General features: G+C 37.1%; 5 protein-coding genes and 1 pseudogene across 11 annotated transcripts; 5 read left to right on the forward strand and 1 right to left on the reverse strand.

Moving 5' to 3' along the window:
• The first annotated feature begins 921 nt into the window (after positions 1–921).
• Positions 922–59,394, forward strand: FAM81B (family with sequence similarity 81 member B). Of its 2 annotated transcripts, XM_015065774.3 has the most exons (10): positions 922–1,062; positions 1,729–1,826; positions 5,170–5,234; positions 18,056–18,299; positions 24,187–24,305; positions 33,638–33,767; positions 42,648–42,754; positions 54,763–54,898; positions 57,184–57,379; positions 59,095–59,394. In XM_015065774.3, the coding sequence occupies exons 1-10, from the start codon at positions 1,053–1,055 to the stop codon at positions 59,226–59,228; spliced, it is 1,239 nt and encodes a 412-aa protein (XP_014921260.3). In that variant the 5' UTR covers positions 922–1,052; the 3' UTR covers positions 59,229–59,394. The 2 variants fall into 2 exon arrangements, with proteins under 2 accessions (XP_014921260.3, XP_026893595.2); XM_027037794.2 differs by lacking the exon at positions 1,729–1,826 and having other exon boundaries at positions 971–1,062.
• Positions 59,395–67,866: 8,472 nt separating this feature from the next.
• SKIC3 (SKI3 subunit of superkiller complex) lies at positions 67,867–155,902 on the reverse strand. 4 transcript variants are annotated; one of them, XM_015065404.3, is made up of 43 exons: positions 155,811–155,902; positions 149,381–149,447; positions 147,172–147,315; positions 145,270–145,360; positions 143,210–143,353; positions 142,054–142,145; positions 141,528–141,603; positions 140,637–140,777; positions 137,800–137,898; positions 137,583–137,691; positions 130,209–130,349; positions 128,262–128,363; positions 127,302–127,441; positions 125,081–125,167; positions 124,890–124,993; positions 124,312–124,438; positions 123,235–123,414; positions 122,765–122,889; positions 121,014–121,267; positions 119,560–119,662; positions 116,937–117,113; positions 116,704–116,848; positions 116,466–116,544; positions 116,316–116,377; positions 116,149–116,205; positions 114,615–114,683; positions 112,382–112,456; positions 111,627–111,768; positions 108,929–109,022; positions 106,454–106,531; positions 103,754–103,878; positions 102,832–102,955; positions 101,354–101,575; positions 100,466–100,538; positions 97,871–97,924; positions 97,580–97,691; positions 93,684–93,812; positions 90,343–90,464; positions 88,437–88,595; positions 83,160–83,312; positions 77,109–77,239; positions 75,295–75,421; positions 67,867–73,099 (listed from the first exon to the last, which is right to left on the reverse strand). In XM_015065404.3, the coding sequence occupies exons 4-43, from the start codon at positions 145,357–145,359 to the stop codon at positions 73,025–73,027; spliced, it is 4,698 nt and encodes a 1,565-aa protein (XP_014920890.2). In that variant the 5' UTR covers position 145,360; positions 147,172–147,315; positions 149,381–149,447; positions 155,811–155,902; the 3' UTR covers positions 67,867–73,024. The 4 variants fall into 4 exon arrangements, with proteins under 4 accessions (XP_014920890.2, XP_026893504.1, XP_026893515.1 ...); XM_027037703.2 differs by lacking the exon at positions 155,811–155,902 and adding an exon at positions 155,580–155,783; XM_027037714.2 differs by lacking the exon at positions 147,172–147,315 and having other exon boundaries at positions 155,811–155,857.
• On the forward strand, positions 150,873–151,525 carry LOC106968936 (40S ribosomal protein S15a-like; annotated as a pseudogene).
• Positions 155,903–156,063: 161 nt separating the features above from the next.
• Positions 156,064–201,474, forward strand: ARSK (arylsulfatase family member K). Of its 2 annotated transcripts, none has more exons than XM_015065416.3 (8): positions 156,064–156,215; positions 162,009–162,138; positions 167,874–168,033; positions 183,919–184,201; positions 186,867–187,038; positions 190,560–190,784; positions 198,617–198,841; positions 200,604–201,474. In XM_015065416.3, the coding sequence occupies exons 1-8, from the start codon at positions 156,078–156,080 to the stop codon at positions 200,903–200,905; spliced, it is 1,635 nt and encodes a 544-aa protein (XP_014920902.1). In that variant the 5' UTR covers positions 156,064–156,077; the 3' UTR covers positions 200,906–201,474. The 2 variants fall into 2 exon arrangements, with proteins under 2 accessions (XP_014920902.1, XP_014920907.1); XM_015065421.3 differs by having other exon boundaries at positions 156,205–156,342.
• Positions 201,475–210,279: 8,805 nt separating this feature from the next.
• On the forward strand, positions 210,280–213,053 carry GPR150 (G protein-coupled receptor 150). The gene has a single exon (XM_027037748.2). The coding sequence runs from the start codon at positions 210,541–210,543 to the stop codon at positions 211,843–211,845; it is 1,305 nt and encodes a 434-aa protein (XP_026893549.1). The 5' UTR covers positions 210,280–210,540; the 3' UTR covers positions 211,846–213,053.
• Positions 213,054–233,625: 20,572 nt separating this feature from the next.
• Positions 233,626–241,548, forward strand: RFESD (Rieske Fe-S domain containing). 2 transcript variants are annotated; one of them, XM_027037759.2, is made up of 4 exons: positions 233,626–233,765; positions 239,281–239,456; positions 239,598–239,632; positions 241,262–241,548. In XM_027037759.2, the coding sequence occupies exons 2-4, from the start codon at positions 239,282–239,284 to the stop codon at positions 241,523–241,525; spliced, it is 474 nt and encodes a 157-aa protein (XP_026893560.1). In that variant the 5' UTR covers positions 233,626–233,765; position 239,281; the 3' UTR covers positions 241,526–241,548. The 2 variants fall into 2 exon arrangements, with proteins under 2 accessions (XP_026893560.1, XP_053081025.1); XM_053225050.1 differs by lacking the exon at positions 233,626–233,765 and adding an exon at positions 233,786–236,210.
• Positions 241,549–243,968: the final 2,420 nt, after the last annotated feature.

Below are 243,968 nucleotides of genomic sequence, written 5' to 3' on the forward strand. Positions count from 1 at the left end.
TCCATAGCCATTGGCTCCCACTCATGGTGTGCCATTTCCCTTGGTGCTTGATAAAATGATAATTAGGATGGTGTAATGAGCTGTTTGGACAGCTTACAAACCATGAAATACTGTATTTCTAAGTGTTAAGGGCTAAGCACTAGAAGACATACCCCTGAAGCAAAAAATCATAGGCAGTATTTATCTGTGGGATCTAAGTTTGTCATTTGGCATCCTGAACATTATGTGTCCTCAGAACAAGGCAAATCTGCCACCATAATTTGAAAAGTAACTCAACCAAAAATATAATTTCTGTATATGAGGGCCAAGTAGTATTACCAAAATGTACACATTCCAATTTTAGAACTCAGGAGAATATTTCAGAGCTGAAACAATCAACATCTTGTTGACCAAGTACCCAAGCAAGATTTTCTCTACAGACCCAAAGTTCAAGATTTTATTTATTAAAAAAACAAAAACAAAAAAACAAAAAGCAAAAAACAAAAAAACTCAAGATTTTAATTTGTTTAAAACCAGGACCTACCACTCCCGTCATTATTGCTGCATTTTTTGTGAGACTCCCCCTAGTGGCCCACAAGAGTTAGCTTCCTGAATGAGTACACTTGGAGGAAGACTGGGGAGTATGGCAGCAGTTCATTCTCTTTGTCTATCTAATTTGATGGAAACTGGTCTTCCATCAAATGGGAAGGTGAAATCAGGGGAAGGTGTGAATGTCAGCCTAAAAATAACCACTTCCCATCCAATGAGACCAAGAGGTGAAGGACCTAGTGATTTTATGACAATGAGCACTAACTGAAAACCCTTGAAGCTCTGAATCCCTGGGGGCTTGACTTAAAGTGTGGGGGTCAACCCCATTGACATCACAGATCCTTCCTGCAGTCACAATGCTACTGAGCCACACCGGGAAGATGCCCTGGAAACATAAAGACATTAGTCAGATTGTAATCCAGTTTCCTTACTGCTCTGGCTTTCTGAAAGACAAAACAAAAAGTTCTGCTCCCTTTAAAAAAAAAATCAAATCAGCAAAAAATAAAGCCAGGAAATCAAGCATCATGAGTGCAGGTATTTAACCCACGGATTACCCAAGGTCTCTAAATTCTCATTCTTTACTACCTTACTTATATTTCTTATTACATATAAGCAAGGTAATAAATCCCAAGGAAGATCCTTGGGTGGCTTGGGCACAATAGTGTGAGAAATCTTTTCCCATTATTTCATAACAGTTTGATCTAAATGAGTGTGTCTCAACAAAATTTCCTAAATGTCTAATGGAAGTACCTGGGATGATAAATTTTTGTAGCTGACTATGGGTGTGATGGGGGCCTGGTGAAGAAATGATGTAGGGGAGGACAGAAGAGGAGGGTGTAAAACCAATTAGAAGCGTCCCTTGGGGCACCTGGGTGGCTCAGTTGGTTAAGCTGCCGACTTCAGTTCAGGTCATGATCTCACCTTTAGGGGGTTTAAGCCCTGCGTCAGTCTGTGTGCTGACAGCTCAGAGCCTAAGCCTATTTCAAATTCTGTGTCTCCCCCTCTCTCTCTGCTCCTCCCTGGCTAGAGCTCTGTCTCTTTGTGTCTCAAAAATAAATAAACATTAAAAAAAAAAAGAAGCCTCCCTGAACTTTTGCCATAGGTACAGAAACTGCCCTTAATTTTAAAGAGAAGATTAATACCACTGCAAAAATTCACTTGCCTTAGTTCCTGATCTAATTCAGCATTCTGGTTGCCTAGATACAGATGTAAACAAAAATCCCTCTCCGACTGCAGAGGAACAGCGGAATGAACCTGATGGCCACCTTCCTGGCTCAGTCAGTGACCAAGAAAAGAAAGCAAGTACTTTTAGACATTCATAGTAAAAATAGAATATTTTGTTCAGCTTCTTTAAAGCTTAGCGTTATTCAGAGAGTTCTAAGGGGTCCTAGTAGAGTTGTTTTTCTTTTCACTCTACCTATATTTCTTATTTGTTCTGCTTTTACAAAGTGGCTGATGACAGCACAAGCTGAAAAGAAAAGGGGCCTCAATTTGTGGATACATTCATTGGACTGACTTTTAACAGGCAGGGCTAGGTGTTAACAAAATTTGACAATTATTTTTTATAAAGATTCAAAAGAAACTATGATAAATTCGAGATACAGACTTTAACATGAAAAAGAGAAGAGCTAAATAGGTTTCTTTTATTGGTACTTGTCATTAATGAAAAAGAACATTCAAAGAAGCAGTAGTTTTAGCCCTCATCAGTGGATGAAGCCTCTTGTGATAGAAAGAGCACTGGAAAGCTAGCACAATATCAATATCAAGCATTGATCTTTGGTATCTGATGGCTGTACCATACCCAGGCTGTGTGACTTTTAGCAGTTACTTAACTTCTCTGTTTCCTCTTCTACAAAATGGGCTAATTAGGCCTAACATACAAAGATGTGAGATTTGAATGAGCCCTAAGAAAAAGGGCTTAGCAAGTAAAAGGGACTCCATCAATAGCTGTAATATAATTATTATCATCATCTATAGGATCTTGAGCAAGTCCACTATTTCTCTAATCCTCACATTCCTCACCTATAAAAATAATCATTTTAGGGGTGCCTGGGTAGCTCAGTTGTTCAAGGGTCCGACTCTTGGTTTGGGCTCAGGTCATGATCTCATGGGTTCGTGAGTTTGAGACCTATGTGGGGCTCCTTGTGGAGCCTGCTTGAGATTATCAGTCTCTCCTTCCTTCTCTCCCTGCCCCTCCCCCACTCACACTCTCTCACACTGTCTCTCTCTCTCTCTCTCAAAATAAATAAACTTAAAAAAACAATAATCATCTTAAATTTTTCTGTGATGAAGTAGGATCTCAGTAACTACGATTCCCACCTTATAGGACATCATATATGTGAAAGGTTTTTTTTTTTAATTTTTTAATCTTTATTTATTTTTGAGAGAGAGACAGAGTGTGAGCAGGGGAGTAGCAGAGAGAGAGGGAGACACAGAATCCGAAGCAGGCTCCAGGCCCTGAGCTGTCGGCACAGAGCCTGACGTGGGGCCTGAACCCACGAACCGTGAGATCATGACCTGAGCCGAAGTCGGATGCTCAACCCACTGAACCACCCAGGCGCCCCTATGTGAAAGTATTTTATAGGCCATTAAGCCATAAAGGATCATAGCATTTTAAGGTATTCTTACAAAGCCGATGAAAACTGACACACATAAAAAATCCCATGTTGTTCCTGAGAATTGTTAATATAATTACATTCTTGCTTGTAGAAATAGGGATGAAACAGAGCTGACTCTTATATTCAATTACCAAAGATATAGAAATTTACATATTACCTTAGATACATCAAAAATTGCAGAGAAGAAAGAGGAAACAGATATGTCACAATGTTAATGACTTTTGCTCTATGTAAATAGTACAATTACAATAAGATTTCTTTTTTCTGTAACTTTTACTTTTCTATATTTTCCCAAATTCTCCTCCATTATCAGGTTTAACATTTATTACTTTAAAAGTATGTGAGTTGTGTTTTTAAGAGGATGCTATTTACAGTTTTCAAAATAAGACTTAAAAATTAATAATATAAAAGTAAAAGATATATATCCAATTGTTTCACTTGAGAAGGGGGAAGGAAACAATAGACGAGTAATTTGGTGTCCTTGGACACAATAGTCACAGACTCTTTCATCCCACAAAAGGGAATGAAAGAACTACTAGGTGCCAAACATGTAAGGCCCAGGACCAGCCAGTTGCTGAGCAAATACCACAGACTCCCTCACACAGGCCAGGACAGCCATGGCAAGGTGAGAAAGGAAGAGCTGGCACAGGTCGGGAGCCCAGGACCCAGCGCTGTTCCAGCTCAAAACTGGAGTCAAAACACAAACCAGGGCAGAAGGCCAGTCATGTTCTCTAGGGAGTTAGGATGGTTTCCATAACATGGATACCTGAGTGCCCTGTGGATCAGTGTATATACATCCTCTAGGGGAAGACTCAGCTTCAGGCCATCAGACCCATTGCAGACTCCATTCAGCAAAGGGGAGGCAGGGCCTACGGCACTATCATGGCGATCACTGGCTCCATTCTGAGCATCCTCGAGCCTGTGCTGGTTGACCAGTATCAAGTCAGCAGGGTCAGGAGAGCCTATCGTCAGGATTCCTTATTAGCTTCCTTGATAATACATTTCTTTCTTTTTTTTTCTTTTTTTTTTTTTTTTTTAAGTTTTATTGGAGGGGAGAGCTTTCCAATTAAGTCTCTTAGGCCCTACATCAAGAAGTAAGACGTGGTAATTCCTTAGGCATTTGCAAAACGAATGATTCCTGTATGTAGGTCTTAAATTTTACTCTGCTCACCATTACAGTATACAATAATATAAACCAAGACAAAATATCCCAGGAAAATATTTTGTTTAAGTTTTAAGCAGAGGTGGAATACTACTCATACTCTCCCTATTGAATCCAGTTCGGTGACGGGCTATCAAAATGAACATAAATCTGTGTCCTGTTTTTAATCTTAAAAATAAAGAACATTAGAGTTTAAAACGGTTTTAGCATATGCCAAACAATGAGTGCATTTGGTGAACTCTTTCCTCCCAGAAATGCTGCAATATTATGAACTTTGATGCAGTGGAACTTTCTTTCTAGTAGCACCATGTTATTGAATTAGGTAAGTGTTCATACAGTCAGTTCTACTTAATACTAGTAAGTAATGTACATAACTGTGCTCTACTTTTATTTCTCATTGACTATAATAATCTGACATCCAGGTTTCCTAGAAAACAAAGTTATCTGGATAGACCAGATTTCTAGTTTTGGAGTTTGTTTTTGAAAATTAGCTGATTCCCCGCAGAAATTAGTATGATGGAATAATTCACTCCGTGAGAACTTCTTTAGTATCTCAGCCAGTAATCACTGGATATTTCACTTTTAAAATTTTCTAAGAATAATCCATGGTTTGACTTATCTAAAAAGTTTTTTCTGACTGTGATACCAATCTATGAAATGCAGCTCTCTAGTATCTTTCCAGAACTTGACTTTGGTTTTAGTCTCCAGAAACACAGATGGGGCATGTGCAAGTTTAACTGGGCTGATAGTCTATGGTATATATTTTGCTTAAAACTAAAATATTTATATAAAAATAATATGGATAAGACTTCTGTATAAAGTAGATGATGATACATTTTAAACCCGTGACCTTTATTTTAGGTAAGATTATCTCCAGCCACAATGTCAGCTAAGAATTCTACGGATCTAGTTGAATATGTTGACAGGTAAGTTGGTAAATTACAACGTGTTTTAACTACTTACTATATTTAATGATTCAGCTAGAGATTCAAGTGCCTGAATGAGATGTTTGAGTTCATCTAAACTAGTTCTCTGCTTTCAGAAGAGACGCATTAAATCATGTCAGAAGATGAACCTCTCTATGCTATTCCTTTCTGATTCAGAAAACAAGCCAGTTTTATTTTACTAATTTATTTAAAGCCTCCTCTTTAAATAACTTCCATAGGTTCCTATAGATTATGAATAATGCCACACGAGTGACATGAAAAGATTGATACAGGTACCTATGACTTTCAAAGTAAACCAATAAATCTATTAACAATTTCATAATTAAAACTCAGACAATTTGTAAATATGTTAAATTAATCATCAGAAAATTTTGTTTCTGCTATCCAGTGCCACACCTGGAGCTCATCCAGGGAAGGACTGCAGAAGAGGGTCTACTCTGGGGACTTGGAAATAGGACATATTATTAATGAAAGTGCAATGTCCAAAAGATCCTAGAACTCTAGTTTGTAAAGGTGCGATCACAGAGGCAATGCATATTTGTTTGAATTGTTTTCTATTTTGTATGTCAGGAGATTTGGTCTGATGCAACGATTAATGCTTTTAGGACACTTGGGATTTAGTCTCGGGACTTGCACTAATTGTCTGTATGACCTCAGTCAGGCCCATCATGTATCTTGGCTTTGGTTCTTTCATTTGCCAAATGAAGAGGTTTGATTAGAAGCTCTTAGGACCCACTATAGTTTTTAAAAAATTCTGGTCATAAAATATACATTATGACAAACAAGAAAAATTATCAAACAAAAGAAATGATCAAACAACATGAGAAAAGTCTAAATACTGAATTTTCATTTTTTTAAATTACCTTTAACAATGAAGATGATAAATAATTTTTGAAGATGACAAACATTTTAAATTCACTGATTTTTTATCACAGTCTGTTCACATGATGGATTTCCCTGATCCTTTGCCAATCGAATGAACACACCACACAGAGTTCAACCACAATATTTCAGCCCCTCTTTTCATGCTGCCCATAACTTGTACTTGTTTATGTGACAATAAGGTCATAATCAAGGGAAAATGAAACCAAACAAGGGAAAAGGATTTTTTAATGTTTAAAAATACAGTATTAGGAAAGGTGACATTTTTTCTGAGCTAAGGACAATGATTGTGGTGTGCATAAAAATAATTATTTTACAGGGACATATTAGCTACACTTGCCAACCAAGGAGGAATGGGAGACTTATTCTTACTTGAATCTACACATGACAAATAGAAAATAGAAATCATTCTTCTGATCTGTCAAATTCCAGTATGAACCCAAGTGGACTTCTTTAGCCCAGGCTGCTGACCTACATACCAGGAGATGACAGAACAAATTCCTGGAAGACCATGACAAACCTACAAAGAAATTCAAGGAAATTTTTGCCCTTTCTTGGATTCCAGAGAAACTAAAATTAAGACAAAAGGGGAGAAATATTATGTAATTCAAAGCAAAAGTATAATGAAGATTATCTGGTGCCAACATTCATTTCTTCCTTGATCTCCTCCAAAACCCCTCTCTTGCGGTCTAAGCCATATATCTATAACTCCTAGGTACCACCTAAGATGGTTGGGGTTTTTTTGTTTTGTTTTGTTTTGTTTTGTTTTGTTTTGTTTTGTTTTGATCTTTCCCCTCTAATCTCCCAGAGCAGGCTGCAAGCTCCCGAAACACAGGGACTATAGGATATTATGCTTTCTGATCTCCACCCCCCTACAGTCGTAGCCTATCACGGAGTATTGAATATTGATTCCTGCAGAACCATAGTGGACAGACTGAATGGAGAGTCTAGTGGAACAGCTGAGTCTTTAAGACTCTGCCTCATGCAGTAGACTCCTGGGTAGCTGATTAACTGGAAAAGCAAGGTGGCACACAGGCATTTCAATAATCAGTGAAGGTACTTCGAACTGACATGCTAACTCCAAAAACATAAACATAAAAAAACAATTTAAAAAATAGCTTCATCCTTCAAGTCATAGTATTCATTGAGTGACAACAGATTTATTGATATGCAGAGAGGGTAATAACAGAAGCAAAAGTCATTATGAACTTAAGCTACCAGAATCTATATTACATATTCTCAGAGGTTCTGCCTTATAAATCTATACGGGAATATTTATAGGAAATACTGAAAAAAAAAACAACAACAAAACCAATAATAACAGCCCCAAAAGGTGAGAATGAGCAATAAAATGGGTAATACATACCCTAAGAAAAAGGTTTGTCTAGAGACATGCACATTAAAAGACCTGGCAGACCAAGCACTGACAAGGCTCTTCCCAGCCTCAAGCAGTTGGAACAACACCCACACATTATAGTACTTGTTAAACATTAGGTCATATTAATAATCCATGGAACAGGGGGAGGCGGAATGCTTGCAATCATTTATAGGACAAGTACGGTGACATTATATTAAAGGCAGTAAATAATTCTGATTTCCACAATGTGTTCGTGGATTCACAGTGGCAGTGTGGCCAATGCTCATTTAAGCTTCATTGAACAGAAAAGCACCAAAGCCTTTTTTTTCTTTTTCTTCTTTTTGTCCCTGCTGGTGGAAGGATCACCACATTGAGGCCAGGCGCCTCAGGTCCGCTCTTGAATCTGCCTCTAATTAATTAGCTATGGGACCTTGAGAAAGAGGAAATGCCTTTTCTTTGTGGGCAATCTCTGCCTCTTCTCTAAAATGGGGTGGAGTTTTAAGTGATGATGAGAAGCCTGAGTCCCAAGGGCTCTCTGTGTTCAAAATCAAATCCAGATTTCACTTCCAGGATGCAGCTCAGAAAGCTGCCTCTATGTGCTACTTTCTCAACTCTGGCCATAATTTCTCATAAGCATTCTTTTATGTAATAAGGCAAATGGCTAAGATTTAAGAACATGGACTATTACCCCTTGGGATTTAATTTTGAATAAAAAACAAATTCTGCCTATAAATCTCTTTTTATTTTTCTTCAACTGACTGCTGGAAAAAAATTCTTAACACTGAATCAATAATTTCTAAGGTCTCTTCCATCCCTCAAATTCTTTGGTCTTCTAAAACTGGTTATTACCTTTTATTCACTTAACAAATACTTACTGAGCATTTATTATGTGCTGGGCATTATGTTAGGCACTTAGATAGTCATTAGCAAACAAAACAGACAAAGATCCCTGCCCTCACGGGGATTCCATTCTAGCAGGAGGAAGGGACACACATTGTTAGATAGCCTGTCAGGGCAGGCCTCACTGAGACATCAGATGTGAGCAAAAACTAGGAGATGAGGGAGTTGGCCATGTGGACATATGTGGGAAGAGTAACGTTTCCAAGGCAGGAACCTTCCCGAGGTGTGGCTGAAAAGGCAAGGGGGTAAAGATGGCTGGGATAAAAAAAGAGGGAAGTATAAACTTGAACCACCATGCCCCCTGGGCCAGGAAAATGAAGTTGTTTGTTATGGAGGAGTTGTCCAGTACATATCTCAGAAATTCTCTCAGGAGTACAGTTTGGGAAGATGAGGGGTCTGGCTGACAAGCAAAGAATGGTATTTAAAATTGGGATTCATAAAACTCTAAGTGAAATAGGCAAAAGCATACATGATTGATGATTTCTCCTTGTGAGTAGGATATGGCATTCAGGGCCTGTGAAGTATTTATTTTCAAGGTTTTCTCTTACTACCATGGCAGACATTTTATTGTATTGTGATGCATTGCTTTGCTTGGTACAAGATGATGATAGATATTTCACATTACAGTACACAAGAAAGGAAGACAAAACACTGTTGGTTGAGCTTTCTATGGGATAGGTCATGTTAGGTTGGAGGACTTTCTGGTTTTGTTTTGCAACATCATATCCATCATTGAGGGCAACCAGCTCCCAGGTGAGAAAGCTCAAAACAGTCTGGGCAGCTTGGGAAGGAAGGGATACATGGGGCACTCTGGGTTCATTAGCAAGGTTTTTTATGATCTGGCAAACCCTCTTACACCCTGTACAACTCCCTGGTCTCACTGACCATGTTTGTTGTTGAAGAGTCCAGTTCTTAGTCCATGTTAATCTTCTCATTTAATCCTCTCAATAACCCTAACAGCAGCATAGTGTCACTATTTTAAATATGAAGACCCTGGGGTTCAAAGGAGTCAAATATTTGTCCAAGTGCACATAATACTATGACAGAACCAAGATTCTAATCCAGAAATCTATGTCTAAGTTATTCCAAAGCCTGTTTTCTTAACCACCCCTCTATCCACATTCCCTGCCAGCTATCCTGTCAAGACACACACACACACACACACACACACACACACAGACATTTAACCTCCAGCCCATCCCTGGACCATAGAAGATGTGATTCAACCATAGATTTCTGATCTTCCTCCACTAGGGCCCCTCTGGGAGGAGTGGCCAACCTGGACTCACAGCATCCTATCTGTGCCTGGGAGGTGCTGCCATCAGCCACAGTGCAGTCTCTTATTCCTCTCTAGCATCTTCTCACTGCCTGCCCCTCAACCTGTGATGGGCAAGACTCTGGCTGTGGGTGGACACAGCTACCGGAATTGGGCACAACCCACAACACCCACATATTGCTCAAGGCAGGGCCTGCCCAGATGAAGTTCAGTCCCTCCCACCCCAGGAGGCCCCCTGGATTCCCGCCACACCTATGAGCTTCTGCTCAAGTCTGAGAAATGCACTGAGGTCAGGTTGAGCCAGACTCAGTTCTCTAGAGCAGAGAGGGAGCCCCTCCAGCCTCTGGGCTTCAGTGAGGATCCTTAGGATTCCACAGTGAGATGTGAGCCAAGCAGAGGAAAGGTAACTGGTAATTACATAATGTATTCTGAGGTAACACAATATAACAGGAAGAGCTACTAAGTAGTCTAAGCAAAGCTGCTGTGATGTAGGAAAGAGTCAAAGAAGCAAATTAAAATATTTCCCAGCTGAGTGACAGACAATCTCCAAGTTTCAGTTTCCATCTGAATTGAGAAAAATTTTACCTATGCCATGGGGGTAGTTGTGGGGATGAAATGAAATGATGTATATAAAAATGACACGTCAGGGGCACCTGAGTGGCACAGTCTGTTAAGCACCCAACTCTTGATCTCAGCTCAGGTCATGATCTCACAGTTCGTGAGAGCAAGCCCCCATCAGGCTCTGTGCTGATGGTGCGGAAACTGCTTGGGATTGTGTCTCTCCTTCTCTCTGCCCCTCCCCAACTTGTCCTCTCTATCTCTCTCTCAAAAATAAATAAATAAACTTAAAAAAATTGTTTACATGACATGTAAACTATGAGCATTATATAAAAATAAGACTGTGTAATAATAAATTCCTTACATTTCTCCATGGCTAGGAACTCCCCTTAAATAACTTACCATCTGTATTAGTTTCCTAGGGCTTCCATAACACAGTATCATAAACTGGGAAGGTTAAAACAACAGATATTTATTGCCTCACATTTCTAGAGGTTAGAAGTCTAAAACCAAGGTGTCATCAGGGTTGGTTTTTTTCTGAGGGCTCTGAGGAAGAATCTTTTCCATTCCTCTCTCTTAGCTTCTGGTGACAGCTGGTGATTGCTGGTGTTCCTTGACTTCTAGATACACCACTTCAATTTCTACCACCATTTTTACATGGTATTCTCCATATGTCTCCATTTTTACATAGCCATTTTCTTATAAGGGCATCAGTCATATTGGATTATGGCCCCACCCTCCCCCCATGACCTCATCTTAACTAATTACATCTGCAATGACCTTACTTCCAAATAAGATCACATTTTGAGGTACTAAGAATTAGGACTTCAACATATCTCCTTGTGGGGATACAATTCAGCCCATGATTCCATCTAATAATTACTAATAATTATAGTAAGAACATTTGTATATGACACTTATAGACGTTGCAAAGCACTTCAAGTACATTAAGTAAATTGATATCCTTCAGTCAGTTGGTAGGGCAGGAGTCATGATCTCCACAGGACACAAAGATCTCTCCTCTGGACAACCTAAGAAAGGTTAAAGATAATAAGTGGCAGAGACAGCCCTTGAACCCTGGTCTTCTGACTCCAAATACTGTATTCTTTACCCGGGAGACTGACATAAATAACACGTACATCCCCAAAATAGCAAGGCAATATGGAAAAGTGTCACAAAATAACTACAAAATGCTGTAAGAACTCCAAATATCATCAAAACTACTTGCTAGAGCAGTTTACATACACTTTGCCTATAAGTATAACTCATCATGCCCTCATTCACACAGAGACTCTGGAACACTTGCCAACTGAATGCCTCCCACAAGGAAGCCAATCACAACAGGTGCATCATTAATTCTGTAATTTTAATGAAAATTTTACTAACAAAGTGTTTGCCTCATATAGCATATAACTGTTTTGCTAGAAATTATCTACAACCAGTCTCCTTCTCCAGTCTCTCTTGGCCATGTCCTTATTTAGAGTCCTCTCCTCCAGGCTCCTTTAGGCAGACCTCATGCTGGCACAACCCTATTGGCTTTGGTCTGCCTCTTCCCCACCTGTACCCATGAACCTGGAGTTGCCTCCATCTCAATCCTAAAGCATTCAGTCTTGTGTAAAACCCAGCAATGGAGGCTTGTCTAGCTGCCAAAATCCATTCGCCAGGGTGGTTAGAAATAAGCAACAGAGAAACTACGGAAAATATTTTTTTCAATTTCATTGTTCCATAAACTTACAGGTTATTTTTGTGAGGCATCAAAATGTTCTCTAAAATTTCACTTCACGTGTGTGTGTGTTGTGTGTGTTGCAGGACTGTATGCACTGAGAATGGAACTAGGCATAGAAGATCTCCCAAAAATGAAAATTTTTTTCAGTTATACTCTTCATTGTTCTAGAAAAGAACTCAAATTTTCAAATTTCTGCATCTTGAGTATTACAGGCTGACAAAATAGTTATCAGAATCTCCTAAGTAAATTTAGTGCTTGATTCACAAGAACAGAACAGGCAGAGAAGTGAGAGGCTCTAGGTACGGATGCCTCTGCCAGCAACAGCACAGCTGGTACAAGTCACACCGAATCACAGAGAAACAGAACTCAGAGTTTGTGGAAAATCTGTTCAGATTCAGTTGTCAGCTACATAATCAATGATTTATGTAAAGCCCAAATATCTCTCTGAAAAGGCCCCCTGGGAATTCTTTCTCCTGTGCTTAGTAACTCCATCTGGACTAGTCTGGAATATTCAGTCATTTCTTTCCTTTCACAGTTAAATTTAGATGTAAGTCCCACTGATACAATACACTAATAAAACAGTGCTTTCTTTTTTTTTTTTTTTAATTTACTGAAAATTAGAGTGACCACATCTTGTTACTCAGTTTTTAACCATTTGGATGATCTTTGAAAAATGGTATCAGGAAACTCTCTTAGAAGACTGAGACTGTTCATACGTGTGTCTTTCCAGTTGTTGATTTAGAAAGTCAATTGCAAAATAACATTCTCTTTTTTTAAGTTATTTTTGAGAGAGAGAGTGCACATACACACACACATGCACATGGGAGAGGGGCAGAGAGAGAGAGAGAGACAAGGAGAGAATCCCAAGCAGGCTCCACACCGTGGAGCCCAATGCGCGGCTCAAACTCACAAACTGAGAGATCATGACCTGAGCCAAAATCAAGAGTTGGACACTTAACCGACGGATTCACCCAGGCACCCCCATGATATTCTCTTTTCTTATGGTAATGGAAATGGAAAAATATATAAGCTCTGTGTTTATCTTGCAGGAATCGTGTAAATAGAATGAAACAGCATTATTTTGTGCTTCATTAAGCATCATTAAGCTTCATCTTTAATGCTTCACTAAGCATTTTTTATTAATAAAAAATAATAAAACTCCCAATTTATAGTAAACGTTAGGCACAAAAAGGAATGCTTTCCACTTAAATATAAAATAACTTCTAAAAATAAATTTTACAAACTAAAGGAAACTATATATCTATCACTTATATAAGTCACTTAATGTCCCTATTGTTGCAGGAAAATACATTTGCATAACACTAGGTGCTGCCCTCCTTACCAGGTTCCTTCCATGTGCCAAATAGCAACATCATTGGGGCCAATCATGGCAAATGGGACCACAGACTGGCATCTGAGCAGAGGTGGCAGCTTTGTTCCACTGGTCTCTCTGCCACCTTAGGTCTGATTCCTCAAGTTCTTTCTGGACACAATCTTGACACCAGCCAATAAATAGCACACCCAAAGAGTGAGTGAACAGGGGCTCCCCATAACCCTGGGCTGCATTGGTTTTGCCGCCCCTACCACATGCTTCTCACATGTTATCTCTGTATTTACAACCACACAGTGAAGTAGGCCTGTTAGCCCCATTCAAGGATGAATTAATTGAAACACTTGGTTGGTCAGTGGTGGAACCTGTGTTCTGCCATCAGTCTATCTTGCCTACCACCTTGCTAAATTGCTTCTGACTCTCCATATAACTTGAGAGCTCATATTCTCTATTTCACACCTCAGCACTTTATATATTCTGCCTTATCACTCACGGATCACAAACTGAGAATCACTCACTGATTCACATGACCAGTTTTAAATAAATAAATGGGTTTCAATATCTAGAAGACATAGAATCATCTAAGTGTTTACTTAAAATGTTTATTCTTGCTCTGTCCCCCTCAACACCCAAATTGTGATCTAACAAATCTATGACAGAGCTAAGGAATCTGCATTGTAACAACTTCCCTCCCTTCTCCACCCCCCATGATATTAATTCAATTTTCTTTATGAGAAACCCTGAATTAAACTAAGTTCCTTGAGGGACAGACCATTATCTATTATGCATGGACTAGAGTAGACATTTAGTAAATACTAATATAGTTTTATTTTAACTGACATTTTTATCGGTAGATTGTTAGATATAGATACAGTGCTTTCAGCTACACAGAACAAAGACTACAACCAAAATGATTAGTCCACATTTTTAAAAATCTAGAGTTTAGTTAATTTAGAGGCTTAGCATCATCAAGCAAGTGTTTTCTATCCTTTTTTTCCGCTATCTTCTTTTCCCTCATGGTCACAAGATGGCTTCAGAAGTTCCAGACATCACACACAGGCATGACAACATCCAGCAAACAAGAGAGAAGTTTCTTCTTAGGTGTTTTTTCTTGAAAGCAAAGAAACATTATCCAGAAACCCCACAATAGGTTTTTCCTTTCACCTGACTGGCCAGGTCAGTCCTACCTAAACCAGCTTCATCTCAACCCAGAAGAATAAGACCACCATGATTGATTTGCCCCCCTCCCAAATGACATGGGGGGTGGGAGGATGAACCAAATCAGGCAGTGGTGGTGTGGGTTGGGGGGTTAACTATTAGGAAGTTAACCAACAATGCCTGACACACTGGGAACACCTAAGAGAACACAAATACTAAATTTTGAGAAGAATGTAGCATAATTTATAAGTATCTGTATAGGACTGATGACTAAGGACCAACTTCTCTTTCCCTGGCACATCCAGACTGCAGACTGTGGAGAGGTCAGAAAGCAGCACTAGCTCAAGGAAGGTAACAAGTAAATCTGCCGTCTGCCACTAGGCTATGTGTCACCATCAGCAGGGCCTGACATCCTCTTCCCTTCTGCCTGTGACTCATACATCCAATCGACAGAGCACTGTCAGCATGCTGGGGTTTTAGAGAAATGGAATATATATATATATATATATATATATATATATATCCCCATATCCATTTGGTAATATTCCAGAAGAACATTTTTAAGCCAAATGAGTGGTAGAGGGAATCTAATGAAACCCTTAACAAAGCTTTTTTTTTTCCTAAAAATGTGCAGGTGACAAGAACGGGGAACTTCACCCAGGCTGAGGCTATTTTGTACTGCTCAAGAGAAGAAACTGTAAACCTTGAAGCTCAAACAGTAGTCTTCATTGTACCTTCCTCCACCCCCAATTTCCAACAACAGAGCCTCAAGGGAGCAAACAGTACAGCCAGAAAAATCAGTCAGTCAATAAACATTTACTGATGACCTACTATGTGTCAGGCACTGTTCTCAGTGTTGGAGGCATTGTGAAGAACAACTTAGATAAAGCACCTGTCCACGGGGAGCTTTCATTCTAGTGATGGAGGGCAGAAAATAAACACAATTAAGATCATTTTAGATAATGATAAATGCTGGGGAGAAGAAGAAATGGGGTATTATGATAGAAAGTGACCTAGGGGAAGACTTGTCTGAGGAGGGGATACTGGATTTGAGACAAAATCAATGAGAAGGAGGCAGCCATGAAGTGACTTCAGGGAAGAGCAGTCTAAGCAGAAAGAACAGCAAGTGCCAAGGCTCTGAACAATGTCCTAGTTTTGCATGGGTGAGGGATGAAAAGAAGATGCATGTGGTTGAATGAGAGTAAATGGATGGAAGAGCAGGAGGAGATGAGGTTGGAAAGGGGAACAAGGATTTTATTCTCAGAAAATGGATAAGCCATTGGAGGGTCTCAGACTTTGAGAAAGACCACTCTAGCTTCCATGTGGAGGATGCACTTTTTGTTCAGATGCAGAAATAGAGGAGATAATGGCGGCCAGGACCAAGAAAGGAAGAGACAACTAAGGAAAGAGTGTATATGAAGCCTGGGGACATTTCTGTGTGTCCTTCCTGCTGCCACTCTATTAGGTCACATGAGTAGCATCAAAGTGAGTCCCCTGCTTCTGCTTATTATCTCTTGGAATTCTAGGAATATAGGAGAGTTAAGCTTAACATTGGATTTTGGAGTCACACATATGAGTTTCAAAGTTTGACCCTGACATAACTAAGTTGTGTGACCCTTCCTTCTGTCTGATTAATTTTTTTCATTCTGGTATTCTAAATCACTAGTTCATTCTTCAGCTATTTCCTCCTTCATATTATCCCATCTTTTTCTTTATTTCAACCATTATATTTTCACTTGTTTACTTTTTTAACATTTTCTAGTTTTTTGTTTTCATTTTGCTAACATCTTCCCTTCTTTTAATGTTAATTAGCCTTTTAAAAAATGTCTTACTGCGTATATCTTAGTGTTTATCTTCTGTAGAAATCTATAATCCAGTAGGTTATTTGTTGGCTAGTTGGTTTTGGAAGAGCCCGTGCTCCTCAAATGTCTTGCTATCTTGGCCTGTGAGTTAATTTTCCCCTGGGGGTTTTGGCCAGACCCAGTTCTCCACTGGAGTCCTGTCAGCTCCAATAAACTCAGGGGGCTGGCATGGATGAGCCCCAGGCCCAGTAAAACCTCCCCATCCTACGAAATAACTTGTCCTGTCAGGTTTTCACCTTTGCTCCTCAGAAAGAAGTAGCATTAGGAGACCAGTGACTTTCCCACCCCTGGAGCCTGTGGAGGTAGGAAGGTATAAAAGCAAATGCTCAAGGTCTGTTTTTACCCCAAGCTTTTTGTTACTGTTGTTTGAGGTTCTTACAGGTCTTCTGCCTTGCCTGATCTGACTCTTGAGGACACTTAAACAATAATCTGAATTTCACACAACTAGAGCAGTTTACTATCTAGAAGTAGCAAGAGTAGAACTACAACAGTCCTTCTTCCCCATTTTACCCTCCCACAGCCTTGCTGAATTCTCTCTTGCCCCAGGCCAAAGCGGCCACCTGACTGTGGTTGGGTTGCCCAGGAAACAGGCTCTGAGACAGAGATTGGTGAACAGAAGGCTCATTAAGGAGTGCTCTGGGGTCACTGCCAGGAATGGAAGGAAAAAAAGTATTGTGATACAATTTCACAGGGAGCCCTGAAGCTGAGATGGTCCTTCCAACTTGTTCTGAGATAGAGCAAGTGTGCCAGGCCTTTATAGCCATACATTGACCCATCATTGATTTCAAGCTGCCCCAGGAAATGGGCATGGCCTTGAGCAAAGTGACTGTCTTCACCAAGGCGGTTCCCAGAGAAGCTCAGCTGAGGGCTGTCAGCCAGCAGTGCACCCAACACTTAGGAAAATAAGTCCCACCTTCCTGAAAAGGGAGCTGGGGGGCACATCAGGGCACCCCCTGCACCACCCCACACCCTCACCAGTTTAAAATAGCCCCTGCTGCCCAAGGAGGGCAGTTTTCTAATTTTTCTTTCTAGTCACTCCAAGGTTTTAGGAGGGAGAGAGGATAGAAAACCATCAGTCATGCTAGCTGAGCATTTTGGTCAAGACCATAGGACACCCAGGAAATTTTACTCCTGAGGAACTGTGTAACTCATTTCTTTCTTCAGAGTCTGGGTCACAGAACCAAGCAAAGTGAATTCAATGAAGAAAAAGACACAACAAAGTAGCTTGTCCTTCAAGAGGCTTATCAGTGAAGGGAAAGAGTAATATACTAATGCCAATAGGGGCTATCAGGATTTTACATGCTACTTTACCCTAATTCTTAAGAGCTCTAGCCTATTTCTTTTTTTCTCATTTATTGTGTTTACTTTTTCACTGAACTTCTGACTCTTTCAAGAATCTCTGCCTTTGAACTATCATTTCTTCCAAGTTAGTAGGCAGCACTCTCCTCAATGTAGAATTCTCAAGTATTAAATGTATGTGGATCCAAGTTGGCTTGTTAGAATAGTGGGTAAAATATAAAATGATTCCTGCTTAGAAACATGAAAAATGCATAATGTAAGACCAAGGCAGAAGTCAGATCTTGTGAGATGAGAGACAAACCAGGAATCCAACCAGGCCGATTCCTTTAAGGTCCTCCCAAACCTCTCACAGGGGAGATGGTACAGAAGTTAAGTGAAGAGACAAGTTCTGGTTCTGGCTCCTCCAACTCATTCTTGTAACGTCCCTGGTGTTGTTTTCTGTTCCTGACTAGGGGTCATTCTTTTCTTCCTGTGATTCCAAACACCCAGAGAAGGCAGCTAGAAGACAGATTGAACACCCAGGAGCGTACCATCGCTTTCCTCCTTGAACAAGCCTTCCGCATCAAGGAGGAAATCTCTGCTTGTCTTCAAGGGGCCCATGGCTTTCAAAAAGAGGAGTTGCTTGCCAGGAAGCTACTGGAAAGCCACATCCAGACCATCACGAGCATTGTCAAAAAACTGAGCCAAAATATTGAGGTAATTCTTCATTTCCCATACATTGGCATCATTGCTGGACAATGCTGATCAACCACCAATATCATTTTCAACTACAGAAATGACTCACTAGAGCTTAAGTTTAAATGACTACAACATGTAGCCCCAGAGGAAAACAGTTCAACTTTTCAACTGCTCATGTATTCTAAAAAGTAGAAGGAAATTCTATTCAAAAAGCATTTAATATCTATTTTGTGACAGCAGAGAGAATTGTTTAACAGTATGTCAGACATTGTGCTAAGGTGATTATTTTAATCTCAATTTCTGAGATTCTTTTTGTGTAATTGTTTCAAATAGAGCTTTTCATGATACACTGGCAATGACGGTTCACAGGCCCATCACAGTCTGACCCAAGCCATCTCTCTCCCCATCTCCCACCCCCTCACTTCTTTCATTGCGACCACACTGACTCCCAGCTCTTCCTAGAACACACCAAGCATGTTCTGGCTTCAGGGCCTTGGCACTTAATATTCACTCTGGCTGAATCATCTTCCCCTAGGCATTCCTGTGAAATGTTCTCCATTGCCTTGAAGTCTGTGCTCAGTTATCACCCTATCAGAGAGGAGTTCCTCAGCATTCTGTAAAAAAGCACCCTTCCCTACCCAGCAGTCACAATCTTCGTTAAATCTTACATTATAGATATTCATAGCATGTATCCATGTGATAAGCAAACTCATAGTCTATATTTGTTAATTGCTTGTTTTCCCCTTCTAATATATGAATATATATATACGTGTGTGTGTATACCTATATATGTATGTGTGTGTGTGTGTGTATATATATATATATATATTCTAATATATAATGGTGAAGATTCTGTTTTCTTCATTATTAAATAACACAACAGATGACAACAGCACATGGTAGGTAGTCAGCACTCTACATATTTCCCGAATGAATGATGTTTAAGATGTTAAAGGGAAAATAGAATTTCTGATCACAAAAGAAAATATCTATCTTGGTTAAACCAAAATAAACAGATTTTCACTACAAGTCTTTCAGCATTTTTAAGGTGCCAATAGGCATGATGAATCTGGGGTAGAAACTTTCAAGCAAGAGTCCCAGAGAATATACTTTGGGAAACTGACTAAAAATTTGCAGAATTATCATTAAAATTCCCACAACAAATGTCCTCTTTTACTGTCAGAGAATATAATATAGTGGATCTGACAAACAGACAAACAAAACTCATGCAATTAACTCAGCAAAGACTTCCTTAGGACTTTGTTTATAAAGCTAAGGATATTTATTAATTTATTTTCCATCTGTAGGGTCTGGCAAACCCTAGGATGCATTAGAGGGAGTATAGAAGCTAAAAAAAAAATCTTAGTGAACTTTTAAAAGGTACTTCATTGGTATTTAGCACATACTGAATTGACTCCAGTGCCTAAAAGTCAGTACCATTTCTCAAAGTGGTCAAAGGTGTTTCCAGCATAACAGTGGTAAGACAATGATGAGGTTAGCGGCTCAGCGCCTTTGACATGATGACCAAACCAAGTATAGCACTCGCACTAAACAAGGTACCATTTAAAAGTCAAAACTTGCTGGTAATTGAAAAGAAAGTAGCATTCTCAGAAATGAGAAATGGTTGTTACATGTTGATTATATTTGTCAAAATCCATTCAGATATATACTTTGGTACCTTTTAATACTATTAATTATACCTCAGTAAAATAATCTTAATTTTAAGAGGGAAATTATTTCCAGAAGTCTAGAAATCTGTTTTCTTTATTTTTTTTAACACATTCATTTTTGAGACAGAGAGAGAGAGAGAGAGAGAGAGCGAGCTGTCAGAACAAAGCCTGATGTGGGGCTCAAACTCACTGAGGGCAAGATCATGACCCGAGCTGAAGCTGGATGCTTAACTGACTGAGCCACCCAGGCACCCCATTAGAAATCTTGTTAAGGGCTTCTTTTCCTATAATAATTGGTTGTCTTAGATTAGCTCTGAAAAAAAGACAAAATATTTTCCCAAAACTCTAAAATCTCAAAATATATGCCATCCTGTTAAGGGGATGAGGAGGACTGGTCTATGAGGAAAATGAATTAGAAAATATTTTAAAGTCTGTAGACAACATAGTTAAACATCATAAAGAAGAAACTATTAGGCTACCTTTAGTAAATAACTAATACTATAACGTGTTCTTTATAGTGAAATAGGTGCTATTCAAGTATTTTTTAAAAGCCTAAACTCATTAACGAGGTCAGTCCATTGCAAACTGACCAGCAAGACAGGTTCAAGTGTGGGCTGAAGCTTGACTTGGACCTATGAAAGGAATTAAAAAAAAAAAATGTTTTTAATCAACCATAATTGCAGCAGTTGCTTGTTCCTTTTTATATTCAAACTATTTGTTTTTCAAGCTGGCAGCTAATTACAAATTTTAAAATTAATTTATTTTAAACTCAAGGAAAGAGAATTTTATGTATCACATTTATTTTGTTTCTTTTTCCCACCAACTTGTAAGAGCAATACTTGTTCATTGTAACTATTTTGAAAGCTTAAGAAAAAAATGTTTAAACCTGGGGGAAAAAATTCTCAATTCCACTACCAAATGGCAATTTCTACAAACACCCAGATTCATTACCTTCAAGTCCTTCCACATATTCCATTAGGAGGCTGGGACTACATTTGTAAGCATAATCTTTAATATAAAATTATATCATACACTCACGTCATTAAAGGTTCTTTGTACAGTGCACACACCATGATTTGCTAAGTCATTCTGTTAATATTAAAATACCCTTGCTCATAAGTATAGGTCTGTATTTGGATTATTTCCATAGTAGAAATTCTTAGAAGTAGAACTCCAGGGTGTGGACACTGTAAAGGCTCTTGATACATGTTGCCAAATTGGTTTCCAGAAAGTTTATACTTACACTTCCATTAGCATTACACAAGAGTGCTTTTTCATGGGCCTACACCAGCATTGAGATGTATTGTTTTAACTGCACTAATTTAATGGGATAGAGATGAGATCTTTCTCTCGTTTTCACTTTTTAATTTTTTTTTTTAACGTTTATTTATTTTTGAGACAGAGAGAGACAGAGCATGAATGGGGGAGGGTCAGAGAGAGGGAGACACAATCTGAAACAGGCTCCAGGCTCTGAGCTGTCAGCACAGAGCCCGACGCGGGGCTCAAACTCACGGACCGTGAGATCATGACCTGAGCCGAAGTCGGCCGCTTAACAGACTGAGCCACCCAGGCGCTCCTCGTTTTCACTTTTTAAAAGTGACTATAACGCTTTTCATTTTCTCTGTCCATCATCTATTAATGTCGTTTGCCAATTTATCTTTTGGAGTTTTAGTGCTTTTTAATTCTTATTGATTTGATGAGCTTTTTTATTAATTGAGGATAATAGCTGCTGGTAGCTTGGCAAATGGTTAGCAACCAGCAAGCAAATATTTTCTGGAGAATAAAAACTTGGTTGGAGTGTTTGCCTATTTCCATGGTGTTAATAGTCTCACTGTGATTGATTTCAAACATCAAAACACCAAACACAAAGATAGGAAAAGATACGCACAACTGGCTTTCACCAACAAATGCATGCTGATTGCAGCACTAGGCTGAAGTCTGTGGCAGTAACATTTGTTATAAATGTTTTTCAGTTCTTTGTTTATATCTCAGTTATATTTACAAGGTTTCTGTCAAGTTTTATATAAGGTTGTTAAACTTTCCATTATTTTGCTCTCGTTAAGCATTCCAATATTTTGCTCTGTGATTCCTCTCATTTTTAAGAAAAGAAATGTCTTCATTTAGAATTGAAATAATCACCTTTATTATCTGTTATTTTTATGGCTTAACTGTTTATATTTTTAAACTACTTTTCTAAAATCTATACTGATGTGTGTCATGAGGTAAGGATCTAAACTGATTGTTTTCTGAATAAACAACCAGAGATCCCAACACCATTCGTTAAATTCCTCCCCCACTAATTTGTGAGCCTCAAGTATAGTACATTCCTTTTTTAAAAAATATTTTAATGTTTATTTATTTTTGAAAGAGAAAGACAGAATGTGAGTGAGGGAGGGGCAGAGAGAGAGGGAGACGCAGAATCCAAAGTAGGCTCCAGGCTATGAGCTGTCAGCGCAAAGACCTATGCAGGGCTCAAACTCATAAACAGCGAGATCATGATGTGAGCCAAAGTCGGACACTCAACCAACTGAGCCACACAGGTGCCCCAGCACATTTCTTTCTTATGTTTACCGAGGTCTTCATTACATTACATTGATTTATTTACATATGCATATCTATTTTGCTACACTTATTTATTTATTATCATCTCATATGTTTTAGTGTTTAGTAGGGCAAATTCCTTTTCATCACTATACTTTACCAAAACAAAGCGAAGTAACATCTTTTTCTATGGTCTGAATATTGGGTCTCTCCCCGCTCCTCCAAAATTCATATGTTGAAATCTAATGTCCCATGTGATGGTGTTAGGAGGTGGGGTCTCGTGATTAGGACCAGTGTCCTCCCACAAGATACCCCTGACTCCTACCACCACCTGAGGACGCAGTAGGAAGTAGACAGTCTGCAGCCCAGCAGAGGGCTGTCACCAGAACTGGACCAAGCGGGCACCCTGACCTTGGACTTCGAGCCTCCAGAACTGTGAGAAACATATGTCTGTTGTTTATTAGCTACCCAGTCTGTGGTATTTTGTTAGAGCAACATGAATGGACTGAGACACTTAGAGTCAGGCAAAAACAAATGAAAACAAAAAAACTCCAGCTAGCATTCTTGACACTTCTAAGTTTTCAATTAAAGGTTTTTTTGTTTGTTTTTGCTCTTGGGTTGTTTCAATCTGCCAGTTTACAAATGAGAAAGATCCTGTATATGGTATTTAAAATTTCTACAATTCATTTGCTACAAAAATCCTTCTTTCCTCAAAAAATTGATAAACATAAATTTAGACATAGTTCAGGCCTTGATCAAATATAGTAACTAAACTTTAATGCTTCCCCAAATCCTGAACTTGTCATATACTCTCACTTATTTTGCAAATAAATATGTTTTTTTTTTAAATATATGTCTTTACTTTACTTTGGATTTTGCTTGAGTGTCAACTAAGATAGAAATTTTTGCTATGGACAAGCAGATTTTTTTTTTTTTTAGTTTTAAATTAATGCTTACATGTTAAGTGTGAAAAAATTTTAAGCCACTGTTCTTGAGACCACCGACCTGGTAGTATAAGATAGTCAGCTCTATTTCAGAATACCAAGACCTACCTAAGACATGACTAAGAATACCCAAGGACAAAATCTGAATATACTTCAAGCCATAAATCTCTCATGTTCTCTAAAAATCTAGAATAAACCTTCACTCCTTTCGGGTGGAACAGTTTGATTCACATTTACTCATGTTAGTTGTATTAGCTTCACTGTGGTTCTGATTCAATCTGCAAAGGGCCTTGCCTGATGCCATAGTAAAGATCCCTTTCTAAACTCTGCCACCAATTCTGAAATAGGTTTTCGTGAAAAGCTTTTGTATCAATGATGGCCAAATGGCAACTCGTGCCATAGCAGCGCAATAAGTATATTTTACTTGGCCCGTAGTGTGTTTATGTAAGATTTTGACTAAGATGTCAATATTTAAAAATTGAAAGATTTAACATAAAATCTAAATTTCTGGCTTGTGTTGAAACACTGTTGAGCCATCATTCCTACCTGGCAATAATCAGTTGGAATCAGGCCATCACTACCTTCCTCAGATAAAGTAGGGACTGCCTCTCTCTGACATAGGACTCTCTCACTCATTTACACTGTCAGCCTAATTAGGAAAGGCTTTTGATTTTGCAACCTCTGCTTTAAATTATACTTTCTTATCATGTGGGGTAGGAAATTAATGGGAATTTTCACTTAAAATTACAGATTTTAGAACACCAAATAAGAGCGCGAGACCAGGCGGCCACAGGAACTAATTTTGCAGTACAGGAGCTAAACACCAGACACCTTCAAGGAGTTGGAGATCTTCGAGGAAGAGTAGCCAGGTGAGAAGAAGCATATCAATGAATGGCAGTCAGTTCTTGCCCATTGAATTCTCATTCCCAACTAAGTTCCATATAGTAAAAAAGTAGATATTGTCTTTACGCTAAACTGATGAGGTGGAGGTTGAGAAAGTCTATGATACACCTTGAAAGCTTCATGCTACCTTGAGAATCAAGGGTTCTCTAAAAGCCCCTTTTACAGAATGTCCAGTTTGGTTCCGTCTGCTAGTGATGAGAATCATATTATATTTGCAGCTCTCAACTGTCTAAATGCCAATATCTATACAAAGACACACCCTCAAGAACACCTACAAATATTTAAAATACTTTAATTTAATTTAATAATTTAATTTAATAATTAATTAAAATATTTAAAATATATAAGAATTACATATAAAAGTCTAACAAAAGGAATTTACTTACAAATTGATAAAATTTTGAAAAATATGGTTCATATGATATTTCTAAATCAAAAGAATTCATGCTATACAGTTTAACAAAAACCTGTGGGTATTGACAATGGCAGGACCACTCTAGTAGACATATCAAAGATCACCTGTGAATGGCTGACTGTAGCCACCTTTGCAACTCAGCATCTTCTGCCAGCACATCTTCACTCTCTCCTGGAATACTCAATCTCCATCTTGTTAATCTGCTCTGCAATGTTAATGACCAAATAACAATTAGGTGATTAACACCTAAGACGAACTCCTTTTAGAGCATCTATCCATTCAATTCAACAACAACAAAAAGGTATTAAGCTTCATGTCATATAAGCACATGCCAGGCAGTGTACTGGGATTTGGGGATTCAGCAACATGGTCCACTTCCAATTCCTCATGACCCCAGATTTGTGGTCTACCTGGGAAAACAAGCTCCAAATGTAAGTGATTAGATAAACAATGTAATGAAAGCTTGAGGTGCTATGGGAATATCCAAATCAGACTGAGGCATAGGGAAGTCTTCCTGGAGGAGGTGACACTGAAATTAGTTTTGAAGGATCCATAGCAGATATCTAGACAAGGAAGGACAACAGGAAATGCACTTTACATAGGAGGGATAATAAGTGCAAACGAACTGAGGGATGAATTACTGAGATATGTTCAAAGGGCTACCTGTAAGAAGAGTGTTTTAGTTTTGGTATTTGGGGGTTTGCTTTTAGGGAGAGATGGGAGATTGGGAGATGAAGCTTACAAGTGGTCCAAACTGGATGCTGAGAGATCTTGTGGGTCAAGGTAAGAAGTTTGAACTTTATATAGAAAGTTATAAGTAAGCATGGGAAGATTGATTATAAGTAAGAGGGATGACATATTTAGGAACATTCTAGTATTAGCTAAGTTGGTGGGGTACAGAAAGGAAAAATGAAAATAAAAGGAAACCTACTGCAGTAGTCAAGGTGGGAAATGTCAAGGGCCTAAACTAACACACTAGCCATGAAAGTCCAGACCAGGTAGCAAACATTAGGAAAACAGAATCTTCAGGAATAGTACCTATGTGTACACACACACACACACACACACACACACACACACACACACAGAGATGGATATGTAACTATGCTATGTATAAATACATGTTTATTCATCTAAAATATACAAAATTATATATTTCCTTATATAATATACACACAAAAGAAAGTTTATAGTATTTGGGTAAGTTTGAAGCAAGGTAATAAAACAAACACGAACAGACCCACCATCCTATTTAGATGTGCCATAATTTCTCAGACAAATACCAAACATCTGTCTTGAATAAAACTTGGAATTTGGTTCCACTTGGTGGTGTGCTGATGACACATGAACTATTTATTTTTTCTGCAAACCATTACAAACCCAGTATTCTATTTTTCTAAATCCTGCCTTACATATAAGACACAATAACAGATTTCAATGAAACCAAGATATGAAAGGAATAATATCTAGAACAAGATGGATCAGCTTCAATTTCTTTTTTTCTTTTTTGTTTCCTTTTTTAAAAATAAAAATTGTTTCTGTTTAAAGTCTACAACATGATTTGATGTATACAAGCATAGTAAAATGATTACTACAGTCAAGCTAATTAACATATCTTCTCACATGGTTACCATTTTATGTGTGTGATAAGAGCAACTGAAATCTACTTTCTTAGCATATTTCCATTCTTCAGTACATTATTAACTATGGTCATCACACTGTATATTAGGTCTCTAGGCATATTCTTCCCATTTAACTGTGACTTTGTACTCTTTGACCAACATTTCCCCATCTTCCCCACCTCTGCACCCTGGGTAACCACCATTCTACTCTCTGCTTCTGCGTATTTGACTTTTTTAGGTTCCATATGAGATCATGCAGGTTTTTTTTTTTTCTGTGTCTACCTTAATTAACTTAGCATAATGTCCTCCAATTTTATCTGTGTATTCACAAATGGCAATATCTCTTTTTTTGAGTCTGGATAATACTCGGAATGTGTGTGTGTGTGTGTGTGTCACAATTTATTTTTCCATTCATCTGTCAACAGCCGCTTAGGTTGTTTCCATATCTTGGCTATTGTGAATATTGCTACAGTGAACATGGGAGTGTGGGAGTGCAGATATTCCTTCCAAGTACTGATTTCACTTCCTTTGGATATACATCCAGAACAGGGGTTGCTGAATGATGTAATAGTTCTATTTTTAGTTTTTTGAAGAACCTTCATACTGTTTTCTATAATTGCTGCACCAATTTACGTTCTTACCAATAATATACAAGGGTTTTCTTTTCTCTACCTACTAGTCGACATTTGTTATGTTTTTATTATTTTGATAATAACCACTCTAACAGGTGAAGGGTAATATCTCATTGTACTTTTGATTCACAGTTTCTGATGATCAGTGACACTGAGCACCTCTTCATGTACTTGCTGGTCACTTGTATGTCATCTGTGGATAAATATCTATTCAGATGCTTTGCCCATTTTTTAAAAATATTTATTTATTTTTGAGAGAGAGAGAAAGAGAAAGAGAGAGAGATTGAGATGGGAGAAGGGCAGAGAGAGACGGGGACAGATTATCCGAAGCAGGCTCTGCACCAACAGCAGACAGCCGATGTGGAGCTCCAAGTCACGAACTGTGAGATCATCACCTGAGCCAAAGTCAGGGGCTGCTTAACCGACTAAGCCACCCAGGCACCCCCACATTTGTCCATTTTTTAATCTGTGGTCATTTACAGCTACTTTTTTCTGTGGTCCTAGGGGACTTGCAAATGAGTCCCATCAGCTCTCAGAGCTAGGGGATTTGGAAGCCAGTCTCTCAGGTGGCAGCTGTAAAAGTTGAAGTGCTCGATGTATGGTCCAAACCTTTCACTCCTCAGGAAGAAGCTAAGATTTGGGGGTCCCCTCCCAACTGTAAGGAAGGCACTGTGCCAAGAATGGGGTTTACAGCATGAATGTGTCTCAGTTTTCCTGCCCATTTCAATGTGGGTATATTCTTAGATGCCTGATAAGCAAGAGTCTTTAAATTAGTTTCTGGGTTTTTCTCAGAGGAAACTGATCTGTGTGTAGCTGTTTATTTGGTACATCCAGAGAAGGGGAAACCAAGAGCCTCCTATCCCTCCATTTTATTCTTCAATTGCTTACCTTCCCCTTGAATCTTAGGTAGTGATTTTAGGATGAGGTCTTATTTTTCCTTGAAATATCTCCTTATTACGAAAATTTCTTTATTGTATTTGTTAATCCGAGACAGAATCTGGCTAAAAGCCATGAGACTTAAATTCACCCTTCCTCTCCCGTTCTGTGTATTTTTGCCAGGCAAGGGACTAATAGACAAGCTGAGACAGATTAATTACTGTCTTTCCACATATTGACCTTAATTCTAATGAGTATTTTGGCATAACTGAGATTAAGTTGATTATTTTAACATAATTCCTAGGAAACATTTTACGGCTGCATAAATCAAACTCAATATTTAATAATGGCAACGTGCTTTGAATTTTACACCGTATTTCCTACTCCCAAACAGGGGCAGTATAAAAGCAAGTAACTCCAATGAGACAAAGTTCTCAAAGGTGTCTGGTCTGCTTTTGATACCCTCTCCTCTATTCAGTAGATGATAATCTCAGGTGCAAATGAGGAAAAGCAAGTATGTAAAGAACATCCATAGAGATGGCCATGATTTACAGTCTGCAGCAGCAGTCAGAGGACGGAGGACTTCCAGCTACATTTGGCTATTTGGGACCCAAAGGCAGGTTTTTCTTATTAAAAAAATTATAAATTGTGTTGATATGAAATTAAAAGCAAAAATCATATTCTTTGGAAGAATGATGTCACGGATATTGTCAACTTTTGAAAAGTTAAGAGTAGAAACTTCTGGCTAAAGATAATTGAATAAAGATATTTTTACGCCACTCCTCTCACTTGCGACGTCTTAAAGCCAGTTAAAAATAGAAGGGAAGCAAAAATTCCATCTTTTTTAAAAAAGTGTTTATTTTTGACAAAGAGAGATAGAGCATGAGCGGGGGAGGGGCAGAGGGAGAGGGAGACACAGAATCCGAAGCAGGCTCCAGGCTCTGTCAACACAGAGTCCCAAGCAGGGCTGAACTCAGACTGCGAGATCATGACCTGAGCGGAAGTCGGATGCTCAATTGACTCAGCCACCCAGGCGCCCCTAAAAATTCCATCTTTAATAGAACTTGGAAGTTGCCACAACTGCTAACCACAACCACAAACAGAGTACACTTACAAATACTGTCATGTCTGTCTTCCTCGGATCTTAGATATAATGACTTGCGCCAAAACAAGAGTCGTAATCCTAAATAATTTGAATGGAGTAATATTACTCCATTACTCGGGACTCAGGCGGGTCACAGGACACACAGGAAATGTCCCTTCAGGGAATCAGGTCAGTAACACAGAGCAGTTGAGGAGTGTAGCTGAGGATGCATTTGTGTTATTTATCATTTGGAAGCTCTGTGCTTGCAAATTCATACCCGAGAGAAATGCTGACATGCTACAGGCAGAGGAAGTAGAGCGGGCCTATAGCGTCACTACAGAAAATCTAGGATTCAGTGATTGGCTGTAAAATACACCAATCCCGTTTTTGAGGAGGAAAGGGGGAGATGTGCCCTCCTACAGCCTGTAGGGCTTAAGAAAATAATAGATTTGATACTGCAAGCCTGAGCGGAGGATGTGGTCTACTCCTCCCCCCACACACACTTGGTGATCTTCTGTAGGTAGTCAGAATCAGCCAAAGATGTAAGCATGATAGGTAGAATCTAGCCTGTGCATAAAAATCGGCACCACCAATATCGATAGTCAGACAGAGAAAACTATGAGGCTGATGTGCAAACCTCAATGAGAGGAATTACCCAGAAACACACACGAGGGGTTCAAATCAGAGGTTCTCTTGGTTTCAAAGAAGTTAAGAACAAAGGAAAAAGATTAAAGCAGATTGCTGATTGAACAGCAATCAGCTGTAATTTTGCTCCTTCCCAAAGTCCCACTAAATCTACTGCAAAAAAAAAAAGAAAAAAAAAAAAAGTTTCTCTTTAAAACAGACCCACCAAAACAGAGGATATCAGCATAGAAATCTTGGGACGAAGAAAACAGACATGTGGAAACTGACTAAGCAGATGTAATAAAACCAGTTTTAAACCTGTGGGATAAACTGAGAATGATCTGGTTTTACACCACACAATTCTCAAAAGGCTTAGGTGTTGGCAGCACTAGGAAACTCTGAAACTAGGTAAAGACAGGCTCTTGTCTCTAGGGAGAACTGGGAAAAGCAGGAAGAGGGAGAGCAAAGAACCACTGTAGTTTGTTGTCGTAGACTCTGGGTCTGGAGTTCTCTTGTCCAGCAAGAGAGCAGACACAGGATTAATATGCAAGTCACAGGATTAATATTCCAAGTCTGAGAGGAGACAAGAGCTCCCAGTAAGTGTCCTTGCTCCGTTTTTATTAGGATCAGAAGGTTTATCAGCATGATGGACATGCACAAAGAGACAATGAAATTGTGAACATTAACTCACAGGCGTGATGGAAAGGGGGTTTTGAAGATATGTGGTGTTAGGGGTTTGGGTCAATACAAAACAAAATCCAGGTGCTGAGCAGATGGTTGTTTACAGCAGACATGAGGCGCCTTGTCTGTTTACCTAAACTTGCCTAGGGGGACAAGAAAGACAGAACATGCTACCTCAGGGTCAACAAGACACCTTTCTTTTGCTAATTAGCTCCACTCCGGGCAACTTTGCCCGGGGTGGTCTCTAGCCCCTTTTACCTGTTTACCTATTTTGATCCTTCCTTCCCGTGAAAGCAGTTTTCTGCTATTGTACTAAATTGGGGGGCACTGCTGCCCTGAACACCTAATCTCTATCTTGGATACTTTCATCCTGTGGCTTTCTATTTCTTCATGCCTTGTTAACCCTTCAGCGCAAGCTCAGGGAATTCTTAAGCTTAATTCCCACAGTTTATTATTAGCCTTTTAGTTTTTATTGACTTCTAAACTATAGGCATGTTTACTTTGATAAAATAAAAATATTGAATAAATACGAAATAAAAGGCCTTCCCCAAAACAGAGATCATCACCTAACAGAACGAGATGGATATACTGGAATTGCTCAGGGATAAGGTGGGAAAAAAAAAATTAAAATATCACAGAGATCAAATCTGTTTTGGAAGGCGCCCCCCCCCCAATGGAATAAATACAACTAAAAATTATTATTATTTATTTATTTATTTATTTATTTTTAAATATTTATTTATTTTTGAGACAGGGAGAGACAGAGCATGAATGGGGGAGGGTCAGAGAGAGAGGGAGACACAGAATCCGAAACAGGCTCCAGGCTCCGAGCTGGCAGCACAGAGCCTGATGCGGGGCTTTAACTCACGGACCGCGAGATCATGACCTGAGCCGAAGTCGGATGCTTAACCGACTGAGCCACCCAGGTGCCCCCAAAATAATTATTTTTTAAATGCTAACATGAGAAAACCACAAAAAATGAAAAGAAAATGTTTTTTTAACATAAAAATTGTTGTAGAAAAATGATGTATATAGCAGACAAGTAAAACTCATTCAACATAGACTCTGTAGGACCGCCTGAAGAAGAAAGAGAACAAATTCTTCAGGAAAAAAGAATGGGTATAAGAAAAGAGAACTTCCTTGAAACAGAGATTTGAATCCATAAATCAAAACTAGAATTCAAGAAAAATTGCTATAAGAACAACTGAATCAAAATATACCAGTTGAGGGGCCCCTGGGCAGATCAGTTGGCTAATCATCCTGTCCAACTCTTGATTTTGGCTCAGGTAATGATCTCACGGTTCATGAGATCAAGCTGGTGTGCTGTCAGCGTGGAACTTGCTTGGGATTCTCTCTCCCTCTCTCTCTGCCCTTCCTCCACTCGTGCTCAAGGGTGTGCTCTCTCTCTCTCTCTCTCAAAACAGACAAACAAAAAATCCTGGTTGAAGTTACTGAACATCAGGAATAAAGAATCATTAGACAACCAGGTGGACAAAACAAACCAGCATGTGGTGTTAGGCTGGCAGTCTGTGTTTTTGCATGGGGAGATAGGAATTAATAAATAATAGCTACTGATCTTGTAGGGGTGCTTCCTCAGTGCTAGGTGCTGGCTAAATCATTTGATTCATTACCTCCTTTCATCTTAAAATAACCCTATCAAGTGACATTTTTTTCAGGATAGCCACTTAAGGTTTTGAAGGTTGAGCATAAAGCATTCCAGGAGATACTATCTATGGCTCCTGTGTTCATGCTGCCCATGTTGCTGGCAAGTCCGGTGTTGTGTGGTAGACAAATCGTGCAGCTATGTTCAGTGGCCTTGGGGTCATTACTCCCTTTTCTCAGTTAAGGAGAACTGAAGCTCATAGACCGTTAAGAAATTTTTCCCAGATCACAAAGCTAGGAAAAGGCAGAAGCCAGATTCAAAGCCTGGTCAATGTGACATCAGAGACAAATTCTTAACCGTTAGCCTACAATGTACAGGCCAGCTGTCTCTGAAGGTCGAACAAGGAGGGAGTTGGGTGACAAGTGGCTGGGAGCAGTGATAGCAGCAACTGTTTCTATGTAATCTTTGGGGATCTTGATGTGGATTCACATAGTAGCCTAACTAACTGACAACAGAGCTTGTTTTGACAACAGGTTTTATGTACAAATGTGTGAAATGGCTTTTGCCTGTGACTTTGCTGCATTACAAGCCAGCTCCCATTTTTGATCAGATTAATTCCTAATTTTTCCTCCCAGCAGTATCCCCTCCCCTACCACAGTCCCCTGGTTTCTCTTCTAAGGATTTCTCAGGCAAAATTACCACCATACTCATTTTGGGCTCGACTTTGGTACCAAAAATCTTAAGAAAAAAAATTCATTTCTAGATCCTAAAAAAATATTGTCAGCCATAAAGTAAACTATATTTATAGCACTTTGCATAATAGCATGAAAATGTAGTTCCTAACAAATATTATTTGAGGACAAAGAATTGTTTTATAAAATTACAAACTTAACAGTGATCTCTGATAACTTTACACAAAAAACACAGTCCTTCAGCATTCTCCATATCTTCCATGCATTTATGAGTGCATATATTTCATGCATATATGAGTGTATTGAAACTGATAACACAGTACGTAACCTGCCATCTCCCAAGAGAAGCCTTGAGTAGTGATATGGGGTGGGCTTCCCTGACATGCTGGAAAGATGATTAATCTTCAACTCCAATACCATTTCACTAGAATTACTTCTTAAAATACCATGTGCAACTTTATGAGCCAAAACTTCATTCACATGTTACTGTGAATTGTTTTTGTCCTAATATGACACTTGACTGAGCCCACTCCAGGAGCAGGAGTTGTGACTGGGGCTAAGAGGAGGGAAATTGGTTTTTGAAGATGGGTTGGAAGATGATGGTGAGCTAAGACTCTTTGTAGCCAGAGGAGAATTGACAATCTTGGATCCAACAAAGAGACTAGAGGAAAGTGGATTCAGAATGCAATATAGAACAGGATAAAGTTTCAATTTTACCTAACCACAAGCAGTAGGGAGTACTCCCCCAATATCAAAACCTGTTGGAACTCCTATGACCGTATTAATATATCAGACTGAAAATAAAAAACTCCCCCCATTTTCTCCCAATGTCTTCATCTACCCCAACCCAGTTCTTTGATTTTGACTGATGTATCATTATCCAACCTGGTTTCTCTCTCATCAGAAAAAAGAGAGAAAAGTGAAGATTTCTGTTTATGTTCCTATGTCTACTAACTCGTTATTCAAAGAACTTTAGAACTTTTGCCATGAATGAATGCACACATCCTACTGTAGTATTAAAAATGTTTGAGCCTATTGATCTCACAACCAATTTTCGTCTTGCCACTAGATGTGACTCCAGCATTGTGAAGCTTTCTGGAGACATTCAGTTCATCAGGCATGAGCACCGGAAAATTGAGAAAACAATTCAAAATTTCATGTCTGCCCTAGAAACTGTTTCTAAGAATTTGGATATGAAGGTAACCGAAAATATTTGTAACTCTTACATTATGTGTTATTGCCAGAAGATCACTGTAGCTTATCAAAATGCCTAGTCGGGTGGAAATTTTTCAAAAGAACTCTTTACTTCCAAAGCATTTAAGTATGACAGGCATGCATATATCCCATGAGCACTGTCAGTTGAATTAACAAAACTTTAATGAGTACCTCCTATGTTCTATTGTAGCCACCCATTATAAGCCTGTGCTACTTGATTCCACTGTTGCTATTTTTTTACTCTCTAGGATTTCCTCAAAGACTGTAGAACCAAAGATTATAAGCAAAACATTTTTCATGGACTATTATTATTAAATATCCAACCTAAATGTGAGTTGATTATGTTACATCCCTACAATAGGTTACGTCTCTCACAAAATAATGTACAAATCCATTGCCCTGGTTTTAAAGGCCATCTCTACACTGGCCCCCTGCTTATCTTTTCAGCTCACCCCATTTTTCCTGGCTCACCCCTCATACCCAGTGGTACTGAACAACCTGGAGGTAGGTCTGTACTCACTCTAAGACATTACACATCCTCCATATTGTTTGTGCTTTTTTTCTGCCTGAAATGCCTTTCCTTTTTCACCCTCCCAATGGCTTAACTAAAGGAGCCAATGCAAAGTATTCTGTGCCTTACTTTGTCACGTACCTTATGTCACCATAAGCACTTCTCTGAAGTCATTCAGGCAGAACAAAGTGGAAATCCTTTGAGAATAGGGGGACATGTAAGTTTGGTGTATGATTATTTGTTCATAGGACCAAATAATCAAGAGCAGAAGGTTCAAAGGGGCACATAGATTACTCCGATCCCATTGGGCTCACCTTGCCCACACCTATGCACCCATCTAATTAAGTCCTAATAGTTTTTTGGTTGAGTCTCTTTGTTTTCCAAAATACCTAGTCATATCAAAAACAAATCATAACCATGTTACCTCTGGTTTTCTGATGTAACACCTCAGTACTTTTTTTTTAAGTACTTTAAAGCCATGGCCAGATCTCCAGATGATTGTTAAATAAAAGTGGTCATAGAAGGCAATTTATCTAGTTTCTTATTATACTGGAGATGTCTTTGTTGTTTTCTGTTGGATGTTGGTGTGATATATTTTTAACCATGTTAAAGTAACCTTCAATTCCTACTTACTTCCAGTAGTTTTTATTAGTGCTCAGTTTTTATTAGGACTGAACATTTCACCTTAAAAAATGCCTTGTAGACATCAACAAATGCCTACATCATCATATTAGGGGTTTTTTTAATTTGGGTTTTTATTTGTTCACTCGTTTATTTCTTTGGACTTCTAATGTGCTATGTCAATACATTTCCCAATACTGAAACATTCCTGCATTTCTGCCATACAGTCATTGTGTAATCATTCAGCATTTGACTTTGCATCTAGGTTCAAAATTTGATTTGGGGTGCCTGGGTGGCTCAGTCAGTTAAGCCTCCAACTCTTGATTTCAGCTCAGGTCATATCTCATGGTTCATGAGTTCGAGCTCTGAATTGGGTTTCACGCTGAGAGTGGGGAGCCTGCTTGGGATTCTCTGTCTCCCTGGCTCCCTCCCCTTCCCCTGCTCTCTCTCTCTAAATAAATAAACTTAAAAAACTTTTTCAAAAAAGTGACACTGACTGAAGTTTATTCTTAGTATTTTTTAAGGTAATACAGATGATATGTATGGTTCACAAATCAAAACTACATAAGAAAATATACACTGAGAATTTTCGTGCCCACCTCTGTCACCATTATCACATTCTTTCATTTCCTCACTGAAAACCATTTTTATTATTCTGTTGTGGATTCTTCAGTATGCCTTTATGCAGATACAAACAAATGCAAATATATTCCTATTTTCTCCTTTTTACAAATAAGGTAGGATATTACACACACACACACACACACACACACACTAATATGTACCTTTTTTTTTTTTTTTAACTAATCAAACACATCCTGGAGATCAGTCATACTAATACATGGAAAGCTTCCTCATTCTTTTTTTTACAACTGCATATTCTCCTCCGTGTTCAATAGCTCACTCATTAAACCAATCTCTCACAGATGGACATTTGGACGTTTTTAGTATTTTTCTCTTTCAAACAATGCTGCAAGGTGTAACTTGCACCTATGTCATTGTGTGTATGTCCATAGGTATGTTTGTAGGATCAATTACCAGAAGTGTGATTGCTGGGTCAAAATACATGTTTGTTATTTTGAGGTATCTTGCTATCTGTAGGGTTTGATCATATTACATAGCCATCGGCGATATGTAAAATGTAAAAATGAGGACATTTTACATATTGCCTCACCAATGGTGTTGACTTTTGAAGTTTGCCACTCTTATAGGAAAAAGAAAGCTAAAATCTCTGTGTTTCACTTAGCCTTTCCTTTCTGTTTTTTTTTATTTTATTTATTTATTTATTTATTTATTTATTTATTTATTTATTTATTTATTTATTTTTGAAAGAGAGCGTGTACACAGCAGAAGAGGGAGGGAGAGAGCAGATCCTCAGTAGGATCCGAGCTGTCAGTGCAGAGGTCAACATGGGGCTCAAACTGATAAACAACCATGAGATTATGACCTTAGCTGAAATCAAGAATCAGATACTTAACCAACTGAGCCACACAGGCACCCCTTCACTTAGCCTTTCTCATTGTGAATGAGGTTCACATCTTCAAGAGCTATTTTCATTTCTTTTTCAGCGAGTTATCTGTCCATCTCTTTTATCCATTTCCTTATTGGTCTGTTTTTCTTTTTCTTCTCAATTTTTAGGAGCTCTTTATATGTTCTTTTGACTTTTGTCATGCTTATGTTCTATATTTATAGCTAAATTTATCAGCTTTTTTTTTTTTTGTAGTTTCTTTTAAGTCACACTTAAAAAGAAATTCCCTAGGGGTGCTGGGTGGCTAAGTTGATTTTGGCTCAAGTCATGATCTCAGTCATGAGATTGAGCCCCATGTTGGGCTGCATACTAACAGCATGGAGATGCTTGGGATTCTCTCCCTCTCTCTCTGCCTTTCTCCCACTTGCACTGTCTGTCTCACCCTCTCAAAATAATTACTCACATTTTCTTCTAGCACTTTCATGGCTTTACTGTTTATATTTAAATTCTTGATCCATTTGGAGTTTTTCTAATATAGAATGTGCCTTAATTATTATTTTAATAATTGAGACCTTATAGTACTTTTAGTATCTGGTACAGCACGTACCTTTCATTGCTTTCTTTTCTCCCTTTCCGTGGTGATAATTGTTTGTTTTTGCATATGATTTTAAAATCAGTCTGTCTATTCCCAGCAAATAATAACTCATTTTTAATTTTTATTGAAATCACATTAAATCATAAATTAACTTTTGAATTTACTGAATCATAATGCTGACTGTTTTATCCAAGAACATAGTGTGCTTCCTATTTGTCAGGTTTGCTTTTCTATCCTTCAAGAATAGTTTGAAATTTTCCTCATGTTCACATCATCTTCAATATATTTTGGGGTTTTGTTATCTTTTTTCTTTTTAGTTTATTGTAGTGGGGTCTCATTATATCTTCTGATGAGTTGTTAGTTGTATATAATGAAACCTATATTAATTTCATCTTCTATTAGTGAATTCTCCTCTTGATTATAGAAATTTTGCAGTTTGTTGTTGTTTTTCCAGGCACAAATCATGTGATTTTTAAATAATAATCTTACTCATTTTTTTCACTTTTTTTTTAAATTTTTTTAATTTATATATTTTTTAAATTTTTTTTAACGTTTATTTATTTTTGAGACAGAGAGAGACAGAGCATGAATGGGGGAGGGTCAGAGAGAGAGGGAGGCACAGAATCCGAAACAGGCTCCAGGCTCGGAGCTGTCAGCACAGAGCCCCACGCAGGGCTCGAACTCACGGACCTCGACATCATGACCTGAGCTGAAGTCGGACGCCCAACCGACTGAGCCACCCAGGTGCCCCTATTTTTTTTCACTTTCATACACACAATTCCTCTCCCTGCTATAATTGCCTTAATAACTCCAGTATGGTATTAAATAGTAGTGTGGGAATAGTGGTCATCCTGCTCTTGTTCCTGACGTTAATGGAAATTCCCCCAGGATTTCCCTTATGGTGAGGGAGGTTAGTTTTCTCAGTGAACATTTTTGATGCACTATTCCTATTATATTGAGTTTTTGTTTGTAATCCAGAATGATTGGGAATTTGTCAAATGCCTTTCAACATTATTTGTGGAGATAATCATGTGAGTTTTCTCCTCAACTATGCTGGCATAATTATTTGTATTAATATATTTCTTATTAAACGATTCTTGTTTTAAAAAATAAATTGTGCTTGATTTTGATGTTTTTAAAATTGTGCTGATACTGTTTGCTGATATTTTATTTAAGAAGTTTGCATCAATATTTATAAACAAGATTAGTCTTTTTGTGCAACCTTTTTCAGATTTTAGAATCGATGTTTTGCTGACTTCATGAAAATAATTTGGAAGTTTCCCTTCTTTTTCTATACTCTGAAACCAACATTGCAATGACCTATTCTTTAAAGATTCAATAGTTTGCCTCTGAAGCCATTTAGGCCTAGTGATTTAGTGGAAAGAAGAGTTCTTTGATATCTTTGCTCAGTTTTTTCCATGGAAAATCTTTTTAAGGGTCAGCTTTAGTAAATTACTTCTGCTTGGAAAAAAGTACCTTTTTCATCCAGATTTTGAAATTAATTTGCATAAAATTGTGCAAAATACTATGAAGATTATTTTCATTCCTTCTGCTTTTATATTTTTCCCCTCACCATTTTATTTGTGCTTTTTTGATCCTTTGGTTAGTTAGGCTATTTGTGCTTTAATAATTATATTGATTCCTCTCCATTGATCCACTCTTTTTATGTATTTTTAAGTTCTTCTATTTTGTTCTCCATGTGTTCTCAGCAATTCAAGTTTTTGTCTTTTTTTCCCTTTTCCTGTGATTTGTTTTGCTGTTAATTTTCTAACTTTTTGAACCAAAAATATTTGTAATCTTTTGCTGACAGAAGCATTTTTGACTATGAATTTTCCCTGAGCATTTATTTACTTCCCTGTACCCCTAGGGTTGATATAGTGTTCTCATGGTTTCCTAGAAATTCTGCAGTTGTATATTGTATTTTTCCCTTTGATTGAACAGATTAAGAGGGTTTGTTGTTTTTCATGAGTTAAGGATTTTTTGTTATCCTAGTATTCATTTTTAGTTTTATCTCCCTGTAATTGAAATTTTTGTGTATATACCAGTTTGAGTTTTTGGAATACTTTGAGGGATTTATTTTGGCATCTGGATAGAAAAATTTTCTACACATTCTAAAAGAATATATTCTGTATTTTTAGGGCACAAAGTTCAGTTGCTATCTAAAACATTGCTTATTGTTTAGGTCTATTGTATCCTTACGTATTTTTTTGGTTTTTTCTTCTGTCTTGGATTGAGAAAAGTGAATTAAAATCTATAATTATTTGGCTTCCACTTCGTCTATCACTTCAGCTTTGTGAATATTCTCACTACATTATTTGGATCGTATTTATAACTACTCTATCTTTCCTTATTCTTAATTTTAGTATTTATTTGTTTTCTTTACGTTTAGACCAAGAAAAATGTTGTCTACTACCTTTTCAAAGAAACAACCCTGGGATTTACCGATCAATCCTATAATTTTTTTACTTATCAATTTTTTTAATGTTTGTATATTAGTTTGCTATTGCTGCCATAACAAATGACCACACACTCAGTAGTTTATAGCAACATAAATATATTATCTCATAGTTGCTGCAAGTCAAAAGCCTGGTGGGCTAGAGTAAATCCCCTGCATAGGGTCTCACAAGACAGAAATCAAGATATCAGCAGGGCTAAGTTTCTTTGAGGTAGCTCTGGGAATTAGTTCTCTTCCAGACTCATTCAAGTTTTGGCCAAATTCAGTGCCTTGAAGCTGTGTGACTGAGGTTCTTGCTGGAGTTGGAGACATGTTCCCCCAGCTGCCAGCCTTCTTTCTCATGTTTTCCATGTGGCCTCTCTCCAGGAACAGGCCAAGTCCTTGTCATGCTTCAAATCTCTCTGACTCTGGCTGGAGAAAGTTCTCTGCTTTCAAAGGCTCATGTGATTTAATTGGACCCACTTGGATAAGACAGGATAATCTATTTCAAGGTCTGTAACCTTAATTACAGCTACAAATGCCATTGGCCATCTAACATATCATATACACAGGTTCTAGGAATTAGAGAATGGACATCTTAAAGGAGCCAGTCCACCTATCACAATTTGTCAGTTTCTTCATTCTGCCTTCCCTTGGTTAGGTTTGTTATTCTTTTTAATGGTTGGTTTACATAGCTTTATTCTCTTTAGTTGTTGGTTTACATAGCTTTATTCTGCCTTTTATGTAATTATGGAAACATTTAATGACACAAATTTACCACTGATTATAGATGTGGCTGTGTCCTGTTGATATATAATGTCTTATTATCCTTTCCTAAGTAAATTGTAATTGCAGAGTTGAGTTATTCTTTGACACTTGTGTTAGTCCTTTGAGAAGCAAATGCCATAAAAGAGCTGATGAGCAAGAGATTTACTAAGAAAAAAAAAAAAAAACAACTGTGAAGGAAAATGGGGAGAGAGCTGGAAGAGATGGAAAGAGCCATCAGACTACAAAATAGTTCTGACTCCAGTGAAAAAGAGAGAAGGTCTTAGACAGCCATTCTAATAGTTTCATTAAGTTCTTTGAACCAAAGTCCCTCATCATAGGAATACTATTCAGACACTCACTGGAAGCAGCCAATGGGAAGTATGATATCCCCACATGGTAATATGTATGAAACATAGCAGTCGGGCCCTTGGCCAATTATACTCCTCCTAGTAGGGGATCTGAGAGGCACATTTCCATGTGAAACACTGGAATTAAACAATAGAATTAAAAGAGGTTTGTTTTTTTCAATACAAATTGTCAGATTTTTGTTTCTTTATACTTTTCTTATTAATTTCTACTTTCTGGGCTGTATAGAATCATGATCTGTACTTTTCCTACTTTGTGGAATAATGTGAGTTCTTTATAGTCACATATCTACTTAGTTGTTGCAAAGGCTGACTGGGCACTGGGAAAGAATGAGTGTTTCTTGCTGTTTGCAAGTTGGATTGCTTGGTATATAAATTGACTAAATAAGCTATACTTTTCATATTTTCCTATATGTTTATTTATATTTTACTTATTTGGCCTTGTTGGTGACAGAGAAATCATTTAAAATCATTAATATATATCATCTCCGTCTATCCTTGTAATTCTATAGCTGTTACATTTTAGTCAATATATAATGTAAATAAAGGTTCAAACTTCTTCACTGTGCAGTCTACTCTTCATCTGTAAAAATGACCACCTTTGTCCCATTTAACATATTTTGCCTCAAATGACATTTTATCTAACAATATTGTTCTGCTAGTTTTCCTTTTTAAGACTCTTTTACATTTATTTATTTATTCATTTATTTTGAAAGAGAGAGAGTGAAAGAGAGAGCAAAGGAGGGGCAGAGAGAGAGAGAGGGAGGGAGGGAGGGAGAGGGGGAGAGAGAGAGAGAGAGAGAGAGAGAGAGAGAGAGAGAGAGAGACCCAAGCAAGTTCCATGCTGACAGCACAGACATGGGGCTTGAACTCAAAATGTGAGATCGTGACCTGAGCCAAAATCAAGAATCAGATACTTAACCAACTGAGCCACCCAGGTGCCCTGGCTTTCTTTTCCTTTGCTTTTGCCAGTGATATATTTGCCTGATATTTTATTGTTAAGAATTCTGCCTTTAAGTATACCTCCTATAAGGAGCCTGTTTTAAGTGAATCTCCTATAAATAGCCATTCATGTGCTATTGGTTGCCCACCCAACATTTATCTATTCAAACCCTTCTGTTATTCATCTCTTTCTTTTCTAAGAGAACTTACATTTTGGTGGGTTGGGGGATTGACTCAATGGGTAATAGGCATTAAAGAGGGCACTTGTTGGGATGAGCATCGGGTGTTATATCTAACTGATGAATCACTACATTCTACTCCTGAAACCAATACTACACTGTATGTTAAGTAACTTGAATTTAAATTAAAAAACAAAAACAAAAAAACAAAACTTAGATTTTGTTAATTGCCCATTTTCCTCCATGCGACTGTTTCAGGAGCTGAATTCTGTTTGGCCAAAGCCCATCATGTAGTTTCATTCCCCTAGACGGTGATTAGTTTATGTGTGATTATGTGCTACAATTCTGTGTCTATTTTCCAAACCAGTCCTTTTACCTAAAGGAACTTCCTCAATGTTTCTGGATGTGTAGAAGACCCTCTCTTATCCTAACTTCCAGACCTGGAACTTGTTGTTTCCTATCTTTCTATGCTCTAAAGTCATTTCTAAGGAAATTCCTAAGGCCTAATCTTAGGCCACTCATGTGTTTTCCTCAGAGCCCAATTAATTGTACATTTAAACATGTATTCAATAAGTATTTGGTGGATATTTATCATTGGTCAACTGATGTGCACTAAGGTTGTAGTGGTGATAGAGGATACATACCGGCTTACACAGTAATTGGGGGAAAAGTAAAGAAGCAATAAAATTAAACAATTGATAAACCAGTATCAATAGCAGGCTTTTGTTATATCATTAGGTAGCCTATTATCAAGATGAATATTATAGACAGCAGAATGGAACACTTCCCTATAAATCTTTCCTTGAAGATAGTTCTGTAACTATTGAATCATTCCTTTAGAAAAGATCATTTTCAAATGCAAATATGCTTTAATTTAGGCTCAAGTCTGTTTCTTGGCTCTTTCAGGAATAAAGTATAATTAATTTAAGTGCTAGTGATTTTGTTCACACACACACAAGCTCCCTTCTGTACTTTCATTAGGTAATGCAGCTCTTAGGAAAGATTGAGGCTTCCGGTTCTGAGCAAACCTCAAATTTAAAGATGGTCCAGGGGGATTATCGCCATGAAATGAACCTTTTGGAGTTCAAGTAAGTGAATGGAAGATTTTTAATTCTGTTAAGTACATTCCAAAAGGTTTTGCCTAATGAAAGCATTGGCTTTAAATGAAAATCTATCCCAGGAATATGAAACTGGCCAAGACATAAAGCAACAAACTGTTAGAGAGAATACTCTACACTAAAGTAATTCATACAATATTCATAATAAAGGAAATATGAGGGAAGGTGGGTGGGGGGATGTGTGAAAGAGGTGACGGGGATTAAGAAGGGCACTTGTAATGAGCACTGGGCATTATATGCAAGCGTTGAATCACTAATTTGTACACCTGAAACTAATTACACTGTATGTTAGCTAATTGGAATTTAAATAAAAAATTTTTAAAGAATGGACATTGTAATTCTCTTTGTTTATGTATTGCAACTGAATTGATATACATCCTGACCTTTTCCAAAGAGTAATTTGAACTTATCATCAACTATATATCTCAATGTAACACACTTCATTGAATATACATCAATTCCCCAAGACTACCAAATAATTATTAAAACAACTTTGATTTACAAGCTTTCTTTTTAAAATTTCTTCTAAGATTCTCTACCTTCTTTACATTATCCTTTTTTTAAGACCGGTCTATGTCCTATCTTCACTGAGTTCTCCCCTACGCACAGTAAAAGAGACAAGACTCCACAAACATTCAAATTATTGGCCTCCTTATTCCCCAATCCTCCTTTCTTGTATAAAAGACCACCATTTCCTGGAATCCTGGCACAGGCAAAGGAAAATTCTAGTCTCTTGGATGATACTACCTTACTGCCTCTTCTCTCCTTGTTCTTTTTCCTCTTGGATTTTCCACTTGGGTTTAATGACTTGGTCAAATCCAGTGTTCTGAATATACTCTGCTTGCTCCATTTTCCCCCATCCTTACAGTATTTCATCAAATCTAATTTTTAAGATACCTCCTGATTTCAGAGATGTTAAATTGGGAAATATGTGTGTCCTAGACACTGATGAAAAACTATACTCATCTCTAAAATTCAAAGAAGTAAATGTCTTGTGTAAAGAGAATATAGCCACTTACTTCATACAATAAAAAAGTATGTCTAGGTACTTAAATTCCAGTACAATGAGGATGCCCAGTAAATATCTGTGTGGTGCTTGGTCTAATCCCATTAGCTTAGAATTAAATAAAGTGTCCAAAGTAGAAGAGTAAACTGTTTCTAGAGGTACACTTTAAGAAATGATTTTCCTGGGGGAGAAAAGGGATTTATAATCTGGAATGGAATACTGGCTTAAATGGATGAAGTACATTAACAAATAGAAAATCAGGGCACCTGAGTGGCTCAGTTGGTTAAGCGTCCAACTTTGGCTCAGGTCATGATCTCACGGATTCGTGAGTTCGAGCCCCGCGTGGGGCTCTATGCTGACAGCTCAGAGCCTGAAGCTTGCTTCAGATTCTGTGTCTCCCTCTCTTTCTGCCCTCCCCCACTTGCACCCTCTCTCTCTCTCTCTTTCTGTCTCAAGAATAAACATTAAAAATAAATTTAGAAAAAGGGGCACCTGGATGGCTCAGTTGGTTAAGCGTCCAACTCTTGGTTTCAGCTCAGGTCATGATCTCGTGGTTCATGAGTCTGAGCTCCGCATCGGGCTCTGCACTTACAGCTCAGAGCCTGCTTGGGATTCTCTCTCTCTCTCCCTCTCTCTCTGCCCCTCCCTTGTTCATGCTCTCTCTCGCTCAAAATAAATAAACTTAAAAAAATTTTTTTAATAAAATAAAAAGTAAAAAAATAAAACAAAGATGAAAAAAAGTTCTCCATCTCAGCTTCCTTGAAGTAACCAATGCTAACACCAGAGATATGTCCTCCCACACTGTCCTCCTTGTTAATATAAATATCTAACAGAAAAAGGATGTTTATATATATTTTATGTATCATACACTATTTGTATAGAAAGAACATGGCTTTTTAAAATACACCCTATATCAACCAGGCAGTTAGAGAAGAAATTTAAAAATATATGGAAACAAACGAAAATGAAAATACAACAATCCAAACGCTTTGGGACGCAGCGAAGGCAGTCCTGAGAGGAAAATACATTGCAATCCAGGCCTATCTCAAGAAACAAGAAAAATCCCAAATACAAAATCTAACAGCACACCTAAAGGAAATAGAAGCAGAACAGCAAAGGCAGCCTAAACCCAGCAGAAGAAGAGAAATAATAAAGATCAGAGCAGAAATAAACAATATAGAATCTAAAAAAACTGTAGAGCAGATCAACGAAACCAAGAGTTGGTTTTTTGAAAAAATAAACAAAATTGACAAACCTCTAGCCAGGCTTCTCAAAAAGAAAAGGGAGATGACCCAAATAGATAAAATCATGAATGAAATGGAAATATTACAACCAATCCCTCAGAGATACAAACAATTATCAGGGAATACTATGAAAAATTATATGCCAACAAACTGGACAACCTGGAAGAAATGGACAAATTCCTGAACACCCACACACTTCCAAAACTCAATCAGGAGGAAATAGAAAGCTTGAACAGACCCATAACCAGCGAAGAAATTGAATCGGTTATCAAAAATCTCCCAACAAATAAGAGTCCAGGACCAGATGGCTTCCCAGGGGAGTTCTACCAGACGTTTAAAGCAGAGATAATACCTATCCTTCTCAAGCTATTCCAAGAAATAGAAAGGGAAGGAAAACTTCCAGACTCATTCTATGAAGCCAGTATTACTTTGATTCCTAAACCAGACAGAGACCCAGTAAAAAAAGAGAACTACAGGCCAATATCCCTGATGAATATGGATGCAAAAATTCTCAATAAGATACTAGCAAATTGAATTCAACAGCATATAAAAAGAATTATTCACCATGATCAAGTGGGATTCATTCCTGGGATGCAGGGCTGGTTCAACATTCGCAAATCAATCAACGTGATACATCACATTAACAAAAAAAAAGAGAAGAACCATATGATCCTGTCAATCGATGCAGAAAAGGCCTTTGACAAAATCCAGCACCCTTTCTTAATAAAAACCCTTGAGAAAGTCGGGATAGAAGGAACATACTTAAAGATCATAAAAGCCATTTATGAAAAGCCCACAGCTAAATCATCCTCAACGGGGAAAAAATGAGAGCTTTTTCCCTGAGATCAGGAACACGACAGGGATGCCCACTCTCACCGCTGTTGTTTAACATAGTGCTGGAAGTGCTAGCATCAGCAATCAGACAACAAAAGGAAATCAAAGGCATCAAAATTGGCAAAGATGAAGTCAAGCTTTCGCTTTTTGCAGATGACATGATATTATACATGGAAAATCCGATAGACTCCACCAAAAGTCTGCTAGAACTGATACATGCATTCAGCAAAGTCGCAGGATACAAAATCAATGTACAGAAATCAGTTGCATTCTTATACACTAACAATGAAGCAACAGAAAGACAAATAAAGAAACTGATCCCATTCACAATTGCACCAAGAAGCATAAAATACCTAGGAATAAATCTAACCAAAGATGTAAAGGATCTGTATGCTGGAAACTATAGAAAGCTTATGAAGGTAATTGAAGAAGATTTAAAGAAATGGAAAGACATTCCCTGCTCATGGATTGGAAGAATAAATATTGTCAAAATGTCAATACTACCCAAAGCTATCTACACATTCAATGCAATCCCAATCAAAATTGCACCAGCATTCTTCTCGAAACTAGAACAAGCAATCCTAAAATTCACATGGAACCACAAAAGGCCCCGAATAGCCAAAGTAATTTTGAAGAAGAAGACCAAAGCAGGAGGCATCACAATCCCAGACTTTAGCCTCTACTACAAAGCTGTCATCATCAAGACAGCATGGTATTGGCACAAAAATAGACACATAGATCAATGGAATAGAATAGAAACCCCAGAACTAGACCCACAAACGTATGGCCAACTCATCTTTGACAAAGCAGGAAAGAACATCCAATGGAAAAAAGACAGTCTCTTTAACAAATGGTGCTGGGAGAACTGGACAGCAACATGCAGAAGGTTGAAACTAGACCACTTTCTCACACCATTCACAAAAATAAACTCAAAATGGATAAAGGACCTGAATGTGAGGCAGGAAACCATCAAAACCTTAGAGGAGAAAGCAGGAAAAGACCTCTCTGACCTCAGCCGTAGCAATCTCTTACTCGACACATTCCCAAAGGCAAGGGAATTAAAAGCAAAAGTGAATTACTGGGACCTTATGAAGATAAAAAGCTTCTGCACAGTAAAGGAAACAACGAACAAAACTAAAAGGCAACCAACGGAATTGGAAAAGATATTTGCAAATGACATATCGGACAAAGGGCTAGTATCCAACATCTATAAAGAGCTCACCAAACTCCACACCCAAAAAACAAATAACCCAGTGAAGAAATGGGCAGAAAACATGAATAGACACTTCTCTAAAGAAGACATCCGGATGGCCAACAGGCACATGAAAAGATGTTCAGCGTCGCTCCTTATCAGGGAAATACAAATCAAAACCACACTCAGGTATCACCTCACGCCAGTCAGAGTGGCCAAAATCAACAAATCAGGAGACTATAGATGCTGGAGAGGATGTGGAGAAACGGGAACCCTCTTACACTGTTGGTGGGAATGCAAATTGGTGCAGCCGCTCTGGAAAGCAGTGTGGAGGTTCCTCAGAAAATTAAAAATAGACCTACCCTATGACCCAGCAGTAGCACTGCTAGGAATTTACCCAAGGGATACAGGAGTACTGATGCATAGGGGCACTTGTACCCCAATGTTTATAGCAGCACTCTCAACAATAGCCAAATTATGGAAAGAGCCTAAATGTCCATCAACTGATGAATGGATAAAGAAATTATGGTTTATATACACAATGGAGTACTATGTGGCAATGAGAAAGAATGAAATATGGCCCTTTGTAGCAACGTGGATGGAACTGGAGAGTGTGATGCTAAGTGAAATAAGCCATACAGAGAAAGACAGATACCATATGGTTTCACTCTTATGTGGATCCTGAGAAACTTAACAGGAACCCATGGGGGAGGGGAAGGAAAAAAAAAAAAAAAAGAGGTTAGAGTGGGAGAGAGCCAAAGCATAAGAGACTGTTAAAAACTGAGAACAAACTGAGGGTTGATGGGGGTGGGAAGGAGGAGAGGGTGGGTGATGGGTATTGAGGAGGGCACCTTTTGGGATGAGCACTGGGTGTTGTATGGAAACCAATTTGACAATAAATTTCATATATTAAAAAAAAAATAAAAAATAAAAAATAAAAAAAAATAAAAATTGCACAGTAAGTTCTCAGCCTAGATAATCTGGATATTTATATCACTGAAAAAAACAATATGTAAATGAATTGAACCACAGAACGTCATTTTAAAAATATATATAAATCTCATGATAAATCTTTGAAATATTTGCTTTTTAAAGTTACATCTTCTAATGCAATATCCAATTCCTTAATGCATATAAGGATATATGACACTGAAGTATTTGTATTTTATTGAGACACTTTTGTGCAGTGTGTGTATGTGAAGAGTCCCTGGGATGTCTAACTTGGTACATTTTGGATATATTTCCATGTGGTCGCATTAGTTTATTACAGTAATTGAAACCAAAGTTTAAATTTAACATGTGGTAAAGAAACCTACTTCTTTATTAAGGAGATTGAGATCACAGTCTAGTACTTAAGGAACTTGACTCACAAATAAGAACCCTATGTAATTTTTCCTGTAGTCTTGGTATGTCACCTCTGCAATTTATTTTAATGCCTAATCTTTCTGCTAAACAAATTCCAAAAGTTGAATCAAGGGAGTTCTGTGATGAGATTCTGGTTGACACCAATGCAACCAATTCTTGCCATAATAAATAAATAAATAAATAAATAAATAAATAAATAAATAAATAAAATAAATAAATAAAATAAAATACACCCTATACACATTACTCAATAATTTGCTTTTTTATAGTGCATTGTAATCATCTCTCTAGATCAATGAGTATTATTCTAACATTAGTTTCATAGTTGTGTAATATTTTAACTTACAGATGTGCTATAGCTAATTCAATCACTTATTATATTGATTCTTTCCAGTTTACAGCTACCCCAAACAAACCCCAAAATTATTGCATGTATATATCTTTAAATATCCTTAAATTTAGATGTTTTTATTTCTACCGGCAAGATTCCTAGGTCAAAGAGTTCATTTATTAATTTTTATAAATTTATTATTATTTTTTTTAATGTAGCAATGCACACTTCCACCAGCAATATATGAGAAGACTTTCTCTACATTCTTATCAACACTGGATGTTCTTTTTAATATGTGCCAATTCAAGGATGAAGATTGAATGTTTTGTTTCTATTTGCTTTCCCTTCACCATTTGAATTTTCTTTTCTGTGAATTACCCATTCTTATCATTTGTCAAAGTTTATATCATGACTTTCCTCATATTCTTATCAATTTGTAGGATTCCTTCACATTAGAGATATTAACCCTTTGACTGAGATATTTATTACTAATATATTTTCTTCAAAGAGAAAGTAAGGCAAGTAGGGCTCTCTTTTTTTTCTTTTCCATTCAGAGCATTTCTCCAATTAAAGTAGATGGGGTATAGTATTTGCTTTTCCTTTTTTAAGAAACTACTGTCTCTGAGAAAAGGGATTAAAAAAATTTAATAGCATTCAAAAATGTGTTTAATTGGACAGTTTTACCATTTAGAAACTTTAACAATTTCAAGTTTAATGGCCAATTAAATTTATGTCTTATATACAACTTAAAAGCCCCAATACTGTCTGTGGTTTTCTAGTGAATTCCTAGGACTTTGGCATTCATCACTAGACCTAACAAAGGAGATGCTCCTAACAAAGGAGATGCTCTTCATCTGAACACCAACATGGAGACTCCTTTTTCCAGAAAGGTCTTAGTCACATGTTCAGCTAAATAACTTCCTAAGCTAATAACTTAGTGCTTATAGAGCAAGAGTCTTAGTCATCATAAAATATGGCTGTCTTTTTAGGAAGGGTTTAGCAGGGGAAGTACCTATTAGTCACTCCCTAAATAGTTCTTGCTGCTGACAATGTTTAATTGATAGTGATTTATTAGAAAAGAAAAAGTATATGGTCAATGAAGCAAATGCATAGACTCAAATCTTCCCATACAGCTTTGAAAATGCTACCAGAGTATTATGTTACAAACTATTCAAGTCGAGGATATGTCTCATCCATCTTCGTATTCTCAGCACCCAGCACATTCAGATGCAAATAGCCAATGAATATTTTGAAAATCAATAATGTGTAAGTTGTGTTTTGGAATACTCAAAGACAACATCATAGCCATATACAGTTGGGGGGAAATATACAAATAAGTGAAAAGCTAAACATGAAGTAAAAGTTAAGACAGTGTTAGAGGAAATAGATCAGTAGACAGAAATAAGAAATGTACTAATTGTTATTTCTGAATGTCTACCAATCCCTAAGTGACCAAGATATTCAGGTGCATCCATCTCTGCAGTGTAAGTCTTCTCCCCATTTTAATGATGAGGAAACACAATCATAGAAATTAAATACTTTGCCCAAAGTCACATCGCTAGAAAATATCTGACTCCAAACCTCAGGTTGTTTTGTCAATCTATGACACCTCCATCTCACAACTCCAGCCATTAGTAAGCTAATTGTACTACAGAAATTTAGGGAATGGGAAGATCACATCTGCTGGAAACTATGAAGGTAAGAAGCTATGAAGGTGTTGGGATTTAAGCTCAAGTACAATATGGAACAACAAGCAAAAAGCTTCCCATCAGAATGGAGTTGGAGTTGCTCTTTACTTGCATCATTAGGACATAAAGAAGAAGTCGAAGTAGATAGGCACAAACTTAGTAGAAATAATTTTCTTAGAATTAATTTCTTTCTTCTGACATGAAATTTAAAATCTTAGGTTCAGTCTCCAAAACTGCTTGGTTAAATCCACTATCTGAATTCTTGAGAGCCTATTAAGAGTAACATTTTTCAAGAAATCAAACTTTTCATGTCTTCTGGAAAAGTTCAATTGATTATTAAATGCAAGCCAATGAGTTTGAGACTTAAGAGAACTGGTTAAAAAAAAAAAAAAAAAGCCCCAGATTGGAGCTATGTCCTCATTTATGTATGTCAGCCATAACCACAGCGGTCACTAGGATGACTGTTGCAAGCCCTACACTCTGTCCTCACCATTCATGTTCATCACAGCCATCTGCTGTGTCTATGACTCCCCATTAAATTTTATTTTATGCTTTTGTGACTTTCTCCCTTATAATTGCCCTTGGTGTGTATATTAAGTTGATTCCACCAATATAAAATTTTTTTTAACTGTATCCCACATTATTCTAGTAAGATCTGTGGCCATAATTTAAAAGTCTGACTTTTGTGTTTTTTGCAAAAGAAAATCAGCTATCTATGCTACCTACTTACTTATCTACCTACCTATCTATATCTAACTACATATTTTTAAAAATATTCATTTTTGAGAGAGAGAGAAAGTGTGCAAGTGGGGGAGGGGCAGAGACGGAGACAGAATCTGAAGCAGGCTCCAAGCTGACAGCACAGAGCCTAATGTGGGGCTGGAACCCACGAACTGTGAGATCATGAGCTGAGTCGAAGTTGGACGCATAACTGACTGAGCCACCCAGGCACCCTATATCTATCTACATCTGATAGAAATACTACCATAATTATTGGAATAGAGGATTTGGGAACTAAAATGTGAATGTCATATTTCATCCTGTTGAAATGTTAATTATAAATACTGTAATTCACAGAAAAGTCATTCTTTCATGGAAAGCCATGCCCATTATGTTAGGAGAAAGTCTAAGTAAAGGAGACGTATATAAACCTTTATTTTAGCTTATCCTTTTTTATCTTTCAAGGAGAATGCTTTTTAAAAAATGCTTTCATATTTTCATAAACTACCAGTTCTGACTTTTTCATGGTAACCAGTAAAGTCAGTCTCTAATTGCAGGCAAAACCTCATAATAAAATGATCACAGGTAATAACTCATTCTTTATGACTATTTTAATTTCAGAATTCTAATTACTGATATGCACTTCTGGAGATATTACTTGGTCACATTTAATGGTTCCCTGGTTTTCAGAGGGATGTTAATATCACATCAGTAGTAAATGTTCTTATTTACATCACAGTAAAAGTGCACACTGAAGGCTGGATTTCCAATTGCAAAGCTACCTCTTGATTATCTGGGGATTTACTGTCCCTCTTAACAATCACTATTAATTAATATTTCCACCACAGATAGGAAAGACAAGATGAAAATTGAAGATTAGATATCTAAATATCTAAGCAAATGTACAATTTGTTATTTGTGAACAGCTCTAGTAAAGGGTATTAAATGAGAAACAATGAATCATTTATTCAACAACTATTCAGCTCTAGTAAAGGGTATTAAATGAGAAACAATGAATCATTTATTCAACAACTATTCATCGAGCGCTTTCTAAATTCCAGCCACTGTTCACAGCCATGAACAAAGCAAATTCCTTGCTTTCATGGAGCTTAGATTCTAGTGAAGTAGACAGCACACAAATTGTATATATCACATGGTGATCAGCATTTTGGAAAAAATAAAGTAGGGTAAAGGAATAAGGGAGGGTCAGATGGGGAAAAAGAAATTTTTTTTTAAAGTGTGGTTTTAAAAAAGTCCTGGGGCGCCTGGGCGGCTCAGTCAGTTAAACATCAGACTCTTGATTTCTGCTCAGGTCACGATTTCACAGTCGTGAGATGAAGCCCTGAGTCAGGCTCCTTGCTGGGTATGGAGCCTGCTTAAGAGTCTCCCTTTGCCCCTCCCCCACTTGTGTGCTTGCATGCTCTCAAATAAAAATAAAAACAAACCAACAAACACAGTCCTATGTTAAGGAGGGAAATGGTGCTTGAAAAGATATCTGAATGAAATGAGGGCAGGAGCCACTGGGTATTCTAAGGAAGAGTGTTCCAGACATAGAAAACAGTTGGCTAAAATGAGGCTGTCCATGTGTCAGTTGGGAACTTATTTGAGATCCATCAGCTGTTAGTCAGTAGCACAGGTGTTTGGAAATCATGATTAGATTAGCAGGAACTGTGGCCGATGGTATCTTCTCAATGTGGAAATACTCACCTGAATCAAGATACGCTTTCTATGTGAAAAGTATCTCTCTCCGTATCAAAACATGTGATAATTCAAAGCGATGAAGATTAGAATTCAGGTATTATAGCACAGCTAATACAGCTACTGGAAAATTAACTTTTCCCATTCCTTGATTTCATCATCCAAATTCTGGTTTCTCAGCGTGGGCACTATTGGCGTTTGGGATGGGTAATTCTTTTCTGTGAGGCTGTTCTGTGCATTGTAGGATGTTTAGCAGTATTTCTGGCGTTTACACACTCCACATGTCAGTAGCACCTCCAAGTTGTGACAACCAAAAATGTCTCCGTACATTGTTAGAGGGCCACTGCTCTAAATAAAAACTGGAAATGGTCTCATATAATTTGTCTTTTCCAAATACTAGTCCAAACACTTTTTCAAGGAAGCTAGAGACACATACATGCAATATATGTCCAGCATGTCTTAAGCAATTTCCAGTGATAAATACCGCAAAATTATTGAAACATTTTTTCCTGAAAAATTACAGCAATGATTACTTCAAGCCATCCACATGTTGTAAGTTAGTCTGAATATTTTCAATAATAAACAACATGCATTACTCCTGCCTGTCTAATATAGTGCCTATTCTAGAAGGGAATTTGAAACTGACATTTTACTACAAGCTAGTCACATGCAGAAAACATACAGAGGCCACTTGCCAGTCCCCATCCTCATCCTTCCTCTTCTCAGACCATTCCAGGTATGGATTCTCCTTTTTACTCAAATCTCAGCCATTCTAGAGTGACTTTTCATGTTGAAGCTATATGATTCCAATCTTTTCAATCTCTGTAATAACATCCACTTCCATTTTAAAAAATCATTCATTCTCTGTTATTTAATATTCCTATGGTGCATCATTTTTATGCCAGCAGTCGTTTCCTGCACCTTAGCATATTATATATCTGTTTTTGCCCCACATGAGTAACTCAGTACCTCTTTAAGCCCTCCCTGAACCCTACTCCCTAAAGAATCCACAGAGACCCACTGGAGGCAAAGGGGACTTTACTGAGGATCTCACCTGAGACAGAAAAGACAACCAAGGACTGTCTCCCATGGGCACTCTGCTTTCCCAAAGTCCTTCTGGGTCTTTCTTCCTGCTCCCTTCCCTACATCCTACCTATGATTTTCTCTGGCCCAGCTCCTCCCCCAGCCAGGTAGTGACCTTTGCAGGACAGAGATTCCACCAACTGCCACCCTTAGCCAAATCTGCCCACTGCTAAGAATGATTTGCACACTTTCTACTAATTTTTTAAATTAGAAAATGTATTTCATGATGTGATTATATGTTGCTTAAATTTCAGTGTATGTAAAGTTAGATTAGACAACCAAGTTCTTTTTTCATTTGTTTGTATTGTATGTGGCTGCTTTCCCACTGCAATGGCAGCATTGAGTGGTTAAAGAATTGACTGGTTGCAATGGAGACCATATGGCCTCCACAAAGCCTAAAATATTTACTATCGACCTTTCATAGAAGAAGTTTGCTGACCCCTACGTACCCCGGAGTGATATCACCATCCAAGTGGCTTGTCAAGGTGTTTCTTCCACATATACAATGTACCCCAGGCCCTAAGAGGAAACCTGCATGGATGGATGATACATGTGTTTCTGTGTGTCCATGTGTCTGTCTTTGTGTCTATGTGTATTTTAATGTATGCAGAGGAGTGTTGTCAGCAGCCGGGTTGAATGCAAGCTTGGGGCAGGGACCCAAAATGTGCTCCCTTGCTCCCTACCTCCCACATCAACCCATAAGTACTTGTTAGACATCTTGAACCTCATCATCTGAAAAAACTGCAGTTTGTCAATACTAAATTTTGGTTTTATGTTTCAATTTACTTTATTAAAATATAACTATTTCCCCCCTTAGATTTAATTCAGTTTCAAACAACCTATATGAGGCAGTTGAGAACCATCAAAAATGGACAGAGAAACAGTTCCTCAACTATGAAAAAGACCACCTTGGCCATTTAAATCAATGTCTGAAGCTCCTACAGGAGAAGCTGGTAAGTAAACAGCTGCATAGTCATTGTCTGGATGTTGAAAGTTTCACTGGGACATTCACAGTAACCTTCACTGTGTCAGTAATTAACCTTTTCTGGCACCAGAATGGGAATCCAGAGGCCTGCCTTTTGGTTCTGTGTGCTACTCTCCAACTCCGGGAACCCACACTTCTGAGTGTGCTCTACCCATAATAACCTAAAGAGAGGTGTGTTTTTTTTTTTTTTTTTAATACATATTCCCGGTTCCAACCCAGAGCTGAGGTCCCTGGGGCCTCCCCTGGAGATCTGTGCACCTAGGCAAGCCTCCTGGAGGACACTTAGACACAGTAAAACCTGAAAACTTCTGCCATAGACAAGTCAGTTTACCTCTCTGAAGATCCATCCGTCGATCAAAGGTTTTCAAAACTTCTTTTCCAGAGGCAACCTCATAGAGAAACTCCCAGCTTTGGGGCAAGACTACCAGGATGGAGGGGAAATCTGTTGATTGCAGGTACCCCTCACTCCAAGCAGCACATCCAACCAGCTGCTAGCCCCAATGGGAGAGCAACACAGGGCCATCCGTGTCATCAGTGACTGCCAGCCTTGCTGGTGATTCAAATAAGATGTTTCTGGAATTTCGGTAGAGGGGCTGTGGGCAGCTGAGTTTGTAGACAGCTGACAGAGGCAGGAATCCAAGAGATGTAGATAACCGTTCCAGCTTTATCACTGATAAGGCTATTGAAGTCTGTGTGGTACAACATGCAGCCAACAGGGCCTGCTAGTTCTCTAGGATTTAGACAGACTCATCCACCAGTTATAGGCAGCACTAGGTGACCACAGGGTCACCTGCAGGCAGAAGCTTTCCACCACAAGTAAGAAAGAGGCTGGAATCCACTTCCCCGATGCAAGCAGGGCCAAAAATAGGAGGGGGGCGCCTGGGTGGATCGGTCGGTTGGGCGTCCAACTTTGGCCTAGGTCATGGTCTGGTGATTCATGAGTTCCAGCCCCACGTGGGGCTCGGCGCTGACAGCTCAGAACCAGGAGCCTGCTTCTAGATTCTGTGTCTCCTCCTCTCTCTGCCCCTCCCCTGCTCATGCTCTGTCTCTCAAACATAAATAAATGTTAAAAAAATAATAATAAATAATAGGAGGAACAATGGGGCCAAGTCACTGTCACCCAGTTCCTGCTGGCAAGTTCCCTGTGAGAGGGTGAGGAGGAGGAGAGAAGCTCCTGAGCCTGGGGCGTCCATGAAGTCCCCACCTCGCTGCAATTAGAATCACCTGGAGAGTTTTTCAACTAGATAAATTCCTGAGTTCCACTGTGGACCAATTAAATCAGTTTCACGAGGGGCGGGGTGGTGGTAGTGGCTGTGTGATGGTCCAGGTGATATCAATAGACAACAGAGGTCAAGAATCACTGTTCTAGCTGAACTCTGTCCACGTGGAGATACGAAGCTCGAGGGAATAGGAATGTGTAACAGAAACATGACCCAGGAGCTTAAAGAAGTGTCTAAAATGCCTCCCTTCAGGCGTCTGGGTGGCTCAGTCAGTTGAGCGTCTGACTTCGGCTCACGTCATGATCTCACAGTTAGTGAGTTCGAGCCCTGCATAGGGCTCTGTGCTGACAGCTCAGGGCCTGGAGCCTGCTTTGGATTCTGTGTCTCCCTCTCTCTCTGCTCCTCCCCCGCTTCTACTCTGTCTGTCTCTCTCAAAAATAAATAAAGATTAAAAAAATTAAAAAATAAATAAAATGCCTTCCTTGACCACACTTCTTTAAACACTAGACTGTAATTCCAACTCCTCAAGACATTTCAGCAAAACCACAGTCCTTTCTTTTCTTTCTCCTATCACATGCAGAATTCTAGAAACTGCAAACAAGGCCAAGCAAAGGGATGAGCTCTCACACGTGTGAACACAGTTTTAGATACAAAGGAACCTGGTTGGAATTTTCATGTTTAATATGGAAAAGTGAACTTGTTGGGGCGCCTGGGTGGCTCAGTCGGTTAAGTGGCTGACTTTGGCTCAGGTCATGATCTCACGGGTGATGAGTTCGAGCCCTGAGGCTGTGTGCTGACAGCTCAGAACCTGGAGCCTGTTTCAGATTCTGTGTCTCCTTTTCTCTCTGCCCCTTCCCTGCTTATGCTCTCTCTCTCACTCTCAAAAAAAAAAAAATAAATAATAATAATAATAATAAATATTTAAAAAAATAAAATAAATAAAAGTGAACTTGCTAAAAACATTCCTTAAGCTGAAGTACATATCCACCTAAGTTTTCTTTTCTGCAGTTTTATCTCATGATATCTTTTATAGGAAAAGTCTGAAAATAAAATGGAAGAGAAATTACTGAAACTTTCAAGCAAATTAGAGAATTTCGTTAACACAGAGAAACAGGAAGCAGAACTAAGTACAGTAAAACATATAGAAAATAAACTGTCCAAAAAGATGAACCAACTGGAAAAGCACATCTGGGGTGAATTAGAGAAAATTCAGACTGAATATCAATCAGGTGAGCAGACACATTTGATTAAGAACACTAGCTCTTGCTTATCCAATTCCTCAGAGTTGTCTACTTGGAGCTCATGGCCATGGATCAGTCTTGTCATTATTGATATCCTTCCATATTTAATCTCACTTTTCTCAATATCCCATAGAATGTCAGCATGCCATTGGAAGGTAGATAAACAAGTTCACATTCTTCATTCAGACTGGGCAGTGTCACAAGCTTGCCAACACTGTGAGGTTGTTTTTGTTTGTTTGTTTTTTGTTGTTTTTTGTTTTTTTACGGAGATCATAGAATCATAGAATTGTTAGACTTGGAACGTCCTTGAGATCAAGACCTGACTTGTGGTATGTCATGAAATCAGGACTTGAAATAGAATGCCCCTCATTGAACTGCAGGTAATGAGCCTGGACGGATGTCAGACTGGAGACCTGACCTTTACAAGTGAGAGAGAGAGATGAATTAACAGAGTCCGGTATAATGACTGCTTTTCTTCTTAAGGAGGCTAATGGCAGCAGTGTCAAGCTGAGCTAACATCAAAGAGGATTAATTTGAAAGGCTCATCTAATTTGTCAAAGGGAAGGACATGGGATAGGAGCTGGGGAGCAGCCATCTGCCTCCAGTCACAATTCTGAGCAAATTACCAGAACCAGAGGTTCCTTTATTAAAGAAAGTCCCAGCTCATTTTCCATCTTCTAGTTCTCAGAAAAATGCCTGCAAATTCTCTCAAATGTTGATCCTGTACAGAGATGCCTTAAAGGTGTCTTGGGAAGATATTATAGTCTCATTCTCCCCGATGCTCGATGCTCATAGCATATAAGTAAAATTTGCTGCCTGGAAATCTGACCCACACTGCCCCTATCCCCATCTCCCATTGTCAAACCAAAATAATGAATTATCTGGTCAGGAATCACATTCCAAACTTAACTGGCCCTTGTTTTAGGTCCCTGCTTTCTACTTAAATACCAGAGGTTTCATTACATTCACCCATTAGTATAACCCCAGGATGAGCCAAAGAGGAATTTGCATTCTGCTTTTTTTCTGCATTTTACTAACTGGAAGTTCTAGGAAAGGGGAATTTCAAATTAATGGTGTGCTCTTTTATGCCTTTAATAAAAATGTGTTGAGAAATGACTATTTGAAAGGCCCAGTGAATAAGAAATGGGCTGTACCCTAAGAAGCTTGCAGTCTGGTGGGTCTGTGGTCATGAGTGACTAGACCTGCATAAAAGAGAAGGTGCTGGCGGTGGGGGGTGCAGGGGGAACAGCTGGTGGCCACTCCTTAGGTCCCTCAACAGGTCACTTTCTGAGAAGTTTTAAAATCTCACCTGTGTTCTTTGTCTTCAATTTGGTAACAAGGATTAAAAAAGAGATCATCCAAATCTCTTATTAAAGCATACAGAGAGAAGAAAATATTTTAAATTTCTCTCTTGAAATATAGAATTATTTAGTTATGCAATATATTTGGGCAAGGAGAAGGAGAGGAATTGAATTAAATTTTCCCGATGAAGCCAGATACAAGCGGAAACACTATCGCTAATATATCTTCATGACATAGAAGAAATGGGTTATTGTGCATTTTTACGCTGGTCTTAATGGAATTTAATATGCTTTAAATGATGACCAATTATGGCAGAAGCGCTGATTAGCAACTTTTGTTTAAAAAAAAAATTCTAATGCATTGTTTAATTTCAATATACCTTTTCTCATATCCTCTTCCAGGATTTAAGTCAATTCATGACTCTCTCAGCTCCCTCCAACAAATACAGAAAACAAAGATGGATTTAGAGAAATATAAAGTACAGAAAGACCTAAAGAAATTACAGCGTAAGATAGTGGAACTCCAGGAAGTATAAAACTTTTCTGTCATCTTTTTCACCAGCCAATATAGTGGTTTGCTGGCAAAAGTTGGAAAGAAGTTAATATCTCTGGGATGTTGACTGCTTCTTATACCTCTGTATTTCTTATCACCTTTTTCAGGAAATGAATGTGCCAGAAAACCCAATAAAGCAGAGAAGTTTATGATGTCTTCACTAATTTATTAATGAAAAAGTTAAGGAATTTTTTACATACATGCCTTTTCATATTTTTATTTGCCTATAGAAAAGAGCATTCAACAAAATGTACACATACAAGTGAAATGGGACTGGTGTAAACAAACATAAAACGAGGGCAGAAACTGTGGCAAATTGGACCACTTACCCTGTCTACAAAGGAATAGCCACCATGCAGTCCTGGTTCATCATTAATATGCATATAATCCATTGGTGCCAAGATTTCATTTTTCAAAAGAAACTAGAAATCTGGTTTTATTTATTTATTTTTTTAACGTCTTATTTATTTCTGAGACAGGGAGAGACAGAGCATGAACGGGGAAGGGTCAGAGAGAGGGAGACACAGAATCCGAAACAGGCTCCAGGCTCCAGGCTCTGAGCTGTCAGCACAGAGCCCGACGCGGGGCTCGAACTCACGGACCGTGAGATCATGACCTGAGCTGAAGTCGGCCGCTTAACCAACTGAGCCACCCAGGTGCCCTTAGAAATCTGGTTTTATATGAAGCCATTTATAAGCATTAGCAAGTAGTTCAGAACGGTTCTTACACAAGGAGGGAATATCTGTGGGACAGATACAACTAGTAGGCTATATCAAATTGCAACTTCGAATCCAGAGATTCTTATCTTCTAACAATCCCAATATTTATAGCAAGTCTAACTTATTCATATTTAAATGATTGATTCATTGTACTCAAGATGTATCAGAAATATGAGCAAGTAAGAGCTAACTATGCAAAATAAGAAAATACACCAGTTTCCATGAAAAATCATCCAACATAATTTGATCTAGGTGCTAAATTCGGGAGTACTTCAAAAACACAAATTAGTTTCCTATAAAATTAAAATATTTCTAATTTTTCTAGACATACATGTTAAATGTAGAGTCTAGTATTAGGCAATAAAATCATTAAAGGTAAAAATAAGCTATTCATGTCATATACTGTCTGCTGGAAACAAAGACTGTTTCCTTTTTTTAAAAGTTTATTTATTTATTTTGAGAGAAAGAGCGCATGTACAAGCAGGGAGGGGCAGAGAGAGAGAGGGAAAGAGAGAACCCCAAGCAGACTCTACTGTCAACACGGAGCCTAATGAGGGGCTCTAGCTCATAAAATCATGAGCTGAGCCGAAATCCAGTCAGATGCTTAACCTACTGAGCACCCAGATACCCCCAAAGACTAATTCTTAATCACAGAGCTTTCTGTAAATCTGGTAAGAGGACCCTTGCTTCAGACTTAGTCTCCTGCCTTGGTTTAGGGAGAAGTGATAACTTTTTCCCTAAGAAAGTAAAAACTTACCTTCCAAATAAAATTTTGACCAGTGCCCACCTAATTTTTTAGTTACATGAAACATCTCCATTTATTTTTATTAATTTACACAAAGCATCGTGGACTATATTTCACGGGATTTTCATAGCAGAATTTAAGAGTTTAAAATGCAATAGCAAGTATTCTTTGCAAACAAGTGTCATGCTAAGACATAGGGTCAATACCTCAAGTAATACTAATTAATTCTTATAAGTTGATAAGAAAATAATAATAGTGAACAGGCAAGTCACAGAAGAATACAATAATAAATGAAGATACGAAAAGACATTCAACCTATTAAATACAAGTTAAAGGAACCATTTTCATATTGTCATAAATTAAAACAATTGATAATATTGGTTGGCAAGGCTATCAAGAAATGTGCACTCCTATATTATAGGTTAGTCTATAAATTGGTAGAGTGACTAACAGGGCAATTTGGAAACATCTATTAACATTTTAAAATGTATTTATCCTTTGACCCTGAAACTTTAGTATTAGAAATTTATTTTGGAATAAAAAACCTTCCAAAATATGCAAAGATGCATGACCAAGGATGCTCATTACAGCACCATTTGTTATACTAAAACAAACAAAGTGAAAACAACACAAATATTAGGAATTGCCTGACTAAATTAATGATATCACCGATAAAAATGCTATCCAAACCTTAAAAAGAACACAAAAAGAGGGGTGCCTGGATGGCTCAGTTGGTTAATTGTCGGACTTTGGATCAGGTCGTGATCTCGCAGTTCATGGTTTGAGTCCCACGTGGGGCTCAGTGCTGACAGCTCAGAGCCTGGAGCCTGCTTTGGATTCTGTGTGTGTGTCTCTCTCTGCCCCTCCCCAACTTGTGTTCTGTCTCTGTGTCTCTTTCTCTCAAGGATAAATAAACATTAAAAAAAAAAAAAAAAAGAACACAAAAAGATATCCAAGATTCACTGTTAGGCAAAAAAAAAGTAACTTGAAAAGCAATATGGGTATGATCCCACTTATGTCAAAAATTATTTTTAGGGACACCTGGGTCACTCGGTTGGATGTCCAACTTCAGTTCAGGTCATGGTCTTGCAGTTTTTGGGTTTGGCCTGCATCAGGCTCTCTGCTGTCAGCACAGAGCCTGCTTGGGATCCTCTGTTCCCTTCTCTCTCTGCCCCTACCCTGCTTGGCTCTCTCTCTCTCTCTCTCAAAAATAAATAAGCATTTAAAAATATATATGTTTTTAAATATGTTAAACAGAATATGCATACTCTCTATGATGCAAAGATGTAGGAATTTACAACAAACTTAGCCGTGAATGGATTATGAAGAACTTTGCTTTCTACATAAGAATTTATTAATGTTTTACATTAATGTTTCCAGTAAAAATATATTTTAAAAACATTCACCACAACAAATACACTACTAGATTGAAAGAGTAATGCTTTGTACTGAACAAAATAAGTGATTGTAGGAAGGGTTAAATTAGGAATCCAGACAGCCAATTCATCTCACTCATACCCATTTTTACTCTACAGTTTTTTTTTCCTTGTGAGCAAAAATGCTCTAAATTGAAGTTGAAATCATAGCTACACTATTATTGTAACAATCCTATAATCAAGCCAAAGGGTTTTCAGAATGGATCTCTCTCACTGGTGGCGACAGGGTAGTACCATGTAGAAATGAATGCAATGCAAGAGGATAGGAGGGGAATCAAGGGGTCTTCTGCAGTATTCTTGCTTGGAATCCCAAGCCGAGGTGTTCACAGGTGTGCATAGATGCTAGATAACCTGAGAGCTATGCCTAGTGAGAAGGTGGATCCAGGTTTTGTAGGGCTTAAAGCTTATACAGTTTTGATTTACTATTAATGCCCCATCCTGATGAATTGGCACACAAGTCTGTAGGAATATTCCTGAAAGCCATGGCTACCTCAGAGCAGCTGCAACTTACTTCCCTACAGAAGTGACTATGAACAACAGAAACACATCCCTCTAATCCAATGTTTCCCCAACTCAACTTCTCTTTTGCTGGATCCAGACATGCCCATCGCCCCTCCCGGGGTACCTGACGTCAAGGGAAGGGGGGGTTGAGATGATGATCTTAATCACCGGCCTTATCATAGTTACAGTGTCTCATTTCTTCATATTTTACAACAACGTTGTAAACACATTTTTAGGTCTAAGTAAGGGAGGCACCCTGGAACTTAAGAGCCACCGTTTTCAACAAATTCAACTCTGCTCCGGGACCAGTGGAACCCTGGGCCTCTTTCCCTTTGCATCTATTTTGCCATGGATCCATGAAGATGACAAGGACGAACAATCCCCCTAGAGAACCTCAGTATACACTTTATTCTCTGTCAAGCAGCAACACTTAATCCCTTGGGAAATGTCAGACTTCTCTCCCACATATACAGGAGAATGTTTGAACATCACAGAGTCTGCAATCCAGATCCACCCTGTGGACCTGGGGCATATGTTAAGTTATCTCTGAGAGTTCTCAATTTAGGCCCAAACACCACCTAAACAGGTTTGGATAGCCCAAGGGTCCTGCTGCCTCCCAGTGTTTCCTGCCATTTCCTTCCTCTTGTGCAACCTGCTTTTAGGGGTAAAAATCATATGAAATTATTTACACTGAGGACTAAATGGTAATGTTCCAAGTACTTTGCTTCCCTGCTAAAGATGAAGGACAAATGCCTCACCTTATGCTACATGGGTTAACACCTTCTCAGCCCCACAGTGGGGGGACATGCTCACCACCTGATAGACAGGAGAGCAATAAGGCCCTAGGCCAAAAAAAAAAAAAAAAAATCCCCAGAGTTCACTGGACATTAGCAGCTTCCCCATCTTCTACAGAAACTTACCAAATGTCTTCTCACTTCTATCGGTATGATAGCAGCAAGTAACACCCAAAAACATCAAGGGAAAACTATAATATATACCCGTGCATACATATCTGTGTTTTTACCTTTGGAAGATAAGGATCTCCAAACCCATGTGAGATACTACTTTTTACATCTTTGCGGTCTCCATTCATTCATGTGCTAGGCACTGGGGATACCATGTTGAGTAAACTAAACATGGACCCTGCTCTTAGAGAACTTATGATCTAGTGGAAAAGACTAATAATTAAACTTTCCAATACATGGGTAAGGAAAGGGTGTGATGGAGCACCTGAAAGAGGCGTTTAGGAAAACTTGGGGGAATCAGGCAGAGGGATCTTCCAGAAGAAAGGATATCTAAACTGAGACCTCTGCAGTATAAGCAGATGTTAGGCTAGGGAAAGGGGGATAATTGGTTGAGATGGGGGCTCAGGGAGATAGAGCAGCCTGGGCACACACCCGGAGGCCAAGAGACTAGAACACGGCAGGAACTGCAAGATACAGTGTATGTGGTGGGAGGTGGGAGAGAAGGTTTGAGGATGTACATAATGAAAAGGAAGACTGGAGAGATTAGGGGGAGTAGGGTGTCTGATCACAGAGGACTTTATAACTCGTGTTGAGGAACTTGGGCTTGATCTTCGGGGTCCAGAATAGCTTTGAAGGATTTTAATGTTGTTTTTTTTAGGTTTATTTATTTTGAGAAAACAGTGTGTGAGAGGGTAGAGAGAGAGAGAGACATGGAGAGAAAATCCCAAGCAGGCTGCATGCAGTCAGCACAGAGCCGGATGTGGGGCCAAACTCATGAACCATGAGATCATGACCTGAGCTGAAATAAGTCAGACGCTCAACTGACCGAGCCACCCAGGTGCCCCTGAAGGATTTTGAATAGGCAAGTGACTTTATCAGATTTGCGTTTTAGAGAGATCCCCCTGGCTGTAGTGTGGAGAATAGATTACAGATACAGTGTGAGAAGCAAATCTGGATGGGAAAGGGGGGAGATAAAGGAGAAGAGTGGAGATAATTAGCTCAGGTATAAACTAATTGATTTTGAAGTATCTATGGGATGTCCAGGTGGAGGTATCCGGTGGCGAGTGAGAGAGATGACCTGGAGCATGAGAGAGATCTAAACTGAAGCTCTGGCATGGAAATAGTCATTGGACTTCATGGGTGAGGGAGGAAGAGACAGCCTGGAGTTGGGGGAGTGGAGGACATGAAGCGTTCAGTGAGAAACAGAGACCAGGGGAAACCCTTGAGGACACCTAACACTGAGGGGACAGGCAGAGGAGGAATCTAGAAGTTCCTAGGTGAGCATCTGAAGACAGTGACAGCAAAGTAGGAGAGGGAACATCATCTCTTGAGGATTTCAGTCTTCTCAGTGAGTTCCTGCTGGCAGATGGTGTCAACTTGAAGTTCTTCCAGTAATGATTTCAGACCAAGCATTAGATCCCCACCTATTGAAGAGAACCCTGTCCAAAAGTGGGTACATTACACAATGCAGTAGGAAAACAGTTGTCAATGCTTTCCTGACTACCCTTCCAGGCATGAAATAAATGTGTTGAGCCTTCTCAGATGCAGAGAGGGTAGTAAGCCCTCCCAGAAAGAGGCAGGATTATTATCAGGAAAAATATTAAGACTGTTTTGGCCTCTACCCAGTTTGGCATTTTCCTCTCCAGGAGATTAGAGTCATACTCATTTGTGGTAAAGTTGTTATTTCAGATCTTTCCCTTAGTATACAGTCATGAAATATTCTAACTTCAGAGACTAAATTTTCCATAAACCCTTTCCTTGGTTCTGTAACTTCATTTTCAGAAGGTATTTACACGTGACTAACGTTGTGACTAAAAAATGACTGATGTGTTCAGCAGTACGTCAGAAACCAGGTCCTCTTTTACGGTCCCACAGACACAAACTGAGGAAACAGAAAAATAATCCAAACATCTATGCTAGGTCTTGAGGGATTTTGAGGTTTGACAGACCTTAGTTTAAAACCAGAGTCCCACCAGTCACTATCTGTGTGACTTTGGATCTGTTGTCTAACTTTGGAGTCTTAGTTTCCTCACTTAAAATGAGGACAAGACTACACCTACCTTGTAGGTTATTGGAAGAATTAGAAAAACATTTGTTGAGCTATTACCAGTTGTCAGAGACTTCTCAAAGCACTTTACCTGGATTAATTCATTTAATCCTCCAAAGAGATATCTATTATTAAGATGCGGAGAAATTAGGTAATTTTTGTGAGGTTATACCACTCATGACAGGTACAGCCAGAATTTGAACTCATTAGTCCAGAGAAGAGCTCTTAAACATTCTATTATATTGTTTCTCTATATGTAGACCATCTAATGTGGTATTGCATACATAGTAGGTACTGTACTTAATAAATGGTACCGATTACTAATAATAAACAGAGCTTTTGATTTTGATGGGAAAGACAAGTCCCATGGTACTCTTTCATCCAATTCTGATTCAGAGGAGTATCTAAAAATACTTGAGTTTATAAAGGTCCTTGCACTATGTGTGAGAAGAAATACCTTGGCTAGCAATAATTCCAGCAATGGACGAAAGCAGAAAGAAGTACAAAATATAGATTTCTCCTGGAACAAAATTATAATGAGGAAGTATTTCTCTACTTTAAAAGCACTTCTTTCTCCGGTCTCTGGGGAGGGAGGCTAACATAATGAAGAAACATTATGGACATTGACTGGAGGCGGGCAAGGTGCTGATGCCAACATCCTGTGAAGTAGATTTCCTCTGTAGGTTCTGGCCACCAAAGCCTACCCAAGAGCCATTACTGTCAGGTAAAAGTCATTAGTATCCAACAGATGTTTCTCCAAAAAGGTAATGCACCGCTTTCACAAGGGAGACACTCAGGGATGGACTTCAGGTGGGTGGGGCCCATATGGAGACATGTGAATGGGGGTGGACAAAACCTACTTCTGCAACTCAGAACAACTCCATATTGAGGGATCTATCTAGTCCTTATGCCTAAATTCCACTGCTGAGCACTTAAAGGCTTTTACATATTCACAAAACCAACACAAAACCCTCAAAAAGGAATAAAAACGCACCCAGGAACTTTTATCAACTACCTCCTCTGCAGGGATTAGTTGGTAAGTAAAAGAGGTCTTTAAAAACTAAGAAGTGCTAGATAACTAAGACATGAGAGGGCTGAAAGGAAGTTGATGGAAGAGAGATTAACACCAAGGAGAAAACCAAGTGATTTTATCAAGGACTAACTGAAACAATTAGCTCACTGTGGCCTCTCTATTGGAACTTTCTATTAAGTTCAAAATCTAACAAGGGTGGAGCACTCCCTATCATTGCATAGGTTTAAATTTGTGAATAAAGGTAAGGGAAAAATAAGTTTGCCAAGTTAGTCTTTTGGAGGAGGTTCCTTCTAAGGTTCTTTCTAGAATTCAGATAGTGGCACTAGGTAAATGGCAGCCTCAGCATACTATCTGGTAGGGCAACTGTGTCAGTCGCAAAGACACATACCTCAAGTCTTTGAGGTGTCACCAATTTCTTTTTTTAAATATAATTTACTGCCAAGTTGGCTAACGTCCAGTGTATACAGTGTGCTCTTGGTTTTAGGGGTAGGTTCCCGTGATTCATCGCTTACAACACTCAGCGCTCATCCCAACAAGTGCCCTCCTCAATGCCCATCATCCATTTTCTCCTCTCTCCCGAGGTGTCACCAATTGTTAAAAAAATTGAACAGTAGCATTGGAATAGATCTTGGGAGCCTGATTCTATGTGCTTAAGAATATAGAGAAAAGCTGAGCTTTCTTTCTTCTTTTTGTCTGTAAAATTAGCATCTACTGTAAAAAATGATGTGAGAATTAAATGAGGTAATAATGGTGTAAAGAGTTTGGCAAATCATTTAATCTACCCCTGCCTCTAAGTTCTTGGTTGCTGAAGCCCTGGTGGGTAATGATCACCACCCCAGAAGCACAGAATGCTCCTCTGCTGAAGCAAAAGATGGTGCCAAGATGCTCTGTAATGCTGGATCTTATTTGGCTTCGTTAGAAGCTACGTGACTTGCATAAAATCTTATTGCTGCCTACATGTTTCCCCATGTTCACAAAGTACTCACCATTGCTTACTGTAAATCTGGTTCTAGTGAGTTAATAAATTATTCTGAGCCTAGTCCTTGGACAGAGAAGCCTTCCAACCATATATAAATAGCACTTGTTCTGGGGCACTACGGGGCTGGCCTCAGGCAATTCAGAAACAAATACTGAAGCTGCTTATAACAATATAAATTTGCCTTCTCAGCAGTGTATTTTCACTCTAATTTCCTTCTTTGCACACGAAAAATCTTCTGCTCCATCTGGCTTTTCTCTTGTGCCCAGAGATACACAACTCTGCCTGCAAAGATAGAACCTATAACCATCTTTTTTTCTTTTTCCCCACACCACCTGACTTTTTAGGCTAATTTCCAAACTTCTGAAGACAGCAAATAATCCTTTTCTAAAAACTATTTGCACACTATTTCTTGATCTATTGAACAGAATTAAGATTAGGACTTTGTAAACTACTATATAGTGGTTCCCCCCCCCAAAATTCCTGAATGATATTAAACTGTGTGGCATATTTATTCACAGAGAAAGCAACAACCATATTTTGTATGATTAAAGGAGAGGAAATGACATTTAAAAAGGCAGGGTCTTAGAAACTCAAGTTATTTAAGAGTCAGATAATCAATGTGCTTATTTTATTTAATGCGGGTGCTCTTTTTGTATGAAGCGTAAGTATTTGGTATGTAGAAGTCACATGTAATTACACTCAACTATCACGGATGCTGGCTTCCATTAAAATATTCTCTGAGCGTAGGTTTGCTTTCCTGCTCAGTCTTAATACTTGGAACTGATTACCTACTTTTCTACCTCAGAGGCCTCTTTGGAAGGGGGGTTCTACCCTAAGATTGGTAAGCACAAGAGGGGCCCCTTGTTTAGTGGAAATCAGAGGTGCTGCTTCACAGGTGCTGCACCAAGCAATTGATTTCAGTATTTTGCTCCAGCTCACTTTGGATCTGGAAAACTTTGGTGACCTTAGAGCAACATATTGCTGCCATTAGAAATCTAGCTGAAGGCCCTGACTTCACAAATTTACATAAAAATTAAAGGTCAAGACATAAGTTTACCAGTTACATGCCCATTCAGTAGTGAAACTCAGAATGAAACATACCACTGAGGTTCTGGGAGTATAGTTTAATGCAGTTCTTTTAAAGAGGATGAGAGTGAAGTACCTGGTCAGCTACATTGGTGATACTGTACTCTAAGCAGCATGTTGAGTGAGAATAGTTCAGAAACTATTATAGAAATAAACAGCCACACATTGTTGAGTCAAATTCTTATGATGTTTATATTTTCACAGTAACCATTTTTAATAACTCATCATCTTTATCTGATGACCCCTTTTATGACAATTAAGATGGTAATCCCCAATTTCAGTGATCTAGTAAAATTCAGATTCAAAGGAATGCAAATTCATTTTAACAATAGACACAATGGGCAATGTACTAATTTTCTCTGCTGTCATAACAAATTACCACAAACTTAGTGGCTTTAAAACAACATAAATTTATTTCCTTACAGTTCTGTAAGTCACATGTCCAACACGGGTCTCAGCAGGTTACAATCGAGGTCCCAGAAGGGCTGCATCCCTTTCTGGGAACTCCACTGGAGAAAGTTTCCGTGCTTCTTCCAGTTTCTAGAGCCTGCCCTTAGTCCAAGGATGGACCCACTTTCCTCCATCTTCAAAGCCAGTAATGTTGAATCTCTGACCTTCCATTGTCATTCTTTGAAAGGCTCTCCACTTTTAAGGACTTCTGTGATTAAACTGGGTCCACTCAATAATCCAATATAATCTCTCTGTCTCAAAGTCTATACCCTCAAGCACATTTGCATAGCCCCTTTACCACATATTCACAAGTTCTGGTGATTAGGGCATGACACCTTTGGGGACCATTATTCTGCCTACATATAAGCAGAAACAGCAAGATAAACATTTTTTTATTGTCCATCTTCCAGAAAAATTCATGTAATTTAAATGTTTCTTATGATAGGTACTATATACAGGGGAAGTATGTAGCCCAAATGAACTTTTGTACTGATTCAAACTCAGGAGAGATCATGGCATGAAAATTATTTCAACACTGGAGTGATGTCATATGAAACCCAATTTTCATGGGATACTCCAATTTTAGTTATCCCTCTCCTGGCATCATTTCCCTTCACTAAAACAAATAGGTATTTTCAATTCTAAGTCCAAAATAGAAAAAAAAAAAAAGAATTTAAAATGTTTCATAAGAGCTATTTGTTAAAGAGACCCTGTTCTTAAGTTTCTCCAAAGCATTTTGAGGTCTAAATATAATTTAGCATTCATTTTAAAAATTATAGTTGTATAGGGTTTTAAAACACTGCTATCCAAAAAGTTCCTATTCTAATCAGCCAAAAAGAGGAAAAACCCATTATTATATGGCAAAGGGACAGCTAGACACATTGAACGGGCTTTCAGTGCAATAGGTCTTAAGTGACTCTATTTGCTAAACCAAAAATAAACTCTAAATAAGGACATTTTCTGACTTTTTACCTTCTCTGTATAAAAAGTCTTAAAAAACAAATATATGGGAAGACTACTGTACTTGTATCTGATACACAAATATATTTTTCTAATGGAAAACACAATAAAACAAAAAGACCTCTCCTGAAATTGACGGTCAGTTTACAACCAACAGCTGCATGCTACACCTTGTAACAAGTAACATGGGAGTCTGAGAAGCTTTCTATCCATTAGCAACTGAAGTGGAAGAAAGAAGACCTGTAGAGAGACAAGGGTCAACTTTGCCAAAACAGTGTCCACATTTTTTAAAGTGTGCAAAAATGGGAATAGATCTACAAGCCCTTCTCACTCATACATTAAATATACTTCATTTTTGTGTCCGTATAAAACGTCCCAAAACAAGTATCGAATGTTCTATGAAGCAACCAAACATGTAGGTTTTCATATTCATATATTACATATCAATAATATTACTTAATGTTCATCTAATGTTTCATGTTAGTTTAGATAACTGTACCTTTTAATCCCCTGTCCAATTCTGTTCTGTGTAGATTCCTAAGTTAAAGGAAGTTTGTCAACTCATTTTGTAAAGTGAAGAAAGAGTACAGCATTTTAAACTAAAGTTTATATTTTTTATCCTGACTAGAAATTAATGCAAGGACATTTCTAGAAATATGACAAGTGATCTCAAACAAATAGATTGTGTTTTGAAAGTTTAATTATAAGCCAAAATATATTTTTTCCACAGAAAATGATCACCAGATACCAGGCTGGTCTATAAACACCTAATTAAACAATAATAGCCAAATGGTAGATAAAAATTAGCAGAAAATGCACTATAATTCTTAAATAATGAAACACTATGAATGCTAAATATTGACATTTCAGGAAATAACTTTTTATGTAATTTCTCTAAATTTACATATAAAATGAAGGGAAATTCCAGCTACCTTAAAGTTCCTAGACTCTGATAACACTGATTCCATTTCAGGTTTTCTTTGCTTTGAGCATACTGTTTAGCACTATTCTCCTTTACTTACTAGGATTACATGACAATGTTAAAACATTTAGCATAGGTCTGGTATGAAGTAAGCGCTATAAAAATCATACATTTATTATTTGAGCCTCACGATAACTGGGCAGTAACCTGAAGAGAAGGTAACAAAAGAGAGGATGTGTATACATCCATGCAAAAAGAATTACCTGAGATGGTATTAACTATCATCTTTTCGAACCTTCCATTCTAGAAAACCTGGGTCTGAGGTCACTGAAGGCCAGAACTAGGCAACTTAGTCAAAAGGTCACTTAGTCAAAAGGTCACAGGCCTGGAGGAAAGGCTGACCAAATCCACCCTGTAGATGAAAGTAACCTTGTGAAGCAAGTGACACCCCAGAAAGTGGATAGAAAACAAGAAATGACTTCTAAGCATTTAAGCAGATGGATCCAGCCCATTCTGGGATAAGGGCTAAAGTACTTTCCAGAGGAAGCAAGAGGGCATGGGCACCAGAGATCATCTCGTGCTCACCTCTGGCTAAGTCTGTGGGCCAGGCTGTTAAAAGCACTCAATCATCGGTTGTTAGGGTAAAGAAGAGATGAGCAGAGACTGCCAAGTGCCTGATCCTATTAAAGAAAAAGTAAAGGGAAGAATCATCATTGCAGTAATCCAGTGGTTCGAAACCTGAATGAACATTAGAATCTCTTAGGCATGACTTTATAATGCAGAGTCCTAGGCCCTTCTCCTTAAAGATTCTGACTGCATAGGTCTGAATAATGAGAATACTTAGCTAAATTTGGGAATTCATCAAATTACAGTCAGTTCAATAGATTAGATTAACCTTTGGAGTAAAATTTAATTACAGAACATTGTCAATTTATATTATCTCACAAAATAACATGCAAAGCTGACTTAAAAAAACTACACACATGAATTGTACAACCACACATTTTCATAAAACAAATAATATATGTAAATGTCTGAAAACTTTTAAAACCACAAATCCAAAGAGGGCAACATACAGCTTCTTCAGATATATAAAAGGTTTTCTGAAAAAATAAAATAGGTAAATGTGCTTTCAAGTTTTAAAATTTGAAACTTAGAAATTATATCTGATTTTAATAAAGAAAATAAGACACTAGGTTTTTTTTCATTTCAGAAACTTCAAGTCTTTTCATCATAATTGAAGGAACTGCATGATCGATTAAACACTGTCAGCATTGTTTTCCAAAATTCTCCATTAATTTTTTTAATGCAGCCATACACCTGAGTGCTCTGAATTACACAAACATATCCAATGGAGTCTAAGACTCACCAACATTTACATTATGCTTCTTCAACAGAATCTGAGATGAGCCACTAGTAAAACAGACTGTAAGATTATTTAGATGTGATGATGAATTGGTCTGCTGAACTCCAGAGGTCACAGAAGGAATTACATCTTTGAATTTACTTTTTAACAAATAAAATTCAGCGTTGTGCTAATCTGCTTTTGCATATTATTTGGAAAATGGCTATTAAGGCTTTATTGTAGAAGGGTACAAAAAATATCCTATTGTGCCTAATGCAAGATGGAGAAAAGAATGGTTTACAAATTACTGATGACCACCTAAGGGAATCCTGTTTTTTGCTTTCATTATGGATTTCTCAAAATCAAAGATATTTTTCAAATTAAAGTTACATTAAGAGCTTTCAGAAAATTAAATCTCTAGCTTAAGAACTTACATGTCTTCAGATTCAAAATAGGAATGGATGATTATAACTGTTTTTTTGTTTGTTTGTTTGTTTTGTTTTTTTAAATGTTGCTTTGGGGAAAAGTTTTGATTCATTGATTCATTCTTTCTAACAGCTTTTTCTTTGTTTACTATAAAATAATGCACTGTTACTGTGAGGACAATTTCTGATTCAATTCCAATGTTCTTGTATCTCCATGAGTTTTGGCATTGTTTACCAGCACCTACGGGAAATCACATACAGAAATATTAGTATTTTGTTTATTCACAATAACTATAATTAAATCCATGGAAGCCAAGTATGCCAAAAGGCAGCAGGCAATATCAAACAACACAGGAAAAAGGGACTACGTGCAATCCTTCCAGTCATTTTTGCTGAAATAAATTGTTCAGCCAAAGCCAACATCAAAGATAAGCACAATTTATTCAAATGCTCAATTAGTAAAGATGCAACATTTTGATTGTTACCATTGTCAGCGCTGTATAAAACTGAAGGTTTCGTTTGGTGGTTTTGTTCACAATGCTGTCATCTCTAATCCCTTACCCAAAAAGACCATTTTATACACAGAACCGTGCAAGTGATATTCCTCTCCTTTAAAACCACAGTTTAGAATCGAGGTTCTAGATTCTAGGCTCTATCAAGAAACTTTGCAAGGTTTTCACCAATTCTACAAACTAGAAGATTTAATTTCGGTTGTTCATCTGACTACTAAAACTTTTGGTTGTTCCGTTTTCAAACACTGTGAAGGGTTTGAGATTTTGCTCTACTTGCAAGCTAACAAGTTAGCCTTGGATACTGCCAAAAGACATGGCTCTCCTGGGTCAAAAGTTTTTATCAATCATGGTACAATAAACCGCATGAACATCAAGACATTTACATTTGTTTCCCTTAGCCCCTAAGACTCACAGGGGTGACATGTAGGGATGCACATAGTTTCCCACATACATACTGGATCACATTACAAGAAAAAAACCCTGAGACTAGGAGACTTGAATCTTTTTTTTTTGTTATTAATTTTTTTAATGTTTATTTATTTATTTTGAGAGAGACAGAAAGAACATGAGCAGGGAAGGGACAGAGAGAGAGAGAGACAGGGAGGGAGAGAATCCCAAGCAGGCTCCATGCAGAGTCCCACACGGGGCTCAGTCTCATGACCATGAGATCATGACCTGAGCCGAAATCAAGAGTCAGAAGCTTAACCGACTGAGCCACCCACACATCCCGAGACTTGAATCTTTTATGATGGGCAATAAATAGGCCTAACCTCTGGTCTCGAGGAAGACACTTATGTCAGTCTCCCAAGGCTGTCACTATAAAAACATCCTTGAAAAGATGGTCTGGAACAAAGAGCAGTCAGGCCATCTGCTCACAGGATGTTTAGAAATACAAGAACATCATGGAGAATTCCCAGCATTCATACAAGTTCTACCTTTTTGCTTTGCAATAGGATAATTATAATGCGTTTCTCCAAGCATTGTTTTTATTAATATTTCTTTAAGATTATAAGTCTCACTGAAAGGCAAACAGTATTTCAAATGCTGTAAGTATTTAAAAAGCTTCTCATTTATACTCATTGTATTTTGTAAATTACAGGCTCAAGTTATGAGAAAACAATGTATGTTTTTATATACTCTACCTTTTTTTTTTCTTAACATTTATTCATTTTTGAGAGACAGAGTGTGAGCAGGGGAGGGGCAGAGACAGAGTGAAACACAGAATCTGAAGCAGGCTCCAGGCTCTGAGCTGTCAGCACAGAGCCTGACAAGGGGCTCGAGCCCACGAACCGTGAGATCATGACCTGAGCTGAAGTCGGATCCTTAACCGACTGAGCCACCCAGGTGCCCCCTTATTTATTTATTTATTTATTTATTTATTTATTTATTTATTTATTATACTCTACCTTTTTAAAAAGAATTTTAGATATACAAACAAATATGTTTATACATTTAGATACTAGTGCCATGCTATGAGGAGTAGAAACTGTCACATGTATCTTACAGAAAAAACAAGAAGTAAAATAATATTTCCAAAGATAATATGAAGATCCCATTAAATTCTGCTACGTTCAAACTTACCCTATTTGCCTCCAGTGCAATGCTTATAAAAAATACTATAACTAGCACCTAGCACCTTCATCAATACTTTCTTATTCTGCATGACACATTAGGAGAATCTATTTCCTACAGGTTAAATCAGTGGCTCTCAACAAGGGGCAATTACTGGTATCATCTGGCATTTCTAAAGATATTTTTAGTTGTCACAAGTTGGGTAAAGGGAGGAAGGCAGTGTTACTGGCATCTACCATTTAGGGTGGTTAGGGATGTTGCTCAATAGCCTACAACGCCCAGGACAGGAACCCTCACCCCTCCTCCAACAAAGGTCCGAAATGAAATATTGTGAATAAAATTAATGCCTTACATCAATAAGTTCGTAGTCATTTTTGGCATGTAAGTGTCTCAGCAGGTACCAACGTGCAGTTGATACAATAGACTTGGGAAACCCCTGTTGATGATACACCACTCTTTCCAAAAGTCGCCGTGTCTCTCTGAAAAAGAGTTCAAAGCATCTAAATTAACACAAGATATTTCATTTACTAGTCTCACACATATTATCTTTCTCATTCTTTTGCACACATGGTACTGATTACTTCATGATTTTTTTCATAGAATAAAGGTAATAATAATAGCTAACATTTATTAAGTGTTTATTACATGTTGGGTACTATGCTAAGTGGTTTACACATGTGGTCACATTTAATATATTCAACTTGTAAGGTTAGGTTGCTGTTACTATTCCCACTTTGCATATAAGAAAAGTATGGCTCATTCCAAATAGAAGAAGGGAAAGGCTCCTATTTTATGAGCACTTCGGATTAGAGCATACCTCTAATTTTTTTTGAAAACAGATGGAAAACAATTAAGTCCATAAAAAATACAAAGATAATTTACACAAGACTAAAAGTGTATTATATCAGGCTTTTTAGTATATGCTTTAAAAGGACGTATACAATATGTGAACACATATAATAGAACAGGGTGGTTTACAGTTGTGTTCTAAGTTTTTCTTTCCTAATTTACTAGCATCTGTGACTCCAAAGACTTCCGTATTTGTAGAAACAACACAAATTGTAACTTCAGAAGTTTTGAATAGGAGGATCTTATAAGAAGTAACTGGTTTGAGGTAGAAGGTAAAGAACCTGTCTTGAAGATGCTTCTACATAGAAATCACCATATAATAGGCACACACTTTTTTCTTTGAGTCTGTGCTGATTCGGGCTGATTTTTGGTGGTGATCACATTGTGGGATGTGCTAACAGATTACAGGCAGGTGGAGACTAAGGCCTTTAAGTAATCTACACTGAGCTTCAGCAGAAAGAGTTCATGAGGAAGTATAAATTATAGGCTAAAACATTTCTTGGTGAAATTTGCCATACAAAAAAATGACCAAGAATAAATCATAAATGATGCTGGAACTGGTGATGAGCCATTAGTCTTAGTTCTTCCTTCACTCCTATTTTGGGATGTTGATGTGCCCTTTGCCACATATTTATATGATGAAGCTCTATATCTTCACTACCTATCTTGTTCTAGTAACGTATGCTCCTAAATGGCTGTCTTACCTACAGTTGCTTTGTATTATGTGTGATATCCATTAGAGAGAGATATTATTCTCAGAATTTCAAAATATTCTTGCTTGTTTTTTCATCCATATGGACTTTTAAGTAGTTTTCTTCAAATTTATTTCTGACCCCATCCATACCCTCCAATAAAAAGATCACCAAAATTATTATATTTTAATCTCAGAAGCTTCGAGCTTTTCTAGATATAAGAACCACACTATTATAACATGTCTCTATCTTTAAATATTCATTAGTTTTCCATAGCTTATTGCCTTGCATGAACTTGGGTCAATCTAGCCTTGAACTTGGGTTTTTTTGGTTTCTAGAATCCACATTACAATGTTGGTGCATCCTAAGACAGCAAAACTCCCAGCCCTTCTTTACTTGAAATCCTGTCATGCCCAACCTCTCATACTGTATGTACCAAACTATTTTTTGTAAAACAAATGTAAGACTTTATTTTCTTTATATGGTACTAGAACACCTTTCCCAAAGTAGTAACGAATATATGAATAACACCAAGTTTGTTAGACTAACTTTAAATCTGTTTCCTAGAAGGACTGAAAGTGAAGAAACATTTCCAAGAAAAAAAGGGAACAACGATTTTTCATACCTTGCCCCCATTTTGCGGTTGAATTGTAACAAAGCTTGTAAAAAGACAGCCAATGGACAAAAGCAAAGTTTCAAGGCCTCAGTTGTAGCTTCTTGAACCAAAGATGACCAGTGATTATTGGGAATATTAGCCTGCAAAAATATAAGACACATATTAAATCAAAGCTTTCCGGATGTTTACCTTAAAAGGATGCAATTCAACTCTGATTTATTGAATGCCTACTTGTCCAAGTCACCATGTAAATGCTACAGGGACCATGATTCTACAAAATGATTAAGATATGATTTCTGTCCTTAAATAGCTACAGAACAGGGCAGACTGGAATAAAGAAAGGTTTCAAAGAGGCGACATCACTTAAAACACACTAAAATATTTATTAAAACAAAATGCACTATTCTGCTATATAGGTGAATAAAATCTATCAGTTACTAAGCCTCTTGTTTACCAAATATACAAAACTCAATTTAACATGACTTCAACAGGTAGTGATAAAGTCCCACATTCAAAAATTATCTAAGGAGAAAGAAAAGACTAAAATAAAATATTTTAATAAAATCCCAACACAGAAAAAAGGTACAAAGCACAATGAATTAAATTGAACTCATCAATACTGAGAACTTTTTTTTAAAGAATTTCACCTTATAAGGAAAATGTTAAGGCAAACTTTAGTGTCTTACAATATGGGCTGATTCAGAAATAATAGATAAGTATTTCCTAAGGAACAATAACTGGAGTTAAATATGGTGAACAGTCTGCTGAATTATGTTAGAAGGAAAAAAATACACACTTAAAATCTCTCATTAAAAACCTGAGACTGTATCCAAAATCTATAAAGAACTTATCAAACTCAACACCCAAAAAAACAAATAATCCAGTGAAGAAATGGGCTAAAGACATGAAGAAACACTTCTCCAAAGAAGACATCCCGATGGCCAACCGACACATGAAAAAATGCTCAACGTCTCTCACCATCAGGGAAATACAAATCAAAACCACCATGAGATACCACCTTACACCTGTCAGAATGGCTACATTAATAACTCAGGCAACAACAGATGTTGGTGAGGATGTGGAGAAAGAGGATCTCTTTTGCATTGTTGGTGGCAATGCAAGCTGGTGCATTGGAAAACAGTATGGAGGTTCCTCAAGAAACTAAAAATAGACCTACTGTATGCCCCAGCAATTGCACTACTAGGCATTTATCCAAGGGATACAGGTGTGCTGTTTCGAAGGGACACATGCACCCCCGTGTTTATAGTAGCACTATCAACAATAGCCAAAGTATGGGAAGAGCCAAAATGTCCATCGATGGATGAATGAATAAAGAAGAGGTGGTATACACACACACACACACACACACACACACACACACACACACACACACACAATGGAGTATTACTCGGCAATCAAAAAGAATGAAATCTTGCCATTTGCACCTATGGAGATGGAATTGGAGGGTATTATGCAAAGTGAAATTAGTCAGAGAAAGACAAAAATCACATGACTTCACTCATAGGAGGACTTTAAAAGAGAAACAGATGAACATAAGGGAAGGGAAACAAAAATAATACAAGAACAGGGAGGGGGACAAAACATAAGAGATTCATAAATATGGAGAACAAACTGAGGGTTACAGGAGGGGTTGTGGGAGGGGGGATGGGCTAAATGGGTAAGGGGCACTAAGGAATCTACTCCTGAAATCATTGTTGCACTATATGTTAATTTGGATGTAAATTTTTAAAAATAAAAAAAAATTAAGAAAATAATATTAAATAATTAAAAAACCCTTAGACTTTAACTAAGATTTCATAATTACAGGCATCTAGAATACACATTTTAATAAAGGCAATAGAATGAGTCAATACATGGTCCATTTCAAACACTAAAGTATAAAAAAATGCTTTAATGTTAGGACAATAAACAGTGCATGCAGTACATTAGTGTAATCAAGGAAGAGGAAGCTATAAAGACAATAAATCTGAAAACAGAGGACAGAGGTAGTAAGGCACCTTCTATAAAGATGGGAGCAATGAACCACTGGATACATCTGGCAAAGAAAATAAGGCAAAGCCCAAACTAACAAACTTAATGCCTGATATATTTTAGAAACCAGTAATACAAAACGTTTACTGGTTACTTTTATAATGTACTCTCATAAAATATTCTGTAAAGTTAGCCCAAAGATTATTATAGAAGGAAAAAGTTTCTATGCGTAACTGGTATATTAAATAGTAGAATGCACACTTTTGACTTCCATTGTGTCTTTAAAACTGATTATATGAGAAAGCACTTTTCCTCTCTCCCTGGATAGAAATTATAGCAGGTTCCATGACTCTGATATCCATTTTTCTTACAGTCATCACAAATAATCTTAATTAGAATATCCTCTTCTTTTCAGTATTTCAATCTTCATTTAAAGGTACGGTTTGCACCCTATCCCACCACAGCTCCCAGACTGGATATGGTTACAGGTAGCAGCAGCTGGCCTGTTCTTTCTCCCAACACTCCTACCTTTTCTTGTTAACTGCAGTTTCAAACTGCTACGGAAATACTAGAAGTCTGTATTTGACTGGTGTCACTGTAAGATGGTATTTCTAGGCCTGACAGATATTTAAATCTCTTTTTCTCATCCAGACTTTCCTGGCTTTATCCTAACTTCATGGGTAGTGTCTTATCTGCAGGACCAGCTATGTACTCTGTGGAGCCCAGTGCAAAATCACTGCAAAAATGTATGGCCCTTTGTTCAAAAATAATTAAGAATTTCAAGATGGCGACTACAAGGATTAAAGCAAGAGTGGAGCCCTGAGCAACTGCACAGAATGCACACCTGTGAAGCAGGCCTGTTCATCCACAGTTCCACTAGAGGAATATACTCTATTTCACTTACTCTCCACATCCTCAAAGCAATCTTGAGACCTCTCGTTTCTTTTGTACTGAAACCCCATCACTCTTCTAGGTAGCCCTACTGGATTGGATTTAAGAGAATTCCTACGCCAATCCACTTTGACGCTGGACCACTCATTCCTGGCTCCAACAAATTCTAGGAGTGTTGCCAATCCCATGTCACAGGAATTCTCCTTCACTCCCTCTGTCTTGTACCCGAGCGTATATTGCTACCCACCTTTGGGATACACCCACCACTGACCACTCTCTGCCAGGGCACATACTTTCCAAAGCACTTTTTTTTTCTGTCCTAAGACACCAAGTGGAGAGCCACAGCTTCTGAAGTTATGTCAGATACCTGTCTATATGCTACTAGACATGTGCCTCCAGGATCTCAGAGGCCATACATCAAAACTTTCCTTTCTTTGGCAGAATTCAAAAAGATTCTTTTTTGTTTTTGTTCTTTTTTATTTTTACTTACTGATTTGTTTTACTTTTTTTTTCTTTACTCTTATTTTTATCCCATAATCAGTTACTCTAGAGGATGAAACCCAATTGTGTATAGATTGAAAGCAAAAATATACACTTTCTCCCTTCCTCACCTTTGTGGGCATCTGTGTATGGAAATGTGCCATCAAGATGGGGGAGGTAAGCGCTCTCCAAAAAAATTTCTCCATATTCCTTCTCTAACTTCTAATCCATTTATAGCTTCCTTATAGGTTAATCTTCTACTTACTGCGGAAGTCTGTACCTTGATTTTATATCTTACTTTGGAATCTGTTATCTCTGAAATCTGATACTTAGCATCTTAGCCGAACCTGAGTTTAATATCCTATCCATATATTATCACACATTCAGTAGCCTCTCATAAAAGTGTAATTTTAATATAGTCATGCTCTGTACCAGCTGTTTACCATAGAAATGTGGCATCTCTTATATTCTTTTTTTTTAATGTTTATTTTTGAGGGAGAGACAGAGTGTGAGTGGGAGAGGGGTAGAGAGAGAGGGAGCACAGAATCCAAAGCAGGCTCCAGGCTCTGAGCTGTCAGCACAGAGCCCAACGTGGGGCTCGAACTCACAAACCCCAAGATCATGACCTGAGCCAAAGTCTGATGCTTAACCGACTGAGCCACCCAGCTGCCCCTCTTATATTCTTTTACAATAAATGTTCAGTGTCAAATATTACAATAAGAACAGGTTAGATTTGAGTAGTGTTATAAGGGCATTTGTAAATGTTATTCTACTTGATATTTAACCCTATAAGAAGGCAAAGTAGTATTATCATCTTTACTACTACTACTCCAAAAAAAAAAAAAAAAAGACTCTAAATAGTTTAATTGGCTGAAGTTTTCACAAGGAATACATGGTAGAACCAGAACCAAAGCTATTAGAGGAAATACTTTTTGTGGTTGGGGGGAGGGGGAGTAGAAGAGATAGGGTGTATTTGGGTATTACTAAACTGCAAGCTAATTTCCTCAACTGTAAAACAGGATTATTGTAAATATTAAATAAACTAGTATGTGTAAATTACTGTAACAGTATCTAGCACAGGCTAAGTGTATAATGTTTGCTATTGTTATTCCTATTGTTTTATTCCAGGTCAGATTTAATTTCCCAGCATTAAGAACAGGCAAAAAAAACCACCCTCCCCCCAAATAAAAATATTTATTAACTAACAAATAATGTTAGACTAAAAGAGTTTCTACTTTTCCAGTTCACATATACAAGAGACTTATAAGTACTATGTGTGGCTTCCATAGCACACAGCTATCAATGTCACAAAGATATCTGTTAAATATAAATATGTAACAAAATATTTGATGGTCTACAATTAACCACCATTTTTTTTCACCCAAATCAGCACAAATTTGACAGCCATTATTATGTACACATTCATTCAAAAACCATTTATTGAAGAGCTCCTATGTACAAGGCAGGGTGGTAAAGCAAGGATGCAAAGATGAACAAAACATGGCCACCGACCCTAGGAGCTCTTAAATGTGCTCTGTAGTCATCTCACCAAAGCTGAAAACATTTCCTAATCCTTATATATCTTTATCAGAAAGCTGAATTAAAACAAGAAAATAACATTGGCAATGGATTGCTATGACAAAAGCATGAATTAATTCAGGCCTATCTAGGACAATTTCTTCTAACCATGTAAAACAAAGAACGACAGTTTATCTTTTAATTACAGAAGCAACATTATATGATAAAAATTCAAATACTATCAAAGGATATAAAATGAAAACGTCTTCTCTATCATCCTTTAAAAACCCCCAGTGCTATTCTCCAAAGTAACTGTCATTAACTTTCTTTTTTTAATTATTATTTTATTTATTTTTTTATTTTAGACAGCTAGAGAGCTAGGGATGGAGAGGGGCAGAGCGGGGAGGGGGAGAGAGAATCATAAGCAAGCTCCATGCTCAGTGCAGAGCCCCATGTGGGGCTGGATGCTTTGACCTTGGGATCATGACCTGAGTCGAAATCAAGACTCGAATGCTTAACCAACTGAGCCACCCAGATGCCCCTCATTAATTTTCTTTTTATATCTTTTTATATCTTTCTATGTACCCATAAGCAGGTGCACACAAACACAACATATTTAGACATACATATTCTTAAATATATGTATCACACATACATACACTCAACTAGGATATCATATACACTGTTCTGCAGTTTTCCCCCCAAAGCACACACATACTTAAACATTTATCTAAGGAGTTTTCCATACTTGTACAGAGGACTTACAGATTAATGTACCTATCTTTGTATCAAAAATCTGATGTCAAATCAAAACTTACTAGAAATCCTCTTACAGAATGTTAAATTGAACTGAGAAATGGGCTGAAATGTTAATTATTGCCACCTGTGTCACAGATGAGTAGCTGGGTTAATTCTAACTTATCAACAAGAAATAAAAATGTATATTCTGCCTTAATTCAACTTTTTAATTTCAATCTTTGTTTCTTTTCTTCCCCAAACAATGACACTGTTCTGCTGGAGTCTATGGATTTACATTGCTATTATTTCCATCAAAAGCCCAAATACAAAGTCTATAAGGAGGCCTCACAAGAAGGTGACAAAACAACAGGAACTTGAGAGAAAGCACGATCATCTTAAAAATAAATGAATCAATTTTTCATGATTATAACATGATCTTACCATGCAGGCTTTTAAAGCAAGTAGAGCTAGTCTCAGCAGACTTGACAGCTTCCCACTCCAACTGCCCTGCTGGGATGCTACTTGTAGACTCTTTCTATAACACATCTCTGCAGCACCCATCATTCCTTGGCACTGATACACGTGTGCCAGCCACTGAGGAACATAAAGAGAAAAGAACCAAAAAGATTTCAATTTAGTACATAGCCTGCTACTCTACTTCCAACAAAGTCAATACACATTGATAAAGTTAATTTTTTATTTCATTATTGCTAAATTTTGTGCCCCCAAAAAACAAAAATCACAGGTCAAGAAAGGAGTAGCCATCTTGCCCATTCTACCAGCAAGAGCTTACTAGCCACATCACTGGAAAGTCGTTTTTTTTTTTTAATATAAATGCGTATCTACTTATTTTGAGACAGAGAAAGAGAGAGTGTGAGCAGGGGAAGGGCAAGGAGAGAAGGAGAGAGAGAATCCCAAGCTGGCTCCATGCTGTCATCACAGAGCCCAATGTGCAGCTTAATCTCAAGAACCATGAGATCATGACTTGATAAGAAATCAAGAGTCGGATGCTTTAACCAACTAAGCCACCCAGGTGCCCCTGACTTGACAGTCTTAAAGAGTTTTCTGAGATGGCAAGTCAAGAACAAAATCAAAATGGACTATGAAAACAGACATATCATGTAAATGCTAATCAAAAACAAGTTTGTATAGTTGTATTAATAAAGTAGACTTTAAGACAAGAAATATTAGAGACAAAGGGGGCTGTTTCATAATAAGAATCAATTAATTGGAAGATATAACACTCCTACATTTGTATTTACCTAATAACATAGATTTTATGCAGCAAAAGTTGACAGAAATGAAAAAAAATAGTCAAATGCAGAATCAAAGTTGGAGATTTTTAGTACACCTATCTTAGCAATGGTTAAAGAAACACAAAACATTCAATAAGGACATAGAAGATTTAAACATAATTAATTAGCTCGACTTAAGTGACATATTGAGAAGACTACATTCAGTAACCACAGTATATACATTAAGTGACAATGTGTATGCAATATTTACCAAATCCAACCATATAACTAAAGAACTAAAATCATACAGTTTACTGATTAAGTGAAATTAAAGAGTAACAGAGAAATAACTAAAAAATTCATCCTCTCCCATATTAGAAATTTTGCAACATGCTTCAGAAAAAAACATGGATCAAAGAAGAAATCCCAATGGAAATTAGAAAACATATTCAAATAAATGACAATGAAAACACTACATAAAGTCCTGGGGGATGCATATATATATTGGAGAAAGACAGAAAATCTGTAAGTTTCTCTGTCAAGAAGCTAGGTAAAAAAAAAAAAAAAAAAAAAAAAAAACCCAAAATGCAAAGAACGTAAAGAAAATAAAAAATAAATCAATAATGTGTAAAGAAAATATAATGAAGAAAATCAAACCATAAAGTTGGTTCTTTGACAAGTTAACAAAATTGTTTATCAAGAAAAAATTCAGAAAACAAATTACCAATGTAAGAATGAAAACGGAAAAAAAGCATTACAGATTATATAAACAGTGAAAAAAAATTTTTAATGTTTATTTATTTTTGTGAGAGAGAGAGTGTGAGAGAGCAGGGAAGGGGCAGAAAGAGAAAGGGAGACACAGAACCTGATGCAGGCTCCAGGCTCTGAGTTGTCAGCACAGAGCCCAACATGGGGCTCAAACTCAGGAACCATAAGATCATGACCTAAGCCAAAGTCAGCTTAACAAACTGAGCCGCTCAGGCGCCCCCATGATACATTAAAGAGGATATCATGAACAACTTTATGCCAATAAACATGAAATTGAGATGTGCTGGACAAATTTCCTCTAGCTCATGAATGCTAAAGAAGTGAAAAGAAATTTAACCAGCAATTAAAAAAAAAAAAAAAAAAAAAAAATCCTTAGCCCAAGTGGCTTCAATGGTGAATTCTTCCAAACATTAAAGAAATAAATGTCACTCTCATACAAACTCTTTCAGAAAATAAAGGAGAATTAACAACATAGATGCCAAAACCTAACACAGACCTCATAAGAATGAAAAATAAGCCATTCTCTCCTGAATATAGGTATTAAAAATCCTCTAAAAAGACATTAACAAATCAACTCCAGCAATATATAAAAGGAGTAATACATCATAGCCAGGAAAACCAAGTAAGATTTCTACTAAGAATGCAAGGTTAGTTGAGCATTTGAAAGTCAACACAGTCCACATTAGCAGAATAATAAAAAAAGAACCATTCTAACAGATGCCCCTCACAAGATCTGTTAAAATTCAACATCCATTCGTGAAAAAATAAAAAATCTTTTATCAATTTAGAATAGAAGACTTCCTTGATCTGATAAATGTATCTATAAAAACTTGCAGTAAATATCATAATTGGGAAACAGTAAATGTTTTCTATGTGAGGTTGAAAATAAGAACATTCACTTATTTTACCACCACTTCTATTTAATATTGTTATTCAAGGTTCTAAACAGTGCAATACAGCAAGAAAAAAATCAATATAAATATATTGGAAAGAAAAAGTAAAACTTTACTACTCACAGAAATGACTTAATTATGTTTACAGAAAACCCAAAATCATTTCAAAAGAATAAGTGAATTCAGCAAGGTTGTGGATGGTCAACATATAAATATCACTGCATTTCTAAGTGTTTGGAGCTAACATACAAGACAAAAATACCATTTGTAATAGAACAAAAAACATGAACTACCCAGAAATAAATTTAACACAAAAATGTAAGAGACTCTACACTGAAAACTGTAAAGCACTACTGAGAGAAATTTAGAACTTAAATAATTTGAGGCATATACCACATTTGTGGATAGAGAAATTCAGTAGTATTCCTTTATCAATCCTCCCCCAATTAAACTACAGATTCACGTAATTCCAATCAAGATCCTAGCAGGGCTTTTGTTTGCGGGGGGGAGGGGGGCGGTAAGGAAGCAGGGTAACTGACAATCTATATGTAAATGCAAAAAACCTAAATGACCTGAGACACTTGAAGGAGAAAAAGTCAGAGGTCTTCCTATTAGCTCCACACATCAAAACTAATTGTAAAGCTGTAAGCAAGAATAAACAAGTAGATGAATGGAAAAGAATAGGGAGCCCTATACGACCCACATATACAGTCACCTGATTCATGTAAAACCATCACTACAGTTCTGTGGGGTCAGAATGGTCTTTTCAAGGAATGATGCGGGGACAGTAAGATATACATCTGGGAAAAAAAGAACCTTGACTCTGCAACATCAACAAAAATTAATCCTGTATGGATCATATACCTAATATGTGAAAAGTAAAACAAAAATCTCTGAAAGAAAAGCGAAAAATATCTTCAGGAGCTTAAAGGAGGCAAAGCGCTCTTAAATAGAAATTTCAATAAAGCATTAACCATTAAAAGGTAAGTTAGACTTCATTAAAATTAACAACTATTCATCAAAAAATAATATTAACAGAGTGTTAAGCCAAGGTACAGACATGAGGAACTATGTGCAGTAATACAAATAATCAAAATGTGCTTGTATCCAAAAACTACAATGAATTCCAAAAATCAATTAAAAAACAGCCCACGAAAAACTGAAAAAAAAAAAAAAAAAAAAAAGGCACTTTATAAAGAGGATATCCAAAGGTTCATTAAGCTTATGAAAAGTGGCAAAACTATCACAAGATACTATTATCTACTTATCTACTGAAAAGGGGAAATAATAACCATGTCTAGCAATACCAGCAATTGGAATGCTCAAAATTTGTTAGTGGTTTATAAAACTGTTTGATAGGATCTACTAGAGTAAACATACATATCCCTTATCACCCACCAAAAGACATATCTAAGGATGGACATGGCAGCATTAACCATGATAGCCAAAACCTGTTAATAATCCAAATGTCCATCAACTGTAAAAGAGATACATTTTATAATATATTCATAAGATGAAACGGAAAAAAACTACAGCTACGTGAAACAACTAAATGAGTCCCACAGACTTGATGTTGAATGAAAGTAACCACACACAAAACAAGAGTCTGTTTATGTGATGTTCAAAAAGCAGAAAGACTAGAGAGAAGTGACAGAAGTCAGAATAGTTGTTCTCCTTTTTATTTGAGGTAGGGGGAAATCAAAGAGAGAGGCAGGGGGGAGACAACCAGGTTATTGACAATATTCTGTATCATGGTATAGGTGGTGGCTAAATAGGTATATAGGTAAGTAAAAATGTAATGAATGGTACTTATAAGATTTTCATACTCTATTCTTTGTGAATTATATCATAAAAGAAGACACACTCTATCTCTTAAGACTCTACATGCTATATAATTTATCTTTTAATTTTTCCTTTTTAGTTTGACAAGCATATGAAGTCTTGATGAAGAATATGAAATCATTACTATCCATCTGACCTTAGAATTAAAGTATCTTAATTCTCATATGGCAAACTTTAGAAGAGGGGAAAAAAGCACCACCTTTCTCCAATAATTAGAATAAAAAGTAGGCTTAGCTTGCATAGTCCAACTACTGTATGCCATAGGATAATCTTTTTAAGCAGGGACATCAAAAAGGTGTTACAATGAAAGATCAAAATGAGCAAGAAATTACAGTAAAAAATAAGCTTCTGTAAAATCGATATCAAAAAGCCCCCTTTGATACTTTCTCTGGAGCAGAGAGGAAACTATAATACACTGAATAAAGTAATTACATGTTTTCTTGTGTTTTAATATCGATAAGAATAAAGTATATAGTGATCATTATGTGTTTGTCACTGTAGATAACCAGAGCCAGCTAAAAGGATAGTCTGTTCATTCAAGCATCCATAACTACTTCAAAAAGCACTAAACACCCATTAAAATCGTGGATATGGGTTCCCTATAAGGTAGCTAGAAAAAAAACACATACATCCTCCCTAAAGGTGGAGTTAGCACCATTATGACAAAATGTTTGAAACACTTCTTTAGTGTGTTACATCAATCCTATGTAAAAGGCAGTATTTTCAACATTGTTTTAAATTGAGGAAATTCATAATCAACAATTTAAAAACCTTTGAAGCAGTGTAGCTGCAGATCCTAAATTAGTATTAAACTTGCTTAGTCTCCTTAATCCCAATACAGCATGCTTCAGTTATTGAAAACGAAACATATATGGTGACTTTAAAGGCAAGATAAACAAAATGGAGCCTACCGCCTAACCTCACCTAGTATCACGAAGTATTCTAATTCAGGACTCATTGTAAGAATGGAGAGAATTTACCTGCCACGCTGGAACAGAAGTTGAATTGGACATGACTGTTTTCTGCAGCTCTTCAAGTACAGCATCTGGGAGAGGGTTTTGTGAATCCAGGAGTGGTTTACACTGAACTTGTCTCAGAAGTAAGATAACAGCTGGCTGATCAGGGTTACTTTTTAAATTCTAAAAATTAAACCCCAAATACAAATATATCACACAGATTCTTGAATGTTAAAATAGCAATTAAGCTATTCTTAATGTTGGAAAAAAATCTGAATTTAACCTTTTTCTTATTAAAAAAATAACTGCAAAAGTAAAATAAATAGAACGATGAACATATAAAACTCCACATTTAAATAAACTTTGAAATTGGTAATGCTATAATTGTAGTTTATAAGGCATTTATTTTAGATTTAGTTTCCCTTTGACTTGTTTTATTCTCAAGTGATATCCTGAAAAACTTAAGTTCTGAATGTAAATAGCTGAACCAAGAAAACATAATATTAACAGTGAAGGCTAAAACAATGCCTTATTGGAAGAAACTAGACCATATAAGAAGAAAAGAGCTATAAATGTTTTCCTTTTTCAACCTCTTCACAAAGATATTCACTGGATGTCCTTCTCTAGGCAAAGACTTCCTACACATTGTAAGAAAAATGACCCATTTATCCATTTCCCTAAGCCATTATTAGTACATGAAAACACACATACATAATTACATATATGTATATGCATCTCCTTTCCTATATATATCTGTACAGGGGAGAAGTTAAAGAAAGTTCTCTAAACAAGCCTTCCACTATTGTTTTAAACATTTCTTTATTGCTTGTCCTTCAATCTCATGCTTCTCTATTTTTTATTAAGTTATAGTCTTAAATGTATGTGATTGCTTTCTTCTAAGTAAGAGATTGGAACAAAAGAATGACAAGAAAAAAATCATAAAAGTATCCCTTATTCTGTCAAACAGAACATAGCAACTGTCAGTTGCTTGTTAAACACTCACTGCATAATACTAATCTGTCCTGAATATAGATGAAATTTCTTAAATAAAAGAGAAAATTTATTACTCTGCTTTTTCGGAGAATTAAAACACTAAAGGGATCTTCAAAGATCCATTCTTCCTTCTCTGTAAAATTTATATTGATCTTTCTTTCAAAAACAAAAACAAAACAAAACACATTTCTAAAGAAAATAAAATCTTCCTGGTAAGCAATTATGAAAAAAGATGTTTTCAGGAAAACGTCAGGATAAGGAGATGTTTAAAACTGTCCTTATCCATTAAATTATTTCTAAATAGCTTTATGAAATGGATTCATTCATTCAATAGAAATTTATTGAACCCCTACTATGTGCTGGCAAGGTGCTAAGGATTTACTCACAGAGCCCACAATCCAGGTTTATAAAAGGTGACTACTGAGTAGCTCCAATCACCCACTTAATCCTCACAGTCATTCTATGTGGTTCAGAACTTTGGAAAAATACAGGGATGCTGGAAAACATAGCATTCTGAAGGCAGTAACCAGAAATCAAAGGAAAATACTGCTTCCATAATGGTACTGCCTTCCCAAAGACCTATTAAGTCCTTGAGTCCTAGAATCAGACAAATGTGAGTTCAAATGGCAACTAAATCAATTTCTAGCTGCAAACTCTTGTGTAAATCGCTTACCCTAAGCTTTAGTTTACTTATTTATAAAAAGGGGATAATAATAAACATCCATGTCATACATTGTTGTGAAGTTCAAATACAAACTGCTAAATGTATTGACCAGCTTATAGTAAGTACTCAATAAATGTTGGGTAATTATAATCATTACTATCATCACACCATCACCATATGCCCTTTAAATAATGTGCACTCTATTTTTAATGTCATTTTCCAAGTAGGATAAGAATCCACAAATCTCAATGCTCAATTTCATAATAATAATACCTTTGTGCAGAGGCCTTCAGCTTCAGCTAGTCTTCCTGTGTCTATTAGACCAGTGACAGCTTGGGAGAGAGACCACTTTTCCAGAGATTGGTTATAATTTTCAAGGAATTCTTTGTCTCTAACTGTGAACAAAAATGTCAGTGTTACTTTCCTCTGCGATTTATAACATTTTCCCAAAGGAGTAATTAGTTGCTAAGAAGTATTACAATTAGACTTACCATGCATCTATAATTTTTTAAACTTACATGTACTACCGAAATCCCATAAACTATCCTGACACATGACAGGTTTCTGAAGAGTTTCATGGTAGGAATGTATGTGGCTGAGTAACTTAAAACTTTATAGACTTGTGACTTACATAAAAACAAAACAAACAAAAAACAAAAAACACTTTACAGCAAAATTAAAAATAATTCATTGTAAAAAATTGAATATTTATTGTGATATAATTGATGTATCGTAAATTACACACATGTACGTATTCAAACAGTACATTCTAAAGACTTTTGACATGGGCGTCTATCCATGAACCATCACTAAAATCAAGATAATGAACATAGTCACCATCATGAAAAGTTTCTTCCTACTCCTCTGTAATCACTTCTGTTCCCCTACCTACCTCTCCTCTCACCCTCTGTCCCCAGGCAACCGCTAATTCTTTTCAGTCACAATAGATCAGACTGCATCTTCTAAACTTTCATACAAATAGAATCATAAAGTATAGACCCCTTTGTCTAGCATGTTCACAGTTGTTAATATGGTAAATTACATGCATTTTCAAATGTTAAAGTGACTTTGCGTTCCCAAGATAAACCCCAGGTGATCATGATGTATCATCTTTTCTATGGGTTGTCGCATTTGAATTGATACAGTGTGTTATGAATTTTTGCACCGTAGTTCTGCAGTATCCTTATTGAAGTCTTTGCCTGGTTTTGGTGTCAGGGTAATGTTGGCCATACAGAAAAAAGTTACCAAACTTTTAAATTACCTGGAAGGATTTGTTTAGAACTGGCATTATTTTGTCCTTAAATGGTTGGTAGAATTCATCAGTGAAGACATTGGGTCCTGGAGTTTTCTTTGTGGGGAGATTTAGAACTACAAATTCAGTATCTTTAACAGATACAAAGCTATTCAGTTTATTTATTTCTTCTGAAGTGAGTTTTGTGTCTTTCAAAGAATTTGTCCATTTCTAAGTTGCCAAATTTAGTGGCATAAACTTGTTCATAAGATCCTATTAGCCTTTAAATAGCTATAGCGATGTACCCTCTTTCATTTCTGACATGGGTACTGTTTTTTATCCCTGATGTCTGGCTAGAGGTTTATCAATTCTATTGATCTTCTCAAAGAACAAGTTTTCACATTTGTTAATTTTCTGTTTTCTATTTCACTGATCGCTACTATTTATTACTTCTTTTCTTCTGCTTACTTTGGGTATAATTTCATCTTCCATTTTCTAGTTCTTAAGGAGATGAGATCACTGATTTGAAGGCTTTAATGTAGACATTAGATGCTATAAATTTCTCTGTAAGCAGTGCTTGTAATACTTTGAAAGGCTGTTTTTCCCTTTTCACTCAGTTCAAAATATTTTCTCACTTCCCTTCTAGCTTATTCTTTGAACTGGATTATTTAAAAGTATTTATTTAGTTTCTAAATATTTGAGAATTTTCCAGATATTTTTCTGTTACTTGTTTTTAATTTAATTCCATTGTATTAAGACAATATGCTTTATACATGATCTGAAGCCCTTTAAATTTATTTAGACCTGTTTCATGGCCCATTTAAGATTTGGGTAAATGCTCTGCATGCATTTGACAATAGGCCTTCTGCTGTTATTAGAAGTATTCCACAAAGGCCAATTAGGTCAAGTTAGTTGACAGTGCTGTTCAAGTCTTTATTATATCTTTACAGATTTTTTTTGTCCAATTGTTCTGTCAATTATCAAAAGATTACTAAATCTCTAGTTATAATTGTGGATTTGTCTATCCCTTTCAGTTCTGTAAGTTTTTGCTTCGTACATTTTTCCGTAAGTTTTCATTTTTTCTACCCATCTTATTGTGAAATACAATGCATAGTTTTTGTATTTTGAAGATCTGCTACTTAGTGCTTAAATGCTTAGACTTGTTATGTTCTCTTGATGAACTGATTCCATTATGAAATGGCCTTCTGTATCATTGGTAATATCCCTTGGTCTGAAATCTAATTTGCCTGAAATTAGCAGTGCCATTTCACCTTTCTTTTTTTTTTTTTTTTTTTAATGTTTATTCGTTTTTGAGAGAGAGAGAGAGCGCGCGCGCGCGCGAGTGAGCACATGAGTGGGGGAGGGGCAGAGAGAGAGGCAGACATAGCATCCAAAGCAGGCTCCAGGTTCTGAGCTGTCAGCACAGACCCCAATGCAGGGCTTGAACTCCAGAACTGTGAGATAATAACCTGAGCTAAAGTCAGATGCTTAACTGACTCAGCCACCCAGGTGCCCCTCACCTGTTTTTGATTAGTGTTGACATGGAATATCTTTTTTCATCCTTTCACTTTTTAGGCTATTTTCATCTTTATGTTTAAATATAAATTTATATTTTATCTATTCTTCTTTTAGGCAGTTTATAGTTGGCTCTTGCTTTTTTATCAATCTGACAATCTCTGCCTTTTAATTAGGGTATTTAGACCATTTAACTTGACTACCGATATGGTTGGGTTTAACTAATGTGTTGTTTTCTATTTGTCTTATCTAGTCTTTGTTCTCTTCCTCTTCTTTGGATTATTTTTTATGATTTCATTTTATCTACTTTGGTGGCTTATTTACTATAACTCTATTTAGTGTCTACTTTAAATTTTAAAGTATTCATCTTTAACCTGTCACAGTCCACCTTTAAGTAATATTATACCACTTCACTTACAGTGTAATTTTATAACAGAATACTTCCATTTTCCCCTTTTATTCTTTGTGCTATTGTTGTAACGTGTGCTTTGAACAATTACGTTTTAAAGAGACTTCTATCATGTCACCTGTGGATCTGTTTCCATTGAGTGATGTATCTCACTATGGGTAGTATTTTTCTACCTCTTTGCATGCCTATTCTGTTTTAACTGGACACCAGACATTGTTAATTTTACCTTGTTGAATGCTGAACATTTTTGTATTTCTGTAATGTTCTTGGGCTTTGTTCTGTAGGAAGTTAAGCCCCTTGAAAATGATTTCATATTTTCAAGGCTTGGTTTTAAGCTTTGTCTGATGAGAACATAGTAGCCTTTAGTGTAGGGCTAAGTGTGCCCACTACCTTTTGGCAATATCCTTCTGAGTACTTTGCCCTGAATTCATCATGTACGAAATGGTTGTTTAAGCTTACTTGAAGCAGAAACAGCAGATAACAGGGCCAAGTACAAATCCATTCTCTTCGGCTCAGTGTTGTCCACTAGAGCCAGCTTATCTTCAGCATGACAGGCTGCCATTAGCCCAGCCCAGACGGCAGGGTCACCTAAACACAGGAAATATGTTACAAGGCTTGTTAATATCAACATATTGCTGAAAAGCTACCAAAAATGAGAGTAAGAGTTTATAAATACCAAAAAATTAAACTGAAAATAAAATAAATTATATCTCTAGAAAAAAAAAATCATTTTCTTAAAGGAAAACTATACTTCTTTTCAGAAGACATATTACTATATTCATTCTTCAAGATTTGCTTTTTTTTTTCAAAATACAGCAAAGGATGAGAAATATCCTATTAAGCTCTTCCATGGCTGATTAGCTCAGCTGCCTAGAGTACTGTTCTATTGTGGAAAAGAAGAATAAGATAAAAACAGAGAGGGAGGTAAACCATAAGAGACTCAACTACAGAGAAAATAAAAGGGTTACTGGAGGGGAGGTGGGTGGGGGAATGGGCTAAACGGGTGATGGGCATTAAGGAGGGCACTTGTGATGAGCACTGTTGGGTTACATGTAAGTGATGATTCACTTAATTCTACTACTGAAACCAACAAAAAAAAAGGAAAAGTCAATTATATTCACTTTCATTGGACACCAAGGACAAGTCTCAAAGAGACATTTATGTTTATCATTCGATCTCTGTATTAAAGGTTCAATCATAGGAAAAGCAAAATAACACTCTTTCTCAGTTTTTAAGAAAAGTCTGAGTCAAAGGAAAAGCTCAAGATAACTCCATTTACATATGTTCTAACAGCCAATCGTGAAAGCCATTTTATCATTCCAAATGAAGGAATTCTATGATTATATCGATTTGATATAATTGGAACTTTAGAAGAGTTTTTATTTTTTGCTTTTTATAAGTCATATTTTGCAGGTTAATATTTGCATGGCCTGTATGTTAGTCCTGCTACACTTAAAAAAAATTTTTTTTTAATCCCACAAGGGGTGCTAGCTAAAAAGAGTGTCATTTAAACAAAAATTTTAGCTTCAATTTTATATTTTTTATCTAACTGCTCCATCTAATATATATCCCCTATCAAATGTCTGAAATGTTTCTCTATTTCATTTATAGAGGATCAGTATTACTGATATAATAGTATAAGAATCATTAGAAATCTTAGGCACATAAAAAATTTTTACAAAAAAATTAAATGCATACCACCATATTATAAAATAATTCCTGCCTGAAATAATAACTACTTTATTTTAAATAACAAAAGATATAATCAAATTCTAGAATAAGGAAATGGGAACCATCCCTCAGAACTTATGAGATCTGATTAATGTATAATGAAAGGCACATGACTCTTAGATCTGGGTTTTAGGTCTAACAATGGCACTAATTAACTCTGCCAGCTTTCCCTTCAGGACTCATTTTTCTATAAAACAAATGAACTGGATGATGGCTCGGGTATCATCAGGTCTAAAATCCAAAGTTCCAACTGAGGTAGAATCAATTTCTGAATTTTTTTTTGTAGTTTCAAGTTTTTATTTAAATTCCAGTTAGTTAATAATTTCTGAACATTGACTTATTTCTAAGATTAAGTGAAGAAATCCCTTAGAGATCTTAGGGTATTCTATAGTTTAGATTACAGGAGGGAAGAGATGGACATTAGTTGGCAGCAATTTTTTCTGTCACATTTCAAAAGAACTGTTTTCATTTAGTCTTCCAGACTATTCAGCAACTTCAAATTCCCTATGAAATAAAGTGATAGTATAAAAATATATTTATTACAAACCTCAGTTTTTAAATTTTTTTAATGTTTATTTATTTTTGAGAAAGACAACAGAGCATGAGAAGGGGGAGGGGCAGAGAGATAGGGAGACACAGAATCTGAAGCAGTCTCCAGGCTCTGAGCTGTCAACAGAGAGCCCAATGCAGGGCTTGAACCCATGAACCGTGAGATCATGACTTGAGACAAAGTTGGCACTTAACCAACTGAGCCTCCCAGGCGCCCCTCAATTTTTTTAAATATAGTTTGCTAAAAATATCTTTTAATATCACAGAAGCACTAATCTAGCAGAAATTGGATTTTTTAAAATTTGATTCTAAATTCTTGGGATTATATTTAAATTTCTAAAAAGATTCCTTTGAATACCATCTGTCAAAACTATACTTTGTTCAGCTACAAGGACTAGGTATATGCTACTACCCATAACTACAATTACATTTACTTTTATTGGACTCCAAAACCAAGTCTCAGACAGGCATTCATCTTCATCACTCAGGCTCTGTTTTAAGCATCTTTGAGTATATATTTCTCCAGATAATATGGGAAAGTAAGATCATTACAGAAGACCTCATATGGGCAATGTCACCTTTTTAATGTTTAATGCCCCTCATACAATCAAAACCTAACATCTTTTATCATACTAGATTCACAGTAAAAATCCTTGAGAGTAATTATATCCATTTTTTTTTTTAATTTATTGACTTTGAAAGAGAGAGAAAAAGAAAACGCAAGCAGGAGAGGGGCAGAAAGACAAGAGGACAGAGAGAATCCCAACGAGGCTCCACACTGTTAGCACAGAGCCTCACACAGGGCTCAAACTCATGAATCCTGAGATCATGACCTGAGTCAAAATCCAGAGTTAGATGCTTAAGTAACTGAGCCACCAGGCACCCCCTGCCTTTTTTTTTTTTTAATCCAATACTTCCATGCAAACACCTCTAAAAATCAAAAACTTATCCAATGTATAACAAAAACAAATCGAAATGTTTAGGGTCTCTTTTTGTTCTATTACATAAATGAAACAAAGAATAAGCAATAAGATATTGGTCTGTTTACTTGTTTTATAAAATAATCTCTGAATTACTAGATATTTAGCCATTTAGTTAGGATCTTTATAATTTATAGTGAAGACAACATTGGACTTATTTTGTGCAATGTGTTTCCTAACAGTCCCCAGCCAAAAGCAAAACTATTCCGATCTAACAAATGTTTGAAGTGCTCTGCGGGAATATATTATTTAATGCTACATGTCATATTAAAAATAATATTAGTAAAAATACACCTCATAAGCCCACAGGTATTCCAGTGCTATGGGGCATTTCTCCAGCAGTGATAATGGAAGTATGCTGATGCAGTCGTATATACTCCTTCAGTGTGATCAATGGTATACACATGACACAAAAAGAGCTGCTCAGGTGAGGCCATCACCTTGGCATTCCAACATTACCACAGAACACACCTCCACTCCTCAAGGAGCTAACTACCCATAAAGATAATTAAAATGACTATGGGGCGCCTGGGTGGCGCAGTCGGTTAAGCGTCCGACTTCAGCCAGGTCACGATCTCGCGGTCCGTGAGTTCGAGCCCCGCGTCAGGCTCTGGGCTGATGGCTCAGAGCCTGGAGCCTGTTTCCGATTCTGTGTCTCCCTCTCTCTCTGCCCCTCCCCCGTTCATGCTCTGTCTCTCTCTGTCCCAGAAATAAATAAATGTTGAAAAAAAAAAATTTAAAAAAAGATAATTAAAATGACTAAACGTGTTCATTAAATAATTTAGCAGCTATAGGTAAACCTCATTAAACCAGACAGATGCAAAACAGAAATAAAACTATTCCATGAAAATACAGAATTCAGATTTTCAATCAAGGATAACAAAGTATCCTTATGCAGATATTCCATTCAGCCTGTTTCAAGAATTGATTACCTCTTAATTATCAACAGCCAAATGTAGATAATCAAATAACATGCAAAACCTTATTTTCTTAAAATTCCCTTTTATTTCATGAAAATACAAACTTTGTACCCATAAGCCGCAAATGCAAGACCAACAAAATTTGAATTAATGAAATGGATTATATTATACTCACCTGGAGAAAGAAGAGCTGCTTTCTGAATGGTCTTTAGTGCAATATTTTTTTCAGCTTCTGATGAACTGCTTCCCATAGCTAACTGATTTACCGCAGTATACAGTAACGCCTTCTGCATAAGAGAAAAGAAGAGGGTTAACAAATTATAGCTCAGTGACTTTCAAACTGGCTAAAAGCGGGCCTCTATTGGGTACAATGTAACCTCTTAAACTTAGGGAGAAAAATTGTTATTGTTTACCAATAATATTATTTAATAAGTAGGACATTTCCTTTGTACTGGGGAAAACTAACCTTTCCATGATTTGAGTCCAAAATATGAGCCACATTTCCTGCAACAGCACCTCCCTATAATAGAAAATAATTATTTGGATAAACTTTCACAAGTAGTAAAAATTAAGACTGATAAATTCTTTCCATCAAATCATTTGAAAAGTTCAGTTTTATCATATTTACAACTTCCAAACTCCAGAAGTATGAATTTATTATTGCTTTAAGAGACAAGTTAAGTATTTTTATGAAAGAAAATCTTTTCTACTAGGATCATCTCAACTCTGCTCTTTTAAAATACTTAAAGTTACATAATTTTATACTAAACACAAGTACGTGTTTTCTAACAATTGTGATTAGTTGGAAAGAGACATAGAATCTCAAAAGTGATCTTAAGATTAACATGGTTTTACTCCACGGAAATATTAGTATTTTAAAAATTTCTGTAGTCCCTAGTAAAATGAATAGCCAAAGTTCAGAGAGCCTGAAACTAATCACTGATTCAATAATCAACTCAATACTAAAAATGAGAAAAATATATATATCATAGTTTTTAGAAAGTCAATTTGAAATCCTTAATTTTTAAAAATTCAACCAGACATTTTACCTGGAAAAAAAAAGTGAATTATAAGAATGATTTCATTTTATTTCAGAAGTATACTGTTGTCTTCATTTTATATTGGAATTGGAGTATCAGTAATGTTTTGCACATCATATTTACCACATAAAGAACGCTAAAAACAAACTTTAAAAAATACGTCAACATTAAACAAATAGAAGATGGATTAAAAAGAAAACAGGGTGCCTGGGTGGTTCAGTCGGTTGTGCATCCTACTTCAGCTTAGGTCATGATCTCACAGTTTGTGAGTTTGAGCCCCGCGTCGGCTTCTGTGCTGACAGCTCGGAGCCTGGAGCTGCTTCAGATTCTGTGTATTCCTCTCTCTCTGCCCCTGCCCCGCTTCTGCTCTCTCTGTCTCTCAAAAATGAATAAATGTAAAAAAAATAAAAGAGGAAAAAAAAAAAAGAAAACAACACAGGGGTGCCTGGGTGGCTCAGTCAGTTGGGCGTCCAACTCTTGATTTTGGCTCTCAGGTCATAATCTCACAGTTTGTCAGTTTGAGTCCCACGTTGGGCTCTGCGCTAACAGCATGAAGCCTGCTTGGTATTCTGTCTCCCTCTCTCTGTGCCTTTCCTCCATTTGCTCTCTTTGTCTCTTTCAAAATAAATAAAAATTTAAAAAAGGAAATTAAAAAGAAAAAAAGAAACACAGAAAGTAGGAGGATTCAGGAGTTAGATCTGGGATGATCCATCACCACAAACACTGTGATTTTGCACAAGTTATTTAATATCTACATCTCATGTGTCCTCTATAAAATGGACATTACTTGGAGCTACTTCATATGGTTGTTGGGATTAAATGACAAAATATATACAGTAGTTGGTGCATAATAAGTACTTTATTCTAGTAATAATGATGATGTTCTAGGTTCTTTGTACTACCATGTGTGAAAACCAGTAGGAATAAAAAATAAAAACAGACCCCCACACACTCCAGACAGTGAAATTATTAGATGTAATAAGGTTCAAAATATATTAGCTACTACCATTATGTTTACCAACCAGTTAAGTAACTCTGAAAGGGCTTAGTAACCACAGAAGTTAACAAAATAGTTTATAGACTCCTAAAAATATCTGGTTATTGTGAACTAAAATATAATATATAATTCCTTTCATAGAACATCAATGACTTTGGGGTGCCTGGGTAGTTCAGTTGGTTAAGCATTCAACTCTTTGTTTCAGCTCAGGTCATGATCTCACAGTTCATGAGTTTGAGCCCTGTGATAGGTTCTGCACTGACAGCATAGAGCCTGCATGGGATTCTCTCTCCCCCTCTCTCTGTCCCTCCCTGACTCACATGTTCTCTCTCTCTCTCTCTCAAAATAAATAAACTTAAATTAAAAAAAAAAAAAAAGAATGACTTCATGTTGTGATTCACATTTTTAGATTTTAGACATTACCAATGTTCCAGCTCTTAATTTCTTTTTTTTAGGTCTTTTTTTAATGTTTATTTATTTTTGAGAGAGACAGAGTAAGTGTGAGCAGGGGAGGGGCAGAGAGAGAGGGATACAGAGGATTCGAAGCAGGCTCCACGCTGTCAGCGCAGACCCCAACGCAGGGCATGAACCCATGAACCGGGAGGCCCTGACCCAAGCCGAAGTCAGACGCTTAACCAACTGAGTCACCCAGTCGCCCCTCTCATTCTTAATTTCTTATCTTTAAGGAACTTTTAGATAAAACCATCTTTTGGGATTCAGAAACACAATAGTTAATTCTCCCTAAATAGCAACATTATAAACATAACCTAACTACATAGCCATTAACATAGTTTGTAGGTATTAAAAAGTCCACCTACTTCTTTGTATCTTTCATAATGCCTGCCCAGAACTAGTACAATAGTACATGAAAAAAACTCAGTGTACTGCTTGTTAAATGACTAATGGAAAATCTGGCTGTATTCGTTGTTTCCCAGAATGATAATGCTAATACTTTAAAAAATTATATTATTCACTACATCACAAATTATTTTATCTTTTTGCCAGAATTTAGAACATTACTCACCTTTGCACTTCGGTGAGTATACTGAGCAACTACTCGGGACAACAGAGACCAAAGAGCAGGATCAGCTGGGTTACTACAGAGATAATCAAAAGCAGAAGGCTTAGAGATGGGAGACACTTTAACCACAAAACGTAAAAGTAACCAACATTTTATTTAGTACCTAAGTTCAAAATCTTGTCGACATCTAAAACAAGTTCATATTGTCTATGTGTGAATTAAAGCGCCTTAATTTTTAGAAAACATATCTCCTATATACATCAAGAGTCCTTATGAAAATAAGAGGGGAAATCAGTAATACGATGATTACAAAGCCATGAGACTAAGAAAAGCTAAGGAAATTTAATATGTTGTGTTCAAGGAAAACACAAGGAGATGAAAAGTGTGGAAGGAAAACAAACTACATTTACAATACTTTACTACCGAAAATAAAACAAATAACTACTGTTACTAGTAATAACAGCTTTCTATTTTCTAAATTTTGAAGACATTAATGAATGTTTGAGTGTCCAAAAAATTCCTAAGACCATCCACGTGGACAGTATCAGATAACAAATGGGCAATACCATAAGCTTAAGCATAAATAAGGGCAAAAATAAATAAATGAAAGAATAAACAAGGGCCTCTGTATTAAAATGAGGTTCAGGCCTTAACCTAAGTGCAAAATTTCTGTTCTCTTACCTCCTTATCAACTGAATTTAAAAAAAAAAATATTTATAGACGAAATAATGTGTATAGTTAGTTACCTGGTCCTAAGTGCAGTTTCATAAAACCACATTCTGGTTTCCAAATACATATGTTTACCTGATTTTATATTTACATTTATATTCCCAATGTCAAAGATCAGCTCATCAAGTATAGTTATTCCAAGTTCACAAGCACAGAACTTACCTGTGAACAGCTTTAGATGCTTGTCTCTGCACTGCCACACTGCGGCCTTGCAGTGCATAAATTGCTGAAGAAAGAAGGCACTTGTGATAATTACTGTCTTTCTGTCTGATGTGCTTCAGTAATTCATTAAGCGCCGCTTTTGACAGTGTAGGATCCTGCATTGTCAATCCTAGAGCACACAAGGCTTGAAGGCTTTCTGTGGTTGGTTCCTTTAAGATAGAGCTGTAAACATTTTTAATTGTCTATTAGCCAAAGTACACTAGTCTGTAAGTATTAAAACATATTTAACATTTAGTAAAAAAGCAATTTACTTAAAGATTCACCAAACTAAGTTCAAATTTAAGATAAACATAAAACAGATTCCTTGGCTTCTAGGGACAGCAATTTCCCTGAATGTCTAAAGCATTAAAAATACCAAGAGCTTTCCACAGTGCAACAGCCAAATTTCTTTTCTGTTCATTATATCTAAGTTTTAGAAACAAGTACAAATAGCGTTTTGTGGTTTGAGTTTTAGATAATTAACCATATAACCATGTAAATAACCATAGATACCATAGGCTGTTATTGTATTAATTTATTCCAAAAATATAGAAATAGGTACAAGTTATATTGGTATAATTTTTCTATTTTTATTTATTATTTATTTTTTTAAATATTTATTTATTTTGAGACAAAGAGGGAGAGAGAGTGTGAGCACGGACGAGGCAAGACAGAGGGAGAGAGAGAATACCAAGCAGGCTCCATACTCAGCAGAAGCCTGATGCAGGGCTCAAACTCATGATCATGAGATCACAATCTGAGCTGAAATCAAGAGCTAGACACTTAACCAAATGAGCCACCCAGGCGCCCCTGCTATGATTTTTTTTTTAAGTTTTAATTTTAAATGAATTTTATTTTATCAGGTTAACTTGAAAAAGAAAGAGAAAGAAATCTCTTTGGGGACCAAAGAGGCCAACAAAAAAAAGCCAGTTAGAAATGCCTTCATTAAAGATTTAACATCTTATTAGATCAAGTGATCAATTACTTTTTTTTTTTTTTATGTTTATTTTTGAGAGAGAGAAAGAGTGTGAGTGGGGGAGGGGCAAGAGACAGGGAGACACAGAATCTGAAGCAGGCTCCAGGTTCTGAGCTGTCAGCAGAGAGGCCGATGTGGGTGGGGCTCGAACTCTGGAAGCGTGAGATCATGGCCTGAGTTGAAGTGGAAGCTTAACCGAGGCCCAGGAGCCCCTCGATTACTCTTTAAACAAAAAAATAATACACAGAGAGTACAGGATGCTTTTGAAGGACTGGATGGATCCAGAGCTAAGAATTAAGCCATGATCTCTAGCTCCACCTATGATTTTCAGTTCACAACTGGTTCAATCCCATCTTTTTTGTTCACCAAAAAGATCCAACATTAAAAGCCTCATTTTACATTGTTCCAATTTTTAATCCAATGTTTAAGTATCTGGTTAAGTGGTGATGTCAACCATACATACCATTTAAATAGCAATGTCTTGGCTACATCCATTTTTCCTTGTTTATACTCTGTTATTGCTAGAGCTGTCAAGATATGCGCTTTGTCCTGCTCTGATTCAACAACAGACAAGGCTCTCTCATAGGCTATTACCCAGAGTTGGAAACAGAAACAAAACAATATAAACACAATTTTGATTGACAAATAGTGAAATTTCTCCCTTTCTAATCTTACTTTTTAAAGGTCTAACTATAATTACATGTTATTGTTCCCTTATTTCCAAGTGGACAGAACAAACATTTATAATAATCTAACTTGGTTTAGCTGGCCCAAGGTGATACTGGGCATATCGTTAGGATTATTGTGGGACATTCCCCAACTTCTATCTTTACAGGGAAGTCTTTAAGAGATGTGAAGACTTGTAGCCAATGACATATCATGAAAATTCTCACATGCATACCAGTAACTCCATCAAGCTGTAGATACTTAAAATGAGCTGCACACACATAGATTGGGTCTTTATATATACATGAGAATGTACTCAATAAGCATTTCTGGAGAAAATAAAACACACTATTACTAACAACGGTTAAGGTCTTCATTTATCAGAAATTTACACTTAAGCAAAGACCTGCTTTCAGGTGGTAACGCGTATTTCTACCTTAGGTGATCTTTGGCCTCAGTTTCCTCATGTAAATAATAAAGATAAATACTCAGCTCATTACACTGCTATAAGGCCTATTCATCAAAATAATGTATTAAATAAGGAAACAGATAAAAAGTACCTAGTGTCATTCCTGGTTACTAGTCAGATTTAAATAAACATTGCAAGTCCTGTTCCCATTTCAATGTTCCATCTTTCTATATGTAAGTTTGTTGTAATTAAATTCCACTCAGCCCTAGAAAAGTAAGATGTGTCCTTTAGCATCAAGCAACATACTCACCTTTGCTGCTTTCCTTATATAGACCTTTCATAAATAAAGCCAATGCAAAACCTATGATGTCTTCTAACTCTTCAAGAGGTGTTGACTTAAAAGCCTGGATAGCTTTATCATATTCACCAATGGAACTAAGAAGCAAAACATAACTTACTTTTAATATTAAAAATTTTTTTTGGTTTACATCATAAAAATACAGAGAGATACTAAGGTTCTTTTAATACCTTCATCTACCTCATCTATCACTGTTAAGGCTATAGAAAAGATAAAATAAAAGGTGTATTGTTTATTTCAAATAAGATGTACTGGGGTAATTTAACTTCAAATTTTGCTTCCTTTAAATTACATGTGAAAGTGATTAGTTTGGCTAAATTACAGAGTCTTTCTTATTAACGAACTTGAACTAAAATCCCAAGTTATAAAAATAATTTCAAGTTAACTTCTATACAGAACTCTTTAAGCTACATATGTGGGTTGAATATTACCCTATGAGTATTGTCCAAGCATCCTTGACAAGCTTAACTAAAGTCATAAAATACCTAGTCAAAATCAAACCTAGCCTTCGTGTAAAGTGTTTCCCTGCACATCCTTTTTTTTTTTTTTTTGGAAGTATAAAGATACACTAAATTCCACAGACAAAACTATAGATTACCTTTTCTGTATTTAATAGGAAGAAAAGTAAAACTTGTTACATATGATAAAAGTACAATACTTTTTAACAACAAAAAAATAATTGTTTTGCTTATTTAAAGATGAGGAGAAGCTGCCATCACCTGGAAATGATACACTGTGTCTTTGAGATTCTTATTTTTGGTATCCATCACTATAATCACAAGCTGTTTCTATTTTTAATGTGTTATTGGAAATCTTTTTAGAAAATCCTTTTAATCTTGAGGAGTGTGTGTGGGAGCTAAAAATACAATCTTTGGTTCTAAAATTAGTTCTCATAAAGGTGAAAGATTTTAAAAAGCAAAAAAATTTAAGGTTTTTAAAATAAAAAAAAACCCTCAAATTTTGGTAAATATTTTGATGAAGGAAAGAGGGCTACCTTAAATTGTTCATGGATATATACATATATTAATTTAAAAAAAAACACTATCTTCAAACATGTGATTACTTTTGTAGAGAAAAGAATAGAACTAGAAAAGGCACAAGGGGCTTCAACTTTACTTGTAAATTTTTCTTTGGGAAGAGAAAAAAAAAAAAACACCCTGAAGACAATGGACAATTTTAAGATCTGTTATATTTGAGCAGTGACTATTCATTAAATTATGTTCTATACTACCTACTGCATTTTGCATGTTTAATGTATTTCATAATAAAACAAATTAAAAAGATGATCTATTTTCAATAGGAGATAGAGATTTTCTTCTAAAATATTTACATTATATCAAAACTAAAGAGAACAGATACTTGTTCCATATAATTTCTTATAACCTATCTTCTGCTATAACAAAATCTTAGAAATAACAAAACTCTATCAACTCCTAAACAAAACAGTTTAAAAGAAATGGAAGGAAGAGCAGTCAGAACAATAGTATTTTCCTGTCTATGGATATTATTCAGTTACACAAATATAAAAGAAAATAACTGGCTACCTCAGATCTCTAGCATGTATCTCTTTAAAAGATATAGGCACTAATCTCAAAATATCAAACTACAGTTTTGATCATTCAATTTGGGGGCAGTTTTCAGCTTGAGGAACACCTCTCTAACTGAAGCCAAAAACCTTCCCCCCACTGCCCCATAACACTTCTGTTCTCCAGACCTAATTCTATTCTCTAAAATACCTAGGTTTTAATCATTTTTTTAAAATTCTTTTCCAGTCAAAAGTCTTTGAGAATCTGAAAAAGCTATACAGCTCTCTCTCCATCCCAAAATATACATACACAAAAAATTTTTTGCACAATTTTATTTTTTGAATGTTTATTTATTTTTGAGAGAGAAAGAGTTGATTTATTTTTGAGAGAGCATGAGCAGAGGAGGGGCAGAGAGAGAGGGGGAGACACAGAATCTGAAGTAGTCTCCAGGCTCTGAGCTGTCAGCTCAGAGCCCAACACAGGACTCGAACCCATGAACCACGAGACCATGACCTGAGGAAGTTGGATGCTCAACCGACTGAGCCACCCAGGCGCCCCTTTGTAAAATTTTAAAAGGGCTTTTATTTTTCTTTTTTGATGGAAGGAAAGAGGGCTGGCTACCTTAGATTGTTTATGGATACATACATGTATTATTTAATACTAATTTATTTAATATTAATTACAAATTAATGAAATATATTAATTTATTTAAGGTATGTAATACATACATTAATACATATATTAATGGATCTCTAAAGTCCATTCCCAGTGTAAATATATATAGCATGCAAATGAGAATAAGTCCAATTTCTCTTCCAATTAACAAGGGTTCTACTATACAGACAGCAACGCCTCTCTTTGAAATGTTCTCTTGTATAGTCCACAACCATCAGTTCTAAATCTGCTTCTCACTAAAGCACAGTGCCATTAGGTACCGTTAGAGGAACAGGAAAGTATTAACAGAGCCCAGTATTGAGGAGATTATGTATCCAGCGGACATAATCATCAGCCCACTCATCTCTACATGTTCCATTACTCTGGATTCATCACTACCTCACTAGTCCCATAGCTTTCACCAGAAAAGTCTGACAGATTCACAGAATTAATGGGGGAAAAATATGCTTACCATAATAATCTGCCATAATTTCTTACTGTAACATTATAAGTATCTTGGTCTTCCACACTTTGTAACAATAACATTGCCCTGGAAAAAAAAAGGGGGGGGGGCAGGTATTTTAAATTAACTCTGTGAAACAGCATTCTTTTACTCTTCTTCTGTAGCTGAATCTACAGATTCTTGTTTTCTTCATTTCATTCACCTAATTCTTTAATGTCAGCTATAACAACTTTTTCATATATTAATAAGTTGGTACACCAAAAACACTTAATATGTAGATTTTAGACTATCAGGAAAGGAACTTGAATAAGGTGATCTCTTATTTAGTGAAATCATTCATCACACGTGAGTTTTAAATATTCCAAAAAAACTTAATCTAAATACAGGAAACAATGGTATCACTATTTTAAGTTTTGACATTAACTCAAGTATACAGCAAACAATCTTAAAAATATTTATATACTAGTGGTTTAAGTTAGGAAGCCAGGAAATGGAGTGCTTTCATGTGCACTTACCTTTTACATATAGAAAAATGTTTAAGCAATACTTAGTTAAGAAAGAAAAGATTTATCAGGAGTCCCTAAAGGCTTAGAATAAATACATCAACACATGACTTGTCTCATTTTTATCTTGTGTTCAGTCCCCTTTGGGAAAGCAGAAAAATGTCTTAACAACTAATAGGAGTTGGATATTTAGTAAGATTTTTTTGTTTTTTTATTTTCTTTTCTGTTTAAAAAGGATGATCTAGGGAGAAACACTCAAGTGATGTTACATGAAAAACAAATATTTGCCAAAGAATTCTAAGGCAGTATTACACATTATTATACTATACTATACTATACTATACTGGTTAGATTTATACCTAATTTGTGGTTTCAAGCCTCAAATACTTGTCTAAGGCAGAAAACAACAGCAGTGATTGGTCAAGGAAGACTGGTGCATATCCACATGACTGTGGAGTTGCTATTTTAACTTGAAGGTGTAACTAGTTGTTAGATTCACACTATTTGTGATTAGAGTATATACAATAAAATGGCAAGCACTCTGAAGTTAATCTTCTTTGTTTAAAAATCCTGCTCACTGTTGTATTCTACCATATTTCTACAATTTGTTTATATTAAGCTTATCATGCCATTGAAAGACACAGAATTGTTGCTTTTCATGAACTTCCACATATACCTTTAAAAAAGAACTTCTTGGGGCGCCTGGGTGGCTCTGTCGGTTAAACGTCCGACTTCGGCTCAGGTCATCATCTCGCAGTTCGTGAGTTCCAGCCCCACGTCAGGCTCTGTGCTGACAGCTCAGAGCCTGGAGCCTGTTTCGGATTCTGTGTCTCCCTCTCTCTCTCTCTCTGCCCCTCCCCTGCTCATGCTCTGTCTCTGTCTCTCAAAAATAAATAAATGTTAAAAAATAAAAATAAAAAATAAAATAAAAAAGAACTTCTTGATTATATAGCCTCCAGTACCATCTAGTGATAACCCCTTTGAACTGCCAGGAGATCCATGAAAGAGCATGGCAAAGCGCTTGGGACACCTCAATGACTTTGTGTATGACAAAGTTTCTTCTAAGTACCTATTTTTTACTTTTCAGGCAATGATACATGCAGTTAGGTCTTTTAACTTTTCAACTAGTATCCCCAACAGCGTCATTTTTTTATTCACCCATCAATTAATCTGCAGAGAATAAACCTGCAAGTCGATTTCATTGCCTACCACCCTCTTGGTTGGTCATTTCACTCGAGCACACGGTCCTTGTTTTCTCAACACGGCAAGTGCATTCCTGTTTCAGAGCACGTGCTCTTGCCGTTCCTCTGCCTGGAATGCTGTTGCCCTCTTGAATGGCTTATAGCCTCACTTCATGCAGGCCAAGCCTCAACTGCCTCTTTAGTAAGCCTATGCTTGTTAAACCTGTCTCAAATTCACTGCCTGCCTTAACACTCCCTGGCCCTCTACCCCATTTTGATTTTCTTTCTTAGCAATTACCATCACAGATGTCTATAAGCTTATGATATGTCTCCCCACCACCAGGTCAGAAGCTCCATGAAAATGGAGCCTGCATCTGTTTTATTTCACTGCTCAATTGCTAGTGTCAAGGACAATGTTTGGCACACAGCAATTCAAAAACTGTATTGAAAGAATAAAATACAGTAGATCTTAAAGCGATTCAGACAAATATAATGTTCTCATTTCTTCTCTGAATGAACCTACACATTTTTAAAATAAAGAGAGAGATTTTTTTAAAACAGAATCTGGGAGACTTTTCAGTTTGATTTTTGTTTTTTCTCCTGTCTCTCTCGGATAGAGCAACAGAAACCAAAATATAGCTGAAAATTTAAAACTGAATTTTTAAAAATGTAATGATAGATAATTAGAGATCAGGAAAGGAATCAGAACATTTGTGTAGCACCTTCTTCATGAAATGAAAACAAATTTTAAAAAGCCAAGTGATAAATACAGACGACTCTTAATTAAATGTAGAGTTTACCTTTGGTATGCACCTGCTGCTTCCTTTCTCAGTTGTAGATGTTCATTTAAGTAACCCAACATTGTGAAAGCTGGAGCATAATTCTGAATTCTTTCTGGAAATCCAAAAATATCTTTTCTTTACATGTGCATGTTGATCGTATTTGTAAAATGTGAGTCTTATTTTCAATGCCTTTAACACCAGATTACTTCCTGAGATCACAGCTATTAAGAATGGTCTCATTTTTATCTTGACTATAAAGTACTAGTAATCATTTTATAACTGTTTTAAGTTATTGAATATTTTATAATTATTTATAGTTTCTCGTTATGCTTAAAGTCTAAACATTTTTATCCCCAAAGGTGTAATAATTTCAAATTGTAGCTTATATTAACACTAGTCATGAGATTCATAAGGAAATTCAGTTTTTTGGCTAATCACTTAATCTTTCCTGCAATGTTCTTGGTGGTTTGCTTCCAATTTCTATGTGTTTTTAAAAAATTCACTCAGTATTATACACTGGAAACACGGGATGACTTGGGCACTTTCAGTGCGGAACTTTGAAATTTTAATGTCAAAAAACATCATCTATCTACTAATGCACAAAGAAGAAACACATCTGATTTATTTAAAAGCAGTATTGAGAGGGGTGCCTGGGTGGCTCAGTTGATCAAGCGTTCGACTACGGCTCAGGTCATGATCTCGTGGTCTACAAGGTCAAGCCTTGTTTGGGCTCTGTGCTGACAGCTGACAGTCTGGAGCCTGCTTCAGGTTCTGTGCCTCCCTCTCTCTCTGCCCCTCCCCTGCTCATGCTCTGTCTCTCTGTCTCTGTCTCTCTCTCTCTCTCTCTCTCAAAAATAATTAAACATTAAAAAACTTAAAAGTAGTATTGGGAAACAAACCATCACTTAAAATCCCTTAAAATTGCTCAACAAAGTACAGTGTAACCACAATTTATATGATAGTTAGGCTCTAACGTCAAAGCATAAAGTGAAAATCACATAATCAACCTTATTCTTGAAAAATCCTAATGTCACAAAAGAGAGGAATACCAAAACTGAATCACACTAAAAAGAGATTCATGCCTTCCAAGTACACTCACCCTAAGGCAAATTGTCAGCCAGACAAATAGATACGACTCCACTCTAGGGTAAAAAACCAGACTACGCATAACTGTCAGGGAATTATGTGTTCATTTTTCTAGGGATCCAAATTTTGTAGAAAGGTAAATATTTACCCCTGTGTAAATTCTTTATAAATGTTACCCATTCTTACAGAAATTTATCAATAAAACTTCTGATCCATACACTCTCACAGAGGCTCTAGATATTTATTGGAGTCATTCATTTTGGGAAATGGCATAAGATGTTAGTGCTCTGATGTGCTGATGTTTATAAACTAACTGCCTTCTGCTCAAGTATCCCAGGTTCAATGCAGGAAGAGTATTACAATCCTCTCCATACCTATGATGAGAAATTTTCTCTTCTGCTTTTCAGTTTATCTGTTTCTTCATAATACTAAACTGCCCATATGCCTGCTTAAACTTCTTTCTTCTTTATTAGAATTTCTCAAGGGATAAATAAAAGGCTAGCAAAACTAACATTTCTTGAGCATCCAGGGTACTTTGCATATCATTTTGTATAAATCATCCCATTTAAACTCTAAGCAATAGATGCTTTTATTCTTGTATTACAGATGAGAAAACTAAAATCCAATTCGGTAATATGACCAAGGTTTCATCATAGCTGAGAGGAGGAGCAGAGACTAAAAGCCACTGGTAGTTTTCCACCCCCCCACCTCCCATGACCACAAGTGCATTCCTTAATTAATCCACATCACCTGTCTCACCCATTCACCCACCCACATTCCCTATGGTAACCATCAGTTTGTTCTGTATAGTTAAGAGTGTGTTTCTTGGTTTGTCACCTCTCTTATTTTTTAAACTTGGCTAGTTTGTTTTGTTTCTTAAATTCCACATATGAGTGAAATCATATGGTATTTTTGGACTTATTTGACTCTACTGACTTATTCTTTTTGGACTTACTTGACTCTTTTGTCTCTATTTGACTTGTTTCATTTAATTTGACTTATTACACTCTAGCTCCATCCATGTTGCTACAAATGGCAAGATTAAACTCGTAATAAAACTAGTAGTTTTAGTAAGGAAGAAAGGAAAATTTTACAATAGATGGTTAATGAAACTTCACCATTCTGTCCTTTTCCTAAGGCTACATGTATTTTTCCAGTATTCTGAAGAAAAATCAGGTGTTAAAGTGGGAGATTAAACACACTAATTTTGGAATTTAAAGCATATTATCTCATTTAATTTTCACATCTCTACCATCTAGATATTATTAACTAACTCCACTTTCCAAGGTTAATAGAAGTTAAAAGAAGTAAAATCCTTGGCCTAAGACTGTAGAGAAATAAATGGCAGAGATAGAACAGCAACAACTCAGGACCATTACACTCCAAAATGCTTTCCACTACAACATGGAAATCAGTTTTATTGTGATCATTAGGTAGCAGCAATTTTCATCACTCTTCAAAAGGCCTTACACATTTTGAAAAGGAGACTGACCATTGGAGAAAAAAAAAAGCAAATTCATGTCTTAAGGAACACTAGTATTTTACTTGGAATTAACTAATTTTAAAACTTCTTTCAACTGTTTCAACAATTTATTCAAATACTGAGTTATTCAAATATTGAATACCTTACCTATGTATTTACTCAAAACAACTTGTGCGGCTGGAATAGCATTCATCTGAACGATATTGTACCGGTACAGCTCAGTATCTCTGTTGCTTTTATCTTGCAATGTTGTACAGACCCAATAAGCATAACCTATTGCTCCCTCGGTCTTTAAAAATGACAAAGTTAACAAGTGAATATAAGATAATAAATATACCAATAAAAATTATAAAACAGCAAGTTTCAATACAGTAAATATCACATCTTAGTCTTAACTCAACTGCAAAGTGTCTCTAATTAAAGAGTCACTGTGATACAACACAGCTCAGAGCATATTTAAATCACTTGCTTCAACCCTAAGTAGGAGAATCACATGTGATTAAATAAAGGGCAAAAAAACAAAGCCCCACCTAATGGGTTGATATCCTTCTCTAAGCACCATTTTTAGAGATTAAACCAATACTTACCAAAGGAGTTCTAAAACACATTTGTAAATAATCAAGAAATGCCAGCCTACTCCTTATCTCATGTTGATTTTTCTCTAGGGTCTCAGTTTCTATTCTAAATGACTACTGTATCTATTGAATCCCATGTCATTTCTTCCTGAGCTTATGAAAGATAACGCAAGATGAAAATGAGAAGTTCTTTAAAGATAATTTCTAAGATAGAATAAAGAATAGAGACAACTGCTGTTATCAACATCTGATACCACTCTATTCGTTTTCTTAACAAGAATAATACTTTATTCATGAATGAATCCTCAATAATGTTCAAATTCTTACATGCATACTAAGCTCTGTAGTGTGCCTGAAAAGATCCATGGTGTCATAACTTCCAACTGTCTCTGCGATAAGAGCCTATAAAAGGAAAAAAGAGGTTCTTAAAGTGAAATTATTTGGCAGAACCAAAGGTTTACTAGCTGTGCTTCAAAGCACAGCTAATTTCTTTTCCAATCTTGGCTACTACATTCCCATGGCTCAGAGGACCAGAATAACTTGTCAAATTGGCCCTTAAACTGACAAATGCTTTCCGAATTCCCTCTGCAACCAGGCAGTGGTGCAATAATCCACATAAAATTCCTCAGAACACTGATAAAGCTGTGCTACCTTCTCCCTTCCCTTTCACCCTTGATCCATTCATACTGGTATTTGTCTGGACTGGGGTTCTTAATCACACGATCATCTTGGATTCACCTGGGTAAGCTTTTTAAAAAAGGAAGTCCTTACCTCTAGATTTCTAGTTTCCACAGACCTGGAGTACAGTCTCAACATATTTATTTTTCAAAAGTGTGTCAGGGATTTAAATAATATACCTATGCCTTTAACTTTATAGACTATGAGATAAAAGTACTTTCAAGCTCCTATATCTTTTATTTAAAAATCAGGGTTTTTTTAGTTATCATACATTACTAATATTATTAAAAAATTAATATAAAGTCTCACTTCTGTTGTTACCATTTTGATTAAATCTACCAGTTAACTCTTGAAATAAATTATTTTTAGATAAAAAGAACTGAAGGGTGCCTGGGTGGCTTAGTAGGTTGAGCATCCGACTTCAGTTCAGGTCATGATCTCACAGTTTGTGGGTTCAAGCCTCATATCAGGGTTTGCACTTGCAGCATGGAGCCTGCTTCTTTTTTTTTTTATTTATTTATTTTTTTTCAACGTTTTTATTTATTTTTGGGACAGAGAGAGACAGAGCATGAACGGGGGAGGAGCAGAGAGAGAGGGAGACACAGAATCGGAAACAGGCTCCAGGCTCCGAGCCATCAGCCCAGAGCCTGACGCGGGGCTCGAACTCACGGACCGCGAGATCGTGACCTGGCTGAAGTCGGACGCTTAACCGACTGCGCCACCCAGGCGCCCCTGGAGCCTGCTTCTGATTGATTCTCTGTCTCCCTCTCTCTCCATCCCTTCTCCACTTGCATACACACACTCTCTCAAAAATAAACATTAAAAAAAAAGAATAAAATACTTGAAAAATTAAAAAAAAGAATACTAGGTGGCTCTGATTAGCATCCAAAATCTATTGGTCTAGAGCAGTGCTACTCCGAGTCAAGTCCCTGGAGCAGCATCAGCATCATCACTTGGAAGCAGTTAGAAATGCAAATTCTTGGGCCTCCTGCATCCAACTTACACAGAGATTAGTAGTAATGCCGTTAGCTCCCAGATGCTAACCACAATTCATAGAGAAAGGAGTTACTTTTCTAACTCTGCTTGCTTCACCAATTACCTAGAATTAGATCCAAGAGTCAAAGGTAGAATAAAAGATTCTAAACTCTGATGGCTGATTTTCTGATATGGGTGATGCTCCTGCTATTCTCTGAACCAAAACAATCAACTACTTACTAATTCATTACAATTTCTCAACTAGAAAGACCTTGAAGACCACTCAGTCCAATCTTTTTCAGGTAAAGAAAATGAAATCCAGCAGTGATATGTTAAAAATCAGTCAGTGACAGACTCACACTCATAACCAAGTATCTGGATTCCTATCTGGCAGTACAAAACTCTGAACTTTGGGGAAGCAGAGGAAGAATACTCATAAACAAGCACCAAATCAAATATAAAGATTTTACAGAAAATGGGAAAACATAATCAAAATGATCTTTGTCGATGTTTATATTTTTGGTAAATGTGCTTTAAACAACAGAGTTCAAGGGTTTTTTAGCATAATAATGTCAGGCTGATGGAGCCCAAAGCCCCCCAAATCAAGGCTTAATCATTATAAGCTGTATGCCCTTGGGCACAATACTAAGGATCTCTAATCTTCAATTTCCCCATCTGTGAAAAGAGTTTAACAACCACCACCATCTCAAAGGATCAATGAAAGATTAACCAAAATAATTATATACAAAGAGACTAGCACAATTACTGGCACAAAGGAAGTCCTCTTATGTTACCTGTTATCCAACATTATCATTGCTATTTATATTAACAGGTTACTTGTATCATTTTATATTAACTGGTTGTTTATACCCTAGGATTATTAATAACTATATGTTATATATCTTACTTGTCCAATCCAGCACATTAAGTAAGATGGATCAAGGGACTGAGCCATTTTGAAAGCTTCATGAGCTTGCTAGGAAAAAAAAAGGCAAAAATTAACATGTCATGTCATTTTATTAATTTAGTATTAAATTGCTTATGTTTAAAAAGCATAAGAGAAGAAGGTAAGTCAGACTTGTCAACATAAATACTTACAAGTCCAAAACTTCATTGTTTAAACACAATTAGCAACGCTTAAAACAGTGTTTTAACTACATAGTCCTAGAAACTCCTGGGTACAACAGCTCTCTCTACAGGCTTAAGGGTTTTGGTCCCCAGTGAAAGGGCAATAGGGATGCACCTCATAGTCTGTAGAACTTTTAACCAATCACCCACGTGTTTGCTAGCCACGGGTTTGACAGAAGTATCTATTGCCCTCTCCTGAAGCTTAATTGGCCTGATAAGAACTAATGGCAAGGAGGTCAAAGAGACGTACCTGAAACTTGGCAAAAAAAGAATGGACAGCATAAATATGTGCTAAGCAGTGAGGAAACCTTAAAGATACCTCACTTGGACACATTAAATTGCATGTTTATTTTTCTACTACAAAAACTTATTATATGCTGCCTTATACTGTTTTCTCAAAAATCAATGTGTGACAGGAAACAGTCTTATTATTATTCTTATGAAAACAATAACTCCTGGACAGCAACTGAGTTGTACTATCATAAAACTACATTCAGAGTTTTTTAACTGAGATCTAGCTATGTTTAAATTTTTAAAAATATTTTCACATATCTTAAGATCTAACTTAATATTCTCCTTCATTCTATTTACAGGCTTTTGAAGCAATCTTGGCAATGACTTACTTTATCCCTGAGAGTATTACTGAAACTATTTTAAAAGGATGATATTCAGTATAACGGCTGAAACACAAAATAGTATGGATGTTCTATTATCTATAGATTTATGGAAACTACTAAACATGACCTACAAGCATGCTTCCAATTACTTACTATATTTCTAATTCTCCAATATATAACTGGTCAGTATGACAAATTACATTGTGGCATATAAAAGAATTAATATCCACTAAAGCCAAATCTAAATCACCCAACATAGGCTAAACTTAATCTGCTAGACATTACTAATCACCTCTTTTACTTCATCACCCCACCCCTAACACAGCCCACACTGGACTCTTCTTATACATGTACAGATAAAAAGAAAAACACCCCAATAAACCATAACAAAATTGTCCTAATCTTTAAATGAAAAACATTATTATAAATCCAAAATTTCTTCAGTGATATGAAAAGGAAAATAAATCTTACACGTTCATTATTTAATATAACAAATGGAATGCCATCAATTATCTAGCATATAGGTGAGCATACTGAATAGGCAACAATATTCAAAGTATTTCTCCACAAGAAGCTAAGCTATTACAAAGAAGTAATATTCATATATAAAAAATTCATATATAAAGCTATTACAAAGAGGTAACATTCATATATAAAGAATGTTCTTTAACATGACAAAACAGACAACACATTTACCTCAATGTTTTCATTTGCAAGGTATAAGACTCCCAAGTTGGTCCATGCAACAGGATTCTAAAAGATGTATATATAAAATTAGGTCCCTGTCTACATGGCAGCCTGAGAAAGTTATTAACATGAAATTTTGAAGTTCTTTTTCACAGACAGACACATAAAACACTCACAATTTGTTCTGATTGGATTGACTTGATGAAACAATGCTGAGCAAGGGCGTAGTTTCCAATACCTAAAAAATACAGAGTTTGATGAAACTGAACTTTATTACCTGAAACAGGCAATCTTCTAATAATATTGAAGTGTTATGCAATTCTTACCACTGTAACATGAAACCACGCCAAGAGCATTCCAGTATAAATGGTTTTTACTGTCGAGTCTCACCGCCTTTTTCAGACACTGAAAAAGTAAAATTAGATTAATTTTGGTATCTTGGAACATCAGTATTTATATCAAGATAAACGTGGTTTTATGTAAAAACATGATAGCATTTATCAAAAACATCAGAAAAGCATTTCTTTTTTTAAAAAGGTTATAAAAAATTTCTCAAAACCCCACCTGTAAAGATTTCTCCAACAACTCTTTAAGATCATTTGTGTTGTTGCCTGTTTCTGCTAGATGTTGTGCTTGACGGTAATAATTAATTCCGAGATCACACCATGTATTAGATGTGGACATCAGTTTTAATGCACGACCATAACACCTGTGGAAATATAAAAATAAATGCTGTGTTCTGTTAAAATGTCCTAATTCAAAGTAAATGTCATTAACTAGCAAACTTTGTAAATTACCTTCCTCCAAGATGGAGGAGCTCATTCTTCTTTAATACTTGTTTTCCTTCTTTGTGACCTAGGAGGACTCCTAAAACATTAACATTTACTTTAGATGGTGAGACAGCGTACAGACTGGTACAAGCATCCCCAACTAGCTTCCAAAGGCAAGACACATCAGCTCGATGCTGCAGAGCCCTAAAAAAATAAACAGTGTTTATTTTATTTTTATACTTACAAGTTATTTCCAAAAACTAGGAAGTTTATCTGTCTCATTACAATCTTGATTAAGAATTACTTCCTTGGTTAAGTGCAGTGAATGCTTTACTAAATTCTTTCCAAATAAGTTACATGTTATCACTCCCTTATTAGGAAGAAGAAAGGAAGGGGGGAAGGGGAAAGAAGTGATTATTTCGAACGCCAGAAATTTTGCAAACACCTCTTTGGTACTCTTCTTCATTTTTATTAGAAGTAGCAGAAATCACATAAATAAACCAATACATTTTCCAGGACCAATTCACCTTTAACTGAATTTTTTTGAACTGTGCTGTCTGTGTTTGTCTTTTAAACAGTAACCAAAGTAGTAAAGTTGGTAGCTCTCTCTCAGTTAACTATTATAAACTCACGTTTTTGCTTGTTGGTCTTTGGTCAAATAAAAATGACTAGTAAATGTGTGCTATATTAAATATATTTGGTGGTCCAAAGGATTTTTACTAAGACCAAGATTACCAAAAAGCTAAATATGAAAATGTGAAAACTCATGATTTATTGAAGAAATATGACTGAATGCACAAGCTTAAAAGAGTAAATAAAAATATTAATTATGGTGATAAAGGTCACCTCTTCTTAAAATGAGAAAAATCTCACTATTTCTCTTCATTTTTCTCTTCTCAAGATCTTATAAATAAAACATGACAATTCCACTTAAGCCAAGTCTCAATAATCAGCCATCACAAACAGCTATGTTACTGGCAGATGGACAAGCAGATGGAACATTTCTCATAGCCTTTTCTACTAAAAGAGTCCAGCCAAAAATCATTTTCCAGTATCTTTCTGAGAGATAAGATTAATTACTGCAGTCATCACTGAGAGCCCACTGTGAGAATCAGGAGGAAGGACAACACTATTTGTAGTTCCTCTGCTTAAATATCTTAGCATAACTTCTAAAAACGACAGCATGAGAGGATAATGCTAAGCGAAATAAGTCAGTTGGAGAAAGGCAAATACCATACGATCTCACTCATATGTGAAATTTAAGAAACAAAACAAACGAGCAAAGGAAAAATAAAAGAAAAAAAGAGACACAAACCAAGAAACAAGAAACAGACTCTTAACTATACAGAACACACAATGGTTACCAGAGGGGAGGAGGGTGGGAGATGAGGGGGAAAAGAGAATGGGAGTTAAACAGTACACTTGTTGTGATGAAAAGAGTAAAATAAAATAAAATAAAACAAAATAAAAGTGAATAAAATCTACAACATGAAAGAAGAAAATAGAAGGAGAAAAGGGAAACAGAGGCCATTTTAATAGCCTAAACTCTTTCAATAAAAAAATAAAGTATCTGTAAGGTGAAATAACTTCTATCACCTTTACACAAGAATTGTGGTAGTACGAACTTTTACATCCAGAAGTAAATATAAATTTGGGGATTATCACTTTAAGAGTTTTATATATCTCCATATTATTGGCTGTGAATGCTACAAGCTATGGGCTACCCAGAACAAAATTTCCCATTCTCGGAAAGGCAGTTTTTGTATCTCAAGTATCATCAAAGGTTCACAATTACTCTTAAATACTAGTTCAAACAAAGCATGCCCTGTTCACAATACCCTTTCCTCTTTGGAAAGATCTATATAATGTGAGACTTGAAAAGCAGCAATAAAAACCTGTGGGAGAAAAAAGGCTAAGGTTTTCTTTTCATATTTGGTTCATATTCTGGAGCAACTAAATCAACAGGAAACAGAAGAGAAGACAAGTCAGAAAAGAAAGGAAGGGAAGCATAAGAAAGGTGTTTAAGAAAAAAAATTTCAAACGTATGTGCAACATGTGGACTTCTTAAAATCATCTACCACAAATAGCACTTCTACTTAGCTGGTGAATTTACAGTTCGATAAAAATACCAGCTTTACTCAAATTTTTCTGATTCCCTTAATATTATACATCACTTTTTTTTACTACACAGATTCTCTCCAGGAGCAGATTGCTCGTTTCCCCTCACCTTCAACCCTACCAATATACCTAGAAGCGGCCCTTACCATTGAATATAAATCATACTGTTCACCTCAAGTCCTAGTTCCCAATCAGTTCAATTGGAGGTACTGGCATTTCTAGGTCTCCTGAAAGGGAACACTGATGCACAGTATTCAAGCTGCTGCTCCTCTAGCAGAATGCTTCTTTCTTCCCACCCTTCCTTATGCAGCCAGCAGGTCAACAAGAGCAAGAAACTGTATCTGTTCCCCAGTGCCACGTTAATACAATATGTGTGCTATAGAATTCATTGGCTACTCCGTTACTCTTTATGTTTAATATTCTGAGTACTGATTGCTGTATCTCACAGAAAAAATACAGAAAGATTTTCTAAATTTGGCTTTAAGATAATGCTAAGAAAATAAACACAATGAATAATAAGAATAACACTAACCAAGTAAAATATTCCAGTGCTTTTTCTATGTGGTCCACAGCTTTCCCATCAAGATAATCCACTAGAGCTGCTTTTGCCATCATAAGATGGCATTCGCCCAAACCTAAAACCAGTTAGTTTATAGTTATTAAAACACATACAGAAACACTTAGAATAAACTTTAAAAAATGTAGCAGTGTTATTTTAAAGCCACTTTTCAGAAAACAAACTTAACGGTATTTTATAAAAATTATCTTTAAGTATGGTCTCGCATACACTTAGTACTGTTGCAGTAACATGTGCTAGAAGTGATAAAAATCTATAGAAAGAATTTCCTTGACTTTGGGCAGATTACTTAACTCTTAAAACCTCAGCCTTGAAAATGGTGATATTACCTAAATGCTATTCTCCATCATATTACTATTTATTAACTGTTGTGAAGCAAGATCTCATCTTTTTATATTCAAAACTAGATAGCAAACTACACAGTAAAAATGTAATAAATGAAACAGCAATTTCCTAAAGTACCCAGTAAAGATTTAATAAACGTGAATTCTTTTGAGGGAAGTTTTACAAAATTAAAACAAAAGTTTTCAAGGCCTAAGTTATGCATTGCTTACAATATACACTATTTCTAATTTTTTTTTTTTAACGTTTATTTATTTTTGGGACAGAGACAGAGCATGAACGGGGGGGAGGGGGCAGAGAGAGAGGGAGACACAGAATCTGAAACAGGCTCCAGGCTCTGAGCTGTCAGCACAGAGCCCGACACGGGGCTTGAACCCACGGACCGTGAGATCATGACCTGAGCAGAAGTCGGACGCTCAACCGACCAAGCCACCCAGACGCCCCCACTATTTCTGATTTAAACCGCAGTTGTTTAGTTAAAAAGTAAAAAGAAATGGAGTAAAAGACATATTAATGGGCTCCAAGTTGTTTTAAATGGTTAGATATAATCATAAAAAATTTGGATTATATATAGATGGTGTTTTACTTTGTACTACCAAAAATCATTTGTTAAGGAGTAGGTATCTATGGAGAAACTTAAATTAATTTAGGTAATTACAAAACAATGTAAGTTGCCCTTAAAGTTCAAAAAGTGAAAAAAAAATCTTCTGTAAGTTAAAAAGCAATTAAAAGGTATTGAGATATTTTGAAGATATGGTAAATTAATTACCAAAATATAACAGGAGGAAAACTCTTGTTTTAGAGATCCATTTTTAGATCAAATAGCTATCATGCTGTTTGTCTAAAAATTAAATCTTTATCATACTACTATTGATTAACTGTTAGGAAATAAGATTTGATCTCTCTATATTCAAATCTATATAACAAGCCATATTATAAGAGGTTCATGAAAGAAGCCACTGTTGACTAAAGAAGTCCTTTTCAGGTTATGAAATACATTTAGGAAATTTACACAAGGATTTTATACTCTAGTATCACAAAAGTCAAAGGAGCTATGAAAAAATTACCTTTCAAAGCTGGCACATAATCTTCTTTCTTTTTAATGATCAGCTGGTATTGAGCTATCGCCTCCTTATATTTGCCTAGGATTTGCTGTATTGCTGCAACCTTAAACACACTGTATGTGGATTCTGGGTTCAGCTCACTGGCTTTTGTGAAGGATTTCAAGGCTGTGGTATAGCCACCTCTGCTTAAGTATGCCTCTCCTAATGACTCCCAACAATTGAAGTCCTTTGGGTCTGCCCTTAATGCTGCCTGTAAACTAAAATTTCAGTAAACCGTAAGACAACTAAATGTAAAACAACTACTTCCACATTTGACAAGAAAATATAAAATAAAGAATTCAGTTGAATCACATACAACCATGATTACTTCTATTTATCAAAGTGCTATTTAAAGCAGGTATACCTGTTCCTTTTATAACTTGAATTTTTTCATAACTTTCATATTTTAATACTAAGAAATTTTATTACAAATTTGGAATGAATAAGAATACTTTCTTGCACAAGAGCTGACCAGAATTTTTTTCCTTGACTATCTGAAAGAATCCCAGTTTCCTACCAGAATAGGTATATATCTCAGTATGCCTCATGACAATTAGTAATCTCCCACTGATCCTGTTACCAAAACAGAAATATCACGGCAGCCTAGGTATTTACATAAATCAGAAACTTTATGTTGATCCAAATATATATATATATATTTGTTAATGTTTTCACAAATAGAAGAAAAAAATAACTGTTTACAACAATTTGTTAGGTTCAGAAAAAAGGCACTTTCTAATCCTTTCTAAAAAGAAAACATACAAGGCTTATAGTTAATTGTGGGCATTCACGTTTAAGTATTCATTTTAAGTTTTGGGGGTGACTGTAGTAATAAACAAATTTTATCACTTGTAGTATAACCAAAAAAACTTACATAAAGGCTTAGGTCTTATAAACCTAATTAAGTTGATAGATATTATAATCTCATTACTAGGAAATGCCAATGCTCTGTTACACTTCCTTATAAACAGAAAGTCTTGCCTTTTTCATTTTTTTTTGAACTGAAGTACAGTTGATATACAATATTATATTAGTTTTGGGTGTACAACATACTGATTTGAATTTTACAGACACTATGAAATATTCACCATGGTAAGTGTAATTACCATTTGTCATCATACAAAGTTATTACAATATTTTATTATATATTTACTATTAATTAAATATATTTTATTCTTTTTTTTTTTTTTTTTTTAAGGTAAACTCTGTGCCTAACGTGGGGCTTCAGCTCACAACCCTGAGATCAAGAGTTGCATGCTCTACCAACTGAGGCAGCCAGGTGCCTCTATTCTCAAGTATAATTCAAACCAAATAACTGAAAATGAGCTGCTCCAGATGGACTTCAACGTGTCAAATGTATCCCCTGCCCCCAGGGGATACAAAGCATGTCACTGGAAGAACAACAAAGGTATCAGCCTTGGCTTTTTATCATTCCTTAAGTTTCCACTGAGAACCTATTACATGTATAACACTAGGAAGACTTCACTTCATTAGACTGGCTATTCCCTTAACAACAGGACATCATTTAATCTATTTTTGCATTCTCCAGTGCCTTGCAGATAATAAGAACCAATCAACTATAAATAAATTTTGCTATTTCTTCTCTCAAAATATAATCTGGAATGAGGAAACTTGTCAAGTCCATTTTGGGTATAAACAGGAGTTTAAGGAACCAACAGGCTGTCTAACAGTTTAAATATAATAAGGCGCCTTACTCAGCCACTGCTTGAGAATGCTGACCAGCTTTCAAATAGTACAGTCCGCGCCTCAGCCAGGCCCATTTTGCTGTTCCAGCACTTGCCTTTTGAGTTACTGTTGTTAGGATGGCTAAGGCAGTTTCCTTAAAAAAGGAAGAAAAGACTGATTAAGAAAGACTAATATTAGAGATAGTGAATATCATGAAAGTACAGACCACCTATGTATAGTACCCAAATATATTTTCATTTACCACTTTTGATTCTTTAAACTTATACTAGTTTATTCTGAACTACAGTTTCAACAATAAGTGAGGAGTGATGTAATGTCTGTCAATGAAAAGTTTCTCCATAAACAGTGGCAAAAATATTTCTATTGTATCTCCAAAGAAAAATTTAAAGAAATAATAACTTCCAAGTATACATATATAAAAATATTTCTATTTCTATACTCAGGATAAAAAGAAAAATATTTAAGTTATTAGACATACCATTTCTTCAAGCTCCACACTTAAGTCAACTGCTGCAGCTCCAGATTCAGCATCAGTATCATCTAATTCAAACGCTTTCCTGTAACAGCCACGGGCTCTGTTTTTATCTCCTACCACATCTCTGTAGTAATGACCTAAATAGCAGAAAACTTTGCCCATGTATGTATCCAGTCTGGCAGCCTTTGAAACAGAGATGGATAGCAACACAAAATTAAAGTTTGTTTGAGTGGGTCTCTTTAAAAACACAAAAGATAAATACACAGATTAAAAGAAAAATGGAACACTTTCATTAAACATAGAAAAAGATGCCAACACGTCCTTTAATGTAAGATTTAAAGCAACAGGAAACCTAGTCATCACTGCTTATAAAAAACAAGTGCAAAAATATTATTTCTTTATTAAAAAGAAATGTGAAATTAGAGTTATTATTATATTCACCCTCTTTTATGCATCAAGGTAAGAATGTGACACTGGTACTTGTTAAACATTTTAAATATGAGAAATTATACATCTGGAAGTATACATGGCCATAAAACTACACTAGAAATTACTTAAAAACAATATTCTTTTCCAAAGATAATTACGTCTCATTTTGTATAATGTCTGTTTCTTACATAAGTAACTTTTAGGGGTGCCTGGATGGCTCAGTCAGTTAGGTAGCCGACTCTTGATTTTGACTCAGGTCATGATCTCATGGTTGTGGGATCAAGCCCCACATTCTTTGTGCTAAGCATGAAGCCAGCCTGGGATTCTCTCTCTCTTCCTCTCTCTCTGCCCTTCCCCGGTTATGCTTGCTCAAGTGCTGGCTCGCTCTCTCACACTCTCTCTCTCTCAAAATAAATAAACTTTAAAATATAAAAAGTTAGATAAGTATCTTTTATATTTTTATTTTCTCCTTACCCATATAACATTCTCACAAAACTTTATGTGACAGAGATCAAACACCAAAAACTTCAGTTTAAAAAAAAAAGCAATTCAACAAACAGTAATTTTAAGTACCTAACTTATAAGATTATTATTTATGATTTTACAATGAATCCATTTCAACTAAGAATTAAATAGTAGCACACGTTTTACCTTTAGAAAGTGAGTAAGAGCCTTTGTTTTATCTTTTCTTGTTTCTTCACCCATGAACCAATATGTTAACCCAAGTTGGTAATGATATTCAGCAACTTCAGCATCTTTCTCGAGAGCTCTCTGGAAACTAAGTCACCAAAGGGAAGTAAAAAGATATGCATACACACAATGTAGGAAACTTAGTTGGGACAAAGTTTGAGTGATTCAAAGATGCTAAACCAGAAACAAGTTATTACTTTATAATTTAGATTATAATGAGAGAGGAAATTATTTGAAAAGGAGTTTGTAAAAGCACATGGCCTTTCAGCTTAACCAATGTGCTAAGTGTTTAGGAGCACACACCAAACATTATATATGCTCACTGACCATTATGATCAGTCAGAATTCAAATCCATCTCACAGAATTTTCTCACAGGTACTGCGCTACATGCTAAACACATTTCTTAAAAATATTCACGCATACACAGATCAAATTTATACACAATGGATCTGTATCAAATCCACACATTTTGAATTTTTGAGAAATATAATAAATTAAGATATGACTAGATCTATGAGCAATCTATATGTATTTTTACCATTTCTCTGCTTGTGGATAGTCCTTTTTGGTAAAATGAATCAAAGCCTCCAGGGCATGAACTTCAGCTAGGTCAGGGTAAGAAGAGAGAAGGTCTTCCATAATCTACAAAGTAGATATCTGTCAATTCCTTATTCAAATAAAGTAACTTGTAACTTAAAAAAATTCCCCCTTTGAACGGAAAAAACCAACCTTTGAAGCTTCATCTAATGAGCCTTTATTCAGATAGGCCAAGCTTTTAAGAACCAAAAGTCCTGGGATATTATTTGCATCAGAAACCTAGAAAATGATTGTAAAGAACTGCTGTTAAGTCTCTTTCAACACAGATCATCAATATTTGCTTTAATTAAAGAGTAACCATAGAAGAGCACAAAATAAAGACATAGTGATTTCTATCAGTATGAACACATTCATTTTTATAACTTTTTATTAGAGAAAATTGCAAATGCATTTCAAAAAATTAGAAAATAGTATAATAATTCCACATATACTCATTATCTACCTTCAAAATTAACTCAAATCCAATCTTTTCTCATCCATATCTACACTCAATTCACTACACAACTGCTTAGATTATCCCAGATAACTTCTCATCAATGCTTTAGTACGAATATCTAAAAACTAAGTTCATTGTTATATAACACAATCATACTACCATTATAAACACCTAGACAAAACCAACAATACATCCTTAGTATCATCAAAAAAATTAGCAAGTGTTCAAATTTCTCAGTTGGCTCAGAAAATATTTGAATAATCCATTTGTTTTAATCAAATCCAAATAAGGTACATACATTTCAAAAGGCTGGTATGTCTATTAAGTCTCTTTTAATCTATAGGGCTTCCTTCCAGTCTTTTTTCCTCCCTCACAATTTAACTGTTGAAAAATATGGGCCAATTGTCACAGTTTTCACACAGTCTGGATTTTACCGAATGCAGTCTCATGGTCCTGACATGTTCCTTGGTCCCCTATATCTTCTGTAAATTAGTAGTTAGGCCTGAAAGCTTAATCTGATTCCAGTTTAATGCTTTGGCAAGACTACATCATGTGTACATGCACTTGTTATGTATGGTACTTTCTTTTGGTAATGTTAGCAACCACTGATCATCAATGCCTTAGATCAGATTGCAAAATGGCAGTTTTCCTTATTCAATGGAATACTTCAACAACAACAAAATTTCCCTCCCCTCATTATCTATTTGATTATCCTGAGGAACAGTTCATAAAGGAAAGGTAAGATACTTTGAATCTTTCCAAATGGTTCCTCAGCACCCTCCAAAGATTTTTTTTTTTTATTGAGAATGTTTTATTTTTTTTCAGCACCCTCCAAAGATTTTTTTTTTATTGAGAATGTTTTATTTTTTTTCATCTTGAATACATGGATTTAAGCATATTTGGTATTTTTCAATCTACTGTAGTTACTGGTGCTCAAACTCCCCTTTAGCCAGTGACAATCAACCCATGACAGTTCCTAAGCCTTTCTAACATAATTCTAGTAGCCTTATATAGTTTCCTTGCTTTCTAGCATTCTAAGATGTTCTGGGCTCATCCTATACATCTTCTGTTTCATACCTGGACTTCACCAGCTCTCTAAGAAACTTTTCTGTGTGTGTGTGTGTGTGTGTGTGTGTGTGTGTGGCAGGGGAAAGATTGGAAAGACCTCAAAGCATTTAAAAAACACACTATTGGTAGAAGGCAAGTAGAAAATAAGAAATTAACATATTAGTTATTGAAGGATGCTAACAACTGTTCTAATTTTAATGAAATGTAAAGCCCTTTGAAATATATCAAACAATGATATTTTAAAAATTCAAAATCCTACAATACACTGGGTAATAGAATTTTAATTTTGGATAAAAAATAGCCTTTATCTGAAAAAACTGTTTAAAAATACCATGTTGTTATAATTCATAATTTATAGTTTTTTTGACACAGAATTTCTAAATGCTTGAATTAAAAACATTAAGAAATAGAATTCCTTCTTAAATATCATTCTCCTTCTATTTTATTAAATTGAAAAACAAATAAATAATATTGTCTACTATGAAGCTACTTGAGTCCTTAACTGTTCTTGTCAATAATCTATGAAATCTTTTCTGGAGGCAAAAATTTAGAGTCCCAAATTAAAAAAAATCAAGTCGTAATAACTTAAGGCAAAAAGAGAAAAGGAGAATAAGAACAATACTAAAGAAAGAAATCACACCTATGAAAAACATTGTAAGTACTTAACCAAGAGGCAAACAAATAACTTTGGAAGTTTCCAAGTGTGTGATCTGGAAAAGGCAGATGTGGTGAATTCATACCTCGAACACAAAATTTATTTAAGTAAGTATTTGTGGAAGGAGGGAGTGTTTGGTGCCCGGTTGACTGGAAAAAATAAAGTTGAAGGGAAAAACCTGATGATAAGACTACCTGATCAAGAGTACAGATTGCTTCCACTGAAGATTCATAATCTGAGAGTTTAATCAAAGCCTCTGCTTTCAAACGGAGACAAAGATTCTTCTGATGAAGACTGCCACCAGATACACCAAGATTATCTATGTTCTTCAGAGCTGACAAAATTAAGGACATCTGAATGAAGACAACCGTATTACTTCACTTATTTCTTCTTGTTAAGGGTAAAAAATAATAAATTGGAGATACAGTAAGAATAAATTGCCAAAATAATATACATGAAGAATAATTCCGAGCTAAAGATAGATTCTTCCCTGAATTCTTTAAGGAAATATCTGAATTTAAAACAGAACACATCTGAATTTAAAATCTCTATCTTTACATAACATATAATAAAAGTGAACATCCTGAAACACAATGGGTATCTATATCTGTATCTGCTACATAACAAAAGTTAGCCAAACCATTGGTAACAAACTTAGCAAATTAGGAACACCGGAAGGGGAAAGAAGCTGGATTCAAAAGGACCAGGGTGAACTGTGTCTCAACTACAGAAGGTAGGCCACCAGCTGTGTCAAGAGCAGTGAATCACTTTTTATGATTTCCTATCCCTCGCCTGACCCATCTGACCACATTCAAATAGGCTCCAAGATGCCTAAGACTGCTCTTATCTACATGAGAGGAATCCAAAACTCCTGAAGTCCTGGATGCACCAGAAACTTCCTTATTACAAAGACAGACCACCTCCACACAAGCCTAAACTGACTATGTCAAAATTCCAAGGAATCCTTTGAAAAATACTCATGGTTAGTTTAAAAGTAAATACACACTAGGCATTATTTAACCATCTCAATGAAATTTAAATTAGTGAGTAACTTAAAATACAAAATAAAGCATGTGAGTTTTTTTAAACGACCAACTTTCTCCTTTAACATGAAAAGAAACAGAGTTGGCCACCAATGCAGATATCAGGAATACCTTGACTGCATGAAAGAACAGCTTCCTTAGGTCTATGCATTTTAACTTGGGCTTCAGCCAGATGATACCACCCCGTTGTGCAAAGAGGGCTTTCCTTTAACCCTAAAAGGAAAAAAGCAATCACAAAATCCAAACTTACTATGACCAATGAGGTGAATGGCACCGCCATCTACTCCCCCAAATCAGATCCCTCCCCTCTCCCTTGTCTCTCATACATGATCATTCCCTACACTGATTCCACGCTCCAATCCATTTCTCTACCATCGCTTCTTCACTTCACATCTCCACCATCTTTATCCCAGATCCCTGCAAGTGCTTGCCACCCATTCCAATTCATTCTTTACACTGCAGCCAGAATGTCTCTAAAAGTACAAATGGAATTATAAAATTCCTCTGCTCAAAACATTCCACAGGTTCCTGGCTGCCCTTAACATGCAAACTCTTTCACAAGGTGTGCAGGGCCCCTCTCCAGTATCATTTCTTAACTCTTCCTGCTCCCATACATCCTTGTCACATCTTGCTGAACCACCTTGAATTCCAGCTGTGCTCTCCTCTCAGGCTATTTCAGCTCTTGGCTTGAAAAGCTCCTCCCACCCCAAGCTTACATTTGTCTTTCAGATCTCTACTTGAATGTAAGTCTATCCATTGTGACAAATGTTAAAACTAAGTTAAAGTTTCCTGGCAAAACTAAGTTAAAGATTCCTAAGGGCGGCAGCAGGGTGAAAACATATATAATTATCCTTATTTTACAAATGAGACACAGATAATTTAATTAGTTTTCTCATGGTCTGGGAATTAGTGAGTGACAGTTTTGGAATTCAGACCTAAGCAGATCCAGAATATATAAGCATATTTCTTCCACTTATATCTTAAATATATGTTCCTTTTTGTTTTTAATGTTTTTGTTTATTTATTTTGAGAGAGAGAGAGAGAGAGAGAGAGCATGCAGGGAAGAGGCAGAGAGAGAGGGAGAATCCTAAGCAGTCTCTGTGTTGTCAGTGCAGAGGTGGACAAAAGGCTTGATCTCAGGAACCATGAGATCATGACCTGAGCCGAGATCAAGGGTCAAATGCTTAACTGACTGAGCCATCCAGATGCCCCTTAAATATACACTCCTTAAGGAAAGGCCCAAAGATAACCACCTACTGACTATGTTAGCTAGGATGAAAGGCGGAGTTACTCAGATCAGAGGGCTGAAAGCTATCAGCAGAAGAGAGGAGGGGAAGGGACAAAATCAGGGATGGAATGTGTTTTGTTTTGCAGAACCAGTGGTTCCTACCTACCCAGGAGTCTGCTAGGTGTTTTACCTGACAGCCTATGGCATGAGCCAGTCTGAGCAGATATGGAGCTGTGGACCTGTACCAAAGCCCACCTGAGTGATCCTGAAGTTACCTTGAGCTCATTGTAATACTAAGATTTTTTTCCTCCAATGGGATTTTCTGCCATTTTTTGAACATACAATGTGTGTACTAGCATGCTGATATACTGAGCGTGCACACCGCGACCAAAGTGCCTAAGTAACAGCATATGGATTCATTATATTTGAAAATGAAGCATGGGAGCTAGCAAAGTATGAAGGAAGGGGCAAGAAATCAGACTCGAGAAGGTTGCAAACCCTGTGAAGAAGTTTGGATGTTATCCTAAGGGCAGTCAGAAACCCATGAAAAGCTTTAAGTGGGGGAAGAGAATATGTGTACATTAAATTAACGTCTACACCAGCTCTCTGCCCCTGCCCAATACACTGAATAAACACTTTCTGTACAAACCCCATGGGGAGACACCGCCTTGAAAGCTATCTCCCTGTCTCCTTACTGTGATAAGTAATAAAAGTTCTTTGCTTTCAACACTTCCTTGGGTTGTGTTCAATTTAAAGCACCCCAAACAGTGAGACCCTTGAGTTTGGTTACAGCTACACCTCATGTTACATGCTCTATGCTGTACACTTGCCTTCAGTTAGGTTCCTAACAGCATCTTCATACTTTCTGTCTTGTAATGCTTTAATCCCCAAACCAATGAAGCCTGGACCACTTTTTGAATCCATTTCCACTAGTCTGCGACAATACTGCTGTCCTTCATCAGTAAGACTGCCTGGAATTAAAAGGGAAAAATGATTAGCATACGTACTCCAAACTTTTTTAAAAAGTTTAATGTTTATTTATTTTTGAGAGAGACACAGAGCCTGAGTTGGGGAGGGGCAGAGAGAGAGGGAGACACAGAATCCACAGCAGGCTCCAGGCTCCAAGCCATCAGCACAGAGCCTGATGTGCGGCTTAAACTCACAGACTGTGAGATCATGACCCAAGCCAAAGTGGGGTGCTTAACTGACTAAGCCACCCAGGGGCTCTAATACTTCAAATTTCTAATTGCCAAAGCATACATACTTAAATCTCAAATACCATTTTACATATCTTCCACTGTATCAATTCCAGGAATTCAAAACTTAAATAGACCAACAAACACCAAAAATTTTAACATTTCATTAAAAACTTATGCTCTTCATCTTAAATTTTGGAAGTAGAAACCACTTTACCCACTGCAGTATGGGTAAACTGAACCTGTAGTCATACTCAAGGTTTCAAACAGGAAACCTACCGCTACTTGCCATTAGGCTAAGACACACAGCCTCCTGCTTGCCAGCTCTCCTTTTGCTGTTCAGCACTAACAATTTCGGTTGTTAAATGAAGGAATCCCTAAGGACAGTGTCTTCACCAGTCTCTCTCCCTGGGCAACCATGTGCTGCTAGAGATGTGACAGCCAGGATGCCCTATCTAGTGTTCTTCCAGAATCTGGGATTAAAAGACAGTCTTCTTGTCAAGACACTATACAAAAACTTAGTCACATTCTTCTTAAGTCTACAAGTCCAGTAGCACCTTTCTGCATTCTTTCAAAAATTTTATTTTCCTATATACGTTAATGGTTAAGCTTATGTAACAATCATGTAATGCCTATATTTATTTCAAATTTATTCTGGTAAAATAGTTTAGAAAATATTATTTATTTTGTTTTATTTCCATTTTCTCCAACCTCAATCTCTGGATTTCCATTCCCAGAAAAGCATAAAAACATGTGGAAAATGTGACTTCTGCTTGAGAATAAACCGTGCATAGTATTCACCACTTTGATAAATTGTTTAATCACACAGGAAAATTCTTAAAAACTAATTACAACAAACTACAACCTGAAGAATAAATATTAAACTAATTTATTTGAAACAATTAAATTAAACTAATTTATTTAAAAAAGCAGCCTGATGCTTTTTTTTGAAATCTATTTAAAACACATACCTCCATGTGGAGCCACCCTTTCAGTCACAGATGTCAAAGATAAATTCTTTGCATGTTACCATTTAGGTTATCTGTTTCAAATTTTTCAAAACCAGATACACACCAATATATAATCCATGATATTATATACTGATTTAGCAGTCCAAGTTAGTAAAAAAATTCATAACAGCTAAAGAATTAAAACTTCAGTATTGTTTGGTGAGATATGAAAGCAAATTGGAAGAAATACTACTTTTGTTAGCTTGTAAAAAAAGACCTGAGCCAGCTATTATTACTCTTCTAGATATGAATTTTCTTTTCCCAATGTGTTCTCACTATTGCTTCCATAAATGTTAATTTCCAAAAACAGACATGCCTCATTCCATATACCCTCAAGCACACCAGTGGGGTATTTTTTTCCCTTTTTCAAGCAGAGATATTGTCTAAACTGGACATCAGAATCACCCAAAAGACTTGTTAAAACACAGAATGATAGGGCGCCTGGGTGGCTCAGTCGGTTAAGCGTCCGACTTCAGCTCAGGTCACCATCTCGCAGTCCGTGAGTTCAAGCCCAGCGTCGGGCTCTGGGCTGATGGCTCGGAGCCTGGAGCCTGCTTCCGATTCTGTGTCTCCCTCTCTCTCTGCCCCTCCCCCGTTCATGCTCTGTCTCTCTCTGTCTCAAAAATAAATAAACGTTAAAAAAAATTAAAAAATAAAAAATAAAAAAAAATAAAACACAGAATGCTAAGCCCCACTGTCAAAGTTTCTGACTTCAGTAGGTCTGATATTAGACCTGAAAGTTGGCATTTCTAAGTTCTCAGGTGATACTGATATTACTGGTTCAGAGACAATACTTTAAGAACCACAGGCCTATAGAATTCATCAATACCACAGACCACCTTTATTATTAGTCATATATACATACATATATATATATATATATATACACACACATATGCATACATATGTATATATATCTCCTGTGTTTCTACATCTGTAGCTAAACAGTAACTTCTGGAGGGTAGGAACTAGCATAGTATCTTGTATACAATAGACATCCATTAAATATTGTAATGGTCCTTTAAGAACACCATTATGAACTGATCCTCCAAAAGACTTAGTCTGCTAATAAGTAATAGCTGAGAATTACTATGGAAAAATAAAAATGTTCACCCTTCTAGAAAAGAAAATAAAATAGCTATTAAAATTTTACTTTAGGGGCACCTAGGTGGCTTAGATAAGCTTCCGACTTCTGCTCAGGTCATGATCTCATGGTTGCTGAGTTCGAGTCCTGCATATGGCTCCGTACTGCCAGCGCAGAGAGCCTGCTTTGGAGTCTCTGTCCCATTCTCTCTCTGTCCCTCCCCCATACACACTCTTGCGCACTCTCTTTCTCTCTCTTTCTTCCTCTCAAAAATAAACAAATATTTTTAAAAAAATTTTTACTGGGGCGCCTGGGTGGCTCAGTCAATTAATCGTCTGACTACAGCTCAGGTCATGATTTCACGGATCATGAGTTCGAGCCCCCTGTCAGGCTCTGTGCTGACAGCGTGGAACCTGCTTAGGATTCTGTGTCTTCCTCTCTTTTTCTGCCCCTCCCATGCTCGCACTCTCTCTCTGTCTGTCTCTGTCTCTCAAAAAATGCATAAAACATTAAAAAAAAAATAAATTCTTAAATTTCTACCCATCTGAATCAAAACTCTCTTATTCCATAGAAATGTAATTCGTGACAGACTACCTTGGCCACATAAACTGCCCTTATTACAGAAAACACACCTGTGATGGAAAGAAGAGAAGCCAACCATGCATCTTTCAAGATCATCCATAAGCACGGTACCTAAAAACTTACAAAGGTAAACAAAGTATGGGTAGGTAGATGAAAACAGTTTCTAAAAGGCTAAGATGAACAAGAGAAACTTTTAAAACAAGATAAACTTTCCTTAACATCTGGGAGCACAATTACAGAAATCAAGAGATTTGGGCAGACTATGTTCTAGCCCTGGGAAACATATTCTCTACATATGACAAAGAGGAATTTTCTCTAGTGTTCCCCCAAACCATCAACGGTAGTAACAACATCACTGATCCTAGGTAGAAATGAGGGATATTCCAAAGCTTCAATCCTCACCCCTCTTCTCCATACTAACTCTTGTTGAGAATACTAGCTGAATAATAGGTGGAGACTAGAAACAGGAAATAAACTTGAATTCTTTTGAATAGAAAATCATTTATTTATCTGCTCTTTTTAACATTTAAAAGAGCCTAAGATTCCAGATTTAACAACCTGAAAACAAGTCTGACAATATTATTTTTATTTGCCAATAAAACAAGTTAGATTTGGGGCCATGAATGCTAAATCTCCAAGAATAAAAGGTGTTCTGAAGAGGTTCAGGATAGATGCTCAGTAATACTGATGAGAATTCCGTTTCCTAAAGTTTACCACCAAAACAAGGTGATTTTTAAAAATAACTAATCAATTGCTGACATCACAAAGAAAATGATCACTACCATAGAATTTTTCTTTTAAATAAACCTAGCTTGGGGAAAAAACAAAACAAAACAGCATGTACTCATTTTTTTTATTTGCATACAGATTTTCTAATATTTCCAGAGCACACAGTCTTGAGCTTTTTCATGTTTGGATTTGAAGAACCAAGCTTTCTTATCCTCCCCCATTTCAGCTATAAAGCAAAATAAAATAAATTGAGGTCATTTAGCACAAAATAACATTTTACCAGCTGACAACTATAAAAGCTATTCACTACTTGTTATGTGAAGCTTTATAAACTGAGTCATTTTGAAAATGAATCTTCAAGTCTCAACATGCAAAGGAGGACAAAAGAGAACCAAATATATTTGTCCCCAGTGTAAGAGAACCCAGTGATTAACTGCTGTGAAGTACCACATTCTGCAGATACTAAAGCACACTGGAGGAGGATAGGTCAGTCTTGAAAGACCTTACAGATTTCCACAAGTTCTTAATACACAGAAAGTTTGGTTTAGAGAAGCAATGAAAAGAAAACAAGAAATCTTTAACCACAGCTCCCTACTGTCCTGCATTAACTGTCAAAGTTCTATGCCAAGAATGATGCTTTACCTTAGAATGTACCTAAGCCTGAACCACTCCATCCCACAAATTCTTACAGCCAAAGATCCCACAAAGAAAAAACTCTTCCTTGATGTACCATATGTGTGAATATCCACCTACCCACTCCCCCTTAACAGGATATAAACCTCTCTTTCTTTCAGTTCTACAAAATACCCTCACCAAGGATGATTTTTTTCACGTAAACCAACACACTCTCTAATCATTTAGCATAACCCACTTGCTCTCTCTTTACTAGAATGCTTTGTCAAATACTGAATTTACGTGCAAAACTGCAGACTTTTTGATCTAATTTCTTCTATAATTTTGTAATCTTTTTGAAATACAGGGGCCATGTTTATTCAACAAATCTACATTATAGGCATACATGTGCTTATTGAGAAAGCTTTCAATCAGTCTTCAAAAAGAAATTTCAAGTATTGTCTTGTGCCATTTGGCCCATGAGCAGGTCAAGAATAAGGGAATAGTAAAAACCATTAATAGCTGAAAGAAAATAGAAAAGGGTGAACAATAGCCATTACTTTCTCAATAGCAATTGTAAAAGTAGAAAAAGGGGTGGAGGGATGGGTACCAGAGGCCAACTACAAAAATCAGCCCATTTATCTTGGGAACCTATTGGGTCTCATGTTAAAATCTAAAGAAACTAGGTGAATTTTGGAACTATGTTTCCTGTCAGTGGAAAAAGAAAACCCACAAAAATTCACAAGTATGCTCCTCATACTGAAAGTCTCTTATTATGCCTCATCTTCCTTGACCTCAATGCAAATTAACAATGTTAACTAGCCCTTTGTTCTTGAAACTCTCCTCGCAGGCAACACGACTATAATCCTCCTACTCCTCTAAAAGTTTACCATCCCCTTTGTATCCTTCCTCCTCCTTTCCCTTAAACACAATCGGTCAAATCCCTAGATTGCTTCTTTTAATATCTGCTAACCACTTCTTTGGACTCTTTTCCCATCACTGAAATCTAAGTTCCAATTCAATCACCTTGGTTAGAAAGAATAGCCCTAAATAAAGGCCTCCCAATCATAAAATTAGCTGCTCAATATGTCAATGAAGATCTTTCTGAAATGCTCTTTCCTTGAGCCTTCTCTGTTACTTCACATCAGTTTCCTCCATGTTCCTGTGAGACTTCTCTGCATCTCTGTTTTCTACTTTCCTCTTTGCTTTCTTCCTCCCTTTCCCTTTAAGCCATCCAGCACCACCCGAGACAGTTTTCAGCTTTTTGTATTTTAGTCATCCTCTAAAGTCACACACTTCACTTTAACCAACATGCAAGTGATCTCTAAACCTTATGTCTAGTCTTAGTACAGATCTCTCATCTGCAAGCCAGATGGACATTTCCTTTGTCCACTAACATCTCCTCTCCACCACTCAACTTTCTTACAGATGATCATTCTATATTAGACCAACTTTTCAAGAGAGCTAAAAGTAAAATTATATTCTTCCTCCATTTACCTCTAACAAATCTCTTCTATTTTTTTTTTCATTCAGGTGTTACTTTCTATTGTTACAGTAGAACATATTCACATATGTTCACAGTTCATTCATTCCCAAGATCATTTAATCTACCCAATCTAAACTATCTTCTATACAATCTATCCTGCATACTACCGTATTAGTTTGATTTTATACTTCATAAGTTGACTGACTGAAACAATTAGTAGTTCTTCTCTCACATTAGTGAAAAGTGCTCTTGCAAGTCTGTTTCTGAGTCAGTTAAAGAAAAGGGGATCTGCTTAATTCTCACCAAAAAAATATAAGACTGAAGGTAACAGTTCTGAATTTAAATTCAGACACCAGCCGGGAAAAAGTACAAGTAGAACTAGAAGGGAAACTTAAAGTGGAGAGCCAAGATAGATGCAATGATAATTTTCCAACAGGCATTTTCCCTCGGTTACCTCTAGCCCTAGTTTTCAACAATTTTTCTATAATGAAACATGTGATGGTTATTCATACATAAAGCATCCCCACAGGTCTACTCATGTAGCAACAAAGTAAAAACAATTAGTAAAGCTCTGTAATAATTTATAATCACTAACACAAATTACTTCCATTTCAGTGACTAATTTCTATGAACTTTGTTCACATCAGTTGAATACAGGCATGGACAAAAGTGATGGTCAAATTATATGAAAAACAATCTATTTAGCACAGATACTGACAGAAAGGACAGAGACTGATGTGAAAACCAATTGGGTCAACCTCCTGTAAACAGACTGAACACCAGCCCTGGGCACAAGATGTCGGCAGACACAGGTTCTGACAACTCCTAGCAAGCTGGGTGTCATCAGTTCTCTCTCCTCTCCCCAGGAAAGGAGAGGCATACGTTAAGACATAATCTCTGTTTTGAATCTACTCTATTTCATTAAAAAAGGAGATCATTTATAAGCTCCATTACTTTATAGTATTACAGCATGTGTAACTATGTACCTGTGACACTGCAACATAACATCAACACTGAGAATGTGCATGGTTCACAAAACCCGTTGCGTGACATTCATAACCCTACGCAATATGGTCTAACCTATTCAACCAAAATCTATCTTAAGTTATTCCTTCCAGTAGAGCAAGTGAAACTATCTTACTATTCCGAAAAATTACAACCTCCATGCTTCTGTTCATGCCCTCAGGGCTCCTTTCACCTCCTCCAGTTTTTCTAATTTGTATGGAAAATTTAAGACTCTCCTCAATTCCCACCTTCCAAAAGACTTCAATGATCTACAATGAACTCAGGAATTCATAATTCCTCTGTGTCACTATACTTTCCTACATTTATTAGCCTCTTCATGTGCGTAAAGGCAACATACTGTACTTCCTTTTATGTCAAGAAATATTCAAACAATACATTGGCACACTGTAGGCAATGAAACAATTTTTTTATTGATAGCAACATCACTCTCACATGCTCATACACTTTTAGGATACACAATATAATAAAGAAGAAATTACCTGATTCAATCAAATGCAAACAAAGCACTTCTAATGGATATTGTACAGTGGGATAGATGTTTATCATTCCTTCACAGGCCTTCTTCAACCTAGCAATTTCATGAGGAAACTAGAAAATATCAAAGTAAAATAAACTAAGTAATAGTAAAATATACTTGTGAACACTTTCCTAATTAGAATATAAACATCACATCAGAGATTTTTAAAATCAACTTACTTTGGATAAACACTGAATGAAATGTCTATAAAGTACTTGGTGATCTTCACTAGGAATATTTTCTGATAAGCCCAGTGCATTCTCAAAAGCAGTTAAAAGCTGAAACAAACAAAAAACCTATCATCTGTAGAATATTGAAATGACAAATGTAGTAAACAGTTGAACATGTAAGACTCACTTATACAAGATACAACTTCAACTAACTGCAAATGTATTTTATTATCTGGCCTTGGCAATTTCATGAAGAAAAAAAAAAATGGCACGTCAGTTTTTGAATACAGTTTAACCCCAACTGGCCAGGAGACTGAACTGAACTAATGAGGGTAACTATATAAATCAGCATTATGAATTTAACAAAACATTCTTGTAAGTGCTTGCTATTCCCTATAAAGTAGTCAACTGGAGAGGTATAATCATGAATAGCAGTGTAACTGCTACTGCTCAGATCATTTTTAAAATATCTCTACCAAAATCACCAGCATGTCCTTTGGAACATCTTCAATGGTAGGAAATCTTCAATCTTAAAAAACAAATTTTATGAAGTTATGCTTTTATCAAAATAAAACCAGAAATATGACTGAACTATAATAAAATCACTTTTTATCCAGTATTACTAAGTGATTTTGAAGAAAATACCAAAAGAAGCTTTCTAAATGTATTTGAGCAAGAATAGCAATACTAGAACCCAAATCAAGCATTTTAAAGGATACTATTCAATTAATTACAGAAGTTCTACCATTTTTAAAAATGAATCTCCATGACTTCATACTGAAAACTCATAATACAGTTCACTACTTCCAATTTTCTTTGTACAGTATGGTATAAAGTCTACATAAATAAGTAAAATTTTACTGTTCTGATTAAGTTAATGATCTTGCAAAAAAGGAAGCCTAACCTATGGTGTTTAGCACAAGGGGTTTAAAAAAATAGTAATGAAATTATCATCTGGAAAACAAGTGATGTCTTTTTTCATGAACACATTTAAATAAAACGAAATTATCATTAGAATTCAAGGTGAAAATAACCCCACCGCCAAAATCCTCTTTTCATATTTTAACAGTTAAGAATCAAGTCTTAACATGGCAAGTATAATTAGTTCTCTTTCATAGAGGAGAAAACAGATAATTCAAAAAAAAATTTTTTTTTTTACTTATTTTGGTATATGTTTGATATTCTGGTAACCTATACTTACATGATGTCATAATATAAAGATATCATTTAAGAGAAGTTGGCAGGGTGCCTGGGTGCTCAGTCGGTTAAGCATCTGGCTTCGGCTCAGGTTGTGATCTCCCAGTGGGTGGGTTCGAGCCCCGCATCAGGCTCTGTGCTGACAGCTTGGAGCCTGGAGCCTGCTTAGGATTCTATGTCTCCCTCGCTCTCTGCCCCTCCCCCACTCACGCTCTGTCTCTGTCTCTCTCTCTCTCTCAAAATAAATAAACATTAAAAAAAAAGAGAGAGAGAAGTTGGCAAACCACTTAATTTTGTCACTGCTCAATTTTTTCCACAACTAAATCTATACACAGATAAACCAACACACAGACAAATGCAAATCTTATTTTTGTTATTTTTATCTCCAGCATTTAGGACACTGCCTGACAAATATAGTAGGTTCTTAATAAGTATTTTCTGAATAAAAGAATAAATTAATGAGTGAACAAATGAACATACAAAAAAAAATGAACTTCCCATCCTTTACAGTCTATAACTGCTTATATATTTTTTTAATTTTTTTTTTTTACATTTATTTATTTTTGAGAGACAGAGAGAAACAGGGTGAGCAGGGGAGAGGCAGAGAGAGAGGGAGACACAGAATCAGAAGCAGGCTCCAGGCTCCAAGCTGTCAGCACAGAGCCTGATGTGGGGCTCAAACCCACAAACCGTGAGATCATGACCTGAGCTGAGGTTGGATGCTTAACTGACTGAGCCACCCAGGTGCCCCTATAACTGCTTATATTTAAAAAGTCCATTCGGGTGCCTGGGTGGCTCATTTGGTTGAGCATCCAACTTGGGCTCAGGTCATGATCTCACAGTCTGTGGGTTCGAGCCCCACATGGGGCTCTGAGCTGACAGCTCAAAGCCTAGAGCCTGCTTTGGATTCTGTGTCTCCCTCTCTTTCTGCCCCTTCCTCACTGTGCACGTTCTCTCTCTCTCAAAAATAAACTTTTAAAAAATTAAAATAAATAAATAGTCCATTCAAGTTACAAGTGTACAGTGAGTGATTATTTATTATAAGAAATTAAGTTTACTTTTAAACTTAGAAGTATAAAAAAGTAGAATAAGACATTTTCCAACTACAGTTCAAAATCAATGAATTGTTTTAATCTTTTTAAAAATTCTTTTCAATTACTTCACTGTGCCCTACACTGTACACCAAAAAGGAATATTTCTATATATAAGTACCCTAAATAAATACCATAAACAAAATACTCGAGTTGCTAAACCTCAAAATAATTCAGTACTCTTATTTCAAAAATATAAAGAAACATATCTTTAAGTAAGTACAACTTTAGAAATTACCGTAGTTTTGTGAAAGCCAAGCTCATAGTTTCTTTTTCACAGTGATGGCATAACTGATTTATTGTGGATTCTTATGAACACAAGGAAGGAAATTATGATACCCTAAGTACCAATTCCCCTCTGTCCGGACTTAGTATGAGACTGCAGGCCAATAATTCTGATGGTGTCAGCAAGAACTTCTATCAATTTAAAACTGAACTCTGATAACAATTTTGACATACGGCACTTTTCTATATTACACTATTATGTTTCCATTTGCTAAATTCAATTCAATGATCAATTTTCATGACACAAACTGTAGGGAATAAATGGGTTAATACCAATTGCTGGGTCTCATTATTCTGATCCTCAGTACTCTCAGCCAGCAACTGAGTCAATCTCCTCCACAGCTGATGAAGCTCTTGGTTGTCTGCACCTTCCTCCTGCCGTGTCTTTATCAATTTGTGCCATGTTCGGGCCACCTATGAAGAGGGAGATTTAAATCATTATTTTATCTTAAATATCAAAAACGCCAGTGCAAAAAATATAAAATCTACAAATAGCAATATTTTCATCTGCTAATACATAAAACAGCAAAAGCCCAGAACTCCATTTACTCTGAATTCTACAAAAAAGGTGACTAGGTAAATCCACACAGCCCTTACTTTAGAAGTACGACTGAGATACCAGAGTAGAAACTGGAATAAGACTACACGCCCCAAACTTCCTAACTTAGAGCATCCACTATGGGTGCACTACAAACACATCACTAAATTCTACAGATGATGCCTTTGTTTATTTATTTATCCCTGCCTAGTTTCAAAAGGGTTTGGAAGTTATGACAACTAAAATTTCAAAGTTCCAAAATACTGTAATTGGTATTATTTCTCTATATTCTTTTAATATCATACTACATAGTAATTTTTTAAATTTTCTCTCAAGCTAAAATCAAAGTTTTCTTTTTTTTTAATGTTTATTTATTTATTTTGAGAGAGAGACAGAGAGAGCGCGCACACTCATAAGTGGGGGAGGGGCAGAGAGAGAGGGAGAGAGAGAATACCGAGCAGAGCCCGATGCATGGGGCTCAATTTCACAAACCAGTGAGATCATGACCTGAGCTGAAATCAAGAGTTGGACCTTTAACCAATGAGCCACTCAGGCACCCTGAAAGCTTTTTTTAAATAATGGTTTCATTAAAAGAAGTCTACCAGTCCAGCAAATCATTTACAAACCTCTAGGTGTTTCTTTTCTTGGTAATATAGATCCACAAGTTTCTTACAGACATCACACCATTTCTGTTTGTCAACACTTAGAATAAAAAAAAAAAAAAAAAAGGATTTTGAATCTGATTATTGAAAACAACCAAGGACTTAAGATACTAAAATTAATAAATCCCAGTAATACATTCAGGCATTATTTTAAATTAGAACGTATCTTCTTTAAATTAGAACATATCCTCTTTCATACCACAAGAAAATTTTATAAAATGAGCCTCCCATTAAAAAATAAAAAGTTTAAGAAATAATATCTTCCATGGTCTTAACTGAAAATTATATCAAAGTTCCCAGATTAATCAGTCCTCATATTAATCGTGTTTTGATTCTGTTTCAGTCACAATCAAGGAATTCTATAACCAAAGTATGAAAGAAAAATGCTTCTCAAATCCCAGTAACTGTCTGGAGTACTTCTATATAAGTTTTTATCAATTTATTCCAATTAAAACTTTAAAGACACTGCCTTTCCCCATACAGTGATTACCTTTCATAAAGATCCAGGAGCTTTTGGTAAACACCAGGTAAGTCTTCCTTAGCATTTATGTGATTACATTTCTCATATAAACTTGCTAACCCCTAAAATAGGAAACAATAGAGATTATTCTTCCAAAAAGTACAACATTCTCACATTCATTTTGCTAAACAAAGTGACAATCTATAAAGATTATTCGTGATTAAAAAAATATAATTTACAAATAAACAATATGTCTGGGATTTGCCTCCAAATAATTAAGGGTGAGGTAAAATAGATGAAAGTATAGATGAAAAAATACTGAAATGTGTGGATTTTTAATGAAGCTAGGTAATAGCCAGAGGGGCTCATTATACCATTGTCTTTACTTCGGAAAATACATCTGAAGTGTTTCACAACAAAAAATATTTCTGAATGATTATATAATCTTAACTCTTAAGACATTACCAGATGACCCTACTTTTATATGGCCAAATAAAAAAAATCCAAGCGTTTTGTGGAGGCTTTAATTTTTGCTTCAATTAAAGATCACATAACCTAAATCAATCAATACATAATAAAAGCAGGCATCTCCTTAAGTGTGTCACCAGATACCCCCACTCATGTTCTTGTTCACATAACATGAGGCAAACAGGTTCATGTTCTCCTACTACCTACTAGAAATCACAGTTTCTAAGATGTGGTTGAGATAGGAAACAAAGTTATTAAATATGAAGAAGTTGGAGAAGCCAACAAAAAACATGAAGACCATTAAATAGGAAAAAAGAATTTCACTCGTATTCAAAACAGACTGCACATTTTTTATACTTTACTTTTAGAAAACATATTAATATACATGTTTCCCTCAAGCATAAAAAATATTCTTGATAAGTCTTTCATATACACACATAATTAAGTTAGATTTACATAATCATATTTCAATTCTAATCCTCACATTTAGAAATAATCCATTGGCTTGGATGTTAAATAATGGAAAACAGCTTCACTGGCATCTTTTTTATTTTATTTTTTTTAACTAACTTGCTGGTTTAGAAAACCAATACATTTAAATTTTTTTCTTCTGAGGTTAAATAAAGGTTTAAATGCCTATTTTAAAGCTGTTACCTATATTTTTAAAAAAGGGGAAAAACGTCTTTACTATAATATAGGGCACGAAATTTGTACATACCTGCCAAGCCAGCAATTGATCTGGCTCTAGTTCAGCAGCTTTCTTATAGGCACCCTGGGCCTGATCAGGTTGTTCTAGCTCGGCTGCAGCAACACCAATAAAAACCCAGGCATTATAGTTATTTTTCTCTTGTTTTAGCACTGTCTGATTAAAAAAATTAAAAGAGCAGGTCATTAAATTTTGGAAGCTAATGGGTAAAAAGCAACTAAAGACAGTCTACTTGAGTGTCAGGAAATCTGGACCTGCCATTGAGCAATCTTAAGAAAGCCACTTAACGTCTCTGGTCTTCAGTTTCCTCAAGGAGAGGAGGAGTGCAACTGGATCAATAAATGTAACAGGTCAAAAATAGGAGTCATATTTTTTAAAAGCTGCCCAAGTAATCCTGATGCCTCCATCAAATGCCTCCCCATGCTCCCTGAAAATGCTGTGTAAAAAGAGTGAAAGTATTCATACCACCCAACCATCCTGCCTGCTTCCACTCCACACTGTTACGGGTCAATTCACAAAACTGTTTTCCCTATCATTTCACCCTAACCAATTCCCACATTTTCTTTCACTATGACAACATTGCCCTCTCTTAGACAGATGAGAGTTTTCACTGACATTGTAGGGTAAGAAAGCAGACTGACCCCAATGTGCCTATATCAAATATGTTCAAAATAAATAGTGGTGATGAATGTTTAAACACCACCTGTCAACGGGAATAAAAATTCTATGTAGAGCTACTGCTTTCAGAAATAACAGCTATTTGCTAAGGTAAAAGTTTGAAACAGAAAACCAAAAGGTTCTAGTGTAAGAAAACAAAACCAGTAGCTAAAATGAAATCAGTTATGATTTTACATATTCTAGAGAAAAAAAGAATATTGACATGAGTTGAGCCAGATTATTATTTTTATACACATCCACATAACACTTCTAGCAACTGTCACCAATCTATATAGCACAAATTCCATTCTATCCAACAATGCTGCCTCCCAAAAACCCAACAAATGGGGTAACTACCAAAGCTAACAATGCTTTAACCTCTGATATGTCCAGTTAGTTGACCCCACCCTCTTTTCTACTACTGCCCCACTTCTCAATTCTCATTCCTCCTTCCCCAGCTTAGACTCCCCTGACCCATCACTGTCATCACTCCCTTGCAAACATCCTCAACTCCTTCTCCTCTCTTCTCCATCATCTTTCTCAACATTCATACTTGACCCACAACATGCCCATTTCTAAGCCTAAGAAGTTGAACATGAAGGGACAAGCTACACAACTGACTTCACTGATGTCCCTTCAATAACATGAAACTTCAAATGGACATTCAGTAGGGCCTGGCAATCCTTTCCAAACCATACTAGTAAGTTCGTTTTCCCAATAAATAACAACTACTTTGTACCTTCCTTCGTCTCAAACCTCCTATGCAATTGCTCTTCCACTCTCAGCTTATACCTCACTAAGAAAATAGAAGACATCGGAGGGGAACATGCCCCTCTTCCTACCCCCAAATCTATAAATCTGACAATCTACAAATCTGGATTTACACCTATCTTTCCTCCTGCTAAGATGGAAGAAGTATCAAGACTCTCCTCTCAAACTTGGGATCCCATCCTCTCTTCCCTTCCCAAGGACTTTACTTCCAACCACTACTCTCTCCTTCCTGCACATACAATTCCTCCCTCTGGACAGGCACATTCCCATCAGCAGCATACAAAGGGGTTTAGAATCTTGAGTCTCCCATTCACAAACCAAATAGAATTACAATGTCAACATACCATTAAAGAAGAAGAACTTTATGATACAGTAGTGCTCCATAGTACAGCCCATCAAAAGATACCACAGAGGTATTCAGGTTTTAAGAACATGACTTTGATAAGTTACCAATACAGAGAGAGACAAAATTAAGAATGGTGAAGTAGTTTGTCCTAGCACAACCATTCTAATGGTGCTACTAAACAACCCAGGCATTTTGTTATATTTAGACAATAAATGATACACTTATTACATCCATAATGCTTGTGAATGGGAAACACACTTTCACCGTGGAAGGAAAAACAAAACAAAACATTGGTTACCTTACAATGTTTCAAAGCTTCTTTGTATTCTTTGTTTCTGATTGCATCTCTAGCACTTTTTAGAGCAGTCTTTACTTCCTTGCTGGACATTCTGTCAAAATAAAAACCCTGAGTGAACCTATAATAATACCTGCCTAATTATAATAGTTCCAACAAACTTAATTATCTGAAAAAGGCATATGCAATTCCTTCTCCCTGGAAGATTCTTCCCACCTTAAGGTACATATAGCATATTTCCCTACCTCTTCAGATTTTTATTCAAATGTCATTGCTTGGTGAAACCTTGGTTAGCCAAGCTAATTAAAATTTCAACACTTCCTCACCCCCAACACCCAACCCCAATATTGCCTTAACTGCATCCCTAACATTTAGCATCTTATACACTATATATTTTACTTATTTTATTTACTATCTGTTCCCCCAAACCCAGGAGAATATAAGTTCCATGGAGGCAGGGATTTTTGTCTGTAGTTGTGTTGTGTACTACTTTGTATTATTGCCAGCACCTATTATCTGACAAGTTGGACACATTAATAAATATTTGTTAAAATTGAGTTGTACTTGAGTTATACTCATTCTTCATATAGTAGGATAAAACACAGATAATGTAATGTACCAGGACCCAAAATACACATCAACCTCAATCCAATTCTACATTAAGCAAGATTTAGTAGAATAAGCCCAAATATTGTTTTAACACTGGTTTCTATAAATTATAAATTAACTTTCTTCATGGTAACTGTCATGCAGAGTTATAGTAGTATAAATTCTGTGAGAGAAATAAATGCGATGTTTACACTTAAATGAAGGCAATGAAAATGCTAGAGGATTATGCACTAATTTGAACCATAAAAAGATATTTCAAATGGTAGGTAAAATATTTCTTCATTTAAATTTAAGGTATGTTAATTTAATTTTAAATTATTTTGACATTTATTAATTTTTGAGAGACAGAGACAGAGTGTGAGCAGGGGAGGGGCAGAGAGGGGGGAAACACAGAATCCAAAGCAGGCTCCAGGCTCTGAGCTGTCATCACAGAGTCTGATGCAGGGCTCGAACTCACGAACTGTGAGATAATGACCTGAGCCCAAGTCGGCCACTTAATCAACTGAGCCACTCGGGTACCTCATAAGCTAGTTAATTTAATTAAAAAAAAATTGTTTTAATGTTTGTTTTTGAAAGAGAGAGAGACAGAGCACAAACAGGGGAGGGGAAGAGAGAGAGAGGGAGACACAGAATCTGAAGCAGGCTCCAGGCTCTGAGCTGTCAGCACAGGGCCTGACGCAGGGCTGGAACTCACAAACTGTGAGATCATGACCTGAGCTGAAGCCGGATGCTTAACTGAGCCACCCTGGTGCCCCTAGTTAATTTAATTTTAAATGAACTAACGTACCTTAAGATTTCACAACTTACTCTGATATCGGGTAAACAAGTCAAATTCAATCACAACTAAATGTTGAAAAAAAGAAACACTTGTATTTTTTGATAACTCCACTGAACTCCAATCTCATCAGGAAACAAACCTGGGTAAATATGAAGTCATTATAAACTGCAGATGTTCACAGTAGCAAGATGAACCAAGAAGATGGCTCACTGACATGGTACAGTGACACCCTGTATACCCAAAAAGGCTAAAGCAGAAGTGCAGATCAAAGGAGTTTAAGAAAGTAAGGAATAAAAAGCAAAAGAACAACAACAACAACAAAAAAAAACCCAATCCTTTTGACTTAAAAAATGTTAGGTGGAAAGTAATACAAAAATTAACATATCATAAATCAATTTATCTGCAACTAGAATCAGGCTCCTTAAATACACAGAAAAGTGACTTTTTGCCTAATTATGTTAATTATACATTAAAGCAGCATGTTTCATATGCTCTTATTTTAGAAACTGCTCTCTTACCTGAGTTTATCTTGGTATACATTTATAGATGCAAACTTCAGTATTTCTTTTTTCTATAGCCTACAGACTTTGACCGGAACAGGCAATAAATTTCAATGCTTATTTCAAATTTTCTCACACCAAAGTTATCTTGGCTAGGTAACTCTGCAGATTAAAACAGAAGATAAATCAATGATGATAACAACTAATCTGGACCAACAGCAAGGGATTACAAGAGACATCCAAGGAGGAAAAAAAAAAAATTAAAAAGGAACAAAAACAGTTTTAAGTCTAAACAAAAGCAAACGGAAGAATTCAACTTTACAAGGAAAAGGATCACCATCTTTTCTATCATCCAACACTTGAGTGGAAGCACGTTCAAACAAGGTAAAACTGGGGTGCCTGGGTGGCTCAGTTGGTTAAGTGGCCAACTTGGGCTCAGGTCATTATCTCACAGTTTGTGGGTTGAGCCCCTTGTTGGGCTCTGTGCTGATAGCTCAGAGCCTGGAGCCTGCTTCGGATTCTGTGTCTCCCGCTCTCTCTGCCCCTCTCCCAAACTATGCACTGCAAATGACACACACACACACACACACACACACACACACACACACAGAAAAAAGGGCTCTTGTTCTAAAGAATATAATCTAAATCAAAAGAAAGACCTAAAACATATGAGTCATTAGAGAATCAAACACTAACTATGGGTAATGAGTACAACTGCAATAGGAGTTCAAAGAAGGAAAAGTGTGATGTGAAGTAATTAAGGGGTACTAGGAAAACAGAATTTAAGAATGTTGGGAGGAAAGAGATTGCTCCAGTCAGAAGCAACTGCATTAGCCAAGGCAGAGAAATAGGAATGAACACGTGTAGGAAACAATGAGAAAACTGAGCAGTGTGGAACAAAAGGGACTTGCTGAGGACAAGAAGAAAACAAGGCTTGGTGGATAATGTAGAGCACGAGACTACAGAAGACCTTAAACGTCAGACAGACAGACAAGTTTAGATTTAAATACAGCAGCCAACACAGAGCTGTTAAATGCCTCTACATGAGTTATTTTTAAAGACCACAATAGATAAACTCCATTGTTCCCTTGGTAACCAATTAATGTTTAATACCCTTCCATATCCCTATATGTCCCTACATGTAATTACAATTACTCTTGCTGCAGTGGAATTGCTATTCTTCTCTTCCTAATCCTTCACGTGAGTTGGAATTTAGCATAATATGCTAGCACTGAGGCCCTCTCTCTTCACAAAACATTTATACAGGTAGAGATATACAGATATGGACAAGGTAGATATATAGACATAGATCAGTTTCAGGAGATTAACCTATTTTTGAAAAGACAAAATAATCTGTCCCTTTCTAGGCCTAAAACCTTCTTCCTATTTTGGGAGCTGGGGTGGAGAAGAGAGAGGCTCATCCATTCATTTTCTAAAAAAAGTTTTCCTAAGTACTAACCTTCCACAAGGTATCAACAAACAAAGGTAAAAATCTACTTAAAAAATGATTCCATGTAACCACATACACCTGTATTTGGGACATTTCCCTCTGTTTCACGCACATCCAAGATGTCAAAGTAAAATCTAGCTCTCTTAAGTGTCTTTAATATTCTTCCACAAAGTGTGTTTAATGGTCATCCACAGCCGCACCCACTTTCCCCTGACAATCTCTCCTATTTTTTTCTTCTCAATCTCATGTCATTCTTTAAAAAAAAAAAAAAAAAAAAAGCATTCGTTTTTGCACACTTTCACTCAGATAAAGGGTTTATAGTACCAAACCAAAAGGGTTTTTATTCAACATATCAAGCATAGAAAGTAGCAACAGCTGCACTTAAAAAAGTTAGAAAGTATCAAACATGCCAAAATGTTAAACCTCAAAACTAACAAATGTAGGTGGATGAATTGCTACACACCCCAGCTAAAGCTATGGAACCTTCAACTACATTCTGTTGTGCACATACAAAGACTCCATACAGCAAAAGTAACAAAAACAAAACAATAAATAATAATAACAATGACAATGGAAACAAATTACACAAAAGCAAAACATGATACTTTTAAATCTAGTAACAAAAGTCCAAAGGTATTTTGTGATGACCTATAGTCTGGCATAACAGCCTAGAGGTATATCATCCCACCCTTCCTCTGAAAGGAATTGGTAAAAACAATCATTAAGTAAAAATAGACTCCAATTACCTGTTACATATTCAGCATTCTGGACACTTACCTTTTACCTATTATCTTCTACCTTCTTTTTGACTTGAATTTCAGATTGTTCCTTGACCATTATCCACCTAAATAAAGTAAAACATCAAGTAGTTAAGCAAATAAAAAGGATGATAACCCAAAACTCTGTGAATTTTTTAACATACCAAATTCAGGTTTAATTTTCATAATTCATAATTTAAAACACAAGAAATAATTAGGTATAATTTTTCATCTTTTCTTCTTTCCCCAATTTTCTGAATTGGTCTTGAAAGGGCGGGCCTACGCCAGCCGACTCCATCTTGTTCTGTGTCCTTCACCTTGACCACACCTCCTCCCCTTGAGTAACCCCGCCTCACTTGCCTAACAGGACTCGGACCCTTCCCCAGGATCCTTCCCCAGCCAATCGGCTGAGGCCATAGCCATTAACTCACCAACTGCCCCCAGGCCCCAATAAAACCTTTGTCCTTTTGAAACTCACTCTCTTTCCCTGGTATCTCACCGCTGCATCGGTGCAGGTAGGGGATTGAGCTCGAGCTAGCTCAAATAAAGGCTCTATGCTTTTGCATCGGACTCCCTAGTGGTCTTTGGGGATCACGAATTCTGGGCATAACAGTCTGTGTTCCCACAGACTCTGGTGATAAAAGGACATCCATAAGCAATCAGAAAAATGCTCAAAAAACATTCCAGAAACTCAAAATACATTAACCACAGTATAAAAAATTGAGCCAAAACAAGAGTATCAACTATTTCTATGCTACTTTATTTTGAATCAAGGACAATTAATACCACTTATTTACTCCCCATGTGGAGCCCAACTACATGAAAGTGACCCTGTTTTATGCCATGTAAAGAATTATAAATATGTAGGGATGCCTGGGTGACTCAGTTGATCATTTGACCTCAGCTCAGGTCATGATCTCGATGTTCATGGGTTCGAGCCCAATGTTGGGCTCTGTGCTGACAGCTCAGAGCCTGGAGCCTGCTTTGGATTCCGTGTCTCCCTCAATCTGCCCCTCCCCTACTCGTGCTCTCTCTCTCTTTCTCAAAAATAAATAAACATTAAAAAAAATTTAAATTAAAAATCAAATTATAGGGGCCCCTGGGTGGCTCAGTTGGTTAGGCGTCTGACTTCGGCTCAGGTCATGATCTCACAGTTTGTGGGTTCAAGCCCTGCATCAGGCTCTGTGATGACCGCTTGCCACAGCCTGGAGCCTGCTTCAGATTCTGTGTCTCTTTCTCTCTCTGCCCCTCCCCCACTCACACTTTGTCTCACTCTGTTTCTTAAAAAATAAATAAATAAATGTAAAAAAAATTTTAATAAATCAAAATAAAAATCAAATTATAAATATGTAAAACGTTGCCCACATCATGTAACTAGATTAATTTATAATCTAATGAAACTAGAGAGCACTTTTTAAAATGTCAAAAATCCCATCTAAGTAAACATCTGAAATATTCACACAAATTCAACATGATATAATTCTAAGTATCTTTTGATGGGATCTCTGGAATAAATTCTATCAAAATTAACTCAGAATGTTTCATGGACAGAATGGAAGTGGCTTCAAAGAACTGAAAAAAAAAAAAAAAGCCATGCTACTTTAAACAAGGAAATAAAATTTAAGTGAAGCAGGTGGGGGTGAACAAAAAAGAGAAAGTGAGTTTACTGGCAGTATACTTAAATAGAGTGGTTAGTTCCAGAGAAAACAGTCTTACTATTAAGAAAAAAAGTACTGGGGCCTTCTCTTTCCTCCATCTTTCCATGCAACCACAATGGTGCTCATGAATGTCCTGGCAGATGCTCAAGAGCATTAACAATGACAAAAGAGAGGCAAACGCCAGGTTCTTACTAGGCCATGTTCCAAAGGCATCATCTGGTTTCTAACTCTGATGATGAAGCATGATTACATTGGCAAATCTGAAATCACTGATGATCACTGAGCTGGGAAAACTGTTGTGAACCTCACCAGCAGGTTAAACAAGTGTGGAGTGATCAGTTCCAGATTTGATGTACAACTCAAAGATCTAGAAAAATGGCAGAATAATCTGCTCCCATCCTGCCAATTTGATTTCACTGTACTGACAACCTCAGTTGGCATCAGGGACCAGGAAGAAGCAAGAGGAAAACACACAGGAGGGTAAAATTCTGAGATTCTTTTTCTAGGGATGTAATACAAGCATGCAAATAAAATGCCTCAATGTAAAACAAAAACAAAAGTATTGTGATCTAAATAGTGTTTAAGAAAGTAAAATAAAAGTTAAAACAAGAGGGGCAAGGAGGGAAGGTAAAATAAAAGTAAAAACCTGATTCTATCCATTATACTAACTTCTCTGAGCTCCAAACCAACCTGACTGTAATTTATTACTCAGTCACTTCAACACTGTTCTTACAAAATACCCTAGATTTTGTCAGCACCTTCATGATACCATACCCACTCACAAAACCACAACTCATCTGGACTCCAGTACAACCCGACCTTGGACACCTTACTTAACTACTCCAAGCCTATTTCCTTATTGGCAAAGTGAGGATTATATCACTTACTTCATATGTATGTAAATGCAGTGCCTGAATATGTTACACAGTTGACCCTCAAATAACACTGGTTTGAGGTCCACTTAGAAATGGATTTTTTCTCTTTCTTATGATTTCTTAATAACCTTTTCTCTAGCTTACTTTATTGCAAGAATACAGTATACAATATATATAACATACAAAATTATGTGTTAACTTTGTATTATCGATAAGTATAATATCGATGTATTATCTAGTCAACAGTAGGCTACTAGTAATTAGGTTTTTGAGGAGTAAAAGTTACACATGGATTTTTGACTGCTTGGTAGGGATCAGCACTCCTAATTCCTACATAGTTCAAGGGTCAACTGCATATTAGTTCTATTCTCCTTATCTACTTACTGTCCTCATCAATCAACTTCACTACTTTTTTTTCTATTCCTAACCCACATGGTTACCACAAACTTTCTCGACACATTTAAAAACCCTAATGTGTATCAAGAAGTAACTTTCTCACCAATGTTCCTCAAAAGATGCTATCACCAAACACAAGTATCTTCTTTGAAGCACATGAATACTAGTCCAGAGTAAAGCCTGCAAAAGAGATCACTCCATCCTCTGAACCACTGAAACATTTATTAGTTGAGCTATTCAATTCAAACTTAGCCAATATTTTTTTTACTATGCTATACTGATGTCTCCTGACTCCCAGATCAATAAATCCCCAAACAAAAGTATTATATCTTCGGAGCTCCTTACATCCCAACAACTATTGAGTAATATGTACTCAATAAATGGTGGATTATCCAGCTCCGAAGGCCTACTCTAAACATTTAGTTTTCCCCCTTCCAAAAGGCAGTAGTTCTCAATTTGCTAAAATGAGAAAGGAAGCAACTCTTTTCAGTATCAGCTCACATTACTTTTTTCACTATCCCCCAATACTTTCCACTTATACATCTTTGCTTCTCTCATTCAGCCTGTTCATACTTGCTTCTATCTACTCAAATGGTACATGTAATCAAAGCCAAATTCAAGTGTCAAGCATAAAAGCTTCTCAGATGAATCTCACTAGTTTGAACTTCTAACACTTTTATTTTTATTTTTTTAAGTTTATTTACTTATTTTGAAAGAGAGAGAGAGAAAACGAGCATGAGTAGAGGAGGGGCAGAGAGAGAGGGAGAGAGAGAGCATCACAAGCAGACTCAGCACTGTCAGCACAGAGCCCGACCTGGGGTTAGATGTCACAAATCATAAGGTAACAACCTGGGCCAAAATCAAGAGTCAGACACTTAACCAACTGAGCCAACCAGGCACCCCTGAACTTCTAACACTTTTAATCTATACTAACATTTCCAAAAAGTATTCCAAGGAATATTCCTATGCTTAAAGGTATTAATACACCATCTACTAATTTTGTTAATACTCACATTATATATCTCACTCTTTTACAGTCATTCTAAATGTATATTAGCACTCTAAGGGTTCTGAGAAGTCCTAAAGGCCCAAAGATATTTTAACCTAGCATTTCTAAAACTTATGTTATGATGAAACATTTACTTTAACGAACAGCAATTAATTTTGAAGCAGATGAGCATCCTCCAAAGCATAATTTGGGATAGTCTGGGTTGTATTTTTGTATGCTTGGCAATTAACTATATTTTTTATACCTTTTATACTGTCATTAAATTTAAAGGTAATGTGCTTGTTTCCCACAACTAAACTGGAAGTTCCTTAGAAGCAAATACTATTTCTATTACTCTCTTTTATTTCCTACAGTGTCTAACACATTGTAGATAATCAACAAATATTCACAGAATCACAAATGGTGAAGACAATCCTGATTTTATTCCATGTACTCACTAACTTCACACTTCGCCTCCTTTTCCTAAGGCAGAATATAGTGCTGTGGGTACAATGGATATTAAAAGAACTATAAAGAATCATAATCTATACCAAGACCTTTCAATTGAAGATCTTTCAGAACTGCGGTTATGTATTTCACAAAAGTAAGAAATCTCTTAACATACAAATCTTTAACTGATGATTTAAACATACATGTAATGGAGTGCCTACCCTCACTGCGACACATATGTAGGCATGTGCACACATAAAGACATGCACAAACACCCCACAAAAGTACCTTTTCGGATAGTTACTGATTTGTAAAAATGCTTTATGTCCACAAAAGAGTGATCAAAATGACGAAGAAACGTTACAGTTATATAATGAGCTGAAGGAAATGGGGAAGGCCTTGGGAAAAAAAAAAAAAATGGTGAAGAAAGAAACAAGAAGTATTGTTGAAAAGGCGATTACCCAGGTAAAAATGAAGAGAAATGGACCAACGAATGATTAAAAGTAGAGGGAGACTGACTTCAGCTCAAAATACGAACTTTTAATAATTAAACATGACAAATGTGGAACGGGCTGCTCAAAGGAAGTGCATTCCCATCACTACAGATAAAAAAGCACAGACTGGACAATTCACTTGGCAGGAATGTTGCAAGAAAAAGTGAATGTCAGATGGGAAGTAGGACTAGAAGCCTCTTAAGATTTTTCCAGCACTGTATCTCTGGGGCCCTAAAATATCCATCTTGCTCCAACTCACTGCAGCACCTGCTCCCACGGGCACTGCCAAAGGGAGAGAGAGGAAAAAAGAGATGTGTTCCTGTCATTCTAACCAGGACTTCAGAATATATGTCCTGTGAAAACAAGGCCATAGAGAGTAAACACTGTTCACAGAAATAGTACCACACCACAGATAAATATAGCTTTTACAAACCTAAAGGTCAGTCGACAATGTTTCTATGATAAGATGCATTCCACATTCAGAATTAACCTGAAACAAATTTTTGAAACATATCCTGATCCTGAGGTAGCCTATGTACATTACCTCCCGTACCATACAACTACAATTTCATGGATGTTAGTTTTGTTTCCCTACAGCGTAAGTTCCTTGTGGAAGGGAACTATTGTTTATGTTTGTATTCTCACACAGGGCTTCAGAATGCTTCTTAAGAATTTGTCTATACAAATAGAGTTTAGGCTCAACAGAAAGTCATGAAATTTTATAACTAACTGGGAACAGAGAACTGCAGTGAGTTCGGGCACAGACCACTGAAGTTCAAATCCTGCTCAGACTGGCTCCCTGTGTAATCTGGGGTAAATCATTTAACCTGTCCAAGCCTCAGTTCTCCTATCTGCAAAATGATGAAAGTGAGGATCACAGAGAATATTGAGTTGATTTTATGGTAAGTACCGCAATATCTCCTTTTCCTACCAAAATATTAACACGACTAACGTGACGAACAAATTATATAACAGAAACTATGATAATGAAATAAAAATTTGGCTCTGGGGCAGAAATTGGCTTCTTCCAGAACTCTCCAAAGTAGTTCAACAGTCAAGAGAGACCAGTGATTTTTCTGCAGCAGAACAATGGTATTCTGAACCTGTGCTGATTAATCCAACTAGTCACACAGCTCAACATTTCTTCCTGCGAGAACCTGTTCCCCTTCTCTCCTTTGCACTCTGAAGGCAAGATGCACCTAAGCTTTTCCCCGTCTAGAACATGATTACTAGGCCCCGCGCCCCGCTCCCCACTCCACGGAGCACGATCAATCCTACTGCACTGACAATAAGATGTGGCAGGCTAGCAATTTCCTCAAGGGAATACATTCCAGAGCCCCACGAATCCACAACGTACCTGAGGCTGTAGAGTCAGAAGCCCCACAAAGAACCGCCCCATCTAACTTAAGTGACAGACGCCCTGCCACCTCATCATCGCCTAGTTCACGGTCTCGGCTGATACTCAGCCATGCCTGCGCGACACAAAATGAGCAGCCCCGGCCCCTGACACTATCTCTCGCCAGTTATCATTTCAACCGCGTACTGCCTCCAACTTCTGCAAAAGCTACAGCGAGCGACCCAAACCCACCTGGGACAGATGCTTCTCCTCCAAACGCCAAGGCAGCAATCCGGGCGCATGCGCATTCCGCAGGCATCGTTCACGTGACTGAAAGTAGCTGAGTTTTAGCACGCTCGGTATTTGCTTAAAAGGCCTTAATGTGAGTTAAGGAATGCCCCCTGTGCGCATGTGCCCATGCGCAGCCCGCTGGGAATTGTAGTTCTGCCAGTAAAACGCTAGAAGGAAACCAAACTGTGAACTGTGTGATCCCCGCCCACCTCTGAGCCGCTCTCTGCAATGCTGGTGCTGTGGGTGTCGGTGGTCGCAGCCACGGCGCTGGCAGCCCCAGACCCCGGGGCAGGTGGGCAGAGGCGAGGAGCTGCTGGGGTTTGGCCCGTTGCACCCAACGTGGTGCTAGTCGCGAGCGACTCCTTCGTAAGTACGGAGAGGCAAGGGAGGGGGCGTCCCGCTCCAGACTAGCGACCGTCCTACAGCTTTTCCTGTGATGCAAGCTTTGAGGAGCAGAATCTGAGACTTCCAAACGTATTTTCCCCGAGGCAGAGTAAGAATTCCATTTTATTTTGAGGTCCTACGTATGCACGTACACCACATACATTTAAAACAATACTCCAGTAAATAAAATGTACTCTGATAGTATCTTTGCAAAAAAAAAAAAAAAATTAATGCTGGCCTCGACCCACTTAATTATTTTACGAGTACTAATATACTTTGTCCATACTCTCGTTTGTTTCGATAGTGGGGGAAAGTAACATTCTGCATCTCCATAAAAAGGTGTTAGCTTCCTAGCGGTCGTTTCCCACTTCATCTCACGTTTGCAGGAATGTCAATACTTTTATCACCCAGGTTATCTGATAATCCTGTTAGTGCTGATTTAAGTGCAATAGTTGTCATTTGATCCACTCCCCCTTTTAACAAAGAAATTGTGTGCGTGTGTTATTGCTGTTGTTTAATCCCAGACTTCAACAGTTTTTGGTACTTCCCCAAGCCATCATCCGAAAGAATACTACTATCAACATTCCCTGAAAGTTTTAGTATAATCCATGATTTAAAAACTACTGCTTGGACAAATATTAGGTTAAAAGTGATAAATCTAGTTTATTATCACTGCGTGTTACTGTGGTCATGTAGATTGTTGGTGTTAAGCATGTCTGCACCAAAGAGTGCTTTTAATCACTGTATTCTATTGGTTTTCTCATTGATTAACCTGTGAAGATTAAAGTCACATAATCTGGATATGCCCGTAGGACTTGCTGAGAAAATTATTAAAAGTAATCTTTATGATTATCTAAATTTAGGGAACAGGCAATATTGGAGATTAACATGAAAGAGGTTTCTTAGAGAGTGCTCCCGAGATCAAAGGGAAAGGAAGAAAGAAGGATTGTATAGAGAAGTTTGAGTTCTGTTACTGTCTCAATAGAAGCCTCAGATGACTTTATGGGTAATTCTCAAACTAGTAAAATGTTTCAGAACTGTTTCCATTTGGGGTGAGGGGATCCAGGGCCTTATACCCTCATGTTGGATGGCCATTAGTTGTGCGCTGCTCCCGGAAAGGGACATGATTTTGGTCCAGGCAACTGTCTTTAGCAGCAGCAATCTTTCTTTCCTAAAGGGAATTTGAGTGGTGTATCACAGAATTCTAGAAACTTCCAAAGATGACAAATATTTTTTTCCACTATACTATGAATACATAGGTTTTTATATATTTGTGTTTAAATCCTTTGCATTCATTATACTTACTAATGTTCAAACTGTCCTATATTTGGTTTGTGAAAGACACTTCAGGTTGTTCCTGAGTCCTTTTGACCCATTCATAATAATCTTTAGCAGCTTCCTTTGATAGACTTCCACATCCTTCTTGTGTATTTCCTGTACTATCTTGTGTGTAGAGACTAGAATCCAGGTGTTCCCATTTTTCATTGCTTTCAGACCTTTCCAGTGGACAGATCTAGAAAGTATATGTATTTATTTATTTTTAATTAAAAAATTTTAACGTTTATTTATTATTGAGAGACAGAGAGACAGACCATGAGCAGGGGAGGGGCAGAGAGAGGAGGAGACACAAAATCCGAAGCAGGCTTCAGGCTCTGAGCTGTCAGCACAGAGCCCAATGTGGGGCTCAAATTCACCAACCTCAAGATCATGACCTAAGCCGAAGTTGGACGCTTAACCGACTGAGCCACCCAGGTGCCCCGAAAGTATATGTATTTAATTTGATTTTTGCACTTATATCTGTTTTATACTATTTTGGTTTCTAACTACATTAATGTAATTGTTTACTTTATTAAATATATGTATATGTTATATATACTTATACATATTTTATACACATTTGGGTAAAAATATATAATATATAAGCATATACATAGTATCTAGGGCTCCAATCACCCTTACTCTAGATCACTAGTAGGGGAAAGGTTTAATGCCAGGAGAGACAATCCAAAAGACCAGACAAGTTTCTGCAAAGCAAGCAGAAGGAAGGAAATAATAGCAGAAATTAATGAGTTAAAGAGTATTATAACAATAGAGAAAAACAATGAAACCAAAAGTTGATTTACTGAAAATATCAACAAAATTGACAAACCTTTGGCTAAACTGACCTAGAAAAAAAGAGACAAGACCTGACTTACTAAAATCAGGAAGAAAAAGAGGGAATATTACCTTACAGAAATAAAGAATTATCAGGGAATACTGTGAACAACTGTACGTTAACAAATTAGATAATTTAGATGAAATGAACAAATTTCCAGAAAGGCACAAACTACTGAAAGTAACTCAAAAATAAAAACAATCTGACAGACCTATAACAAGTAAAGAGATTGAGTTGGTGATTTTAAGACACCCACAAAGAAAAGCTCAGACCCAAATGGCTTCACTGGTTAATTCAACCAAACATTTTAAGAAGAATTAATACTGGGGCACCTGGATGGCTCAGTCAGTTGGGTGTCTGACTTTGGCTCAGGTCAGTTTGTGAGTTCAAGCCCCATGTTGGGCTCTGTGCTGACAGCTCAGAGCCTGGAGCCTGCTTCGGATTCTGTGTCTCCCTGTCTCTCTCTGCCCCTTCCCCACTCATGCTCTGTCTCTCAAAAATAAATAAAAATGTTAAAAATATTTTTAAAAATAAAAAATAAAGAAGAATTAATACTAATTCTTTTTAAACTCTTCCAAAAAACAGAAGAATGCTTCCAAATTATTTCTATGAGATCAGTGTGTTGCTGATTTCAAAGCCAGACAAATACATCACAAGAAAACTACAGACTAATATATCTTCTTAATATAGAAGCTCCACAACAAAAATACTAGCAAGTCAGGGGTGCCTGGGTGGCTCAGTCTATTAAGTGTCTGACTCTTTATTTCAGCTCAGGTCATGGTCTCACAGTTGTGAGATCGAGCCCCACATAGGGCTCCACACTGGGCGTGGACCCTGCTTAGGATTCTTTCTCTCCCTCTACTGCTCGCTCTTTATTGCTGTCTAACTAAAAATAAAATACTACAATTTGTTTAAAAAACACTAGCTAGTCAAATTTAGCAATATACATAAAGCATTATATACCATAACCAAATGGGATTTACCCCCAGAATGTAAGGTTGGTTTAATATCTGAAAATCAGTTGTTTTATAATACACCATGTTAATTGAATAAAGGGCAAAAGCCGCTGATCATGTCAGTAAATACAGAAAGAACACTTGACAAAATTCAACAACGCTTCATGATGAAAGCACTCAACCAACTAGAAATAGAATATTCTTGACCTGTAAAGAGCATCTGCAAAGACACCATAGCTCTAATCACCTTAAACACATTCCATATTAGAAACTTCCCCAAATGGGTCAGTTATCCTTTCCCCCTCTTGCCCATCCCCACCACTCTACACTTTCAATACAGATGAAGTCCTTGTGCCAATCACAGAAATGCACAAAGAAATCACTAACACGGATTTTAATATGATGCATGAATTACTGGTAAACTGCAGTAGTCATCTGCAGTGGTAGTTACACCAGTTTAAACGGTGCCTACAGAACTTGGAGTCCTCAATCTTTGAATTATATAGCATCACAGTGCTTCTGCCATGTGATCTCCTGCTCCAGTCCTCCCACCAGATTAGTCTGGATTTGTCTAGATTCCAAGAAGTGACCACAAATGGTTGTTATCCCCTATGTCCAAAAGATTATAAGAATAAAACATGTAGGCATTTCGGATTTCTGAAGATAAGTTTCTAAGAATTTAAATTTGTGGATTTAAAGAAATTCTTATGAGGGAAGAATATACACTTTTATCTTGGGCCTCCTCATTCATCGTTCAGGAAATCAGCAGTTATTTACTTAGAATTCAATGATACTCCTGTTGGAAGTGGTTCTTTATTTCAAGATACAAGTATGCTCTAATTTTTTACATCTAAAAAAAAAAAATGAACTTTAATCCCCCATTCTCCTATAGCCAATAGTCCATTTCCTGACATCCATCCTATTTTTCTGTTCACCTTTGCAAAATCACTTCTCAGAAGAGTTTTATTTACCTGCTGTCTCACCTTCCATTCTCTTCCCCATTCTAGTTTAGCTGGCTGTTCCTACCACTTAAAGTGCCCTTCAGATCACCACCTGTCTCCATACAACCAATACCACTGTGCACTTTCTGGCCTTATTTTAGGTAGCCTCTCAACACGGTTGACATTACCTCTTTCTTGACACACTGTTTTCTCTTGGTTTTCTTGGTCTTATATCATCTCCCTCCCTCTTTGGCCATTCTTTGTTTCCCACCTCCTCTTATTTGGGAATCCCCAGGGTTCCTTGCTTTCCTCCTTTTCACTTTTTTCCTAAAAGCTTTCATTCAGTAACATCATTTTCAATACCATGAATATGCTTAAGATTCCCAAGTTTATTTCACCAGAGTAGACTTTCCAAGCTCCAGATTCCTCTCTGTAACCAACAGCCTACTTTATATACCCATTTGGAAATTTCAGACATATCAAGGGTTTATGTATATCCCATATTTGGATGAACTCATTTTTAAAACTGTATGTTTACTTATAATCATAGTGAAAATATATAATAAATACAACTCCAGGCCTAAAATATTCTTTTTTCTGTCTTTGCTCTTTACCAAGAAGATTTCTTCAATTCCAAAATGCATAACACCTCTTCTACTCTTCATGCTTATTTATCCACAGTGGCCAAGACATCTTCACTTATGTCCAGCCTAAAGAATTGCTGGACTTTTCTCATTCTTTAGGTCTTGCACTTCCCAGGGAAACTTTCCCTGTTCACTCCATTTAAAATATATATCCCTCATTATTCTGTATCTTGGGTTTTTTTTTTTTTTTTCAAAGCACATATCACAATTTGTAATTTTTTTTTAAGTTTACTTATTTTGAGAGAGAGAGAGGGAGAGAGGACGAGTGGAGGAGGGGCAGAGAGATGGAGAGAGAGAGAGAGAGAGAGAGAGAGAATCCCAAGCAGGCTCCACAGTTAGTACAGAGCCCAATGTGGGGTTCAAATTCATGAACCATGAGATCATGATCTGAGCCAAAGTCAAATGCTTAACCGACTGAGCCACCCAGGTGCCCCCACAATTTATAATTATTAATGGTTTGTTTACCAGTATATTTTTTGCTTCTCCCACTAAACCATAAGCTTCAAGGGCCAGGGACTCTGTTTCTTTTCACCATTCAATTTCCAGATCTTTCACAGTACCTGGCACACAGTAAATGCTGAGTAAATATTTATTCCATCAATCCATCATGCCCCAAAAGAACTTTCCAGAGAGTCCTTTATTATATTCAAATGAATCTGAGTACAACACTAAATTCTTAATATTATGATACTAGTAACACTATGCTTGGTTTATCTTTTTTTTTTTTTAATTTTTTTTTAACGTTTATTTATTTTTGAGACAGAGAGAGACAGAGCATGAACAGGGGAGGGGCAGAGAGAGAGGGAGACACAGAATCTGAAACAGGCTCCAGGCTCTGAGCAGTCAGCACAGAGCCCGACGCGGGGCTCGAACTCACGGACGTGAGATCATGACCTGAGCCAAAGTCAGATGCTTAACCGACCGAGCCACCCAGGCGCCCCTGCTTGGTTTATCTTTTGAGGATCCTTAGGATCATATTGAAGTCTTTTGCTTACTTGTGAATTTTATGGTTAAAATTAAAGGAAATAATTTTATTCTTTTCTAACACAATCAGTATTAATTAAATTTCTTTATTCCAGGATGGAAGGCTGACATTTTATCCAGAAAGTCAGGTAGTGAAACTTCCTTTTATCAACTTCATGAAAGCACATGGCACCTCCTTTCTGAATGCTTACACAAACTCTCCAATCTGTTGCCCATCACGTGCAGGTATGAACACACTCAAGATTAATGGAAGTGGCCACACACATAAAAATGTTCTCACAATTTAAAAGATTATGCCCAAAAGTAGTATAGTAAGTTATATTTTTCATCTAATTAAATTTTTTTTTAACTTAACTGATGTGTATTTTAAGGTATGTATTGAGGTTATTGGAATTCCTGATTTATTTTTCAGGAGTAGTAATTTTTATTATCCAAAGTGGTGTTGAGTTCATGTGTTACTGTTTCATTTCCTTATGATTGGTGACTAAGAATCTCTGGACTATCCAAGCAAGTGAGGAAATACTCCTATTTCCTAGAAAAGTTGTATCTTTAAGAAAATTTTCAGTAAGAATAGAGGGGGTTGGGAGGGACTTCAGAGCATACACAAAGTAGTTAGAATTTTCATACATCAGGTTTCTCTGAATTTTTCCATATTATTTCAGATTACAGACTGTTTCTCTTTAGTCTCAATTCACTTCTATCCCAAATATATTTGTTCACTTTTATTATCGTAATTTAACAAATAAGCATAGTTTTAATGGCAAAATGTCAGCAGTATTAATCCATGAATAATGGAGAAGCAGGGGAAAATGTCTTTTTTTTTTTTTAATTGTCTATTCTCTGATAGAGTTGTTTTCCTTCCCACCTTTCTAATGTTTAGTCGTTTGCTTTGGGGTACACAAAACACATGCAACTGTTTGCATCTGTCAGGACATTCCTGACATGATCTTCTCTGTGATTTGAGTCCCAAATCACTTCACGTTCACTGCCAGCACAATCACCTATGTAATTACCAGTGATTAAAAGAAACCCAGATTAAAGGAAACCCAGTACTCTAAATGATATTTCAGTGAAGGCCCAGGTATATTAAAACACTTTTGTATGTTTTTTTTTTTTTTTTTCTCTATTGAGCAAGTGGAATGAGCAATGGACTAGGGTGAGGTGTTGTCCTAGATTCTAATCTTCAGTGGGCCAAGAAAGTCACTTAGTTTCCTTATCTACAAAAGGTTGTATATGCTGTGTACCTCACAGGGTTGTTCCCAGCATCAAATAATGAATAAAATGGCAATTAATGAACTCTAAAGGTTTCAGAAATGTTAGCTGATGCTTTTCCTAAAAGAACTATATTTTGAAGAGTTTGAACACAGAGAAGGAACAATAGTAATACAAACTAATGTTTGTTGCATTCTTACCCTGTGCCTGCCAATATTCTAAGTGCCTTACATGTCTTAATTTATACAATAATAACATTTCCATGAAGTAGATATTGTTACTACCTCCTTTTTGCATATGAAAACAAAAGTACTAAAAGGTTAAGTAGCTTGTCAAAGGTCACTCAGTCATTGGCATTATTGAGATTCAAACCCAGGTAACCCTCATCCCACTTCTCAAAAAGAAAGCATTGTGTAGGATGAGAACAGAAAGCTTATTTAACCCTACCGTGTGTACACAAAAATGGTAAGAGAAAAGGATTTTCCCCCCAGTTTTGAGATAATTGACATATAACATTGTATTAATTAAGGTGTATACAATATAACAACTTCATATATGTATATATTGTGAAATGATTATCATAATAAGTGTCATTAATATTCATCACCTCCTATAATTAAGAAGTTTTCTTTTGATGAGATCTGTTAACACCAATTCTCTTAGCAACTTTTAAATATCCAGTATTGTTAGCTGTAGTTGCCATGCTATACATTATATCCCCAGAACTTACTTATTACTGTGAATTTGTACATGTTTACCACTTTCATGCATTTTCCCATCCCCACCCCTACTTTTGACCATCATAGTCTTTTATGTTTCTATTTGTTCCATCTTTTTAGATTCCACATATATGTAAGATCATACACTACTTGTTTTTCTCTGTATGACTTCTTTCACTTAACACAATGAACTAAAGTTCCATCTATATTGTTGAAAAAGACAGTGTTTCCTTTTTTCATGACTAATATTTCTCTCTGTATATATGTAATATATATATATACATATATATAAGGTAGATATAGATATAGATACATGGCATTTATGCATTCATCTATCAATGGACACTTAGGTTGCTTCCATGTCTTGACTATTATGAATAGTGCTCCAATGAACATAGGGGTACAGACATCTTTTTGAGATAATGATTTTCTCCTTTGGGTATATATACCTAGAAGTGGGGACTGCAGGACTGTATGGTACTTCTAGTTCTAATGTTCCTGAGGAACCTCCATACTGTTTTCTACAGTGGCCTCATCAATTTACATTTCCAACAACATTGCACAGGGTTCTCTTGTCTCCACATCTTCACCATGACTTGTTATCTCTTGTTATTTTTGGCAGTCATTCTAACAGGGGTGACGTAATACCTCATTGTGGTCTTGATTTGCATTTCCCTGATGATTACTGATACTGAGCCTATTTTCATGTAGCTGGTTGACCATTTCTAGGTCTTTGTAAAACTATTCATTTCCCTGTGCCCATTTTTTAATCTCTTTTTTTTTTTTTTTTTTTGCTATTCAGTTATATGAGTTCTTTTTATATTTTGGATATTAATTATCAGATCTATGATTTGCAAATATTTTCTCCCATTCCACAGATCGCCTTTTCATTTTGTTGATGGTTTCCTTTGCTGTGCAGAAGCTTTCAAGTTTAACATAGTTCCACTTGTTGATATTACCTGTTTTGCCTTTGCTTTTAGTGTGAAATGCAAAAAAATTATTGTCAATTCTGATGTCAAGGAGCTTGCCCCCTGTTTTCTTCTAGTAGTTTCATGGTTTCAAGTCTTACTTTCAGTGTTTAATCCATTTTGAGTTTATTTTGTGTATGGCGTAAGACAAGGGTCCAGTTTTCCCATCACAATTTATTGAAGAGACGGTCCTTTCCCTATTATATATTCTTGGCTCCTTTATTTTAAATTAATTGAATTATGTGGGTGGGCTTATTTCTGGGCTCTCTATTCTGTTTCATTGATCTGTGTGTCTGTTTTTATGCCAACATGTTTTTTTCATGGTTATACCTTTGTAATATAGTTTGAAATTGAGAACTGCAATGTTTCCAGCTTTAGTCTTCTTTCTCAAGATTGCTTTGGCTATTTGGTGTCTTATGTGGTTCCATACAAATTTTAGCATTGTTTATTCTATTTCTGGGAAAAATGCCATTAGAATTTTGATAAGGATTGCCTTGAATCTGTAGGTTGCATTGGGTGGTACAGACGTTTTAATAATATCAATTCTTCCTATCTGTGAGCACAGAACATCTTTCCATTTATTTGTGTCTTCAGTTTCTTTCATCAGTGTCTTACAGTTTTTAGGTTACAGATCTTTTCCTCCTTGGTTAAAGTTTTTCTAGGTAATGTATTCTTTTTGATGCAATTATACGTGGGATTGTTTTAACTTCTCTGATAGTCTATCATTAGTATATAGAAATGTAAGTGATTTTTGTATATTGATTTTGTATCCTGCAACTTTACTAAATGCATTGAATAGTTACAACAGTTTCTTGGTGGAATCTTTGGAGTCATATATATATATATATATATATATATATATATATATCATCTGCAAATAGAGACTGTTTTACCTCTTACAATTTGGATGCCTTCTATTTCTTCTTCTTGCCTAATCACTCTATCTAGGATTTCTACTATGTTGAATAAGAATTGTGAGAGTAGGCATCCTTGTCTTGTTTCTGATCTTAGAAGAAAAACTTTCAGCTTTTCACCACTAAATATAATGTTAGCTGTGGACTTGCCATACGTGGATTTTATTATATTGAGCTACGTTCATTCTATACCCAGTTTGTTGAGAGTTTTTATCATGAATGAATATTCAATTTTGTCAGATGCTTTCTCTGCATCTATTGAGATGAGCATATGATTTTTATCCTTCATTTTGTTAATGTGGTATATTATGTTGATTGATTTACAGATGTTGAATCATCTTTGCATCCCTGGAATAAATCCCAGTTGATCATGGCATATGACCCTTCTAATGTATTGTTGAAATAAGTTTGCTGATATTTTGTAGATGATTTTACACTATGTTCATCAGGAATATTGGCCTGTCATTTTCTTCTTTTGTGGTGGCCTCCTCTGGTTTTGGTATCAGGGTAATGTTGGCATCATAAAATGAGTGTGGAAGTGTTTCTTCCTCTTCTCTTTTTTAGAAGAGTTTGGAGAAAGGGATTGGTATTAGTTCTTCTATAAATGTTTGGTAGAATTCACCAGTAAAGCTTTCTGGTCCTGGACTTTTCTTTGTTGGGAGGCATTTGATTACTGATTCTATCTCCTTATTCATAATTGGTCTTTTGGATTTTCTATATCTTCATGATTCAGTCTTGGTAGGTTGTATACTTATAGGAATATATCACTTCTAAGTCTTCCAATTTATTGGCATATAATTGTCCGTAGTGGCCTTATAATTGTTTATATTTCTGTGTCATCAGTTGTAACTTCTCTTTCATTTCTGATTGTATTCATTTCAGTCGTCTCTTTTCCTGGTAGGTCTAGCTAAATGTTTATCTTTTTGTTTTATCGATCTTTTGTTTATTGACCTAAATGTTTATCTTAATTTTATTGATCTTTTCCATTTCCTTTTTTAGTATCTATTTTATTTATCTTCACTCTAATCTCTGTTATTTCCTTTCTTCTAATGTTGGGCTTAGTTTGTTCTTTTTCTAGTTCCTAGAGATATAAAGTTAGGTTGTTTATTTGAGCTCTTTTTTCTTAATGTAGGCATTTAACTCCTACGAACTTCCCTCTTAGAATGCTTTTTCTGCATGCCATTAGTTTTGATATTTTGTTGCATTTTCATTTGTCTCAAGATATTGTTTAATTTCTCTTTTGACTTCTTCTTTGATGCATTGGTTGTTCAGTAGCATGTGGTTTAATCTTCACATCTTTGTGAATTTTCTGATTTTCTTCTTATAAATGACTTCCAGTTTCATACCTTTGTGGTCAGAAAAGATGCTTGACATTTCACCTTCTAAGTTTATTGACTTTTTTGTGGTCTATCATATGATCTGTCCTAGAGAATGTTCCACATGCACTTAATAAGAGTGTATATTCTGTTGCTTTTAGATGGAATGTTCTGTAAATGTCTTTTAAGTCCATCTGGCCTAATGTGTAATTCTTAAGTCCAGTGCTACTTTATTGATTTTCTGTCTGGATGATCCATACATTGTTGAAACTGGTGCATTGAAGTCCCTGCTCTTATTGTATTTCTGCCTATTTCTCCCTGTAGGTCTGTTAATACTTGAAAAAGGATTTATTGGTTACAATCATAGTTGTAGAAATTAAGAACAAAGACATAGTACACTTAAATTTTTCATAGAAAGACAGTACATAGACAAGGATGGGGGAAAATCCATCATGATGTTGGAAAAAGATCTATACTTCAATTGAGTGACTTGGAAAATAAATACTTAGTGATTACTTTTATGATTGAAAGAAGACTTTATAGTCCAACAGGCCTTATACATAATTCCAGCTGTATTTGCCTTAAACAACTTAACCTGTAAGCCTTAGACACTCACCTGTAAAATGGAAATAGTAACTCCTTGCAGAATTCTCCACTTGATAATATGAGGTAACAACCAGAGATGTTATGCAAAGCACCTAATACAGGTTATGTCTGACTCCACAGCATGAGCTCTAAAGTAGTAGATTCTTTCTCTTGCTATAATTGTCTTAATAATTAAAACAAATCAATAAGCTTTACACCAGTCCCAATTTCTTTGTTTCCCCCCAGCAATGTGGAGTGGCCTCTTCACTCACTTAACAGAATCATGGAATAACTTTAAGGGCCTAGATCCAAATTATACAACATGGATGGATATCATGCGGAAGCATGGCTACCGAACACAAAAGTTTGGAAAACTGGACTACACTTCAGGACATCACTCCATTAGGTAAAAAAAATATATAACAAAATAATCTAATATGCTACCCTCTGCTATAGCACATACATGTACTCTTTTTTGACTTTCGTTTTTTTATTTTTCTACAAAGGTGAAAGTAAATCTCTTAATCCCTTGATTGTGTTAATTTGGCTAATATTTCACCTTTCTTTAATCTTCTTAAAATATTAAAGTTGCTAATACGCTAGTAATTTTGTTTTTCTTAAACAGCAAAGGTCTTTAAAATTGTTTAGTCCAAAATTTATTCTGAGTTTTTGTTATACAATGTCTACTTTCTTATTCACTTTACAATCGTTTTTAAAGACCATAATCTTCTTGGTACTTGCTTTTGTCAGTTATCTCCAATGTCAGCTTATTATAACTTTTTTTTTTTTCCATTTTATTAAGTCCTTAAAAACCAGGTGGCCAAGCATAGTGGGTAAGATCAGAGATCTGGAATCGGATTCCCTACTTATAAATCTTGGTTTCTTTGTTTACTGCTGACCTCTAGTAGTACAATCTTGGGAACATTATCTAAGCTAACTTAACTTTAATTTCTTTATTGTGAGGATTAAATGGAATGAGATCTGCAGAGAAAAAAAGGCTAACACAGCAGATTTGAGGTGGCTATCCTTAGAAAGGCCTGCTTTCAAGAATGGCCCTTGGCTTATATCTGGTAACTTGAATTTCAGGAGTATTCCCTCTATTCCCTGATAAAAGTGACTTATTATGTACCTAGAGTGTAAAATGTGATTTGTGCTGAACACCTGCTTTCCCTCTGAGAGTCTGGGGTTTTGGTATGTGGTAGGCAGAGGGTGATCGGCCTCAATAACAACTTGGGTACTAATGAGCTTCCCTGATAGACAACACTTCACATGCATTGTCATGTTTGATGCTGGATGAATTAAGTGTGCTCTTTGTGACTCTACTTGGAAACTTGTAAGTGGTTTGCTATGGACTTACCCTAAATACCTTTTCCCTTTGCTGATTTTGCTTTGTGTCCTTTCACTATAATAAATCATAGCCATGTGAACAACTACATGCTGAGTCCTGTGAATCCTCCTAGTGAACTTGGGTATGATCTTAGAGTCTTCCAACACTGTGACCCCTGGCATAAATACCTATTAAAGGCTTAGAGCAGTACCTCTTGCCTAACAGGTGCTAATTGAGGATTATGGCAGTGGTAGTAGTGATGATGATCATTCTAATGATTATGGTAAGAACCAGAAAATAAATTAAATAAAATAATAGTGAATGTAGTGAGGTAAATAGTGTTACCCAAAACTTCATGTCCCCCTGGAACTTCAGAATGTGACCTTATTTGGAAATAGATCCTGTTTACAGATGCAATTAATTAACGGTTCAAGATGAAGTCATCTTGAATTTAAAAGTGAGCCCTACATCCGATGACTAGTGTTCTCATTAGAAAAGAAAAGGACATAAATACACACAGAAGGCAGTGTGAATGAAGATGGAAGCAGAGACTGGGATGATCACAGCTATAAACCACAGAAGAGGAAAAAAAAAAGGAATAATTCTTCCCAAGAGCCTTCAGAGGGAGCATGGCCCAGCCAATACCTTGATTTATGATTTCTAGCCTCTAGAACTGTGAGAAAATAAGTTTGTTGTTTTAAGCCACACTTTTTGCAGTAATTTGCTACTGCAGCCCTAGGAAACTAATACAATGAGTTTTGGGTAAACAGATACTAAAATAGAATAATCTGAGTATTATTAGTCTTGCTCTTCTGGGTAATGTCAAATTTCTTTCCTTTTCTGTCCTCCAAAATCTGAAAGATACCCATCCTGAAAACCCAGAAGGGACCCTCACATCTCCTCCCCACCTCTGTCTTGTAATCCATCACCAGATGTTGTCAGCTCTACTTCTAAAATAGATCTCCAGCTTATTCACTTACAATCTCTACCAAGCCACTAGCCTCTCCTGCCTAAAATATTGAAGTGGCCCTCTAACGTTTCCCCTATCTCACCCTTTTGTAGGCAGCCAGAGTGATCTTTTTAAAATAAACATCTGATCGAGTGACTTATCCGCTTAAAATCTTTCAGTGTTTTGTTTTTTTTTTCCTCTGTAAGTAGGCTAAAATCCCAAATCCACAACATGGTTTGTAAGACCTTACATGATCCAGTCCCTGCATGCCTCCTGTCTCATTTCATACCTCATGCTCTCCTCCTCAGTATGCAGTTGCTCCTTCATTTCTTTCACGTGTCTTCACTAGCTCTGGACCACCGCACAAGTCTGTGCACAAAGCTCTTCCCCCACTCTGTCCAGTAATGCGGCAGAAGAAAAGGGTGGAAGCAGAGGTAAATGTAGTGGAAGGAGCACAGACTTTGAGTCCCACCAGAACTGTTAAACCTCCAACTTCCCTGCCTATCATCCTTGTGACCATGGGAGAGTTACTTGACTTCTCTAAGTGTCAATGTGCTTCTCTGAAAACTGGAATTAATAATAAACACCTGAGTGCACCCCGCTGGCTCGGTTGGTGGAGCATGTGACTCTTGATCTCATGGTCATGAGTTTGAGCCCCATGTTGGGTATAGAGATTACTAACAAACTTTTTTAAATCTTAAAAAAATAATAATAATACCTACCTCATTGGATGATTAGGGTTTTAAATGAGTTAATATAAGAGATCATGTAAAAAGATTAAATAAGGGTGGGGGGGGGGGTGCCTGGGTGGCTCCGTCAGTTAAGCATCCAACTTTGGTCATAATCTCACTGTTCATGAGTTCTAGCCCCCGCATCTGGCTCTGCACTGAGAACTTGAAGCCTGGAGCCTGCTTCGGATTGTCTGTCTCTCTCTCTCTTCCCCTCCCCCTCTGTGTACACACATGCATATGCTCTCTGTCTCAAAAATAAATAAAACATTAAAAAATTTTTTAAAAAGATGCAATGAGGTAATATGAAGTATTTAACAATGCCTGGCACAGAATAAGTGTTTAATCAAGAGGAAAATTATTATTATAAAAATGGCTTAACTAGAATTATAGTTTAATATTTACATAATGCCGCCTTTTTTCTAAAGTGTGTTGCACTGCTAATTATTTGGTACAGGTTCACAAATTTCTTTTTAAAATTCTTCTACTTTCTAGAAAGTAAGCTTAATCCAAAGTAAAATGTAACTATTCTTATTATCCTATCCTATTGTCCTCTTGTTTTCTCAGTTTCCTCAGCCAATCCCATAATAAAAAGAATCTAAGATTGAATGCCTCATACTCCCTGTAACTATCATTCTGTATGTGACACAGTTAAAATATGATCTTAATTTTACTCCTCAGTGGGATAATAAAGACCCTGTTTCTCTTTTTCATTGCTTTATCCCCACTGCCAATATGGTGCCAGTGCATTGTAGGCACAGAATTAATTGTTGAAAGGAATGAGATAGAAAGTTACATTGATCTATCTATAGCTTATTATTTGATAAACATTGATGTTTTGTTTAAATTATGGTTTAAAATCAGTAAAAGGAAAAGAGCCACTTCACTGTTGATATTTAGGACATCAAAGATGGTTTCCAGTAAAATGATTGCTTGTAGCTAATTTTCATATCTCACCAGAGCTTAGAAAATTGAAATAACCTCTCAGGATTATTTGTGTTAGTGCTGTATGTACCCACACAGTCATTTTGCTGACAGATAGGTCAAAGTAGCTGTTAATAGCATATCTGCAAAAGTTATATGAATTATGCTACATTATCTTTTATATTTTCCATTCCATTTTAAAAATTGGTCTCAGAAAAAAAAGTCTCTCAATGTCAAATTTAATAGGGGTATTTACTATTTTGATAGACTGACTCTCAAAGTCAAAACTTGTTTTTATAACTCTGCTGCCTTTCCCACTGAAATTGGCCATTTTTTAACCTACTTGTATTTTCAGGCAGCATTACAAATTTCTTTAGTTTATTACTACAGTATCCCATCTTTCTTTTTTAAGCATCAAGTAATACTTTCTTCTTGTATCAGTTTAGGAACACTAGTCCAGCTATGTGTCCCTTCTGTATATAATATACTACACCATCCTGGGATCTTTAAAGGCTTCACACTTGTATCTTCCAGATAACTGTTAAACAAGTAGTGGTGGTAGTACTCATTAAGATTCTACTTACTAATTATAAGACTTTATGCAAGTTATGTATCTCCTTAACACCCCTCACATTGTATGTATTATACCTATAATACGTTTGATTAAGTTCAAATATGCTGTATCTTATTAGCAACTGAACTGAAACATTTGTATTTAATTCATAGGGTGTTTTGGTAATTTTTACTATCAGGTAAAACTGTTTGCCAGTATATTCTCAATATCAAACACAGTGATTCTCAACCAAGGGCAGTTTTGACACCCACTTTCCAAACAGAAATCAGGGTAGGGGCAGAGAGAGAGAATCCCATGCCCTGTCAGTGCAGAGCCCAGCATGGGGCTCAATCCCACAAACCATGAGATCATGATGTGAGTGAAACCGAGAGACAGATGCTTAACTAACTGAGCCACCCAGGAACCCCAGACTCTATTTTTAAATGATGGGAGTAGAGTAGTGATCAAAACACAAAAATCTCTAAACTCGTGGAACTTACATTCTAAAGGCATCACAAGCCAATTTAAATAAGCTGCTGTCTTCTCTTTCCTAGCTAAAAGTTTAAAAGTTTAAAACCTAAAATCAAATCCTCTATTATCTTACTACTACTGAAATTTATCTACATTCTCAATTCATGTAACTTCATGTTTTTCTGAAGCCAAGTCAGAATAGGCAATTTTCACTCCTCTGAAACAAATGAAAAATAAAGTCCTACTTCCAAAATGAGAGACTCGCTTTGCAAAATTCTTAAGCTTGAACCTCTTGGCAAACAGCAAAGTGAAGCAAATCATGAGCTGATGACATCACCCTTCCTGTGAAGCTTTCAGATCAGAAGCACAGACTTTCTCAACAGAATCAGAGCGACTAAGAAGGAAGAGATAGAACTCAGAATAGCAACTGTAGAGCCCTCTCTCAGCCCCTTTCAATTCTGTAGCCTAGTGGTAAGCATGTGTATATCTCATTCATATCCACTATTATTTTATAATCTAAGATCACATATATCTTTACATTGGTTTTCTCCATATCAAAGAAGTGTTTTATTCTCATAACGGAGAAAGGCATCTATTCCTTTGGTCATCTTAGAAGCCTTTGTAGAACCCACACTACCACTACCACCATCTTATTATCTTTAATGAAATTTACTATCTAGAACACCTTGCATTATTCTGGATGCATTCCCAGATTAATTTATGATAATGGAAGAGTCTTCTGATGACTAACTGGGCTGAGGCAGCTCCTAGAGCTATCTTCAGAATGCTATCTACCATAACTCCTAGATCAGTTTCTTGAAACACTAGTGATACCTCTGAGCCTACAACTTCATTACTGTTCTTGGATTTTTTCCTATTTAATTACTAAATTTTAATGCACTATGTATTTAGCTGCCTGTAATGAAGTTTATATCTCCTACTTTGGCCAGCGTTAGCCATTCGTGGAAATTTATCTCAATCTATTTGAGAAGAGCCTAAAGCTCTCTAATAATGTGGAGATTTAACTTTTCTTTTTTTTTTTTTTTTTTTCAACGTTTATTTTTTTTGGGACAGAGAGAGACAGAGCATGAACGGGGGAGGGGCAGAGAGAGAGGGAGACACAGAATCGGAAACAGGCTCCAGGCTCTGAGCCATCAGCCCAGAGCCTGACGCGGGGCTCGAACTCACGGACCGCGAGATCGTGACCTGGCTGAAGTCAGACGCTTAACCGACTGCGCCACCCAGGCGCCCCGAGATTTAACTTTTCAATTTAACATTAGCATTAGCCAGATATGACCTAGCTGGAGAGACTCAAAATAAGGAGGTTAAAAAAAAAAAAAAAAGCCTAGATAACTAAAGTACAGGCAAAATATGTTGTCTTCTGTTTAAAAGAGGAAGTGATCACATTCAAATGTTTTTTCAGGGGATGGGAATAAAGGCTGTAAAGTACTGTATTTAATTTATCTCTGAAATTGCAATTTATCTAACTATTGATTACAAAATTCTGTTTAGTTTAATTGGCAATACTTTTAATAGTGTATATGTGTATATAGACACACACATACACACATAAACAGTATAGTTTTAATAGCATTTTAAATTTAATAAACTCATAGAAGTAGAACATTACTAGACTAAAATGGACAGGAGGGAGAAACTTCTGAACAAAGCCATCCAAGTAGGAAGGTACAAACCTTTTGGAGAACTTTGGATAAACCAGAATTCTTGCAGGGAAGCAATGAAAGGTAAGGCTTTCATATGTGAGAAAGTCTTCAGAAACAGGTTCAGGCAGCTGACAGAAAATAGCCTGCATGTTTCATCATCTGGTAAGCTAAATTTGAGAATCTCCATAAAGGTGCGGTTCTGTAAATAACAACAACAACTATTTTGGAATGGTTCTGTTTTTTTTCTTTTCATTCTTGAACAGATTTTTTGCTTGCTGATCAAGTCCCATGATTATTTTACATGAATTTTTTTGGAGTTCATGTAATTTCTTTTTTTTTATTATTTTTTTTAATGTTTATTTATTTTTGAGAGAGAGACAGAGCACAAGCAGGGGAGGGGCAGAAAGAGAGGGAGACACTCTATCCGAAGCAGGCTCCAGGCTCTGAGCTGTCAGCACAGAGCCCGATTCAGGGCTCGAACTCATGAACCATGAGGTCGTGACCTGAACCAAAGTCAGATGCTCAACTGACTGAACCATCCAGGTGCCCCTCATGTAATTTCTTGATTGATCTAATTTGTCATCTGTTCCAAGTTTCCTTGTGTTCCTTTAAGTATTTCCATCCTTCCAGTTGTCTTTTATATTGTCTACACTCTGTTGTAGTTAGCCATGAAAAATAGAGAATGTATTGACTATTTAGTATTATTAGTATAAAATGTGTTTAAAATAAAAACTGTAATTATGAAATTATTTAGAATATAAAGTACAGTATTATGTTAACATTATTAAATCAGTATTTCATGTTACATATAATAAATATTAATAAAAATAATACTATTTAGTGGCAAAAAAAATCTATAATTTTCATCTTATTTACAAATAGCTCTATGAATAAAAGATTAAGGAGCACTAGATACTTTGATTCCACCAAAAAAGTAAAATGGTTGGAATTAATAAAAGTAATCAATGAGAAAACATGCATATATTCAGCATTTAAATAACATATATTGGAAAGGAATGTTCCAACCTGAATTTGCCAGAGTTTATTCATTACACTAAAACAGACTGTTTTTTGAGCGTTCGTATATGTGAGGAAGATATATGACAGCCTTATAATAGTCCTTTAAGAGATGGTATGTGTATTTCTTACAAGTTTGAGAGAACATTTAATGGAAAGGAATATGGATTTCTTTTTCTTTTACAGAATATGTTAGGCTGATACCAAAATTTGCAAGGGGATTATTCACAATTGTAATGTTTTCGTTAAGGAGACTTATCTGAGATACATCTAGCTGTTTAAATCCCATCAGAAACAATAATTGTATGTGTGTGTGAGAGAGAGAGAAAAAGAGACCTCCATAGAACTCTTGAAGTCTGAGAGTTAATTATCTTAGGTAGCTGCAGGTTAGTCTAACCTCTCCAAATTCATCTTGAAGGAAAACAGTCATGTAATCAATTGTAGTGTGTCATATTTTTTCACATGTGATTGCTATGTTAATTAATCCCGTGCTACCTGCAGACGGACTGTATCCAGTGCTGCAGCATAATTTGGCATACTGGCACAGAAAACCTGCACAGCAATGGCACACATGTACATTTCTGCAAAAATTTGTTGGTATTGTGTTAGGGCTTTCTTTTTCCATGCATACTGGAGGATATTTTATTGTTAAAAAGAATTAACCAAACTGCTAATTGGATAGTGCATTTAGCCGTCACCTTGTTTCTGGAACTGAACCAAGGTAGTCCATTGATGGGCTACTGAAGATACTATTTTGATTATCCTGTCTAAAAACTGAGAAGTTTTTGCATAAAAGAATTCTTAGACTGGTATGTAGAACAACACATCTCAAACTTTAATATGCATACAAATCACCTGGGCATCATGTTAAATATCCTTTTTGATTCATTGAGTCTGGGAGGGACATGAAATTCTGCATCTGTATCAAGCTCCCAGGTGATGCTGATGCTGTTGGTCCATAGACCACTTTGGAGTAGTGAGGATATAAAGAACTGGACCTCAGGTAGAGGATGGACAAGTTATAACATATTGTGAATGCCTTTATCAGAAACATGATAATTTTGTGTCCCTTTGTCCACTCATGTGAGATTGAATGTGAAAAAAGCAAATAACATCTTACTGTTATGGCAGTACTTTTGACCTCGTGGACCCCCCCAACAGCCCTTCAGGGTTTCTGGGATCTGCTAGGTCTCTGCAGGGTCTCTGGGATCAGCTGTAAATACCCTGTGGAAGAGATCCAGAACCATCTTGTTAAAAGTGCATACCCCAACCACTACTTTTAAGAGCAAGAGACATAGCTGACTTTCCTAACAAAGAGAAACAGACAGAGAGTTAGGCAAAATGAGGAGACAGAGGAATATGTACCAAATGAAAGAACAGGACAAAAATCACAGCAAGAGAAACAAGAAACCTAAGTGAAACAGAGCTAAGTATTACACCTGATGGAGAATTTAAGGTAATGATCATAAAGATACTCACTGGACTTGAGAAAAGAGTAGAGGACATCAGTGAGACCATTAAAAAATTCAAAATGATAAAAAAAAAAAAAAAAATCATGGGGCACCTGGGTGGCTCAGTCACTTGAGCATCCAACTTTGGCTTATGTCATCATCTCACAGTTTATGAGTTCAAGCCCTGTGTCAAGTTTGCTGCTGTCAATGCAGAGCCACTTTGGATCTTCTGTCTCCCTCTCTGCCCCTCCCTGACTCATGTGCACATGTGCACTTACATGCTCTCTATCTCAAAAATAAACATAAAAAAAAAAGAATCAGAAATAACAAAATAATTCCAGTTAAAAATACACTAGATGGGGACTCCTGGGTGGGTGTCAGTTGGGTGTCCCACTTTGGCTCAGGTCATGATCTAGCGGTTTGAGCCCCATGTTGGGCTCTGCGCTGACAGCTCAGAGCCTGGAGTCTGCTTCAGATTCTCTCTCTCTCTCTCTCTCTCTCTCTCTCTCTCTCTCTCTTTCTCTCTCTCTGCACCTCCCTGCTCATGCTCTCTCTCTCAAAAATAAATAAAAATTTAAAAAAAATTAAAATACACTAGAGGGGACACCTGGGTGGCTCAGTCAGTTAAGTGTCTGACTTTGGCTCAAGTCATGATCTCATGGTTTGTGAGATCAAGCCCCATGCCAGGCTCTGCACTGACAGCACAGAGCCTGCTTGGGATTCTCTCTCTCTCTCTCTCTCTCTCTCTCTCTCTCTCTCTCTCTCCCCCCCCTTCTTTTGCACACACACTCTCTCAAAATAAATAAGTTAACTTAAAAAAAATTTAATACACTAGATGGAATAAATAGCAGGCTAGAAGAAGCAGAAGAACAAGTCAGCAACCTGGAGGACAGAGTAATGGAAAGTAATCAAGCTGAGCAGATGACAGAAAAAAAACTTATGCAAAATTAGAATAGACTTCGGGAACTCAGTGGCTCACTCAAGCATAATGATATTTGCATTATAGGGACCCAGAAAAGAATAGAGGAAAGGGGGAAGAAAATCTATTTGAAGAAATAATAGGTGAAACTTCCCAGGAAGTAAATTCAGATCCAGGAGGCCCAGACATTCCCCTCCAAATATCAACACCAAGACATACACTAATTAAAATGGCAAAAAGCAGTGATAAAGAAGTAATTTTAAAAGTAGCAAAAGAAAACAGTTACATCCAAGGGAAAACCCATAAGGCTCTTAGTGGATTTTTCCACAGAAACTTTGCAGAAGGGAGTGGCATGATACATTTAAAGTGCTGAAAGGAAAAAATCTGCAGCCAAGAATCCTCTATTCAGCAAGGCTATCATTCAGAATAGATGGAGACATAAAGAGTTTCCCAGACAAAAATTAAAGGAGTTCATTAGAGCACCTGGCTGACACCGTCAGTTAAGTGCCAACTCCTGATTTTGATTCAGGTCATGATCTCAGGGCCATGGGATGGAGCCCCACATTGGGATCATCACTGAGCATGAAGCCTGCTTAAGATTCTTTCTCTATCTCTCTCTCTCTTCCCCCTCTCTCTTTCTTCTCTCAAATAAAAAAATTAAAGGAGTTCATGACTAACCTAGCCCTACAAGAAATATTAAAGAGGACTCTGAGTGGAGAGACCATGAATAGGAATATGAAAAGTGAGAAACACAGAGGTAGTAAAAATAAGTTTATATGAAAAAATCAGCCAAGGGACTCACAAAAGGAAATAAAGTATGACATTGTATACCTAAAATGTGGGAAGGAGAGGAGTAAAGAATGGGTTCAAACTTGAGCAACCATCAACTTAAGATAGACTGCTCTATGCAGAAGATGTTACATACAGACCTAATAGAAACCACCAACAAAATGTAATAGAAATGTAAAGAATAGAGAAAGGAATCCAAATATATCACTAAAGAAAAGCCAACTTGTGACAAAAGAAAGCAAGGAAGAAAAGAACAGAGAAGATCCACAAACACAACACAAATAACAAAATGGCAATAAATATAATAAATACAAAATAAATATATACATATCTAACAATAATTACTTTGAATGTAAATGGACTAAATGCTCCAATCAAAAGACACAGGGTGGTGGACCATCTAAATGCTGCTTACAAGAGACACACTTCATACCTAAAGACACTTGCAGCCTGAAAGTGAGGAGATGCAAAAACATTTATCATGCAAACAGGTGTCAAAAGAAAACCAGGGTTTCAGTACTTAGACAAAATTGACTTAAAACCAAGAATGTAACAAGAGACAAAGGACACTATATAATCATCACAGAGACAATCCAAAAAGAAGATATAATAATTGTAAATATTTATGCACCCAACATGAAAGCACCCAAATACATAAAACAGTTAATAATAAGTACAAATGAACTAATCAATAATACAATAATAGTATGGGACTTTAACACTCCACTTATATCAATGGACACATCATCTAAACAGATAATCAAAAAGGAAACAGTGGCTTTGAATGACAAACCAGATGGATTTAATAGATACATTAATAGATATAGATATGGATATATTCAGAACATTCCATCCTAAAAGAGCAGAATACGCATTCTTTTCAAGTGTACATGGAACATTCTCCAGAATAGATCACATATTAGGTCACAAAATAAGTCTTGACAATTTCAAAAAGACTAAAGTCATACCACATATCTTTTCTTATCACAACACAATGAAATTAGAAATCAACTAAAGAGGGTTGCCTGGGTGGCTTAGTCGGTTAAGCATCTGACTTTGGTTCAGGTCACAAGATTCAGGTCAGCAGATTTTTTCCTTCCTGCAGTTTATGGGTTCAAGCCCTGTATTGGGCTCTGTTTTGATAGCCTGGAGCCTGCTTCGGATTCTGTATCTCCCTGTCTCTCTTCCCCTCCCCCGCTCACTCTCTCTCAAAAATAAACAAACATTAAAAATAATTTTTTAAAAACACCAGAAAAAATCTGGAAAGAACACAAATACATGGAGGTTAAATAACATGCTACTAAACAATGAATGGGTCAACTAAGAAATCAAAGGGGAAATAAAAATACATGGAGACAAATGAAAATGAAAACACAAGAGTCCAAAATTTTTGTGATGTGGAAAAAATGGTTCTAAGAGAGAATTTTATAGCACTACAGGCCCACAAAAAGAAGAAAAGTTTCAAATAAACAACTTGACCTTACACTTAAAGGAGATAGTAAAAGAAAAAGAAACAAAACCCAAAAGCAGCAGAAGGAAGGAACTAATAAAGATTAGAACAGAAATAAATGATATAGAAACTAAAAAAAAAAAACAATAGAATAGATCAATGAAACCAGGAGCTGACCCTTTGATAACATCAACAAAATTGACAAACCTTTAGCCACACTCATCAAAAAAGAAAAGAGAGAGAGAAGGAGAGGACTCAAATAAACAAAATCAGAAACAAAAGATGAGAATTAACAACCAACATCACAGAAATACAAAGGACTATCAGAGAATATTTTGAAAAATTACATCCAAAAAACTGGGCAACCTAGAAGAAATGGATAAATTTCTAGAAACATACACTAAAACTGAAACCAGAGGAAATAGAAAATTTGAACAAACCAATTACCAGCAATGAAACTGAATCAAAAAAAAAAAAAAAAAAAACCAAAAACCTCCCAACGAACAAAAGTCTAGGACCAGACATCTTCATAGGTGAATTCTACTGAACATTTAAAGAGTTAATACCGATTCTCAAACTTTTTCCAACAATAAGAAGTGGAAGTAAAATTTCCAAATTAATTCTATGAGGCCAGCACTACCCTGATAACCAAAACCATATAAAGACACAACAACAACAACAACAAACTACAGGCCAATATCTCTGATTAATATAGATGTAAAAATCCTCAACAAAAAAATTAGCAAACTGAATCCAACAACACATTTTAAAAAATAATTCACCACAATCAACTGAGATTTATTCATGGAATGTAAGGATGGTTCAATACTTGCAAATCAGTCAACATGATACATCACACCAATAGGAGAAAGGACAAAAACCACATGATCATTTTTAGTAGATGCAGAAAAAGCACATAACAAAGTATGGCATCCATTCATTATTTTAAAAACCTTCAACAAAGTAGATTTGAAGGGAACACACTTCAACATAATAAATGCCTTATGTGAAAAACCCACAGCAAACATCATACTTAATGGTGAAAAACTAAGAGTTTTTCCTTTATGGTCAGGAACAAGACAGGGATATCCACTCTCACCATTGTTACTTAACTTAGTACTGGAAGTTCTAGCCCCAGCAGCCAGAAAAAAAAGAAAGGAATAAAAGGCATCCAAATTGGTAAAGAAGAAGAAAAATTTTCACTATTTGCAGATGACATGGTACTATATATAGAAAACTCCAAAGACTCCACCAAAAAACTACTAGAACTGATGAATGAATTCAGTAAGGTTGCAGGGTACAAAATCACTGTACAGAAATCCATTGCATTTCTATACACTAATAATGAAGCAGGAAAAAGAGAAATTAAGAAAACAATCCCATTTACAGTTGCACCAAAAATAATAAAATTCCTAGGAATAAATGTAACTGAAGATGTGAAAGACCTATATTCTGAAAACTATAAAACACTGATGAAAGAAATTGAAGGTGACAATGGTGAAAGAAATGGGATGACATTCCATGCTCATGGATTGGAACCACAGATATTATTAAAATATCTATACTACCCAAAGCAGTATACAGATTTAATACAATCCCTATCAAAATACCAACAGCATTTTTCACAGAGCTAGAACTATCAAAAAATTTGTATGGAACCACAAAAGACCCTGAATAGCCAAAGCAATCTTGGAAAAGAAAAACAAAACTGGAGGTATCATAATTGCAGACTTAGGTTACATTACAAAGCTGTAGTAATCAAAATAATATGGTACTGGCACAAAAATAGACACATAGATCAACAGAATAGAAAGCCCAGAAATAGACCCACAATCTTTGATAAAGGATGCAAGAATATGCAATAAGAAAAAGGCAGTCTCTTTGAAAATGGTGCCGGGAAAAATGGACAGCTACATGCACAAGAATAATACTGGACCAATTTGTTACATCATACACAAAAATAAACCCAAAATGGATCAAAGATCTAAATGTGAGACCTGAAACCATAAAAATCCTAGAAGACCGCACAGGCAATAATATCTCTGACATTGGCCATAAGAACATCTTTCTAGATATGTCTCCTGAGACAAGAGAAACAAAAGCAAAAATAAACTATTGGTACTGCATCAAAATAAACAGTTTCTCACAGCAAAAGAACAACCAACAAAAACAACCTACTCAATGGGAGAAGATATTTACAAATGACATATCCAAAATCTGTGGGTTAGTATCCATTTCTAGTATCCATTTCTCCAAAGAAGACATCCAGATGGCCAAACAGACGCATGAAAAGATGCTCATCATCACTCATCATCAGGGAAACGCAAATCAAAACCATAATGAGATATCACCTTACACCTGTCAGAATGGCTGAAATCAAAACACAAGAAACAAGTGTTGGTGAGGATGTGGACAAATAGGAAACCTGGTGCACTGTGGATAGGAATGCAAACTGGTGGAGCCTCTGTGGAAGACAGTGTAGAGGTTCAAAAAGTTAAAAATGGAACCACCATATGATTTAGTAATCACACTACTGAGTATTTACCCAAAAACCAAAAAGCTAATTCAAAGGGAAACATGTACTCCTATGTTTATTGAAGCTTTACAATAGTGAAATTATGGAAACAACCTAAGTGTCCATTGATAGATGAATGGATAAAAAGGAAGTGGTATATATATGCAATGGAATATTATTCAGCCACAGAAAGGGATGAAATCTTGCCATTTGCAACAACATGGATAGAGCTAGAGAGTATAATGCTAAGCAAGATAAGCCCATCAGAAAAAGACAAATAGCCTATGATTTCACCCATATGTGGAATTTAAGAAACAAATCAACAAAGGGGAAAAAAAGAGACAGAGAGAAAGAAACAAAAAAGCAGACTGTTAACTATAGAGAACAAGCACACAGTTACCAGACGGGAGGTGGGTAGGGAGATGGGTGAAATGGGTGAAGGGGATTAAAGAGTACACTGATCTTGATGAGTACTGAGTTATATATGGAAATGTTGAATCACCATATTATACACCTGAAACAAAACTGTATGTTAACTACACTGGAACAAAAATAAAAATAAAATCCTCTCTTCTTCTGACAGAAAAAAAGACAAAATGCTAGAAAATTTAGGAGAGATATTAGGAACTTGAAACATTTTTTATTTTACTAAATATCTTATATGAAAAAGTAACCCTTCTATAAGTGAATGTTATCCCCTGGAGCTGTGCAATAAGGTTATCCTGGTTAAGGTCAGAGGTGAAACAACTGGGCTGACGATGGGCTTTGGAGACTTTGGGGCTGGGGTGGAAAATGAGGAGTTACTTCAAATAAAGCAAAAATTGCTTGGGAGCTGATGGAAATGTTCTAAAATTATTGTTTGCGTGCCTAGCTGGCTAAGTCAGTACAGCATGTGACTCTTGATCTAGGGTTGTGAATTCAAGCCCCACACTTGGCATAGAAATTACTTTAAAAAATTGGATTGTTGTGGGGCACCTGGGTGGCTCAGTCGGTTAAGCATCAACTTCAGCTCAGGTCTTGGTATTACGGGTTCGTGAGTTCAAGCCCTGCATCAGGCTCTGTGCTGACAGCTCAAAGACTGGAGCCTGCTTTGCATTCTGTGTCTCTTTCTGTCTCTCTGCCCGTTTCCCACTCATGCTCTCTCTCTGCCTCAAAAATAAACACTAAAAAAAAAAAAAAAAAAAAAAAAAAATTGGATTGTTGTGATGGTTGCATAACTTTGCAAATCTACTAAAAGTCAATTGTACACTTAAAATGAAAAAAAAAAGAAAAAGAAAAAGTAACCCTTCTAAATAATCTATCTTAGTTTAAAGAAGACATGGGTGAATATTTGCGTTCTGTCATTTTTTTTCCTGGTCTTTGTATTCGCAAGCCTCAGTAACCCTCTTAATGAGATCTAGTGTAGTGAGCCTGATTCTTTACACGACTGAGTCTAAAAATTGTTTTCTATATTGATTTCTTATATTTATGTTTAGTCAGTTTTTTAAAATCTTTTTTAGTACCTTCTAACACACCTGTCTTTTGACCTCCTCAGCAATCGCGTTGAAGCATGGACAAGAGATGTTGCTTTCTTACTCAGACAAGAAGGCAGGCCTATGGTTAATCTTATCCCTAAAAAGACTAAAGTCAGAATAATGGAAGAAGACTGGAAGAATACAGACAGAGCAGTAAATTGGTTAAGAAAGGAAGCAAGTAATTACACTCAACCATTTGTTCTATACTTGGGATTAAATTTACCACATCCATATCCTTCACCATCGTCAGGAGAAAATTTTGGATCTTCAACATTTCACACATCTCTTTACTGGCTTAAAAAGGTAAGTACACTATTGTGTGCTCAAAAGTACAAGTTAACATTAGAAGCTGTATGTTATTGGTACTTGCCCAGGGTTTTTTTTATTGTCACTTTTAAAGAAAAATTTAAAAATCGTTTACCTTAGTAAATCAAACTTGACCAATAATTGGTTCACAAAAACCAAAGGGACAATTTTACAGAAATAAATAAGTATTAAAACTCAGGAAACTACTTCTGAGTTGAACACATTTGCATATAATTTATCTATAAAAAGAGAAACTAGGGGCATCTGGGTGGCTCAGTAGGTTAAGCATCTGACTTCTGCTCAGGTCAAGATCTTGCGGTGCATGAGTTTGAGCCCCAGTCAGGCCCTGTGCTGACAGCTGGGAGCCTGGAGATTGCTTCAGATTCTGTGTCTCCCTCTTTCTCTCTGCCCTTCCCCCACTCACGCTCTGTCTTTGTCTCTGTCTCTCTCAAAAATAAATATAAACATTAAAAAGAGAGAGAGAGAGAGAGAGAGAGAGAAACTAAAAGATACTCTCTTAAGAGTGCAGGCAGTCCTCACCTGCCACAGGTCAGGGTGATAAAAGTGACCATGCAAGCTGAAACTGTACAAAGAGATCTCAATAATCAACTGAGAAAATGACTATTTTTCTAGGACTCCTAAATACATTTGTCAAAACATTAAACCTCTCTTCTTCTGGGTTATAAATATATAGGGAAATGAAAAAAAAAACAGTAACACTAATGTTTAATGCACTAATGTTTAATAACTAAAAACACTAGAAACTGAGAATTAAAGTATTTTGTGTCTTTGTGAAAAAAAAAAACAAATCAGGAGTTTGAACCATGCTTGCCTGCTCGTTGTATAACAAGACATGGAGCAAGCAGCTCTACGTCTTGGCAGATTGTCATATTCCTTTCTAAACATGGATCACCTTCCAACATTTTACCCTTTGCACTTTCAATGTCATGATAAATTTCTGAGAGTTCCTTTAAGGTACAGATTTTTGCTAGTGTCACTTTCCCTAGGACACACTCATCCTTTTTTGCAACGGCGTTTCCTCCTTTATATCCACCAGTGTGTTTTCGCCAAGCTCCTCTGGCTGCACAGCTAGAGTGTATCAAATGGCAGCAGTGTCAGCATTCTCAGATTGGCTACTTTTTCTATAACTCTAATTAATGTTTGATTCAAATTTCACGTCTAGTGTTACCACTTTTTCTTTTTTTACTCTACATTTATCTTTTTTGGTAAGTCCCCTCTTTTGATTATCCATTTTTGCAAAACGTCACGTGGATTTATCGCTGGGAGGCAAGGAGGCAGCACAAGGATACACTTTGCTGAGGGTACATAACTGAAGAAAAGATATGCAGTGACCAATCACTGACAGACGCTTTTAAAAATGACCTGATTAGTCACTGATTTGATACACATCTGTAATTTACATAGTGATTTGTAGACTAAAGAGCTAGCAGTATTTGTGAAATTTTGTGCTTTATGCAGTATAATTACAGTTAATGTACTTTGGCAACTAAAATTTGAACTGTGTTGTTGAGGGACTGGTATTCCTTAAACTGTGGTAACTGAAATCCATACACATCTGGACCATGCAAATGAGGACTACCTGTGTTATGAAACGTGTCAAGTTAAATTTAAGTTCGTACCTAATCAGGGGGTACCTGGGTGGCTTAGTCAGTTAAGAGTCTGACTCTTGATTCTGGCGTAGGTCATGATCCCAGGCTCATAGGATGGAGCCTCATGTCAGGCTTTGCACTGAGCATGGAGCCTGCTTAAGATTCTGTCTGTCCCTCTGCCCCTCCTGGCTCTCACTCTCTAAAATTAAAAAACAAAAACAAAATCTCTAATCAAAAATGCTAGGGGCACCTGGCTGGCTCAGTCAGTAGAGCATGTGACTCTTGATCTTGGTATTGTAAGTTCAAGTCCCACATTGGGTGTAGAGATTACTTAAAACTAAAATCTTTAAAAAAAAAAAAAAAAAGGAATGTTTAGTGAACCCTGTTTCAAAGGAAACAATGTAAAATTTTTAGATACTTTATGTCTTCTGAAAAACTTGTATCTAGCTCTATCTTGAAAAATTTGTCTAGAATTAGTACTAGCCTAATGAACTGAATCAAATAACTTTTAAGTAAATTGCAAGTAGAAATTTGAGATTTTTTAGTTACATGACTAAAAAAAGAAACGTATGACTTAAGTCTAGTCTTTTCACCAAAACTCTAAGCATTTATATGTATTAAAAAGTTGTATTTGTTTTTAGCAAACATTTGACTGTCTCACTCGATATTTGCATTTTTCTAGTGAACTGCTGGGAAAATGATCTAGATTCTCAGGTTGCTGATTCTGGAATTTTGAGTTGATCACACACTATGTTAAAAAGCTTGGATACTTTTTCTGGACTAGAATAATGCCTAATATAGCTCATGTTTATTATTGTCATGTATAATTATAAAATAATTTTTATAACTGTCTCACTATATATGCAAGTATTAGTATATACCTTTTGTTGTTACTATGAATATTAACAATTTGTTCCTAATTATGTATTTGATTTACTTTTACATAACTCATAATTATTCTCTTCTACTATCCTAAGTAATGCAGTCTAGTTCACCATACATACTTGTTGGAGGAGAAGAATATTACTACCTTGTTTTTCTCTCCTTTTTAGGTATCTTATGATGCCATCAAAATCCCCAAGTGGTTACCTCTGTCTGAAATGCACCCTGTAGATTATTACTCTTCTTATACAAAAAACTGCACTGGAAAGTTTACAGAAAAAGAAATTAAGAATATTAGGGCCTTTTATTATGCTATGTGTGCCGAGACAGATGCCATGCTTGGTAGGTGGTATATTTAATAAGCAATTAAATGAAGAAAATGTATAATATTTTTCCAATAAACTGTGATCATGCTGGTTGGTGACTTGTATGAACTTCCTCAGATAGTGTTTTATAACAGTTGCTTAGATGCTAAAAACTTAAAATTATAAAAATCTTGACACATTAAAAATTGGATAATGTGCATTATTAATTGTGGAATAAAAAGCCTTTTCTATCTTGATTATTCATAAATTAAGAAATGCTCAGATTTGTTCATAAAGATAGGAGCATACAAGGCTAGTATCTGCTTGAAACAAAACTTTTTACCTGCTTTAAACAGGAATCAGTGTTTAACCAAACAGAGGGACCCATGTGACAGGTAATTGTAAGACAGCTTAGGTTCTAAGTGGCCCTAAGTGTTTAGTCACAGATTCTTGTGACTTCTCCCAAGCTTGTAATAACTTCGAAACAAAACCATTCTTCCCAGGCCCTTTAGAGCAAGGTTTAACTAAACCTGACATCAGTTTCCCATCAGTGTATTCTGGTCCAGAATCATATGGAGTTTCCTTCCCTAGCTCATTTCAAGACCCTACCTGGTTCCATAAGATGCCTATCAAGAAAGTGTTTTGTCTACTCATTTGTAGAGTTACTTGATGGCCATTTCTAATTTAGATTGGAGAACCCTTGGTTTAAAAAAAAATTTATTTTTCTAACAAGTTATTTTTCATATTTTGCTATACTGTGGAGTAGAGCAGAATTGCTTTAGTGAAATGCGGGAAGCACCTCTTCTGTACAAAGTATACTTTGAGAGTGAAGGAGTGGCTGTTTCTTAAAAAGCATTCATTGGGCAAAAATAAAAATAAAAAAAAAGCATTCGTTGGGCAAAAATAGAAAAGTATAAAACAGAAAGCAAAAAAGATATGGGTAAATTATTTATATATAGTGAGTATAATATGATTTAAAAGTCCTAAGGATCTTCCAAGTACTCAATCTTAAATGTAAATGAGATTTTAAGTAAATTTCTTTCATCCTCACATTTTCTGATGTTTGTGAATATTGACCCATTTGCACCCTGGAAATTGCTTCTTAAAGTTTGCAGCTATCCATTCATCTGTATCTACTAAGGTGAAATACTTTATATATATAATGTCGCTGCAGGGAGTGTGGGAATACCTCTTGAAGTCTCTTCAGAGAAAAAAAAATACAGCAGCAGCTCACTTCTAGTTACAAAGTTTATGGAATATGGTGTATCTTGTTAAATCCACAAAAAACACTAAGCTCTTGGGACACCTGGGTGGCTCAGTCAGTTAAGCCACTGACTCCTGATTTCGGTTCAGGTCATTATCTCACAGTTTGTGAGTTCCAGCCCTGTGTCAGGCCCTGCCCTGACAGCTCGGAGCCTACTTGAGATTCTCTCTCTTCCTCTCTCTCTGCCCCTCCCCCACATGTGCTCATGCTTTCTCTCTCAAAATAAATAAATAAACTTAAAACAAAAAACACTAAGCTCTTTTTCCACCTCAGGGCCTTTATATTTGCTTTTCACCTCTGCCTGGAATACTTTTCCATTTGTTTTTAAAAAAAATTTTTTTTAATGTTTATTTATTTTTGAGACAGAGAGACAGAACATGAGCAGGGGAGGGGGCAGAGAGAGAGGAGACACAGAATCCAAAGCAGGCTCCAGGTGCTGAGCTGTCAGCACAGAGCCCAATGTGGGGCTCAAATTCACCAACCTCAAGATCATGACCTAAGCCGAAGTTGGACGCTTAACCGACTGAGCCACCCAGGTGCCCCTCCATTTGTTTTTTACATGGCTGACTATTCTCAGTCTTAAGTTCTCAGTTCAAGTATCACCTCCTCAGGGATGTCTTCCCCACCACCATAAGTTAGTATACCAGCCCCACCATCCTGCTTACTCTATACCTTATCATCCTGATTGTTTAGATAATCTTTAATTATTAAGTTTATTTACTTGTTTACATCTGCTTCCCTTGAACAATGAGAGCCTCATGAGGGCCGTGACTTCAGTCTTATTCAGAATTGCAACATCCATGCCTAGCTTTGTATCCATGATGCCTGGCACATAGTAAGAACTCAGGAAACATTTACTGAATGAGGATAAACATCATTTACAACCTGTTGTTGTAACTACAGTTGTATACAAGTGGTTGGGGCCTTGAAGGAGAGCAATTCAGTCTACCTGGAGGAGCAGGGAATGTTTCACCAGGAAGATAATACTTGAATTAGGTCATAAAAGAAGAATGGGAATCTGCCAAGTAGCTAGCAGGAGAAAAGGCATTCAACACAGATGAAGGCAGAGTGTGTGCAAGAAAGTCTTAACTAATTATTATTAGTTCAGGGAATTCTAAGTAATTTAGGACTATAAAAGGTAAAGGCTTAGGGGTAGCTGAAGGTGCTGAGCTTGCTCAGGAATTACACAATGGAAAGTTTTGAAAAAGTTTTAAGGTGAGGTGTGACATGATCAGATATTTTAGAAAGATAGCCACCAGAGTGGCACAGGTGTGTGTGTGGGGGGGGGGGGGATGGGGGCAAAGGAGACCAATTAGGAAGCCATTACAGTTGTCCAGTTGAAAGATCCTGATGGTCTGTATTCGGTAAATAACTCCATAGAGCAGTGGGTCTCAGTTCTGACTGGACTTCAAAATCACCTGTGGATTTTGTTTTTAATAATACAGACCCCTGTAGGCCAGATTCAGGAACTGTCAAAAGCAGGAGGATTCCTCCCTGGACTATGCCTTACTGCAATTCTCTTAATTACAATGAAGAGGAGAGGGGGCACTTGGGTGGCTCAGTCGGTTAAGCATCTGACTTTGGTCCAGGTCATGATTTCATGGTTCGTTGAGTTTGAGTCCCACATCCGGTGAGCTTGAGCCCTGTTTCTCTTTCTCTTTCTCTCTCTTTCTCTTTCTTTCTCTTTTTCTCTTTCTCCCCCTCCCTTCCTCTACCCCTTGTGGGATTCTCCCTCTCTCTCTCTCTCTCTCTCTCTCTCAAAAAACAGTGATCTATGATTAAGAGGACACTAATAGACAGGGACTAGTCACAGGAATTTTACTGTCCAGTTATTCCCTATCCAAGAATATGCTAAGTCTGACCTGCAAATTGGGGATTTCGAGAAAGGGTAACAGGGAGGCGTTCTGATTTCCCACTGGGCAGAAATTGTGGAATGGCGGTAATATCAGTCCTTTCATTGTCTGAGACATGTGCGGTGCTGACATCTAGAGTTGTTTCTCTTTTTTCATTCAAGTCACTAAGGGGGAAAAAATTGCCCAATCTCTGACAGAAACATAGAAAGCAAGCCAGCATAATCTCCAGATAAATAATCTTATTCTATTGGTTCTATATTTTCTCCTTCCTCTCTCTAGTCTGTCAGCTGAGGAGCAGGAACATGAAACTTGGCATAACTTACTAGATGACACTCAGATGTTAAGAATTATCCTAACAAACTCCTGCAAGTTAGGGTTGTTATAAACTTACTGTGATAAGACACAAACTAAAAGCTAACTAAGACTTGATTTGTATTGTAGGAGAAATTATTTTAGCTCTTCACCAGTTAGACCTTCTTCAGAAAACTATTGTCATATACACCTCAGACCACGGAGAACTGGCCATGGAACATCGTCAGTTTTATAAAATGAGTATGTATGAAGCTAGTGCTCATGTTCCACTGTTGATAATGGGACCAAGAATTAAGGCCAACCTACAAGTATCAAATGTGGTTTCTCTTGTGGATATTTACCCTACTATGCTTGGTAAGTAACACAATTCTGTAAATATTTATTTGTAATGATATTGGAAAATGATTAAGCAAAAATACAGGCTTTGCTGACTTGTTCATAACCTTGAGCAATTTTAAGTGAGTCAAATCCACATCTAAAAAATGAGGATAATACTCCTCAGGATCCTGTAACCTTCATACTCTACAGTTATTTTTCCCTTCAAAAGATTCACAATCAGGACATGACTATACAGTAGGCACCAAAGATATTCAGGTTCATAACTTTATAGATATGATTTGTGTATCATTTGATTCTCTACCACTACCTCTCAAAAGTATAAGCATTTCCCTTCTGGATTATTCCATCCACTTTGAAACTACTAATTTTGTACAGTATTATAGAAAAGTCTCTTAATTCTAATGTATGCACATATTTCTCCTCAGAATCTTTAGATTGTTCTGTGCTATGTGCTTTACTAGCTTCTTAATGTCTATAAGCATAATGATAGGTCAAGAACAGCAACATTTGGATAGAGGTAGTTAACAGTTTTTGTGAAGATAACAGAACAACACCATCATCAAATTCAGAGGAAATTATATAGAACTGTTAGTCTCTTCTAATTTAGCAGAGTACTTTAAATTAAATAACATTTAAATACTGAAATTCTTCTGTTCTAAGGCACCATCAATTGCAAAAAGTACCATCTATTTATAAACAGATTTTGGTGAAAGAAAAAGATAACACAACATATGTTTAATATGTATATATCAAAATGTAAAAGAAACATGTATCTGAAAAGCAAAGACAGAAGAAAAGTTCTTTGTTTCTCCTTCCTTCTGGTACAGAGTATTTCCCTTCATTTAAGTAAACGCTACTCCAGGGTCTTAAATTTCTTTACAGTTGTTTTCATCATTTTCTTTTCTCTTTTATTTCACATCACTTCTTGTATCTGAACACACTTCTTTGTTGTCCTTTTGTCTGGTGATATTTTTAATCTCTTCAGTTTCTTAGTTGTCATTTGCTGGCTCCCCTTTATCCCAAAGCAATTATCACACTTAGTCATATCTCTGCCACTTTCTTGCTCTATCAGTTTTCAGGCAACCCTTATTACTTGCTCATTTCTGTTTTGATAAGAAATGTATGTATGATTATGTATATTTGTGTCTGTCTTTTTATCATCTTTATAGTTTTGTGAATATGTGCTTCTTGATGGTGACATCTTTATAGTTTCCTCCTCTAGTTTTCTCTCCTGCAGAGGTCTCCCCACCCCACTTCCAAATTTGCCTTCTCTGTTTTCTTGAAGTACAGTGATCAAAAGTCCAAATGATTATGAAAGGTTGGGATGATTCGTTATCAGTGTTCCCTCAATATGTTTCATAGTGATATTTGACATTTTGTTTGTCTTTTGGACTCTAGCAGTTCAATAGACCATTGTGCATAGGAAACCATCTGCAGTGAGTCTTAATCTATGCTTAGTCACTCTATCATCCAATATATTAGTTGGTTAATATGCTTTGCTTAATTCAATTTTCTTTAAACATTCTTTTACATTTGCCTACAGCACAAATTTTCTACTTTATAATTTTGATACACCATTATTACTACCTGCCATTTCATGCATCATAGAAGTTAAAAGTCATCTGCAAGATTTCACAATGTATTTACCTAACAGATTATATAAGAAAACACTAAATAAAGTTGGTTAGAATGAGGGAATTTATTACCCACTTAGAGGAACACCTGCCTATCCCTGGCTACTTTGTATTGCATGACAATAAGCATTTCCAAAACCAAACATTCCCAGAAACTCCTTGCATTCATTCCTTCCCTACTCTTCTGGAAATTATGTAAGTTCTCTCTGATTGCAAGCTTTTTCCCTCCTATTTGTCAGTTAGTACAGTTTTTTAAAACTTACTGTTCTGTGTAGATTTTTACTTATTTTTATCTTTTACTGATTCTTCGTGATAGACTCCCTCTGAATCACATTTCCCTACAGAATATATTTTATTAACAGCATTTAGATCATGTGTTGATTAGACCTGCCCAACTAGAGTAAAGGAAGTGAAGGCAAAAATCAGTGTCTAATTCTAAAGTGGAAATTAACATCTTAAGGCTTAGCACAGTTTATAATATGTGTCATTACAAATATTTTTATTATCAAAAGGGAAAAGTTACATTTATGTGGTTGAGACAGGAAGGAGAATATCTATGTATGTGTCTTTTTATATAAAACACTGAAACATCCTACGGACTGGATGTTAGCCAGAGATAAGGTAGAAAGAGAATGAAGCATAGATGTACAGGAAGAATCTTATGTTGGAGCCAGGAAACAACATGGCAACATTAGCATTTATCTAAGATTAACCTTTTTACAAATGATAAAAGGTTAATATTTATAGAGCCCTTACAAATCTATAGGAAAAAGAGAAATACCCTACTAAAAAATTGACCAAAAGATATAAACAAACAACTCACAATAGAAGATACACAAATGGCCAAGATACTTTAAAGATTCAAACTTGGTAGAAAAATATTAAAACGAAAAGATACCAATTTTCTTTCACATATAGAGTTTGCAAAGTTTAAAAAGAATTAAAAAATCTTATTTTGGAAATAGGCCTTCTCTTATTCTGCTTTTGGGAGTATAAACTGGCACAGATTTTCTGGAGGCAATGTGGCATTATGTTCCAAATTACTCAGAGATGTGCATACTTTTTGACCTAAAAATTCCAATTTTAGAAAATAACCTATAACTATATACAAAGATTTATCGGGGCACCTGGGTGGTTCACTTGGTTAATCAATCGACTCTTGGTTTCAGCTCAGATCATGATCTCACAGTCATGGGATCAAGCCCCTTGGGGGGCTCCACTGGCAGCACAGAGCCTGCTTGGAATTCTCTCTCTCCCTCTCTCTCTGCCCCTCCTCCACTCATGTAGATGCTCTCTCTCCTAAAATAAATAAATATCAAAAAATAGTAAAATAAAATTTAAAAAATTAAAATGAAATTGGTCAGGGCTAGAAGAGTTTAAAGCTACCTCAGTGAGAATTAACTTAAAAATTAGATTTGTGGGTACAGTAAATTCTATTTCACCTCTGCTTAATAAATAATATACACAAATTGGAATAACGTATCTACAAGTCACTTCTTATTTTGTGATTCTGCTAACCAATTAGGAGTTTACAATAGATACGACACAATCTATTCTTAGGATTCGAAAAGCCCTCACTTTATTAGCTTAACCATAGCTGTATTATCTTGCATGAATCTAAATTACACACAGAGTATGGGATTAAATTTTTAGATCAAAGCCTCAAGCCAGACATCCTCTTCCCTTCCAGTCTATTGGATCTCATAAATATCATATAAAAGTTGGTGATTCAAAAAACCTCAAATAGGATATTCAATAGGAAAACCCAGCTGGGTTTCCTGTTTTAATAAACCTACCTTACTATGAAGAGGCTGTTCAAATTTAAGAGGCTACAATGCTTTTATTAAAAAGTCTGAATATACAAATAGTTTTTAAAAGGTATTTAATGACACCTGAAGCTAATATTGCACTCTATGTTAACTAGCTAGAATTTAAATTAAAACTTGGAAAAACATAAAAGTTACTTTAAAAGAGTTTTTTTCTTTTCTATAAAATGATATTTTATGATAAAGTGGGTATTCTTAGTGTGTTTATCTTAGTAGGTGCTTTGTGGTATACTCTCACATTATCATTTCTAATACTGGCAGAAAAGTGCCATTTTTATGGACAAGAAGTCTTTATACTATTAAAGTTGATACCATTTCAGAGATTATTCTTTAAAAATACTGCCCCAATATTTTCTCCTCTAATAACCTAGTACCAACATCTTTTGGCTCAGTTAGAAATGAAAGTAAATTAAAATTGTTTTAACTTTAAACTTATTTTCATGTGAATTTTTTTCTTTTAAAAGTTGATCTTTTTTGTAAAACACCTGCCTTCCTCTCATATGAAAGATAAATCCATGTTTTTTGGATTGTGAAAATATAATTATATAAAAATGCGGTTGTGTTTGAAAGAATACTTAATTGCTAAGGATTCAAACTGCAAACCCGTCCTTGTTACAAGATCTTAATGGAGGGTTGGGAGAAGCATTCTACACAGACTTTTTTTTTTTTTTCCCTAAAAAATATTGCAAAGTTGAATAACTACAGTAAAGTAAGACTTGTGTTGTAGTCCTGAAGAATCCAGAGATCCTGGAGTCAGACTGCCTAAATTCAAATCCCTCCTTCAGTATTGGCCTGGGGCAAGTTACTTAACATCTGTGGTCTACAGTTTTCTTATCAATAAAATGTAAATAATAGTGGGTAATGCATAGCTTAGAACAATGACTGGAACACTGTAAACAATTAAATGTTAGACATTATCATCATTAGTATTTTTTATTCTTAGGTATGCCCTCAAAAATGTACACGGTTGGCATCATTGCCATACCAGTCTAAAACTTTATGTACTCATATGGTCAGGAAGAAATATATCGGGGCGCCTGGGTGGCTCAGTCAGTTAAACATCCAACTCTTGATTTCCGTTCAGGTCATAATTTCATGGTCATGGGATCGAGATCCTCATCCAGCTCCATGCTCAGTGCAGAGCCTGCTTGGGATTCTCTCTCTCCTCCTCTCTCTGCCCCTCCTACATTCAAGTGTGCGTGCTCTCTCTCTCTCTCAAAATAAATAAATAAACTTAAAAAAAAAAGAAATATAATCTTATCTCTCTTCAGGAGACCATTATATATATATCCAGGTCTGCATTTTTCCCCATTTATTTATTATTTTAATTTTAAGGCACTTTATTAAGAATCCTGCAGTTACTTTTCATCTTTCTTACGCTACCAACAAAGATGAAACTTACTAAAATGTAATTAGAACGACAGATTTGCTAGAAGAAAAAAAATTACGAAAAATAGTTTTAAGCAAAGATCAAAGAGCTTTTGGAAATGCAGTTTAAACTAAAGTGCTTTTGAGGAAATCATTAATATATGAGAAGTGAATACCCAGTTTCCTGAGGCACAGAAAAGTAAATAAATATGTATTTATTAAATACGGTGGATATTTGATATGGCTTTTATTCTTCACCAGTTTACAAAGGTATATTATACTACTACTAATAGATTGGAAATAATTCACCATTCTCTCTTTCCAGGTTCCTGCCTCAGGGTCTATACATATGCTATTCCCTGGGGGGTTGCTCTACCACCCCCATCCCCCACCCCACCCCCACTCCCAGATATCTTTAGGACTCAGCCTAGCCCTTCCTCAGGGTTTAAATGGCACCTCCTCAGAGAGGCTTCCCTGAACACACTATATAAAATAGCACCTGAACACATACTCGACATCCTTCTCTGTCTCCTTTCCTCTGCTTTCTTCTTCTTCATTGCACTTAGCACCATCTGACATGTTTATTTGTCTCACCATGTTAGAAGGTAAGCTCCAGGAGAGCTAACTGCCTTTGTCCTCTGTTGTTTCCTTACACCTGGAATAGCACCTAGTTTATCGAATGAATTTAAAAAATATTTAAATGCACTCTTATCCCAGTTTACTATTGACTTCTCATAAACATAGGAGACCCATGTAAATTTTCTTAGTCTTACAAGCTTCTTTAAGAGAATGCAGCCTGGAATAAATCTGAAATAAAGAATTTTTTTTTTTTTAACTTTGAGAGAGAGCGAGAGCGTGCGCATGTGCACGCACGCATGCGCACAGACACACACACGCGCGCGCGCGCATGCTTGCATCAGCAGAGGGGCAGAGAGAGAGAGAGGGAGAGAATCCCAAGCAGGCTCCACACTCAGCACAGAGCCCAATGTGGGGCTTGATCTCACGACCATGACATCATGACCTGAGTTGAAATCAAGAGTCAGACGCTCAACCAACTGAGCCACCCAAGCACCCCTGAAACAAGGTATTTCTAAGTATCAAGGGTTATTAAAATGCTGAATACAGGGACTTCCTGGGCCTAGGTATATGCCAATTGGTCCTTGCTTTCCAATCATCTTCCAAGTCCTCTTCTGTTGCCACCCAACGGCTGCCATGCAGACCAGCCTGACCCAGCCTGTTCCCTCGATACTTGGGTTCCTTACGGTAAGACCTCACAGTAGTAGCCTACTGTCTTGTAGCTCAAGTGAGTTTTATCTCAGGCTGTTCCTTTGTCTCATGCACATCCTCTTTAATGTCTTTGTTCCTTTTGTTTTTAACCAGTTATCTCTGATCTTTCTTTCTCTTTCTTTTTCTTTCTTTCTTTCTTCCTCAAAAAAATCCATAATTATGATTGGTTGGCAGAAGATCAGTACTTATAAAATGCCCCTCCCAAGGAAATGGAGGATACAGATTTTTAAATTACATCATATGTAAAACATGCACCTTCAGAAAATTTATAGAGGTTTTTGTCTACTTCCTTATTCTCCTTTAATTAACCTATTTTTCCTCAAATACTTACAGTCAAGTTAATTTTCCTATTCAATTTTGCTTAACTCCTAGAATTGCAGACATATTACTTCCTATTTTTTATTGAAAATATTTAATTATACCTAAAAACCATGGAACATGGAAACTAGAAAAGGGGTGGAGAGGCAAGTACAAATCATTTTGGAACTGTCCCAAGTACCCAGCCATAATTAATGGTAATTTTTCTATAGGAAAAAGACAGTTTGAGTTCCAAATACTGTAAGAGAAAGAGAGACACACAGAGCATGAGTGAAGGAGGGGCAGAGAGAGAATGAGACACAGAATCTGAAGAAGGCTCCAGGCTCTGAACTGTCAGCACAGAGCCCAACACGGGGCTAGAACTCACCGACTATGAGATCATGACCTGAACCAAAGTCGGACGCTCAACCGACTGAGCCACCCAGATGCCCCAAAAAGACTTCTTTTTTTATTTTTATTTTTTTTTATTTAAAAAAAATTTTTTTTAATGTTTATTTATTTTTGAGACAGAGAGAGACAGAGCATGAACGGGAGAGGGGCAGAGAGAGAGGGAGACACAGAATCGGAAGCAGGCTCCAGGCTCTGAGCCATCAGCCCAGAGCCCGATGCGGGGCTCAAACTCACGGACAGCGAGATGGTGACCTGAGCTGAAGTCGGACGCTTAACCGACTGAGCCACCCAGGCGCCCCAAGACTTCTTTTTAAATTAGACATCTCTCATGCCTTATATATTTATATTTGACAAGGGAAAAATAAATTATTTTTTCCTAAATCAGTATAATCCAGGATTTCCAACATATGTTCTGCAAAATACTAGCCCCTGAAGATGCTACTTGAGAGTAAAATATTATGTCATCAAATAACTTTGAGACACATGGCATACCACCATTAAAGGTTTATGAGATACATCAGCAATACATTTACATCTACAAAAAATTTACCTGTTTGATTTTAATCCTTGTTTGTAAACATGTATGACTACTAAGCCCCTTTTTCATATAGGTCTTATTAATATCTGGTAGAACAAATGGGAGAAGCAACTGTGATCATTTATCATTCAGAAATAAATGACTGATTAAATAATATCTGTTGAGGATTTCCTATCAGGCACTGTTTTCAGAATTTTACATAAGTATCACATTTTCACCTAATATAAGCCTTTGAAGTACAGGTGTGATTATTATTCCCCTTTTACAAATGAGGAGATTGAGTTTTGGAGTGGTTAATATCATGCCCAAGGTCACATGGGTAGTGAAGTAAGCATTTACTTCAAATAGACCTACGCAGTCTATTTACAAAATCCATATATGGTCTTTTGTCTCTGCAACCTTTGATGATGTCGTATGTGAATGTTTCAACTAATAACTAGTAAAAGAATAAGTTATTTTAAAATATTGTGTTATTTTGTCACATAGATATTGCTGGAGTTCCTCTGCCTCAGGACCTGAGTGGATACTCGTTGTTGCCATTATCATCAGAAACGTTTAAGAATGAACATGAATTCAGAAACATACATCCACCCTGGATTCTAAGTGAATTCCATGGATGCAATGTGAATGCTTCCACCTACATGCTTCGGACTAACCAGTGGAAGTATATAGCATACTCTGATGGTACTTCAGTATTGCCTCAACTCTTTGGTAAATCTGTTGATATGTTTTTGTAAGTGTGGTATTATATGTAATGAGTTGACCTATACAGTGTTGTTCAAGAGATCTAGTAATCTTTAGTTAAATGCATAAATCTCTGCTGCTTTTTGTGGCAGGACAGTCTACAAATGGTTGCCCATTTGAGGTGAAGCTTCTTTGTAAGTCATCTGAATTCCACAGCAAGTGCCCTAAAACTTCTGATCTGAGTTTCAAGATTGAAACCACTGTTTTCTCTGATCAAGGGGTCTTCTCAGATTCATGCTTATCTGTCTCAAACAGTGGTCATCATCCTCTCATTATACCATGGTTTCAGCTATTCTGGAGAAATAACCCTTATATGTTGTGGAGCCTGACATTCTACATCTATCATTTAATGTTTGCCTCAACTCTACAAGATGACACCATTATCCTTATTTTGTAGAGAAAACCAGGGGTTAAATGGACTCAGATACCAATGAAAAATCTCATAGCTAAGTGGCAGGGCTGGGATTTTAACCCAGGTCTAAGTTTCAAAATCCATGCTCCTTCCACTCCACAAAGATGCCTGCTAGCTTCACTACTCTATGAATTAATCTTAAAACAACATTATTAAATTAAGGCTTTACTCACCCTTCGCCCCCTTTTCACACAAAATACACCATTATTAATATTCTTTTCTCCCTAAGTTTCCTTTCCAGTTACAAATGTCAAAATTATTAATTCCAAATAATTCTTCAGGGACCAAACTGATTGGCCTATGCCTCTCCCCATAACTGTAAGAGCAGGAGATTCTCGGCTTCAAAAGGAAGTCCTTAAATTTTTATCCTGATGAGTCTTGGGCATGTCTTGCTCATTCATTGGCCATGTTCTGCAAAAAACAGATGTAACAGTCAAAGGATCAGTGAGTGAGCCTGCCTTTACTATATTCTCTGGGGTTTATTGACTGCTTTCCCTGACCAAAGAGGTGTCATCTGAAGTCACCTAACAAAGTCACAAATGTCATTAGGGCTCTTCTGGCAAATGCACTCAAATAGGCCCAGAGAGGTTTTTTCCTCAACATGTAACGTTCATTTATTATCTCAAGTAAATTGTCATAAGATCTTTGACTTGGTATTTTTCCAATTAGATCGGCATCCCAGTTATGTCTTCCTTTTACCTAGGTAAAAAGGATGTTTGTGTTCTGAAAATATTTATCATTATTTTCTTGATGGTAGCAGTTAAGATACATCATTATTTCCATGGCTATTTGCTCAGTGGACAGTATTGACAAATCTAACTTTCAAAAATTGGAGCACAAGAGATGCTAAAATATATAGAAAACCAGGAGTAAGTGAAGTTGGGAAAAATAGGCCTTGACCATATAAAGAATTCTTATATCTGGCAAGTTTGGGACTGCTGAAATGGGACAATATAAGCATTACTATTTTTTTTTCTATGTATGTCAAAGTAAGCAAGGCATGAAAACCAGGAAGAATTAGGGCTAAGCCAGCTTACTAGTGATAAGAGTTTGACTTATTTCTGCCATCCAGGAATGGGTAAGAAAAAGATTGGGACAGTAGGATGGTGGTAGGAAGATAATCTGGACATGCATTTAGAGGAGTGTTTAACTTTTGGTATATTATTTTACCATTAATACTATCTTTCATCTTATACTAAAAGGAACTGAAAATAAAAATAAATTCAAATACATTATCTGTCATAGAGTAATGACATTCTAAAAAATGTTTCTGTAGCAGATAAATATTTTGACCGGTACTTAATTTTTTTCTTTCAGATCTTTCCTCGGATCCAGATGAACTAACAAATATTGCTACAAAATTTCCAGAGATTACTTATTCTTTGGATCAAAAGCTTCGTTCCATTATCAACTACCCTAAGGTTTCTGCTTCTGTCCACCGGTACAACAAAGAACAGTTTCTCAAGTGGAGACGAAGTGTAGGGCAAAACTATTCAAATGTTATAGGGAACCTCAGGTGGCATCAGGACTGGCTGAAAAAACCAAGGAAGTATGAAAGTGCAATTGATCAGTGGCTTAACACCCACTCTAATCCAAAAAAAAATCTGAACAAAAGTTAGAAAATAATGTTCTAGAGCAACATACGGAGATATGCTAAGAGATGGTGATTAATTTTTATGTCTGTTCTAATACTTACTGATTTTTGGTTACTTTTAAAGAATGTATTCTATTTTAGGGGCACCTGGGTGGCTCAGTCGGCTAAGCGTCCGACTTTGGCTCAGGTCGTGATCTCGCGATCTGTGGATTCAAGCCCCACATCAAGGCTCTGTGCTGACAGCTCAGAGCCTGGAGCCTGCTTCGGATTCTGTGTCTCCCTCTCTCTCCCCTCGCCCTCTCATGTGCGTGCTCTCTCTCTCTCTCTCTCTCTCAAAAATAAATAAACATTAAAAAAAATTTAAGAATGCATTCTATTTTAAAATAAAATACTAACCATTATAGAATTATATATTTTCAAAAATGATTACTATCCAGACCTCATTCCTAACAACTTTTAACAACTTAATGGAGGTATTAGAAAGATGGAAGCAAGTAGTATAATATAAAGTTATGTTCCTGTGAATAATATGGAATATAGAGTATCTTAACAATTAGAATTACTTACAAACTATTATATAGTTATCTATGAATACCTGATGGTGTCTGATGAGTTATTTGTATCTGATGGGACATAGACCATTTAGATGTATGTGGTGGTATTACTGTTTTGTTTTTTTTTAATAGGTAATATATACACAAGGTAAAAGTTTTAAAAGGCACAAAAGAGTTAACAATGAGCATGAAGTCTCCCTCCTTTCCCAGGTCCCCTTCCTGGGGCAACTACTGTAACCATCTTCCTAAGTATCCTTTTAGAGACATACCATACATCTATAAACAAACTTTGTATTTTTCCCCCCACACATAAAGTAGCTTACTATACAAAATGTTCTGCATATTGCTCTGTTTTTTTCTCTCCCATTTAAAAATACCTAAAAGTGAAATTGCTGGGGCAGGATTGTATCTAGCAAAATTACAGCAAATTACCCCTAAAGAAGTTGTATCCATTAAAATTCTCACCAGCAATGCATTTCCTCACATCCTTTGCCAACCTGATAAAAATATATATTATTTTTATTTTTTTTAATTATGAGTAAGATCATATTTTCATATATTTCATAGCCATTTGAATTTCCTTTATTGTACTGCGATCTTTCTATTTCTATTCTTTGTCTATTTTTCTATTGGCTATTGGTCTTTTTTATTTTAGGCATGCTTTTAGATATTAGCTTCTTGTAAGAGAAGCTGCAAATATTTTTTTTCCTTTTTGTAATTTGTCTTTTGATGGAGTTCTGGTGTTTTTTACTTGTGGAAATTGGTATTTTCAACCTGTGGAAATTGGTATTTTCATGCAATCAAATTTATGAATCTTTGCTTTTATGGCTTTGGGATTTTATGTCATGCATATTCTGAATGGTATTCTCCACTTTCCCCATTTACCTTCTTTTAGAGTTTTATTTTTTGACCTTAGATCTGCACCCCATCTGGAATGTCTTCCATAGTAGGGATCTAACTTTAGTTTTTTGTTTAAGATGGCAACCCAAATGACCTTTTATTGAGTAAACTAACATTTGTCCCATTAGTTAAAAAAATGCCACTTCATTATATAACACCTTTTATTGAATAAATCATCTTTTTCTCTATTGATTTGAAATGCCATTTTATCATATTCCAAAGTCTCATTTATATTTGTGTCCTTTCAGAACATTTTTTATCTTCCAGTCGACTACTTTGTTTACTAATGTGGTAGTCAATATCTGGCCAAACTAGTCCTTTTCCAACACTTTTTCAGAGTTCCCCTGGATACTCTTGCTAACTTATGTTTCCCACACAAATTTAGAATAAGTTTGTCCAATTCAAAAGTGAAAAATCTTTTTAGTCTTTTTATGAAATCATATTAAATTTGTCACCTAGTTTAGAGAGAACTGACATTTTTATAATCCTCAGTTACTTTAAAGACTATAGCACACTTTTCCCTTTCTTCAAGGCTTCTTTGCTCTCTCTCATAATATGCAAGCGTTCTTCATATGGATCGATTTCTTTCAGAGATTTTTAGAAAAGTAGGAACTTTTTAAAAAGATACTGCCTAGGCCCTACCCCACACCGATAGAATTAGAATTCTAGGGAAGGCACCTGGGCACTGTTTTATTCTTATTGTTCTGTGAAGCTCTCCAGCTGATGATCCTGAAGTGTAGGCAGAGATGAATTTATTCCTAGTTGCTTCATCATTTGTTGGTGGTATGCTATTTTAAGTGGACCTTTCTTCCATTATCTTTTCTAACTGGTTGTTTATGTATACAAATTCTATTTCTATATATTTATTTTATGCCAAAAATATGATATTTTTTGGTACCAATAGTTTTTCAATTGGTATCTTTTTTTTTTCAGTTAAAAAGCTGATCTGCAAATAATAATTTTACCTAACTTCCTTTTCAAACTGCCTTTGAAGTTTTCTTAATAAGCCAGTTCATCTCCTTTGTTTGCTATTCTTCAGTGACTTAGTATGAACTTATCTTTGCAGTTATGTATGAATTTCTGAGAAATAAACTTCACTTCAGATCATTCCGAAGTAAAACCCTTACGGAAAAGATCTCAATATTAAACTGTTGCAATTAAGATGAAAATACACAAATCTACCTCCCTAGTTAAGCCTAAAGAACATGAAATAGCTACTGTGTGGGTGAATATGCTAATTATAGGGGGAAAATAAAGCAATAATAATAGCAATGTGGTTCTGAAAACATAGGCATGTGAAGATAAATATAATCCATCTTGTCCTACCCAAACTCTTCAAGATACATTCACGATTCAAGATACAATTACGATTTACCAAGCATACACATTGTTTTAAGCATATTAGATACAGAATCATACTTAGGTATAACTGAGTGTTTAAGGACAAAAGCTAATTCAAAATGGTATCTAACAACCATGAAAACAGAAAAAGAAGAAAAACTTAATGCCAGAATCTGAGAGAAACCCACACCAATTATAAACTAGATTGAAGACAATCTTTGGGCTTCCTTTTTACGACCTCTACCGCTACCACCATAATTCCTGTCAGCCATAGTCTCTTGTTTGGAATTTTGCAATAGCCTCCTAAGAAGTCTCCCTGAGTCTGCCCCTGAACTTTCTTCAGTCTGTACTCAGCAGAGCAGCCAGAGTGATTCTATTAAGATACATCACATCCCTTCACTGGATACTCCAAACCTTCCACTGGTGTCCCATCTTAACTCTGTAAGAGCCAAAATCCTTACAAAGGCCTACAGCACCTGAACTACCTCGCTGCATGTTACCTCACAGACCGGCTCTCCTTCCATATTCCCACTTTGTTCACTCTGTTCTGGCCACACTGGCATCCCTGTTGTTTTCCAGCATGCCAGGCATGCACCACCTCAAGACCTTCGTGCTTGTCAATACTTCCTGCTTGGCATACGGTTCTCCAGATTTCCGTACGGCTGTCTTTGCTACGTCTTTCAGGTCATTGCTCCAATGCTACCTTCTCACACAGACTTCCCTGCTTTATTTTTCTCCATAGAAATTATCACCACCCAACATAGTATATGTTTTATATATATGATTTGCTTATACTGTCCCCTACCCCTCCTACCCCACTAGGATGAAAGTTCCATACAGGCGCAGATTTTTGTCCTTTTTGTTGCTTAAGGTATCCCAAGTGCCTGACACATAGTAGAAGATTAGTAAATACTTGTCGAATTAATTTTCTAGGAATTTGAGTTTTTCAGATAACACAATGGATTAGAAAACCAACACATTAGGCCATGACAGGGCAGAGCTGAAAAGGAGTACCCTTCTCAATAAAGCAGAGCCTTCCAAAAACAGTAAATTCTAGCAAAAGCCTGAACAAAAGGGTCAACAGAGGGACTTTCTATCCCTCTATGTTTGTCTTTTTCTGTGAAAAAGGCCAGATACTGAATTATTTTAGGCTTTGTGAACCATATGGTCTTTTTCACAACTACTCAGTACTGTGCTAGTAGCATGAAAACAGCAACAGACAATATGTAAACAGAGGAGCCTGGCTACTTTAGAATGAAACTTTGTTTACAAAAACATAGGATTGGACCTGCGGGCCATAGTTTGCTAAGGCTAGTGTAGAACAATGGTTCACAACTTTACTGAAAACTGGATTTACCGGAGGCTATTTAAAATCTATTAATGCCTGGCTCCCACCTCCAACCACTGAGAGTTTTCAAAGCGCCCCAGGTGAGTCTAATGTGCAGTGAGATTTGGGAAACAAGGTTCTGAAAACTTGTTCTTCAAACCATAATCCAGAAACATCCACATCAACTGGGACCCTTATACATTTTTATTTGTCCCTGTTAAAAAAAAATAAAATAAAATGGTGGGTTTTGTATTTATCCTTTCTACTCTTTGTAGGTCTCCATCTCATTAAACCTAGGGCACCCTAATAAAAACTACTAGAAATGATGAAACTTGTTAAATGGCTACATAAATAAAAATCAATACATAAGAATAATCACTAGATAAAAATGGGAATTAGGAAAAATATCTCACTCACATTAGGACAGTCTATAAAATAAATTTTAGCAAGAGGCCCAAACCTAGATAAAAAAAATTATAAAGTTCTACTGAAGTGTACAAACAAGATATGAACATGGAATGATAGTATGTTCTTGAACGGGAAGATCTTAAAATGTCACTGCTCCAGAACTAATGTAGAAATTTCATACAATCCTGATTTTAATCTCAGTAAGAGTTTCTTTTTTAGGGGCGCCTGGGTGGCTCAGTCACATTGTGCGTTCAACTTCAGCTCAGGTCATGATCTCACAGTTCGTGGGTTCGAGCGCTGCATCTGGCTCTGTGCTGACAGCTCAGATCCTGGAGCCTGTTTCAGATTCTGCATCTCCCTCTCTGTCTCTGCCTGTCCCCCGCTTGTGGTTTGTCTCTCTCTCTCAAAACAAAACAAAACAAAAAACTCAATAAACATTAAAAAAAATAAAGTTATAAGGCAGCATCCTAAAAAATTCTTAGGTCAAAAAATTATACTTCTATGCTATTTTTATAATACTTTTTAATGTTTATTTATTTTTGAGAGAGGCAGAGAGACAAAGCACGAGTGGGGAAGGGGAAGAGAAGAAGGGAGACACAGAATCTGAAGCAGGCTCCAGGCTCTGTGCTGACAGCAGAGTCCAAACCAGGGCTCAAACTCAGAACCTTGAGATCATGACCTGAGCCAAAGTCAGATGCTTAAGCGACTGAGCCACCCAAGTGCCCCTATGCTACTTTTAAAATGAAAATAAGAAAACATAGAACATATGACACAATCAGAACTATATTCAGAAGAATATTTTTAGCCTTAGGCTTTTAATTATTAAGAGGAAATAAAAATAAACTGTTCAAGAAGTTAAACAACAAAATAAGTATCAATTTTGTAATATTTATAGTAAAGGATTGCCATCCTTCAATAATATTTTGAGAGTCTTGCTTTCCCATAGGAAAGGGAAAGTTGCAAGGAATATTCCTCCCACATTAACAAAAATCAAGAAAAAAAGGCTAGATCATCTAAACTTTTTTTGAGCCTATCAGTGACTAAGGTTGCAAGGCAACTGGTAAACTGAATTCAAAAGGGTGGCAAGTCCCTCTGAGAAGGTGATACACTCAAACTGGTCCACCTTTGGCAGAACATCAGGGGAGGTGGAGGTGGAAACCAGTAGCCCAAAGAGCGGATAACAAAACAATGGATACTTTGACAAATTCTTAAAGCCCAATGTGTGTGAAAATAACAACACAAATTCTGGGAGCCCCCATACAAGGGAAACCACCTCCACTCACGAACTTTTTTTCAAAGACCTCAAGCAGCACTCATGAGAAAGATTGGGGGCAGGGCTAGAGACCTAATGGAGACCCTCAGTGGGACAGGTGGACAAATGCAGAGTGGCTACCTCTGGAGGACAAGCACAGAACCTAGAACCTTAGGTTTTAAAAACATATGTCAAGTTTAACATCACTGGTATTGAGACAAACTAGCACTATATATGCCCCTGAAATGATATACTACGGACACATTATTACCTAGGTAGTATTTCAGCCCAAAAACTCTGACTCAGATTTAATTATGTGGAAACAAAAAGCAACGTTAGAGACATTCTACTAAACATGTATCGTGGACCCTTCAGACCTGTCAGAATCATGAAAGGAAAAAGAAAGGCTGGGAAACCGTTGCAGATTAAAGGCCACTAGAGGCATAAGGCAATTAAATACAACCCATGACCCTTGATTATGCCCAGCAGTGGATCAAATAAACACATCTTTGTGAAATTTTTCAGAGAGAAGAAAAGAATCAAACTTCTAAAATGGAAAAAACAATGATCATGTTTACACCAATGAGGATCCAGAATGGCTTTAAGCTTCTCAACACACTTAAAATCCAGAAGGTAATGGAACAATGCCATCAAAATTCAGAAGGAAAATGTTTCCAATATAGAATTCTAACCCCAGCCAAGACTTCGGTTAAGCATGATGGTAAAATAAAGAAATTTTCAGACATACAAGATCCCCCAAATATACCCTTTCTCAAGAAGCCACTGAAGATGCTTTCCACCCAAGGAGGAAAATAAAGAACAAAAAATATCCATGAAATTAGAAAGCAGGAAAAACAGCATGAGATAATGAAAGGAGTCTCTAGGATGATGGCAAAGGGAGATGCCTGGGTAACAGGTGTCCTAGAGAGCAAACGTGATTGAATCTACGTGACTCAGGTATAATAGGCACAGTGAGACTCCCGCAGCTACATCCTCAGCCTCTGCACAGTCTTTTTAACCTTACAACATGTCAGGTGATGTTTTCTACCAAAAAGGAAGAAACCAAGAAAAAAGACCAGAAACCCAAGAGGCAGGAATTCCAACCCAAGAGAAGGGCAGAGAGTTTCAGTGATGACAACAAACAGATATTTCAGGATGATAAATGTGTAGCAGGCCTGGAAAGAAACCAGCCCACATAGGAGAGAGAAGGGAGTCTCTGATAAGAAGGTTTCAAAAAAAAAAAAAAAATTGGAATTGCTACATTATGTTACAAAACCAAACTTATGGAAATCGAACTGAGGGACAATTTAAAGGAAGAATTAGCTGTATAACAAGGAAAATTAAGGCAGTTATTAACTTCAAGAAAACAAAAAAATGATATTCAAAATATACTATAACATTCAGCTGAGAATATTTTCATTTCATAATAATGTAAACACTAAATATAGATCTAACCTGAAATTACAAGATTATTGTATCTCATGAGAAGGTAATCGTGTCTGAAATCACTGAGTCAATAAATAGCATTACACATTTGTGATTTAGAATTCTGGAATTAAGTAAATGCCAGAAGAAACAGCAAATAGATTCTAAATTGGTTCCCTCTAGAAGGAGGAGTGAGGATGCGTGTATAGGAAACGATATTGTTGTTGGCCCTCTAGTTCTGTTAGACTTTCCAAACTATGTGCATGTGTCATTTTGAGAATCATTTTCTTTAATCAATGATTTATCAGGTCTTAGTAAAGTTCTGTGAAATGTAATGTCACTGGTAGAGTCTTATTTTGCTATACGAGAGCATTTCAACAAATTTGAGACAAATTATAGAATTACCTTGAGAAATATTAAACTGATATTGCTTAGAGGAATCACTGAATTATGGGTATTGCTCACAGACAGCACCTTGGAAGAAGTGGATCATAAGCTGGGATGGTGTATGTTACAAAGAAAATAGGCCCCAGCAAAATCCTCTGAGGGGAGAATGTGAAAATTAAACCAAGAGTCTGATTTCCCAAGACTATTGCTCTTCCTCTCCCTAAGTGTTCCATCAAGAATGGCTATCCATACACCTCTTCCAGAGCTTCCTTGGGCTCCTCTGGATGATACTGGCATAGGTATGAAAGGTAGTTTTTTCTTAGGTTGATGGATTTATAGTCAAAGCAGGAACATTTGCCAAAATTATCTGAAATGTGTCATATATCGTCTAGTTCATTAATTCAAAACATATTTACTGATACTAACCTGTATCAGGCCCAGTGCTAGCCACTGGAGATAGGATAATAAAAATGACAAAGGTCTCTGGCCAAAGGACAACAGTTTAGGAATTAGGATTGCTCCAGGCAACTAACAGCACTGTCATCTGCATCTGCCAACCCCTCCTATCCTGAGCATCTTAAAGTGCCAAATGTGTCCTCAGTCTGGGAATATGAACCCCAGCAGATGCCCAGGCCAGAAACACAGGAAATCTACTTACACTGTAATAATGTAAGAGGGTGGCTCAGTTAGTTAAGCGTCTGACTTCTGCTCTGGTCTTGATCTCATAGTTTGAGAATTCAAGCCCTGCGTTGGGCTCCGTGCTGACAGCTCGGGGCCTGGAGCCTGCTTCGGATTCTGTGTCTCCCCTTCTCACTGCTCCTCTGCTCACTCTCTCTCTCTCTCCCTCTCAGATTAAAAATAAAGCATTAAGAAAAAATTTTTAAAAATAATTTAAGAGGGTACATAAAAGACAAATTGATGTTTCCAACAGGAAAAGTAAAATTTGTTTGTGAGGAGGAGACAGGACTAAAATAAAAGACAGCATTTAATCTAAACCATTTCCTGTGACTTGAATTTCTTTTTTGAAAACTGGCCGCCTTATCCTTCTCTTAGTCACCTTTTCTCTAGGCTTATTGGGGGCGTACTCCCTCCCAGCAACCTCCATCTGCTTGGAAAACAGAATCAAGAGAATGAAAAGCCATGATGACACATCCTCCACTGGATGGAATTATTAGGGGAAAATCAATAAATGCACTACCATATGCATAAAACCTATGACTGTCCCCTTCAGACTAATGCAGCAAATTTTACATCACGGAGAGAGCAGCTGTGAACCGTGGCTTCAAGTAATGGGGAGTATTTGAAACATCTGCAAATCACTGCTCCTCCTAATTGCCAAGCAACATCATTACTTTAGTTCTCTCCAAGTAAATACTCTCACTGATGGCCAGAGGAAGATACATGTTTATCAAAGATTCATCTCTTGGGCTCCTCTTTGCCCAAAACGCTGTTGGGTTTCTTGTGTTCCTGTTTGTCTCATGCTAGTGCATGTAGATCCATGTCTTTCTGATTATTATTATTTATTATTTTTTAATCAAAACTAGTGTCTTTTTTTTTTTTTTTTTTTCCTACTAGCAATCCGTAACCGTAATCCGTAACCGTTTTTGAGAGGTACAGTCTCGGTCAGGACCGTCCTCTCTGGTGTGTCAGTCCCGGTTAGCATGCGCTTTTGCAAAGGCCAGGCAAAGCGACCTTCTGCCCTGTTTTGTGCTCTTCCTGTAAATTGAATAGCGAACGGGAGAGGCACCCAGAACTCAGTGGTCCCCGCCGCTACTGCGAGCGCGCTGTGGGAGCCGCGGCAGAGATTGGAAGGGCATCCACCGGGACTGGGAGGAGAGCCACGGAGAAGGTGGAGAATAGGAATCATGTGTGTTCCTCGAGTGTACAACCCACATTTGAGTGACAAATGACGAGGACAACCTATAAAAACAACTAAGCGCGAGTCTACCCGAATCCATTTCCCTCTCTGTTGCGTGTGCGTTTTCAACAAACTTTGAGCGCCCCTCGCAGCCTCGCCTCCACCTGGGTTTCCCTCGCTTCCTACCTCCGCTACCCCCAGGCTAAGGATGGAGGATCCCTTCAGCCCCTCAACTTTCTCGCTGGCGCCCAACGTCTCCGTACCCGTCTTTCCCGGCTGGGGTCTCAACTTCACTTCGGAACAGGGAGCCCCAGCCCCGGGGCCGCCGCCGCCGCCTCCGCCGCCTCCCGGACCGCCCGGCCGCCGCGTCCGCCTGGTCTTCCTGGGGGTCATCTTGGTGGTGGCGGTGGCCGGCAACAGCACTGTGCTGTGCCGCCTGTGCGGGGGTGCCGGGCCGTGGGCGGGCCCCAAGCGTCGCAAGATGGACTTCCTGCTCGTGCAGCTGGCCCTCGCTGACCTGTACGCGTGCGGAGGCACCGCGCTGTCGCAGCTGGCCTGGGAGCTGGTAGGAGAGCCGCGCCGGGCGGCGGGAGACCTGTCGTGCCGCTTCGTGCAGCTGCTGCAGGCGTCCGGCCGAGGCGCCTCGGCCCACCTCGTGGTACTCATTGCCCTCGAACGCCAGCGCACCGTGCGCCGGCCGCAGGGCCCGCCGCTGCCAGCGCGCGCCCTCGCCGCCCTGGGCTGGCTGCTGGCGCTGCTGCTGGCGCTGCCCCCCGCCTTCGTGGTGCGCGGGGGCGCCCCCTCGCCGCCACCCGCCCCGCCCTCGGCCCCCCGCGCTTGGCCCGGGGAGCGTCGCTGCCGTGACATCTTTGCGCCTCTGCCGCGCTGGCACCTGCAGGTCTATGCGCTTTACGAGGCCGTCGCGGGCTTCGTGGCGCCGGTCGCGGTCATGGGCGTAGCTTGCAGCCGCCTGCTCTGCGCCTGGTGGCAGCGCCCGCCCCAGGCCCCGCCGCCTTCAGCGCCCTGGTGGGCGAGTCCCGGCAGAGCCCCTGCGCCCAGCGCGCTGCCACGCGCTAAGGTACAGAGTCTGAAGATGAGCCTGGCGCTGGCGCTGCTGTTCGTGAGCTGCGAGCTTCCCTACTTCGCTGCCCGGCTGGCGGCCGTGTGGTCGTCGGGACAGGTGGGAGACTGGGAGGCCGAGGAAGTGGCGGCCGCGCTGCACCTCGTGGGAGTGGCCAACAGCGCTCTCGATCCCTTCGTTTACCTCTTCTTCCAGGCAGGCGACTGCCGGCTCCTGCGGCGGCTGCGGAGGCGCCTGGGCGCAGTCTGCTGTTCGTGGGAGGGAACAGCGGAGGACGATGAGGGGACGGGGGCCCACCAAGCGCTTCACCGCCACCGCTGGCCCCACCCCCATTATCACCACGCTAGACGCGAGCAGCCAGAAGAGGGCTGCTGGCGCCCACCTCCGCCTCGCCCCCGGCCGCTGCCCTGCTCCTGCGAAAGCGCTTTCTAGCTGCTCGATGGCCACTCAGGTCACCGTCGCCGCCGCACGGCCTCCACGGAACACGCGGCGGGCCCGGGTCTATCCAGATCACAACGGGCAGGAGAGTCTCTGATTGACCCTGAAGCTGTCCCCTTCCTACACTCTCTCTTTCTAATGTTTACATTTCCCTACACTTTTCCAGGTTCTTCTCTCCCTTTCAGTTCCTCTCACATTTCCCAGTTTGGAGATGAGAGTTTGAGCCACTGGAAATTTTAAGAACAGTCAAAGATACACAGAGTTATTTTTGCATTTCTCTTTGACGCTCCCATAGTGTTCTGGATAAGATAATTTGTTTTAGCGAAATTGCCAAGCTTTCATTATTTGCTGTGTTATCATCTGTTTTTACTTATTTTGAATCGTGTTTAAATCAAGTGTACCTTCCAGACCAGAGAATTTGCCTTTGCTTCCAGGAGGAAAATCCCCACATTGCTCTCCCTGAGGAGCCTGGAAATTGTACCAGCGATACTGTCAGAACTATAATCGTGCTGTCACTTCAGAGCCACAGAGTATTTGTAAAATAAACACATTTCCCACAGAGCAATTAGTACTTTTTGTTACATGGTAATGCGTTTTCACAGAAGAAAACCAGTGAGGCACTTATTTCCAGTCTTCCCTTCAATAGAAGCTGGGGTTTTGGAGGGACACAAAAACGCTTCCCTTTGCCCCTTTCAAATTTGCCCAGTTTCTGTAGGAAATTGTGCCCTTACCCACACGAGCCTCTACAGCTGAGACGCTGTGCTCGGGTGTAGCCTCTCAGCAGAGTCCCCAGCAAACTAGCGAAGGGAAACACCAAGGTGGTGCCTATGGGCGGGGCTCACTGTCCAGGCTGGCGCTGAAACCACCCAATGTTGCATGTACGCAGAAAACTACCTTTAAAAAAAATGAAGGCAATGCCTATTGGTGTGGGCTGCTAAGAACAAGGTAAAGAAGCAGATTTAATTGATGACCTTCTCCTTTTAACTGTCCTTGGTCCTAGAGAGAAGTGGCAGCACTTATCAACAATATATCCATGTGTTTACCATTGCCTTTCATCTGAGAATCAGCATGCTTTCCATGATAGTGTTTCCTGTTTAAGCACAAATGTCAAACTAAAATGCAGAAAGGGGAAATGATTGCTGGAGTTCACTTGTAGGGCCAATGCTCTCTGAGGGCTTTCTTTGTTTACTTCGCCTATGTATCCCAAACTCTTTTTAAAAAAAAAAATGTTTTTTTAAATCTTTATTTTTGAGAGAGAGAGAGAGACAGAGCATGAGCAGGGGAGGAACAGAGGGAGACACAGAATCCGAAGAAGGCTCCAGGCTCTGAGCTGTCAGCACACAGCCCGACGCGGGGCTCGAACCCACAAACTGCTAGATCATGCCCTGAGCTGAAGTCGGACGCTTAACCGACTGAGCCACCCAGGCACCCCATATGTATCCCCAACACTTAAACAATGCTTAATGTGTACTAGGCACTCAACACATATATGTTGAATGACTCATAATATGAGTCAGGCAAAGATAGAATGTATACAAGATTTACAAAAATCTTCATTAAGCTTGATTTACCTTCCTCCAAAGTTTTGTCAAAAAATGTTAGAGTTACAGGTTTTCCTTCATCTTTTTAATCATCCCCACCCTGCTTAGGATACCATGGGGTGTAATATACCGGGAATAAGTCAGTCAAAGAGAGAACACAGTGGTCTTCATGACATTTTTATTCATCATTATTTTTCTTCATTAATAAACATTAATTCCTTATTTTGTGCCAAGCAATGTTTTAGGGGTTGAACATGCTAAGATGAATAACACACATCTTTTCCCTCAAAGATCCTATAATCGTATGTAGGAGACAATCTGAAAATTACCACACAGTATCACATATGTTTTAACAAGGGTCCCAGTCATGGTGTCACGTCACCATGAAAAAGAACATCTGACAACCTCAGGAGAGTGAAGTCGTCATTCCAATGATGGTATGAAGGACCAAGTAATGGGAAGGGGGGGGGGGGGGTATGTGTAAAGAGAGGGATCAGACAGAAGCTCTGAGAGACCTCAAAATATGACCTGGTGGGGCGCCTGGGTGGCTCAGTCGGTTAAGCGGCCGACTTCAGCTCAGGTCATGATCTCGCGGTCCGTGAGTTCGAGCCCCGCGTCGTGCTCTGTGCTGACAGCTTGGAGCCTGGAGCCTGTTTCAGATTCTGTGTCTCCCTCTCTCTGACCCTCCCCCGTTCATGCTCTGTCTTTCTCTGTCTCAAAAATAAATAAACGTTAAAAAAAAAAAGTTAAAAAAAAAATAAAAATATGACCTGGTATGTTGTATCACTTTGAATGCTTGCAACTGAGATAATTTAAGCCAGCTAAGTCACCTTTTCTGTCATCTGTAATTTGAGAGCACCCTAACAGAAAAATGAATTCAGCTGGTTTAAAGCTGCTCTCTCACATAAGTCCAGTGGTAGGGCTGCTCCAGAAGTGGTTAGTTGAGTTGCTTCATAACTTCACAATCAAAGACCTAGCTCCTTTTCAGTTTTCTATTCTGCCATCCTGAGCTGGTGGACTTGACATTAAGGTTGATACCCCTTGAAGTCACAGAATGACTGCTATGGTTCCAGGCATCACACTCAAATGTGTCAATATCCAGAAAAAGAAGGATTTCTCTTGTTGTTGTTGTTTTTTTTTTTTCACTCTATAGGAATGAAGAAACATTTCTCAGAAGTCCCAAGCAGATGTTCCTGCATGGCTCATTGGCCAGAACTATATCATATATCCATATCTAGACCATTGCAAGGGAAATGGGGTCACCATAATGGTTTAGACCTGGAGCTGAAGATGAGCTGCACAGGAAAGGGGTGAAAAAAATGAGACTTCCATTTTTTTTTTTTCCTTTTAAGAAGAAAAATGAAGGGGAAATGTGTATGAGGGCAAGACTAAACTTTTATATAATTGCCAAACTGTTAAAGAGATGAGTTTTATTCTATTAGAGCTTTTAATCTGTGCCATCTAGAAATTATGAGAAATCTCCCTCTGGGTCAAAAATACAGAATACAGGGGCGCCTGGGTGGCTCAGTCGGTTGAACATCTGACTTCGGCTCAGGTCATGATCTTGTGGTCTGTGAGTTCAAGCCCCGCGTCGGGCTCTGTGCTGACAGCTCAGAGCCTGGAGCCTGCTTCAGATTCTGTGTCTCCCTCTCTCTCTGCTCCTCTCCCACTTATGCTCTCTCTCTCTGTCAAAAATAAATAAAACATTAAAAACAAATACAGAGTACATATTCATGTAGTTAATTTGAAATTAAACTGTACTTTCCCTAGATTTTGTGGAAGATTTGGTTAAGCCCAATTCATACTGAAATACGTCTATGGCTAAGGAGCTTTCTCTAACCTTAATTAAATCTGACACTTGAAGGTAGATCGAGGTGATTTAGTTCCCATCTCTAGTGGCATTTGTAGATTAAGAAATTTGAAGCATTCCCTCAGAATGATCAGCATCAATCTCAGGAAGCTGCATTGCTATAGACAACACAGAGATTGAGTTCTGTCCCCATAGAGGAAGCCCCAAGGGTTATTCTAAATTTACACTCTCAGTTGAGTGGGACATACCATTCAAACTTCACAGCAAAGGTAAATGAATGGTTGACCCTGACTTGATCTCTTTTCTAGGTATCACTCAAATAAGATACGACCAGAGGAGAAATTAAACCACACACTGGAGTTTGGGAGGAATCAAATTACATCTCCTCGCCCACTTCCCTCACACAGTTCTCCTTGGAATTTGATTTTAACTAAGCTGCCACACACAGGCCCAGACTGCAGGACTCCAGGAGGCACTATTCATATAGATGACAATGTAAATGTCAGCACCTGAACTTTAAAGCTTAAATACAAAGAATTCTATATTAAAAAAAAAAAAAAAAAGCTGCATGGTAACATACAGCTAAAATAAGTAAATATGACCTATTACATAATTTGAAGCAGATAGTATGAAGAAAACAGCCAGAAGTGTAACTAAAACTACAATTAGTGACTAGCTATAACTCATTTACTAAAAATAGAAGAGTCTAGCTCATTTGTGGAAGAGGAGGTGGATTTTTTTCTAAGCCACTTCCTAGGAAACACAAAAGAAAGTAGAAAATTGGAGGAGCTTCCCTCTTATTCCTAAAATGTTCTGATTGATCAAAGGAAAGATATTATAAAGAAAATGAAGTCTAATTAAGTTAAATTTGCTGAGTTGTGAGGCAGTATAATGAAGAAAAGAGCAGTCTGTAGAGCTTACAGACCTAGACCTGAATTTCATCTCTACCACTTAGTAGCTGTGTGACTTTAGGCTGTTTGCTGAATCTTTCTGAGTCTTGGTTTTCTTATCAGTAAAAATGGGGTTTATGTTATCTACTTCATAGGATTAATGTATGTAAAATACTTGATTGGTCGGGGGGGGGGGGGGGGGAATCCTGTCAGCCTTCAGATTCACCCTAGTACTCAATATATGATAGTATTATTTTCTAACACTGGGCTGTGAGGGATAAAATCCAGTATATTACATGAAGGGAAGCAGGGGATCTTGGGGAATCAATCTATGGAAGATTAATGCAATGTGGTAGCATCTAAACCAAGTCTAGAATGTGAAACTCTTCAGAAGCTTGAGGAGGGACCCTGGGTCCAAGAATTCCAAGCCAAATCATGCCTGTAGGATGTCCTTTATTTGCCCCAAAGGAAGTCATTTAGCCTTAGGGAACACTTTTTGTTTTCTAAAAAAGCTAAAAGTTGAGTATGTTAGAGAAGCCTGATATCCATGGACATCAGTAGAAGAGCAGGTATCAAAAAAGGAGCAGGCTCCGTGGTTGCCTGCAATTACACCAATTATTCACTTGCCTTACTAAAAGAATCCAAATTTTGTTCAAAATTAACATGTTCTAATTACCTATTGTTATGCAACACTATCCCAAATCTTGTGGTATAAAATAACAACCATCTAATTATGCTTATGAATTTTGTGGGTCAGGATTTCGATAGAGTAGAGGAGGGCTGGCTTGTGTCTCTTCCATGTCACCTTAGTGGGAGACTCAAATGACTGGGGTCCACAATCATCTGGGAGCTTCTCTACTCATATGTCTGCTGCCTTGACTGGAATATTCAAAAGCTGGGCTCATCAAGAACTATTGATCAGAGTGCTTAAACTTGGCCCTCCATGTGGCTTTGGCTTTCTTACTGTATGGCAGCCTTAGAGGAGTCAAACTTCTCCTAAGGCAGCTCAAGGTTCCAAGGGCAAATGTTTTAATGGGCAAGGTGGAAGCCACATGGCTTTGTGTGGTCTTGTGGCAGAAGTCACATGGATTCCTCTGTACTCTATTGGCTGAAGCAGTCACAAACCTGCCCAGATTCAGAGACATAAACCCCACCTTCTAATGGAAGAAGTGTTAAAGACTTTGTCATATTTCACAGCTGCCATACCAGCCATCAAGGAAGATAACCTTACCCCTACCCTCCCGCCCCTCTTCTGGGAGGTACCTAAATCAACCATGATAATCCCATTATTCCTGGGATTGATTGGTTGATTGGTTCTGGACAATGAAACTAGAAGTAAGGGCTTCTGGCAAAGGTTTTGTAACCTTAAATAGGAGATATCAGTAGAGGCCATTCTTTATCTTCCTCTGGAGGGTGTAGCTTGTACATGTGACCTAAAGCTTCTGTAGCCATCTTGTAACCCACAGAGGGGAGATAATGTTAAGAGAAGACCAACATCTGTGGCTCAAAGAGTGGAAATGTAAAAAAACTCAAGTCTTTGATTATGTAGTTGAGCAGCTGAATTAAGCCAAGTTTAAGCCATCCAATCTGACTGTCCTATGTGAAATAGTAAATTTCCTCATTGTTTAATAAGTTTGAGTTGTTGTTTTCTCTAAAGTCATCCAAATGGAAATAAGGAATATATTTGTCAGGGTTCTCCAAAGAAATAGAAACAACAGTGTGTGGGTACACACATATTTATTATAAGGAACTGGCTCAAGCAATTATAGAGGCTAAGAAGCCCCACGATCTGCTATCTACATGCTGGAGACCCAGGAGATCAGGTGATGAAGTTCCAGTTGGAGAACAGGAGACAAATATCCCAGCACAAACAGGCAAATAGAGTGAATTCTCCCTCTCTCTTCTTTTGTTCTATTGAAGCCTTCAGTTGATTAGATGATGACCAGCCAAATCAGGGGAAGACAATTTGCTTTACTCATTCTACCAATTCAAATGCTAATCTCATCCAGAAACACCCTCAGATATACCCCAAAATAATGTTTAACCAAATATCTGGGCACTCCATGGCTCAACTTGATACATAAAGTGAACTATCACAAGAAGGTATTGGGTTTCCTTAAAACTTCATCCCAGATAGGAACTGTCAATTATGCATGCAAATTTTTGTTTCTCTCTATTCCTGAAAGTGCTCTAAGCTATCTATTATTCCAGCTAATTCTTTAAGCACAGAAGGATACCGATGATTGAAAATTTAGCCTGGATCATCAACCATGAGGTTATACTAAAAGGATTTGGACAGTGCAATTCTAGACATTCAAAAATGCCTATGCAAGCTGTGAACTTCCCTTCCTCTGGCCAGTCACACCACTGTGTTAACAGAGTATTAGAACTGCCCCATCATAGACGATGTAGCAAACGGGTAGCAAACGTTTCTTCAGCTAGCTGGATGGAGTTTCATGGTTTGTTTGTTTGTTTTTAAGTTTATTTATTTATTTTGAGAGAGAGACAGAGTGTGTGTGTGCAGGGGAAGGGCAGAGAGAGAGAGGGAGAGAGAGAATCCCAAGCAGACTCCACAGTGTTGGCACAGAGCCCGACACGGGGCTTGATCTCAGGAACAGTGAGATCATGACCTGAACTGAGATCAAGAGTTGGGCGCTTATCGCTTCTCAGCCTTTTGGCTAAGATCAAGTGAAGAGTTGGGCGCTTAACTGACTGAGCCACTCAGGCACCCCCAGATGGAATTTTTTAAGTGCATTCTGAATTTTTTAAAAAAGATCTGTATTCTTCACTGAGCATTTATCATTACTGAATATTTTTTAAATGTAGCCATTGAAAGCCTAACCTAGGCCAACATGTTCCAGGGTATATTTTGTGAAGCAACAGATGCTTCCATATTAATATATCATCAGGGAAAAAAGAGTTTCAGAGTTAAATGTTTAGAACACTAGGTTAAATAGGTCTTTCTTTTTAGTTTTTTATTATTATAAAATACTCAGAAAAGTTGAAGGATACAAAAGAACACCCACATATTCACCGAGATTCAACAGTTGCTAACGTTTTTCCATCTTTGCTTTTATACATCAGTATATATTGTTGTTTTTGAATAACTTGAAAACTAGCTGCAAACATGATATCATTACACTTCATCTCTGAATACTTGAGCATGCATCTCCTAAGACATTCTTGCATAACCACAAGAGCAATACCACACTTAAGGAAATTAACAATTCCCTGAGATCATCTAATACTCCATCCATATTCAAATTTTCTCAACATAACTTGAATAGATTTTTTACTTTTGAACCAAAATCTAATTACAGTATATACATTGCCTCTGATTGTTATGTCTCTTTAGTCCCTTCCATTCTAAAACAGCTTCCATGACCTTTTTAAAAAAAAACTACTGTTTTTTGAAAAGACCAAGTCAGTTGTCTTGCAGAATATCCCACATTCTGCATTTTTCTGAGTATTGCCTCAGAAATATCTTCTATCTGATTCCTCTCTTCAAAACCAGGTTTGTTAAAGCAGTACCTGTCAAAGGCTTCAATATGCTTAGTGCAAAATGACCCTCTAAGTGAACACCTTTTAGGAACCTCTGCCCTCTTCACAGTAACCCTTTCTTTGGGAATTGTCCCCACCATCAACACACACACACACACACACACACACACACAGGGCTTCCAGCAGTCACATATGGACTTTGTAGCCTGACCTCTGGGGCGAGTCCATCAGAACCACCTCTTTGAAGACTAATGCAGATTTAAGGGAAAAGATTAGGAAAATTAGGATAAAATACTCAGTTTTTTAGGTGAGTTCAGAAGTGATAGAGTTATTGCACTTGTGGATATTGGTAAGGCCTACAACTCGAGGAAGTGGGCAACAGAAATGTGTTGAGTAAGGGCCCTAGAAAAGGCACAACCACGATGACACATGCCAAAGTAGAGCCAGGTTGGACAATACCAGAGCAAGCACAGGTCTGGCTTAGATGTTGATCTGATGGAAGATTATCTTCTCTTGGCATCCAGAACATTTGTTTTTGTACAGTGCTTCTTATGGGAAGATCTGGGGCGGGGGGGGGGGGGGGGAGCGGAAATCTAGGCTAGAAAGCAAGGAGAAAGTAAAAGGAAGGAAAGAAGGCACTCAGTTTTGGCAAGCAGTGCATATGGCAGATAAAGAGACTGACCTAAGAAGCAAATTAACCTGTTAGAAACTCACCCAAGCTTCCCTAGAAGGAACAGGGGCACAGCTGAGGGGATGGAAGCATTGAAGATATATTTCACTTTGGAAAGCCTGGAATATTCCAGATTTGAAATAAGGCAGTGTTTTGAAGAGCATGTGGCAGAGGTATTCTTGCTGCCTAAGACCTGAGGGAACCAGATCAGAAGCATCAACAGCAGTGTCAGAACAGTGCCACAAGGGATACCTGAGGTAGAGCAGAGGTAATGAATACTGGGGAATCATCCCTGGCAGCATTTTGCATGGACCTAATCAATTCTGTAACAAGATGGGGAGAAGTCAGACACTATGTTCAAGACTTAAAATGCTGCTCACAAGGGATATGGGGATTTTGACACTAGATAGAGCCACCTTTAATGCAACACACACATGCCAGAAATATCAGGCTCAGCAGAGTATTAGAGGGGACCACACAGCTCTTACCCTTTGGCCTTATGTGAAGGGACTTCAATTAGACCAGCACTGCTGGACTACCTCCACTGTTGGGGTTGGAGGGGCCAAGTTAAAGACAAAACAAAAAATAAAAACAAAACAAACATTCTCCTTATTTGAGTTCTAAACCAATGTCTAGGGGAGAAGCTGAGGTTCAGAGTTTAAATCCTCTTGCAGGTTAAAGCCCAAAGATAACAAGATCCAAAGAACTGTGGTTCAAAAAGCAAAATTTCCTATCTCATCTGAAAAACTTAAAGACCTCCTTGATTGCCAATTCCACATAGCCTCTGCTGGAGAGTTCCCTGAAGCATGAGGATTTGTGAATCCTTCCTTCAGTAGAGGTAGCTGCAGACTGCTCTCCTTGAAACAGAGTAGTCCTTTAGGACCTCTCAGGTTCTCTTGATCAGTTCTCATTTCATGATGAGCCTCACTCTTTTAAAGAGTTCAAAGTGCTAAGAGGAAGCAGAACTGTATTGTAGTACTGGTTCCTCATCTACCTACTTAAGTTAGGAAACAACCCACTCCCCACTCCTGGAACAATGGCCAAGCAAAACTGTACTCCCAGAACCCAGTACTTGGTATCACCAAAGACTCTTTAGAATAGGCTTAGGATAGGAGATAAAAAACACCCTAGTCTCGGCTACCCAGGATGGCTGTCAGTTGGTGGATGCAGGTCCAAATCTATAACAATCGGGAGACACCTTCTCATAAAAGGTTACTTTGGCATCATGTTAACCCTGGGGGTGGGGAGAAGATCCATCTATGCATTTGCCTAAGACAGAAGCAAGTATAAAAATGAACTACTGGGACCTCATCAAAATAAAAAGCTTCTGCACAGCGAAGGAAACAATCAGCAAAACTAAAAGGCAACTGACAGAATGGGAGAAGATATTTGCAAATGATAAAGGGTTAGTCAGATAAAGGGTTAGTATCCAAAATCTATAAAGAACTTATCAAACTCAACACCAAAAAACAAATAATCCAGTGAAGAAATGGGCTAAAGACATGAATAGACACTTCTCCAAGGAAGACATCCAGATGGCCAGCTGACACATGAAAAAATGTTCAACATGACTCATCATCAGGGAAACACAAATAAAACCACAATGAGATACCACCTTACACCTGTCAGAATGGCTCACATTAACAACGCAGGCAACAACAGATGTTGGCGAGGATGCGAAAAAAGAGGATCTCTTTTGCACTGCTGGTGGGAATGCAAGCTGGTGCAGCCACTCTGGAAAACAGTGTGGAGGTTCCTCAAAAAACTGAAAATAGAACTACCCTACGACCCAGCAATTGCACTACTAGGCATTTATCCAAGGGATACAGGTGTGCTGTTTTGAAGGGACACATGCACCCCCATGTTTAGAGCAGCACTATCAACAGTAGCCAAAGTGTGCAAAGAGCCCAAATCTCCATTGATGGATTAATGGATAAAGAAGAAGTGGTGTATACACACACACACACACACACACACACACACACACACACACACACACACAAAATGGAGTATTACTCAGCAATCAAAAAGAATGAAATCTTGCCATTTGCAACTGCGTGGATGGAACTGGAGGGTATTACGCTAAGTGAAATCAGCCAGTCAGAGAAAGACAAAAATCATATGACTTCACTCATATGAGGACTTTAGGAGACAAAAAAGATGAACATAAGAGAAGGGAAACAAAAATAATATAAAAACAGGGAGGGGGACAAAACAGAGGAGACTCATAAATATGGAGAACAAACTGAGGGTTCCTGGACGGGTTGTGGGAGGGGGGATGGGCTAAATGGGTAAGGGGCACTAAGGAATCTACTCCTGAAATCATTGTTTCACTAAATGCTAACTAATTTGGATGTAAATTTTAAAAAATAAAAAAAAATAATAAAAAAAAAAAGAAGCAAGTGAATCCACCTTCTCACAAATTTAGAAATTTGCAAAGATGGAGGTCCCAGTCTCCAGGTGTCTTTCCCTTCTTACAAATTAAAAATCTCTTCATTGCCATTTCCATTCTGAATCCTCCTACTTCATGGAACAGGGCCTCTATGTCGTGCCATGGAGCTCTCTTGGAGCATGTATTTTCACTCCTGTGCCTCAGTGCCTGTTTTCAGCGACGTTGGCTAAGCAATCTGCCTCTAGGTATGCTTTCTCCAGCACCATCTGGACTGAAAGAGATGGTGTGGAATGACTCTGAGCATGTGACATCTACACGAATCCAAGGCTAGTTCTACCATGCTTCTCTTTCTGGACCAGAATGCAAATGGAACTTGGAGCAGCCCAGGCAGTGCCGCTTGCCCACGCTGTCATGGACAATTTCCAGTTAGATACTCATTAGTGCTCTGTAGCGGGCACAGAGCTCAGCCGCCTTGCAGTTTAAATGTAGCTCAGGGTAGATCTAGGTCACAATGGGTGGGAGGGGGAGGCTCTCTTTAAGAAAAAGAATACAAAATAATAAATAAATAATTAGGTATTAAAGTGAATATTCAGAATGGGCAAATAATCACAAAAAAACACAAATACTAAAAACCTAACAGAATAGCAGACATTTATTAATTAATTGCTACACACACCACTATCATACTTTCTGCCTACAAGTTTTGGCTCCCCGCTCTTTACTCATCTGTTCACATGATAACAATTTTAAAACATTTTACATAAAGAGAATAGAACGATAACTCGATCTTTCTTATAGCATTTTTTTTTAATTGACAGAAAGCATAAAACAAACGGTAATCCTGGTACAGGTTTGTGTATTTATGGGAATCATGACAAATTCTATGTCATATGCTTCCCATCAAGAAAGATATATGAATTTATAGTTTTTAATGTTGTATTATTGAGCATGTCCCATGTGTACTATCTATGAGAACAGAATCCTGGGCTTGCCATTTTACCAAAAATGTAATGATAAGATAAAAATTTCCATAGAATAGTTTCTAGCTCTATCTGTTCAAATCTTATTTCTCCTCCAGGACTTTCATATTCCCTGTTCCAGACACCAGAGCCCATACTCACATTTTGATAGAACCATAGCCTGCATCTAGCATATAAGGAGAGCCATCACAATGGGCACTGGGAATATATTTGGAGGTTGTTTTTACACTGGGACAGCCAGCAGAAACTTAGCTATGCACCACAACTGGCTGTAAACCATATAAATATACCCCACCAAACACAAACTAAATGCATTTCCAATTCAAATGCCTCTTAGCCAAATTCCCAAAATGCCTGTGTGACAGAAGGAAAAGAGACAATGGCCTTAATCCACTGAAGTTAAATTGTCTTACTTTTGCACATTTTTACAAAAACATATGACAATTATTCCTTTCTTTCTTCTCTTTCCTTCATGAACAATTCAGTCCTAAAGCCAGCAGGAAAGGACAGAGCAGGGTAGATAGACATCTATGCTGGCTAGGGGACTGGCAGGACATGCAGTGGCTTAGAGAGAAGTGACAGAGCCCCGGTGAGGTAGGTGACAACATGGTAGTGTAGTGAGTTGGCTCAAGCTGAGTGAGAAGGGAACAGAAGTACAGCCGTACAGGAGCTCAGGCCCCCATCTATGTGAAGTTCCTGCCAAAGATGCACAATCTGAATCTCATCATAGAGAAGTGTCAGACAAACCTCAGTTGGGGAACATTCTATAAAATATATGGCCTATAATCTTTAAACGTGAATGTCATGAATGCTGGTGAAGGACTGAGAAACTGTCCCACACAAGGAAGCTAAACATACATCACAACTGAATGCAACTTGATTCTGAACTGGATTTGAGGATTAGATGGTAGAAACATGTCAGTGTTAAATTCCTGATTTTGAGGGTTGTATGGTGGTTACGTAGAAGAATGTCCTTGCTTGCAGGAAATACATACTAGAGCATGAAGGGCTGATGTGGCATCAGATTGGCAATATACTCTTAAATGGCTGTTGGGATAGAGTTCCCTGTACTACTTTTCTGTAATTTTGAGTGCTTCCAAATTATATTAAAAGGATATAAAGGATGACCATGTGAACACGTTACTAGGGTTGCTCAGGACCTTGGAAAGGGTCCACACGTGTGAGGGGACCTGAAGTTATGTTTCATTAACTTCACTATCTCTAATTGCAGCAAATATTCTAGGCAGTACCGTCTGAAAGGTCAATGTACTAAAAGGCATTTTTTCTGCAATTTAATCCTTGCCTTAGCTATGCCTGCTTTCTGAGGTCTTTTTGGCCTTCCTACCTTTACTGGGAATGAATGGAGTGGAATGAAGATGTTGTAAACATGCTTCAAGGTCAAGGAACGGCAACCTGCACTCTGAAGCTCACATCACTGAAGGCCCTTTGTCCTGTGCCTATTTGCTTAGCCTGGCTTGGTACTACTAATGGCCACTGTTTTGCTTGAGGCTCACCGCAGACAACCTGGTGTTCACTGACCACACTCCCTTCTCTACTGCCTACTTAGAGTTAGGGTCAGCATGTGTATCATTTGCTGGATGCCCAAGACTTGGAGTTCCACTTGGAAGATAAAATTCAGAGTGAACAAGAAATCTTTAAAATCTACAACCTTCACTCCCTTCTTCTGTATACTCAGTTCAGTCCTTCCCTTCTCCTTTCTACAAATCTGTGTGCCTAAAGAGAGTACAATGTGGTCCATCCTCTCAAGATGGATAGCTCGAAGGTAGAGGGCAGCAATTTGGGCACATAGATTTAGTTCAGGCGATGTTAATCCATTTGACTGCACATCTAAGCTATCCCAATCTAGATTTTTATCATTAACTAAAGTTTACACTTTGATCTCTTACTATATCTCTGAGTTGGTTCCAAATTCAGGCAGGGAAAAAAGGTGGTTTCTATTGGGTCCTCTTAATGTCCAATACAAATAAAAGATGATGGCACCTTCCAGAATAGTGGCAACAAATTTAAAAAAAAAGTAATTTGAAGTAAATTTTAGGAAGTAGAATTGACAAGACTCAGAATTGGATTAGATATGGGGGGATAGCCCAAGGGGTCCTAAGACAACATTGTGTTTGGGGATTCACTCACTAGAAGGACTCCTGAAACTCATTATATAGTCCTTCTCATGCTAAGATTACTAGAGTGATATTATAAGGATACAGAGCTGGATGGTAAGGAAAAAGGACACAGGTAGAAAATGGAAGAATCCAAGTGCAGGCTTCCTTATGTTCTCTCCCTCTGGGGAGGGATAACACAAAGCTGACTCTTCTGCCAGCAACGAAAATGCAAAAATAGGTGTGCAATGTTTTTGCCCAGGGAAGCTCGTTAAAGGTTCAGCACCCAAAGGTTTTTATTAGGGCTGGTCATGCAAGCATTTCTGCCTAGCATGCACCAAAGTTCTTGACTCCCAGAAGGAAAGCAGGTCATGGTCAGCATAAACCATATTGTTTGTACAAACAGATGAGTCACAGCAAGGTATCCTTACTATTTAGGGGAAATCTTATTTCAGTAGAGAGAACTATTTTACCAGCCACGTTCCCAGATGTCAGCCAGGGGCCAACCTTACAAGCAGAGCTTTATAAGGAGAGCCATCTTTGGTCAGCTATGTTAACTCTTTTCTGCACAGGAGAAGAAAAGTGGAGATGTGAGTATGGCATCCAGGTTTCTACCTTAAGCATATGGATCAACAGGGTTGTCACTTATAGAGATGGAGGAAAAAAAGAAGTACAGGTTTACAGGAGAAAATTAATATTTCAACCTCGAACACATAAAACTGATGATAGCTATGAGACGTCAAATTAAATTATGCTTTGGTGTAATCATAAACAACCTTAGAATTTCAGTGGTTTAATACAACAGTTAATTTCTCACTTAAGTTATGTATCTTTCATGGCTTGGTGGAAGGTAGTGAGTGGGGGTTGATGGGTGGTCTCTGTCTCACATAGTCACTCAGGGACCCAGGTCAGTAGAAGTCCATCATCTATAATGTCTGTGGTTGTGACAAAAAAAAAAAAAGAGAGAGAGAGAGAGAGAGAGAGACTGGGGAGGTGGAGTAAGAACTCTTCTATGCTTCAATCTAGAAGGGACACATGACCTCAACCAACTGTAAACAGAGTGGGAAATGTGGGGTAGTGGATGGGATGTTTGGTGAACATCTGCCACAAGTAGGAATGTCACATAGGTATCCACAACAAACTCTCACTTATGTTATGAGCAGATAGGTTGTATTTGAAGCCACCCTTTCTCTTATCTGAATCACAATGGCCTCATAAGGGCAATGTTATCACCCTTTTCTGGTTTGAAAGAGTAAGAAATCTTGATTGGTTGATACTCCTCAAATCACCCTGTAGTGAAACTTTCAGCACACTGAGGTCTTCATTATTCACAAAATAGATTATGGTTTAGGATTGAAGGCAGTTTTTGAACTTCTCTGAGAGGAAGAGCTTAGTCCTAGAAAAGTCAGCCTAGAAACAGCCTGATGCTCAGAGAAGAGAACAGGGGCTCACAATGGTGAGAAGAGACATTTAAAACTATTTTTAGGGCTCCTGGGTGGCTCAGTCACTTAAACATCCAACTTCAGCTCAGGTCATGATCTCTTCTTGGTTCATGAGTTTGAGCCCCACATTGGCCTGCTTCAGAGCCTCTGTCCCCTTCTCTCTCTGCCCCTCAGCCATTCACACACATGCTCTTTCTCTCTCTCTCTCAAAAATAAATAAACATTAAAAAAAACAAAAAAACTATTTTTAGAGCAAGATATTGGTGAGCAAGTTCACAGAGGAAAAGCTGGAGTTTTCCATGGTAGGTAACAAAACTCATGCCAGGGCTGCCACTAGGTGTCAATAGCAGGAAAGGAAAGGATGAGAGAACAAATGGAGGAAGGTTATAGGGGAAGATGCAGATTGGCTCCAAGGAGTGAGAAGGTAGAAAGTGTCTCCATACTTACACTAAAGTTTTCCAAGAATTTCATATTACTACGTGATTAACCCCATTAATACTTTATATAGAAATAAAAGAAAGTTTCTCTCCCTCTTGGGTACATATGCATGTGTAACTACTGAGGTCTTCTGTTTATTCAAAATCAGATTTAAGGTCAAAGAATCTAAGATACGTCTTATTTTAATGCCCACATTATGTCAAGGCAAAAAAGAAGGACTTTTGATTAGAAACAGCAAATCTTATTTAGCCCTTTCATGACACAAGCTAAAGACTGCTAACACCCTCCATGTGCCAATAAAATAATTTGGAATGGCTAATAGATAATGTAATTTATAATAAATCCAAATATATTTTCACTTTGGTAAGGCAGTTCATCAAAACTAGATGATTAGTTTTTGCTTGGATCAGTGCAGTAAATGGTCAAAAGGGAAATTATCCCATAAAATATTACTATCATCCTAAAACTATACTGAACAGAATAGAAATCAGAAGAAACTAGCATTGGAGGCAAATCCCTTATGCTGGGTTTCTCAATATTTTACATGTTAAGGATTACAGAGAAATTGATGAGGAAGACGAACAAGGCACTGCATTTCAGCTGCCTCAGACCCACTGGAACACTCTATGATCTAAGATCAGTATTCAGGACATTAAATATAGATTGTGGTTTTCAACCTTGAGGTCACACTGGAATCACCTGGGAAGTTAGAAAAAATATGTTAACCCTCCTGCCACCCCAGGTTTCATTGGTCCGGGCATCGTGACTGTCTAAAACTCCCAGGTGACTCTAAGGTATAGCCCAAGTTAAGAACCACTCCATTAGAAGATTGTCGGGGACACTTTAAAAAACATGCCAGAGTGAAAGAATGAGGATGGCGGCTTAGGAGGACGCTGGGCTCACCGCGCGTCCTGCTGATCACTTAGATTCCACCTACACCTGCCTAAATAACACAGAAAACCGCCAGAGGATTAGCAGAACAGAGTCGCCGGAGCCAAGCGCAGACGAGAGGCCCACAGAAGAGGGCCAGAAAGGATTGGCACGAGATCTTCAATGTGTTGAACAGAAAAAATATGCAGCCGAGAATCCTTTATCCAGCAAGTCTGTCATTTAGAATAGAAGGAGAGATAAAGGTCTTCCCAAACAAACAAAAACTGAAGGAATTTGTCACCACTAAACCAGCCCTACAAAAGATCCTAAGGGGGATCCTGTGAGACAACGTACCAGAGACATCACTAAAGCATAAAACATACAGACATAACAATGACTCTAAACCCATATCTTTCTATAATAACACTGAATGTAAATGGATTAAATGCGCCAACCAAAAGACACAGGGTATCAGAATGGATAAAAACACAAGACCCATCTATTTGCTGTCTACAAGAGACTCATTTTAGATCTGAGGACACCTTTAGATTGAGAGTGAGGGGATGGAGAACTATTTATCATGCTACTGGAAGCCAAAAGAAAGCTGGAGTAGCCATACTTATATCAGACAAACTAGACTTTAAATTAAAGGCTGTAACAAGAGATGAAGAAGGGCATTATATAATAATTACAGGGTCTATCCATCAGGAAGAGCTAACAATTATAAATGTCTATGCGCTGAATACCGGAGCCCCCAAATATATAAAACAATTACTCATAAACATAAGCAACCTTATTAATAAGAATGTGGTAATTGCAGGGGACTTTAACACTCCACTTACAGAAATGGATAGATCATCTAGACATACGGTCAATAAAGAAACAAGGGTCCTGAATGACACATTGGACCAGATGGACTTGACACATATATTTAGAACTCTGGATCACAAAGCAACAGAATATACTTTCTTCTTGAGTGCACATGGAACATTCTCCAAGATAGATCATATACTGCGTCACAAAACAGCCCTTCATAAGTTTACAAGAATTGAAATTATACCAAGCATACTTTCAGACCACAATGCTATGAAGCTTGAAATCAACCACAGGAAAAAGTCTGGAAAACCTCCAAAAGCATGGAGGTTAAAGAACACCCTACTAAAGAATGAGTGGGTCAACCAGGCAATTAGAGAAGAAATTAAAAAATATATGGAAACAAACGAAAATGAAAATACAACAATCCAAACGCTTTGGGACGCAGCGAAGGCAGTCCTGAGAGGAAAATACATTGCAATCCAGGCCTATCTCAAGAAACAAGAAAAATCCCAAATACAAAATCTAACAGCACACCTAAAGGAAATAGAAGCAGAACAGCCAAAGGCAGCCTAAACCCAGCAGAAGAAGAGAAATAATAAAGATCAGAGCAGAAATAAACAATATAGAATCTAAAAAAACTGTAGAGCAGATCAACGAAACCGAGTTGGTTTTTTGAAAAAATAAACAAAATGACAAAAGAAAAGGGAGATGACCCAAATAGATAAAATCATGAATGAAAATGGAATTATTACAACCAATCCCTCAGAGATACAAACAATTATCAGGGAATGCTATGAAAAATTATATGCCAACAAACTGGACAACCTGGAAGAAATGGACAAATTCCTGAACACCCACACACTTCCAAAACTCAATCAGGAGGAAATAGAAAGCTTGAACAGACCCATAACCAGAGAAGAAATTGAATCGGTTATCAAAAATCTCCCAACAAATAAGAGTCCAGGACCAGATGGCTTCCCAGGGGAGTTCTACCAGACGTTTAAAGCAGAGATAATACCTATCCTTCTCAAGCTATTCCAAGAAATAGAAAGGGAAGGAAAACTTCCAGACTCATTCTATGAAGCCAGTATTACTTTGACTCCTAAACCAGACAGAGACCCAGTAAAAAAAGAGAACTACAGGCCAATATCCCTGATGAATATGGATGCAAAAATTCTCAATAAGATACTAGCAAATCGAATTCAACAGCATATAAAAAGAATTATTCACCATGATCAAGTGGGATTCATTCCTGGGATGCAGGGCTGGTTCAACATTCGCAAATCAATCAACGTGATACACCACATTAATAAAAGAAAAGATAAGAACCATATGATCCTGTCAATCGATGCAGAAAAGGCCTTTGACAAAATCCAGCACCCTTTCTTAATGAAAACCCTTGAGAAAGTCGGGGAAGAAGGAACATACTTAAACATCATAAAATCCATTTAGGAAAAGCCCACAGCTAACATCATCCTCAATGGGGAAAAACTGAGAGCTTTTTCCCTGAGATCAGGAACACAACAGGGATGCCCACTCTCACCGCTGTTGTTTAACATAGTGTTGGAAGTTCTAGCATCAGCAATCAGACAACAAAAGGAAATCAAAGGCATCAAAATTGGCAAAGAAGAAGTCAAGCTTTCACTTTTTGCAGATGACATGATATTATACATGGAAAATCCAATAGATTCCACCAAAAGTCTGCTAGAACTGATACATGAATTCAGCAAAGTCGCAGGATACAAAATCAATGTACAGAAATCAGTTGCATTCTTATACACTAACAATGAAGCAACAGAAAGACAAATAAAGAAACTGATCCCATTCACAATTGCACCAAGAAGCATAAAATACCTAGGAATAAATCTAACCAAAGATGTAAAAGATCTGTATGCTGAAAACTATAGAAAGCTTATGAAGGTAATTGAAGAAGATATAAAGAAATGGAAAGACATTCCCTGCTCATGGATTGGAAGAATAAATATTGTCAAAATGTCAATACTACCCAAAGCTATCTACACATTCAATGCAATCCCAATCAAAATTGCACCAGCATTCTTCTCGAAGCTAGAACAAGCAATCCTAAAATTCATATGGAACCACAAAAGGCCCTGAATAGCCAAAGTAATTTTGAAGAAGAAGACCAAAGCAGGAGGCATCACAATCCCAGACTTTAGCCTCTACTACAAAGGTGTAATCATCAAACAGCATGGTATTGGCACAAAAACAGACACATAGACCAATGGAATAGAATAGAAGCCCCAGAACTAGACCCACAAACGTATGGCCAACTCATCTTTGACAAAGCACGAAAGAACATCCAATGGAAAAAAGACAGTCTCTTTAACAAATGGTGCTGGGAAAACTGGACAGCAACATGCAAAAGGTTGAAACTAGACCATTTTCTCACACCACTCACAAAAATAAACTCAAAATGTAGAATGGACCTGAATGTGAGACAGGAAACCATCAAAACCCTAGAGGAGAAAGCAGGAAAAGACCTCTCTGACCTCAGCCATAGCAATCTCTTACTCGACACATCCCCAAAGGCAAGGGAATTAAAAGTAAAAATGAACTACTGGGACCTTATGAAGAGAAAAAGCTTCTGCACAGCAAAGGAAACAACCAACAAAACTAAAAGGCAACCAATGGAATGGGAAAAGATATTTGCAAATGACATATCGGACAAAGGGCTAGTATCCAAAATCTATAAAGAGCTCACCAAACTCCACACCCGAAAAACAAATAACCCAGTGAAGAAATGGGAAGAAAACATGAATAGACACTTCTCTAAAGAAGACATCCAGATGGCCAACAGGCACATGAAAAGATGCTCAACGTTGCTCCTCATCAGGCAAATACAAATCAAAACCACACTCAGATATCACCTCACACCAGTCAGAGTGGCCAAAATGAACAAATCAGGAGACTATAGATGCTGGAGAGGATGTGGAGAAACGGGAACCCTCTTGCACTGTTGGTGGGAATGCAAACTGGTGCAGCCACTCTGGAAAACAGTGTGGAGGTTCCTCAAAAAATTAAAAATAGACCTACCCTATGACCCAGCAGTAGCGCTGCTAGGAATTTACCCAAGGGATACAGGAGTACTGATGCATAGGGGCACTTGTACCCCAATGTTTATAGCAGCACTCTCAACAATAGCCAAATTATGGAAAGAGCCTAAATGTCCATCAACTGATGAATGGATAAAGAAATTATGGTTTATATACACAATGGAGTACTACTTGGCAATGAGAAAGAAGAAATATGGCCCTTTGTAGCAACGTGGATGGAACTGGAGAGTGTGATGCTAAGTGAAATAAGCCATACAAAGAAAGACAGATACCGTATGTTTTCACTCTTATGTGGATCCTGAGAAACTTAACAGAAACCCATGGGGGAGGGGAAGGAAAAAAAAAAAAGAGGTTAGAGTGGGAGAGAGCCAAAGCATAAGAGACTGTTAAAAACTGAGAACAAACTGAGGGTTGATGGGGGGTGGGAGGGCGAGGAGGGTGGGTGATGGGTATTGAGGAGGGCACCTTTTGGCATGAACACTGGGTGTTGTATGGAAACCAATTTGACAATAAATTTCATATATTGAAAAATAAATAAATAAATAAATAAATAAATAAACCAAAAATAAAAAATAAAAAAATAAAAAACATGCCAGACTCAACTAGCTTCCAGCTTTGAATACAAGTGGGAGGTGTTGTTTTTCATTTTTTTTTCAAATTCACAAAGTATACAGAGAAACAGCAAAGTTCAAAAACTTATCTACCACCTCTAATGCAACCAGTTAAGTTTTTTAAAAAAAACTTATAAAAAGCTTACATACATACATATCTATTTGTATCATGAGAAATATTTTTATTTACACCAAAGAATTGTGTATTGTATCCTTTCCTTTTTAATATTAATTACATTCATGATATCTGTTGGGTATGTGGCTACAAAGTAATTCACATGTCTACACCATATTTTATTTGACCACCATTCCCTTCTTGCTGATCACTTTAGCTATTCTTAATTCTTTCGTGGCAGTAAGCATCCTTACACATAGATTATATGCATCGTGATGAACTTCTGTAAATATTTTATAAGGTAAATTCCTGAGAGTGAGATCGTGGATGCATGTAAAATGTGGATAAATGTAGTGAGATTAACACATATTTTAAAATAGATGCTACCTACGGTTGTCAAGCACACTTTCACGACTGTCAGTTCGGAAGCCTAGGCAGAGCGCGGTTGACCAGCTGCCAGCTGGGGACGGCGGTCATCAGCCCGCAATGCCACTCAGGCAGTCTCCGAGTGCAGGCGCTCTCGGGTCACGTGGGCGGCTTGCCCCGCCCCGCGGAAGCTCCGAGCCTCGGTCGGAGGCCTGGCTCCCGCCGGAGAGTCACGCGGCCTCCGCTGCAGGCAGGACTTGCGGAGGCGGAGCAAGGGACTAAAGGTAAATTCAGCTCTCGCTGCGGGGTTGGGCGGGGCTCGCGAGCGCCGCTATTTCCGGCCGGGCTGCGGGCCTCCGGTCGGGCTTCCGCCGGCGGCGCCGGCGGTGGCCTGGAGCTGGTGGGGCGGGCTGTCGTCTGGCCTATGCTCCCAGCCCTTCTGAGCGCTGTGGCTCTGCCAGGAGTCGGCTCGCGTTCGTTAACCGTTAATCTCCGGACTGGCTTCCGCCCAGTCACAGCGAGGCCCTTCGGGCTTGTTCACCTTACAGTCCGGGCCCACCCGGGACCTGCCGCCTGTGTGGGGCAGGCGGGGCGTTTTTAACTAGCTTTCCTGGCTTCTATGCGTACTAAATCTGCTCCGCGGTTTCTGCAGCCCAGGCCGTGGTAGATACTCGTCTCCTGAAGTCTGTAGGCGCAACAGTCCAGAACCTCTGGACAGCCACGTGTAGCCTGTGCCCGGGGTTCCTGAGCGCCTCTCCGTATAACTACTGTAGAAGGTCTTTACTAAGGTGTTAAATACACTTTCAAGTCGTGCGTTAATTTGTCAGAACTGGAAGGGCCTTAGAGATGACAGCTAACATGGTTAGAGCGTTTCCCATGGTCCGGTCCTGCTATGAAACACTTGATTTGTAGTGAGCGTTCATTTCTCGCCACATCCCTATGTGGCAGATCATTCTTACAGACGTGCAAACTGTAGCACAGGGAAATTAAGCAACTTGCCCCAAATCACGCAGAGCCAGGATTCAAACCGAGATGAACTCACCATTGATTACAGATTTCTAATAGCAGGGATGATGGTAGTAAATTTTAGAGCAGCTACATGACTTTATTAAATGATTAGGGAACTATTCCGCTTTAAACATCTGTTGATGCTACTCTTGTGACATTAGCTTTCCTAAAGTAAAAAAAAAATTCAGAACCATGTTTGGTGATAAACGTACATCTATGTATATATACGTATACAGATATCTTTATTTTGCTAAAAGGCTTTGTACCTTTAAGACAGTTTACTTGCAGGCCACGTGTTTTTATAAACCCATGGATGCTGCTTAGATGAAATGTTAAGATGTATACACTGTGTTCACTGAATATAGACTCAGAAGATGTAGGTTTGAATCCTGAGTGCTACTTTGTGGGTTTTGAATCCTGACTGCTACTTTTGTTAAAGGGGATCCTTTACCCTTAGTTTCCTAATCTGCAAGATAGGTATACTACTTACCCCTTGGCGATAGTGAACTCCTGTATGCAAACAGTCCAAGTGGGTGGCCACTCACTGAAGGATAACTAGTTTTATCTATAATATTCTGCCATCCAAAGAGATGCAAAACTAATATCTAAGGCTGGTCTCTTCTCTGAACCTAAAAACAAGGGTGTCACCCTGGAGCTATGCATTCTGATAATGTGTAGGTCAAGGCTCCAGACTTAGTAAAAGCACCTTTGTCAGAGATCAAGAGGAATAACAAGTAAGTTCTTTTAATTTCATGTCTCTTTTGTCTCCAGTGTCTTATGGAAACTTATTTATTTATTTTTTTAATTTAACCTGAATGGATTCCCTATGCTGGAAAAGTAATAGAGACTGAGGATCTATCGACTAATCTGTAATTTTATATGGTGTTAGCACCTTTAGAAACCTATTTTAGGCACGGGACAAAAAAATACTTCTTAAGGAGGAAAATGGAACAAAATGGCTAAATTTTTCAGAAGTGACTTTGCTTGATCTAGTCCCCAAACAGCACAGACCGGTTAATTTTTCACTTTCCTTTTAGTTAAGATTCTGCTATCTTAAAGTAGACTCAAAATGAGGAAATGTATGGGAGCATATGAATAGTGCATCAAAGTAACAGTAACTAAGGTGAATACATTGACTCTTATTATTGTCTGAATGGACCATGATATTCACAATATTTAATTAAGAATAATGTGGATGTTAATTATAAATATTACTAGCTATCATAAATACATATGACCATTATTTGAAGGGTATGATAATACTTTCCTAAGCAAAAAGCAAGACTGTAATCATAGTTCTCTGAAACCTTTTATCATTTAGCCCAGCATCCTCTGCTCATTTCTTATCAGCTTGTGCAAAGTTCACTGCAGTTTTCCTTGGTTGGGGTGCAAACCCTGCTAAAACTGTATGTTCGAAGAGACTGAAACTTGAGGAAGGATTAATTGGGTTCTCATTTCTTTGGAAGTCTGGAGAACTTAATTAACTTTTCATGCTGCACATTTCATATATTTTACTTGCTTGATACTAGTATTTCTTTTCTAACTTTTTGCCTGGACAAAGAAAACTATTCATTTATTTCCCCTTTCTAGTGCCAAGTTTTTAAAGAAGCTGAACAAAATTCTCAGTCCATTCATGATCTTTCTGCAGAGGCACGTTTTCTGAGGATAGAAAATGCCATTTTATCCCGTCTCTTGGTTTTTGGATCATCTATTACATAAATGTAAAGTAGGATACAACTTATAAGCTAAAAGAGTAATTTTAAATATAAGACTAAATGTTACATTTTTAGGCATTTAAGAAATTTCGTGTTTTCTATCCCCTTGCTTTTCTTTATAAATTTACTCTATCTACATGTATCCATCAATGATATATTGTTTTGTTTTGCCCATTTTTGCACTTAGTAAAAATAGAAGCATACTCCGAATTCTTTAAAAATTGTTTTCCTTTAAAGTTATATTTTTGAAGTTAATCCAACTTGATGCATCCAGACATTTTTTACTGCTACATTGCATTCCATTGAATGAATGTGAAAATTCTCCATTCTACTGTTGATGCATTTTGGGTTTTTTCCCATCGTTTGCTGTTATAACCATTCCTGTAATTATCTCTTAGTGTACCTCTGCATGTTTCTCTGGAGTGTACTTAAAGGGGGATTAATGGATCGTGAATATGTTCGACTTTACTAGGTCATGCCAAATTGTGGTAGCACTAATTAATGTCATCACTATCAATTTCTCCATATCCTCACCAATGCTTGCTATAATTTTTGCCACTCAATTGGATAGAAAATAGTATCCCATTTGTGACTTTGCTTTGCATTTCTTTTACTTTTTCCTTCTGATGAGGTTGAGCATCTTTACATGTAATCACTGGCCATTTACACTTCCTCATCTATGCAATGTTTGTGTCTTTTGCCCATTTTTCTGTGTGTGTGTGTGTGTGTGTGTGTGTGTGTGTGTATGTGTGTGTGTTTGCACTTTACTGGTATAGTAAAGTCCTTCATACTTTCTGAGTCATCATCCTTAGTCGGTTATACGTGTTGCAAACTCCACATTTCTTGTTTTTTTCTTCAGCCTATTTCAGTTCATCTGTTCCCTTTTATCTTATCTTTATTGCCCCTCTGTCTGTTCTGTCACAAAATGTGATAAAGGCTGCACATCCAATGCTGTGGAGTAAATACTACCACCTGAGCAATTTGTATGCTTTGGGTACCTGCCAATATCAAGCAAAACAAGATAATTGTTTAGGGATGTGGTAATCCAGCCTTCTGTTAGCCACAGCTAATCCAGGAAATTATGGCATGGCCCTCATTGCCTTTTCTTAAAAATACTATATTTTTGGGTTTTTTTGTTATTGTGAAATGATTTTCAGTTTTTTTAATTTGAGTATAGTTGACACACAATGTTACATTAGTTTCAGGTGTACAACATAGTGATTCAGCTTCTCTGTATGTTAGCTGTGCTCACCACAAGTGTAGCTACCATCTGTCACCATACAACACTATTACAATATTATTGACTGTATTCTCTCTGCTGTGCCTTTTATTCTCATGACTTATTCATTCCATAACTGGAGGTCTGTATCTCCCACTCCCCCTTACCAATTTTGCCATTCCCTAACCCCCTTCCCTTTGGCAACCATCAGTTCTCTGTGTTTATAGGTCTGATTCTGCTTTTTGTTTCTTTGTTTCTTTGTTTATTCATTTGAGTAAAATCACATGGTATTTGTCTTTCTGAGTCTGATTTACTTATTGTGAAATAATTTTTTAAAATAGCATATGTTATGTTTTTCCATCATGTAAAAAGCAACTAGGTTAGTTAGAGCAGGTAATGGTCTGGGTACATACAAGATCTCATGCCCAAATGCTGTAGGCAGCCTCTTTTTTGTCCACTCACATTGGGGAGTGAGCTTGCCTTATGCCACTTGTGGAGCTGGACATTGTCTGGATAGTGGAAGGTTCCCATTCTCCAGCAGAGGGCAGAAACCATGAGGGAATATCCAAAAATGCATTATTAAGAAATAAAAAGTAAAACTCTTTGAGTGGTCTCAGTTTGCGTTTTGTGATTTTTATTTCATTACATGCAAAGATTCAAAATATGCTCCTGCCTGGGGAAGAAAGCTGTTTGTCAACCCTAAGGTAATATTATATGTGGTTCTTTATACTTTTTGAAAGTTATAGACCACCACAATCTCTATCCTGAGAGGAAAAGCAGGAATGTTTCCAGAAAAATTGGTGATTACAACACTAATGGAAAGAGGGTGGCGAGAAGAAGAAAGATTTCGGGTTAGGAGTGAAGAAAGAAAAATACAGCAATTCTTGGCAAAACAGGATATATAGTTTTTTGTTTTGTTTTTTTTCCAGAAACTGTCATAGAATAAAACTTAAATACTCCCCCTATGGGACGCCCTCAGGAAAATCCTCTACAGAGGCTGACACTCCTGACACTGATGTATCTTGATGTTTCCTTCTCACATGGAATTAACAGACTATGACTGTGTTCTTAAAGTATACAAAGGTCTCTTTGAAAAAGCTACTTTCAAAGAAGTAGCCTAAACATCTATGCTGAGAAAAAATATATTCAGAGTACCTGGAAATTCTCTACTAAAACTTCTTTGTTTAGAAATATATATACATATATTTCTATATATACTTCTATATATTACATACTTCTATAAATTAATTGAAGAGAAAGCCATCTCTTTGAATTCCCAATAAGGCAGAAGAAAGTAATGACAGTTTCTGCGTTAAGAAAATGTAATATGCCCATTCATACCTATCTCCTTATGGCAGAGTAGTTATCTGGTTGATTTCTAAGACTGGCTGTTCACTCCAGGCAAAATCAAATGAATCACCCTACCAAGATCTCAACCAAGAGATCCAAGACTGTTCAGACTATCAAAGAATCCTACCTTCAGAAGAAGGTTGAAAACAACACTGGTAACTGGCTGTTGTTTAGCATTGAATTGATAGGGAATAAAAGGACAATGAAACTTAATTCTTTGGGTCTTGGGACTTTGAAATATACACCTTACCCATTGAAATGAATCTAATATGAGTCCAGCCTCAAAGTGGGGAATCTTCCCTAATTTGGGCAAGCTTTCAGAGTCTCTAACTTGAAATTATGACCATGACCCAGTGTGTATAAATGTTTTATTTTGTATAGCTACCAAAAAAAACAAAAACAAAAACACCATCCATCAGTCTTAGAGAAATCAAACGTCTATTACAGTATGATTCTCTCCATAGCCAAACTAGTGAAGACTACTTGCTTTTTGTTTTGTTCGACTAGCATGGATCTTGATGGCTCTGAACAAGATCCTGAAGTGAAGGAATATTCTCCTGTCTGTGTTGGCAGAGAAGATGACATTAAAAAATCTAAAAGAATGACAGCTGTTGTCCATGATAGAGAAGTGGTCATTTTCTACCACAAAGGAGAATATCATGCGATGGATATTCGCTGTTACCGTAAGAGTTTATTTTTCATTTGTAAACTTTGTATTTGTTTACTAACCACAAAACTATCAAAATTTCAGGTGTTTTTTGTTTTTTTGTTTTTTTGTTTTTTTTGTTTTTAGTGACTAGATGTAATATTCAATTCCTTTTCAGACTCAGGAGGGCCTTTACATTTGGGAGAAATAGAGGTATGTAAAATCTATTCTCTACAAATTCACGTTTTATTTATATTGTCTCATTCTGTATGCAAAAAAATTGTATTTGAGTTTGAACTGTCTTTTAATGCTTTGAGTATAATTGCTAATATTCTAGGAATTTACAGTCCTACAATGTAGAGAAAACTATTTCACAGATAAATATGAGAAGTATGCATGTCTTCTGACTTAACAATTATACTCTGATATCTACCCTGCAGATATAATTGCACAAATGTTTAAGAATATATAAAGGAGAGGTTTACTGTGGCATTATTTGTCATAATGAAAAATTGAAGGCAACCTAAATGTTTTAACAATAGGAAACAGTTTCAATAAGCTATGAATAGCCATGCTGTGGAAAACTGTGCAGCCACTAAATTAATGAGGCAGATTTTTGTGTGTCGGTATGGAGGGATGTCAGCAGTATATCTTTGAGCAGAAAAAAGCAAGCCATAGAATAATAGGTCTAATGAGATCCAATTTTTTAAATAAAAAGTAACATTCACTTTTTACTTTTTACTGCACAGTTTGATTTTTTTCGGTGATTATATATTACCTGTATAATGTAGTAAAAATGTGTGTATTTAAAAAAAAATTTTTTTTTAAAAGGCTTATCTGAGGAGGGAATGGGGGAACTGTCTTACTTCCAAACTAGCTAGCTGCCTAATTTGCTTTCTACTTCATAAAACTGATCTCTCTCCCACCTTCCCTCCCTCTCCTCCCTGAACAGTACAAAATGAATGCTTAAACTTAGTGTTCCACTCTCTCTACACTTCATATCTACCTATTTCCACACCTGTCCTCATGTTAAAGGACATACATTATGAACATGAATGTATGAATTATGAAAATGTGAATGTTTGTTGACAGTTCTGTGGGGGTACAATATCAGCACTCCTGCACTTCTGGTGTAGAGAAAAAGGTAAGCACGTGGTGATGATAATGTGAAAGAATTTCCCTGAGTTTTGGACCGTAATGAGAGCTGTAAGACTTTGCTCCTCCAAGTGTGATCCATAGACCAGCAACACTGGCGTCACCTAGGAGTTTGTTGGAACCACAGACTCTTGTACCCTACCCTAAGCCTACTGAACTTAAACAAGATCCAGGTGATTCCCATGCTGTTTAAAATTTCAGAACCACTGACTTAAGACAGTTAAAAAGTTGAGAATTGACTACTTTGAGTCACAGATCACTCTTCAGTTAACGTATACACTCATGCCTTTAGTAACCTTCTTAAATTTATATTTGAAGCTTACTGTGCTCCCAGCGGCTAGAGGAAATTCCTTTAGAAGCACTTGATGCCCTTGTCCCATTTCTGTCAAGGAAGTGACGTTCACATCTAATACATAACAGCATAGCTTCAGTCACATGGTGTAGTTGCCTGAGCTCATTTTCTGATACAGTTCTAACACGCTGGGTTTCTAATCAAATGCAAAAGGAACCTGATGACTGCTAAGATTAGGTTCTGCCTTATGCTGAATAATTTGTAAATGGAAAGAAAAAAGAGGAGCTGGCCTGTTCTTTAACCTGGTTATTCTGCAATAGAATCTGTTCTGAGTCTGAGATTTATTGTGAATGTTGGAAATGTCAGACTATTAAATCATTTATTTCCTCCCCCAGGAGTTTGACGGACGACCATGCATAGTTTGCCCCTGGCATAAATACAAAATTACTTTGGCAACAGGAGAAGGACTATACCAGTCTATAAACCCTAGAGATCCATCAGCAAAACCTGAGTGGTGCTCCAAAGGAGTAAAGCAAAGGATTCATACAGTGACAGTGGACAATGGGAACATTTACGTGACTCTTTCTAAAGAACCTTTTAAGTGTGACTCTGATTTTTATGCCACTGGGGACTTCAAAGTAATTCAGAGTTCTTTCTGATAAAATTATATGGCAATGAAAAATGGTGTGTGTGTTTGGAAAATATTTTTAGAATAACTTTGCTTCAATACCAAAGAGGATTAATTTTCCCAAAACAGGCACATTTATTACTTACTTTAAAAAAATCACATATATCTGAGTAGTTCAAAGTGATGTAAGGATTATTGTTAAGATCTATAGAATACATTTCACCCAATCCTCTGGACTGATTGGAACCTGAAGGTTATAGGTTTGGAATGTGCATTTTCAGGGTGAAAATAATTTGCAGTAACCACATTGAAAAAGGTAAAAATAAGATCTAATAAGAACCATTGGGGAGGGGGGTAATCCTTATTTTGATGTAGTAGACTTTATCTTGGAAAAGTTTTATATATACAAACTAAACAAAATAGTGTAACAAATTCTCATCACCTAGCTTCAACAATTACCAGCATTCTTCCATTCTTATTTCCATTCTTATTTCACTGATACCTCCACACACTCCCCATCTCCCCTATTTATTATTCTTACTTTTTAAAAGTAAAATTTAAATACACTGAAATACTTAAATCTCAACTATTCAATATTTCTAAATACATAGCAGACTTTTTATACTTTAAAAATGTCTCCAAAATGGGGTTGATTTACATGCTTCATTTAAAAATAAGAAACTTATTCAACACTTACATAAAACACCTGGTGCTTGTCACAAGTGCACTCCTTAATCCTCATGTACTGCGCATTGAAACCACATAAGTCTTGGCTCAGTTTCTCTCTGGTCAAGGCAGACACTCCTAAAGTAAGGAAGATACACACAGCTGCTTCCCAGACATGAAGGACGTGAAGTCTCTTACTCAGTGAGCCAAAGTACTGGGAGTGCCTAGATGAAATTGTCAAATAAAGGTGTTCCTTCTTTTTTCAGAATTTCGTGATGTGTGTAGAACTAAGCATTCCGTGTAAATGTTACAGAGAAGAGATACAGGATGTTCTTCCTCGGAGTCCTTTCTGCTGAGTTCACAGGCAGGGTTGATGTTAAATTGGTCCACCCTGTTTTTACATGCCAGTTATTTATGGCCAACACTATTCTGGTTGCCTCGTGCCACACTGTACCAGAACACTCTGGGTGCTTATCATCTAAAATGCGGCAGCATATAGTAGAATATAAGAATAAGAAGGACCAGAACCAGGATGAACAGATTATGAATTCAGAGAATTCTGTGAGAAAAGCTGTTTGTCAAAATTGGAACTTTGTCTCAAAAGCACAGTAATCTTCTTAGTGGCACAGGATTGAATTAAGGCTCCAAACATAATACTTAACATTCTAAGGGGGCCACCTGGACTCTTTCCCTTGGTTATTGTAAAAATAATAAGTGACTAAAATACTTATCATTAAGGGTCTGCTTACAGAGCCCTTTGCTACATATTACATTTCCTTTTCTGATGGAATATGGGTAACATGAGGTAATATAACACTTGTTACTCATTTCTCAGACTACTAAAAAGCCAGGGCTGGACTTTTTGTAAATATTGTTCATGGCAGTAGCTATTTACCAGGTACAGGAAATGTATGTACCATCACTGGATGGGTACATCTTCGCCTATTATATCAGGTGCTGATCCTCCAATGACCAGTCAGGTCTTAACATGTGTCCAGAATTTAAAACACATGGAAGAAACCTAAGTACCTTCTGCAGGCAAAACAGTGGCCCTCATTTGCAGGACCAGTTACAGAAGCATTCTCTCTCGGAAGCCAGTGGCAACAATGAGTAACATTAACTTGATTTCTGGTTCTAAATTTGTCCCTCTAAATCTGGAAATAAAAAATATCATATTCTATCCTTACATACAGAAATCTTCTGTAAGATTTCGAAACAATATTGTGTTTTATAAATTTATTATACGTGACTTACAACTCCTACCGATGAGTTATAAAAGGATTGATAACAGGCAGTTTCAAACTATGCAGCCTGTATATAGAAAAAAAAAATCCCTATTATCTCTGAAAAAGTAATGTATCATTTTGATACAGAGTGTGTTTTCCCTCCAGATAAATACAGTTGATCCTTGAACAATGCAGGGGATGGGGGTACCATCCCCCTCACAGTCAAAATTCTACATAAAACTTTGGACTCCCCCAAAACTTAACTACTAATAGTCTACTGTTAACCAGAAGCCTGACTGATTACATAAACAGTCAATTAACACACTTTTTGAATATTCTATGTATCATACACTGTATTCTTAAAGTAAGCTAGAGAAAATATTAAAATCATAAGGAAGAGAATATACATTTACAGTACTATAATGTATTTATTTAAAAAGATCTGCATATAAGTAGGTTTGCATAGTTAAAACCCATGTTCAAGGGCCAACTGTAATTGGAAAGATACTTTAAACAAATCAGTAATAAAAACATAAATGCATTATAAATATACCCATGTTATAAACCATAGCATAAAGTCTA

The sequence above is a fragment of the Acinonyx jubatus genome, chromosome A1, assembly GCF_027475565.1.
Source record: "Acinonyx jubatus isolate Ajub_Pintada_27869175 chromosome A1, VMU_Ajub_asm_v1.0, whole genome shotgun sequence".
NCBI classification, from domain to species: Eukaryota; Metazoa; Chordata; class Mammalia; order Carnivora; family Felidae; genus Acinonyx; species Acinonyx jubatus.

What these genes read in the sequence shown, in the direction of transcription:
- FAM81B (XM_015065774.3), top strand. An exon ending in TCAGTGACCAAGAAAAGAAA is followed by an intron (nt 1,827 to 5,169) that starts GCAAGTACTTTT and finishes CCTTTATTTTAG; the next exon opens with GTAAGATTATCTCCAGCCAC. An exon ending in AACTGAGCCAAAATATTGAG is followed by an intron (nt 18,300 to 24,186) that starts GTAATTCTTCAT and finishes TTAAAATTACAG; the next exon opens with ATTTTAGAACACCAAATAAG.
- SKIC3 (XM_015065404.3), bottom strand. Translation starts at nt 145,359, where the DNA reads ATGTCCAGCAAGGAAGTAAAGACTGCTCTAAAAAGTGCTAGAGATGCA. An exon ending in CGTGGTTTCATGTTACAGTG is followed by an intron (nt 116,378 to 116,465) that starts GTAAGAATTGCA and finishes TGTATTTTTTAG; the next exon opens with GTATTGGAAACTACGCCCTT. An exon ending in TGGACTCAAATCATGGAAAG is followed by an intron (nt 97,692 to 97,870) that starts GTTAGTTTTCCC and finishes TCTCTTATGCAG; the next exon opens with AAGGCGTTACTGTATACTGC.
- ARSK (XM_015065416.3), top strand. Translation starts at nt 156,078, where the DNA reads ATGCTGGTGCTGTGGGTGTCGGTGGTCGCAGCCACGGCGCTGGCAGCC. An exon ending in CTGTTGCCCATCACGTGCAG is followed by an intron (nt 162,139 to 167,873) that starts GTATGAACACAC and finishes GTTTCCCCCCAG; the next exon opens with CAATGTGGAGTGGCCTCTTC. An exon ending in TCAGGACATCACTCCATTAG is followed by an intron (nt 168,034 to 183,918) that starts GTAAAAAAAATA and finishes TGACCTCCTCAG; the next exon opens with CAATCGCGTTGAAGCATGGA.
- GPR150 (XM_027037748.2), top strand. Translation starts at nt 210,541, where the DNA reads ATGGAGGATCCCTTCAGCCCCTCAACTTTCTCGCTGGCGCCCAACGTC.
- RFESD (XM_027037759.2), top strand. Translation starts at nt 239,282, where the DNA reads ATGGATCTTGATGGCTCTGAACAAGATCCTGAAGTGAAGGAATATTCT. An exon ending in GATGGATATTCGCTGTTACC is followed by an intron (nt 239,457 to 239,597) that starts GTAAGAGTTTAT and finishes ATTCCTTTTCAG; the next exon opens with ACTCAGGAGGGCCTTTACAT. An exon ending in TACATTTGGGAGAAATAGAG is followed by an intron (nt 239,633 to 241,261) that starts GTATGTAAAATC and finishes TTCCTCCCCCAG; the next exon opens with GAGTTTGACGGACGACCATG.